Source organism: Tenrec ecaudatus, chromosome 10 (genome assembly GCF_050624435.1).
Source record: "Tenrec ecaudatus isolate mTenEca1 chromosome 10, mTenEca1.hap1, whole genome shotgun sequence".
Taxonomy (NCBI): Eukaryota; Metazoa; Chordata; class Mammalia; order Afrosoricida; family Tenrecidae; genus Tenrec; species Tenrec ecaudatus.
In genome coordinates, this window is record NC_134539.1 from 49,422,497 (window position 1) to 49,710,854 (window position 288,358).

The 288,358-nt window shown below is 45.2% G+C and overlaps 3 protein-coding genes, 1 non-coding gene and 3 pseudogenes across 13 annotated transcripts in view; 4 read left to right on the plus strand and 3 right to left on the minus strand.

The window, feature by feature from the left end:
* The first annotated feature begins 571 nt into the window (after positions 1-571).
* KIAA1958 (KIAA1958 ortholog) lies at positions 572-171,712 on the plus strand. 2 transcript variants are annotated; one of them, XM_075560328.1, is made up of 6 exons: positions 572-810; positions 50,865-51,011; positions 82,556-83,750; positions 116,467-116,550; positions 144,962-145,134; positions 169,635-171,712. In XM_075560328.1, exons 3-6 carry the CDS (start codon positions 82,580-82,582, stop codon positions 170,439-170,441), a joined length of 2,235 nt encoding a protein of 744 aa, XP_075416443.1. In that variant the 5' UTR covers positions 572-810; positions 50,865-51,011; positions 82,556-82,579; the 3' UTR covers positions 170,442-171,712. The 2 variants fall into 2 exon arrangements, with proteins under 2 accessions (XP_075416443.1, XP_075416442.1); XM_075560327.1 differs by lacking the exon at positions 116,467-116,550.
* On the minus strand, positions 135,766-136,288 carry LOC142460183 (large ribosomal subunit protein P1 pseudogene; annotated as a pseudogene).
* An 18,970-nt stretch (positions 171,713-190,682) lies between the features above and the next one.
* On the minus strand, positions 190,683-220,036 carry INIP (INTS3 and NABP interacting protein). 9 transcript variants are annotated; one of them, XM_075560331.1, is made up of 9 exons: positions 219,818-220,033; positions 219,409-219,546; positions 218,618-218,707; positions 217,897-217,975; positions 216,702-216,826; positions 212,289-212,368; positions 198,233-198,335; positions 196,419-196,509; positions 190,683-193,009 (listed from the first exon to the last, which is right to left on the minus strand). In XM_075560331.1, the coding sequence occupies exons 6-9, from the start codon at positions 212,332-212,334 to the stop codon at positions 192,914-192,916; spliced, it is 336 nt and encodes a 111-aa protein (XP_075416446.1). In that variant the 5' UTR covers positions 212,335-212,368; positions 216,702-216,826; positions 217,897-217,975; positions 218,618-218,707; positions 219,409-219,546; positions 219,818-220,033; the 3' UTR covers positions 190,683-192,913. The 9 variants fall into 9 exon arrangements, with proteins under 9 accessions (XP_075416446.1, XP_075416444.1, XP_075416448.1 ...); XM_075560329.1 differs by having other exon boundaries at positions 218,618-218,710; XM_075560333.1 differs by having other exon boundaries at positions 217,881-217,975; positions 218,618-218,710.
* Positions 206,786-206,917, plus strand: LOC142460652 (small Cajal body-specific RNA 20). Its single transcript, XR_012786820.1, has one exon.
* Positions 220,037-231,465: 11,429 nt separating the features above from the next.
* Positions 231,466-242,905, minus strand: LOC142459111 (immunoglobulin-binding protein 1 pseudogene; annotated as a pseudogene).
* Positions 242,906-243,012: 107 nt separating this feature from the next.
* Positions 243,013-288,358, plus strand: part of SNX30 (sorting nexin family member 30) — a 99,629-nt gene continuing 54,283 nt past the window's right edge. Inside the window, exon 1 of the mRNA XM_075560340.1 lies at positions 243,013-243,366. Within this exon, the coding sequence (XP_075416455.1) occupies positions 243,211-243,366 (156 nt within the window). The 5' untranslated portion in view covers positions 243,013-243,210. The remainder of the gene's footprint in view (positions 243,367-288,358) is intronic.
* LOC142457937 (vesicle-associated membrane protein 8 pseudogene) lies at positions 257,189-257,523 on the plus strand (annotated as a pseudogene).

Consider the following 288,358-nt stretch of genomic DNA (forward strand, 5'->3'; position numbering starts at 1 on the left):
TTGAGTGGGATGTTAGGAATCAGCCTGAGGTAGTGTGGACTAGGTGTTGTGCTTACATCCCTCACAGGTGCTCTTACTCAGCCCTGGCTGCAGGTGTGGCGTGTCTTCGAGCAGGTGCTGGGGAAAACCTCTGAAGGCATGAGGTTTTATGTGTTCCCAGTATCTCAGGAGGAGCTTTATAGGCCTCCGAGGGGCATGCAGTCCCCAGGTTGGAGGGGTTGCTGCAGCCCTTGGGAACGCAGCGGAGATCGCGGGGTGCGCAGGGTCCGGCGATCGATCGGGGACCGATGGGTGTAGACCTCCGTGGTGGGCGCGCAGGGCGCTGCGCCGGCGCGCGTGGGGGGCGCCCGGGCAGGCAGCGCTCACCTCCGGACAGCAGCGGCTAGGAGCTGGGCGCGCGTCGTAGGAGGTGTCCTTACACACTTCCTGTGGGTCTCGCCGACCACGGCGCGTTTCCGGTGGCGGCTGGAGCCGGGGGTCCGAGCCCCCGCCCCTCTCGCCGGCCCCGCCCCGCCCCGCCCCGCCCCCCGTCCGCCCGCCCGCCGCGCTCCGAGCCGGGCGCGTGGAGCCGGGGGCGCACGGAGCGGCGCGCGCCGGTCGGCCGAGCCAGGCTGGCGCCCCCGCCCGCGCCTCCGCCCGCCGCCCGCCGCCCGCCGGGCTCCGTCCGCGCTGCACTTGCCTGCGGCCCGCGCCCGCGGAGCCGCTCTGCCTCCGGCTCGCCTGTCCCGCCCCGTCCAGTCCGGGCGGCCCGGCTCCCGCAGGCCCCCCCGCCGCCCGCGTTCCTATGGACAGACGCACAGACACCTGCAGGTGGGTGAGAGCCGCGCGCCGGGCGGGCAGTGGCGCGCCGGGGCTGTGACCCGGGCCGGGGAGCCCCTTTGTGTGCGGGGCGGCCGCGCCGGGGTCTGCCCTGCCTGCCCCCGAGCGGCCGCGAAGTGACCCCGCGGAACCCCCCTTTTGTCTCCTCTGCGGGGCGGAGGTCGGCGGGGGCCGGCGGCCGGGCTCGGGGTGGACAGCCCGGGGCGGCGGGGCGAGCGGCGGCGGCCGCGGCCGCGGCTGTGGTCTCGGCGCGTCCCCAGCCGCCGCGCATCTCCTGCGGCAGCGGGTCCGGCGCGTCCGCTCCTGCTCGGGGGCTTGTTCGAGATGGGAAGGGAGCGGGAAGGAGGAAGCGAAGCTCTGCCCCCACTAGTTTCCAAGTCCTGCGATGGTACGGGGGGGGGCGGGGCGCGGGTGGAGGTGCTGCGGGGTTGTGCGGGTTCGGAGCCGCACGGAGGTGTGTTCGGGGCGGGTGTGCAGGAACGCGCATCGCTTCCGTCCCAGTTATTGTTTCGAACGGAGGAGGGCTGGCTCCCCCAGGCCCCCACCCCCCCCCCCGATCTGAGGCTGCGCACAGTGATTTTTATTTATCAAATATGTTAAGACATGCATCCCCCACCCCACCCCCCACCCCGGTAGAAAGAGAGTGGACTGATCAAATGGAGCTAAAAGATCGGAGACTTGTTCTTATTTTGGCTTTTTAACCACTTCACAAAATAAATAAAGGTTAGTTAGAGAGAGGGGAAAAAAAACCAACCAGGAACCAACCCAAATCAGAGACTAAACCTAAAACATGATGGTGATGTCTACAATATATTTTTGTTTCTTTAAAGTTTGGGGGTAAAGTTTCGCGATGTCCCAGAACTCTAGGATTAATGCGTCACAATCTTCGACTCATTAATGAAACAGGTAACAAGCCAGGCAGGTAGTGACAGCCTCCAGTGTGGCGTTTACACTGGAGACTGGAGTGTAGTCAACCGGATCTAGCTTACCTTTCCGGCTGTAACCTTTTTGCGGGGGGAGGGGGGAGCAGGGGACTGGGGGTGGGGGGGAAGCTAAGATGTAAGACATTTTACACATGTGGAAGGACATGAATGTTAAAACATCTGTGTGAGCACTCCCCTCCCCGCCCCCACGATAGTGCTTTCTCTGTAATGCGCATAGCTCTGTATTCTCTTGGAGTGCATATGTTGAATTTAGTGTTTTTAAAAGTAATGTCGAGTGCTAGTTCTGATTTATATTATTTAATTAGCTGGCTTTTAAAATGAATAGTTGCTATGTAGATTTTCAAATAAATAATGATGAAAGTTGAATACGCACCCTAAAAATTCACTTCAAGATTCAGACTTTGAATACATGTACAATCTTATATTTTGTATTCATCTCCGTCGGCTCACTTTAGGAAGCACACACACACCACTTGTATATGTCCCTAGTGTATATTAATGCATATTGACAATTGGTTACCAAGGAGATTTTTAAAAAACAATTTTGGGGGTTCCCAGACAATTTTATGCATGGGCACATTGTAGAAAATGGAGGCTTTCAAAAATAAAAGAAAAAGCATTGTCATATAAACTAGAATGAAAATCACTAAGGTGGCTATGCTGATTTGTTATGCAAATGTTCTTTAAATTCATCAAATATGAAGTAGAAACTCATTGGAAAACAAAATATTATCTAATGCATTTGTAATTAAGCAAACTAATTTTTGTCACTATAAAGATGAGACAATTTAGAATGCCTAAAAGGTGATCTTTTTCTAAGGAGGAAAAAAAAATGTATCCCGTTGCCCTCATTATATTAGCAGACTAGCATTATTTAATTGCATGACCAATGTTGTAAATGCCTGGAGTGTACGCTTAGGCACACTTTAAACCTAGAAGAGGTTTACGTAACTAGAGCATGCCATTCCCTTTGAGCAGATCAAACGTTAGTTCCTGCTTTGACTTCCGGCATAGATTAGAGACATGAGTTGAAACAGCATAAAGGGACAGAACTCAGGGGCGCTCTTGGCAGGCCTTTGACAAATGTCCCCCGATCTATTCCCATTAAGGATGATGGCCCAAAGAGATAGCTGTTGCAAAATGGCAGGCTTTATCATGAGTCTAGAATGGAATTCTGAACCATTCCTAGAGCTTGAACCCGTAGGTGCACCTACTGTTTCTCAGCTCTTTGATATATTGGGAAAGATAAGCTAAAAAAATGGAATTGTTTATTTATGTATTTACAAGGCTGTCAGTGTTAGCGATCAAGCTTAACCAAGAGTCAGGGTGCAAACCAAACATCACTAGCATGTGGCTGCTGTTGGGAATTCCTCTGGCAAAGCCCCAGTTGTCCCTAGCAGTTGTCTTAAATTGGCAGTGTGTGGTTTCTTTGTGTGGACTAGCTGAAGCATAACACTTAAAAAACTAAACAAAACAAAACAAACAAATCCTCTGCTGTACAGATATTCATTTTTTGTTTTTATACTTAACAGTAATCCTGTAGTATAAGCAGAAGCATGCCAGAGAACTTTCAATGTTTTCTTTTGAGTTCCGTCTGGGTCTATTGGCGTTTAGGTAGGATTATACATGATTTTACTTTTCATGGTTGAAATACTTGTACCCGTTGCGTGTTGTGTTATGAGACCCTTGCAGACACTCCCTGAAAGATGCTACTTTGAGAAATTTTGAATTTGTGTCAAATTGGAATCTTGACGACAGCTCAGCAATCCGAACCAACAGCAGTTGGTTTTTGTTGTTAAAATAACAGTCAGCTTGCTGTCTGCAGTGTTTTCCTCTCTGCTGCTGTCCGTGTGTTGTCACTAAAGGCAACTTAAAATGGCCACTTTACGTTAACCAGAACCCTCAGATGACTAGTAGCATAAATCATGGTACCTAAAAGCAAGTCGGGAAAGTGAGGACTTGATTCTTTATAATAGGCCGATGACTTTAAAGCCTATCCCGATCTTTCAGTGTTTAGTAGTCTGGGGGGGATGCCCGCTGGTCTGCTTCTAGGAGAGGTGGGCAGTGACCTCCCATCCAGACTCTATCCTCTGTTGCTGAAGAACAGGGGCAGCCCTGCTGATTGCTTACCATGCAGAATTCATTCTTGGATTACTATTCTGCTACCAGATGTAAGGGGCTGGCCCCGAGGAAGCTTTTTCTTTTAAATACTGTCAAAAATGGAGACGCTGAAGATTTGGAGAGGAGCCATTTATTTTCAACAGTTTATTTTCTGACAGTTTGTGTTTGTAAAGAAACCTGCTCCAAATATTTATTTAAAAGATCCACATACTTGGCCAAAGAAACACCACAGGTTTCTTTTTTGCCTTTAAAAAAAAAAGTTTCCATAGAGCTTAACTCTTACGTGTTACTTCTTGACCTTGCTTCTGATTAGTTGATTTATGGACTTTGTTTACCAGCGTGATTGGAGAATTCTTCTGCTAGACTGAAATTGCACTGTGCCTGCGCTCCGGGTCTGTTTCCTAGGTAACAAATGCACTGCACCGATTCCATAATGAGGACCGCGGTTGGCTAGTTACAGTGTAAATTCTGTTGTTTGGTAAAGCTTAGTCTCAAATTCAAATAAAGGTCAAGAAACCAAAAGTATTGAAAATGCAAATTTTTGAATTTTACTTTGGATCCAGTGCCAACAGAGTTTAATAGCATTTTCTGTGAACAGGCAGATTATGCCGCCGTCTTCACTTTTATTTTGCCAGTTCTTAAACAATCGGAGACCTATCCCCTCTTTTAACACTGGTAATGCCAGCGGGTCTAGTGACAAAGAGGATACATTTCTGAAACACTTCATCAAAATTTCAGAAGCAGGGGGCTTGCAATCCAGGAGAAGCATGTTTTGATTCAAAAGAAAAGTTCAAATTTTAAGAAGGCGTTAAAAGTTTTAAGAAACTTTTAGAAACATAAAAATGCTCATTATAAACCAGCAGATTTCCACTCTTTCTGTCCCCGATCTACTGACACCAGGAAGCATGCTTCTCGGTAACCACAAGCAGAGGCCCGGGCTCCTTCTACTTCACCATTCTCTTGAGATCTATACCCTTTATAGAGCTAGAGGCAGAGCAAAAAGTAATATTTGTAACATTCATCGTCATTCTTAACTTGTTTTGAAAAAGAAAGTTGCAAAGCACAGGAATTCCATTAAGATCTACTGCAACTATCTTTTCATGTAATTCCCGAAAATGTTTCTGTTTGCTAATCCCCAAGGATTTTGTTAGTTGAAATATTTTTAAAAATCACATTTTAATTCTGGAGAATGAGCTCAAGTTGCCTCTGTTGCTGTACGTGACTTGGCTGGCTGGGTTGTTGTTGGATTATTCACTTATTCTAATTTTTTTAGTTAATATTTACTTCAAGCATAAGATATATCTTGGCTGGATTTTCTTTTTTTTTCCTATCTTGGTTTCCGCCAAACTTGGCATTAGAACTTTAATATTTTCCTGAGGCCCCCTGGGGGCCTGGTGGGTTGTGGGTTCGGCTGCTAACTAGAGAGAAGCAGTTTGAAACCATTGCCAGGTCCTCCAGGAAGAGAGGACGCTTTCTACTCCTATAAAGCATGAGAGCCTCAGAAACCCGCATGGCCCGTTCTGTGCTGCCCTGTACGGCCATTGTGGAACCCCACTGACTCGGTGATAGGGAAAATAACATTTTCTATGCTTTTCTCACCACAAAATGGTTGTGTCCCGTTAGGGAAAGTCTGCTTTCCTTTGTAAACACGTTTTCCGTATTATCAATTTTACCTCTAAATTCTCTAAGGAGTAATCCCCACATTTTGGGTTCAGATGTTCTGTTAGGGACCAGCATGTTTTTTAGGACAGAGTTAATAATACCTTGAACTCTTCCCCAGCCAGGACTCGTTCATCCTCCAGTCTCCCTACCCTGATGGCCTTTTGTAGCCTATCCCACCCCAGGGCCTTTCATACTCAGACTTTTTCTCTGTGTGATATGTGTGCTTTTATAGAGTGGTCACATCATGTGTCTTAGTTTTCACTGTGTCACTCAGTACCAGGTCCAACACAGAGCATTCTGATCACACAGAGCATTCTGATCAACTATGTTAAAAATAGTCGAAGTGTCAGTGTGCGGCCGTTTCAGATATATGGTTTGGTTTCTCCGTAGCTAAGGTAGTGATGCATGAAGAAAATCGAAGATTCAAGGAAACAGTTTGTCCAGAGGACCGGGGAACCCCAGGGATCACATCCTGCCCTACTTGGAGACGGGAAGATCTAGGTGGTGCCCGAGTCCCACTGCAGACCACTGTGATTGGAACCACAGAAAGTCTTGCACAGAGCGGAGAAAAATGTAGAACAAAATTCAACATGATCACAAAGACTAGTCTCACTGCACTGATAAAGGCTGGTGTGGCCCTTAGACGCCTTTCAAAACTGGAATTTAACCCACCCCAGGAATCACCTTTCAGTCAGACAACAGACGGGTAAAGTGAACATTAAGTTTTGATGAACATACTCTAAAGAATCGTCAGAACAAAGCTGGGAAGGCAGGAAGGGGCAGGAGAGGGGGTGGACTGCATAGGGACATGGCTGGAGATGGGAAGAGTGCTGTTGCAATGAGAGGATTGCAACCAATGTTACAAAACAAAATGTGTATACACTGGTAAATGGAAAACTAATTTGCTCTGTAAAGCTTCCCCAAGACCACACACACACAAAGCTAACAGGGATCAAGGTTTCATTTTTATTTACTTTTTACATTCATTGTTTTTCAATGCTTTATTTTGAATGGTATAGTAATTGGTTTAAGAACACTAAAAACCAAAACAAACAAAACTCATGGACATCCAGTTGATTGTGATCATAGCCGCCTGGAAGGATAGAGTAGAACTGCCTCTGAATTTCCGAGACTGTAACTCTTTACAGGTGTAAAGCTACCTTGTAACTTTCCTACCCCACCGGGGCTCCTAATTAATGGAGAGGACTGGATACTATGCTGATGCTGGGAGGGTGGTGTGGTGTGTGTGTGTGTGTGTGTGTGTACTGAATACTGTGCTGATTCTGGGAGAGGTGTGTGTGTGTGTTTGTGTGTGTGTGTGTGTGTGTGTGTTTTCAGCTAGTGATTTTACTCCTCTTCCAGTCATTTCACCTGTTCCTTGTCTGATCACTCTGAAATCTTCTGTCGGCAGACCAGGGAGCTATATATTGTCCCTGGTTCCAGGCTGCCACAATCAAGCTAATAATCATGAAGTTTTTGCTTTCCCAGTACATATAAAAGCTATGCTTGCACTCTGCTGTAGTCTATTAAGTGTTCAACAGGACTAAGAAGTTTGAAATAGTATGCAGAGTACCAAAATGCGGCCCAGAGACGGAACGTGAGCACCTGCTCTTGACAGAGTGGAGCTTGAGGAAGGGTGGCCACAGCATACAAAGCAGCATCTGCAAAGTGCGCTGGAACCAAGTGTACCTGCATCAGCTCCTCGCTAGACCTAAGTCACCGGGCTGTTGCAGAGACCTTGCCCCCTCCATATGCCTTCAAACTTAGGTCTTCTCTTTCTTAAAAAAAAAAAATAATTTATTGGGGGTTCTTAACAGCTCTTTTAACATTCCATACATCAGTTATATCAAGCATATTTGTGCATATGTTGTCATCCTCGTTTTCTAAACATTTACTTTCATTTTGAGCCCTTGGTATCAGCTCCTCCTCCACACCCCCCTCGTGACCCCTTGATAAATTATAAAATATTATTGTTTTCACGTCTTACACTCACCGCTGTCTCCCTTCACCCACAGTTCTGTTGTTCATCCCATTTGGCGGGGGGTGGGTTGTACATGGATCATTGTGACCGGTTCCCCCTTCTTCCCCCTTCGCTCCCCCCCACACCCTAGCTCTTACATTTCTTAGTTCAGTGAATCTAATCACCTTCCACCCATTTCCCAGCCTAGAAACTCAGCACTTACTTGTGACTCCTTCCTGATTCTCCGCCTTGTATCCATACTTAATCAAGTCCCTGAATCTTTCAATTCCAATTCACTCCCTGAGGCTGGCCCCGTGATGGCACCAGTGGGCTCCAACAAAGGAACAGCAGTGAGGATGGCCCAGAAGCGGGTGTTTCGTTCTGTCGGACATAGGTTCGTACATCGAGTTGGAGCGGATTCAACGGAACCTAACAACAGCAGAAGATTGCACAATTCTATATGTTCGCCCATGTGAATCGCTTATTACTGCTACCCTTCCCCCATGGCGTAGTCTTACAGGTAGATAAATCCCGTGTTCAACACAAACCCTTAAGCGAAAGCTTCTGTAATTAGCCTTTAGTACTTTGAAAGCTCAACCAATCTCACTGCCTTTCAGTAGATTCTAACTCCTAGTGGCCCAGTACGGTACAGTACAACTGCTCCTGTGAGTGTCTGAGGCTTCAGTCTTCATGGGAGTAGAAAGCCTCATCTTTCTCCTAAGGAGCGGCTGGTGGTTTTGAACGGCTGACCTTGTGATTAGTGGCACAATATTTTATCCATCTCATAAATAAGTCATGTGAATAATACCCTCTACCTTGAGTGCTTAAATTGTTTATTTGTGATCTTGAAGATATACTTGCCTCATGTTTGTCTCTCAAGTCTTCGTATCCTACTACTGATATCTCATACTAATTAACATGTTACCCTGTGGTAGAGGTCAGCAGAGCTTCTCTGTGAAGGACCAGGTAGTAAACATTTTAGGACCTGAGGGTCAGGTGGTCTCTTCTACAACTGTTCATTCGTGCCATTGTATGGCAAAGGCAGTCAGAGAGAGTGCATGAATGAATGAGCATGGCAGGGTTCCAGTAAAACTTTATCAATCCAGGCAGTGGGCCAGATCAGACTCATTTATTTTCTTTTCATCTAGCTCTTTTAATGTACTTTCCACGGTATCTATATTTTATCCATACGTTCCTTCTAGTTTTGTCTTTTCTGAAATTTACCATTTGGTCTTAAGCGCTGTCAGTTTCTCTTTGTATATCCTTCTTATCTAGCCATTTTGGTTCTTTTTCCTCTTTCTGGTGCGTACTGCTCTTTCATAGCTTCAATCATTTACTTGATTTCTTCTAACACATTTTGAAATATTAGGTTTGTATTACAGCCTACATTCTGAGTACCTGGTTTGCAGGAGGCTATGGATGACAGCGAAAACCAGAATCCATTTGCAGAGTCCCCAGGTAGATTAAGCCTCCATTCCATTGAACTCGTTCTGGTCATTAACCAAGGATGTAGACCATCTTGCCCTCAAGCAGAGTGCATTGGAAAGTGGATTGCCTCCTCTGATCTCCAGCCAGCCCAGGAAGAGGTTTACCTGAGCGTGTCCTTAGATCTGGGTTCACCTAGTCAGAGCCGTGCCTGGCAGCCTTGCTGAGAAGTTCCTGGACCAATCTTGTAAGCTTTTCTCTCTAACAATGTACGTGTGTCAATCATGGCCCAGTTCTATAGTCCTACCTTTAATGATGATGTACTGATCTGCCACCAATCATGAATTTGTGTCAGTTTCCTTGGTTCTGTGCCTTATCTAACCAGCGTCCTGACTGAATCCGTGGCTGCCACTCTGACCCATTGCTAATGGCCTTCCTTATCCAGGTGATGTTTGTTTTTATCTTTGTCTCTTTTAAAACCTAGTAAATATTCTCTTAGAGGATATTTGTGATTGGGGTCTTTTGTACCCTAAATTTAGGTTATGGTTTTCATCTTCTGTACGGCCATATTTCTGTGCTGGGCCTTCTTTGGCTGTTGTTATATGATTTGGCTAATTTCCATCTTTTTCTCACTGTCTTTTTCATAGGGTTAGAGCACATTCTTTTTCTGTGGTTTCTGTTTAAATCAGAGAGGGTTTGCCTGTGCTTTAGGGGTTGTTCTCGTGGTAGGGTGGGAGTGGCCAAGGGAGTCATCCTGGCTTCATTGGAAGGTGTTCATCTTTATTATCTGTATGAAGAATTTTCAAATATGACCTTGTGGTTAAAACCAAAGTCATTTCCACCAGAATGACTAAATGGAAAATATGGAAAGTGCCAAATTTTGATGAAGATACAGAGTAACTGAGAATCTCAGACCCTGCTATTTGGAGTATAAATTGGTTTGGAAGGGTGAAATGGTACAAATAATTTGAAAAACTCTTCGGCAGTATCTAAAACTGGAATGATACCTATTCTGTGACTCAGTAATTTAACTCAAAGGCACAAACTCTACAACATAAGGCAGGCGGTCCTTAGGTCACTGACATCCGACATATGGACTACACCTAATGCTATGCACATGTGTCCTTACTTTGAAATGATAAACTCAGCCCCTACTAACAGCATTATGCTCAATGCAGGCACGTGATTTGCTGCATGCTCAGCCTTTAAATGAAAAGGCTTTGAATCTTGGGGAGCCCTAAAGTAAGGCTGAATAAAAACCGGGTGTCCTGTGGGTTTTTTTTTTAAATAAATCATTTTATTGAAGGCTCTTTCAGTTCTTATAACAATCCATACATTAGTTGTGTCAAGCTCATTTGTACAAATGTTGCCATCATCCTTTTCAAAACGTTTTGTTTCTACTTGAGCCCTTGGTCTCAGCTCCTTTTTCCCCTCCATTCCCACCTCCCGCCCTTGTGAGCCTTTGATAAATGATAAATTATTATTGTTTTCATATCTTACACTGTCTGTTGTCTCCCTTCACCCATGTTTCTGTTGTTCATCTCATCTTCTTCACCCCACCCCCCCACCACAGGGTGGTGGTGGTGGCAGCGGCGGTTGTACATTGATCCTTGGGATTGGTCCCCCCAAGTGCCCTGTTTTGACTCACCTACAATTTCCTTTTAAAATTAGGAATGATTCTGGTTCATAATCTGGTAACGACCTGTACTAGAATCTTCAGCGCACTCTGTAATGGTTTCAAAGTGAAACCTTCCATCAGTGTAATAAGTTACAGAGATGATGACTCTAGATTAACTACTTGTGGTTTGTGCTTTTTCCCCCTCACTGTGACAATGCCTTTGGCCTCGGGACTGCTGTGGTCAGTGGGATACTAGAGGTGCTGTAACAGAGGCTTGATGAGTGATCACACTTTGGGGGCGGACTGCCCTGAAACATCACATGAGGAAGTTCTGGAGCAGGAAAGGTTATGTGGGGGATAACCAGTGACCAACACTTTTACTATTAGACATGTGAATAAGGCCCTGTTAGACCGTTCAGCCCACCTAACTCTCCAGCTGCGGGGAGCTCTGGTAGCTTAGTGGGTTATTCATTGGACTGCCCACCCCAGAGTTGGGCGTTCAAACCCACTTGGGAGAAATACGAAGCGTTCTGCTCCTGTAAAGATGTGCAGCCTCGATATCCATACCCTGACCTCTAGCGTCTTTTGCGCCAGGATTGACCCAATGGCAGTGAGTTTTGAGTTTGATCTCCCAGGTGAAAGCCACAAGTAGGACAGACATGCGTAGACAACCCACAGGATGTCTATAAAGTACAAAACCCAGGCAGACTCCATCTGTTCTGGGAGGCTGGGAGAATGGCCGTTCTTGGGGACAGTGGCTGGAAAGCAGGAAGAGGGTGCGTCTCAGGAGCCAGTAACGTCCTGTTCCTTCATCTGGGTCTGATTGCCAGGTGTGCTCAGTTTGTTCCTCGTAGCCAGCTTGTCACGTGGGATCCTGTCCCTTTCTCTTTGCTGATTGTGGACAAACAGAAAGGGGACAAACAGGACCTTTTGAGGAGCCACCCCATGCGCCTCTCTGAGATCGGCTGCCTTTCACCCGCTCTGGTGTAGATTTTAGCCCCAGCCATTTTCTTTCTGAGGCCTCTAGCAGGTCAGGTCCCCGGCGGCGTCTGCATCTCTCCAGAAGCCCAAGGAACCTTTTTGGTTGCTCGCCTCCACGTGCTCCTCAAAGAAGGCTTCACTTTTTGGCAAGGAGTGTTGGTCGTTTCTTATTTCTCAGCTCTTAATCATCAGCAGAACCCTGCCACCCTGCCCGGTTGTCTGTCTGCTGGGGTCTTCTTTTTTTCCTTTTTATTAAAAGATCTTTTTATTGGGGGCTCTTACAGATCATGCAATCCGTACATCAGTTGCATCGGGCATATTTGTACATATGTGGCCATCATTCTTTTCTAGACATCTACTTTCTATTGAGCTCTTGGTATCAGCTCCTCTGTTTCCCTCCCCCCACCCCCTTTTCTCTTTTTGTGGCTCTTTTTTTCCTTCTTCCACTTATCTGGGCTTCATCAATCACCGACTCTAGTTAATATTGTATCTGTGGATTGTTCCTAGTTTCTTTCTTGAGATCATTGTAGATTCCCCAGAACCCAGCGGTTGTAAGAAATAATAGAGAGAGACTCTGCATGGTTTGCCCTGTTTCCCCCAGTGGTAACAATCAGGATATGGACATTGATAGAATCTGCCAGGCTTTCACAGGTTCATGATTTCCCCATTAAGAAAACTACCGTATATACTCGTGTATAAGCCGAGTTTTCCAGCACAAAAAAATGTGCTGAAACACTGAGGTTCAGCTTATACACGGGTCAGTGGTATCCCAGCAAGGTATAACATCTCACTGCCCCCCTCCAACCCCCAAGGTAACTGAACGAGCGCCCGTTATCTCGCGGGTGATTGCCATTTCTTCGCTGTTCATTCAAAGCCCCGCTGACACTGCAGGGCTTTGAATGTTTGTTTACTCACATCTAACCAATCAGAGTCGTCCTATGACGTGTATCTTTGAATAAGCCTTTTAAAGACCGTGTGCAAAGGATGTGGCATGAATGGATGTCATCTGGTCAACCCCGACTAACAAAAGGAGGAAGTCTCATGAAGCCTGACATAGAGTTAATAGCAAAGTGGGTTTGAGATGCATGGGAAGACATTCCAGAAGACATGGTGTGATGTGCCTTCCAGAAATGTAGTATTAGTAATGCTATGGATGGCAGTGAGACTGCGCTTTGTATGAAAATGACAGCAGTGATGGTGATGACAGCCATCTCAGTGAGGACAGCGTCTATGATGACCTCACACCAGCTGAAGCTCTGCATTGGGATACGGATGATGATGAGGAATCCAGTTTTGAAGGATTTTAACTCTTTACATTTTAGCTTGGTTGCTGATTGAGCTCAGGGAATAGTACTCTTAAAAAGGTATCATTGTTTATATCTTATTGTTTTTGTTGAACCTATTTTCCACTAACTGTGCTGGTTTGCTAATGTTAAATGACTTGTTCTCCTTTTATTTATGTTTTTTATTTAAAATAAATATTTAAATACATGACCCCACTGATGTCTCAATTTTTAGTAATTTTATTTTCACTTGTTTTGATGATTGAAACTCACCAATAGCTTCTGCATTTTCCACCCTTGGCTTATACTCGAGTCAATCAGTTTTTCTGGTTTCCCAGGTAATAATTACATAGTTCTATTTATTTATTAATGTTTTCATTTATGTGTGTGTATTAAGTTCAGTACAGTTTTATCACCTGTGTACGTTCTGTTTCTGCCCAACCCTTCTCCTTGGCTACTTCATCCCTAACCCGTGACAAATGTTAATTTGTTCTTCATTTATGAATATTGTTTCTTCAAAAATATTATAGAAATGGATTCCTGTAGTCTGTAACCATTTGAGAGCCTTTTTTTTCTTTTTTTAAACATTTTATTAGGGGCTCATACAACTCTTATCATAATCCATACATATACATACATCAATTGTATAAAGCACATCCTTACATTCTTTGCCCTAATCACTCTCAAAGCATTTGCTCTCCACTTAAGCCTTTTGTTTGTTTGTTTGTTTGTTTAGCATGATTCTCTGGAGAATCACCCAACTTGTTGTGTGCTTGGGTGTGTAATTTGCGGCATGGGACTGCACAGCCTTTGCCTGGAGCTCAGCCTTTGAAGCTCTCTGTGCAGTACCTGTGGGGAGGGAGAACCGCTCCTGACCCCCGACCCCTTTGCCCCTCGCAGGGGCTGTCCAGGTCCTCCTGGCTAGTGCGGAGGTGGAGAATTGCACACTAGGACAGGACTCAGTTGGAGGACAGGATGCAGGGGGGAAACGGGACATGCAGGGCCCAGAGGTGGTTGTGGAAACCAAGTGTGGAGGCTCATCTCTGAGTGGGGAGGGCTGGGGATGGGAGTGGAGCTGACTAGAGCTCAGTAGTCTGGGCATTTGGCAGCCGCTGGGGGTGAGGGGGGCAGCAGGATCCCACGACCAAGGCCCTCTGGGTACTGTTGCTGTAATCAATACATGTGTTGAGCTGGGGCTCTCCCTGGAGAGGTTATCAGAGTCGGCCAAAGCTACGCAGGAGGCATTTCCTGCATGGACAAAGATGTGTGCTACAGTAGGCAGGTGAATGGTTAGCTCTTCGGGGCCGACTGCCACAGATCAACAGAGGCACCAAGGTGTCCAAAGCTGAACTGCCTTCATTCGGGGGACCAGGTGTTCTGTAAGGGATAGTCTCCTGGGAAGAAAGGGGTAGCCCTGAGTTTATGCCATGGGTGAGGGGTGGGGTAACACTGTTAGTGTTTACATAGTATTCTACAGATGTCGCGCGCCAGGTCTCGCCAGCAAGAAAAGACGCGCCACAACAGGATTCTTCCACAGGTGTTTTATTTTTCATTATGCGGTAAAGACCTTGAAACCCCAGACTACTGCTCTATGGGGACGTGCTGTGCCTTGATTGGTGCATTTGCCAAAACCTCATGCATAGATTGGTGAGTTCGCCAGAACCTTCGTTTGCATACTCCAGGGTGGAGTTATGACTACGTCATCTCAGCATTGCGCATGCGCTAAGTGGTTTTTTTTACCACTTAGTAGGACCACCGCCTTGACCGCCTGGCGCCATCTAGTAATGGCAGCGAGAGTTGCGGCTACCCACATCACGAGAGCTGTGGCTTCCCACATCTCGCGAGAGCTACGGCTTCCCACATACAGAAGTCTGGTTTACCCTTCCCTATAAGTTCCTAAGAATTAATGCCACCATACTTAAAAAAAAAGTATTTTGTTACTTCTCATGGCTGAGTGGTTTTCTGTGGGTGTTCCACAGTTAGTTTAACCGTTCACCTCTTGGAGGGTCCTGGGCTGATTCTAGTTTGGGGAAATGATAAATAAGGCTGTTTTGAACATTTATATAAAGGCTTTGGACCAAACATAAGGGACTTTCTCTGGGATATATATATCATATATATATCATATAGATCATATATTAGATGAATGTTTACTGTTTATAAAATTAATTGTCAGGTCTTTCCAGAGTGGCTGAGTTGGAATCCACTTGATGACAGGTTATTTATTAATGTATATTTGTTAATCCAGTTCTGTTGTTGGGTGGTAGCACTCATTTTTGTCTTGATCATTGTGATGAGTATGCATTGCTATCCTACTGTGATTTAATTTGCATTTCCGGGGTGGTGTCGGAGGTTAGTTGATGGTCTACACCAGCTGCTCTGCAGGGAGCATGATGCGGCTTTCTACTCCATAAAGATTTACCGTCTTGGAATCTCAGAGGCAGTTCTGCTCGGTCCTATCAGGCCGCTACAAGTTGGAATTTGGAATTGACTCGATGTAGTGAGTTTTCAGAATGGCTAATGATGTGGAACGTCTTTTCATGTGCTCCTTTGCCACCTGTATATCCTCTTCAGTGAGGTCTCTAGCGGTTTTCTAATTGGATTATTTCAAATCTCTTGGGTGTGTGGGAGTTCTTCATATCTTCCCCATTCTAGCCCTTTGTCAGATACGTGGTTTGGGATGTTTTCTCCAAGTCTGTGGTTTGTCACTTTCACTTCTTCACGCGGGCTTTTAGAGAGCAAAGATGTTTCCTTTTCAGTGTTACGGGCTGTGCTTTTGGTGTCAACTATAAGAACTCTTCCCAGTTCCGGATCCCAAAGATTTTCTTCTGTGCTGTTTTCTAAGTGTCTTACAGTTTTACTTTGATAGATTTTATATTGATCCAAGCGTCTGACCCATGTTGTGTTGCTTTGTATGAAGTGTGAGCTGAGATCCGTGTTCCTCTTTCTGCCTGTAGATGCCCGGTTGCTCCAGCGTCATGTGTTAAAAGGGTTATTCTTCCTCCATTGAACTGCTTTTGTGAACCTTGGTCAGAATCAGTTGCACGTTTAGGGGTGGGGTATGTTTTTATGTATACGAAATCCAGGATAGGGCAATCTGTTAGGTTTCTAGAGTTGGTAATACCTCAGTTCTTGGCTTTGCGTGATGAAAGAATTCATGCCAAAGCTCGTGTTGTGATCCAAGTGGGTTTTTATGAAGGACAGGACTCGTTTCAGGTGTTACAGCCTCAAAGGGGTTGACAGCTGGCCTGAACAACCACGCGAAAGGGGGTGGCTTGGAGGCCTAGAGGCCTGGAGCGGGTGCATATGTGCCCGCAGGGGGACAGAGACCCTCCCCCTCTACTTGCCCCTGACCAGGAGCGGGGATAGAAGGCATGCCAGAGTGTGCTCTGCCTTTGTTCTAGCCCGCCCTCTGGCTAGGGGAAGGTGTGGTTGACGGTAGAGGTTGATTCCATTGGCTGAGGGAGGCCCACCTGGGTGATGTCGTGAGCCTGGGCCTAGTTTGGCCCACCTCCCACCTGACTCGGAGGATGCCTGATTTCTTTGCAACCCCCAATATAAGGGCCTTTGCAGGCATGGAAGGGACAATCCCCTGTCTCTCGATCTGGCTACCTAACAAGTCTATAGAGACAGTAACCAAATTAATGTTTTCTTGAGGATACGGCAGGGGAGGTTTTGGGGAGAGGGGGAGCTGATAACAATGAGTACAAGAAAGAAGAAAATGTTTTGAAATTGGTGGTGGTGGTAATTGTACAACTCTTAATATTATCGAACTACTGAATTGTATGCTTTGTGAATTACATGCCAATAAAACTTTTAAGAATGAGTTGCACATGCTTCTGTGGTCTATTTCTTGGTCTGCTCCACCTATTTATTTATTTATTTTTTTAAATTTTAACAATTTATTAGGGGCTCATACAATTCTTATCACAGTTCATACATATACATACATCAATTGTATAAAGCACATCTGTACAGTCTTTGCCCTAATCGTTTTTTTCTCTTTTCTTTTTTTACATTTTATTAGGGACTCATACAACTCTTGTCACCATCCATACATATACATACATCAATTGTATAAAGCACATCCATACTTTCCCTGCCCCAATCATTCTCAAGGCATTTGCTGTCCACTTTAGCCCCTTGCATCAGGTCCTCTTTTTTTCCCCCCTCCCTCCCCTTTCCCCCCTCCCTCATGTGCCCTTGGTAATTTATACCTCGTTATTTAGTCATATCTTGCCCTATCCGGAGTCTCCCTTCCTCCCTTCTCTGCTGTCCCTCTCCCAGGGAAGAGGTCACATGTGGATCCTTGTAATCAGCTCCCCCTTTCCAACCCACTCACCCTCCACTCTCCCAGCATCGTCCCTCACACCCTTGGTCCTGAAGGTATCATCCACCCTGGATTCCCTGTACCTCCAGCCCTCATATGTACCAGTGTACAGCCTCTGTCCTATCCAGGCCTGCAAGGTAGAATTCGGATCATGGTAGTTGGGGGGAGGAAGCATCCAGGATCTGGGGGAAAGCTGTGCTCTTCATCGGTACTACCTTGCACCCTAATTAACCCATCTCCTCTCCTAAACGCCTCTATGAGGGGATCTCCATTGGCCGACACTTGGGCCTTGGGTCTCCACTCTGCACTTCCCCCTTCATTTAATATGGTATATATATACATATACATACACACATATATACACATACATACACACACTTATATCGTTGTTGTTTTTTTTTTGCATGATGCATTATACCTGGTCCCTTGGCACCTCGTGATGCTCCATTTATTTTTATAAGTAGATTTGGGGAGGCAGAGTCCCAAACCACGCCTCTGCCCCCGTTCTGTTTACGTAAAGTTCTTGGTTCCTGCGTAAACCTTTTATTTGTTATTATCTTGAGCAATCTTTTTTTTTTTCCATCTGAGCAAGTGGGACAAATATATGAGTAGATATTGTAACTGGTAAGATGGCAAGCCTCTAATTATAAATAGCTTTTCTAGTTTTCTGCTTTCTAATATAGTGCTAAGATAAGCATTTATTAAAGGGACTTTAATTATTTTCTGAATTACTCAGGTTAATATTTCTGTCACTGTTTGGGTCAGTATTTTATTTTGTTTACCTAGCATGGTTAGAAAACAAGAGCTGACTGTTAGTGACTTTACCCCATAACTAAAGTTTGTCTGAAACAAAACTTAAATTTTTAATTACTTTTAATGAGAATGTTCCCCAAATGTAGTCTGCTTAATTTAAGTAAAGGTGGCAATTTGCTCTTGGAAATCTGCCAAAAGAATCTTTTCTTGGCATCAGGAAGAAGCCAGGCAGATAACGTGCAAGTAATTTCAAGATTTCTTTCTTCTTCCCGAGAAGGTTGTCCCAAGTTCTCTGGTCCTGAAGTTTTGTAACTTTAGGCCAGTGTCCCATAACCAGTGCAAGGAAGGTCCAGTCCATCCAACCGACACCCATCAAACAGATTCATTACAGATCATTTCACTAATCTTTGAATATTTATGCAGAATTTTAGCTGAAAATATTTCCATTGTACCTTTAGAAAAACATTTTAAGGAATATTCTTCTTTTGGAAGCTAAGGATTGGGAAGAAGGATCTACATATAACTTCCTCCCTGGGGGATGGACAACAGAAAAGTGGGTGAAGGGAGTGGGTAAAATATGACAAAATAATAATTTATAAATTATCAAGGGTTCATGAGGAAGAGGGAAGCGGGAGGGAGGGAAAAATGAGCTGATACCAAGGGCGCAAGCCGAAAGCAAATGTTTTGAGAATGATGATGGCAACAAATGTACAAATGTGCTTGACACAATGGATGTTTGTATGGATTGTGATAAGAATTGTATGAGCCCCAATAAAATGGTTAAACAAAACAAAAGCAAACAGTATTATGATTTGCATTTTTAAATAAAGAAGACATGGCATCAGAAAAAGAATGCTAAAGGTTATCGATGGTTTAGTAGTTATCTTTCATATATTAAAGAAGCGTTACATGGATGTGGCTGCATGCTTACTTTTGGCTCACGGACATGTTCTTGGTACGTGTATAGATACGTATATTCTTCTCAGATTGCTTAATCTTGGCCAACCGGCTGCCTGCTTCACGGCCAAGAAAAGTTTTACCACAAAGTAGAGTTCCTGATCCACTTTTAATTGATGAAATAATTGCCTCATAAATGTAGGGTTTTAAAATTTATTTGATGGAAAAATTTATCATATATACTTAGTACCTTTTTAGTTCATGCTTTCCAGTTCAGCTTCAAATCCATCTTATCTGCTTTTCTGAAAGCATTCATCTGACAAATAAGCACATCCATATACATTATGTAAAATAAATTACTTTTGTTAAAAAAGAATGTAATTTAATATAATTTTTTGGAGAGATACACTGTGAAACTGTCAGTGTTTGGCTATGTGAAAGCTTGTGACTTCTTTAATTAAAAAATGAAACAAAGTTTAAAAAGACAGCAACGGTCCATAGAAAATATTTGCAACCAGATGATAGATAAATAGCTGATGTTTTTCTGACATTTTAGTATGATTTTGTTTTGTTTTTATGAGTTATAAAGAATAATGAAGCTCCAATGAATAATAGATAAATTAAGAACCATTTATTAAAAAATGTGAAGGCCTACTAGTAATTAAACCCAAATTAACATGGCAGCGAGATATTTTTTAAAACCTCTCAAATTAGCAGAGATATAAAATGAGGGTAATGCTCGCTGCTGGTAAGGGGAAAGGAGAGAAGGTATTTTTCATAAGGTATTGCTGATGAGATAGCTGCTCTTTCGTCAAATATTATGTGTTTGAGATTCATTCTTATCATTGCATATTATTAAGGATTGCTTTCTTTTCACTATATATTATTTCCATTCCATTGTGACTGTACCTCAGTTACTCAGTCTACTGTTGATGGGCGTGATCTTCAGTCTTTTACAGTTATGAGTAGGTCTACACAGAGTAGGTCTGTGAGTAGCAGTCTGAAACCCATCTGTTGGTGCACACTGGGTGCAAGAGTAGGTCTGTGAGTAGCAGTCTGACACCCATCTGTTGGTGCGCACTGGGTGCATTTCTCTTGGGCCTCTTCCCGCAGAATTTCAGGGTATAGGAGGGTAATTGCTATGAAGTCATACCAATTTTACTAAACAAAAATATCTCAGTGTGGAGTTGTTTCTCGTCCCATCTTCCATCTAGGAGTATACGGAAGGTGAGGGAGCCCTGGTGGCAGAGGAGTCATGTCGGTGTTGGACTGCTAACCACAAGGTCAGCAGTTTGAAACCACCAACCAGCTCTGAGAGAACGGCTTTCTCCTGTAAAGAGTTACAGTCTTGGAAACTCAACAGGGCAGCTCAACCTTGCTCTGTAGGGTCGCTAAGAGTTGGCATCAACTCGATGAGTTTGGTGTGTTTCTCTGGATCCCGACTCTGAAGAATTCGACACTCTCCAGCTCATACCGCATTAATCGGCAGTTTGGGCAATCCCAGGGAGACTCAGCTCATGTTCCCCTTCGTATTCTTGGAGTTTTGAGAACAGAAAGAAATCTGAAGGGCCAAGATCAGGACTCTAGGATGGGTAGGGTGAGGTTACATAATGGAATTCTCACAGGGCGGACCTTGCTACCCTTGAAGATTGAGCACGTGCATTGCTGTCTTGGAAAAAATTCCTGGGGACAACTTTCCTGGCCTTATTCTCGCCACGTCATTTGTTTGGTTTTTACAGAGCTGCTTCCTCCTAAGCCCCTTTTATGGCCTGTGCCGTTCAAGAGATCTATCAAGCTTACCTCCTTGGCATCCAAAAACACTGTGCCATCATTTCCTGAGCTGACCTCTCTGCCTTGAATTGAACTGGCAGACTGCCGTGGGAGCCACGGTTTTGAATGGACCTTTTTTTAAAAGCACCCTACCATGACTGCATTGCTCAGAGACCTTGGCTGCAGCCATCCTCTGATCACAGAGACATAGCGAAAGACACTGTGTTTGGAATAAACCGGTGCATGTATCAACTGGAAGCTTACTAGCAGTACTTCTTTATTTGCTCTCACCTATGCCCAGATTTTAGTCAGTACTGCCAGTTTTCCAAAGTGTAATTTTTCCACCAAGAGCGTGTAAGTGTTCCCGTGTCCCACTTCTTCATGATTACCGTCTTGAAAAACAACTTGACAGAATGAAGCAAGGGCTGTAAATATATCCATGTCCATTTGTCTCATTGCAAATCTAAAAAACGTACACGCACCGACCGACATGTTCGTTGAAGCAGCGGTCTGGTACCCCAGGCTAATTCTAGTCTACCGTGGCCCAAATCCAGCCATAACCATTTATTGTGTCTGCTACTGCTATGACTCCACGATGGCAGAATTGCAACGTAGGGCTCGCAAACCAGAAACTGTTTACTATGTGGCCCTCTCTGGAAGGAAAAATGCTGAGCCCTCTGTTAGAGTATTATTTAGAACAGTAAAGATTGGCACTGACAGCAACCAGTATGTCCAACAACAGGGGATTTAGTAGATAAATCCTGATATAAACACTTGGTGGACTAATAGTTAGCTTTTGTATACTTTATTGTGGTAAAAAATATACATAAGGAACATTCACTGATTGAACACGTTTTGTATACACAACTCCGCGAGATTGATAGTGCTCATTATGTTATGTAGACATCACCACTGTTTCCGAACAACTCCATCAACATTCAGTACCCATGAAACAATGGCCCACCCCTTGGGAATCCCCCAAAATAGTTGCCTTAACCTGCTGAGCTGGCCTCTCATGGAAGAAAGTCCTCTAAAATGCTGGCTGTGTTGATATACTGGGATTATGAGTGGTATTTTTTCCCTTTTTACCACATTTCTTATAATTTGGCTATATTTCATAATACAAGGTATATTTTGAAAACATGAAAGATTTTGCATACTTATGGTTTTGAATGTCTTAAAAACTAGGTGTTTATGGTCCTCCCCCAATTGATTGCAATGTGACCTATGGCTGGTGGGCAGCAGTATCTTAAATTATTTAAGGCATGAAGGAGTTCTGGTGGGCTCGTGAGGGGAAAGATGGGGCTTTCTACTCCCATCAAGATTTGCAGTCTCAGAAACTCGCAGACGTAGTTCTGCTCGCTCTGCCCGTGATGTTCCTGTGCGTGTGGCTGTCAACTCGGCGGCAGTGAGTGTGGTGATTTTGGTTTGGTAGTGTTGGACAGTTTGGAAACTGCAGGCCCAGCAGTTCAAATCCACCAGCAGCCCCATGGAAGAACAAGGAGACTGTTATCTGCTCTTATAAAGATTTGCAGTCCTGGAAACCCTACGTAGGGTTGTAATGAGTTGGAATCTACTCAACAGCAGTGGGTTGGTTTGAGTTATTCTCAGCCTTCAAACTGCAGACGCTGTGGAGATTACCTTCTTTATCCTCCGTTTTTATGGGTCAGGAAATGAGCTGAAGAAGTGAAGGAACCTGGACTTACAGTTCTTTTTTAATGGGTGTTTTATCCAGCACTTTAGTGATTTTCTTTAAAAAAAATAATTTTAATGGGGGTTTGTACAACTCTCATAATCCATCCATCCATCCCATTGTGTCAAGAACATTTGTACATTGGTTGCCGTCGTCATTCTCAAAACATTTGCTTTCTACTCGAGCCTTTGGTATCAGCTCCTCATTTCCCCTCCCCTCATGAACACTTGATAATTTATAAATTATTATTATTTTGTCATGTCTTACACTGTCTGATGTCTCCCTTCACCCACTTTTCTGTTGTCCGTCCCCCAGGGAGGGGGTTATATGTAGATCCTTGTGATGGTTCCCTTTCTCCCCCACCTTTCCCTTACCCTCTTGGTATCACTACTCTCATTATTGGTCCTGAAGGGTTTATCTGTCATGGATTGCCTGTGTTTCCAGTTCCTATCTGTGCCAGTGTACATGCTCTGGTCTAGCCGCATTTGTAAGGTAGAATTGGGATCATGATTGTGGGGGAGGGGGGCATTAAATAGCTGGAGGAAAGATGTTTCATCAGTGCTGTACTGCACCCTGACTGGCTCTTCTCCTCCCTACGCCCCTTCTGTAAGGGGATGTCCAGTGGCCTGCAAATGGGCTTTGGGTCTCCACTCCGTACTCCCCCTCGTTCACAGTGATGATATTTTGTTCTTTCACTTTAATGATTTTCATGGTTAATCATTCACCTAATATTTAACTTAAAAAGAAAATCCTTGTAAGTAATGAAATCTACTTCTGTTTTATCAAAATCTTGTCAGGATCAAGAGCATTGTAGCAAATGTGGTGCCAACATTGAATTCTTTTGATGTGCCCTGGCTCAGAGCGTGAGTTATGGCCTTAGACTGCCTGGGTTAAATCTTGTGTCCGTCTCTTGTTAAATCTTGTGTGTGGCCTCTCTGTGCTCTCATTTCTGTATGTATGTGATGGGTCCAGTGCCGAGTATCAGCGAATGCGTGAGAGTACAGTCCCAATCACACTGGGTAAGCTCATCATGAGGCTACAGTAGCCTAGGTATAAGGGAAGGTACTAGAACACCATAGCTCAGAGACTCGAGTTCCACCGACTCTTGAAATCCTTCTGTCTCTGTAGTTGGATTTTCTAGGGAAATCCCTTGTGCTTTCTTTACTAAGAACACTGAAAACTAATCATCCCAATTAGCACAGTGATCCCTCACAGTTATGACCCAACCCTTCACAGACGGGTTTCAACTTTCGGAGAAAATACAGCTCCTTTATTTCAACCGAGGAAGTGCTGTGATATTAGGGACAGCCTGCTGAATGGTCATGTGATGGTGAATTGAGCACCAGTGCAGTGACCAGCCACGTCTGGGGAAAGGTTGCCTGTTTCCTGCCGTGTGCAGCAGCCTTGCTCTGTGAGGCTACACAGGCCAGAGCAGTCGAGAGCTGATGAAGTAGGGAGGAGATCAAGTAGGGAGAAGTGAGATTGTAACCCACTTCTTGGACATGGGCCATCTTCTGGAAGCGTTCCTTAGCCTTGAAGAGGTGCGAGACCACTGAACCCCCGATGGATATCATTGGGAACGAACAGCCATTTGTTTGGTTTTTATAAATCATTTTATTGGGGGCTCTTACAGCTTTATAGCAATCCATACATCAACCGTATCAGCCACATTTGTGCATGTGTTGCCATCATCGTTTCCAAAACATTTTCTACTTGAGCCCTTAGTTTCAGCTCCTCGTTTTCCCCTCCCTCCCGCCCTCGTGAACCCTTGATAAATTATAAAGTATTATTTTCATAGCTTACCCTATCCGCTTTCTCCCTTCACCCATGTTTCTGTTGTTCATCCCCTTGTGTGTGTTTGTGTGTATGTTGATCATTGTGATCTGTCATCCCTTTCTCCCCTGTCTCCTCCCCATCTTCCCCCTATCCTTATGGTATAGCAGCTTCTGAGGGGTCTATCTGTCCTGGGTTCCGTGTATCGAGAACTCTTTCCTGTAGCAGTGGACATGCTCTGGTTTAGCCAGATTTGTAAGGTAGAACTGGGGTCATGATGGAGGGTTGGGGGGAAGGAAGCCTTAAAGAACTAGAGGAATGGTGTGTGTTTGGTCGGTGCTGTGCTACATCCTGGCTGGCTCGTCCCTTCCCTGTGACCCTTCTGTGAGGAGATGTCCAATTGTCTGCAGAAGGGCTTTGGTTCTCCACTGCGACCCCCTTCATTCGCATCGATATGATTGTTTGGGTCTTTTGATGCCTCATACCCTATCCTGTCTACCTTGGTGATCACACAGGCTGGTATGCTTCTTTCATGTGAGCTTTGTTGCTTCCCTGCTGGGTGGCTGTGGTAGTTATATAATCGTTTGTCAATTTGAGAGGATTACGAGTGAAGGGGTGGAGTCTGGCCTGTCAATCAAGATATAAGCACTGAGTCCTCTGTGTGGGCATGGCCTTCTCCTGAGAATTCTGGGAAATCCTATATTCCTTCTTGGAGGTGGGAGACACACACACTCTCTCTCTGCTCACTCCCTGGGAGACATTGCAGCTGACAAGACACATGAAACTATGCTAGTGCCCTGAGCTGGAGGAGCCACATGGTCCTACCCTGATGCAACCAGACCTCTGAAGCCGGAGAAGCCACACAGAGACCCCTGCCAGCTCTGAGATGCTTACACTGCCACTGGATCCAAAGACTGTCTACCCACTGGCCTGTGATCGTCCTGCATTCAGCATCATTGCATGTGTTTCATGAGTCTGAAGAGGACTTTGTAAATTGGTATTGGACATAGTGGTTGGTTAATGTCAGACTTAAGGATTTGGACTGAACTGGGTTGAGATGCTTTTTTAATATACAATTACCCTGTCTATAAAACTCCCTCTTATACAATTGGAGTTTCTATGGATTTCTTTCTCTAGTCTGCCCAGACTAACACAATGGCCAATTGTTTAACTTCAAGCTTTTAAAACCCCCAAACACTATATCTTCTAATAGCCGGGCACCATCCGCTTTCTTCACCACATTTTCCAATAAAAATTTAAAAAATATATTTTTTTGACAATAAAAATTTTGAACTTAGGTGAAGCTCTTGGTAAAATTGGAGAGAAAGAAAAATGAAATTCAGCTTATAGAGTATCACAACAGCGTGTGGGCGTGTTAGATTATTATAGGGTATTTCATCAAGGATAGGTTTACATGTGCAGCATGTCCCCAATGCATTTTGTGACTAGTTAGGCATGGCAGTTAATTGTTTTTACCGAGGACAATTTGAAATCGTGTGGTAATGTTTCTTTTCCTCCCCTAATGTAATCAAGCCTTGAGACATGTTACTTGCTCCAGTTGTTGCCTTTTGCTTTGTGTCTTTAAGGTACCTGGGTATCTGCAGGTGTAGCCAGCAATGTCTGGGCCCCACCAGTTAGATAAGAAAGTCTTGCCTTCTCTGGGGGTGGGGTGTATTAGAGCTTAATTCTGAGCACTAAGTTTGCAGAAGGCCCAGGGTAACAGCGAAAGCACTAATCCATATGAGTCTCCCGGTGAATCTCGACGGCTGTTGAATCTTTTCCTGGTCATCAGGCAGAGTGTGCTTGAGCGTGGATTCCTGCCCTCCTCTCACCAGCCCGGGGAAGGGTGACATGGCTTTTAGGGACTCAGCTGCATGTGCATGGTTCTGAGTCATGTTTTGATTGCTTTGGTGGGAGGGCCCTGAACCAGTCTTGGAAGCTCTTTTGTGTGGCATAATGTACGCATCTCAATCCTGGCTCCTCTACTCCTTCTGTAGTCCTACTGGGAATTGTGATGTGTTGAGCATGCTTTTGTGACCTTTTTCTGTGCCCGCCCATGTCCTATTTAAGCCACTGCTGCCCTGTAAATTCCTGGATGTCTGTTGATAACCTCCCTCCTCTGGTTGGATGATGTGATGTGTCTTTGTCTTGTCTCTGTACTCTTTAAGACTTAATAAATGTTCTCCATCAATTATACTTGAGATTTGGGCTCTTTTTTGTCTCCTACAACAGGAGAGTCGATGGATTGGATTGTACGTCAATTTTGACTAGAACCTGGGCTTCACTAGAGATATGATTTTGGTAGTGAGATCTTAATAAGATTCAGATGCATACATATTTATTAGTATATTTTAAAGGTATTCAATTAAACCTGACAGTGATTTAGGATTTTCCTCAGAGGAAAGACTGCTAAGAAAGGTTTTGTTTGTTTGTTTTTAAATGGCGTTTTATTGGCACTCCATCCACTTTCCATACAATTCAGTAATTCAACCATATCAAGAGTTGTACAGTGTTTTCCACAATCCTTTTTAGAACATTTTCTTTTTCCTCGTATTCATTTTTATTCATGTATTTTTAGTTTTTCAATTTTGGCAAAAGGAAGCCATCCACTTAACGGAGGCCCTCATGAAGAATTAAATTGTCACACTGAATTAGCTTTTTTGCTGATACACAAGACTCTGGTCCAGTGAGTGTCACATGACTCAGATTTTCCTTGTAACCCCCTTGCCAGCTATTCCTTTGGGGGCTTAGCTAGCTGCACTGTGCTTTTATAGTTAGCCTTGAGTGCCCAGGAAGGATGAGTAGTATCTCTTTTGGGGTTTTGAGGGATGTCTCTGCTTGGATATTGTAGTTTGAGTCTCTGAATAGGGGTCTTTGTTCAATGTCATGCAGGCTTACCACCAAGGGAAGTGCAGGTCTGTTTGGACACGCTGGCATATCTGAAGTGTAGCGTGAGCACCACTTGAAGGGGCGCCATTGAATGTCACAGATACCATTGGCGGCTGTGGACATCACTTGGCATGGTGAAGGTAGAGTCTGTGATCTAGCTTTGCTGAAAAGAGAAAGAGAAGACATTGGGGGGCCCAGTTTTCACCCATGGACGTACGGAAGGTACAGGAATAATTTTCACAGCGCTCTAATGTGGTAAATAAAAGCGTAATGAGCCTGACCTACAATTTGGAGCTGATAAAGTAAAGCTGTCTACCCACCGGATACGCGATCTTTGAGCAGCAGTGCAATGTCATTGCTTGTCATAGATGCTGTTTTCTGTGGACACGCTTCTACTTGGGTCTCAGTCGTACCTGGAAGATCAAAGCATGATCTTGAGCTACATCTTTTGGGTTTCCCTGAAAATTCTTACTCTTTTTGTTGTTCTCTGACCCCTTAGAGGAGCAGATAAAAGCTTTTGACTCCCCTCTCAGAAAGTATGTATCTGCACATGCAGTGCACAATTGTGTCTAAAATGCGAGGGAACGCATGGACACCTGATGTTTGATGATGGTGACAATTGCACGTTTTAGCATATGGCTTTTGTATTTTGCTTTGAGATAAGGATTAGGTGAGTGAGCGTCTAGGTTTCTGGGGATAATCTGCTTTCTGAGGGAGGTTGGAATGATAGGATGTTTTTCCATAAGAAATACACTCAATTTATTGTTTCTGATCGTTGTACCAGTGTGTGCATCTGGTTAAGTCATTCTGCACGGGGGTTATGGGAAACTAGAGGTTCATTACTGGTGCATTCACAAAGGCAGTCTAGCAAGGAACAATTACAAAGCTGAAATTCCCCTTCTCATTTCTAAGGGAATAAAGAGGGAGACTTCATTACGTCAAGCATTACGAATAAGCACGTACTAAAACCGCTACATCTGATGATCGCATATTGTTGAAAGAACCCACGAAAGATAATTTGCATGAAAGATGATTGTTCAATAGGGCCTTAATTTACAAGAAACATTCCACCATTTAATTAGCCCTTTAACACACATTGCCTCAGCTTCAATAGATGGCATTGCTCCCTGCTTATGTACGGTGCCATACTGGTTAAAATCTGATTCTTGTGAGCTTAGAGGTGAGACAACAGCTGAAAGCCATACCATAAAAATATACATTACTAAACATCCGAGGATTGTCTTAAAAATCAGATTCCTGTTGGTTAGTTTGTACAAGCTGATCGCCTATTCCACCCCCCCCCCCAATAAGATTTTTAGATACGATTTTTGCCTTGCTGGCCACTCGTGAAACGGTAAGATGCAACTTTAAACTTCTTTAACCTTTAGAGGCTGTTAGCCTGTACTGGACTTTTGCAAAATGAGCAAACCACCTACACTTGGGGTCTTTACAGGACAATTTATTGGGTCACAAAGAAGACACGTTTCAACCAATGGCTGCAATTGTGATTAAAATGCCTACAGAGATGATAAGTATTACTTAAAAATAAGGTGGGAGAGGGAGTTTAATAATAGTTTTTTTTTTAATTTGGAAGCCCCCCCCCCAGGCACCCCCACCCCACCCCACCCCGGCAGGCTCTTTTCACAATAGTTTTTTAATAAAAATCTTATTCCTTTATCAGTGTCAGCTGAATAGTGTATTGATAAGCTGTATCATAGAGAATAGAGCTGAGTCTGAACTATTTGTAGATCTTCCTCCAATCTTGGAGGCATTTAAAATAAGCATGTTGTCAGGAAAAAACAAAAAACCAATAACCAGTCTCATCCTTAATGGGGAAACAATGGAGATGTGTCCAGAACAAGGGGAGTTCGTCTTCAGGTTCAGTCAGAAACAAGATAAGCTAGTCTCTGATCACCATTCTTTAGGAAGTTCTAGCTAGAGTAGGAAGGTACAGCAAGAAGTGGGAAAGAACTGTTGGAAAGAAATCCCTGTAATTATTGCCACTGAAAGTGGAGAGGAGGTTGAAACATTTAATTTAATTTATTTATTAAAAAATAATTTTATTGGAGGCTTGTACAACTCTTATAATCTGTGCATACATCCATTGTGTCAAGCACATTTGTACATATGTTGCCATCATAAGTCTCAAAACATTTTCTTTCTACTTAAACCCTTGGTATCAGTTCCTCATTTCTCCCCTCCCTCTCCGCCCCCACCCCACAAACCCTTGATAATTTAGAAATTATTATTTTTTCATGTCTTACACTGTCCGATGTCCCTCTTCACCCACTTTTCTGTTGTCCGCCCCCCAGGGAGGGGGTTATAGGTAGATCCTTGTGATTGGTTTCCTCTTTCTACCCCACCATCCCCTTAACCTCCTGGTATCGCCACTCTCATTGGTCCTGAGGGGTGTTTCCAGTTCCTATCTGTACCAGTGTACATTCTCTGGTCTAGCCTGATTTGTAAGGTGGAATTGGGATCATGATAGTAGGGGGGAGGAAGCATTAAAGAACTAGAGGAAAGTTGTATGTTTCATCGTTGCTATGCTGCACCCTGACTGGCTCGTCTCCTCCCCTCGACCCTTCTGTAAGGGGATGTCCAGTTTCCTACAGGTGGGCTTTGGGTCTTCACTCCACACACCCCCTCATTCACAATGATATGGTTTTTTTTGTTTTCTGATGCCTGATACCTGATCTCATCGACACCCTGTGATCACACAAGCTGGTGTGCTTCTTCCATGTGGCCTTGTTGTTTCTTATCTAGATGGCCACTTGTTTAGTTTCAAACTTTTAAGACCCCAGATGCTGTATATTTTCATAGCAGGACACCATTAGCTTTCTTCATAATATTTGCTTATGCACCCGCTTTGTCTTCAGCGATCATGCAGGAAGGTGAGCATTATGGAATGCCAAGTTAATAGAACAAAGTGTTCTTGCATTGAGGGAGGACTTGAGTAGAGGCCCAATGTACATTTGTTACTAAACCTATAAATATATGTACATAGATCAATTTCCCCATCAACCTATATAAATATATTTAAATATGTGCATGCTCGTATTTAGGCTTCTATAAATGCCCTTTGCTTCCTAGTTCTTTCCTCTATTTACTTTTACTTTCCTTTTGTCCCACTATCATGCTCAGCCTTCATTCCGGTTTCGGTAATTCCTCTCAGTTACATTGTCCTTGATCAAACCCTACCAGGCCTCCTATACCCTCCTGTCCACGATTTTGGGATTTTGGCTCACTTGTTGTTCCCTTGTCCCTGAGGTTGTTAAACCCACTTCCTTTCCTCAGCCTCCACAGCTCCCGTGTTCCTCAGAACCATCAGTCCATTGTTCTCTCCTCCATTGTTTATCCCCGCCTATCTTATCTAGACAGACCTGCAGGGATAATAACATGCACAAAAAACAAGACAGAGCAAAACAAAGCAACAATAAAACAATGAACAAAAGAAAAAAGAAATGCCTGTAACTAGTTCAAGGTCTGTTTGTTGACTTCAGGAGTGTTTTCTGGCCAAATCTGATGGGGTGCCACACCCTGGTTCTAAAGTCTATTTTTGGCACTCCCTCAGGACTTCCTTGCTCGGCTCCCCTTGCTGTTCTGTTGCACGCCCTTAGTGTTTTGCCTCGGTGTGGTGGGGGAAACACCTCGGGGATGGTGGGGTCCTTCGTATATTTGGTGAATGAGGTCCTCAGCAGTAAGTGCAGGGCACTATGGGTGGCATCGGGCAATGAAGAATATTACGGATTTGGGGTGTGAAGAAAGACTAATTTTGAGCTCTCTCAGAACTCAAATGAGAGTGAACTTGTTTGAAGACATGGTGTAGTCAGCCCAACTCAGGGCTGGTCTTTGTGAGTCAGACAGTTCCACCGTCTCGGAATTGAAGCCATTGATGAGCTGTGTGGACCTCTTATTAACCCCCGGACGAGGCAAAGAAGTGACTCAGCTCCATGTGTAGAATTTGTTCTTAAGATCTTACCATAGTGAATGAAGGGGGAAGTGCAGAGTGGAGACCCAAAGCCCATTTGTTGGCCACAGAGATCCCCTTGCAGAGGGGTCTAGAGGAGATGAGTCAGTCAGGTTGCGATGTAGCACTGTTGAAGAATACAGCTTTCCTCCAGTTCCTAAATGCTTCCTCCCCACCCACCCACCCCGCCACTACCATGATCCGAATTCTACCTTGCTAGTTTGGATAGAGCAGAGGTTGTACACTGGTGCATATAGGAGCTGGAAGCACAGGGAATCCAGGGTGGATGATCCCTTCAGGACCAGCGGTGTGAGGGGCGATGCTGGGAGAGTAGAGGGTGAGTGGGTTGGAAAGGGGGAACCAATTACAAGGATCTACATGTGACCTCCTCTCTGGGGGACAGACAACAGAAAAGGGGGTGAAGGGAGATGCCGAATAGGGCAAGATATGACAAAATAATAATCTATAAATTATCAAGGGCTCATTAGGGAAGGGGGAGCCGGGAGGGAGGGGAACAAAGAGGACCTGATGCAAAGGGCTTAAGTGGAGAGCAAATGCTTCGAAAATGATTAGGGCAGAGAATGTACAGATGTGCTTTATACAATTGATGTATGTATATGTATGGATTGTGATAAGAGTTGTATGAGCCCCTAATGTTAAAAAAAAAAAAAAAAGAAAAAAAGATGCAGTTTTTGACCGTGGGGTCCTGAAGGCCGGGGACACTGTAGGAAGGACACAGCTGTTTGGGAGAAGCTTGCGTAACGTATTTGTAGTTGGCAGGCGTGTCAGCAGGATGCTTCTGTCCTCTGGAGTATTCTCAAGCTCATGGGGACCTTTAGGACAGGGCAGAACGACCCCGTGAGTCTCACAGACTGTACCTGTTCATGGAGTGGAGAGCCTGGTCGTTCTCCCAAGAGCAGCTTTTTGCTTCAGACTTCTAACCTTGCAGTTCCCAGATGAACTCTGACTCCGGAAGGTTACTGGTAACAGTGAAAGCCCAACTCTATTTGCATAAATTAATCCTCCATGAGTCCCTGCTGACAATTAACCAGGACTGTGACTCGTGGTGCCCTCCGGCGGAGTGCATTAGAAAGTGGAGTTCTGCCTCGCCCCTGGCCGGCCAGCCCGTGGCCGTGTCCGAATGTGCCCTTGATAGACGTGGGGCACTAGGGTGTCAGTGGTCATGAGTCAGGCCTTACTGCCCGGGTCAAAAAGCCCTCACCAGTCTCGTACACGCCTTTGTGGAGCATTATGTGTGTGTCCCATTGGTGGTCCCGTTACCATTCTGTCATCCTGCTGTGGCAGTGAGGGTTTGGCTTGCTGTAACGGTCTCTTCTGCCCTCCCCGTCCTGTGTAAGCCTCGGATTCTTTGCGTAAACCCTCGGACCCCGCGATGGTCTCCCTCACCAGCATGATCCGTCCTTCCTCGCTGTCGCCTTGGTCTCGTTGGAGACGGAGTAAGTGTTCTCCTTCAATGACACTGGAGATGTAGGGTCTCCTTTGTACCTGGAAACAGTAGAAAAAGGCCTAGAGGACAATTGCCACTTCCCACAGTGGTAGGAGCCCTGGCAGAGTAGTGGATTATCCATTGGGCAGCTAACTTCAAGGTCAGTTCTTTGAACCCACTGGCTGCTCCAAAAGAGAAAGGTGAAGTGTTCGGTTCCCGTAACGGCTTGTGGCTGCGGAGCTTCAGAGGCAGTGCCATGCTGCCTGAGAGGGGTGCTGTGAGTCGGAGCTGACATGGTGGCTGTGAGTTTGGCTTGGCTTTGAGAGTCGGTAGAAGGAATTCCTGGATGGCACATGGCGTTTAGACCAGCGGTTCTCAGCCTTCCTCAGGCCGTGACCCTTTCATATAGTTGCTCGTGTGGTGCTGACCCCCCAGCCATAAAGTTATTTCCATTGCTACTTCATAACTATCATTTTGCAACTGTTATGAATTGGGCGACCCCTGTGAAAGGGTCGTTCAGGCCCCCAAAGGGGTCGCAACCCACAGGTTGATAACCACTGGCTTCAACAGTGCTATTAAACTAACGGTTGGTAGTTCAAATCCCATCTGAAGAGCTGAAGAGTTGCCCTAATGATCGGCTGCCGAAAGGTCGCAGCCGTGGGCACCTGTGGAGTGTGGCACTCCGCCCACATGAAGGCTTGTGAATTCGAACTGGCAACTCGCTTTTTAAGGGGTTTGGTGGGATTGACTAAATTCAATGTGGCGACAGTGGACAGCTTCTCCCAGGGCTCCGTATATGCTCCTAGTAGACGGCCCCTTTAAGCAGAAGGGGAGAACACCCTGTGCTCGACCCTGTCTGTTCCTTTCAGCTCTTTCAGCACTGTTGTTCCCACAGCCGCTCAACGTTCTCTTTGCACAGGGCATCCTGCCCTGTGCGCCGTCAGCCTCCCCTGGCAGCTGAGCCATGCTCTGCTTGAGCCTGCTGCCTCGCCATCCTACTACTTTCTTTCACAGCCAGATCTTGGAGATAAATTGATTACCCGTGCGGTCTGGGCTCCCATGCTAACGCTCTTTAATCCCAGAGAATCCGGCTCTCTGCCTTCTTTCTGCTCAGTCTCCTGTGGCTGAACGTAGATGATCAGTACACAACTAAATACTAACTATGAAAACCACGTGCTGCGGAGAAAAACAATTCAGGGCAGAGGGGTAGGCATGTAAGGGAAGATTTCCTAGTTCCTATAGGACTGCCTCTAAGATCTCACAAGCAGATCTCCAAGGGAGAAAGAGCAAATCATAAAAATAGCCGGGGGTGGGAGTGGAGGGAGCTAAGCATCCATCCCTGCAGTGGGGCAGTGTTGGTGTGTTTGAAGAAGAACAAGGAGGGTGTCACAGAAGGCCGGAATGGCCAAGTAGAGGATCAGACCAGACAGGTAGTAAATGTGGCATTCAGAGCTCGTAGACATGAACTTCTGATTGCTTTAATTTCCCAAGAAGAAGGAAGGGGTAGCGACGGTGCGGGAGATTAAGAGGTGCTCATCAGTGAGTGGAGAGAACGCGTGTGGGCCGTGGTTTTCAAAGTGTGACCCCAGGATCCGCAGCAGCAGTGTCTCTTGGGAAGGCACTCAAAACGCAGATTCCTGGGCTCCGTCTCAGACTTACTTAGAAATTCTTCTGGGCTACTCCCTGCAGTGCGCACTGCCTGAGAACCGTTGGACTCAGGAGAGCAGCACTGAGGACCCACTTGAGTCTAGAGGGCTCAGATTTAAGCTGACAGCCGTCGTTAGATTGGTTTCTCTCCAGCCACGTTCACAAGTAGGCACAGCACAGCATCAGCAGATTGGGTTTTAGTAAGACATTGGGTTTGGCCAAATGACTTTGTTGAAGCACGAAAGGATGAGGGAATTGAATGTGTACAAGGCCGTGTTTGAAATGATGGGCAGTGTAAGGACATACGGGGGATATGAGACAGGGAAACGGTTGTAACATCAGTCGACTTACCTGCCCTCTGGGCCCAAGAATTGCCAATGAGAGCGGTTCTGAGACAGAACTGACGGATTCCAAAGCACGGCACTTTTGCTTCAGTTAAGTAACTGCAAGTCCTGGCGCTTCCTGATGTTAGAATTGTATACCATGGCATGGCGATTTGAGTTCAAGCCCTCCCCAAGTGCTCTTCCTCACCTAACCTGAGCCAGTTTCAGTGCAGTGAACTTACAGCCCCAACAGTCCAGCCCCACAGTTGCGCAGACATGCAGTGTGAGGTACATGCAGGAAAATACGTTATCGATGATGGAGTCCCAGCCCCTGGTCTGCAGTTCCTTCCTCTCCTCTTGACCTGTATTTTGTTCATGTAGCCAAGAGCCTGGTCTCATGGCAGTGACAGAAGTATGCACCTTGTGGAAGAGTCGGGAAAATGGATTCAACGCTGCTGTTATAATTACTTGCTGTGTAGTAAAATACCGTGTTAAACATAGTACCGTAGACTTCTGCTTTTAGCCAAGATGGAGTAGCAGGCACCAGATGAACCACCCTTCTTGAAACCATTTAAAACCAGAGAAGTCATATGCTAAGTAGTGGTCTGCAAGACACTGAACATCAAGCAGTGGAGAAGACTGATCTGTGAGATTTAGAAACAGTTGTGTGAACGGTTTGATTGATCCATTTTACTCCCTGCAGAGGATTGCCAGGCTGTGGTGCTCATACAAACTCACTACCATTGAGTCAGTTCTGACTCATAGTGACCCAATAGGATGGGGTGGAACTGACCATGTGAGTTTCCAAAACTGTAACTTAAAAAAAAAATTGTTTTCATCAGTTAAAACATTTTAATTATTAATTGGGCATTAATACATATATTGTTCCATAGTTCAACCACATCCAGCAGAATTGTACATTTGCTACCACCATCCGTTTCTAAACATTCCTTTTCTACAGGGACTCCTTGATGTCATCTCCCCTTCCCCTCGCCACCACCATGGTACCCCCTTCCCCCCAAAAGCCTGATTCGACTTGCTGTCTCTGTAGGTTCATCGATCCTGGGAGCTCTTTATAGGAGTAGAAAGCCTCGTCTTTCACTCGAAGCCCTTGGTAATTTCAGATTGCTACCTAGAGGCGAACAGCCCAGTGCATAACCCACTACACCCCCACAACTCCTAGGCTTTGGTACAGGGAGGGGAAGGTCAAGTGGGGCCTGGTAGCCTCCTTGAGTTGAGTAGTTGGTGCTGAGAGTCTCTAGACTTGGGTGAGTTCCTGACAGCGTCGAGGTGGAGAGGCCGTACACACAGAGAATTCTGGAGCTCTGTAGCTTCACGCGGGTAGCTCAGCACTGAGCTGCAGATGGGCATGAGAAAGCTGTCTGAGGATGGGGAGAGACTCACCGGCGCAGGCTACTCACTGATAGGAACACTTAACCGGGTCAAGCACTGCCCTGCTGGTTCCAATGGTGTCCCCGTAACTCAGCTACTGCTGGCGAATGTCTGTTGTATGCTACTGAGTTGATTTTGACTCCTAACCCCACAAAGGGGACTTCCCAAAGTTCTTGGAGAAACCTCATTATATTTTTAGTCTTTTCTTCCTTGGAGCCCCTTCATGTGACAGATGAAACTACACCAAAGAGATTTCTAAACTTTGTTTTTTATAAAATCATTTTATTGGGGACTCGTACAACCCATCGCAATCCATACATTCATCCATTGTGTCAAGCACATTTGTACATGTGTTGCCGTCATCATTCTCAAAACATTTTCTTTCTATTTGAGCCCTTGGTATCAGCTCCTCATTTCCCCTCTCAGCCCCACTCGAACCCTTGATAATTTATAAATTATTATTATTTTGTCATGTCTTACGCTGACCGATGTCACCCTTCACTCACTTTTCTATTTTTTTTAAACACTTTAATTAGGGGCTCATACAACTCTTATCACAATCCATACATATACATACATCAATTGTTTAAAGCACATCTGTACATTCTTTGCCCTAATCATTTTTTTTCTCTCCTCTTTTCTTTTTTTACATTTTATTAGGGACTCATACAACTCTTATCACAATCCATACATATACATACATCAATTGTATAAAGCACATCCATACATTCCCTGCCCCATCATTCTCAAAGCATTTGCTCTCCACTGAAGCCCTTTGCATCAGGTCACCCACTTTTCTATTGTTCATCCCCCAGGGTGGGGGTTATATGTAGATAATTGTGAATGGTTTCCCTTTTCTCCCCCCACCTTCCCCTTACCCTCCTGGTATCGCTGCTCTCATTATTGATCCTGAGGGGTTTATATGTCCTGGGTTCCCTGTGTTTCCAGCTCTTATCTGTATTGGTCTAGCCAGATTTATAAGGTCGAATTGGGATCTTGATAGTGGGGTGGGGATGGGGGGTTAGCATTAAAGAACTAGAGAAAAGTTGTATGTTTTATTGGTACTACACTGCACCCTGACTGGCTCATCTCCTCCCAGAGACCCTTCTGTAAGGGGAGGTCCAGTTGCCTAGAGGGCATGGCACCTCATCAGACTCGACCGGAAATCACTCCTCAGGGTCAACCAGCAGACCTTGAATTATTTACAGGCTTTTCTTTTTGGCATTGGTTTTTGTTGTTTTGTTTTTTGTGCATATTAATTTCTCTGCTGGTCTATCTAGATGAGATAGGCGGGACAAACAATCTGGAGGAGAAAACAAAGGGAACAGCAGTTGGGGGGTGGCGTGGTAGAGGGGAAGGCCGGGGAGAGAGGGTGGCGGGGGAAAGGAAGTAGGTGTTAACAACCCCAGGGACAAGGGAACAACAAGCGATCCAAAATTGATGGCAAGAAGGGTGTAGGTAGGAGGCCTGGTAGGGCTTAATCAAGGGCAATGTAACTGAGAGGAATTACTTAAACCCAAATGAAGGCTGGACATGATAGTGGTATAAGAGGAAAGTAAAAGGAAACAGAGGAAAGAACTAGGAGGCAAAGGACATTTATAGAGGTCTAAATACAGGCATGTACATATATATGAATATATTTATATATGACTATGGGGAAATAGATCTATGTACATATATTTATAGGTTTAGTATTAAGGTAATAGATGGACATTGGGCCTCTACTCAAGTACTCCCTCAATGTAAGAACACTTTGTTCTATTAAACTGGCATTCCATGATGCTCACCTTCCTAACACAATCACTGAAGACAAAGTGGGTGCATAAGCAAATGTGAAGAAAGCTGATGGTGCCTGGCTATCAAAAGATATAGCATCTGGGATCTTAAAGGCTTGAAGATAAATAAGCGGCCATCTAGCTGAGAAACAACAAAGCAACATGAAAGAAGCACACCAGCCCGTGTAATCACGAAGTGTAGACAGGATCAGTTATCAGGCATCAAAGAACAAAAAAAAAAATCTTATCATTGTGAATGAGAGGGAGTATGGAGTGGAGACCAAAAACCCACCTGTAGGCAACTAAACTTTAGTTTTTTACGGGTGCAGGTTGCCATACCATTTCTCCCACAGAGCTGCTAATGGGTTCAAGCTGCCTTCCTTTCAGGCTTTTACCCTTCAGCTGGCAGGGCTCCTTAGGAAGCATGTCCCTCAAACCCACTGCCATGGAGACGATCCCACCCAAGGTGGTCCTATGAAAGGTTTCTCAGACTAAATCTTTGCAGGAGCGTGGCTAGTCTTTCTCCCATGGACTGGCTTGTGGTTAGGTAGGGTTTCTGAGCCTGTCACTCTTTCTGGAGAAGAGAGCTCGTTTTTTCTACTACGAAGCAACTGGTGGGCTTGAACTGCTGGCCCTGTGAGTAGCAGCCCAACATATAATCATCTGGGGCTCCTATTAAGCTTTTGTTGTAGTTTGGTGCCGTCACGTCGGTTCTGACTCATTATCCATCCATTGTACCACAGAATGGAACACCATGGTAGGACCTAAATAAATATTTTGTGAACTGGGAATGGGGTCTTCGATTAGTTCTGATTGATTCTTTGAACACACTTTCTTGTTTGTTGTTATTCATGATTTCTCTGTTGATTGCTTTGTGAATCATCGCCTAGTTTTAGAAATCACAGTTTTCATTAGTTTTATTAATCTGTACTATTGGTTTTATTAATTTCTGTGATTGTTATGAGAAGCAAGAATGGTGAGACTTTGTCTCACTACTTCGGTCATGTTAGCAGGGGAGACCAGTCCCTGGAGAAGGGCATCATGCTTTGATGAAGCAGCCGGGCGGTGAAAGAGAGAACGGCCCTTGAGGGGATGGTTTGACCCAGTGGCTGCAACAGTGAGCTCAGACATAGGAGCAATTGTGAGGATGGCCCAAAGCTGGGCAGTGTTTGGTTCTGTAGAACATAGGGTCACTATGAGTTGGAACTGAATCAATGGCTCCTAACAATAGCAGCTATTATTACACTGATGTGAGATTAAAAACAAATATATTTTTGTTGGCAGTATAATTCACATCACACAGTCATAATTGTGCAGTCATCGTAGCAATTGATTTTAGAACATTCTGTCTGGTACTCATTGTTAGTCCCCCACTTCCCCCAACCTCTACTCCCAGTTCCCTAGGTTATTATTAATCCAGTTGCTGACTCCATAGGGTTTACCTGTCCTGGGTTTCACAAACAGAAAACCAGACAAAACAAAATCAAGAAACAGACAAACAACCCCAACAACAATGATAAAATAAAACAGAAAAACATCATTTGAAGAGGGAGCATAAGATATTAAAAACTGGAACAAATTTAAAATGGATTGACAAGATCAAGCGATACGGTTTCACATCTGAACCTAACCGCGTTTCGACTGCCATCCCCGACTTCACAGTCCTCCCTGTGGAAGAGCAGGGCTATTTGTGTCTCTGGACTGTGGTCAGAGGCTCAGTCCTTGTGGGGATCCTGCAAATGTTTGGGCCTCCACTGTTTTCCATAGCCTTCTGCAAATGGAGATGTCAGATTTTAAGCTCTCATACCGGATTCCTCTTCCAGATTTGGATTTTAGGATTTATAATCCTTGGCTCACACAGGCTGGTGTGCTTCTTCCATGTAGACCTAGTTGATGCCCTGCTTGTTTTGAGACAAGCTTTAGAGACCCTAGGCACTGTTCTTTCTGATAGTTGGGTACAATCTGATTTCTTTCCCATACTCTGCTCTAGCACCACATCTTCAGTGATCTCTCCATGAGGCCCAGTATAGAGTAGGACTATGTCGGAGTACTAATTGTACTTAGAGTAGGGCTAGGATGAAGTGTGAAGCCAAAGTCCATTCATTCATCTGGTTTATGTAGATATGCCCTGATTCATTTTGTAGACTGCATTATGTACACACTTAAGGATGTAGATGCTTAGTACTTGTTGGGTAAGTGCTGTATAAAGGAGTAAGAGTGATTGTGAAGATAAATCTAAATACCTCAGCTCTTTGGATTAATTCCAGCAGATGCATATCATTGCCCTAAGTCATCACAGTGGGAAATGCTGGTGTTGCTTTTGGAGTTCAGCGGCATGTTTGGCTTCCTCCCTTCTAATAAAACAAACAGCCACGTGGGAATCATTTGACCCCACTGTGCTGTGCTCCATCCATGTGATTGCTGGACCGCTCTAGCACGTAGCTCGCATTTCAGGAAATGCAGGTACAAAGATATCACCTTGTTTCTTGTCCCCGCTTATAGACTGTTTCAGGAAGTGAGCCAGTTTAATAGAAGAAATGTGCTTTATTCCCCTTGGTGGTATGCCATCTTAGTTATGATCAAGAGATTTTAAAGTTCTCTGTGTTTGGGACTATGGCAAAATGAGTATAGCTCCTTTATACACTCAGATTGATTGATTAGCGTCGTTAGTAGAAAGCAAATTAAACTGTGTTTACATGGGAAATAAGACCACTGAGGTCAATAAAGATGTTATGTGCATATCATTACCAAGGAAACTTAATTTGGTGTTTTAGCAATACTTTGAGCAGAAATATTATACTACCTTCAGCTGGCGATAAGAGAAGGCATTTGGTATGATTTCATATAACTAGAGACAGAAGGAAATGGATATTTTTGCAGTTGTACATCATTTATCATGTCTGATAAAGCAATAGCCTGCTACTTTTGCTACTATCTCTATGACACTTTGTACTCCACATCTGGGCTAACCTTACCCAGTAAAAGTTGTGGGCATCCTTAGTGAACTAGCGCCCATAGAGTTAGGCTGTTGCTAGGAGAATGCCAGAGAGCATGGCGGCACTGATGAGAAGGGCAAATGAAGGAAGAGGATGTTGAGACTTGGATTGATGAGCCTGTAGAAAAGCAAGGAATCTTCCTTCATATAGCATAGAACCGTGCTACCCAGCGGAGTGGGAGAGTGATGAGGCTGTGTACGCATAAGGGACACAGCCTGGGAACCTCACAGGAGGGTTGCCATGTGTCCTCATCGACTCCACGGCAGGGAGTTAGGGTCTTTTGAGGGAGGGTGTTATCCAATAGAGCATTCAGCACTGATGGAAATGTTCTCTTTCCACACTGTCCAACATGACCGCCGCGAGCCAGTGTGGCTATTGAACGTTTGGAATGTGTCTCATAGGGAATTGCATTTTTAATCCTATTTAATTGGAATGATTTTGCACGTAAACGTTTACAGTCACCCTGGCTAGCGAGCTCGGTAGCTTGGAAGAAGATTCGCAGGCCTGTAACAGCCCTGGCGGTGCCCAGGGACGATTACGTTCAATTAGCATTGGGTTAAATATGTTTTTTATGGGTGGCCTGAGGGTTTCACCAGTCTGTGTATAATGTGATAAACCTTCCTTGGGATAAACCTTCCTTGGCTTTGTAAAGCAATCTTTGACCTCAGTCTCTTTGAGGGCGATTGCCCTGTGTTTTGTCTCCCTGGAATTCCCTCCACGGGGGATTACAGCATACTGTATATACAGCAAACTGTTATAAAGTCTCATAAACCCTGCGGGGCAGTTCTACTCCCTGCCCTATAGGGTGGCAGCTAGGCGGCCCTGACTGGCTGGCAGCGAGGGAGTTAAGTATGTGAGGCTCAGGAGAGGTGACTCTCTGAACAAGTGTGTCTGTGCAGCTGCCCCCCTCCCTCCCCCTGCCTTCCTGCAGAGTCTGAGAAGGCCTGGGCCTTGCTGGCTGTGAGTGGACATTGGAGGCACTGGCTCCTTTGCTTTGCTTTCGTCTCTCATCAGTTACCCATTCTCTCAAGATCCACAAATCACCGAAATAACAATCATCTCCTGGAGTCCACAGCAGTTGACCTCCCCATAAACATACAAATCTGGAGAAAACGAGCATTTCCTGTGGTTTTCATTTATTCATAATGGGGCCCTCCCAGTCATGGTAAAGTAGACGGATTCTGGGGACCCTTGGTGGTCTGCTCATTGCCTGAGTTACTCTGCTGTTCCTAATGACACCATTACTCCTGCTTTATCGGTGTTTATTACTGCAATTATTCATATGTAAAAGTAATTTTGCCGAGTACCTATTTTATGAAGTAGAATTTATTACATATTTCTTTTTTAATGTAATTTTGTAATCCTCTAAGGATTCCACAATTTTATTTCCTGTGAATGAGGGAAGCCACATCACGCCCTTAATTATTATGGCCATTTTGCAAACATGTTACATTATACAACCAAAATACAAACAGCAGACCCTCAGCTTAACTGGAGGTGGGTAAACACAGATGAGAAAGCGTAGCACAGGGTTGTCCAGGGACTGTTATGGTCATTGGAGGTGGGAGAGTTGGAAGGCCCCTTTTGTGTTTTTCTTTTTTTTAAAATCATTTTATTAGGGGCTCTTACAACTCTTATCACAATCCACACATACATCCATTGTATCAAGCACATTTGTACATTCATTGCCCTCATCATTCTTAAAACATTTGCTCTCCACTTAAGCCCCTGGCATCAGCTCTTCATTTTTCCCCTCCCTCTCCGCTCCCCCTCCCTCATGAGCCCTTGATAATTTATAATTTATCATCTTGTCATATCTTTCACTGTCCAACGACTCCCTTCACCCACTTTTCTGTTGTCCATCCCCCAGGGAGGAGGTTATACGTAGATCCTTGTAATCGGTTCCCCTTTCCACCCCACCCTCCCTCTAGCCTCCCAGTATTGCCACTCTCACCACTGGTCCTGAAGGGATAATCCACCCTGGATTCTCTGTGTTTCCAATTCCTATCTGTACCAGTGTACATCCTCTGGTCTAGCCAGATTTGTAAAGTAGAATTGAGATCATGATAGTGGTGGTGGTGGGGGGAGCGAGCATTTAGAAACTAAAGGAAAATTGTATGTTTCATCGTTGCTACACTGCACCAGGACTGGCTTGTCTCCTCCCTGCGACTCTTCCATAAGGGGATGTCCAATTGCCTACAGATGGGCTTTGGGTCCCCACTCTGCACTCCCCGTCATTCACAATGATATGTTTTTTTATTCTGATGCCTGATCCCTTGACACCTTATGATCGCACAGGCTGGTGTGCTTCTACCATGTGGGCTTTGTTGCTTCTGCGCTAGATGGCCGCTTGTTTACCATCAAGCCTTTAAGACCCCAGATGCTGTATCTTTTGATAGCCGGGCACCATCAGCTTTCTTCACTACATTTGCTTATGCACCCACTTTGTCTCCAGTGATTGTGTCAGGAAGGTGAGCATCATGGTATGCCAGTTTAATAGAACAAAGTATTCTTGCATTGAGGGAGTACTTGAGTGGAGGCCTAATGTCCATCTGTTACCTTAATACTAATCTATGCACATAGATCTATTTCCCTATTCTCATATAAATATATTTACATATGTACATGCCTTTATATAGACATCTATAAATGTCCTTTACCTCCTAGCTCTTTCCTCTATTTCCTTTTCCCTTTGTGTTTTTTCATTCTGAGGGAAAAGGGACCTGGTGGTAAAGTGTGTTAAACACTGGGCTACTGACTGAAAAGGTTGGCAGTTCAAACCGATCAGCTACTCTAGGGGAGAAAGAGGAGCTTGCCTGTTTCCATAAAGACTTACAGCACCAGAAACCATGCAGAGCAGTTCTCTGTGCTCCAGGGTCCTCGTGAGTTGGAATCCACTCAATTGTGTTGGTTTGCTTTGGGGTTACTCTGCTGTCTCCCTGTCCAGGAACTCTCCAGTGCTGTCGTCATCTCTGACGGCCAGCTGTCCACATTTCTCCACTTGTTTCACAGGGTTGTAAGAAGGGAGTGCAGTCCCTCTGTACATCTCTGGGAAGTACTAAACAAGTGGGAGCTGTTCCTTCTACAAATAAATCTGGGACTTGGACAGTGAACTCATTGAGGCAGGACCACCTTTAAACCTTCTCCTCTCAAGTCTCAACTAGACAGTACTGTCCAGGCTGTAAGACACATTCTCACCTCTGAACCTTAACATTCTCTTTACCTGGAAGAGTCTCCTCACATGACCGTCCTTTGCATTTCTCTGTTCTCAGCACAAGAATCAGGTGTTTGTTTGTTTTTTTCTTCAGAAAGGCCTTACCTGCCTGTCTACATCGTTGTCAGATGTGGGTTGATTCTGATTCACGACGTACAGAGTAAAATGGCCCCAGAGAGTTTTCCGGACAGTATGCTTTGGAAGCAGCTTGATCGCCGAGTTTGACTTTGGAGCTGGCTCCGGGTGGGTTTGAACAGGCAGCCTTCGGTGAGAGTAGCATGGAACCCTTTGCGCCACCGTTAGGCTCCGGGCCACCCTAATTAAGTCTCCCCTGTAATTTTCTTTTGTAGCAAGGCTTTGGAGTTGGGTTCTAACAGTTACCACGTATGTGATCTGTTTTCTTTTTTTCTCTTTAGGATGTCTTGACTATATAGTAGTTCTCCCCAATGACTCTTCAGGCTTTTGCATATCTACCTCCTGTGGGATATTTGTTGGCCTCTTTATTTTTTTGAATGCCTACTCTGCAGGGTGGTAAGAAGACAAGCCTGAACCTTGACCTTGTGAACATACAGATGATAGCGCAAACTTTGATCATCAGAGACTTACAAATGACACTGAAGCGCAAGCAAACGCACTGCGGGTCAGGGCGGGGAGCACGGGGTGGTCGGAGAGAGCGCACCTTTTGTCTGAGGAGGAGATGTTTACATTCAGATCCATGTGACAAAGAGGGTGTTGGGGACATTCAGACATAAAGAGATGGCCCCTAAAATAGGAAGGAGCTTGGCATGTTTACACCATTTAAAGAAAAGCCAGGGGACTGGCAGAGAGCAACACAGCATGAAGTGGTAGACAAGAACTCTATTACCGTATATACTCGAGGATAAGCCGGCCCAAATATCAGCCGAGGCTCCTAATTTTACCACAAAAACTACATGGAAAATGTGCTGGAAAAACTTGGCTCATACACGAGTATCTACGGTACGTTTGCCTTTTTTTAAAGACCCCAGTAAGGAGTTTGGTTTTGGAATGTGCAGTGGAAAGATTTTAAACTGGGAGTTGAGCAACCTGTTTTATATTTTACAAAGATAATTCTGTCTCCTGATGGCTTGATGAGGGCAAGGTGTGCAATAGAAAAACGAGTGTAAACGGCGTGGCCATCCACATGCAGTGATTTCTAAATCTGCCCCTGCTGTGGCTGGGTGCCGCCAAGTGGGCTGCACCCCACGGGAACCCTGTGGGTAGCAGGACAGAATGCTACCTGCTCTCGCGCCAGCCATTGCTGTAGCCCCTGTGTCCGTCCATGTCCGTGAGCCTCGTTCTCTGTTTTTTGCTGACACCCTCTCCTTTACCAAGCATGGCGTCATGTCCCAGGGACTGATCTCTCCTGGTAACATGTCCGATGCGTGTGGGATGATCTCGGTCTCACCAGCCTCCTCATTCTGAGGCGCCTCTGGCTGGACTTCTTCCAATACAGATCTGTTTGTTCTCCTAGCGGTTCGTGGCACCTTCTCCACTGTTCTCAGCTGAATCCACCCCTCACTGTTCATTGTCTCCGTCCGAGCTGCCGCCACAGTTCTTACTGATCACTGTTCGTAAGCCCGGCCCTACTGTGCCTGCAGAGATACGTCATGGATGAAAACACCCGTTGTACCAGGATGCTCCAGATAACTGAACTGGTGTGGGGGGGACGGGAGAGGAGGTAGGGGGAGCAGTGCATGTAAGGAGAAAAAACATCCAGGCTGATTGACTTTAACAAACCGACTCACGTGATTGCGTGGGCTGGCACATCATACCCGTAGGGTGGGCCGCAGACTGAGCGCTCAGAAAGCACTTGGTGTGGGCAGAATTCTGGCTTGTCCAAGAACCTTTAGTTTTGGCTCTTAAAGACTTGCCCTAATTTGTGTCCACATGATGAAGGGCACTCTCCTTTACCTAAAGTCAGCACATCTACACAATACCTTCCTGGCAACATCTGGACTAATGTTTGAGCAAACAACTGGACACCGAAGGCTGGCCAAGCTGACACCTGATTGTCCTGTCCATCTCGCCCACCACTGCCCTCCTTAAAGCATTCCGTGACGCCCCAGACCTCAGCGTGGTCTGGCCCCTTCCTGTCTTTGAGGAGCCCATTGATCACTATGGGCTGTCTGGCTCTTAGTGCAGACAAGACAGGGTATTGTGTAGCTTTCACACATTGGCTGTTTGAGCCCTGATGGTCTGCCTCCATGTAAATAGTTAGTTTCCATGTATTTGTTGAAAAAAGGTATTTGCATGGGAGAGGGGGAGGCAGGGGAAAGGAAGTGGTGTTAACAAATCCAGGGAAAAGTGACCAACAAGTGATCCAAAATCAGTAGCAAGGAGGGTGTAGGAGGCCTGGTAGGTCTGGATCAAGGACAGTGTAACCGAGAGGAATTTCTGAAACCCAAATGAAGGCTGAACACGATAATGGGACAAGAGGAAAGTGCAAAGAAATAGAGGAAAGAACTAGGAGGCAAAGGGCATTTATAGAGATCTAAATACAAGCATACACAGATGTTAATATATTTATATTTGACAAGGGAGAAATTTATCTCTATTTATAGATGGACAGTGGGCCCCTACTCAAGTACTCCCTCAACACGGAACACTTTTTTCTAACAATTTGGCAGTCTGAGACGCTCACCTTCCTGGCACAATCACTGAAGACAACGAGTGCACAAGCAAATGTGAAGAAAGCTGATGGTGCCCGGCTATCAAAAGATAGAGTCAGGGGTCCTATAGGCTTGAAGGTAAACAAGTGGCCATCTAACTCAGAAACAACAAAGCCCACATGGAAGAAGCACACCAGCCTGTGTGATCATGAGGCATCAAAGGGAGCATGTATCAGACATTAAAGACCAAAAAACTCATAACATTGGGAATGAAGGAGTGCGGAGTGGGGACCCAGGGCCCATCTGTGGGCAATTGGACATCCCCTTACAGAAGGGTCACGAGGAGGAGACAAGCCAGCCAGGGTGCAGTGTAGCAATGATGAAACATAATTTTCCTCTAGTTCTTGAATGCTTCCTCCCACCCACTATCATCCCAATTCTGCCTTACAAATTCGGCTGGACTGGAGGATGTACTCTGGTACAGATAGGAACTGGAAACACAGGGAATCCAAGACAGATGATCCCTTCAGGACCAGTGGTGTGAGTGGCAATACCGGGAGGCTGGAGGGAAGGTGAGGGAGAAAGGGGAACTGATTTTAAGGATCTACATATAACCTCCTCCCTAGAGGACAGACAGTGGAGAAGTGGGTGAAGGGAGATGTTGGATGGTGTAAGATATGACAAAAATAATAATTTATAAATTATCAAGGGTTCATGGGGAAGGGGGGAGCGGGGAGTAGAAAAATGAGAAGCTGATACCAAGAGTTCAAGGACAAAGCAAATGTTTTGAGAATGATGAGGGAAACAAATGTACAAAAGTGTTTGACACAATGGATGTATGTGTGGATTGTGATAAGAGTTGTACAAGCCCCCAATAAAATGATTTAATTATTTTTTAAAAAGGGTATTTGCATTGGTTTCTTTTGTAAACACTTCGTTTCTTTCTTGGGGAGACAAGATGTCCAAAGTATGTTTTTGAAAATTTAAATTTTTACCCCCAATGATTTAATATAGAATGTGTAAGTAATTTGATGTGTTTACATGATTTGAAAATTTAAGTAGATGAAAAAATTTAATATTGGAGCAGTTTTATTTTTGTTGTATTTTTTGTAGATGAAAATGTAGATTATGAATTTTTGTAAAATATCATATTTATGATCACAGTCTTACACTTTCAGTTGTTCAGCTGGAACTGTCCCTTTGCCATTCATATGAAGAACATTTTTAGATGTCTCTGGTTTTTTATGGTTTCCAGTAGCTGAACAGATTTCATTATGCTAAAAATGTTTCAACAGTTTTATATGCTGAGTGGTAAGATTGCTTAATCTAAAAAAAGGATTCCACAATATTTGGCTTTTGGTTGTAATTACCAGCCTCGCTTGCCAGAAATTAAGTTTAGTTTTTAGAAGCCTGGAATTCTTAATGTGTTTATCTCTAACTAAATATTTTAGAGACTGTTGTGAAACTGACAGTAATTCCATTAAATATTATAAGTTCAGTTTAGTCTGAGTTATAGCTAATAAGTTACCATATAGCAAGTGATTATGCAACTGCATGACTAAGATAATAGGATGTAAGAAGTAATATTTAGTTGGGTTACAACTTTGTTTAACAGAAAATTAACTGACGCCTAAATTCAAATAAAAAACTAGAACAAAAATGTTAACAGTGTACCTCTCTTAGGTAGCATGAAACTCTTTTTTGTTATTTTAAAATAAAAACCATTGTTAAATGAAAAAGGGAGCACATGGGTTTAGAGGAAAGAGCATTAAGAGAATAATTCTATTTGGTGCCGACTTAGTACGTTGTAGAAATGGGCTCTTCAAGGACCTCTGCAAACAATTTCATCGTTGGGATTGGTTTTCTCTACACTGGGAACCCGAGTTCTTGGCTTTGCCACTGTTTTCACTGTGCGTCCAAAGAGTCAGTGCCGGCTCACAGGACAGGTGGCACTGCCCGGTCCCCCGGGCTTTCTAGGCTGTGGTCATCTTAAGGAGCAGACTGTAGGCCTCTTTTCCCCACAGAGCCGTAAAATGACAACCCTTTAAAGCTTAAAACTCAATAAAGATCATCAATGTCAGATAGATTTTACTCCGGTTATACAGGTGAAGAAGTCAGGGTATTGAAGAGTAGCCCTTTGGGTTGATGTTACAGCCATGGCTGCATGAATGTCCGCTCAGTGTGGCTCTCGTGAGCTCCCAGGTGGTAACGGCAGTGTGCCCAGGCTCGAGGGACTGCTGCCCTCAGGCTCTCCCCTCTGCAGTGTTGCAGGGGGTCGGCTTTGGGCACAGTTTGAGCCTGAGACCCTGATGCCTGTGGACCAGAGCTAGCTGCTGCTGCTGTGGCTGTGACCTTGCAGAGTGAATGGACCACATTTTGAGAGACAGCCTCACGTTCCTCTCACAAGAGGCTGATGGCCTCAATTGATACCTTAGGGAACTGGTTTGGATTAAAAATACCTTGCATTACCTAGTAGCTTCTATTTTTTTTTGCTTCTGATGATATGAATTGAGTCCATGACTCCAGTTGGGGAGTTACAGAGGAGCTAGCTGTCAGAGGGCTGTGTCTGGATGTGCTCAGGAAGGGTCATAGGCAGAAGAAGATTATTGTTTTAAAAAGTATAATCAGTCAAAAATTTGCAAGGTACCACAATTAAAGGAAGGTATAGCACAAATCTTACTTTGTTTTGGTAAAATCCATTGTTTGTTTTAATAAACGATGCTTTTAACTTTTGGATATGCATTCATAGGGACTATATTTCCACCCTAAGAAAAAGAAAAATTGCTTTTTTCTAATATAGCCGTTGTTCCTAATGACCAATGCAGTAACACAAAGGATAACTGGGAAATGAATGCGGAAGAGAGTAGGAACTAGAGTGGCTATTTTCCTAAATCCCTCCTGGGGGCGCTGTTTTAATACAGTACTCTGCTCAAACAGTGGCGGGATTTACCAAGGCATTTGGTAGCCCAGCTCTGGGACTACATCGTCACAACAAAAACTGGGGTGATTTTCCCGCAGTATGGGAGCCTGAAGAGGCCTGCTGGGAACAGAACTTCTAAATGGCCAATATGTCTGGAAGACTATGGTCCAAGGCCATTTTTGCTGGCTGTAAAAGGGGTCTCCAGAAGCAGAGGGAGCACACAGCTCTTCCTAAAATTGAAGGTGTTTATGCCTGAGATGAAACGGAGTTTTATTTATGCAAGAGATGAGCTTATGTGTACAAAGCAAAGAACAGGACAGTGACCGCTGGCGGCAAACCTATAAACCCAAAGTCGTGGGGAATGGACCTGGTGCCCAGGGAAACAGTAATGTGGTTTGGGCCAAATTCTGGAATTGGACACAGCATTCGTGGGTTCCTGTACCCGTCAAGGATTTAGATTTATTGAAAAGTAAATAAATAAAATTATGCATTTGTTACTTTCTTTTGTATTTTTATTTAATTATTAAATTGTTATATGCTTCACATAGAAAACAAAATACAACAAAAACCAAGGCGGTATTGAAATAGCCTCATCTAGAGACATGAGTTGGATTAGTTCCTGGAGTTGGGTGATGTGCACCCACGTGGGATGTAAGCTTGCTTGTGCCGTGATGAGCTAGTGTACCTTGCAGTTAAGAGCCTGCGAATTCGTCATGTGTTAGTGAGAATCTACAGACGGGTGCATGATCTAACACTAAGGAATGAAACCCCAAACCCTTTTACTGCTTGATGGGCAGATACTTCAGACCTTCAAAGTAGTCCTTAAAAACCACTCAGATAAAACTTGCTTATCTTTTCATGAAAAAAATTTTTTGGAAAAATTTTTAAAATTGAAAACTGTATGTCACCCAATCGGACACTCTTCTTTAACTTTTAAAAAGATTTCCCCAACACCTAATTTTTCTAAAACATTCAGGTAACACAGGAAAACTCAAAACTCTCTAATCATCTCCCCCTCCTCTTCCCCCAAATGAAGTATACCGTTCCAGACTTAGTGTAGTGTAACATACATTTTTCACCAAAGAATATGTTGGGCTTCTGCTTTGATGGCATAAATATATGTATTAGTTTCTAGCCTCTGTCATTTTACGCAATGTGTCAGTGAACATCCTTAAGTAAAGTTCTTTTTTGTTTGCTTCGTCATTTTATGGAAAAGTATGAGATGTACAAAAATGATTCTCTGCTTATTCTAACACTTGAAAATATTTTAAAGGAATAAAAACCTATAAGGGCCTCTTTAAAAACCAGGACAGAAAGATAACGGAATACACCCCCCAAGAGTTTTGTTGCTAAAGTGCCCGCGCTCACTGTGTGGTACCACACATTGCTGCTGGGAAAGGAAGATGGCCAGCACCCAAAGAAACTCCCTGGGGGGAAACCTTAAATCAGGGACAACTCCCCTTTTGACCTAAAGAAGACGAGAACCGTAGGACAGGATGTAGAGCAGTGGTTGGCTCTCAACCTCCCTCAGGCCGCGGCCCTTTCATACAGTTCCTCATGTTGTGGCGACCCACCAACCACAAAATTATTTTCGTTGCTACTTCATAATTAAGTAGAGTTCTTGGTGTTTCCTAGGATGACTTTCTGAAAGAAGAGCTGCTGGATCAGTGAGTTGAAAATACGGAAAAATGCGTCCAGGAGGGATGGAACACAGAGGCTGAGTGCAGGAGCGCTGGAGCCATTTGCCTGGTTTGAGTCATGACTTTACCACGGACTGCCTCTGTAAGTGTGAGCAAGTTACTTCTCGGTGCCTCTGTTGTCCCACCTGTAATTTCGAGATTATAATAGCACCTGTAACATGGAGTCCCTGGGTATGCGCAGCTACTGATGGAAAGGTTGGGGGTTTGAATCGAGAGGCAGCTGAGCAGAAAGGCCTGTGTGATCTACAATAGGCCACAGTCTTGAAAGCCACCCTGTGGGGTCAGTTCTGTTCTGTGGCACGTGGGCTGAAATTGACTTGATGGCAACTGGTTGTTTGGTTTTTCTATCAGAGCTTAGACTAGTGTCTGCTTGACAGGAACATATGCTGGTCAGTATCTCAAGATTTGTCCTCACAGCCGCATGCCCATGGGCCGATCTTCTCGCCACGGTCTCTAGTGAGATGCATGACCGACAGACAGAGGGACGCAGTTAGTGCACTCCTCAAGGTCGTCTTTGTTGTTTGGCGCCATCCAGTTCGTTCCAGCTCCTAGCATCCCCTTGTCCGGCAGAATGAAATGCTGCTCGAGGCTGGGCCATCCCCCCGGATTTTCTTCTGTTTGAGCCTGTCCAAGCAGCGGCTCTGCCAGCCCATCTTGTGGACGGCTGTCCTCCTTTTCGCTGCGCCACACTTTACATGATGTCCTTCTCCAGGGATTGGTCTCGCCTGCCAACTTGTCCAAAGCACGTGAGGCGACGTCTTGCCGCCCTTCCCTCTAAGGCGCATGGTGGCTGGACTGCTTCCCGGCAGATTTACTTGCTCTTTTGGCAGCCCATGGCACTTTCGGTGTTCTTCACCGGCACCATCCTTCAAAGTCGTCAGTCTGCAGTCCTCCTCATACCTAGGGGCCAGCTTTCCCGTGGACATTAGCAGCCCCGAAAGAACCTTGTACCATGTCCTGATGAGCAACTGTGGGGCTACGGGGCCCCAACAGCCGAACGGGTCCTCGGGAGCAACGGTGATTATGGAAAATAGTAAAGACAGACAGATCAACAGTGAGGCACAGGGCTTCCTTGTCTCTCTCAGGACCAAAAGAGTGCACGTGTTTTCCACGGGCATCTCTAATGGGGCTTACAGGCCTTTCAAAAGGCATCGACGTCATACAGTGAGCATATTACGTAGTCGATTGGTACTCTCATAAGCGGGTAACAATAAGCAGGCAATGAAGGGAATTGTCATCTTGACCTACTGTTAGTTGACCTCAAATGCCCCTGTGGGCCGCCGCCCCCCCACCCCCAACCCGGGAACAATCTGTGCTCCATATCTGCAAGAGCCCTCAGGAGAGTGTGCTACATTTTTAAAAAAAACATGTTATTAGGCGCTCATACAACTCTTATCACAATCCACACATACATCAATTGTGTAAAGCACATCTGTACATTCATTGTCCTCACCATTTTCAAAGCATTTGCTCTCCACTTAAGCCCTTGGCATCAGGTCCTCTTTTTTTTTCCCCTCCCTCCCTGCTCCCCCCTCTCTCATGAGTCCTTGATAATTTATAAATTATTATTTTGTCATATCTTGTCCTGTCCACCGTCTCCCTTCACCCCCTTTTCTGTTGTCCATCCCCCAGGGAGGAGGTCACATGTAGATCCTTGTAATCGGTTCCCTCTTTCCAACCCACTCTCCCTCTAACCTCCCAGTATCACCACTCACACCCCTGGTCCTGAAGGGATCATCTGCCCTGGATTCCTTGTGTTTCCAGTTCCTATCTGTACCAGTGTACAGCCAGACTTGCAAGGTAGAATTCGGATCATGCTAGTGGGGGAGGTGGGGGGGGGAAGAAGCATTTAGGAACTAGAGGAAAGTTGTATTTTTCATTGGTGCTATATCGCACCTTGACTGACTCATCTCCTCCCCTAGACCCCTCTACAAGGGGATCTCGAGTGGCCGACAAATGGGCTTGGAGTCTCCACTCTGCCCTTCCCCCTTCATTCACAATGGTAAGATTTTTTTGTTCTGATGTTGCCTTATACCTGATCCCTTCGACACCTCATGATCGCACAGGCTGGTGTGCTTCTTCCATGTGGACTTTGTTGCTTCTGAGCTAGATGGCTGCTTGTTTACCTTCAAGCCTTTAAGACCCCAGATGCTATACCTTTCATCAGCTTCCTTTGCTTATGCACCTGTTTGTCCTCAGCGATCGTATCACGGAGGTGTGCACCCAACGATATGATTTTTTGTTCTTTGATGCCTGATAACTGATCCCTTCGAAACCTTGTGATCACACCGGCTGGTGTGTTCTTCCATGTGGGCTTTGTTGCTTCTGAGCTAGATGGCCACTTGTTTATCTTCAAGCCTTTAAGACCCCAGAAGCTATATCTTTTGATAGCAGGCACCATGAGCTTTTTTCACCACATTTGCTTATTCACCCGCTTTGTCTTCAACGGTTGTGTCGGGAGGGTGAGCATCATAGAATACCAATTTAATAGAAGAAAGTATTCTTGCATTGAGGGAGTAGGTGAGAGGAAGCCAAATGTCCTTCTGCTACCTTAATACTAAAATTATAAATATAGGCACATAGATCTATTTCCCCATCCTCATATATAAATGTATTTGCATATATATATGTTTTTATCTAGACCTCTATAAATGCCCTTTGCCTCCCAGCTCTTTCCTCTATTTCCCTTGACTCTCCTCCTTTCCCACGATCATGTTCCGTCCCCACCTGGGTTTCAGCAATACCCTTTCATTACATTACCCTTGATCATTCCCTACCAGGCCTCCCACACCCACCTCACCACCAATTTGGATCACTTGTTGTTCCCTTGTCCCTGGGTTTGTTAACACCACTTCCTTTCCCACCACCTCCTCCAATCCCATTTCCCTCCGGAACTCTTGGTCCCGTTGTTTTCCCTCCAGATTGTCCTTCCAGCCTATCTTATTTAGACAGACCTGCGGAGATAATAACATGCACAAAAACAAGACAGAGCAAAACCAAGCAACAATATACAATAAAAAAACAACAACAAACCACTGACAACAAAACAAACACAATAAGAAAGAAAAGCTTGTAGTTAGTTCAAGGATCGTTCATTGGCCCTTAGGAGTGTTTTCCAGTCCAGTCTGTTGGGGCACCACGCCCTGGCCCCAAAGTCTACCTTCAGCATTCCCTGGGGACCTTGCCGCTCCATTCCCTTGCTATTCCGCTGCACTCCCCCAATGCTTTGCCTCTGTGTGGTGGGATCAGGTCAGGTTCAATTCCCATACTGTGTCTCTGGTGCTATCCCCTGCAGGGCCATGGGTCAGTGAGGGATGTCATGTCTCATAGTGGGGCTGGCCATGTTGTCTTCTCTGTGGACTGGCTGCTCTAATTGGGGCATCGTCTTCAGGGCATTGTGGGCCAGGATGTGCTTCACTCTCTCCTCCTCCCCGTTCATCTGCTTCAGTGTGCTCCGATCAGATATGTCCCTCTCCCAGAGCTGCAAATTCAGTGCCGTCTTTTGAATTAAATTCTTCTGGGGGGAGGGGCAGGCGTCTACTTAATATTTGGTACTGGGGCCATCCCCCCAGAGTTTGCTACATTTTACGGAGGGCTATAGAGCCTGATGGCTCCTAGCTACAGACAACCTTCAGGCATAGTAAATCATGTTTTATGGTAGCTCCTTTCCGACTGCTCCTTCATGGAAGGCTATTGAGGGTGGGTGGGTGTGGGTATCTTCAGCCTGGAGAATGTGTGTTTGAGGGCATTTCTATCTCAGAACAATGGAGATGTTCCTTCAAATAGAGCCAATTTTCCAGACCCGTGGTGGTTGTGGGTGTAAGACTAAGGCCAGATGCACTTTACCACAACTACGTCTGATCCTTCTCAGTTGCATGACATCCTGTTAGCTTCCTAACATGCCCTGATCATAAATATTGCCTGTGATTTCTGTGTAGCCATTGCAGTGGATATTAGAACCTAGTTATAAAGGTAGAGAATACTGGTTAAGACAGCACATGAGTGCCGTGGAATGGTTAGGATATCTTTTCTTCCTTTTTCCTGACCCTCTATGTTTCCACATCTCTGTTCCAACTGAGTTGCTTTCCTGATGGAGTCCAAAGGAAGTGAGCCGAAGCCTTGCCAGCCTTGCTTCTAAGAGCCTTCTGGTTGTATTTCATCGCAGAATAATTTGTTCATTTTTTGGGGGGGGTGCTGAATTAGGTGTGTTTTATGGTATGTGAGGTGTTTCAATAAATTTATTAAAAACAAATGTTTGAGTAAGGAAATGAATATACAGAAAAATGCACACAGTTGTGTTTTTTCAAACTACCACAAAATGCATATATGTGTGTGCATGTGATATAATTATCTGAGCACAGATAAGTATGGAAGGACACATTCCAGTTTGCCAGTATAGAACCCCTAGACAGGAGTGCTCAGGTAGTGAGAGGGGTAATGAGGGGCAGAGAAAGCATCAGTGTAGTATAGGAAAAAGAAGACAGATTGAAAAGAACTCATCATGTGTCATCATGTAAATAGTTCAGCAAGTCCATGTGTATTTGTGCACATATGTAATTCCACTACACAGATACATGTATAACACTGCTCTGGGCTATGTCAAGATTACCACTTAAAAACGAACAAAAAACTCTTGACACCTTTGCCTGGTTGTGACAATTTCCAACAGTTCCATTAGAAAGGCTGGGAGAGGAGAGTGTCCTTTGGACCTGGAGCCCCTGCGCTGAGCTCCTTCTAGACCTAGGGAGACACTAACGGCTGCCCACATAGAGATTGCCCAGGGATGGCGAGCTTACTCATGTCGGGAAGAAACAAGGCCCTCCCCCAGTGCCCACAGAAGGGAGGGCGTGCTTCTGTCCTGGAGTTGGCACCGGAATTGGGACTTCTAAGCTCCTACACCGTCGGATGATACCTCTGTCTTTAAAGCTGTCCACTGTGGTATTGCTAAGGGTTCTGAAAGCCCTGTCGGACAGACTGCCTTGTTCACCATCACGGTGCCCACGTAGCATCTCCTTGGATACAAGGACTCACCTCTGAGCCAATGAAATGTGGTAGTGAGCCCATGCTCATGAAATTCGCTGGACCTACCATGCTCTCCGTCATCCTGAAGGACCTGGCTTGTTACAACGAAGAAATGACCTTGCAAAGACACCATTATGCCACCAGGTGGTAATACCTTGCAGGAAACCATGCGCCCTAAACTAGCACCCACTATACGGTGCTGTTTCTCCCATAGCCAGGACTCGTGGATCAAGAATCAAGAGTCGGAAATAAGAGTGCTTAGTAGGTGCGTGCAAACCATGTGTGCATCCCAGCTGCATGATTTAGACTAGCCAAATGCATGAAAAGTAGTTCAGAAGCTCCCCCAAGGACTTGGAACCTGGTGGAGAGAATGGGGTTTTCATAAAAGTTCAATAAAGTTATGAATTCCCAGAAAATGAAAAAGGCTAGAATATTGGACCTTCAGATATTTCTCCCATTTTCAGGGTTTTTAACTGCATATCATGGAGTCTCTGATATTCAGTAATATATGAACAAAGCCTAACAATCTTAGGTTCCTTACATTCATTGTTTCCCCTTAATGTATATTCATTGATGTTGATTCATTGATTAAACACCTTCCATCATAATTTCTTATTTATTCATTTCTTATATTCATAAGATTATCTTTATATTAATATGAGTTCTTGATGACTTGAATGAGTTCAAAGATCTCTTCATATTTTTTAAACTCAGTTTCTCCTTAGCCTGATTTTTATTTTTTATCTTTGGCAACTGTCAGCTAAGCATTGGACTCTGTCTAAGGCCTTTTCACATAACCGTAAATTCATAGGGGTTTCCTTAATGGTCATTCTCTGATATTGGTTATGTTGAATTTTGTATAAAGTTCTTCCCATTTCCTACTTGAATGATATTTTTGGAAAGATTTTCTTTTTTTTTTTTTTTAAGATTTTCATATTCTTTATATTCATAAGGTTTTTGTCAAAATGAAAACCTTTCCAAATTTTCCCACATTCCTTACATTTAAAAAGTTTTATGTTACTATGAATTAAAAAATTCGTCATGGCCTATCCCCATTCCCTACATTTATAGGTTTATTTTTCATAAGTCTGAATTTCCTGTGTCTGCTTATCTATCTGCCCCATATTTCTTAACATTCACTGGAATGATCTCTAGTGTGACCATTTCTGTGTATTTGTAAAGTCTCTGCCAAAACTAAACCCCGTTGCACATCGCAGGTACTGGTTTTATTCCCTTGTACATTTTCAGATACAGAACAGGTTCATGAGTTTCAAACACTTTCCGCATTCTTTACGCACGTGCATGAAGTTTCCCACTAGTATGACTTTTCTCGTGTTTGATCAGATCTGGGCCATCATTAATTCCTCACATCTGTAAATACTTTCTCTATTAGGAATTCTGCCACATGGGGTGCTCGAATGACCCAGGGGGGGCTGCATAAGCAGATGGCTCCACTTTATCCTGGATATGGGCTGGAGTACAATTTTTAATTGACAATGGGGTTCTGATTAATTTTTCCCCTAAAATGGGGGCTGAGGCCAAATAAGTTTGGGAAACTCTGGTCTAAAACATTTTTTTTTTCCTTGAGATAATGTTTTTGTGTCATGCGTGTCCTCCAAGCATTATAACCATCCAGGGCTCCTCCTCTTGCTCAAACGCAGGCTGAAAACTGGAGTGTCCATGCTTCTCCACCACCACAGCCTTGTGTGAGTCCTTCTGAACGGGCCACAGAGAAAAGGCTTCAGCCACATTGATGAATGTAACCAATTTATGAGCCACTGTGGTTTTAGAAAAACAAAAAGTGGGCAGTGTTCCTTGAGTCTTCCTCTCCTGGAGAAGCACCGAGGCAGAGACCCAAACAGCTGGACAAGCAAAGCCCACAAGGGCAAAGGAAGAGGAACCAGGGAAACTAGTTAATTCAACAGAGTTAAATTAAAGCAACATATTCCAAGGCCACCCAAGCCTGAATGTCTAGACACCGGCCAGAATATATTCTTAATAAATTGATATTCATTAAATTTTAAATTGAGTTAAAATTTTCCCTATATGGTCAAGAGTGCAATTCATGAATATGAGTATACATTGATAAAAATATGAATACATTCTTTTTAAGGAATACATTGATATTCATTAAATTTTAAACTAGGTTCTAAAATGTCCTAATATGGTCAAGAACATAGCTCATGAATATGAATATAAACTTTAAAAATTGTTCATGAATATATTCATACTCATTAATTTTTAAATTGTGTTAAAAAGTTTTCCCAATAGGGGAAAGAAAAATATATTCATGAATATATTCATAAGGAGAATATATTCATGAATATAATCATTATAAGAATATGTTTATATTCATTGAATATATTCAAGAGGGATATATTCATAACCTATTCTACAAATCCTTGCTTTTCACCAAACCGTTCTTAAAGTTATGTGATGAAGCAAAGTGATAAAAATTTTTATACTAGAATTTCATTAAAACTTACAAAAAGTGAAATTTGGGGGGATAAAATAGTAAATTTGGTATATTTATTTAATTAATCCATTGACTAATTGGCTCCCAGTGAATAGTTTTTGAATAATTGATTTAGAGACCATTCTCAGCATGAGATGAACCATTATTTTTAATTTTTACGCTGTCCGTTGCCTTGCTTCACCCATCATTGTTTATTATAGCATTTACCCTGGAAGAACCAATACAGGAAAGGCAGCATTAAAACAGGTAGGCTCCTTGAGCGCTTGATAAAGGTGGGTTCACAACACCAGGTAGTTACAGCACCCAGTTGAAGGGGGTGTGCCAGGCCTTGCGTGACAGACAGCAAGGAACAAAGTAGGCAGAGTAGTGACGACCGTTTTCATCACTCTTCAATTTTCTTAGGTTCCTTTCTAGTTGTTACACACCGTCTAGAGCAATGGTTCTCAACCTGTGCGTCACGACCCCTTTGGGAGTCGAACGACCCTTTCACAGGGGTTGCCCGATTCATCGCAGTAGCTAGTTGACGGTCATGAAGTAGCAACAAGAGGAACTGTGTTCCAGGGTGGCGGCCTGAGGAAGGTTGAGAACCACTGCCCTAGAGGCAGCCACTCTTAAAATTGCTATACTATTGTTTTGTTTGTTCTTGAGATTAATGTACATCAGGTACAAAATGTGTACTCTGCTCGGCTTCTTTCACTCAACATAAACTATTTCTGAAGTTTGTCATAGTTATGTATGTCAGTAGTATATTCTGTTTCTTGAAATTGTTGTCCATGTATGAACACACAAGTAAGTTTTAATCCAGTCTTCTGATTTGGGGTTGTTTCTAGCTTTTGGTGACAGTAAAGTTTTCGTGTGCTAGGACACAGTATGAAAGGGGGAAAGGATGTCATTCATGCTGGTGGAGGCTGAGCAACAACATGAGGGAGCCTCTCCAGGAGAAGGGTGGACACAGTAGCTGCAACGGGCTCAGACATCTCCGCCTAGACACGGCGCAGGGCCAGGCTGTGTTTCCTTCTGGTGTGTGTAGGATTGCCGAGTCAGAATCAACTCAGTGACGCCTAACACAGCAGAGCTACTCACGGTCTCACGCATTTTTGTGGACATATATATGCTTATGTATCAGGGGCTCGTTTTTTGATGAAAGGATGATCAATTATTGTGTAGTAAGTGCCTACTAGTTACTTAATAGCACACCTGTGCTTTTAGACAAATATGCTGGTAAAAAGTTTAGTGACAAAATAGAGACCAATTAAATAGGAATATAACTTTAAAAGCTATCTGCTATTTATGAATAAATTAAGATATGGAATAAAGCAATTCAAATAGAGTCAGCTCAGAATGAGTCTTGTAAACCTCTTAGGGACCTGGACCTTATCTTCTGAGTCAAGATACTGTATTATCTACTATCATGCTTTCTGTAAAACTGGTGTGGAGATGGTTGTTAGAGTATGCATGGGCAGTAACGACCTCCCTCTGCTTCACAGTGGGGAAGGAGAGGGGCTTCAGCACCACATTAGCCCCTGGCTGATACTTTGAGGCAGCTAGGCCTCCACGCCCTAACCTTCTATACCAATTCTCACACCAACCGTCCATTCCTGTATCACCCTCTCCACTCAGCTGGATTTACCAATTCATTGCGAAAGCCACACAGACTGACTCACTTGGTACCCAGCAGAATGGCAAATTGACCAATCCCACATTAGACTTCTAAGATTTTACAATTACAATTAGGCCTCTTAACAATAACTCCTATCTGAGGCCTGTCAGCAGCATCTTCCCCTAGCTTCGGACCCATCAGGGAAAAGTCATTGTGTGGGACTTAACAAAACCCATGGCTAGAAGAGAGGCACATGAAATCGGTCTCTGGACCAAACCTTCTCCTCGAACATTCTCAGCACCATCAGGAGGGACGATGCCACTTACATCGGATTGCCAACACTCAGAGGGGTTGCCCATAAGGCACATGGTTTACTTTTGCCCTCTGATAGTGTTTCCATATCTGGCGCTGATTATATGCTGATTAAAGAAGTTGATCATTTTCTTTTTTTAAGTTTATCGTTTTCTTTTGTTGCTTTGTTCCGCGCTTGGAGCTGAGTTTCATCTACGTACCATTTGCAAATGATGGAAATGTCAACCTGGAGGAAGCGGGGTTCCCATGTGAGTTCTCACTGCATCTTGGTATTTCTTTGCAAAGAAACTGATGCTTCAGACCATTTGCTACTTGAGACTTCGCACCTCAGGCGTTTTCACAGCCTCATTCCACCCTGAGCAGATTGAAGCTCTCAGTAGCTTGAATGTCACCCGCCCAGAGGCATCTTCCCAAATACAACCCAGACCTCCCAATCCTTTTATGAAAAAGAAACCAGGGACACATCTTAGAGGCATGAAAATAGATCCAAATAAATTGTTCTATCGTTCTGATGTTTGTAAGAAAAATGCTGTTGAATGCTTAAGTCCTTCCTTAACTTTCCCACTTGAGGTAGTTAGTTTATTGTGTCATCCTGGCCAATAAACACATGTGGGGTTAATTGAACGTGGGGTTAATTGAACGGTGGAGAGATAAATGGCTCTGTGAGTCTCACCTTTCTAGTTTTCTGGTCTCTTGCTTTCTGTTGGTTGGACCAGGGAGCAGCTGCCTTAGCCAGTTCCCTGCTTCAGCTGACAAGGCTCACTTCCTGCAAGACATTCCTGAGAAGAAGCCACATGGACGTACCCTGATGCAGCCCTGGGTGCTGGAGCAGTCGTGTGGAGACCCCTGTCAGTGCTGAGATGCTTACACATTCATTGACTCGACTTTGCTCCTGCAGTCGGCATCATAGTGTCTGTTTTGTGAGATGGAGGAGGACTTTGTGGATTGGTGTCTGACATATGGGTTAATGTTGGACTTGTGGGTTGGGCAGCACTGGGTTGTGATGTTTTCTTGATGTGCACTTGCCCTTTATATAAAACTCTCTCTTGTACATAAGAGTTTCTATGGATTTGTTTCTCTAAAGTACCCAGACTAACACACCACTAAACCGAGTACTTTCTATGGTCAGTACTTATGTCTGATTTTTATTTGCTATGCTGTACTGTCTGGTACAAATTTGTTACTATGCATGCCTCATGTACATTTAATGAATATTGAAATACATGTATTCGAAATGCTTCATTATGAATTGGTGTCATAATTAAGAGACTGATGGAAATGCAAAGTCATTGGAGAATAGGGATTTTTACAATGTTTACATTTCCTACGATAGTTCTGTTGTTTGTCAACTAACTAGTTAAAGCACGTGGTTGTTGTTCGTGTCTTCATTGCCTTAATGAAGTTGTCTTCTTTTTCTTTGTGTTCTTTCTCTGTGAGCACTGACAGCCTCCCCCCACTTATACAGTAGAGTTGATTCATTCCTTTGCCGCCCCTGCTCAGGAGCTTCCTTTTACTGTAAAACAGGGGAAATGTTCAGTGGCTTGAAAAGCTTTCAGATTTTTTTACTGCTGCCTGTGAAGCCATTGTCAGACCCCAGTTGGCCCTCAGAGACCGCAGGTCACCCTTTCCATTTCACTGGCGAGGAGCCTGGAGTCCTCGCCATAGCCCTTGTTTGTTTTATACTGTAGGCGTGCCTCGCTCGACTCAAAACCCAGCGGGAATAGATCTATGCAGTGCGATCAGGGGGACTAAACATAGTGCTTAGACATCATATGTGTCAAAACATTCATGTTGAATCAATATATGAATTAATATTTGTGAAGAGACAGGCTCAAAGTCATGTGATAATTTATTTGATGGACAGCCCACAGCTACTAAAGGTTTGCCATCTATTCCACCAGCCTGAGAGTGCCACCAAAATACCAACCTCAGTGCCATCGAGTCGATACCAACTCAGAGCTACTGTGAGAAGGATTTCGTTTCCCAAGCCCATGTCACGTTCTGCGCCTTACGCATTTCTGTGTTGGGCTTTCCACCCAAAGAGGCTTTCCGTGCAGCCAAGCAGCCGACCAAGGAAACAGCAGAAGACGCGTTGCCCTCATTTTTGCCAGGAAATTTTCTTAAAAGACACCTTTCCACTTTCAAAAGCAAGGTAACCTCGAGTCTTTGGAAAGAAAATGATTTTCCCTAACTGCAGTCTTAATTTTAATTACTTCACTTAAATATATGCATCTGGGTATTTGCTGTGAAATCGGAATTCACACGACAACAGGGAATGGGGAAATGTATGAAAAGACCAGAACAAGGCGAATTGCTGTCACCGCAGGCATGGATTTGCTTGCTCTATAGGCTGTTTAATAAAATGTGTGTTTTTTGCGTATTGCCATTTCCAAAACTTGACGTGTAGGGAGCAGAAAATGCAAGTACACAGAAGTGCGTCCATTCCCTTGAAACCGGGCACTTTAGCGACTGGGATCTACAGGCTGTCAAGTCTGTAGATGCAGACCGCCCCAACTTTCCCCCACACAGTGCCTGGTGCCCGCAGACCTTTGGCTTAGCAGCGAGCGCCCCACCACTGCACCACCAGGCAAAGCGTCATTGGTGCCAGTTCTTTGGAACTTCATGTTGTTTGATTGCATGTTGTTGATGTAGCGCTTTATTACATTTTTCCTCCTCTTAAAGGATAGCTCTTACAATACCAAATAAGAAGAGTATTCTTGAGTTAGTAATCAAAATTATTCCGAGGCCAGTCAATTTATACAATATTGATGATCTGGAAGAGAGTGCAATTTGTGGAGCAAACATTGTGATTGTTGGATAGTGTATGTTTCTGCGATACTGAATTAAAAATTTCCAGAGTTATATACCCTTTCTTGTCTGAACACTCTTCTGCCTGTTACCCTCGCCTGGTTCATCATTACCATTCTTTTCGTATCGACTCAGTTGGCCGCCTTCTAGGGAGCGTTCCTTGACTTCAGGCAGCCTAGGTTTGCGCCCGTTTTCTGTGTAGCTTATCGCTCGCTCCCCAGCATGCTCCTGGTCTGGTTCTCTGCTGTCATTTTGGGGGAGCGGTGCTCTGCCACACTGTGCGCGCCGTGAGGACAAGCGGTGAATCGCTTTGTGTAGTACTGAGCATTCGGTGCTTTCGCGTAGTGATTGTGACCCAGTCATCTGTGATAGGTGTTTTTGGAATGAATTGATGATTTCTGCATCTTTAAAAAGTGTTTTCAGTGAATGCACAAATGCGCTTGACACAATTGATGTATGTGTGGTTGTGATAAGAGTTGTATGAGCCCCTAATAAAATGATTAAAAATAAAATAAATGTTTTATAAACCAGACAACAAGTTGGCTTCGCTGGTGAAGAATGTCTACTTTGAACATAGTGCCTTCTTAAGATCTGCCTATCTTGAGGGAGCTCCAAAAATTTCATGGCAAAATTCCATTATCTTTTAATTCCATTTTTCCTTGAACTTTTTGAATCTCCCTTTTATTTTATATGGGACCCATTTGACAACAGGGATACAAAAGATTATCTAGAAAGCCTAGGGTGGTGGGGGCTTGATTTTTTGTTAGTGAGGGAGGAAGACTTCAGAAAAAGGGTGAGAACGGCCACGTGAACTTGAGGAGCGAGCGCATCACTATTGTCACGGAATTATACGCATGCTTATTACTGAATTGGCGAGTGTTCTGTGTATATTCTCAATAACAGCAAAAATAAGAAAAACGACTAAAAATGTTTCATAACATAATACGAACCATCTGTGTAACGGGATTTGTAATAGAGTTTTAGTTTTCTGGCGTTTTAAGGCAAAAATTCAAGATGGCAATGAAAGTAACTTAGTTATATTACTTGATAAATATGTATAGTCATGAATTAAGTTTGTGGGGTGCAGAGAGAGTTAATTCATTATCTTTAAAAAGTATCCATCGTGTCAGCCTTGAGAACTCTCCACAGTTGTTACCTACCTGGGCTGACTGCCAGATGTTTATTTGTTAAGAATACTGCACATGATTTAGACAGTGGCCGGTCAGATCCCGAGTCTTTGGCCAAGGTGAGCCTTTCACTGTCCTCACAGCCTGCTTTTCTGTGCTCCGACATTTGCAGCGGGAACAGTGAGGGAGAGAACTGCTTAACGGGGTTTCAGAAGTAGACCCTATTGTTTTTGTGGGCAAGTTTTGAGTGGGGATCGGTAAATTTGTTGGTATTTTGTGTTTCATGCAGCTTTTGCTTCTTCACACAATTTCGTGATTATAAAGGTTGTTACCAGGCATCTTGATAAGAAGGAGCCCGTACTGTGGTTGTCAGAGTCGTGAGTCTTTGCATAATAATTTGTTGAGAGTCAAGTGAACTCACTTCTTCAGGGCTGTAAGGTGTTAATGATCCCAGAAATCCATGGAACTTGTTTCTTTATGTTGTCATGTGTCAGGGTATGGGGGGTCCCCAACACTCCAGCAGGTCCTCAGGGAGGACTTTGATTGTGGAACATGATGAAGACAACAGGGCACAGGGCCCCTTGTCCCGTGTCAGGATCAAGAGAGTGCAAGTACTTTCCGATGGGTGTATGTACTGGGGCTTACAGGTCTCTCAAAAGACACGTGTCATACAACAAACACATTACATAGTCAATAGGTAATACCATAAGCGGGTAATATAAACAGACAATGAAATGACTCAGAATCTTGACCTAGTGCTCGTTGTGTAAGTTGAACCAGTTGAGATGCGGTGGTGTTGGCTAGTGTTTCTGCTTCACCACCACTTCTCTTCAATCAGGGCACAAACAAAACCAACTTGTTGTTGGCAGACTGACCTGGATGGTTTGCCATTGTGGCCTTCATCTTTTACCATCTCCCTAAAAAGAGTTAGCCAGGTGTAAACTGTTGCTTTCGTTGGGGGCATTGTTTCTGTGAACTTCTGTAAAGTAGCCATGATTTTACCATTTTCTCCGTTCATCCGGCACCATAAGTTTGGCGTTGGCTCTTGTTTCAAGTTTAGGAGAATCCACGTTGCTCTGGCAGGAGCTCTTTTCAAATTGGTCTTACCCTACTGACTGTCTCAAACGAGGTCCTGTTCAGATGTGTTACAATAGCTTAGTATGAGTTTATTTTGGTGCAAGAAAATGAAATCCGTGCATAGTGTTCCCCCTCCTCGTTGGCATTTTCTAGGGGCTTTGTGAGCACTCCCTGTGCACAGGCCCTTGCACTTTTGTTTGTTAGTGGTGTGGAGTTGTAATTGTGAATGGAACCTATACTTGTAAGAATTTTTATCTCATGAATATTCTGCTTGGATTGTTGACCACTCCTGTTCTCTGAGCCACTGTTAATGTTTTACGAAGCCCTACATATGAATGGGCAGAAGTGCTATCTCTTATTGTCAGTTTGATCAGGACACTGGGGTGGGAGAGGGGAACACACAAGTCTTATGTACAAAGTTGAATTGACATAAGCAGGTGGGTAGGTGGAAGAAATGCAGCAAGTCATGAGAACTGTAATGTTGTATGTGTACATTCAGCATTTAATCATTTGATATTTATCCCATTTTAATTGAATGCTTTCAGTGACGCAGGCTTGGTTAAAGGTGATAAGGACACAACTCTGGGCACAGCTGGTCTGCATTCAGTGCTTAGGTAAGGACCACAGCTGGAAGGTGCTCCGACTGGTGCACGGTGGTTCAGCCCCAAGGACAGGGTGTGCTGATGCCAAGGTCCTCTGACCCTAACCCTATGATGCCGAGCGTGACATTTTTGTAACATTTAATTTAAATGCATATATTAATATGTATATTAATAACCATGAAAGTAAGGAATAAAAACAAAAATTGTTTTTCATGAAATTAAGATTTCAGGCATTATAGGGCTACATAAAACTTGTAGAAATCTAAGTCTGGGATTCAGGAGCTGGGAAGATGAGGATATCATTTATTGGCATTAAGGTGTGCATATCTGCTAATCCAGTTCATAAGGGTAGATGAAACTATTTTTGAGGGAGACACATGAGAACAGAAGAATGCTAGGGCCACCGATGAGCTCTCTTTTTAAGGGTGGAAAAGAGGGTGCTGAGTCAGTGAAGGGCATTGAAAAGTAGCAGAAGAATGTAAAGTAGGTCAACACTTAGAAATCGGCAAAAGTAATGTGTGACAGATAAAAGAAAAAAGATCATATTTATAGTTGATGCAATGTTTGAATGTTTTTAAATTAAGAAACATAGAAAACGTTTTTTAACATAGCTAAGAAAATGTATTTGGCCCAAGTATCTAATGCACTTCTTAGTTTAAACACTGAAGGCTTTGCCAAAGTGTGGATATAGAAAACCACTTTGAAAAATAAGGGTAATTAGGAGGAACTTGCCTTGCTGACTATAAAGCATTCAGCTACAGGGATTTCATATGTGCGTGTAAGTGTAAAGTAGATGAATCTGAGAATAAAGTGTAGAAATCCATGGGAGAGAAAGGACTGGTTTGCAAAGGGACTTTAACATTCACCCAAGACAGTATCAATTTTTAAATTCCTTTCCACGTCTCAGGGAAGTTATCTTTTTTGGAATATTTTTTGCAATGAATGCTGTGACCTCACACTGGAGGGTTTATTCCTGTTACTGGTGAAATCTAAGTTTTCTTAATGACAATGAGGCCTTTTACAGAGTTTCAAAAATATTTCATTTCATGGATAAAAATAGGTTGTCCAGACTCCCAACACTGCCGCTGACTCAGCCATCTTTTCTGGGACACCTGTACCCCGTTGGTAAACATCTCCATTGCTGAAAATGAGAGCCAGGATGGAGGGGCTATTAAAATGATAGATAACCCATCAGAAGCAGGACCAGGAGTAATGGGTCCCTGAAGGTATGGGAAGAGGAGGGTGGGGCAAGGGGGCCTGGGGAGCTGAGAGTACTGATGACAGGATAACCACTCTTCATGGGAACAGCACAATTGTATGTGAATGGATATATTGGATTGTGTAAGATGTGGCCAAAAAAAAAGAAAACGGAATAATTTTCGGGGTTATGATGGGGGAGGGAGGGGTTAGAGAGATGCAGATAGCAAGGAGTTCAAGAAGAAAGAAAATGTTTTAAAACGGATTGTGGTAGCAATAGTACACCATGGAATGTTACATCTGTAAAAGCTCCCAATAAAATGATGTAAAAATTAATTAATTAGTTAAAATTATATACACAATAGCTTCAAAATCTCCATCCCAGGAGCACATTTCATAGGAACAAGACCCGTCCCTCCTTTTCTAAGAGCCAATGAAGACATAGGAGTTAACTTATATATTACATAATATTTTATATCCATATTTGTTAACATCACCGTGTCTAAAATGTTAATTTAAGGTTCATCCAGCCATATATAAAAAAATACATCTGTGTCTGAATGCTTCATGTTTTTTTATAAGCTTTGGAAATGAAACCATGGATTCACCCGTAGCTCTGGAACACACAATCATCTTTGAAACCTGGCTGGGCCGAGTTCTTGGAAGTCAAGCAGCCCGCAGCTTGTGCACACAGCCAGAGGGCAGGATGGAGTCCAGGGTGATGGCTGCCATTGGGCTCAAACAGCTGGAGAGGCGTTGATGCCACCATTGAGATTTAGCGTGCATCGTAAGTGCCAAGAGTATACATCGGAGAGAGAGCCCGGTTCACAGGGTGGATGACAGCCTCATCTGATGAGATGAGAAGACTGTCCAGGAGCACCGATCAGCTCTGCTTTTAAGAGATTGATGAGCCAGCAAAGGAAACGATAGCAGCCAGAAAAGCAGATGGCAGGATGAATGGAGCCAGGGAAGGAGAGAAGTTTGAACGCTGCCAGAAAGTCAGAAGAACCACAAAACCAAACTGACCGCGGTTCCCACTCACAGTGACTCAGTAAGACAGGGTAGAACTGTCCCTGTGGGTTTCTCAGACTGTAACTCTTTATGGGAGCAGAAGCTTTATCTATAGCACTCTGGGTGGCTGATGGTTTCAAACTGGTGACCTTGCAGTTAGCAGCCCTACCCATAACCACTACATCTCCAGAGCCATCTGATACTGAGGTGTAGTTATTACCTAGGGCGGTTTCAGTGGAGTGTGCAGTAGCATGTGTATTGTCTGCATATGGAACAGATTCTTAGTTATAAAATATTGCTGATGTGTTAGTCTTAGGCAATTTAAGGGGAGCTAACAATGTTCATATCACTCGCTTTGAGACAGGATTTTCAGTTTTCTGTAGATGAGAATTCTTTGGGCTGTGAAGCATGAATCGCCATGTCAAATCATGTCCAATGAAAGGAAACTGCTCTGAAGTGGGATAGACTAATATTGTGAGCCAACTGTGGTATAATTTGAACAAATGTAGTGTCATTACATTGTTTTTAAACCTTTGGCAAAATATAATGAAAACTCGTGCCTAATGTAAGCTTTAGGAGTTAAAACATGCATTCTAAATAATAAGGATGAAGACTGTTGAGGTTTTTATGAGTAACCATTTTAAATGCATTCATATTTTGCAAGCACTTTTGATGTGATGCCTATGTCAAATGGTTGGCTAAGGTAAGAGGCTTGGTTTTCATGACAGTAGACGCTTTAGAAGGAGCACTGTGGGCGCAGCGGTTAAGCTAACGGAGAGGTGGACTCACCAGTCGTTCCACAGGAGAAAAGAGCTGGCAATCTGCTTCTCTCAAGAGGGCAGCCTCAGCCCCCAGGGCACAGGTTCACGTGTGCTGTAGGGTTACGCACTGGGCTGCGATCTGTGTGGTGGGCAGTTCAGAACCACGCGCAGCTCCGTAGGAGAAAGACTAGGCTTTCTACTCCCATAAGCACTCACAGTCTTGGAACCCATGGGTCACCATGAGTCAGCACTGACCCGAGAGCGGCAAGGAAGGGTTACTATACTTCAGTCAATTTGATAGCAACAGCAGGCATTTTTGAAAAATCACTTAAAACATAAATTTGCGTTTGGTAAAGGCAAAACTATCTTGTGTGGCATAAATTTACATTTGAAGTTAGGATTTGAACTGGACTGTGACATTTGTTGAGAACGGTAAGGTTAAGTGTGATGGAATGAGCAGGGCAAGAACTACTTCAAATCTTTTCATCTCTTACCCGGACCCTCTGTTTTGGGGTGTTAGAATGTTGGGGGGTAAGGGTGGGCGCCTGCTGGCAGCATCCTGGAGAAGTCCAAACACCTTCCTAAGGCTCTGTACTTGCGCTCTTCCTCTGGCTAACGCCTGTCTCTGTCACCTGTGAATCCCTACCAATTCTTCCATTTTTACTGCTTGCACCAGTCTCTGCCCAGTCTTACCTGCATTTATTTATTTTTGTTTTGAACTTTGCTGTTAAATGCTGGGGTGAGGTGATAACTCATTGTTCTTTTGACTTGAACCTCTGAGTGTGTGCATTTCTTCATAGGGGCCATCCGAATGGCATCTTTGGTGTCTTCAATTCATTTTTAAATGGAATTTTTCTTGGTTAAGATGTTGGTATTTTTTGGGTAAATTTCAGAGATTCATTCTTGTTCGGTCTGAGGGTTCTCTCTGTACTCATTTGGTGAACTCTTTGGGTGCACCTCTCTCAAACTCACTGCCCTGGAGTCAGTGCGGACGCATCGTGACCCCTGTGGGTTCTGAGACGGTGGCTGTTTGCCGGAGCAGAAAGCCCAGTCTTTCTCCTGTGGAGCTGCCGGGGGTTTCCAATCTGCAGTCATGAGGATCGCAGCCTCGCGCTGAACCACTGCCCACCACCAGGGCCCCTCTTTGGTGCACACAAATGCCAATCTTAGGAAGTCTGAGTGAAGTTTGTCTTCGGTTGTGTCTTTTCCATTATGTTTGGTAATGTACTTATACCATGAATGAAGAAGGTCTCTGATATTGTCCCTACTTTTTCTTTGATGATCGCTATAGTTTTAGGTTGTACATTTAGGTCTTTGATCCATCTTGAGTTTGTTGTTTGTATATGGTTTGAGATGCGTTCTGTTTCACTTTGCGAATGGATATTCCGTTTCTGCAAGCACCAACGCTTCCACATTTAATGAGTTTCAGCCCCTTGTGAAAGATAAGCTGTCACTGGGTGAATGGATTTACCCTAGAGTCTCTAGAGTCTGTTCCTGTGGTGTATGTATAGATAGTACCAGGCTGTGTTGAGTGCCGTGGCTGCGTAGTGGTTTTGAGGTTGGAGATTGAGAGGCTCTTTACTTTGTTCTTCTTTAGTAGTGCTTTGACTATCTTGAGTCTTTACCCTTTTCAGATAAAATTGGTAATTAATTTTTTCAGCTCTTTAAAGACTGTTGCTGGACTCTGGGATTGCATTCTATCCATAGATTGCTTTGGGTAGTGTGTTAGTGTGGGTTGACTAGAGAAACACATTCAGAGACACACTAATGTGTAGATACAAGAGCTTTATATACAAGAGCAATTGAATATTGAGAAAACATTCCAGTCCATTAGTCCGATATTAGCCTATGTGTCCAATACCAATATGTAAATTCTTCTTTAGACTCACGAAACACATGCAATGATGCAGAATGCAGGAAGATCACCGGCCAGTGGTTGGAAGGTCTTGTGGATCCAGTGGCCGTATAAGCATCTCAGAGCTGGTGTGGGTCTCCACATGGCTCCTCCAGCTCCAGGGATCTGGCTCCATCAGCATAGCTCCATGTGGCTTGTCAACAGGAATGTCTTGCAGGGAATGAGTTTCCTGCCTCCAGCAAGCTATTTATCCCCTTAGCGCCTCCAGATGAGCTCATCAAGTTGCCACTCGATTGACAGGCTAAACTCCACCCCCTCAACCGTAAAAGCCTCAAGTTGGCACCACATTAAGTAACTGCTACAGATAGTATTGATATTTTCACAGTGTGGTATTTCTTCCATTTGTGTTGTCATTTTAGTTTTTTTCCTCCTTAGTTTCTTTTAGTAGTGGTTTGACATTTTCTTTATACGTTCTCTGTTTCCCAGGTTAGATTTATTCCTAAGTAGTTGGGTATCTTTTGTGTGGTTATTTTATTTTTATTTATTTATTTTTTAATCATTTTATTGGGACTCATATAACTCTTATCACAATCCATCCATCCATTGTGTCAAGCACTTTTGTACCTTTGTTTCACTCATCATTCTCAAAACATTTGTTTTCTACTTGAGTCCTTGGTATCAGCTCCTCACTTTTTCCCCTTCCTCCTCGCTACCTCCTCTACAAACCCTTGATAATTTATAAATTATTGTTATTTTGTCATATTGTACACTGTCCGATGTCTGCTTTCACCCACTTCTCCACTGTCCATCCCCCAGGGAGGAGGTTATATGTAGATCCTTGTAATCTGTTCCCCCTTTCTCCCTCACCTTCCATCCACCCTCCCATTATGTGGTTATTTTAAATGGTATTTTTGTCTTGGGTTTTTTCTTTCCAGAGTTTTCTTTTTTAGTGGAAAGCAGTGTTTTCTAAAGTGGGTGATACAGCCTCCTGGTAGCACTGGAACCACCCTTGAAGGCTGTAAAAGCAGATAGCTACCCTTTATCCTGTATTGTGGGTGAGACAGTTAAGGTTTATTGTGCCAGCCTGCCCGATAAACACATGTGGGGTTAATTGAAGGGCGTAGAGAGCCTCTCCTTTCTAGCTCTCGGGTCTCTTGCTTTCTGATGGTCGGACCAGCGTGCAGCTGCCTTAGCCAGTTCCCTGCTTCAGCTGGCAAGGCTCACTTCTTGCAGGACATCCTTGAGGAGAAGCCACATAGACCTACCCTGATGCAGCCCTGGGTGCTGGAGCACCCGTGTGGAGACCCCTGCCAGCACTTAGGTGCTTACATATTCACTGACTTGGCTTTCCTCCTGCAGTTGGCATCATTGCATGTGTTTTGTGAGATTGAGGAGAACTCTGTAGATCGATGTAGGACATATGGGCTAATGTTGGACTTACGGGCTTGAGCAGCACTGGGTTGGGATGCTTTCTGAATGTACACTTAGCCTTTATATAAAACTCTGTTTCATACATACAGGTTTCTGCGGATTTGTTTTCCTAGTTTACCCAGACTAACACAATGGGCTATAGTATAACTGTGCCAGGGGTAGGCACTGAAATTATTTTTGGTGGGAGGGGGGAAGGGGATGGTAGTACAAATTAGCTTGGGAACTTGTGTGTAAAGGCATCCAACTAATTTTTAGTGTTCAACACGTACATGACCACTTTGCTGGCTATTTCCGTTGGTGCGTTTCTTCCCGGGTCTGGGTTTTCTGTGTGTGGAATCATGTCATCTGTACGCAGAGAGGACTTCACTCCTCCTTTACCCATTCGGATGCCTAAAGTTTCCCTTTCCTGCGGTTTTTCTCTTGCTAAGACTTCCACCATGATATTGTCTAATTCTTGGTCAGGATACTCTAAGTTTCTCTGTTGTGACTAATACTGACTGTTGACTTTGTGTGTACATCCTTTACCATGTTAAGGAATTTCTCTTGTACTGTATATCAGTTTTGTTGAATGTGGGTTTTTTTTTTAATCAGGAATAGCTATTGGATTTTGGCAAATATCTTTTCTGCATCTATTGGTATGATTATGTGTTTTCCCTCCTCTGTGTCAGGGATTATGTTGGTTGTTTTCTGATGTTGAACCCTCTTTGCATACCTGGTATGATTCCCATTTAGTCATGATGCCTTGGTTGACTCTTCCCAAGGATTTTGTTTCACAGGTTTTCCATGTGTGTTCATGAGGGATATCAATCTAACATTTTCTTTTTCAGGTATGGCTTGGCTGGGTTTGAGTATTAGCTTGTTTCCTAAGCCAAATTTGGGAGGATTCTATGCTTTGGACTCAAATACTTTGAGAAGAATTTGCATCGGCTCTTCTCTGAATGTTTGGTAGCATTCACCAGTGAACCTATTTGGGGCCATACTGGCTTTGTCTTTTATTAATGACCTGACCACTTCTTCTTTTGTTATGCATGGGGAGGGTAGGTAGAGTGCTTCCAGAATTCTGTTCATTTCTCCCATGTTCGCCATAGTATTCTGTTAACCTTTTCATTCTCATTGTGTTGTGGTGTAAACCATTCTTATTCATGTTAATGTGTTATTTGCATTTTTTGCTTTTCCTTTATTAGATTTGCCACTGGCTTATCAATTTTATTAATCTCTTCAAAGAACTAATTTCTACTCCTTTTAAATCTTTCTATTTTTCTGATCTTCATGTATTGCAGTTCTAGTCTTTATTATGTTTTCTGACTGTTGACGTGTATGCTGTTTTTTCTGTTCCATATAATTTTCCATATTGAGTTCTGTTTGTAGTTTTTTTTCCCTATGGTGCTATACTTACTAAATCATTAAGATTTTCCTACTTTTTTCTGGGAAAAACTATTTATTTTTTGAGGTTGCCTTGTAATTTGTTAATTTCTTAACAACTTTTAAAAGTCTGGTTTGTCTTGTAATTGGCTTGACTTCCTCTCCATTTGAAAATTCTGTACACGATTCCCTCTTTTTTCTTTGTAATTGTCTTCCTTTATAAATGGATACTGAGGGTTCCCCTTGCCATTGTTGTTGGTTTGTTTTGCCTTAGGCACCTCAGTGGTTGACTTCTGGGTGGGGTGTGTGTGCCACGGAAGTTAATCTCAGGTTGCTGGCGGACATGGCTGGTTCTCTGAGACATGGTGGTGATTGTATGTTGGGCTATCATTATTGCCTTAGCACCTTGGTTGAAAATCAGTGAACCATTCATCAGGGACCCACTGAGGACTCCAAAGTTGAGCATACGCCGACATCAGGGAGAAGTTCAGAGTGCTCAAGTTTATTACTAAGAGGAAATGGGAAAGGGTGACCTAACTCCTCAGGGCCAAAGGGCTGTCAGCGTAAAGTTTTTAAGGTCACTTTCTTCTCTAAGCGAGTGTCTCAGTAACACCTTGTCCAGAGTAACAGACCACACCGTGTTATATGTGTATTGTTTGCTTTAGAATAAATTCATGATTGAGGCACCAGCTCTCCATTTTCAGAGGTCAAAATGCATCTGTGGGAATTTCAGTTCCTGTTAAGATTATCCGGCAGCCCCTTGTATACTCTTTCCCCAAGATCCCACCAGACTGGCCCATGCAAGGGCATTTAGACAGTAGCAGACCAGGCTGTCTTCCAGAGGACGCACCTAGCGGAAGGCCTCCCGGGCTGCCCTATCGGAGGAGTTCTTAGCAGGCCGCCTGCTGCGCCTCTGCCTCTACTTTGCCTCTACGTAGTGCTCCCTCTCTTGAAATTACTGCATGAATTTTCTCCTTTAAACTGTTCATATGTTCCCATCAAGTTTGTATGCTTGGGATAAATCTGGGTCATGGTGTATTGTTCATTTTATATATTTTGGATTGAGCTAGCCAATATTTTGTAAGATATTTTTTCATTCATATTCCTGAGGATAATTGTACATCCAAAACCTAACTTCATTATAGTGTCTTTGTCACGTTTTTGCTTTTGGGCCAAACTGGCTTCTTCAATAATTGAGGCAATGAGCTCATCTTTTAAAAAAATTTTTTTACATAATAATGACATCATGTTTGAGTGCTAGAAAGAACTTAGCAGTGATTTCTTTTGGGGAAATTTTGTTGTTTGTCTTTTGCAGTTGTATGACTGACTGACTACTCAGATTTTCTCTTCTTGTGGCAATTCTGATAAACTGTCTTTTTTTTTTTCTTCAAGAAACAGGTGGGTGTATTTTGCCATCAGCAGTTGGTAACTAGGGACCTAAATGAGGACCACTCTGGGGAGTCTAGAGTTTCATAGAGAGGCAGTCTACAAATACCTTTGGCTGATAGCTGGAGCTAAAGTCAGGAGGAAGCCAGCTATACATTTGACTTGCCTTTGCCTGCTTGGTCACTGTTAGACAAGTGATAGAATGCTTCCACACCGATACTTTCTCCCATGAAAGGTTTTCCTCTCAAATTTGGAAGGAAAACTATTTTCACGAACCTACCTTATACTCAGTGAAGACTTAAAAATAATTTTATCAGAATATGTGTGTGTGTGTGTGTGTGTGTGTGTATATATATATATGCCACATTGAATGAAGGGGGGAGTGCAGAGTGGAGACCCAGGGCCCAAGTGTCGGCCACTGGAGATCCCCTCATAGAGGGGTTTAGGAGAGGAGATGGGTCAGTCAGGGTGCAAGGTAGTACAGACGAAGAGCACAGCTTTCCCCCAGATCCTGGATGCTTCCTCCCCCCAACTACCATGATCCGAATTCTACCTTGCAGGGCTGGATAGGGCAGAGGTTGTACACTGGTACATATGAGGGCTGGAGGCACAGGGAATCCAGGGTAGATGATACCTTCAGGACCAAGGGTGTAAGGGGCGATGCTGGGAGAGTGTAGGGTGAGTGGGTTGGAAAGGGGGAACTGATTACAGGGATCCACATGAGACCTCCTCCCTGGGAGAGGGACGGCAGAGAAGGTGGGGAAGGGAAACTCCGGATAGAGCAAGATATGACAAAATAACGATGTATAAATTACAAAGGGCACATGAGGGAGGGGGGAGCGGGGAGGGAGGGAAAAAAAAAAGAGGACCTGATGCAAAGGGCTTAAGTGGAGAGCAAATGCTTTGAGAATGATTGGGGCAGGGAATGTATAGATGTGCTTTATACAATTGATGTATGTATATGTATGGATTGTGATAAGAGTTGTATGAGTCCCTAATAAAATGTAAAAAAAAGAAAAGGGAAAAAAAAGAAAGAAAGAAAAGAAAATGATTAGGGCAAAGAATATACAGATGTGCTTTATACAATTGATGTATGTATATGTATGGACTGTGATAAGAGTTGTATGAGCCCCTAATAAAACGTTTAAAACAAAAAAAATAAAATAAAGTATACCAGATTTTCACCATTAAAAATAAATAAAATAAAAATAATTTTATCATGTTATTTAAATATATATAAACAATGTGTGTTCACAGCCCTAATGTTGTCAGCAAACCAAAACAGACTTCAGAAGTAAACAGACGTATAAAGACTGGAAGTATAAAGACTTCCAGAACTAAACAGAAGTATAAAGCCCAAGAACCCAGTCATCTCTGCTTTTATGTCAAAGGCAGTGTTGTGTGATTCTGAATGTAGTCTTGGAGCCGTGGTTGCCCCCTTCCTCATGCGGCGACCCTTTCATGCAGTTCCTCATGTGGTGACCCCCTAGCCACACAGTTACTTTCGTTGCTACTTCTTCACTGTCATTTTGCTACTGTTATGAATCAGGCTACCCCTGTGAAAGGGTTGTTTGACACCCAAAGGGGTCACGACCCACAGGTTGAGAACTACTGCTCTCGAGTAAGATAAAGTATCTTCTCGGCTTTGCCACTTGCTTTGTACAAGGGACCTGCTGCTGTGGGTGCCATGGAGCTAGTCCCACCCGGCAGAGTGGGACCGACTGCCCTCTGGGGTTTCCTAGGCTGTCGCCTGTGGAGCACATCGCCAGCACTTTTGCTCCATGGAGTTGCTGGTGGGTTTGAACCACCAACCTTTGGTTAGCCACTGAGCTCGCAACCATTGTGACTTCAGAGCACCTTGCAAGTGACCTCAACTACCTATTTGTAAAGAGAAAAATAATTTAATTAGAGTTATTGGAATGAGGGAATGTATATCAAGCCCTAAAATAGTACCTAGCAATTTTTTTAAAAAGTTCAATATACTTTATTAGTAACTTTACTAACCATTAATGTTACATTGTTATTCTGATATGTGGTCGGTATAGAGCTCTTGTGTGTCTCTTGGGTAAACATCAGACTGTTAGCTACAAGGTCAGAGTTCAGAACCCCCAGCTAGCGACTCCATGGGAGAAACAGACTCTGCTCTCATACAGTTCTAGCCAGGGTCCATACAGACTCTGCTCTCATACAGAGTTCTAGCCAGGGTCCATACGAGACTGGTTCGATGGCAGATGGTGACAGTAGCTTGATGACAATGAGAATGGTTCTGATTGACAGTGATGGAGTTAATGGTAGAAAGTCTGGTTCTATATGTCTTTTTAAATTTTGATTTCAATATAAATATTAATGCATAGACTCTGAAACTTATTCTTGACCACAAAATTGTTAGAGCAAATGGACGAAATAATGAAGTGCAAAAGCTGAACAGAAAATTTCAAAGGAAAGCTAGAGATAATGAAGAGTTATACTAAAGGTTGTAAATTGAGAATGATGGGGGTAACAAATGTACAAATGTGCTTTATGCAACTGATGTATGCATGGATTGTTATGAGAGTTGTATGAGCCCCAAATAAAATGGTTAAAAATAAATTATAATAAAGACTGTAAAAGCCCGGAGCTAGAAACCCTAAACGGAAGAACATGTTTGGCATTTAGGCTGAAAGAACCAAAGGGAAAATTCAAGCCTTGAGTTGCTGTGCTGAAGGACTCTGCAGGCGCAGTGTTGAAGGACACAGAAAGAAGGTGGAAGGAATACACAGTCACAGCAAAAAGGATCGCCCTGCTTTCACTCCTCTATTTAAAGAAGTACGTAGCTTATCAAGAACCAGAGAACGGAAGGAAGAAGTCTAAGCTGCAATGAAGGCAAAAAAACACTGCAATTGACAATGCCCATTGAGAAGTTTTGACAAATGGATGGATGCAAGCTGGGAAGCACTCACTAGTCTATGGCAAGAAGTTTGGAAGCCAGCTACCTGGCCGTATCCGTGCCCATTTCAAAGAAGGTGAACCAACAAGATTTGAAATTGCTTAGTAGCTTCTTCACACACGCATAGACACAACTGAAGATAATTCAAAAACCATTGCAGCAGTACAGTGACAGGTAATTGCCAGAAATTCAAGCCAGATTCAGATTGAACAATATCTTTGCTGATGACAGATGGCTCTTGACTGAGAGCTGAGAATACCTGACAGATGCTTGCCTGTGTTTTATTGATGACACAAAGACATTCAACCATACGGATCATAACAAATTATTTATAACGTGAAGAATGGAGTTCCAGAGCACTCCATTGTGTTTATTTAGAAACTCGACATGGACCAAGAGGCACTTGTTCAAACGGAACTAGGAAATACTGTCTGGTTTAAAATCAAGACAGGTGTGTGTCAGGGTTGTATCATTTCGATCTGTGTGCAAATAATCTGAGAAGCTCGAATATATGCAGAAGAACATACATCCAGATCTACAATTTGTGGTATGTTGGTGATGTAATCTTGCTTGCTGAAAGCAAGGAGGACTTAGCACTGATAAGATCAGTGACTACAGCCTTCTATATAGGTTACACTTCAGTATAAATAAGACAAATCCTCATAATGGCACCAACAGACAGCGACGCGATAAGTAGAAAATATGAACGTTTCCATGGAATTCATTCCACTTGGATCCACAGTCAGTGCCCACGGAAGCAGCAGTCAAGCGTTGCTATGAGTCACAATCTGTGATGGCAGTGAGTTTGTTTTATTCCATTGGGCAAATTTGCCAGATAACAGAGTGTTAAAGAGCAAAGATAACATTTTCAGGACTAAAGTGTTTCTGACGCAAGTGTTCATGTTAATTTTAATTGCTCCATATGCGTGTAAAATCTAGACAATGAAGGAAGGAAGACCAGAGCTGAATTGTGGTTTTGGCAAAGAATATTAAATAATACTGTCATCGCCTGCCAAAAGAATGAACAAATCATCCAGAATGCTCCTTCGAAGCAAGATGGTGAGACTTCAGCTCATGTACGTGAGCCATGTTATCAGGAGGCACGGCCCCTGAAGCGGAATCCCTTGTTTGGTGAAGTGAGAGGGGCAGCACCTCCGTGAGGTCGGTGGACAGTGGCTCGTCAACATGGACTCCAGTAGCTCAGTGGCTGTGAAGATGACACAGGCTGGGCTGTGGTTCATTCCGGGTCACCTGAGTTTGAACTGACTCAGTGCACAGCAATAACAACAGCAAACATGTAGTGTTTACCTGCCCAAGTTAACATTTCGTGTGGTTTTGATAACCTTATAGCTTTGTTTGCTCATCTAGAATAATCACATCTCACACTTCCCACCTAAACTCTGCCAACCAGTCCTCCTGGAATTTCAGCTTTTAATGCCTTGTCACTTGAGAACATAAAGGCGAGTGTCTAATCCAACTATTGCTCTAAGGAAATATAAATCTGATGGGTATTTTTCAAACCCTTGAGATGTAGTAAATGCATTATTGTTCACCATAGAGCTTATCCTCAGACAGCGGAAGACCCAGTAAACTCTAACTACTACTTTGCCTCAGCAGTTTGAACATACTTTCTTACTCATTTTTGTATTAAACTTGACATTTATTTCAGTATATAGCTAACCCATAGTTAGTCCTTGTTAGTGTGGAATCAATACATTAACCTTAAAATACCATTTAGCATTGGTGGTGTGGTTGGTATATATTAATACTAACACTGGAGAAATATTTTCATCTGATGGTACTCAAACAAAGTTTAAGAGTCTCTTCATAAGATTGCCAGTGAATTTCAGAATTATTAAGAAGCAATTTAATATTAGTACCTGTTGATTCTCAAGGTTGTTGTGTACTATGGAATTAAATGGATAGGCTTTATTAAAATTCATGATTTTATCTACTTTTAAAAAATCATTTTATTGGGGGCTCTTTTTTAAATCGTTTTATTAGGGGCTCATACAACTCTTATCACAATTCATACATACATTGATTGTGTAAAGCACATTTGAACATTCATTGCCCTCCTCATTCTCAAAACATTTGCTCTCCACTTAAGCCCCTAGCATCAGATCCTCATTTTTTCCCCTCCCTCCCCGCTTCCCCCTCCCTCAAGGACCCTTGATAATTTATAAATTATTATTGTATCATATCTTGCCCTGTCCGACATCTCCCTTCACTCACTTTCAGTTGTCCGTCCCCCAGGGAGGAGGTAACATGTAGATCCTTGTAATAGGTTCCCCCTTTCCAACCCACTCTCCCTCTACCCTCTTATTGGGGACTCTTATAACATTCCATGGATCAATTGTATCAAGCATATTTGTACATATGTTGCCATCATTTTCTAAACCTTTACTTTCTGTTTGAGCTGTTGGTATCAGCTTCTCTTTTTCCCCTCCCTGCTCCACTTTGGTTTTATTTCTCCTAATTTTTGTACTCTCCACACCCCATCCCTGACTGCAAGCCCGTTAGCAAAGGTCTCATTTTATTATGATGTAGTAACTTTATCTGCACACTGAGTTCTTTGGAATTCCACATGCTTAGGTGTTCTGATTAGGCCCGTTTTACAAAATATTTGAGCTGTTTTAGCACCTTCACCCAGGTATTGTCGTCGTCGTCGTCATCGTGATTTTAGGTGGTTCTGACTCATAGCAGCCGTGGGGACAGTGGCATAAACAGTGCTCGTTCCGGCACCGGCATCAGCACCATGTGTAAGTCCACTTTTGCAGCCACAGTGTTGGACCGTCTTGAGGGTGTTCTTTATTTGCACCAACCCTCTGCTTCTCCTTTTTTAACAGTTTATGACCATTTCGTCCACATGTCATACAAGTCAGTCACTCAGTCACATCGAGAAGAGTCGTACAGTCGTCACCATATTCAACTCGAGAACATTTTCTTCTCCCTTGTACTCACTGGTATTCATGTTATATATATTTTTCTGATTGTGGCAAAAATAGATACACCTTCTATGTGTCTAATTCAGTGCCATTGATTCTACTCTTCATGTTGTACAGCCGTTATCGATAGCCTTTGCCTAACTATCCTACCACCTATGACGTACACTCAGTGCAACTCTTCCGCCTTCACCCATGGTGACCACGGGCAACTTTGGTTTCCTCTTCGTTTATTTAATGTAGTGTTCACACGTTACACACTTCTATGGTTAAGTCGCTTTTAAAATGAGCTGTAAGCACATAATCACAATCAGTTCTCCAGCTCCCTCCCCCTCCCAGATTCATTGTTTGCTTCCCAGGTCTCCTCACCCTCCCTGTTGACCCTCTGCTTTCCAAGCATGATGCCCTTCTCCAGGAGCGGATAACGTGTTCAAAGGACAGGAGAGAAGGACTCCCCATTCTCCCTTCTAAGGAATGGCCAGGCTATACTTCTTCCAAGACAGATTCACTTGTTCTGGCAGTGCATAGCGTGTTCCGCATTTTTTGCCAATACTTGTAATGCATACGATTTTCCTTATGTGAACACATACAATTCCTTTTGATTCCTCTTCTGTCTTACACTAGTTCAAGACTTAGAGTGTACTACTCCACCGTCACACTATGCCGTTTTCATGATGCTAAGTTATAGTGTCTTTTTTTTTGGTTATAGTGCTTTTCATTTGAAAATTATCGGTTCAAAAAGGAAGTTTTATGTTTCTATCTGGTAAAAAGAATATGACATGAATAAAATGGTCATCAGGTTTCTTAAGAATTTGCAGGTTGAATCGCAAGTTACAAAAGCAAAGGAACACCGAAATCACAAGGCAGCGCTTGGATATGAAAGGATTATTCAAATGGTTCATAATATTCTTAGTGCATCAGAATGAAAACAGTTAAAGAATATTTTGACATGAAATTGTAGCTCTCCCAAGAATTTGTGTAATCCGATATGAGAGAAACATACTGTATGTTTTTGGTCTCCCCAAAATGTGCTTCTCTCTCTTAGGTGATCTTACACACTGTTAACTAGCAAGAGATGGAAGCCCGTGTCTACGTAGCCTAGGTACAAGAGCAGAGACACACTATAGTTTTGGGGTACCGGCATTGGAGAAAGGGGTTTTGGCAGTGTTTTATCATCCATCATACCTCATTTTCGATTGACTAAACATATGTGAGGTCACCAGTCCTCCGAAAAGAGCCCATGCCTCTGCTTCTGGTGATGAGAGTTCTGATGATGCAGGGCTAAGTTGAAAGTTCATGCTCTTGGTTAATGCAAGGAATACTGTGTGCGGTGCGTTGAGGCCGGCAGAACCTTTTCTTCGTGCCTTTGGAGTAGAGATGCACCACGCACAGGCTCCTCTCTTGTTTTCCTTGTAGTATAACTGCTTCTTTTTCGTTTCCTCCTTTTCTGTTTTTTTTTTTTCTTTTAGAGGGCAGGGCTAAGTCAGGAATTACCGTCACGATAAAGAGAAATAACAGATTTCCGCTGCCATCAGACAGGCGCTGTGTTTACTTTTTCCGAGGTTCCCCTACAGCCCGGGCCGCCCCGCGCAGGGGTGCTTACTGGACCCAGTTTGGAGATGCGTTTCCTCGCGACGCCAGGTGGTGGTCGCCGGAGGAAGTTGCCGTCCCGGCAGTGTGGGGCTGTCTCGGTGGTAATGGTCTCTTGCTCTGCTTCTTTCCCTCCAGGAGAGACGCTGCTGATCCTGGATCATGGAGGATTGCCTTCACACCTCCTCGGAGAATCTGTCCAAACTGGTCAGCTGGGCCCACAGCCACGGCACCATTTGCAGCCTCATTCCGAACCTGAAGCACCTGCTTTCTGAAGGTTCCCATGGGAACCTGACGGCGATGTGGGGCTGCAGTGCTGGCCATGCGTACCACTGGCCGCTGACGGCCACTTGCAGGGCGGGGTCCCAGGAGAGGGTCTGTTTCCCGGATAACCGCAGTTTTAACTCCGACAGCCCCAGTATAATTGGGGTGCCCTCGGAGACGCAGACCAGCCCCGTGGAAAGGTACCCGGGGAGACCCGGGAAAGCGAAGCTGGACTGCAACAGGACCAGGGACTCGTGCGACTTCTCCTACTGCAGCGAGCCCTCGGAACTGGACGAGGCCGTTGAGGAGTACGAAGATGAAGACACCCTGTTTGACATGGTGTGCGAGTCTTCCGTGACCGACGAAGACAGTGACTTTGAACCCCAGGCTCAGAGGCCCCCAAGCCTCGCTCGAAAAAGGCCTGGTACAGCCACGTCCTCTCTCCATCCCGGCTCTCAGGCGCAGACGCTCGAGGAGTACAGCAGTGACGTCGTCATCAAGAAAATCAAGCAGGAGATCCCCGAAGACTATTACATTGTGGCTAATGCAGAGCTGACCGGGGGGCTGGATGGGCCCACCCTCTCTCTCACCCAGATGGCCAAGCCCAAGACGCAGACTCACGCCGGCCCCTCCGGTGTAGGGCCTGCCAAGCCGACGCCCCACGGAACAGCAGCCATCAGCACCGAGGCGGACCCACACGCAGTGTCTGCGTCTCCCTCTGTCATCTCCAGACCAATGGCCCAGAAGATGGCCAGGGTGTCTCTGGCTTCTCCCAGCAGGGGACCCTCTGCTTCCCACGGCCCCAGCCAGCAGGTGGCAATGCAGATGCCTGTGAGCACATCCCACCCTAACAAACAGATCAGCATCCCCTTGTCTGCCCTGCAACTGCCTGGACAGGATGAGCAAGGTGCTTCCGAAGAGTTCCTGCCTCATCTGCCCAGCCAGGTTTCCTCCTGTGACGTCGACCTCTCTCCCTCCGTTAACACCGAGCCGGAAGTGAGCTCCAGCCAGCAGCAGCCCCCGGTCTCTGCGGCCGTCACTACCGAGGCCACAGCGCAGTGCATACCAGGTATGGCATGTGAGGTGACCATGCGTCCCTCATCCGCGTCCTCCCAGAGTTCTGCGCCGCCAGCCCTTCAGAAACCCTTGGCTCAGCTTGCTAGCGTGTAGGCTTTATCTTCAGAAAGAGATTGACGTGTCCTATTATATTCAAGTGAGACTATCGAAGCAGTTCACCTGAATTGAGACCAGCCGTTCAGTTGATGTCCTTGGTGCTGAGTGGACTGCTGTAGCAGGTGCCGCCCACTAGGTTTAGGGTTGAGACCGCACCTGAAGCTACATTTTCCTGTCATAAAGTTATTTTTGAATTTTTCTTTTTAATACTCCTCTGTCAGTAGCTTGCTTATTTTGGTTTCTGTTTAAACCCAAAATAACATTAGGTGAGGCATGTCATGACAGTAGGCATCACGTTCTCCCCCTTGTTTTAATTATTTATTTCGGCATCCGCTTGGCAGTTCTATTCACTTTAGTAGATGTAGCAGTTCAAAAAAAGAAACCAGGTTTTTTAAAAGCCACAGAAAATTCTAGAAGCAGTATTTTGTCTTATTCTCAGACTTTAGAAGAATCAGATGACTTTGTATTTCTGAGTGTGCGAGCCTAACCTGAATGGAGGAGAGAAGGGCACAGTTGTACGAGTGATGTCGGTCCATTCTCCTGTAGCCCCAGCACTGTATTTGTTTAATCTGGACATGGTTGCATCAAAGGGCCTGGGGGTGGAGGGGGGGATCTTAGGCCCCTGAGTCCAGGGTTCAGATCTAGTAGGTCCTAAGTGGAAGCCAAGCAGAGCCGCATAGACCTAGGGAGCACAGCGAAAGCAGGCCTCTTCCTTTCCTTTGGTCCCTCAGCGGGCAGTCAAGTATTTTGCGAAAAGCCTTCTAGAAGCCTCAGGCACGTGTGCCGTTATCCTTTTAACGTCCTCGAGGTTACTCTACAAATTTTCTTTCCCAGCTGTAGTGTCCCAAGTGTATGAGTCCCCTCCAAATTTCTTCCGTTTATGATTTTAAAAAACATAATCATGATTGCATTGATCAAGCATAAATGGAAATATTCATGTCCCTGTCCAGAATTGTACATTTCGGCATATTTATTTATTAATGGTGTCATTGAAGTATGTTTCATATATTTTAAGGTTCATTCTAATAAACGTGTTCGGTTCAGTTATTTTTGGTGTGTTCCGAGTTGTGGATCTTCCGCATGGTCTCTCTGAGCACATTGTCAAGTAGACTGTTTTGTGCCCACCGACAGCCCTGCGTGACTCTCCCGCCCCTCCATCCACTGGCAGCACTGTCGTGCGTGGCTTCCTCAGATTCTGCTGTCTGGCCCATTTTATATAAATAGGGCCAATCTGTGGCCTTTGTGACTGGTTTCTTGCATCTAGCATGTTTTCAAAGTGTATCAATGTGTTACAGTGGCATTGATGTCATTCCTAGCTATTGCCAGATTTATTTTTTTTGCATTGTGTGGCTGTGTGTTTGTCTCCATCTTTTGTTGCTCTTTCCATCAGTTGATGAATACTTAGATGGTTTCTTCTTGTTTCCTAGTTTCAGGAATGCTGCTCTGAACTTTCATGTACAAATTTGTGAGAGGACATACATTTTTATTTTGCTTGGAGAATGACCTAGAAGTACAATGGTTCGATCAAATGGTAACTCTGGAGTCCCCTTTCATAGGAACCAGTACATTGTTTGCCAAGGTAGCTGCGGGTTGCAAATTCTCCACGTGGCCCTGATCGTCCACATTGCGCCCTCTTGTCCTTCTCCTCCCCCTAAAATCCTCGCTACCTACGTGGGCGTGAAGGAGTAGTTCCTTATGGTCTGACTTGCGTGTCCCTGCTGAAGCTGATGTTGACAGTCTTTGCAAGTGCATGGGGGCCGTTTGTGCCCTTTCTTGTAAGACATTTTTTGCTATTCAGATTTTTTGCCCATTCTCAATGAGGTTGTTTATTGGTTCTCGGTACAAGTTCTTTCTGTATTCCAGATACAAGCCCCGTGTGTATGATCTGCAAATGCAGGCTCCCATTCCGTAGGTTGTCTGTTCATTTCTTCCCTCCCTCCTCCCCTCCCTTCCTTGGAGTTTGACCTTTGGCTAACTTTCTTTTCCTTTTATTAAGCTGTCTGTGACCGTCTTTGTGCTAGGAAATCTAACTCTAGGTGCAAGTAGAATATATAAGCATAACCTCTTTCATTTAAATATCTGTGAATCTGCTCTGTGTGTGTGTGTGTGTGTGTGTGTGTGTGTGTGTGTGTGTGGTCTTTTTCAGTGTAAAATAGTGAACTTATTCTGACAGGGTTTTCTCCATTCTCGTTTAATTTATATTGAAAGGCAGATTTCAGAAATCTTATTTTGGAACGTGACTCTGCACACCCAGGCAGCTTCGGAAGCCTGTTGTTTCTGTTGTGGCCATCTTCCACTCGCTCACCCCTGCTCCAGGCCTGCTTCGTGGACAGTAAATAAGACACGGAGCTTCTTCAGTAGATTGTATGTGAATATATTACTGTATAATTATTTGGGGAAAGAACTTTATTCTATTTGGAAATGAAACCAATTTAGCCTGTTTATTATGTGTAGATTATATTCTGCTGGGTATTTTTCTTGCATTGAAATTACATTTGTCATAATGGTTATAAAATGTAGGTCCAGCAAAACGGAGCGCATTCCATATACAATCATTAACTGTGATTTGACGTTACTCTCAAAAAAGGATTGTTTCGGTTTGGAGCTGACCTTTTAGAAAAACAAGAACTGGGGGTGGGAATGTCCTAGAATTTCCTAAGGAATGATCCTGGTGTTGTGATCTAGTTCTCTTTGGAAGGCTGTTCTATTGCTGAGATAGTGTTAGCTTTAACAAAGCACGGCTTGGGCTGGAGACCTTAATGGGGCAAGTCAAGATCTGGCTGCTGTTTTTCTTTTGTGAGTTGTATATAGAGTTAACTTAAAATTTACTTTGGTACATGAAGCCCAAGCTGAGTTCTGAGTGCTCAGGTTTTATTTGTGTTCACATGTTGGTTTATAGTAGATAATCTTCCATTCTAAAAGTAGATTTTAAAAGTTTAGAATCCAGCGTGCCCAAATGTACCTGAATGACTGCAGTGGACCTCATGTTGCTAATGTAACGCTCACTCAAGCCTAAGCCAAGAGGGAAGATTTTGGACAGGACGGGTGGAAGCTAACTCAGACGTTTTAGAAACGGATGCTGCATAAACTGGAGTCTCTACCAACTCATAATAGAAATACTGCATCTCTGATTAATATTTCTAAAATAAATAAGGTGACAAGTGACAATTGAGTAAGCCAGAAACAAAGAGAAGATGCTCCGTTTTTGTTGAGTTTTGCTGATGCCATTTAAATTCTGTTTCCCTAGTAAAAAATCATTTTTATTTCTATTCAGAACTAGCAGCCATAAAATGTTAATCAAGATGTGATAAAATCATTAATTTTCAAGTCGACCGCCATACTGCTCAATCTAAATCTTCGCAAACCATAATGAGAACAGAGAACATCTATTATTGGGGAAATTATTGACTATCTACCACTAGCTTGGATTCCATTAACTTTTGAGGTTTTACTGTAAATTTAGGCCATGTGTCATAGTAAAAATGAAATCATGAGTTATGGGTTTTTTTTAAAAAATGAATGTATGTGGATGTTTCTCGAAGGTATATATCTTCCTCTGCGGTTTTTGTGTGAAGACCTCTTAGTAATCTGCTCTTTTCCTAGAAGTTTTAAGAAGGCATTTTGGTGTCTGATTCTTTTTAAATATACAGAGCATGATACATGCTCGCTTGTAGTAGATAATCTACTTACATAAAAGTATGTAAATGTGAACGTGCACATATTTATCCTTCTCTGAGAGATTCAGGTGTTCTTTATAGATCAGAAATGATAATCTGCCATGCATATTGGAGATCTGTTTTCCCATTACTTTTTCATTTTAATGACTATTTTGATAGGCGGATTTTCTTTTTTTAGGAAACTTTCATTTACTTGAAGTGCGAGGGGGCCTTTACGGGGGCTTGGAAAAACGTATTTTTTCCTACAGATATTTTGAAGCTCCCTCATCCATGTTTTTCCCAGGATCCTTTTTGCCTTTGTTATTTTGCTAAGGAAGTCATTTCCCCACCTTGATATCAGGTAAACATTTACCTCTATCTTATTCTAGTTCTGTCCTTACTTCTCTCTATTCAGCTCTAGGAGTAGAATATATATTGGAGTGGGACCTCATTATTTTTCCAGGTCATCAACTGTTCCAACAAACTTGATGGAATAATTTCCATTTCCAAATTAATTGATACATACATCACATTTTTATTCATCTATGGGTCTGTTTCTAGATTTGTACTTCCTTATTAATCATTCCATTAAAAAAATTTTACTGTTTAATTTATAGAAAAGAAAACACGTCTAGACAGGCCTGGAAATAAACTCACCCCATGGCTCAGTTTTTGGCCTAACAATAGGCATGCATAGCGGAGAATAATAACAGAGGTAGGGACCCGTAGAACAGTCAGCCACTTGAGATCCAGGGACCCTGTTAGGAGGGCTCGGAAAGAAGCAGGAGTGGAAGCAGGAGGCACAGGGAGGAAGAAGGCTCAGTGCTGAGACATTGTAAGGATGTCGCAGACTGACGTGAAGCAAAATGGAAGTGAATTGTTGAATTGTAAACCTATTTGCTCTGTAAACCTTCACTCAATTCACAAAAAAATGTTGGAAAAAATGCTTTCAGAGAGAAAGAAGAGTATCGTGTAAAACATTTAATAGAATAATTTTTGGAAAAATATTGATACAAAATTGTGTTCAGGGAGTTTTCCAAATGGACTAAAATATTGATTACTTCCTGTTACTTGGTCTGTGGTGACACACGTAAACAATGGATTTCTTTGTCAGCACAAGAAACTTGACTGAATGGAGAGAATCACGGTTTCTGTGGTCTAAGGGCATTTTCAGACTAGCCTTCATCCCCGCTCAAATCAAGGCTGTTTCTCTCTCTCTCTCTCTCTCTCTCTCTCTCTCTCTCTCTCTCTCTCTCTCTCTCTCCCTCCCTCCCTCCCTCCCTCCTCATTTTTTCCATGGGCTCCCTTGTGTTAGCTCCTTCAGAAGGTGCGTGTCCCAAGATTGCAGGGGGTGGTGCTGTGCTTGCTGGCCAGCTCTTCAGGAGGTGTGTGTGAGTGCGTTCCTCACCACACCACAGCCTGGAGATTCTCTGAGCAGGCCTGCATAGCTACCCTGAACCAGCGGAGGGGCATCACGCCCCACCAGGGTATGGTGCCAGGACCCATCTGAGACACACTGCCTTGTAACGTCTGGTTGTGAGGGTATTCGTGGGGGCTGTCTGCCAAGGACATTCTGCATACTGTTCTTCAGAGGGAATGTAGGGTGGCAGAAAACAGACACCTACTGCTATTTATGTGGTTTTGCTCGTTATATTGAATGTTGTTTTATTTTATATTGAACAGGTAGAAATGGAAGTTATGTGTGCCGTCCAAAGACCAGGGTGTAAAAAAAGTAGTGTTCTAATATAAGGGGTATTTGATGGACAAATATATCCATGTTCTAGAGGCACAGATTAATGTTACCAGTTTGATATATTTCCTTGTTCCATAAGAAAGGCATGCCTCTTCTTATAAGGAGGAATGAAACAAAACTGTAGGAGGCTGGTCCAGGTGTTTCTTGGTGGGTGACCAATTAGTCCCCTGTGCCTCTTTGTCTTTGCAGACAAAAGCATTGCAAAATAACTCAGTTATTTATGACCTTGCAGCTAAAAACATTGCTGAGATAACTCAGTTATTTATGACCTCTTTAAGATTCTTTTGAACCCTGCATATCCTTGTGCTTATCTTAGAATATAGTGCTTTCATTATTCAAATGTTAAGGAAGTGTGACTATTTAAGTAACATTTGCATAGATAAGAGGTTAGGAATTTTTTTTTAAAAGCAAGTTCTTTGATGTTTGCTTTGTTACCATTCCCTTGTAAGAAGAGTATAAAAACCAAGCTTCCTGTATGCTGGGTGCTTCCGTCCATCAGACTGTTGTCCTCCCAATCCCATGCTTTGTACATGTCTCTTTTCCTTTCATCCACACGCCTCATTTCAGATGCAGCTTGATGCCGGATAGCTGGTCTAATCACCCGCACAAAACATTGATTTTTTTTTAAATTAAACCCTTTCCTGACCTTCATTAAAGGAAGACCTGAGATGTAAATTCTGAAAGATTCGCTAGTGAGGCCAAGTGAAAATTCTGAGGATTGTATAGCGGCTCTCACTGGACGATGAAGAGCGGAGCCTGGCCGCTGAGAGTTCAGGATCCGAGACGCTTGGGTCAATCCTCAGCCCTACTTCCTGTTGGTCCTGAGCTCTTGGCTCAATCATTTCACTTGTCTGCATTCCAGTCTCCTGATTTGTAAAATCAGGATAATGGTACCTGACTCCCAGGGTCAAAGTATGAAAATGCATGCAAAGCACTATCATTTGATTGTCATCGGTAAATTATAGTTTCCGCCATTATCACCATCATCAGTAGATTATGCTCCATACTTAAGCAGTGAAGTGGATTCTGATGTTACACGATGAAGCTCACTGCTACGGATCAGTTCCCATGCATAGTGACACACGGTTTCCGAGGCTGTGGCCCTGCTGAAGCAGGCTGTCTTTCTGTGCAGATCAGTAGTGTGCTCAAGCCACCGACCCACACGTGTTACCCACGGCCCCACCACGGCTCCTATTTCATACAGTAACGCCCGTTGGTGGACCAGCAGTATGGCCCATAGGCAGTATCGACAGCCTGGAAACACATTAGAAATACAGTCTCAGGCTCCACCCGAGCTGAACTTTACAAATGTGCTGCTTTAGGGAAAGTAGGGTCCACGTTGTTTGGGGGACAGTGTCATTCCATGTTGTCACCTGATTATTTTGAGCAGTTCCTCTTATGTATTTGCACTTCCCCACTGGAGAATCCAGAAACTTGCTTTCTGACTGTATATTTCAGTGAGGGCACCATCCAAGGACCCTTAGTCTTTTCAGCCAACTGTACCCACATCAGATGCACCTAGAACAGTGGTTCTCAACCTGAGAGTCGTGACTCCCTTGGGGTGTCAAATGACCCTCTCCCAGGGGTTGCCCAATTCATAACAGTAGCAAAATTACAGTTAGGAAGTAGCAACGAAAATGGGGGTCACCACATGAGATAGTTTATTGTGCCAGCCTGGCCAATAAACACAAGAAGTGGGATTAATTGAAGGGCGGAGAGATAAATGGCTCGTGAGCCTCGCCTTCTTGTCTCTTGCTCTTTGATCATCGGACCAGTGCGCGGCTGCCTTGCTTGTTCTGTGACTGAATTACAGGGTACTCTACCTGTGGGACGCCTAGCCTGTGGACTGTGTCACTAAATTGAGGTCCCTTTAAGCCCACACGATTGGCATTTACATCTCTGGAGCTGGGGACTGACTGTTGGTGACCTGGCTGACAGTTGGTGACCTGCCTTGCTGTTTGCTGCCTGTGCTGGGATAGCCTAGCTCTCTCTACAGAGGACTGACTTCCTGATGTCCCTCAAGACTTGAAGGACTGCCAGTGTCTCACAACTCTCTCGGGAGTGAGTCCCACTGAGTCATCTGTACTGCTCTATAATTTAACTGTTCATTTCTTGTATTATCTACCTATCTATCTGTATATAATTTAACAGTTCATTTCTTGTGTTATTTAATCTATCTTTATAAATATATATAATTATGAGCAATCTGGTTTTGTGTCTCTAGAGAACCCTGTCTAACACACCCCAGCATGAGGAACTGTCTTAAGGGTCGCGGCACTAGGAAAGTTGAGAACCACTGACCTAGCAGAATCCATTTTGGTAAATACAGTGAGATTCTAAAGACCCAGCAGCAGCAGTCAACCAGCAGTAGTTTAGCCAGAGGCCCAAGTTGGAGTGTCGGTGGCCAGGGCACCTCCATTGGAGAAAACGTGCGCTGCCGTCAGGGCTGCATGTGGCCGGGGTGCCTCAGGCCTTTCCTGTGCAGGAGCCCCCTTGCCTTGTGTGTGAGGGCAAGGAGAAATTTGGCGACTCCCCTAAGTGTCTACCAGTAGAGTGATAGTGACAAGAGATTCTAGAAATACTAGAAGTAGTCAAAGGGCAGTGGCTACACATGGACATTCCTGGGTTTTAGTGAGCTGAAGTAGACTGGCCGTGGCCGGTGTGAATCAGACAAACATGGTCTACGGTGCTGGTCGTGACAGATGGAAGAGGAGCAACTGTAGCGGCATCAGCAAAAGGAACTCTGCGAGGCCCCTCCTGAAGTACGACAGGTCAGTGATGGGCACCGTCCGTACGCCTGTAGAAAGGCCGGTGACCGTGACTTGTTTCGATGCCAAGAGGAAGGATGCGAAGGTGTTCACCAACCTCTCTTCCTCGTTTCTTCTGCAGGCCATGCCTAAAGTGTGCCTTAGAGGATGTTTTTCCTGAGAATAATTAAAAAAAACTTTTATTGGGGGCTCTTATGTCTCTTATCACAATCTATACATTCATCCAGTGTGTCAAGCACATTTGCACATATCGTTTTCTAAGCATTCTCTTACCACTGAGCCCCTGATATCAGCTCCTCACTTCTTCCCCCTCCGTCCCCCGCCCACTCTCCCTCACGAACCCTTGGTAAGCTATAAATTTTTTTTTCATATCTTACATTGTCCTCTGCCGCCCCTCACCCACTTTTCCATTGTTCGGCCCCTGGGAGGGGGTTATAGTTGATCTTTGTGATCGATTTCCTTTCTTCCCCAACCCCCCCCCCCACTCTGCTAATCCTCCTGGTATCTCTACTCTCCTTGTTGGCCCTGAGGGGTTTATCTATCCTGGATTCCCTGTGTTGCAAGCGTTTATCTGTAGCCGTGTGTGTGTGTGTGTGTGTGTGTGTGTGCGTGCGTGCGTGTGTGCGCTGGTCTAATCTGATTTGTAAGGTAGAATTGAGATCATGTTAGTGGAATGAAGGAAGCACCATAGAGCTAGAGGAAAGTTGTGTGTTTCGTCAGAGCTATACTGCACCCTGACTGGTTCATCTCTTCCCTGTGATGAGAATAATTTTTAAAAGAAGCCTTTGCTGTATCGGGAGCAGATAGATGTGTTTGTATAGGGGACAGTGCTCCCTGCTAACTCATCTTCCTGCTAGGCACAGTACATGCACCGGCAAGCATTTGACTAGGGTTAACCATATCGTAAGCACTGTGCTGGCTTGCCAAAAATGCAAAGATGAATGTCTAATTCCCTGCCCCCAGGATATTCTCCAGAGAGGGAGGCAGACAAACCTACAACTCTTTAAAACGTTGTAAGTGTTTAAAAACCCCAGCCCCCCTGCCATAGAGTTGATTCCTACTCTTGGTGACCCTGTATCGGTCCAGTGTCCTAGTGTCTGTTGTGTATCTTCATGGGAGAAGATAGAGCATTTTCCTCCCGCAGAGCAGCCGCTGAACCGGGTCTGCAGAACTGGACGTCAGCAGCCAAAAATTGCCAACAGGCCTGCTAAGTATCAAGGCAGAGGCATGGACGCTGCAAGGGCAATGCGAATGAAGAGCGTTTGACCCTTCATCGGGTACAAGAAGTGACAGGCGAGGGAAGAGTGTCTCGGGCAACGGGACTAGCAGGCAAAGTCCTCGGGACCTACAATGATGGCAAACATTTGGGGAAGCAAGGAGGTTGAGTGGCACTTGAGAGTGGATGTCAAGAGGTACAGAATTGTTGCCCAAAAAGTCATCTGGGACCTGCAGTGTCACAAGTGCCTATGTGGTGAGCAGAGGGACATAGCACATTACCTCAGACCGTGACACTGATAGCACGGAGGCAGGTGACCTGGAAGTAGAGGCTGGCACGCGAGAGTTGTTACGGAGAAAGCTGCAGTCAGCCTAGTGTGAGATGGCAGTACGTGCGTGAATGAGGCCACAACAGGGCATTGGATAGGACTAGGTAGGGGTAAATGTTTGACGAGTTATAAAAATACAGAACTTGATGGCTTTGGGACATTTGGCCTTTTGGCATCTCTGTTGCCACCCTGATTAAAAGCTTGACAGTGTTTTAGGTAACACCAAAAAGTCTGCAGGACACCCAGATCGACAGTGGAATCAATATCATAAGCTAAAGTGGCATTAGAATTCTATAGCATGCTGTAGCTGCTCATTCAGTCTGTGGTCATTGAACCAAGAGTTTACGCGGAAACTGCACAATGCAGAGTTCTTGGGTATTAGCAATAAATAAACAGCAGTAAAGACTGGGCCCCTGGGGTACAACGTCAATCAATATGGTTCCTGTTCTTGGGAGATCTAAGGCCAGTGGGAGAGAGAATCCTACCTCTTTCCCTCAGAATATTCTGAATTTCAAAACAAAATTGTTTAGAATATTTCCTAAGATGTCGTTAATCAAACTGTGATAACTTTGTAAGACTAAATTGGTTGCCTTTGGCTAACACATTTATTAAGATTGTTTTAGGATGATATATGGCTAAAGATTGTTAAGTGGAAAATGAAGTCACAATGATAAATTAAGGTGAGGCTTTCATAGGTGAAAAATAAGTGCAGAGACAATGGGCCACTGATTCAATATCATAATTTATTTCAAACGTCCTCTAGTCAGCTAAAAATAACCTGAGCATGTTTAAATAAAAACTGTCACAATATTGCTTGTTTTAGAGAGAACCAGGGGCTTATCTTTAAGAATTAAATATCCAACTGTATACTTGTTTTCTGAAAGGCGAAAGTAGTTAGTCACGCTGACTGTGGTCTGTTGTACAAATGGATCGTTGTCAGAGAAACGATTGGTCTGAACGGATTTCCCTGATGCCCAGCCCTTGTCCGTACACTTGCCTTGAAGACGGCTCACACAGCTCCCATCCCCATCCATCCCTCCATGGTGTCGAGCACAGTTGCACATAGGTCGCCATCCTCATTTTCAAAACATTTTCTTTCTGCTTGAGACCTTGCTATGAGCTCACTTTCCCTCTCCCCAGCCTTAAAATCTTCTAAAAGTGGGCTTTTAAGCATTTCTTTTTCTTTTTTTTTTAAAGCATTTCTTGAAACTAGCATCATCTGCACGCTGTACCAATGAAAGGAGGGCTCTGTGTGTCGGCCTTCACTTGGTGGCAGGGAGCTTGGCTGCGTGAGCGGAGTCCCGTGGCTCAGGGCATTGGTGTTCACTTCTTAAACAAACGACCCACAAGCTGCTCCATGGGAGCAAGATGTGACGGCTGCTTTCAGAAAGATGTACAGCTTGGAAGCCCTATAGGGCAGTTCTTCACTGTCTTGCAGGATCACGCTGTCAGAATATGCCCGACAGCAAAGGGGATTGATTTTATTAGTGATATTTTAGTTTTACCTTCTCGTGATTGAGAGATTTCCAGAGAATGCAGAATGTCCACAAATGCAGCAAACTAGCAAACCGCTAGGGAGCCCTGGTCTAGTGCTTAAGAGTTGGGCTGCGACTCACAAGATCTGCAGTTTGAAACCACCAAGCTACTCCTTGGGAGAAAAACCGGGTTTTCTACTCCCTAAACGGTTACGGTCTTAGAAACTCACGGGGGGCAGGTCAGCCCTGTTCTGTAGACTCGCTATGAGTCGGCATTAACTCAGTGGTGAAGTGATGGAACTGAGCAGATGACTGGAGCTCAGAGTCTAATTTTCCATTCCCTGGATTTGACGTGGCTTAGTCTTCTCCTGGAGCCTCGATGGCAAAGCGTGTCATGCATTTTGCTACGGGTTAGGCGGCCAACGGCAAGGTCAGCAGTTTGAGCCCACCAGCCACTCCGTGGGAGAAAGACGAGGCTTTCAGCTCCCTGAGAGATTTACAGCCTCAGAACCCCAGAGGGACAGTTCTACTCTGTCGTATAGGGTCACTGTGAGTTGGAATCGACTCAGCAGCGGAGCTTGCTGTTATTATGTCATCTCTTAGGAATACAGGATCGAAGGTACACACCTTGATTTTCCTGCCTTGGTCCGAGGAGGTGAATGAGACACAGGCCAGGGCAGATGGCCACTGTCAGGGCACCGGCGCTTTCCCCTCTGCTCCCAAGGTCATCAATGTGTTCTTTCTTTTCTGAGTTCATGGCTGAATCTGTTCTACGTTGTCCATAGGTTGGCTCCAACATTCAAAACCACAAATGCCATTAAACTGTCATTTTGAGCATATCAATATGGTTCATTGCTGTGGTGTGCTGCACGAACATTTCTTTCCATCCAGATGAGTTTTGCTACCTTTGGGGCATGAGGGAGACCGTTTCTAAGGCGTGTGTGAATGAATGACGTCTTCCGCGTAAAAGCCTTGAACAGTGGCATCTATGTCTCATTAGCATATCTCAGCGTTACTGCTACCATCTTGCTGTGCACCCAAGACAATTGTAAGGTGTGCCATTTCTTTCATGTTACACAAACAAAGGCATGAGCATTGGCGTTCTGCTTCTTGAGTATTAGGAATAATGTTTTTATGAAAGTCTGTGTACACAGTTTGTATAGACATACAGGTTCAATTCTTTGGCGTATAGGCAGTCCCCGGGCTGCACAAGTCTGAGTTACAGACAGCTCCTCCTGGACCTCCCCATGGAGTTTGTCACAGCACACAGTGAAGCCGGGCATCTGAACACGGCCCAGTACCGGAGACAGGAAACCGTACGGGTTGAAGCCCTGGAACAGGAGACTTGGGAGAGGCGTAGGGAACCCTATCAGGAGCCTGGAGATTGGATTACGGACAGGATGCTGTGAGTGAGCAACATATTCAAAGTGGCCTGGCACACTTCCATGTCTGAGCAGGGCCGTGCTATTTTGGAAATTTGGTTGCTTGCAATGTACAATTAATGCACTGCCCTGCTTTTCCAAAGGAATATTCCATTGGGAGCAAGGCTTTCATGATTTTTTCCTGTCCCAGCTATTGCTGGAACTTTTAAAATGGGTCAATTCTCAGCTATCGACAGAACCGGTTCAAAACCCTGGCCAATTCTTAGTGATAAGCCCATCGATACTCTGAGGACTGAGAGTACATATTCCTAGGAGGTAAATTGCTGGGTCCTATGGCATGTCTATGTTTAACTGTGGAGACACGTCCACAGCCACTGGACCGTGTAGCTTCCCATCTGCAATGTGTTATTGCCAAGTGTTGAGTCCATCATGGTTCAGCTACCCTACACGACAGAGCAGACCTGTCCAGTGGGCTTTCCTAGGCTGCAGTTTTCAGGGGAGCAGATTGCCACATCTTTCTCCCACAAAGCAGCTAGTGGATTTGAACTGCTGTCCTTTTGGTTTGCTGCCGTGCACTTAACTACTATGCCACCAGGGCACCTTGTACCGTGGATTAGGGTTCTAGTTTCCCAACATCCTTATCAACGCTTATTATCGTCTTACTTTTTTTGGTTTCAGCCAGCTTAGTATAAGGAGATGTTTCATTCTGGTTTTGATTTGCATTTCTCTAATGTCTTTATAGAGCCATGGTGACATAGTGGATTACTCATTGGGCTGCTAATCACAAGATCAGCAGTTCAAACACACCAGCTGTCCCAAGGGTGAAAGATGAGGCTGTCTGCGCCCATAAAGAGTTATAGTCTCAGAAACCATAGGTAGGGGTGCCATGAGCTGGAACTGACTCAATGGCAGTAGATGGGTTTAATATCTAGTAATATTGAACAGCTTTTCATGTTTCTGCCACATTTCAGGGAGTCTAAAAGCATTAGGGACGTGTTTTTCCTCACTTTAAACGATCCATTAATATTAATAATTTTGCTCTCATGCTACCTGTTATGCATAAGTCAACCTGTCAGTTGGCCTCTTTTCTTCATCTCTCAGGGTGATAGATAGAAGCAGAAGCTTACGAAATTCCCTGTGAACGTTCATATAAGAGAGAAGCAGTTAGAGATCTAAGAAGACAGTCCATAATGAAATGCCGAAGCTGTATCCCTAAGTGATGGCTCAGGACTTGCCAGTTGGTCACACAGCGGTCTGCGTGGTGTCAGATGAAAACATTACGAGAGTCTATTTTTGTATTTAAACAAAAAATAAATTGTTATTTACCTTTAATTAATGGACAGTAGAGTGTGTGTACATAGTTTGCAAGTGAACATAAATATTTTGGGAAGGCTGGCCAAACATATATATATTTAATGTTTAAAAACATGTTTAGAGACTAACCAAGACAGTAAGGGAGATGATTGGTTGTGGTTGAGAATTTTTATTTTAATGACTTACGGTAGTTTCTCTTAATTTTATTCAGAGTAGATAAACAATAGTAATCCTAGGATGTACTCCTTCTATTAATTTATTGTTAGTGTGTGGTTAACTGAATCAAATAGATCATTCTTAAAAATAATATCGCCCCCCCCCCAAACAAGTCCCAAACTTTATTTTACAGAACATTTTTATTCTCAGGAGTACATTCATATTAACTACTATTAGGTGATTCATATTAATGTTTCTATTACAGATGCAGTTTTTAAGCACTTTGTAACGTACCCCTGTAATTAGTGCTGCTGAGATACTGTTCTGTGCAGGACAAAGCTGCTAGCTCACTGTTAAGGGGAAAACTCTACTTTGCTGTTTTTGTCTGTGAATGATTAATAGAATAGAAAAAATACTTCAATTTTTATTTTATAATGAACTTTTAAAAAATGCATTTTGTTATTACCCAATGATCCTCTTAGAGAAATTAGTATCTTCCTATCCATTAGGTTCTTATTTCTTGGATGTAATCTAATGAATACTAATAGTCTAACTCAGAAGAGAAGGGAGTAATTTATTACCTTTTCATACATTTCCATTTTTATATCTTATCTGTGTTTCTTTTGTTTCAAGTTGATTAATAATTCATGTTTTTAACTTTAATATGCATTTCAAGTAGAAACTGCCATCATGTTTTGATGTGTGCTAATTAAGATATGTAACCATGTAAATTAATATAAATTGAACAGAAGAACCGGTTTTGATTAAAAGTTTGTAATAACTATTACTATTATTGTGTAGTATTTCATTAGATTTTTACCTGTGTGTTGTATGTGGGTATATTCTCAATCATTGAAGCCGTGGAGTTTCAGCATACTCATAGAATGCCCTTGTTTTAGTCTTGGTAGACTAGAGAAACAAATCCAGGGAAACTCACGTGTATAAGAAAGAGCTTTATATACAAGAGCAATTGAATATTGAGAAAACATCCCAGCCCAGATCAAGTCCATCAGTCCAATATTATCCTCTATGTCCGATACCAATCTATAAAGCCCTCTTCAGACTCATGCAACACTTGCAATGGCGCCCAATGCAGGAAGATCACAAGTCAGAGGGCGGATAGTCTTGTGGATCCAGTAGTGGTGGAAGCATCTCAGCACCGGCAGGGGTCTCCATGTGGCTCCTCCAGCTCAGGGCACTAGGGAGTTCCAGGTGTCTTGTCAGCTGCAATGTCTCCCAGGGAGTGAGCACAGAGAGAGAGTGTCTCCCTCCTCCAAGGAGGAATGCAGGAGTTCCCAGAGTCCTCAGGAGAAGGCCATGCCCACACAGAGGCCTCATTGGCTATGACCTGATTGACAGGCTAGACTCTACCACTTCACTGTTAATCCTCTCAAATTGACAAACAATTATATTACTACCACAGCAGCCTTCCTCTGGACTAGAAGGGCTGTTCTTGAACCTGGGTTATGAGTTTCTTTATTCCTCAAAAAATCCATTGCCAAACTTCGCCTACTTTTCCTCCTTTCTCTTCTTAATCTCTAGCTTGTTTATTGTCTACACAGGAGGGAATAAAATTCCAAGTGTTTTGAACAATTGACGAAGACACAGGAGGGCTGCAAAAAGTTCATTGAAAAGAAATCTGCTTTACCCTTTAACGCCAAGCGCGACGTTTTCGTAACAATTAAATGTATATGTGAATATATATTGATAACTATGAAAGTAAAGAATAAAAACAAAATTTTCCCCTGAAATTAAAAATTGAGGCGTTGTGGGGTTAAGTCCCATCTTCCATGAACTTTCTGAAGTCCTCACATATAGGTGCGTCGAAAACAGTGCTCACCACAACGAGGCATTCGTTATACTTTGTCCAATATTGAATATGCAACACTAGAACTTCTGAGAAGGAAAAAGATATCATTTTCATTTTTGCCATTTTCTTTGGGCTTTAAAGTTTTCATTTGTAGTTTTAGTGTATTTTTGCTTATAGTAAAAATTAAATTACTTACTTAACAATACTAATGCCTACCATTCATTCTTTCAACCATGGATGTACATTCTAGTGGAAAATAGACTTTAATCAATTAATGACAAAAGTAGTTGTGCTTTCTAGTTTAAAATGCTATGATAGGAAAGAAAAAGGAAGCTCATTGTTGGAAGGTCCCCGAGGACGTGACACTGACCCGGAAAGGGAAGCGAGGAGGGTGTTTCGGAGAGAGGAGCCAGCTTGTGCACACTCTACCAGAACTCGTGGGATGCGGGAGGAAGAACACATCGGAAACCTGGAGTGGAGGCCATCGAGGCTGGAGGGAAGGGGCCCAGGAAAGCACGGTTTCAGATGAGACAAATGAAGCTGACCCAAGACGTGTGCAGCGAAGTACGATTGGACCTGGGAGCCTTGGTGGCAAAGTGCCCTTTGCACTAAACGGTTAACCACAATGCCCTTCGCTTTATACACAGTTACCCACTAAAGATCAGCTGTTTAAATGTGATACTAGCAAATCAGGAAGTACTTGTGCAAAACAAATCCAGCATACGAGGGGGGCTCCCCCCCCCAATTTTTTTTTTTAAAGCAGCAACTGGAAAACTCCACTGGGTGGCACTTCCGTAGTACACATCCCACCCACCCACCCACCCACCCCCTGCAGTGCCAGTATCAAGCTCTGAGTGCGTGCACCCAGAGGCGTCGTCTAGGAAGGTTCTCTCTGGTCACAGTGAATTTTTTCACAAAAGCAGTTTTGCTCGAACCTTGGTTTTTGTTTGTGATGGCCGATTTAAAAGAACAGTTCGGCTGTGAAATTGTGTGTCCCGCTCAGGAAAAATGCCGCAGAAACTGTTGTGATGCTGAACACAGCTTACAAGGACTGCCGTATGGGACTCAAGCGTACCAGTGGCTTTCTCGTTTCAAAAAAGGTGAAATGTTGATTGATGACATACCTGGTTCGGGACTTCTATCAACTCAAACCGATGAAGATGTCAACTCGTAGTACATGTGGAGTTCATTCACCCAGGTCAGACTGCTAATCAAGCTTTCTGTTGAGAGACTAAAAAGGCCTGATTTGGCGCAGATGGGGACTGACTGGTTTTGTCACCACGACAATGCACCTGTTCACGCAGCCGTCTCAGGGTGCCAGTTTTGGGCCCAAACCAGCATGCCTCTCTTGTGCCGTGCACCTGACCTTGCCCTGTGCATCTTGTTTTTGTTTCCACAAATGCAGGGGGACACGAGAGGACAGTGATTTGACAACATAGAAGAGTTGAAGAAAAAAATGAGGGGGGTGCTGTCAGCTTTCAAAGCAAATGAGTTTGAAAAATGTTTCCAAGAATGGAATCCAAGATTTGACCAGTATGTTAAGTGTAATGGAGAGTGCTTTGAAAATGACAAGATTGTTTTGTAAAGTGATTTAAATACATAGTTTTGAAAAAATGCAGTTTTTTGGGGGGGCGGTTACTCCCTCATATGTCAACTAACTGAGGTGAAATGCAGTTGTGACTGACTTCTAATTTTTACATAGGAAAGTGATTTAATGTTCAATTAAATGTTTTCTTACGGGGCAGAGGCTGTGAAACCAAGAAACAACATGCACACGCTGCTGAAACAATACACTTGCTCAACAGTGCTCAGTGCTGTATGCGAATGTAATCCTGAAGGGTGAACTGAAAGGGAGAGCCACTTGTGTGAAGCTGTGGCTTCGTGGCCGAAACTGGAACATCTAAATGTCACCTGTGTCCATGTCTCTTCTACAACGACCTTACGTCCAGCAGAGTGAAAGCTCAAAAGAGATTTCTTTTTAAAAGTTGCAGATAAGGTTTTGTATCTCAATGGCTGATGTCAACAGCTCACTATGTATCCATTTGTATTACACCAGCCACAGCTATTTCAGACACATCAGGAGAGGCTACCCTTGATTCAGTGTCTTTGGCAGTATAATAAAAAAGCGGAGGAGAAATCTCTACGGTCTCTAATAAGCAGTATATCAGTGAGTACTGTCAGGTTTTATATAAAAGTCTGCAGCGTGATTTATTACATTAATTACAGTCGTGTGGGTTTCATGCTGCTAAACCTAAAAATGCAGCCATGCTTTAAAGTTGATTTAAGAATATATTTTGGCCAAGACAAAAATGCTGCTTATTGTGATTAATATAGTGCAATATTTATTTGCTTGTTCTCCTCTTTTTTCTCTGTTTCTCTGCTGCAGAATGCTTAATGTCTTTTCTGTGGCTTGAAATTAAGTTTGAGCTTTGAGGAGCTTCGTGTAGTTTCTTGTTCCTCCTCCATCTGGTCTCCATGTTGCCTTCTCATATCTTGTTGGGTTTCAGTGAGTGTTTCATCTCCTTTATATGTGAGCTCACTCCCTTCCGAATAAATGTGGCCAGCCCATGGCTGACTAGCACACCAGAACTGTCTGAAATAATGTTAGTTCAGACAAGGTGATCCATCTCTTTCTGAGGGGAAGAGGCAACAGATTCAATATAAAGAAGCTACATTTTTAGGAGAGAACTCCATGATTTTTTAAACATAGTTTTGTTGACACTTAATCCACATATCACAGAACTCAAATTTCAGTCAGATCAAGGAGAGTTGTACAGTTATCACCACAATTTTAGACTACAGCCCCACCCCCACGGTTAAAGCGCTTTTAAAATGAGTTTTGTAATCACTGTCAGTTCTAGGGGTCCCTCCCCACTCCCATGAGAATTCCATGATTTTTAAATTCTGTTAAATACTATACTGAATTCGTATAATGTCACATACTGTGTTTTGTATGACACACAATAAGCTTATCAAGAATCTAAGTGCCGTGGAAGGAAAGTTAATATAAATATGAACTCAGGTTCCCATATGTAAGTGGATGGGATATGGTCACTGAAGTACAGTTGCCTAACACCGGTGGCCTTTGTAGACTCCAGCTTGGCAGAATGAGCAAATATTTGCCACAGAGGCAAACATAAGAAGAGGAGGAACTCAGGAGAGTAGAAAAAGCCTTGACTGGATGAGTGATTGGAGACCAATTTCTAAGGAGTGGCAGGTTTCTCATTCTTTTTCCTGTGTTGTTGAGAGGTTGGAGGGAAAGGGTTGAACTAGATGACTGGCGTGCTCAGGAACCATGCTAAGTGGCTGACTTTCTTGTCTCCTTACGTTTTCATGCAGCTCTTAAAAGATAGCACAATTATTATGAAAAAACAGACTTAGGTTCAGGCTTGTTTAGATTCACATAACTAATGAAGCTCTGCTGGAACCTGAACCCAGGAAGTCAGTAGCTGGGTCGGAGCCAGTGAACATTTACTGCTTTCCTACACCTGTGTCACGTGCCCTGAAAGGGCTCGGGTAAGCTAAGACTTAAAAAGTGGTCCTTGGCAATTGCAAAAGAAGTGATGAACTTCGTAAGAATACTTTACGAGAACTTGGGTCAGGGGAGTCTGAATCTGGTGGATTTCAGAGGGAAATCATTCTTTAAATTCTTTTCATTTTGGGGGGGGGTCACTTATTTATCAAGCAAGGTATTGTGCATGGGGAAAAAAAAGCCATAACATCATTGTTCCCAACAGGGCGAGCTGTGCTGTCACCACGGTGGGCCACAGCAGTGGGAGACGGGCACTGGATGTGGGCTTCCAGCGGGGCTCCCTCGAGTTTGACAGAAGAGTCGGCTCCTAGCCACTCAGGGAAGGAAAAGGAGAGGTGCCGTTTTCAAAGTGAGCAAGGCTGGATCACACCTGAACGGTCTAAAGAGACTTGTTAAAACTTCAGATCCTTGGGGTCTTGCAGAAGGCGTCTTGGTAGTACAATAGATCAGGGTTGGCCTACACCAAAAGGTGGCGGTGGTTCAAACCCACCAACTACTAGAGAAAGATAGGCAGGCTGCCCCTTAAAGATTTATAGTCTTCGGAATCCTAGGGAGCAATTCTGCTCTGTCCTGCAGAGGTTCCATCAATTTAACAGCAAAGAGCTTTTTGGTTTGGACCCTATTACTTACACACACACACACACACACACACACACACACACACACACACACACGTCTACTGTCATCAAGTCCATTTAGACTCTTAGTGACTCTGTACAGGGTCTCTAAGGATGTAAATCTGAATGGGAGCAGATAAGCCTTATTCTTCTGCCAATCTTGTTATTAATACCCCAACGCGTAACCCACAGCCCCACCAAGACCCTATAAAAACCAAATTCAGTGCCATTTGAGTGAATTCTGATTCGTAGCAACCCGGTAGGACAGGGTAGACCTGCCCCTGTGGCTTTCTGAGACTGACTCTTTACGAGACCGAAAGGCTCATCTTTGTCCAGCAGAGCTGCTGGTTGGTCTGCACTGCGCTGTCGACCTGACCCTGTGGTTTCCAGCCCAGCGCTAACCCACCATGCCATCGGGGCACTCTTCCTTGTAGATCGTAGTAATTGTTTCTTGTGACGGAGGCTAGTGTCTGCCGTCCTTTCACGTGTATGGGTCACCCCAACATCTAGAGCGCTTCAGCCTGGTTTAATTAATGCACTGAGACAACAGTGATTATGGATGAGAAAGAGGAGGTAGCTTTTCATTTGTCTGTTTAATAAATACAGATATTTTTTGTACTCTTATTTCTGGTTGCTAAATTTTTATTAAGGAGAAAATTCTCCAGAGGCATTAAAGTCATATACAATAAGCAATTTCTGCTACACTGAAAAATACTATCAAAAAACCATACTGGATTAACTGCTATATTGTTCTACATTTTAATGCTTCCGAATACACAGGTAAGAAATGTGTTTTATGCCCACTATTGGAAAAGATCGGCCAAGCATAAACATAATTTGCTGGTCAGTTAGCTACAGTAGCATACAAATACAGCCTCAATTAGTGATGTTAACAATCCTAAATAAATTGCACTTTACATTTCTAGGAGAGGGCGTAAACTCTGCATGGAGTTGGACGTTCAAAAGAGGAAAAAGGGCACTGACTTGTTATGGTAGCTAAGCTTATCTCAGTTTGTTTTCCTTCCATCTTCCCCCTAACCCACCCCCAATATATCTTTATTTCTTCCCCTCATTAAATTGTAGAGGTCAGGGCCGGTTGCTGTTTTCAAAAGTGGAAGGTGAGCGCCGGCAAATGGAAATTGTGCAATGTCTGACAGACAGGATTAGAGCCGTCTTATTTTCTGCGGGGGCTGTAAGGCAGAATCCACTCTGGCAGTGGGTTTAGTATTTTCTAAGATTTTCAGCCAGTGAGTGTTTTTATTTATTTTTTACTAACACTAAGATTATTTTCCTAGAATCATAAGAAAACTTAATTTCTTTCAAATGTATATGTCCATGGAAAAAGTAAGTACCAAATAAACAATGTAATCCCACTGTAAACAGAAGTCGTGGGTTGGGGAAAGGGATTATCTCTGGATTTTTATTGTCATACTCTCATATAGGCTTTGGTTGAGTTATTGATTGCTCTTTCCATGTTCTGAAAATAAGTATTGGTATTGCTATCCACTAGCAATGGTGTAAAGGCTGATAGGTCCTTGTTTCAGTTTTTGGAAGGAGCCCTGGTGGTGTAGTGGTTTTGGGTCGAGCTGTGATCTGCAAGGGCCGCACTTCAAAACCACCCCTGCTGCTCCTTGGGAGAAGGACAGGGCTTTCTACTCCCATAAACATTTATAGTCTCGCAAACTCACAGGTCTGTTTTACAGGATTACTATGCGTAGGCATCTACTCCACGACAGTGAGTGGCTTTTTGTTTTGTATTTGTTGTTAGTTGTTGGGTGCTGTCAAGTTGATTCCAACTCAAATCGACCCTCTGTGACAGTAGAACTTCCTGTAGAGTTTGCAGGGATGCAATTTTAATAGAAGTACTAGGGAGTACCCCACCACACACACACACACACACACACACACAAATAAGGTGGAGAGAAGCTCCGCTGGGTGTAGCTTCCCTAGTACACGTTTTCCCCCACTAGGCGAGCATCACGGAACTTGTTCCCAGTTACTGCACCCAGGGGTGTCACCTGGGAAGGTGCTCTCTGGTCACTGACTTTTTTTTCTTTAAAGCAGTCTTGCTCAAACCATGTTTTGTTGTTGTTGTGTGTGTGTGTGCGTGTAATGGCCAACTTGAGAGCCGCTGTGCAGTTTCGTTTCCTGCTGAGACATTGCTGTCAGGCCACGCACGGCTTACGAGAGCAGCGCGAGAGGGAAACTCAAGTGTGGGAGTGGCTTTCTCGGCTCCCAAAAGGTGAAATGTCGATTGATGACAAACCTCATTCAGGACGTCAGTCACCTTCCAAAAGGACAAACATGTCCACAGAGTTCATGCACTGGTGCTCCAAGACTGACAAGGGGCCACTGAAGAGATGGGGAGTTACCTGGACTATATTGAAGCTCGGTTGGTGAATTTTAGCGGAATACATGGAAATGAGAAGGGTCACTGCGAACATGCTGTGCTTTGAAAGAACAGCTCCAAAGTGACCCTGACTTTTCCCCCAAGGTCATTACTGGTGACGAGACACGGTGCTATTCTTACAACCCTGAAGGCAAACATCAATCAAGCCAGTGGGAGACACATCATCACCTCACCCAAAAATGGTCATCAAGTGCAATCAAAGTTGAAGACGGTGCTCATTTGTTTTTGCACACCAGCTCTTTGCAAAAACAGCATGCCTCTCTTGCACCAGGCATGCACCTGACTCACCTGACCTCGCTCTGTGCAATTTCTTTTTGTTTCCATGGATGCAGAGGGACATGAAAGGCCAACAATTTGATGATGTAGAAGAGGTGAAGAAAAACGCGAGGGAGGTGCTGTCAGCACCAAACAGATAGGTTTGAAAAATGTCTCCAAGAATGGAAGCGCAGATTTGACCAATGTAGTAAGTGTAATGGAGACTCCTTTGAAGGTGGTAAGGTTGTTTTATAAAAAGACATAGCTTTGGGGAACAAAGGTTCCAGGTTTTTTTTGAGTACAGTACCCCTTCGTAGATGACCAAGCCTTCCTGCTGTGGAGTGACTGGGTGGCAGCCACGCTCTGAACTGTGATGCCACAGTCGTGAAGAAAGCTGCCGGTGGCCGCAGAATTCATTTCATACCTTTATTGCAGACCGCCACCTCACATGCCGTGCCCCCCGCTACCTCTGAAGAGCCATAACGCAGGCGAAACTACTGCCTACCACTGCCCCAAATCTGTCCCAATTCATAGCCACCCCGTAGCCCTGTAAGACCTGGTAGAATTGCCCTGGCGGGTTTCCAAGGCTATGGATCGAAACATGCTACCATATCTTTCTGTGCCAGGAAAACAGCTGCTGGGCTCAATCCACCGACCTTTCTACTGAGTGCTTTACCCATTGCACCACCAGGACTCCTTACACAGAGGAAGATGACTGGAATTCTGACCTTGAGGCCCCTAATTTAGCTTTATGCCTTGATTTTTAAATTTTTTTCCTTAAATGCTATCTGAAACTACCGCAGCAGGTGTGGTTCATCTGAAGTCCAGCTGAATCTGTCGAGTGCCGCTGCTTCTCGGGCGTCGTTCCCAACCCTGGGAACAGCCGTGGAACCCCACTCGGTGGCCCTCAGGGCCACTGCACAGAAAGCGCTGCTTGCCAACTAAGCGGCGCATATCCCATGGTGGTAGCTGGGACATGGGGCTCTAGTAACAGCCCCAAGGACTAATGAATGTCACAGGTGGAAGCCGGGTGTTTTGTTGTTTTTTCTTTTTAAAGGCAAGTTTCTCCAACTGTGGCATTTAGAGGTTGTTTCCACTTCGCATATTCAGTCTCTTCTTTTTTTATGGCTGCTTTCAGTTTCTAGCATGGAGGAGGGGCACTAGGTCCACGTTAAAACTGGACTCCAACGGTCACATCATACAAGCTGCGAGGTTTTACACCTGTGACGGGGGACCGAGGGAACTTTCTGCTCTTTGCAAGGAAATCCACACTTACGCTTCCGTGAGCTGCAAGCACTTAAACCCATGAACCTTCAGCTGGTCGCCCTTAGCCAGTCTCATCTTTACAAGGAACGGGCCTGTGTTCCTGCGCTGGTCACCCTGCAGCTGAACCACTGCTCCATAGTCTGGTTGCTCCATCACAGGCCGTTGCAGGCAGATTTCTTAAATGCCTTCCCCACTTTCTTTTTGTCGTAGTCGTCAGCAATCCCTGGGACAGTGGTACGGGTCTTTCTGCCGTTGTGCTATTGCGTTCTCATTTGCACATCATCCTCTGTCCCCGCGGGCAGCAGGGCCTCACCCTTACGTGCATCAGCAAAGGGGTGGAAAGAGTGGAGGTTCTGGAGGGCGGACACACGATACGATTCCTTCTCCGCGGTGGGGAAGGCGGGCAGCGGGGACGGAGCGTGGGGAAGTGAGTGGGCTTGAGGGGGAGGCTGCTGAGTCCTCGGTGGTGGCTCAGTGACTAGGGCCCAGTCTCTTCTTCTTGGTAGGTCTATTCATAATTACGATATAAGACCCTCCTTGTGGCCACCCCACTGACCTCACTTTAGTTTCTGCTTCAGTTCTTCCCCAAGCCCCAGACCAGGATGGGATTTATACTCTTCATGAGTACAAGCCAAACTCTTTCCCATCTGGATGTGTAATTCCTTCCCAGAACATTTGCCTTACCTTTCTGCCCTTCCTGACCACATGGCTCCTATGTTTTAAAACCTAACCAAATTCAAGTTCCTTCATGGAAAGGAGCTCCAGCTCCGCTCAGCTCTGCTGATGTTTCTCTTCTCCAATGCACCCCAGGGATTCCTATTGGACCTGGTGCCCGTGCCACGTAACTCAGTGCCCAATTGCGGGATCTTTCAAACTAGTGGTGTGTGTTCGTCATCTCTCTAGCCGTGATGTAGTCTTCACAACCGTTGTGGTCCTGGCTTTGACTGTATCCCACAGTGGCTCTTCTTGAAATGCTGGGGGCTCGGTGGCCACTCACAAATGCTGGTTGGAGAATATAAAGTGAAAATCTACTCACCAGATTTTTTCTTCTCTTTCTTTGTCTTTCTTCATCCTGTCAAGTGAAAAGCTAGAGGGAGAAAAACACTTTAAATGAAAATAATAAAGAAGTTAAACATCAGGAAATATGGGTTATTGCTTCAGATGTATTGCTTTAATAAAATCACCAAAGAGATGTGATCGCCAGGTTTGCTTTTTTAAGTGGGTGCTGCAGCAATGGAGCAAATGCATCTGAATTTAAATCTTAACATAAATCTCCTCAAATTAAATGAGGACATAAGACACTGCACTAATTATGTGGTTTTCCATACTGTCTGCTAACGAGGGAGGAAATAATTGACTTAACGGGGCATGGATGTTATGTAAATAAGTACAGAAAACTGTGTGCCTGAAAACTCGACACCGGCTGTGGGTAAACATTGCTGAGCCCCTGCTGGTGGGGCTCGTTCTCTAGGTCTCTGGTCTTTTGGAAAGCAGTAACCTAAAGCCTTGCCATCTGTTGGCTACAGTGGCTGAAGGCCCGTTTCACTCTCCTGGGTTTTAGGGGATGGCTTATTTTGTTTTGTTTTTTGAGGAGTCTAAACTTAAGTTTTAAGTGGAGTCTTGTACAAGCCATAAACAAGTTCCAGAGAACCAAGTCACATAAACCTTTCTACGTAGAAAATTGCTGTTCCTCCCTATTTATAATCAGGTCTGTAGTCATGACGCAATGGTAGCAAGTAGCAATGAGCAAGGTATGGCATACCGGCGGTTGTCGAGTGCTATCAAGTCACCCAGCTCAGAGTGACCCCATGTGTAAGAGGGAAAAATGCTCCACTGTGTATCTTCCCCATGATCGGTTGTGTGGATCGGACACGTGTGAAATCAGCTTTCATTGAGCGATGTTCAGATGTGTGTCTCCAGATGGCTCTTACAGCCTGGAAGTGCCACTGAAGCCTGTGTCGCATCACGGCAGACACATGAGGGAATACTCTACCCTCGAAACGCTGCTGCCTCAGTGTCCAGGCAGAAGTGAACTAACGTAAGTGAGACGTTCAGGAGGGAGACAGACATGTTTAAAAGCATTTTGAAAGCCACCCATGTCTAGAAGTCCTTCCTTTCCTGTTACGCTCAGATTGGGGCGTGGCTGCACACAGATTCTCAGCCTTACGATTCTTTGGGCAGTTCATGTATTGACTCAGTCCGTCTTCATGCATTTAGTGGGTAGCTGTGATGTGCCATGATGCTGCGCACTTGAGACTCGGATGAAAGATCCATGGGAAATAACTGAACTCCATGAAGACATGGAGACTGTGTAATTAAGTATAGACAAGCTGACTGCTTCAGAACTTTACTCAGCCTGTAGCTCAGTGTTTCTTTCTCCTCAGGGAGGTCACATCCCCAAAGCAATGTGTGAAATGTAATGAAATAAACATGGCAGTGAAACAGGAACCTTCTATCTCCATATTTCCAAGTTTGGGTGACTTTAAGGAATTTCCCCAGACCAACGCAGATGGACCATCCCACACCTGACCCAGTTAACGTTAAGCTGTGGCCTAGTACAGTAGCCTACATCATTTTTAGTTCCACTCTTTTGCCTGCAGCAGTCAGCATTTGGCCAGTTCTGATTGGATACAGGAGCAAGAGTGGACCAGAAACCTGTGACCTCAAGTTGAACCCAAGCGCAAAGAGCACCTGGGCAGAGGATAGAACCCGAGGTACCACCTGCCCAGCGCATGCACATCACCCCATAATAAGTGATGATACCCCACCCAGAAGCCTTTGCCACAATCCCCATCTTGAATACCTGTTATGTCCACGTCCAGTAACCATAACCCCACCCAAAACCCCACACTCACTACCATTGAGTGGATGCCAACTCAGAGCGACCCCATAGGACAGGTTAGACCTGCCCCTGTGAGTTTCTGAGACTAACTCTTGACAGGGGTAAATACCCCTCTCTTCCCCATCATCCTACTCACGAAATTCCTAGAATTCTCCATCTCTTTTCATGAATGAATATTCTTCCCACCTACAGTCCACTGAAAACCCTCCTTTTCCTCTGTCTGGAGACACAGTCTGTGTTGCCTTAGGCTCGTCCATGTCTTCCCTTGCAGGATGTTCTTCTATCCGATGAATGCTTTTCACGTCTTCCCTGAAGGGTACTGCTCTCTCTAATCCAGCGCTTCTCAACCTGTGGGTCTCAACCCCTTTGGGGGGTCAAACAACGCTTCCACAGGGGTCGCTTAACTATCATGAAACCACGTATTTCCGATGGTCTTAGGAACCCAGACACTGCTCCTCTCATGCGGGTCCGCCCACATGTAGACACGCCCCCCGACAAGTGCCCTGCGTGAAGACTGTTACCCAGGCTACCCTATGCTTCCAGACAAAACTTCATTTATTTGTCATTAGAAATAAACATTTCACAATATTTAATTGCATATTTTTATAATTAATCGCTATGCTTTAACTATATTCAGTTTGTAACAATGAAAATACATCCTGCATATCAGATATTTACTTGATGATTCATAACAGTAGCAAAATGACAGTTATAAAGTAGCAATGAAAATAATGTTGTGGTTGGGGGTCACCACAGCACGAGGAACTGTCTGAAAGGGTCCCGGCATGAGGTAGAAAGATGGAGAAACACTGCTCTAGTGGATTGTTTTGCTCGCGTGGCAAGCTTGTCACTGCTTTGTGTTGTTACTGAGCAGGGAAAGGACCTTGGATTGGAAGCTGGCTCCGGTAACAGCAGGACCATGTGAGCATAGTCCACGTATACACCAATGTCTCCTGGTTCTTAACATCCAGACGAGATTAGCTCAAAGTTCCATCATATACTCCGTCAGACTCTAGCATCTTTCCCCATATATCCCCCCGTTTTTTTTTAGGGTTGGGTTGTAGGGTATGGGACTGACTTTGTATATCCTCTTGTTCCCGCTGGTTCTGACCTAATGCCTTCGTCTCCTGCATCCAGTTCAGATGATGGGTCATTTCATTACCTGGGGTATTTGCACCAGGCCATCCAGACATGCACACAGCTCCTGCCCTTCATTTTTAGGAAAAGGAAAAAGGAGAGACTTGCTTACAGGAGGCAGAGCTTATAGAAAGTTGTCTTAGCATGGGAGTAGATTTATATCCTAAGAGAGCACATCTGACCGTGTAGCTTCAAGCTTGTTTTCTTAGGCTACAATAACATCGCTAGTAAGGCCCATGAGTCCTATTGTGAAGTGGCTCATAGGCCCCTTGTCATGTGGCCCCAACCCGCTCCCCCGTCTCCTCTGATCCCACTCTCCGTCCCGCTCACTCCCCTCCAGACGCATGCATCAGCCACCCCACTTTCCCCTGCAGTCATCTTTCGGGTACCAGGGGAAGGCCTTCCTGGGACGCTCCTCCTTAGGTGGGTGGTGGATCTTTTTTCATACTGTCCTGTCGCTTTTCTTCACAGCTGTCTGTCCTAGTGTGTCTATTAAGGATTACTACTCGTAGCTAGTACCTTCCACAAAAGCAAGACCCGTTTACATCATTCTCCTCTCTGGATAGTCAGTGTTCTTAAACGCTTCTCCACTTGAACTGGTCCCTGGGCAAGCGTGCTGAAAGCAGAACTTGATGATTGCTTAGATGAGGAAGAGAGGGAGAGCAAATGTCAAGGGCGGGGCTCAGGTTCCAGGCTTTGGCCAGTGGGTGGGTGGTGAAGGCACCGACGGGAGAAAGGGTAGATTTTACAGGGACGCATCCTACCTTGCATGCGTTGGGTGGTCAGGGCACACTCGTTGACTGGACTGTCAGTGTTTGCGCTCCGGGGAGGCACAGGAGATGCTATTCTGGTGCCTGCTCATTCTCCATCTGTAAAACTTCATTTTAATTGTTAAGCACTTGCTGTGCTTTAGGAAATCAATATGTACGGGTGTGTTTTTGACTGCCACTCCGTCTTCATTCAGCTTTCTAAGGCCTATGGGGTTTTACCCACGTTCTACTTGGAGACTTTGTTACTAAACACAACCTCCTTCTTAAGACCATTTTACCCATGTCAGTGCATGTCTTTCTTTCTGTTTTCTCCCATAAGTAACAGTGGCTCATTCAGTCTGTTTGCCTGTTTCACCACTTACCTGTTTCTCCTGAGAAAATTGAAAATTATTATTTGTGGGGAGGGGTGGTTGGGGAAAACTGCTTCTTGTCAGCCTTAGAGGAGCAACAGTGCTACAGAGAACACATGCTCTGCGTCTCACCACAGCTGTGTAAACAAGGTCCCTGGAAGCTGACCGCTGGTTTGTGGGTATGTGCCACAGTATCCAGGAATATACTCCTTCTTCGTACAGTAGGCTGCCGTGTGGTCGGAAAGCACCCAGGGAGCATTCGTAGAGTTCTTGCTTGGAGAGGACAGAACAGAGACGTCCCGATGCAGTCCCCAGCTGCTCACTGCACTGTGGCTGAAGCACACCAACAGAGGGGTCAAGCGGCAGCAGCCAGACCCAAACGTTCCCATCCTCTAAGAATCCAGTCGTGCACATCCAGATGAGCCTCTGCTGTCTAAAGTGGGGGTAGCAGACATTCTTGGTGGGACGTAGAGACTGGAAGGAGGGGCATGAGGAATGCTTCTGAGATACTGGTGATGATATTGTTCTTCATCACATGCTGCATACACAGGTCTCCAAACGTGAAAGTAAGTTCATTTCCTTACGACCAGTCTACTTTCTTGTATGCGTGTTATCCACAATAAAGAGTTTTTAAAAGAGAGCGATCAGAATGTTTTTTAAAACTAGAGAAAAAAGTGACACAATTGTAACAATGCTATGTTGTTTTGTTTTTTTTTAATGATCTCCTGGTCTTCCTTGTTCTATTAGCTGAGAAATGTCTTCTTCTCGGTTGATTTTAAAGCCATTTCCTCCCCCACGTTCAGCAAAACGAACAAGCTCCCTGGGCTGTTAGAAAGGACTATGATCGTGTGGCATTTGTTCCTTTAGCTTTATTTTTCCTAGAGGTGCAAATGGCTCTTCCTTGACTAAGCTTGTGGCCAAGTAGAGAAGAGGGAAAGGCTGGGAGACAAGGCCAAGCTGAGAGCTGAGGTGAAGAGATGCTGACGGTCAGTCAGCTGTGAGCTACAGACACGCTGCCTGGTCCAGGGAACCCCGGCAAGTGAAGGGTGCAGGCACTCTGCACTGAGCTGCTCCTTCAGCGGCTGCTCACATGACCCTCAGAAGGATGTGCAGGGTCGGAAGCAGGGGGGTAGGTAGTTGGGCTGTCCATACTCGCTACTCACTTAAAAACTGACATTCAGAGATTGTCACCTTTTTTTGTTTTCATCAAGAGGAGATTGAAAATACTGAATATCCTATAGTGCAGATGAGGAGAGTGGCTGTACTGGAATCAATACTGCGTGATGTGATTTGATACTACGTATTACATACCTTGTCAATAAAGCAATGCTGAGTAGGAAAGACAGGAGCGAAATTTAAGCCATAGATTTATGTGCTTGCTCTTGCACGTGTTGGTCGTCCTGCAAGGTCCGATTGTTCTCAGCCTCCCCTCTCCACACCAGCTGGCCAGAATACAGACCACTCCAACTCAGGGCTGAACAAACGGTTTCCAAGGGCACATTTCACTGACACGGAACGATGTGTAAGTTAGACACAGGAAGCTCCCTGGGTTCCTTTATTGATCTCTAAATTTTGTTTGCCTTTCTGAAGTCATGTACACCATTGAGCAGTGCTTCCCACAGTGGGCAGTGCCACCGCATGGGGGACCCTGGACCAATGGGGGGCTGCAGAAGCAGATGCCCACACTTTATCCTTGACTGTGGGCTCTCGTACAAACATTTTTAATCGCCAGGGGGACATAATTTTTTCTTTTTCTTTCCTGAGAAGGGGGCAGTAGGCCAAATAAGTTTGGGAACCTGCGCCCTCAAGGATGGACCGCAGGACATTTAGGGTTGTGGACACTGCAAACTCGGTCTTCATATGAGAAAAATAAGTTAGGAAAATGTTCGTCTGGAAGTTGAAAAACTAGAAAAATTTCCCCCCAAATTATCGATGGGTGTCTTATTTCTTGGGAATCTTTCATGGACCTCACTTTGACAACTGCAATGACAATAACTGACCAAGAAGCCAAAATACAGGTGCCAGCTCCTTTGATGTGACTTATAAACAGTTACGGAAGCCAGTGTGTGAAGTTAAATCCATCCCACGGCTTTCAGATTTCTGATGGAAAGATATACATGTGTTGTCAATAATATAAGCAATTTCAACTGGAAGAAAATAGTATACAAGAAAGTTCAGTTTGTGTATTTGAACTTTATAAAGGCAACTTCTCGAAAGTGTGACTATAAATTCATCTTGTTAGTGGATGTTCATTTCATTTTTAAAAATTATATGGGTTTTGGTAATTATGCCTTAGAATTGCTATTTTAAAACATTCATAAAGGTATGTAGTTATACAGAAAGCGGTGCACTTTTTGAGTGAAAATCCAGTTTATTAGACACTGTTTTAATTGTGATGTGTGGTAATTAGAAAGACTTGTGCTGTGCAAGTTAACGGAGTGAGCTAAAGGTTTCGATGACTGGGACAAGCAGAATGCTTGCTTAGGCTTTAGAGCTGGGGGTTTCATTTTTTATGGTATATTAAATTAACGTCTTACTCCCCCACCCCCACTAAACATTTTCCAGACAAAGAGCTTTTCAGGTCAAACATTGTTAATGGGAAGAGCTCAAATTTAAATGACATACTACTGAAGTGAAACCAGCTAAATTTAATTTAAACTCTCCGTAAGTTAATCATTATGAAAGAATGAGTCAAATGGAGTAGGGTTTCCTGCAGAGGATATATATAGATGCCAGTCAGAGTTGCTGGTTAAAATGCAGGTTCTTCGAACCTACACGTTGTCAGCCTGCAATCTGATCTTGGTCCTGAGTGATCCTCGCACAGTGAAGTGTCAGGATCACCACCATCAGCAGCAGTACCTCATGATGCGCTCTGCTTCATGAAAGGCCACACCGGAGAGTAGTGAGATGGGAAGAATGAATTTTAAAAGAGATTGTATTCCAGAGGCAGGCTGCACTTTCTCACATTTGAATATAATAACTGAATTCAAATTGTGTTGTTCTTTTAGCTCGAAAGCTTCATCTCCGTCGCCCTCTTGTATACGAAATAGTTTTGACACTCATTACCTCACACGGTTCTCTGCGATCACAGACAGGATATCTATAGACTGTGTTTACCTGAATTGCTGCAGAAGAGCGAGTGTTTATCGCGAATGATGTGTAATCATTTTTAAATATAGACGTCTGGTGATGCGTTAGAAAATCACAAGTAGGCATGGTTCTGTGGCGTTCAAGGAAACAGAACCAGTGCAGCCCCGGTCTCACAAATGAAGTGTCCGGGCCACCTTGGCCAGCCCCGCGGCCCTCCTCCCAGAGTGCAGTAGGCCAGCCTTCTCCTGGGCCGCGCCTTGCCCTCCAAGTGCAGGCTCTCTAACCACCCTGTCGCCCATTTGGATTGTGACGGGCCGCCCTGTGGAAACTGAAGGCGGCCGTTAGAAAGTGACAGGCGTGTAAAGACTGTTCACCGGCACTGCGGTCTCCGGGTCCTGTGAAAGGAAACTTGGTCTCGGAGTAGAAAGTGCGCTGTCTGAACTCATCACCGCCCTCTCTCTATCCCCCCCCCCAATTTGTTGCAGACCAGGATGAGCGCGCGGCCGAGCTCAGCAGGGAGCAGAACGAGAAAACCATCCGGAGCACGCAGACCGCGCTCCGCAATTTCCGCGAGTTCCTCATCTCCAAGTACCCCTCCGAGAGCCGAGAGATTTATGTCATCCCTTGCAAGGAGCTGGATGCTTACCTGGCCTCCTTCTTTGTTGATGCCAGGCAGAAGGATGGGTCTGAGTACGAACCCAACAGCCTGGCCAATTACCAGTGCGGCCTGGAGCGGTACCTGAAAGAGCACAGGTACGGCTACAGTATCACCCGAGATAAGGAGTTCAAGCGCTCCCAGGAGGCCCTGAAGCAGAAGCAGATCGAGCTCCGCTGCAAAGGCAAAGGCAACAAGCCGCACAAGTCCATGAAGCTCACCTTCGCCGACGAGCTCATCCTGAGGAAGAGGGGGCTGCTCAGCCGCTATAACCCCGAGGGCCTGCTCAACCTCGTCTGGCTCAACAACACGAAAGCGTTTGGGCACTGCACAGGTTTCCACGGGTCGACCCTGAAGTGGGGCGACATCCGCCTCCGTGTGACCGAAACCGGCCTGGAGTACCTGGAGTGGATGGGCCAGGACACCGGCGATCTGAATGCCAAGACCAAGAGGGGGGGCACAGACTCCCGCGTGTATGCCACCCAGCACGCCCCCCAGACCTGCCCCGTGCAGGACTATAAGGAGTATGCCCAGCGGCGGCCGCCGGCCATGCGCTACGAGGACGCCCCTTTCTACTTGTCCATCAAGCCCGTGGTGAACTTGGCGGCTCTGCATTGGTACAACTGCCAGGCCCTTGGCAAGAACAAGCTGGCCAAGATGGTGAAGACCATGTGCGAGAAGGGCAACATCCCCGGCAGGAAGACCAACTTCAGTGTGTATCAGAGCTGCAGCACCCTCTCCGAGGCCCAGAGCAACCAGCTGGTGCTTATCTGTAACAACCTGAGCCAGCAGGCCGCCCAGTCGGTGGCCGGCCACCCCAACAGCGGCAATTTCATTGTCTCCGCCTCCTATGACTCCTCCTCGGACACTGCTTGACCAGGGGCGGGAGCAAGACCCCGGCTGCTTACTGTGTCCAGAGAGACTGTGCTTTTACACTCTCATCCCTGTCCTCTGCCCTCAGTGTTCATTAACTTTATAAAAACATAAATATAGAATATATTTTTCTTTTTACAAACAAGCCAACGGAGATAGTTTAGTATCGCTGACACAGTATTTATAGGCTTAAAACAAACGTACTTGTGGGTGATGAGACGTAATTATTGGTACAGACTTTACAAAAACACAGTGGTTCTCAGGCAAGACAAAGTAGGGATGCGATTCCAGTTTTGTTTTGTTTCTTAGATGCTGTGTCCTCAACTCCTGCTCTTCCTTCCCACCCCATCTCTTAATTTTTTAGTCTACTTAATAAATGGCTTTATTTTTTTAATTTTAAAAATTCTCTTATCAACCATGAGGAAGCAACACTAACTTTACCTGCACAAAGCTTTACTTACACAAAATATATGTGGTCTGATCCAGAATATGAAGTGTTTATATAAGCTTGACATGAACTTATTTACACACTCTTTTTTTAAAACTTACTTAGCAGCTCCTGTGCCTCATTTTTTTTACAATGTGTGAAAATCCAGTATTTTTAGGTATATCTCTTTCTTGTGGTAAGGGGATCCAGGGAGGAGGAGGGATTAAAGGTGCCATTCATTTTAAAAGATACAGAATTTTTACATAATATGCAAAGTCTCATATTGTGGCAAAGAAAGACTGTTATGTTGTTGTTGTTTTACTTGGTGTTTGAACTTGGGTCATCAACGGAATTTCCTTTGCTCTCTTAGAAATCAGTGTCTGAAGTTTGATTAGTAGATTTGTTAGAAATTTGATCATTAAATTTATTAGAAAATGTTCCCAAGTTGTTGCTTGTACATCACAGCACAATGAGAAAGTAGAAGTGGAAACGTCTCACGGAAAATCTAGAAGTATTAATTGAGATAACAACCAAACACCTCATCCTCTTTAAAGTTCAGATCCCCTGAATTATTTATTTTGTAGGCATTTAACTTTGGTCTCCTCTCCCTAGGAAATTACTTGACTCTAGTTGAGGTCAAAGAGATATCGACACTCATTTTAGGCTACAGTATTTGTTACCAGATTTAGTTTAATTCAATGCATTCTTGAAAATGTGCAGTTTCTTGTACAGTAAACATAGATGCATTGACCTATAGTAGCTTGCAACTATACCGCTAATTATTTTGGTTAAACAATACGAGGAGGCTTCAGAAAGTTCATGGGAAAGTTGGCGTGATCACTTTATTCCATTTTTCCACAGGGTTTTTGAAGCCCTGTCTGTATTTGTGGTGACTGAAAGGTTTTTGTTTTCTAGTTTTGAAGCTTATAGTGAATTATTAGTTAAGGTTCTTAAAAAAATTTTGTTAGATAACCAAACCAAAATAATACTGAGTTTAGGTTCCTATCTTGTGTAACCATTGCTCCGCATAAACTCCAACTCATCACTGCTTTATTTCTGGGCATTCTCTTGGGAGGTGTCAGTTCTTCAAGGAGAACGCATAATTAATTCACAGTAACTAGGGAGGTAAGTGCTATTTACATATTCATTTGGTATGACCGGGCAAATTTCATTCTCATTTGCATGGCTGCATCACATTAGCTGAGCTGCCCCATGGCCTGGCCACTCTTTCTAACCGGAAACCTTAGGCACATGAAGACCCATTCCTGTAAGCGGTGCCCTTTCATTTGGCTTGGGCGGGGCGCCTCTGCGGTGGACATGGTGTGTGGAGTTAACTTCTATTTTTGTTGTTTGTTTGACTCTTCCCCAGAGAGCAGTGGCCATTTATGTAGACACAGTGAAAAAGGGCAGGCGCTCGCTGAGGGGTCTTAGCTTGCTTTGTGGTTTGTGTGAATAATGAGGACAGCTGTCATCTCTAGCCAATGTAGGTGTCAGGACTGTGCTGAGTGACTTACCTGTGTTAATTACAGAGGTAAAAGGGAGTTAGAAAATACACTAAAGCCCGAAGGGAAAAAGATTAAGTGTGTGTAAATCACCAGGCAAAGATGACCACTGTTAACACGGTGGTGTTTCTCCAGATGCACTTCGGTGCACATATTTATTTCTGTGTGTTATCTTCAATCAGTTCAGCACTTCTGAAAAGAGGCCCAGTCGCCTTCCCGTTAGAGTGAAATCAAGACAAGTACATTAGAACACAGCTAAGGAAATGGTGCTACCTGTCACCTGACCCCAGAGGTTTCACTACTGACCTCTCAGCACCAACTCCGGCTTCCGTTTCCCATGCTTTGAGCCAGAGATGGAGACTGGATCTCGCCCCAGCTCCCTAGGCTGCCCAAGGGATAAAAGGAATCCTGAGTGATCTTTCATGGCGACAAATTTGCCCTCGAATTTCTCCTCTTCCCTTCATTCTGAAACACCGGCTTCTCTCCCAGTTCTTATTTCATGGCCAGTTGGGAAATGCACAAGATGCCCTACTTAAAAAGAACTTGTCTTAAAAATCAGGTTATTTTTACATGGGATACCACTCATCTTAAAAAAAGTTTCTATGAAACACTTAAAATGTCCTTGTGTATTTTGGTTTTGCATTGACCTATTTTAGATCCTTGGTGCATGTTTTGACAGCAAAGTAAGTGCGTCAGAAGGAAGGAAGGAAGCAGAACTTGAAATACCGCCATCTATTGCGACCCTGGAAAGAAGTCCTCTTGCTCGTTTCATCTGTTCCAACTTCATTTAGATGGAACACAAGGAAATGGAGAGTTGTTCTTTTTTTTTTTTTTTTTGGCTGTGCTAACTCAAACCAAATAGAAACTTTGTCACATTTCATTCAGACACTGCTTGGTAGAAGAATGGTCGAATTACCGTCGCTCATAATTAAATTATGAAAATAATCTGCAGCTACCTCTAAATTTTGTATTCTATCGAAAATAGAGGACACTCCACTGCCAGATGCCATTTTTGTTACCTGTAATTCTAACCTTTTTAAAGACTTTTCAGACTGGGCAGAGGAACATGCCAACATCAAATGTGTTTTAGCAAAAGTCTAAGCAGTGCAGCAAGTGTTCACTACAGCTGCATAAACTGCCTTCCTAGGAAATGCTGTGCTTCATAGAAAACCAATAAAGCTTTATGTGCAAACTTGCACTTTGAGATCACTGTCCTCACATGACTCTGAAAGTTCTGCGGCGTTGACGAGTGAACCTATCTGTCCGCATCGGGATGACATAGCTACATGATGTAACCTTCCACGTTCCTGTAAGTCACTGATTATTGAAAACTTGAACACGGATGTTCGCAGTTTAGGCTTGCTCGTTTGTATGTTCAGAAAGTTAGATATAGTCAGACTCTTTACCCAGAGGAGCTTATACTTAAGATTCGGTTATCCTGGTTGATAGGGCTAGTTTGAGGATGATTCATAAATCCACACCAGCTATTTAAAGTACTGGCATTGTTAGGTTAAATCACTTCCTGATCTAATGGGCTCATCTGTCACTGCAGTTGTGAGACTGGCGTAGGACCAGGCACCGTTTCGTTCTGTTGTACTTCGGGTCGGCTCTGAGTCAGCACCCACACGATGTCACCTAACTGTTAACAACCACCTACTCTGGAGAAGTAGGAACGTTTTCTCCCATGGACCGGGCCTCTCTCTCTCTTTCCTTGGTGTTTTAGCTTCTCTTTAAGCGCCACATCAGACGGTGCCCATGTTGCCGATGCTTCCATAGGTGTCCGAGGGGAGCATGATTGAGTTGTGTGTTCACCAGGCAGAAACATGCTGCTGAGTCAGTGTTCTCCAAACCCTTTCATCGGTAGCAACAGTTCGCTCCCGAAACAGGCCTATTTCTTTCTGGCAAACTCCAGTGGTCCAGCTAATGGGCAGCCCTGGTCTTGCCCTGGTTCGGGAGCTTGTGGGTGTAGACAGTCGCCACTCCCCAATCAGCAAACATGTTGCCAAAATGGAAGCTCCAGGGAGGAGCTCCGACCACAGCTCAGCGGTGGGCTTCTCCCCCCCCCCCCCCCCCCCCGTAAAGCTCTTGAAGGGGACCCGCTGTGTTTCTTCTACATCATCGTTCGAGCTGTCTTAGCAACGACTTACCCACATCATACGACTTCATTTCCCACTGCTGTGAAATTAAATGCTCTTACTGAGAAGAAAAGTTACAGTCACATCAACAGTTATCTACTGAGCACCAGGATCTAGATGCTGGGAGAGGTGTAAAGATGTGTAAGACAGTTGTTGCTGTCGCAGAATTTATACACTTATAAAAGATACTGTAATAAAAGTATCATTTCACCAGCTCCAAGACACACACACACATACCTTCAGTTGATGCAATTTTCCAAATTGTTTGTACTCATTATTAGTCTGTTATTTATTTACTTTTAGTAGTTGTTTGTTTGCTTTTCTATAGAATGCATACTACTACTTTGAGAATTTTTTTTTTTTTGAGAATTGCCCATAGGGCCTGTTTTTGTTTTTAAGTTCATAAGGAGGGGTAAGAAATACATTAACTAGTATAAAATTGTATTATTTGGGAAAGGTAATTTTTTAAAAAAATAGTAAAATAGCAAACCAAACATTTGTATATGATCCATTGTGCTCACACAGGTACCCACATGCATGAAGATTTACATGTTTTCCGTCAATGATGATCACTTATTGAGTAGTCTAAGGATCCATTGTGCTACGTCTGTTTCTATAGTTTCACTTTATTTTAGCACTGGCCCTGGGAGGGGCCAGTATCTCACTTTTATACATGCGGAAGACCGAGAGGCAAATGGGTTGCCCATATCAGAGTTAATACCTAAGAACATAGGTTCTGGAACGGATCCCATGAAGCACCGTGCTTTTCTGCTGTAGCTGCTTGTTCTGGGCGACTCGCACACCTGAGCACCTTCTGGAATGATACCGTTGTAAATGAAGCCCCTCATGAATAAAGTTGTCACTAATCACTCAACCCCAAGTGGATTGAGATCTGTTATCCAGGCTCCCCTAGTGAGGTTTTGAGATGGGATCCAGGCAGTCACTGGCTTATGAACGAGTTCTCTGTCTACCGATGTTAGAGTTAGTAGGTAGGTTGACCCAGGTGCTTGCGGTGTGTTAGCCTTAGTGTAAGGCATGACTAGAGAGAGCTGCGTGTGCAGCAAGGGAAGGCGATTGTGGTAAAGAACTTGTGAGTAGCGGCAGGTTTAATTGCTTCCCCCCCCCAAGAAAAGACTCCCAAAACTCACTACCATCGAGTCAGTGAGTCTCATAGCAACCCTATAGGACAGGGTAGACTGCCCATGTGAGTTTCTGAGCCTGTTTACAGGTGGTTTCAAACAGCTGACCTTGAGATTCACTACACATACCACCAGTGCTCCAGTTGCTGCCAAGTGAGGGCAGATTTACATAGCACCTAGTGACAGATGAGAGGAAGACTGTCAAGGTGGATTGACACATCGTGCCTGCCTCAGTGGGCCCAACCACAGCAACTATGGTAAGGCTGCCCCAGGACCAGACAGTGCTCCCTGCTGTGACATACACAGGGAGGCTGGGAGTTGGCTCCAACTTGAGGGCACCTCCCGATCCAAGGGTAAAATAAGGATCCTTGCCAGTGCCGTGGGTCACATGTTGGGCTGCTGACAGAAAGCTCAGTGGTTGGAGCCACTGTGTGGAGAAAAATTAGACCATTTTTTTCCTATGAGGAACGAAGCCTTAGAAACCCTTCAGAGCAGTCCTACCCTGTCGTCTGCGTTCACTTTCAGTGAGAACGGACTCCATGGCAGTGGATCCGGCGGGCAAGTCCGAGTTGTCCCTAAGTTGCAAGTTCGAAACCCAGGGACTGCCTGTATTTTCAGTTAGCTTCCCCTGGCCATGACTAGAGAAAGCCAGAGAATTTATGTCACTTCTTACAGAATGATAGACTTTGTCAGAGAGGTGAACGTGCGTGCTCACAAGTAACTATGTATTTAAGTGGTTGTCATTTGTTTATACCCCAGTAGAGCCCAAACCTAATTTCCAGAGAATTCCTTGTAGTTCAGAGAGAGAGATGAGCCTAGGCACAGGGAAGACCAGACCCAGATAGGAACTTCCCCCAGGTCCTGAGCATTGGCTGCCATCTTACCCATGGGGGTTGACCTAGCCTCAGCGTAGGTGCTACTCCTTAATGAGTGTCTTATTGTTGCTATGAGAAAGCGAGGTTTTCTAGTCTGTGTACAGCTATAGTCTCGGACTCTCACAGCGGCAGTTCTACCCTGTCTTCTATGGTCATTATGAGCTGGCCACATCTTGGTGGCAGTAGGTTTGAGGCTGGCCGAGCCACTGTTTTCTGTTGCACCTGCTTCAGGTGTGCTAGAGTGGGAAATAAGATTGGACACATCTCCTTACAGAAGAGGGAAATGCGCCCCAGAAAGATTAAACGGGTGTCCGAGTGTATCCATGCACCTTATTAGGAGCAAGAGCAGAGACTGAGACCAGGCAGCCGACTTCCAATTCTTCCATGGAAAGGGGAGGAGCTGCACTGAGTTAGAAGGAGAATCTTGATCTCATTGTTTTCAAAATGGAACTTTCTTTTTTTGAAGCCCGCAGTCAATTTTCTAGTAGGAGTAGAGTCAAGCTAACGGTTTCCAAGTTGACGGTTTCTGTGTATGAATGTTCACGTTTCATTTTGTAGAGTTGTGCTTGGATTTTTTAGCAACTTAGGAAATTTGAACTTTTGAAATTTGATTGGACAATCTCTGAATATAATTGTTCTCCACTTTAGCATCGCGTAGCCTACCATATTTACATGTAGCTTTCAATTAGTGGAGAGGAAGCAGACTCATCTTAATGTGTATGAATTCCAGTTATAGATTAAGAACTAAAGAGTTTTTTTTTTTAATTTAGATATTGACTGGAGTAGCCAGCTGCATAGCGCTCGTATTGCTGGTTTCGAATGGAGCCTGCAATGCCCGGTTTTAGCCTATAGAAAATGTATGTATGTTTTTTAAAACCCTACTGAAAGATTTGGGACATATCCTCATGTTTTTTGTTTAATTTCCCCAACTTAATTAGAATGTTCAAAAATAACTATATTTGGAGATCCTAAATGTGAGGAAGGAAAATGTGAGGTAGCGAAAGAAGAAAGATAAAAGAATGCAAGACATTTATAAATTTTCTCTCCATGTGGCTTGCGTATTCTTCTGAAAGATAATTCAAGCATAAATACTTTTTAAATTCACAAATTTTTATCTTACAAATTATCAGATCATGGTTGATGAAGAAAAGCTCAAAATTGAAGATGCTTTAAAATGGTTTAATGGATCTTTTGTCTTTTTATAGAATGTTAGATTTGATTAGATTTCTTTTTTTATTATTCCACTGGAATTAGAGAGTATTTTCACCATGTTACTGTCATGTCAATAAGAGCTCTGAAAAATCTTTGTCCTTATTTATTTGTGGTAGCAGGATAAAGAAGACATCAGCAATATAAAATCCTAACTGTAATTGTGCATACTCAATTTTAGTGATTTTTATGCCTGTTTGCTTTCCCTTACATTTCATAAATTAAAGACTTTAGCGTAGTTTCACTAGAAATTAATTTCTAAGTGATAATTTGTACTGGGTGAAGTAGCAGGCCCATGTTTAGTATTGATCCACTCAGAACAACTTTATCTAACTGAACTTTTATAATGACAATTCATTTTATTATACCTTTTTAGATAGCATTTATAATGAAAGAATTTTTGTTTTATAGAACATTTGTTACAAAAAAAATCTTGCCAAAAACCATTACAATTTCTATGCATTGGGTAATATTCAGTGACGTCATTGTTGAGATTTTGCATGTTGTCGAAGGTGCTCTCGTGTGTGTTTGTGTGTGTGTGTGTGTGTGTGTGATGGTTATGTAGACGTGTCAGCCATTGTTGCTACCACTCACTGTGGTCAAGCTGAAAAGCCGTGCCATGAGGCGGTGCCACTCAGCACTCACTAGTGTGTGGTTTACAGAAGTATGTGCTTCATTGTCTAGTATTTTGGAGCCACCAGTTCGTGGCCTCTACAGAAGGAATTATTATTGTAGTTGTCAAGTGGTGCCAAACTTGAATGTCTTGTTTTGTCTGTATAATCAATTCTAGGCCAGGTCTGCTTTTCTGTCACACTTTCCCCCAACTCTTTGAAAGGAGAATGTTTACAAAAAGTGCAAACAAGTGCGGCACCCGATGCGAGTTTCCCTCTAGAATACAGACCCCTTTGTTTGCCCGCGGAGACTGGCCTAGAACAACCGTAACAGCAAACCTTCCCCGGTCGTTGTGAGAGCGGGCCGTGTGACACTAGAGAACTATCAGGTGCCTACGCTATTTTTGTCGGTGATCGTAGCTTATTTGAGTTACACTTAAAAATACTTCATAATTTTATTTATGAAGTATTTTTCATAATTTTATTTATGAAACATTTAAAGGATAGTTGGAATCTCCATTCTCAATGATCAACTTTTAGAGTTCATTGGTCTCAGAGAGACCTACTTATTGTGACTCAGTCGCTTTATGGTCGTCAGGATTTTGCCATGTCCGTCTGTCTTTAACTCTGGTTCCTGGCGTCTCCATCGTTCCTGTGCGACTCCCAACAAAGCCGGCAAGTGGAGAGAAAAGTTCTTCAGTGGATTAAGTTGCCTGCAGTTCGCTAGAGTGGAACTGGGAGGAAATTCCATTGTACTCTCGGTATACACACATACTTTTGGAATGGAAGGAAAAGTGTTAAAAATGTTGAGAAATGAAGGCTGCTTCCCAGAGAACCTTTTTACACCAACATGCCCAAACCCCTCACTTATCACTGCGTCTCTATTTTGTGTGCTGAATGGGTTTATAATGACAAGAGCCCTCTAATAAAGGGACAATCTCCTGAATTATCCAAAGGCTTTGTGTTTCTGTCAGATACATAGAGTCAGCCAATGCTGTATTTGGAGACATTGCCGCTGAAATTGCTGATTTAATTCCAAGAATATTAAAACTAATTCATCAAAGCCCCTGCCACTTTCTGCTCAAGAAAAAGGGAAGCGGCTTTTAACCAGCAGTCGCTTCTCCAGAGCACGCTTTTAGCACTTGCCCCCCGTGGGGTGATCAGCAATAAGGAATGACCATTTTGCATGTGTGCACTGACCTCCACAGTCAGAAGTCGCTTTCTTGTTTCTTGCACCGGGGGTGTTTTAGGCAAAGCTATTGAACCTAGAACCTTTGGGGGAACCAGCGAGTACACGGTGATGATTGCTTTCCATTCGACACCCTGCACTTGTTTATTTCAGTCTTGCCCTTGGATGTAATTTCCTCGTATGACCATCTGTACATGTCTGTCTTGAGGACATGATGCCCAGGGCGAGCCATTTTTAAGACAAATTCTACCCTGTTTCCCTGAAAGTAAGACATCCCCCCAAAATAAGACCTACTTACAGTTTTGCCTCTTGCTGAAATATACGGCATCCCCCTGAAAATAAGCCCCCCCCCCAAAGCTTCCGTGACTCTAGACTCTGGACCATGGTGGCGGGTACCGCCATGCAGCTCGCTGTTGGCCGCAGTGCAGCCGGAGCAGACAGGAAGTGTGGGGTCTCTTTTAATAAAACAATCAACAACAAATGTGTACCGTATTCTTCATGGAAAAATAAGATATTCCCCTGAAAATAAGACGTAGCGCATCTTTGGGAGCAAAATTAATATAAGACACTGTCTTACTGTCAGGGAAACGGTATACATATTAGGTATCTAGTTTATAAACTGCTAGTTTGTTCTCTTCTTACTGCTGAGCCTACCCTAAGAGTTGTCAGATGAAGCCCGTGGTGAGCAAGAGTTTCTCCCGTCTGCATTGTCATCTGAAATGTAACCAATGTCCCATGGGACTGAGACCCGATGAGAGAATGAGTGCAAGAACTTTTAGAATCAGCAGAATCCATGTGCACAATCATTTGTTTGTTAAAATGAAGATTTATGTATATGTGGTTTAACAGAAAGAAAGTTGTCCAGCTTAAAATAAACAAGTCTTTCTACTTTCTCATAATGAATACGAATGTTAATTGGGAATAAAAATAACAGATTTATATGTTTAGCCAATATAACTTAAAGCTTAGAAGCAGATTAGCAACAGTTACTACGTTGAAATAAATGAACAAATAATACAGCAGTATTCTGTGGGGATGCTCACCTGCCTTTTCACTGTTTGATAGACTGTCATGTTTTATTTTTTAAATTTTTTTGCCACTTGACTTTTAGCTGAGTTACATGAAAAAGCACACATGTGCCTGCTTCACGTTAACCACACTTTTAAACTTTTCTTTTAAGCTGCTACAATTAAGATTTGTGAAAGAGAGGAGAAAAGTGAGTGGAAACTGAGGGGAAATCATGTGAATATGTCAAGATGAATGACTATGATGCTCTTGGTTAATTAATCCTCTGCCAGTTAATGTGTATAATAATGTAGTAGAATGTTTCTGTGTTAATAAGAGTCTAATGTTGGCTTTGTTTTCTTTGGCTGCTCACTGACCTTTTACACTAAGATGTGTTTTCATCTATCAACTCACTGTTTTTGCTTCATATTTGAGTACTTGTGCTTTAATAAAAAAAATCTAGTTTTATGTCCCAATAGTTATTCCATTGTGTGTATAATGTTTGCCTCTTGTGTAGTGTAATTTTCCCTTGTTTTCAGTATGTGTGTTGGTACAGCCTAAAACGTATGGAAATACGGAAAACGGTCCAGTAAAATCAGCTCGGAGGCATCAGTGATGTCGCGATAATGAGAGCATGCTTTACACACAGTATTTTGTCTGTATTTGAGGATATGACCAGTCTTCATTAAATAAAACGTTTTCTACAAAACTGACTGATTTTGTAGTTGTAACAAGCAGTGGGTAACGTATACTCTGAATCAAATTCTGTGGTCCTGGGCCCAGTGTCTGGTCATGTGCGTTGTATTGTTCCGTAGAGATGTAAAGCTAGTGGCATGTGTAGATGAGGAGGTTTCAAAAAGTGATGGAAAATGAAATAGAAAGATAATGGAAATGTCCCATAAATTTTAGAAGCCTTTCAAATCCTCTCTCTCTCTCTCTCTCTTTCTCCATCTGTATAGAGACAGAGAGATTGATTGATTCCAAGCAAATGACCCATGGAATTGTAGATGCTGGGATCTTTCAAAATCCATGGTTCAGATGGCAGGCTGGAGCCTTCTCCTGACTCATGGCTGCAGATTCTGATGAATCCATAATTGCAGGTCAGATGACAGGCAGCTGGCTTACAGGGCTGTGGGAGCTGGCGAGTCCCCGAATCTGCAAGCCGTGCGGCAGACTGCTGGCTCGCGTCCCAAGAACTGGAAGTCGGTGAAAGGAGGATGAGTGAACGCAGGGTCGGGGGAAAAAGCTTTGCAGAACCCCCATATACACTGAATGCAACACTCAGGAAATTCCCCTTCGATCGCTTAATGAAGCTAATGCCGGACACTCAGCGTTAGTCAGCATGGAGTCCACGAGCGCCCCGTGTGTAGCATTATTTCCGACCGCTCAGGAGGGAGCCGTCCTGGAAGAGGGAGCCTTGCACCTCTTTCACAGGATACAAAAAGCTATTGGAAAGCACCTAAAGATGAAGTAGCCATTGCTTCTTGAACCGCCAGACCGACCGTTCTACTGATGCATCAAGAAGCCACACAGCACACTGTGACCTTGCCCTCGGCCTTGTCTGAAAGTTCAGTAGGCTACTTACTTCCAATAACTCCCTTGCCCGATGCTTTTAAGTAGGTGCCAACATCATAATCAAATAGACGTTGGCTTCTACATTTGTGGGAACATCTTTTTATTCGAATGTGATTCTCCCTGCACCGTTCAGTCCATTTAGTGCATTTGCCAGTGTTCTTTGAGCGGATAGGCTCAAATAAGTTGGTTAATTCCAGATAACTCTGTTGTAGCACTAATTTTTTTTAATTGGCCATTTGATTGGGGCTCTTAACAACAATCCATACATCAATTGTATCGTGCATATTTGTACATATGTTGCCATCATTTTTTTCTAGACAATTTACTTTCTATTGAGCCCTTGGTATCAGCCCCTCGTTTTTTCCTTCCCCACCATGACTCCTTGATAAATTATAAATTACTATTATTTTCTTCCTTTAGAAAATCATTTTATTAGGGGCTCATACAACTCTTATCACAATCCATACATACATCCATTGTGTTAAGCACGTTTGTACATTTGTTGCCCTCATCATTCTCAAAGCATTTGCTTTCAACTTGAGCCTCTGGTATCAGCTCCTCATTTTCCCCTCCCTCCCCAACCCCCTTCTCTCACGAACCCTTGATAATTTATAAATTATTGTCATATCTTACACATTTTCTGACATCTCCCTTCACCCACTTTTCTGTTGTCTGTCCTCCAGGGAGGAACTTATATGTAGATCCTTGTAATTGGTTCCTCCTTTCTACCCTACCTTCCCTCCATCCTCCTGGTATCACCACTCTCACTACTGGTCCTGAAGGGATCATCCGTCCTGGATTCCCTGTTTCCAGTTTCTATCTGTACCAGTGTACACCTTCTGGTCTAGCTGGATTTGTAAGGTAGAGTTGGGATCATGATAGTGGTGGGGAGGAAGCACTTAAGAACTAGAGGAGAGTTGTATGTTTCATCATTGGTACACTGTACCCTGGCTAGCTCGTCTCCTCCCTGTTACCTTTCCATAAGGAGATGTCCAGTTGCCTACAGATGGGCTTTGGGTCCCCAGTCTGCATTCCCCCCCCCTCATTCACAATGATATGATTTTTTGTTCTTTGATGCCCAATACCTCGTGATCACACAGGCTGGTGTGCTTCTTCCATGTGGGCTTTGTTGCTTCTGAGCTAGATGCCCGCTTGTTTACCTTCAAGCTTTTAAGACCCCAGATGCTGTATCTTTTGATAGCCGGGCACCATCAGCTTTCTTCACCACATTTGCTTATGCACCCGCTTTGTCTCCAGTGACTGTGTTGGGAAGGTGAGCATCATAGAATGTCAGTTTAAATTATTATTATTTTCATCTTATACCTACCATTGTCTCCCTTACCCCATGGTTTCTGATATTCATTCCCCTGGGTGGGGGCGGGGGGTTATGTGTCGATTATTGCAATTGATTCTCTCTTCCTCCCCACCTTCCCCCTACCCTCCTGGTATCGTTGCTTCCATTCCTATTCCTGGATTCCTGTGCACAAGCTCCGGTCTAACCCGCAATGAAAGGCAGTCCTGGGGTCGTGATAGTGGGGGTGAGGAAGTCTCAGGGAACCAGAGGACTATTGTGTGCTCCATCGATGCTTTCCTGCTCCTGGCTGACTCTTCCCTTCCCTGTGACCTTGCTGTGAGGGGATGTCCCATTGTTTATAGATGGGCTTTGGGTCTCTGTCTCCCCTCATTTTCAACAATATGGTTTTGTTTGTTTGTCATGGGTCTTCTGATGCCTGTTACCTGTCCCGACACCTCATGATCACACAGGCTGGTGTGCTTCTTCCATGTGGGCTGTAACACCAAAGTTATTTAAGGAAATGTGTTTTAGAATAAAATTTTCTCTCATAGCCGATTATTTTTCAGAAATGTATTTCTTTCACCTCTGAGTAGTCTACCAAAGTAGATTTTACCTACAGGAAGCAGAATATTCCAAATAGAAACAACTGTATTTTAATATAATGTATTTAGTTTGGCTAAACCTTTTTATAATTTCCTTGATGTTGTCATAGAAACAAAGAAGCTGCCTTTAAATATTAAATATAACAAGTTTTACTTCTCTGGTATTAGAATATTATAATTGAAGTTGAGTGATAAAAATTTAGTATTCACAAAATATTTTCTCTTGTTAAAAAATTTGTTTTTAAAATAAAAAAAGTTTGTTTTTAATTTATTTAGAATTACCTTTCCCCAGAATATTTCAAATGGCTAATATGTGTAAAATAATTAAGGTTGATGATATATTACCTCAAAAAATGATTTTTAAAATAAATACTGAATTTTGGGGCAAACATCATTAGGCTGAACTAAGCTATTATTTTTAAAAATAGACATGAGGCAAACATTTGCTTTATTAAAATGTATAATAATTTCTTACCATGAAGGCAGTAAATACTCATTGCAAATGTTAGTTCATTGGTAAACACTAATAAGATGGAGGATGGGAAATAAACACAGGAGTAGCACTAGCCATAGATAACTACTTAACACATTGGTGTTTCACTAGGGTGTTCATGATCTACCTATAGTTGCTGTTTTGTAGTTTTTTAAAAGATACCCAGAGCATTTGAAAGCAAGGCTGATGTGATGTATTGTTAACAAATGTTCATTGCATGGGTGCGCCAGGATCTATTTTGTAAATGCTGTTAGTAGTTACTCAGGTTGCTCCTAAGTTTTCAGGTACATAAATTTGCCTTAACGAACATCCTTGAGCATATATTTTTGTTCATGTTTTAATTAAATCCTTAGGCTAAGTTTCGGGGGGGGGGGGGAAATTCCTGGTTCAAATAAAAGGATGCTATTTTGTTTTGTTTCCTTATTTTCCTCTCACATATTCATTTTTCAGAGGTCTAGTGATTTTTATACCTTGCAAAAATGTATATTGTAAAATTGGAAGTAAACGTCCCACAGAGGTAATTATTAACCAAGGTGATATGTACCCTTTATGTACCCTTCCAATTTTTTCCATGCAATTATAAATAGTTCATTCTTTTATTTTTATTACAAAAATAATCATGCTATGCATAATTTCCTAAAGCAAGTGGATTTTTTTTTGCCCTAATCATTTTTTTTTCATTTTTTACATTTTATTAGGGGCTCATACAACTCTTATCACAATCCACACATACATTGTATAAAACTCATCCGAAAACTCCCTGCCCCAACCACTCTCAAAGCATCTGCTCTCCACCTAAGCCCTCTGCCTCAGGTCCTCTCTTCTTTTTTTTTTTCCCCCTCCCTCCCCGCTCCCTCATGAGCCCTTGATAATCCACAGATTGTTATTTTGTCATATCTTGCCCTATCCGGAGTCTCCCTATTTTTTTTCTTAATAATAGATTGTGGACCTATTTGCATGCTAGCATGTAGGAAAAGCTAGCCTAATTTTTAATGTCTGCATATAAATATATGTATAATTGTTTAGTCATTCCTCTGCTAATGGGTCTTTGGTAAACATCTTTGTCCATTTATCTTGATACACAGTGGGTTTCTGCATTTAGCTGGAAAGCAGATTATATCTACCTCCCCCCAATTTATACAGTATGGTCAGCGTTGAGATATGGACCTTTTTATATTTTGCCAATCTGATAGGTGAAATATATTTCGTTTTCATTATAATGCCTGATTAATATTAATGCGTTTTGTTATTTGTGTTTCTCCTGTGCTTAATACCCTGTCATTTCTTGGCCTATTTCCTACTGAGCTATCGTTTTCCAATTGATTTTTAGAGCTTTCTATATGTCTTTTGTTATTTTAAAATTTTGAAAGCATTTTCTTCTTTTTAAAAAAAATCATTTTATTAGGAGCTCGTACAACTCTTATCACAATCCATACATACATCGATGTGTCAAGCACATTTGTACGTTTGTTGCCCTCATCATTCTCAAAACATTTGCTTTCTATTTGAGCCCTTGGTATCAGCTCCTCATTTTTCCCCGCCCTCCTCATTCCCCCTCCCTCATGAACCCTTGATAATTTAAAAATTATTATTATATAAGCATTTTCTCCAGGTCTTTTTTATTCTTTATTCTATTTTACTTTTTGTCTCTTGTCTTTTTTAATTCATTTGATATAGAATTTAAGATTTGCAAAGTGTAAGCCAATCTCAATCTATTTTTATACCTTCTGAGTTTTATTTCCTCGCTTCCAAAATCATGAAAAACATTTCCTTTTCAGAGCAGCTTTTTAGAAAAGGAAACGTTTGAATGGAGCTGCAAATGTGTGTGTGTGTGAAAGGGGAGAGGCTCTGGATTGGCTTTTGTGCTTGTTTTCTAGCTAGATAACCACTTATTCACGGCGCTTGTTGAAGAGCCCGTCCTTTGGACACTGGGCACTACTGTACAGTCGATTTCACATTTACACGCGCATTCTCCGGACTTCCTTCTGTGGGATTGACTGCTGTCTGTTTCCTTGCCAATAACTTGAATAGTTTAAAGTCTATCCCAACTGAATTACGGTAGTATTATTGTACAGGTTTGTATCACTTAGGACCAAGCCTCCCAATTAGTTTCAAATTTCCCTACCTTGGGCATTTATTCTCTTATGTAATTAGAACCAACCCAACAAGTAGCCACAAAAGCCCCCCACCCCCCAAAACAACAACAACAACAAGGAACACCTTGCTGTCAAGTAGATTTCGGACTCACAGTCACCCCGCAGTTCAGAGAACTGCTCTGTGAGATTCCCACGGCTCTCTGTCATTAAGGATGCAGCATGCCTCGTCTCTCCCACAGAGCAGTTGGTGGATTCAAACTGCCAACCTTTTGATTAGCAGCCAAGTGCTTTACCCGATAGGCCACCAGGGATCCTTAATCGCAAAGGGGTTTTAATTAGAATTGTATTCAATTTAATTAGAATTGCATTGAAGATTACTCAAAGCGATTAAACATCGCTGTGAGCTTTCCAAGTACAGGGCATGCATGGTTCTTGGATTTCTGTTTGAAGTTTTAACTGTAAAGGTTTAATATTGAATTATGCAGACAAAGAATTAGCATGGAGCTTGATTAATTTTTGTAAAGCAGATATATTTCCGTAGCAGTATGCAGATGCAGTCAGGACATCAGGTGTGACAACTGTATTGGCCAGAGCCACCTGTGGTGGAATTCGATGGATGTCTTTCTCAGTACATGCATCTTGTAGCTGGCTTCTTCTGCTTGACATGTTTGTGGGGTACACCTATGATTTGGCAGGCAGTTGATTCTGGTAGTCCATTCCTTTCTGTTTCGGAGTATTACAAATATTTCATAATGTTAGATCCATCCTGTCGTCGAGTTTAGGGTTGCTCTCATGTTAGGCTGTTCAAACGGTGTGAGTGTCGTCATGCACACTGCCTTTTGGTGCACATGCATGCATGCCTCCATTCGCTCGTATCTCTAGTCCATGGTACAATTGCTGCTTCATGGAATAGGCCTATGCTTCGCTTTAGTTGTTGCTGTTGTCTTTGAAAGCTGACTCATGGAGACCTTGTCCTTGCAGGTAGCATTCCACTGGGTTTCCAAGACAGACTTTGGTGAAGCAGGTTGCTGGGCCGGTTGTCTGAGGCACCTTTGGGTGGGTTGGAACCACCTCCTTTCAGCAGGCAGGAGAGTGTGTAATATTTGTACCATGCATGGAGTTGGTCCACACAGCCAGTTCATTTCCAAAGGACTTGATACCCTCCCAAGCTGAGTACAGAGAGATCTGTGTTGTTCCATCTCCACACACACACTTGGTCTTTGTCGGTGTTACTTCTTAATTTTAGTCATTGGCTCGGTGTCATTGTGATTTGTATTTTTCTGGATGATTAATGATAAAGTATGATTTCAGTGCACTTTTTGGCCACATGTATTGCTTCTTTTATTCAGTGCTTCTCAAGTTTTATCTATTTCAAAATTAGATTATCTTTGAATTGATTCACCAGATAAAAGGACTGCATGTATCTTTGATATTTGCCTATGATGTAGCTTGCCTTTTCTCTTTCTTCCTAGATAACTGTTTTTGTTTTAATTATAATGAAATCCCATTAATCAGTCCCTTCCATGGGGCTTGTTGTTTGGTGCTGAGAAGATGGTTCTGTCTCAGAAAGACCCGTGGATAGCCGCGCGTACCACTCCCAGTCCGTGCCATGCTCACAACGCCCTTGAAAAATGTGGGCTACCTGCAGGTCATAAAGATGCTGTTTTCTTCTGGAAATTTTAGTTCCTTATTTTTCACATTTAGGTCTATCCTCCAACTGGCATTTTATGTGTGTAGTATGAACTAGGGGTTTAATTTGCTTACATTTTGTTTAGGTCTTTTGTATTTATGAGATGTGTTGGCCCATAATTTTCCTTTATAGTTCTTGTCATGTTTTTTTATACAAGAGTTATATTGTCCTAAAAGAGAAATTGGATAATATTTTCTCTTTTTCTATTTTCTAATAGAATTTTGTCTGCTTGGCCTGGTTTGTTCTCTAATGTTAGAAGATTTTGCCAGTGAAGAGCCATCTAAAACCTGAAGTTCATTATATGAAAAGATTCACAGTTATAGATCCAATTTCTTTAAGGGACTTGATACTATTTAGATTTCTTTTTTTTTTTAGAGTTCAGTTTGGTTTATTGAACATGTTACAAAAGAGGGTTTAGTCAACAAGACCAAAACCCATGTCATCATCAGATTCTTAAGACTCTTCTTTCTTGGCTTCCACTTTCTCCTCAGCTGGGGCAGCAGCGGTGGCAGGTGCAGGTCCTCCGGCGCCGGCAGCTGGGGCAGGGCCACCAGCCCCAACATTACAGAGGAGGCTCCCGATGTTGACGTTGGCCAGAGCCTTGGCGAACAGGCCGGGCCAGAAGGGCTCCACGTTGACGCCCGCGGCCTTAATGAGGGCGTTGATCTTGGCCTCCGTGACGGTCACCTCGTCGCCGTGCAGGATGAGGGCCCAGTAGATGCAGGCGAGCTCGGAGACGGAGGCCTGGTGCGGAGTCCTGGGCTGGCGGCTGCCGGGCGCGGTGCTAGTCGCCGGATGAAGTGAGGGCCTCACCCCAACGCGGCCTTAGCTTCCTCGGAAGGACCGAGCACCTTAACGGCAGCTGAGGAAAGAGCCTATTTAGATTTCTTATAGCTTGTTCTACTGCAGTAATTTTTTCCTAAATACTTGTCCTCATCTCTAAATTTTCAAGTGTATCGGCATACAACTTTCATAATCTGCTCATTTTAATATCTGTAGTGATCACCCCTTTTCAGTCCTGGTGCAGTAATTTGTGCTTACTCTTACTTTTTCTTACTGTAACAATTTTGACAGCATTTCAAATTTTGGGTTTTTTTTTTCCTTTTTTCTCTAAATTTCTTTCCTAGCTCATAGACTTCTACCTTCATTTATATTATATCCTTCTGCATAAAATATATATAAGTATAATTTCTTGGGATTATTAGTTTATAACCATAAACATTTATCATTCCTTTTGCTAGTAAACTGTAGGTGATTTGCTACACAGAAATGTATAGCCAGGAGCATCAAGCAGAGAATCAACCAGTACCATGGTTCAGTCGTGACCCACCCAGTGGTGGCCTCACATGCATCAGAGCAGAACTCTGCTATAGGATTTCCAGGAGCGGGTTTTGGGGAAATAGAGTGCCAGGTCTTTTTACCAGGACAGCACTGGATGAGCTCAAGTAGCTAAAGTTTCAGTTAGCAGCCACACGTTAGCCATTTGTGTCTTGTTCTTTATTAATGAATGCCATCTTATTTGTGGTATTTGTTGTTATTGAATGATAGCCACTGTGAATGAAAATTTGTTGAACACGTTATTTTCCTCTAGAAAATACTTACATTTCCTCTATCAAGTGAGTAAGCTAGGCAGGTGATCTTACGCTGGTTGAGACTGATCTGTTTCCAGTTGCCCCCACTCTTTGAGGTAAGCCCTTCTTGGTCTTGAATTCACAGTCCCTGAATTACAGAGATCACTCCAGAGGTACAGCCAGAGAACTCCTTTTCAGCAGTGTCTGCCTTCAGCGTGGTGTCTCTGCAGCTGGCCTGTGCATGTGGTTAGCAATTCCTGGAAAGGAAATTGTGTGCAGGATGTTGGCTCATTTCTCGAAGGTTTCCTTGCCTCGAGGATCTCGCTTCAAGTACTGGCTGCTTGGATCCTTGTAGATAATCCTTCTGGGACTTCTTGGCTGCTCCTTTCTGTTTGGGTTCTGGATCCTGAGCTCCAAGTCAACATGTGTTCTAAGAAGAAAACAGGGTGACCGTGGAGAATTTCCCTTCCTTCGGGATCTTTGCCTCCAAGTCGCAATAACTGGTTGTTCTGTCCATTTGGTCCAGCGTTGTTCTCAACAGGACAGTACGATACCAGCTAACCGCATCAGTCACTGAGTGGAAGCCCTTCTCCCATCATTTTAAGTTTCTCACACATCAGACTTGCTTCTTTAGCTTTAATTTTTTGGTTTGTGTGTTTGTTTATCTGCCCAGCATGTTGAGGGATAGATTATAGGTGTCATTTTTTTATATTACTTAATTCTTCTGTTGATATTCCTTTATTTGCCTTCTTGTTAGACAATTCTGTGTCTTCTTGTTAGACAATTCTGTGTAACAATTCTGTTACATTTTATTTTTACCAAGCAGATTTAAACATGTTTTTAATATTAAAAAATATCCATATCAGTAATCACTTCTCTAATTTTCCTTCTCTGTTCCCCACACTACTCAAACAGGGTAAATCAAAATAATATCTTTTACATCTCTCCTTCCATTCTCCAATATTTTATTGGCATCAAGAGAATTGTGATTCAAAATTTTATTTTTAAAATGCCTCTTATATCTTCACAGACATTTCTCAACAGTTATGTTAAGCTTTATTGCCACATTCCCATTTAGTATTTAAAAATAAAGTTTTTGAAATAATAGGGCCAGTTGATTTTCACCGAGAGATCCGTGTCCTTTCAGTGGGGACAAAGCCATTCAACAGATGGTGTGGGGCATCTGGATCTTCATATGCAGAAGAATGAAGTTGGATCCATACCTCATGCCATTTATGAAACCTAGCTCAAAATGGTCCAGTGACCTAATATATTTTTAAAATCATTTTATTGGGGGCTTGTACAATTCTTATCACATTCCATCCATCCATCCATTGTGTCAAGCACATTTGTATATGTATTGCCATAATCATTCTCCAAACATTTGCTTTGACCTAATATATTAACTAAAACCATAAAACTCTAAGGAACTCCAAGGCAAAGTTTTTGACTGTGGGTTGTTAGATATGATACCAGCAACAAAAGAAAAAAATAGAAACCTTAGACTTTATTAACTAAAAGATTGGGTACTTTTTCAAGAAAATGAAAGGAAAGCCTACAAAATGGGGCAGGATATTTAAGTATATATCGCTGAGTTAATATCTAGACTATGCAAGTATAAAGAACCTGTCCCGCTCAACAAGAACAAAAACCCAATTTAAAAATGGACAAAGACGTGAATAGACAATTCTTTAAAGAAAATATACAGATGGCCAACAAACACATGAAAATGCTCAGTCATTAGTCATCAAGGAAATAGAAACCCAATGAGAGACCAGTCCACCCTCACTAAATCCAAAACCAACCCTGGCAGTTACATCATCTCCTGTCACCTCGAGCGAGGTGGGGAGTCCAGCCTGTCAATCAGGTCATAGCCAATGAAGCCTTTGTGTGAACATGACCTTCTTCCAAGGATTCTGGGAACTTCTTTCTTCTTCCTTGGAGGTGGGACCCCCTTTCTTTCTGCTACACACTCCTGTTGACAAGCCACATGGAGCCACACTGATCCCAGCCAGAGCCCTGGAGATGCATCCACTGCCATTGGACCCACAGGACTTACCGTATACTGGCCTGTGATCTCCCTGCATTCAGCATGAAGAGGAATTAATGGGCTAGTATCAGACGTGTGGACTTGATCTGGACTGGGCTGGGGTGTTTTATTGATGCATAATTGCTTCTAGATTTAAAGTTCTCTCACATATGAATGTCAATGAATTGGTTTCTCTAGTCCAACCTGGACTAACACACAAACCCATGGTCATTAAGTCAGTTCAGACTCATAGAAACCCTAAAGAGAGTTTCTGAGGCTTTGTGAATCTTTATAGGCGAATATAGCCTCATCTTTCATCCAGTGAGCATCTGGTGAGTTTGAAAACCCAGCCTTGCCGTTAGCAGTCCAACACTTCACCTGCAGGGGGTGGCTGCTATGAAAGCAGACTGAAAATAAGGTGTTGGTGAGCATGTGGACAAACTGGACCGTTGTGCATTGTTGGTGGGGATGGAAAACACATTGACTTGCCCTGAAAAGTGGAATCTGGAAGTACTGTGACCCGGCACCTGAACGCAGTGATGAAGAGGTAGCAACAACCTACGTATCCAGCAACAGATGAGTGGATAAACAAATTCTGGTAGATTATATCTATTACAATGGACTCTTATTCCGCCATAAAAAGTAATGACGTTTTAGCCTTGATGAACCTTGAAAACACACTGAATGAAATACCAGACACAAAAGGATATATATCGTATGATCTCACTTATATAAATTAGCTAGAAGGCATATGAGAAGAACACATGTGTTTTAATGGTCACTAGAGCCTGAGAGAGTGGAGACTGAGAAGATCTTGCTGAAGAACTGCTGAGTCTGTTTGGGGTGATAGAAAACTCAGATGACGGTGCTGGTTGTTGAACCTGGTGAGTATAATTAGCATCACAAAATTGTACACTCAAAAGTGGCTAAAATGGAAAATGTTTTACCACAATAAAATTACTCCCCACCCCTGCTTTACCTTATACTATATCTTGTAATCTCTATCTTGCTCTGTCTTTAACTTATTTTTCTCATTTTGTTGGCAAATATCTGTGATTTTTTTTTCTTTCTTCTTTTTTTTAAGAATGGATGCCTGGCTGCCACTTCTCCCTAGGTGGACAGTGTCTGCTTTGTCTTAGGACTGGCACTGGGGACTCTTCCCAGGTCACAGAGCACCATGTTTGCTGTCCTCCCCCCCCGCCCCCCCGCACACTCGAGACCCAGTTGTCTTCTTCCCATATTGGGTTTTCCTCTTGTGAAGAAAAGTGTAGAATGTTCTTTGTTCTCGGACTCTAGAAATTCACCCAGGTATGTCTACTTGTGTGTCCTTTCAGGAGGTCTGTGACATCTATGAATCCTGACACTAAAGATTCAAATCTCTCAAAAGCTTTCTTATCCCCAACTCAATAATTATATTCTGTTCCTAGCAACCTGTGCACTTTTGGTCCTCCGTGCAGCTTAATTTCAGAGTTGTTTGTTCTTTTTTTTCCTGTCCTTTAGAGACAATTCCTTCAGATCACTCATCTGCCTCTAGCCGTGTTCATCCTGATAGTCGGTCCCGCAATGAGGTGTTGCTTTGTCTGTTTTGAGGTGTTTTATGAAGTGTTTTCTTTCCATCATTTCCAGTTTTCAGGACCTTTCTTGCTCTGTTTCTCTTTCCAAGGACGGCTGTTCTTGTTTTAAGGATCCAGTGCCCTCTCACATCTCTCTAGTGATGTGTTTCTGATACCGTCTTTGGTTTTCTCAACGAACTCCATTTTCCAGAGGTGTGGTTGGTGGGAAACAGGAGCGATTGTTCTGCTTGTGTTTCCAGGTAACTTTCATGCTGTTGCCTTTCCTGCGCTGCCGAGCGAGACTCTTCTCTGCTTCCATGTTAAGTGAAAGGCTGGTGGGTCAGCACTGATAGCAGAGAGAAGATTTTCATAGACATTGTAAAACTTTCCTGTTTGGTACACCCGGACAGAGCTCATTCCTGCAGGTTATAATGGTCATACTCCCAAAGTAGGCTTGCTTCAGAGTGTGTGTGGGGCATCAGGACGTTCTTGGAAAAATCCATTTCTCCAGCAATATGTGAAGCCCCCTCACATAAGCTAGAAACAGGCTGGGAAAGTGGAAAACAGGGGTTATGTATTTAATCAGTGGCGGTGGCGGTGTGTCACCTTGGAGATAGTGGACATGCAGGAATTTGCTTTGCTGTTGTTTGCTTCTCTTCTGGGCTCATAGGGCTTCCCCTGGGGCCAGGCCCCCTACTCTCTCTCGGATGCCAGGGTGGCTTTCCACCACAGGTTTTCCATACTGTACACAACTACGCTTGCTGACAGCTGTCGGGGAAGTACATAAATGGTACCACATCCAGAGAGCAGGTCCTCCTTGTTCAGATGTGGTCGCCCTTCCCTTACCTGCCACCACCTGAGAGCCAACCCCCTGCCTGGGCACACTAACATGGCGTCATTTCAGTGACTCGGAAATTTTGCCAAGAGATGCCTGATATGGGGGCGGGGTGTCTTCAAGCAGTTTGTGGAAAAGAAGAGTTGCCTTTCGTTCCGTTTCCCATTCCCTTTCTAAAGCGCCCTCAGTGCGTCTTCCTTCGGCATTCCCGGGGTGCCCTCTGTGAGCCCCAACCTCGTGATGGTCCAGAGCTGCGCTGTAACTTTTTTTTAATGTATGTTCTTATTCATTCTGTAGGCAGCAATATGAAAACAAATTATTAAGCATACTACAAGAATAAGAAGTAGCTTATTAAATGTCTTTTTTCCTTTTTATTATTAGGAGTTAGTACAGGGATCATCCCACAGTGCAGTCACCACAGGCAGCATTGTACGACGGCGCCCACACGCAGTTCCCAACACTCTTCCTGCCTGGGCTCCCTGATATCATTTCCCTTTCACCACCCCCCACCGCACTCCCACCCCACGGTACGCACACACACACACACCTGCCCCCAGAGACCCTTATTCTAGTTGCTGTCCCTGCAGCTTCAGCAACCCTGAGTTTCACAAGCTGGAAGACATATAACAAAAAGTCCAGGGGGTGACCCCAGTGACATAACACAGCTGAGAGAAACCCCAAGAGGAACAGAACAAAAAGTGCCGAAACTGTTGAAAGCCACATGAGTCACTTTTCTGGAAGAGCCGGCCAGGTGTTTCTCCCAGAGAGCCGCTGGGCAGGGGTGAACTGCTCCCTTCGGACTGGCAGGGGACACTGAGCCATCCCACCACCGGCAGTCCCTGACTCCTGCAGTCGCCCGCCCCGCCTGTGTCCATGTCGTCAGGCCAGCACAGACTCTTGGGGACCCTGTGCACAGGCTAGAGCACTGCCTAACCCCCGCCTCATCCTCTCTGTGAGCCTCCTAAAAAGTTCTTCTGCGGTCCCGTACCACGAACTTCCACCAAGACGCTCTTTAAGAGCACTTTCATAGCAAATACATGTAATCCTTGAATCCCGAAGGAACAGCGGTGCCTGGCATTCAGTCCTTTCCCTCCAGTTTCTCCCGGAGCGCACAAGCGTTCTCCACCCACCTGTAAGGATTTGGGCTTCTGTTCTCAAGCGCAGGCTCTGTTTCATGATTAAAATGAATTTTTAAAATGACATGCTTTAAAGTCATGGAATTGCTTACTGTAATAAACGGAGTCATCTAATGCGAACTCACTGCCCTACCGTCACTTCCTACTCATGGCGACCCCATAGGACAAAGTAGAACGGTCCCCATCGGGTTCTGAGGCTGAACCTCTTCCCGGGAGCAGAGAGCCTCCTCTTCCTCTCGCGGAGAGGCTGGTGAATTCGAACTGCTACCCCAGGGCTAGCCGCCGGCTAGTACTCTGCCCACCTGGGCTCCCTCGGAAACCCCAGAGGTGGTCTGAAAATAGCAGGTTTAGTCGGCCTCGCCGGATGCCAATCTGAGTGGATTTGCAGGGGCGGGAGAGAGCGGTATATTTTTCTTTTGTTTTTTTATTAGAAGTTCATTTTATTGGGGGCTCTTACAGCTCTTATAACAGTCCGTGTATCAGTTGTATCAAGCATATTTTTACCTATGTTGCCATCATTCTTTTCTAGACATTGACTTTCTATCGAGCCCTTGGTATCAGCTCTCCCCACCCCCAGTATATGTTTCCTAAGCACAGTGGGCTAATATCTAAATTGCATTCCTTATTTAAAATGTCATATCCTGTAATGCCTGATTCCTGTGCTTTGGTGGTGAGTGCAGGGAGCGGGAGAAACACGGGTTCAAACCCCGACATTGTACTGAGTAGCTCCCTGGCTTTAGGAAAGCCTTGGGCTCAGCTCCCAGAGGAATGCCTTGGAAAACACTGGACAAAGGAGGATTGCCACATACTTCAGTGTATGAACCTCAGCCTCCTTACCTATAAAATAGGTGTGCCAGTGGGGTTGTTTATAGATTACCAATAGTTTTTGTAGGATCTCTTTACCTATAATAGGCACTCAATTAGTGCTGGGCATCATAATGATAAATCTTGTACTAGAATTACATTTTATTCATATCAAGCCAGTCCTACAAATCAGACCAGTGACGTACGTTTATGGGGTACAGAGAGGGCCCGGTTGCTTCAGATGCTGTTTCCAGCAATGCGTCTTCCTCTCTTGCTGTCAGTATTTATTAAAGCAGATCGTGGGTCTGGAATTAGAGTTCCGATTGGCACGTGGACCTCAGGGCGAATCCTGCGGTTGTGATAGGTGAGTAAGCCGTGTGGTGTGTGTGTGTCCAGGTGCAGGCGATGCGAGGGCCCGTGACGTCCAGAGGCGCTCCTCAGTGGGAGAGGTCAAGGGGGAGGCGAAGCCAGTAAAGTGAAGCCAAGTTTCAGAATCACCTCGGTGATTGCATTGGCTTCCATCTTGCTTTTCCCGAGACCTGGCCAGCTGGTCCCTGTCTGAATGCAGAAACCTCCCAGAGAAGGCCAGCGGGCTTGAGTCCAGATTGGCAAGGGTTTTCCTGGAGTGGAACCCTGAAGTGGTCTACTTTACAATTTCTTTTCTGTCCAAAGACCACAAGTTCCATCTGACCCAGTTCACTCTAACTTCAGTGGGTCACAGACTGGAAGGCAAGGGCGGCTGACGGGTCGGCCTTGATTGTCTCCACAGCAAACCGCAACCGCGCGGGTCACGTTGAGGGAGACCAGTGTTCCATCTGAAGGAGGTGTCGCCGTGTGTAGCCGGGTTTCTCTCCCCTGAGAAGGCCTGCACACTTCTGGAGTCTCCCTTCCTCTTCTCCCTGTTTGTATTCTCACCCTTCCGTTTGGATGGATGCTAAGCCAGTGGATGGACTGGTTATGGAGTCAAGATTTAGTCTCTCTTTCTCCATGTGTGAGAAGCATGGTACCACCATGGACCATGCAGCCAGATGGCACGTATGAAAACTCCCCTGCCCAACCGTGTCTGCCTCCAAGAGCCTGCAACTTGGCAGAGCCGTGCCAGAGAGGTTCTGAGCCCACAATCTCTGTGAGCCGCAGCTGCCTCCTCTTTCTCTCATGGAGCTGCCACTGGGGTTGAACCACCAAGGTTTTGATTAGCAGCTTACTGCTCAACCCACTGTGCCACGAGAATTTCTTCCAACTGTATGTAGTATGACATGGTGCTGCTTCATGGGATAAGGGTCCAGAGAAGGGATGTAGAAATTTTTCCTCTAACTATTTTGTTCTTGTTGCTATTGATGAAAGTGCTATACATTTTTTCCTAGTGAAAAAGTGTAGGTAGAACATCCTTTGGGTGTTTTCCACATCCATTTTTCCACCCACAATTATTAGGATAGCTACATTACTCTGTCTGTTAGTACATATAGCAAAGTTGTTGGGATTAAATTCAGGATTACTGCATTGATTCCTCACTGGAAATATGGTTCCCTACTTTATGTATTCTTATATGTCGTTCGAATTTCATGTCCTTTTTTTAATAATCATATTTTAGGAGTTTTTAAAATTGATCCCAAGATGTAATTCTCTACCAAAAAAAGGGAATGGCAAGTTATTTTAATACCTTTTATTGTTTTTGTTTCTAGCTTATTCTACTAAGCTCAACAAATTTCCTGTATTTAATATTAATGATGACTTGAATGATCTGTGTACCAGTGCAGTGAGTCCAAATACTACCAAAGCCACGCGGTACGCCCTGAATGTGTGGCGTTATTGGTGCATGACCAACGGGCTCAAAGACCACATGGACATCACCAAGGTAAGGCGATCGCGAGTTCACTCCTTCTTTCGGCCAGCTTCCCCGAACGCCGTCTCAAATGCCAGGCACTGTGCGAAGTACGGCGGGAAACACAGAACAGCTACTTTCTCTGCCTGGAGAAACTTTGAGGAGACATACAACAGGAAGGGAAATCATCAGAGTAGAAGACAGAATTTAATCAATGTTCTATGAAGTTATAGATGAGAAATGTCTGAACGTTCTAGATGGATAAATTAATTTTAGCTTTGTGAGATTAGAGAGCTTTTAAACCGTGTTTTAAGGACAAGGTGGAATTGTAGATGGAGAGGACGGGCGTCTTCTTGCAAGGGTAAAATTTTGAGGCCATGGACTCAACTAGTTACAGCTGGGGCTTTATATATAGGTATAGTGGTCAGCCCTTAAGGGCTGAGCTAAAATCTTGTCATAATTGGGGAACCACTGACATTTTTTTAGCATTAAAGGAGATCATGCAAGTATATCAGGGAAATTAATCAGCAGTGAGTACTAAGCACTGGCGGTGTAGTGGCTAAGTGTTGGGCTGCAATACTAATGGTCAGCCATTTGAAACCACTGCCCCCCCTGAGAGAGAAAGATGAGGCTTCCTATTCCTGGAAACCCACCCGGGCCGTTCTACACTGTCCCACAGACTCGCTATGAGTCACCGTCCACTTGATAGGAGCAAGTTGAGTTGAGTTGACTGGGCATAAGGAGAGTCCTGGTGATACCATGGTGAAAGTGCTCCACTGTTAACTAAACAGCCAGGGATTTGAACTTAGCAGCTCCTCCATGGGGCCCCGAAAACGTAGTAATGTGCTTCCATAAAGATTCACCGTCTTAGAAACCCTATGAGGCAGTCCTGTTCTCGCCTGGAGAGTTGTGATGAGTCAGAGCGACTCGGTGGTGGTGGCGGTTTGGTTCTGATGCGGTTTCCGAGCAGAGTCGTGAGGCGCTCTGGTGGCAGGGGGGCGCCACATTGGACTGTTCACTGCAAGGTTAACAGTCTCGGAAACCCGTGGGGCAGTTCTACTTTGTCCTGTCGGGTTGCTATGAATCAGAATTGACTCAATGGCAGTAAGTTTGGGTTTTTGGTCCTCAATTTTTCTGTTTGTAAAATGAGCTCTTAAGATCACTTCAAAATAAAAAGACTCCTTCAAATTAAAAGCGTTTGAGGTTTGCAACTGGAAAAGTTTCTTTGATCTGTAGAGACAGAACAGAAAGATGTATTTAAATTTAGACAATCAGACAGATTGTTGTCCTAGTGGGCATGTCTAAGCATTTGGGAATGTGGGACTTACAACATGGAGAAAATGTTAAAGCTAGAGGTATATATTTAAAATTGTTATGAATAGAGGTTTCTAGGTGAATCCCTAAGGATGGGATTGCGGGTTGTGTGTTTAGGGGTTCAAGAAAAAATCAAGAAGGAAAGCCAAGTTGGGACAGTCAACATTGAGAGGAATATACTTGGAGGAAAAGTGGGAAACATCACAGGGCCCAAAAAAGTCATGTTGGAATGGGAGCTGCAAGAAGTAAGCAAACACGGAAAGCAGAGTTCTCCCTGTTGATACCGTAATGTAGGAAGGAGAGAGAGAAGCCAGGTTGATGGGATGAAGAAGCTCTGGTGAGGATGAGACTCAGAAAGGGGACTTCAGAAGTCTCAGGACAGTAGCATCTATTGGCTCCTGGAAGAATCCTGCTAATGAGTCCTAAAGGGAAACACCCGAATTTATTTGCTCGGGTTCTTTTTGCAGAGCAAAGTCAATTAGATAGGTATTCATTGGGGGGTGGGGGGGGTAAGTCATGTAAGGTAGTAACCACCATGAATAAGGGTGAGTAGAATGACAGAATTAAATGCCAAGGACTTCAGATGGCAGACCATAGACGGCCTATAAGAAATGTGGACAGGAAAAAATCATAAAAGTGAGTAATCAACAAAATGCTAATCAAAATGATCAAGCAGATCTGAAAATATGCTACTGATGGCCATAAAAGGGTCCAGAATCCCCCTACTTTAACAACTGAAAACCTAGACACAAAATATGCCATATGCCTTTCAAGCAGAACAGGCAACGCAGGTCTGTGATCCCTAAGAGAAGACAGATGAGGATACTGCCATCTTTCAGGCTTCCTGCCCGGAGACGATTTACAATCTCTGCGCAGTGTAAGAGAATCCCAGCAGCGCCCGACAGTCTCGCTGAGCTAAAGGGAGACAGAGCTCAGGCTTGTGAGATGCTGAGAAGGCTGGAGAGAAGGTCCCAAGCTCATTAAAGAAATAGGACAATATCTAGAATTCGGGGATGGAAAGCTTGCAGTTTCTAACCTCCACATATGACCAGACATCATGAAAACCAGAGACACGGCACCCATATCCCAGAGGAAAAGCCCTTTGCCGTTCACTTCATGCCAACCTAGAGGCCAGAGTTACCTTGCTGCCAGAGACAGTCAACGGGCAGATAGAGTAAACGATGACTCGCCAGGCAGTGGACGTCCGACAGAGGACATTGATCGCTGAGTGCCCCGGCCGACTGCCCTGAGAGGTTATAGACTGGTGTAGGCAGAAGGGACCCAAACAGAGCCCAGCAGGCTTGTGTAGTTGAGGCCACAGATCAGAGAGTCCAAAGACCAAAGTGGTTGGAATTTTCAACCACAGAGTACTTACAAGTATGGAGTGGAGAGAGTGAGAACACTGGATATCTGAAGATAATCCTTTTCAGATACTCCGCTGAGGACCGCGAGCTTGTACATATGATAAACTCACTCGAGACTAGGGCGCGAGCACATGAAATATGAGCAGTAGCACATACAGAGGCCTTGCCACAGTGCAGGGAACAATTAGCCCTGGACTGACCAACCGCTGTTGTGATTCTGCCCAACAAATCTTCAAAGCCAAACCCCAAATGAGCGAACTACTTGTTACCAAGTAACTTCACTGCATCCTAGGTCAAAGCTTAGGAATATTTGCCGAAATACCAAAATATCTAAAACCCAACAAATAAAATTCATAATGTCTGGCATCTAAACAAAAATTACCAGACATGCAAAGAAGTGGGTTATAAGTTATACCAGCCTCCAATAAAATAATTTTTAAAAAGAAGTGGGTTATATCTCTTAACTAATAAATCAATTATAGCCAACCTAGAATGCACACAGAATTCAAATGACCAGACAAGGACATTTTAAAACTTATTATAACTGCATTTAATACGTTTTAAAAGTTAAGTACAGGCATAGATACTAATAAAAAGAAAACCAAACATAACAACATCCACAAAGACCACCTAAAGAAATATAAAATGGTACAGCTGTCATGGAAAGTTGGGCCTTCCTCAGGAATTTAACCATAAAATCACCATCCGATGCAAAGTTCCCTTCCTGGGTGGACACTCAGAGGATTGTACATCAATGTTCATGGCAGCATTATTCACAATGGTTAAAGGGAGAGATAAAACCAGGTGACCATGGACAAAAAAGCAAAATTTATATCTATTCAATGGAATATTAATCATAAAAGGAGTGGAATTCTGATACATGCTTTAACATGGATGAACCTGGAAAGCATTAAAATGGCCCAAATTATGCTAAATCAGGCATACAAAAATTATATGTTTCCAGTTACATGAAATACCTAAAATAAATATAGAGAGGGGAGACAGGAAGGAGATTCGCGGTTACTGGGGGAATCACAAGAGCGGGAAATGGAAGATTATTCCTTAATGAGTACAGTCCCTATTTGGAATGACGGACACTTTTTATAAATAGGTAGTTATGGAAGTTGCACAATGTAATATAACATGCTCCTGAATTGTACACTCAAAAATTATTTAAGAATACCTATTTTTTATGTTATATGTGTTCTGCCACAGAAAAAATTAACCAAAAACAACAACAAAAGACTCACATTGAATTTCTGGAAATAGAACCATAATATATAAGATGAAAAATCCATTGGATAAGCACACTAGACGAGAAAACAAGAGGCATGAAGATATAACAGTAGTAACTATTTAAAGTGAAACATGGAAAGAAAATGACAATTAAAATATAATAATATCCAAGAGCTGTAGGATGCTTTTAATGTACATGTAATGGAAATCTCTGAAGAAGGAAAGAGACAGAGAGGGCATATAAAAATATTGGAAGTAGACTAGTCCAATTTTTACTAAAACCCATATAAAAATGAATAAATCTACACCAAGGCTCGTTGTAATGAAATTGCCCAAAATTGGAGATAAAGGGGAAATCTGAAAGCCATTGGGGTGGCGGTGAAGGGAAGATATTTCGTTAGCAAAAACTCCGTTGGAAGGTAGTACAACACATCTTTTAAGTACGGAAGCAAAAACAAAAAAAAGAAGCTGTCAACCAAAAAGTCCAGAGACAATATCCCTTGAAAATGAAGTAAGGTTTGTTCAGACGTTAAAAAGCGGAAGCATTCATCAGCAGCGTACGTGGAGCCTTCCACGCGGAGGGAAATGCCACCGCACGTAAGACCCACAGGTGTGAAGGCCCCGAGACGCGCTCGCTACGTGGGTAGGTGTTTTTGTTTTGTCTGTTTCTTTTCCCCCCATAAATCCTTTTAATGGGGTGTGTTTCTATAGGTGCGTGTGTTTAACTTTTTTATTGAGACCTGAGTGAAGGTTTACAGATCAGTTTTCCAACCAGTCACACACTATTTGTTTTAGGTCACTGATTGCAGTCCCCACACTGTACCCACACTTAGCCCAACCCTTGGGCTTTCTGTCTCCATTTCTCTTTCTTTCCTAACTCACTTCAACTTTGGCCTCGGGGAAATGCCGTTTTGGTCTCAAATATTTGATTAGTGTAAGGTGCGCGCTCCGAGGGCCATAGTCCCCCTGATGACTAGTCTGTGGTTGGGCTGAAAATTGAATCATGGGAGTGAGTTGATTTCTAGACATGAAGGGGTGACTAAGGGCCCAAGGCTGGGGGCTCCATCAGCCTCTCTGCTGAGTAAGCCTGGTCCTTTGTATGATTGTGAGTTTGTCCCATGTTCTTCTCCCACTCCCGGGTCCTCTAAGGCGGCCCCTTTCAAAGCAGTCTTCCTCAGTTTTCCTCAAGCTCGTGTCCCCTGGGCAGGAAGGGGCCCCGGGGCAGCCACGCACAAGCTGTTAAGGACCCAGGAGCTACCCGGCGCAGTAGGCTGTAGATCATTGTTGTGTGCCCCGCGGTGTCCCAGTTGACGTCGGTGTTCTGTGAGACACTGGTCTTGGGCCCCTGGCCCCGTGACACGTTTCCTAAAGGTGTTTGGTTATGTCTCCAAAGTTTTCATAACTTTGCCCCTGTCATGTCCTACCACATTCATGCATGTATTTGGAGCTAAAGTAAGCACAGATATCCTGTGCCCAACCTCTATGTATTTGTGGATCTGCTCCCTGCCCCTCCCACATGGTTCAGCCTGAGTGCCTGTGTGGTACCCACGTGGAGGCCGCTGGTGATGCAGGACTGAGTGGGTTGGCTCTTGCCGTCGCCGTCGCCGTCTCCGTCACCTCTGCTGGCCTTTTTGGCTAAACAGGAAGTGCTGTGATATCATTTGAAGGTTGATTGTGATCAGTTAAATATATAAACTATAAACTGTCAACAACCACCAAGAAAAACCAAAATCATTTAGCTAATTCACCAATAAAATGAACTTATACAAAGGATATGACTGATGCTGACAGGAAACCAGGATAAAGGGAATCAGACGTCTCACTATGAAATTGCATCAGGAAGCCAGAGACAACGAGGCAACCTTTTTAAAGAGCTGAAAGAGGGTAGGAACTGGTGGACTTGACAACCTAGAATTTTATGCTCAAATGAAATAAGAAAAAAAATCTTTTGTAGACAGAAATGAAGAGAATTGATTACCCGAAGAACTACACAACAATATAAGTCAAAGGATCCTCTTTAGGCAGAGGCAAAATAATACCAGACCAAAACGTGACTCTCACAAAAGGGATGAGAAATGGCAATTGTGTGCAAAAATATAAAATATTTCCCCTTATTTTTCATTTATTTTAAAGGTAACAAGTTACAGAACAATACCAATGTGTATTGGGTTCATAGTATCCATCAAGGAAAAATGTATGTCAACGGCAGCACAGGGAACAGGAGGAAGGATGAGAGATTCATTCGATTGTGTGAGAGTACAATATTTGATAGTGGATTGAAAAGGTAGAGATGTACATTGTACGCCTTAAAAGTCATTAAAAATACAAAACTGACAAATGAACCCTCTAGTGGCGGTAAATGAAATTGTAAATAATACTCAGGCCAAAAGAAGACAGGAAGAGAGAATGAGAAAAAGGGAACAAAGGGCCAAAGAGCAAGAGACAGCAAGATGGCAGAGCGAAATCCAGCCATCTTCATGATTCCATTAAGCGGGGCGGACGCAGCAGTCCAATGAGAGAGCTCGTCGGGCTGAACTCCAAGTTCTCCACAAGAATCTCATCTTGAAAATAAGACTCAGAGAGTTGAACGTTAGAGGATGAGACAAGAGGTGCACTCTACAAACATTGATCGTGAGCCTAGAGTGGCAATTAATAATAAGTGAAGCAAACGTATACGAAGGACTTGTACCAAGAACAGGAAGGACATTTTTGCAATCCAGCTATCACTCACAGCGACTCTGCAGCACAATGAAATACCGCCCTGGCCTCGCCGTACTCACATTTGTCATGTTGGAGCCCGGTGCTGCAGCCATGTGTCATGTGTCAGTCCATGTGTCATGTGTCAGCCCATCTCAGTGGAAGTCTTCCTTTGTGTCTCCCATTGGCCCACCCTTTACCAAGCACGATGTGCTTCTCCAAGGACTGGGCCCTCCTGCTGACATGGGAAGGTACGCAAGGCACACTCACACCATTGTGCTTCTAAGGAGTGTTCTGGCTGTACTCGATCCACGACGGTTTGTGCTTCCGGCATTCAGTCCATTGTGTATTTATTGTCTTACTAGTACCCTAGGAGCTCTGGTGGTGTAGGGGTTACACGTTGGGCTGCGTTCCCCACGGTCAGCACTCAGAAACCCCCAGCCGCTCCCCAGAGAAGGACTGAGCTTTCTACTCCCGTAGACAGTGACAGTCTCGGAAACCAGCAGGGGCTCACTACGGTCAGCCTTGACACAATGGCAGTGAGCGAGAGTGCCAATACCATAATTGAAGGGCATCGATTCTTCTATCGCCCTTACTCATTGTCTAGCTCTTACATGCATATGAGGCCATTGAAAATACCATGGCTCATTACAAAATTAAGCCTACCTCTCTAGGTCTACGGAGAGAAAAAAGGAAAAGAAAATCCCATGGCTTGGTTCAGGCACACCTTAGTCCTCCAAGTGACGTCTTTGCTTTTGAATACTTTACACTGGTCTTCTGCAGAGATTGTCCAGTGCAGTACAGTATTTGATCTCTCGACTGCAGTTTCCATGAGTGTTGATCATGGATTCATGTAAATGATCTACAACCCTTTACAATTCCAGTCCTTTTTCCATTTATCATTATATTGCTTATTGGTCCATTTATGAGGATATGGGATTATGGTTACATTGATTATTATAGTCTTTGATTTTCATCAATAACTACTTCAATTCCCCTTCATTTTCAGCCAGTAAGGTTGTGTCATTTTCTTATCACGAGTAATTACTAAGGCTTCCTTCAAGCCTGATGCCACGTTCTTCTTCATATGGTCCAGCTTCTCAGATTATTTGCTCAGCATACAGATTGAATACGAGTGGGTACCCGCCCCCCCAAAAAAAGAACCCCCTCTCCCCCAAGCTATTATTTACATTTTTGTTTTTTACCAAACAACCTTATTACCTTCAAAGTACTCTCCATTGCACTTAATGCATTTGTCAAATCTGAGATTCCATTCTTGGAAACATTTTTCAAACTCATCTGTGTGGATGGCTGACAGCACCTCCCCGGTTCTTTCCTACGCCTCTTCTGTGTCCTTTCATGTCCCTCTTTATTCGTGGAAACAAAAAGAAGTCCCACAGAGCAGAGTCAGTCAGGTGCGTGGGGCAAGAGAAGCATGCTGATTTTTGCCAAAGACTGGTGCACTGATAAGGCTGCGTGAGCAGGTGCATTGTCTTGGTGGCAGAACCAGTCTCCATGTGCCATAAATCAGGCCTTTTATGTCACACACTGTTATGCAATCTTTTCAGAAACTCTAACTAGAAAGCTTGGTTAACAGACTGACCTGGTGGAATGAACTCCAAATGCACCCGGAGTCAACATTTTCATCCATTCAGGAAGTTGACAGACGTCCAGAACAAGGTGGATCAATAACCAACATCTTACCCTCCCTTTTTGGGGGGGAATTAGTTTTGAGCTGTAATTAACACATTGTTAATAGTCCCATTATATGAAGAAGGGTTGTGCTGTCATCACCGCAGTCACGTGGGACACCTTTTCTTTCTTGTACCCATTGCTGTTGATTCCCATTCCCCTGGCCCTGCCCTTCGATGCCCTTCGCCTTCTTAGAAACAAGAAAACCACTCGTACACTTGAGTTTTTCCCAGAGCGCTGTCCTTGTAAGCTGTGCTCAAGATCACAACAGTTTCTGCAGCATTTTTCCCGATCAGGAAACAAAATTTCATAGCTTCACACTGTTTTCTTAATTCAGCCATAAAAAACCCCAATGTTTGAGCGAGACTGCTTTTACAAAAAATTTACTGTGACCAGAGAGAACCTTCCCAGGCAACACCACTGCGTGCACTGACTCAAAACAAGCTGTTTGATGCTCCCCTGGTGGGAAAAATTGCTTACTATGAAAGTTCCACTCAGAGGAGGATTTTTCCATTTGGGGTGGGGGTGTGCTCCTTGTAGTATGGTAAAAGACTCTGGTTTTAAACTAGGCACCATCCTATTTTTCTGTTCCAAAAATGGCCATTTGGTCTATGTACAGCTTCCATATAAACAAAATTATGTTCTTAAATTCCTTTTCTTTGCAATGTTATCCATAATGTGATACGAGTCACACAAACGTCTTTGCATAGTGAATAAAACACAGATCAACATCATATTGGTATTCTCTGCTTTCAACTGAGATCCATCTGGCAGCCCCATTTCAGGAGGCAGCATATGAACAAAAACTGCTGGTACTAAAAGAAGCAGTCCAAGCTCCACTGAAGGAATTGGCAAAAAACAAAAAATAGCCTCCAGGAATTGACAAGACTACCAACGGAGACATATGGATTCAGCAATGGCAGTACTTATCTATGCCAATCAATTTGGATGACAGCTACCTGGCCAACCAACTAGAAGAGACCCATATTTATACCCATTTCAAAGAAAGATGATCTAATAGAATATAAAAATTATCCATCATTGTCACTAGTATCACACACAAGTCACATTTGGTGAAAAAATAATTTAAAAACATTTGCAGTAGTCTGTTGACAGTGAGTCACCAGAATTTCCAGCCCACTTGGAAGAGGATGTGGAAGCAGATACAGCATTGATGTCAGGTGGTCCTCTATGCTAGGGAGCCCTAACATTTTTTGTCTCTTATCCAACTACTCTCTTGAAATGCAGGCTCCAAGTTCACAGCTGCTCCCTCTATTAGATAGTAGGTATTTCAAACTCCAACTGAACGGAACTTCTCATCTGTGCAGGCTTCTCTGCTTGGTGACCATTCCATGCTTTGAGTTGTTCATGAATAAAACTTGGGAGTTAGTCAAAAGAGAAGTGCAAAACGCAAGTCACAGTGATATATTGCTAGACACCCACTAGACTGACTGAACATTTAAAAACTGGCGATAGCAAATTTTGGTAAGGATATAACAGGTTTCTAAACTTACTTGCCTGTATGCCCCTTTTTAGAAAAAAAGGAAAAATTACTCGGTGTCCCTCTCCCCCAGCAATTAAAAATGTTTGTTTTATAGACTGCAATCCAGAATAAGGAGCCAGCGCCCCGCAGGGTAGCTAGCTGTATAAGCTACCACTTTGGGAAACACTAATCGAGAGCAAACAGGATGCTATGCCTTGCTAGTAAACATATCAGTGGCACAACCAAAGCTACTGAAATGTGAAAAGAAGCAATGCAAGACACGGACAAGAACTTAACAGGAAATCTGTGAAAAGTACACCTGAGGGGGTGGAAGCCCTAAAGCATTAGAAATCAGGAAACTGCAAATTAAAACTATAATGAGATAGTATGTAATATAAACTACCAGAAAATAAATATTATCAGATTTGGTGAGACGGTAGAGCAACAAGAATATTAGTCACTCCTGTTCAGACTCTGTTACTGCAACTCTTTGTAATACAATTGGTAACTGTCTTAAAAGTTGAACCTAAGCACACACAGGAACCAGCGATTCCACCTCTAGGAGTAAGCCCCAGAGGAAAATCTTTCCCATGCATACTAGAAGGTATGTAAAGAGCATTAGTCATAATAAATAACCAAAATCAAACTGGATATAAAAAAACTGGCTCTAATCCAAATGTCCATAATCAAGGGAAAAGGTAACAGCTATATTTGAACAGCGGAATATTATCCAACAGGGAAAATAAGTACGACAGACACTCTGAACCACAGGGTAAACTGCTGGTGAACCGTGGAGTTTACATCGGCACAGGAGATAAGGGTAAGTAAAAGGCTTTGCTGCTAGGGTTCCAGACACTGGCTTATCCCGCACACAACGTGTGAGCCTGTGTCTACGAGCAAGCCATGGCCCAGGGCCTCTCCTTCCGCAGGACACGGACCCCAGTCTCACCAGAGCGCCTTCAAAACAGCGTCCAGTCAAGACGTGGCCTCATCAGAAGACCCCGAACAAACAACCATTTTGATGCAAATGAGCAGAGTTGGAATGGAGACCCCAAGCCCATCTGTAGACAACTGGACATCCCCTCACTGAAGGGTCACAAGGAAGGGATGAGCCAGCCAGGGTGCAGTATAGCAACGATGAAACATACAACTTTCCTCTAGTTCTTTAATGCCTCCTCCCCATCCCCCCCACCCCATCATGACCCCAGTTCTCTCTTACAAATCTGGCTAGAACAGAGCATGTACACTGGTACAGACAGGAGTTGTCGACACACAGAATCCAGGACAGATAAGCGCCTCAGGAGCAGTAATGGGAGTAGAGATACCATGAGGGTAGGGGAAGGTGGGGAAGAAGGGGGAGAAAGAAGGAACCAATCGCAATGATCATCGTACACCACCACCACCCTCTGGGGGACAAACAGCAGAAATGTGGGTGAAGGGAGACAGCAAACAGTGTAAAATATGAAAATTAAAATAAGTTTTTAATTATCAAGGATTCACGAGGGTGGAGGGGGGGAGGGGAGGGAGGGGAAAACGAGCTGATACCAAGGGCTCAAGTAAAAAGAATATGTTTTGGAAATGATGATGGCAACGTATGTACAAATGTGCTTCTTACAGTGGATGTATGGATGGTGATCAGAGCTGTAAGAGCCCCCAATAAAATGATTTATTAAAACTTAAAAAATTAAAAGCCTCTCAGGTGATCTGCTGGGCACTTGAATTCAAAACAGAGAGGTCAGCTAGAAGACTGTCATGACTGGGTTTGGGGACTCCAAAGGGGTAATCTTGGTAGATTTTCTGGGAAGAGACAGGATGATTATGGAGGCTTATTAGGATAAAATTTTAAGAAAATGGAAAACTCCATTGGGGAGGAAAAGGCTAGGAGTGCAATGCTGTAGAATCTCTTCCTATCATTGCTATGCCCTTGTTGTCCTATGAGATTATTCTTAATCTTAATGTACCTCATCCATGCCTACAACCCTAATCTTACCCCTCAAACATCTTCCTGTTCCCCACACTCAGGGACGTTGAAAGAAATAGTGTGAGTCCTCCAGGAAGCCTTGTTTCGGTGTGGTGTAAATGAAAGGGCAGAGGAGGCTTTGGGGGAGGCTTAGCGGGACGGAAACCCCACCTCCAGGAGTGTGCAGACTGACACGGAGGCTGCTGCTTCATGTATTTTCACCTTTTGTTCAATAGAGGTGTCTGAGATCTTAGCGCAACGCTCTTACTTACCCTCACGTATGTTAGACTCCTGATGAAATCGGAACATGGACCATGGTTTAGATAATGGCATGGTGTGGGGGTGAAATGTGCTCATTCGTGTAACTCTGGTAGTTGTGTTAGCAGATGCTCTTTTTCAGAGGAAAGAGATGCTGAGATGTTTACAGGCGAAGGCATGTGTCAGCTTACTCTCAAAGTCAGGAAAACTGGAAACACAGGAGACAGAACAAGCACACAGGTGACAGAGGCCAAAGGAAACTTGGCAAATCTCAGCTAAGGATATACAAAGGCTCTTTACCGTATTGCACCTTCTCCTAAGTGTGAAATCGTCTCAGAGTAGAACATACAAAGAACACTCCTCGAGCTCTTCAGTGGCAAACGATCCCCGGCCAACTTTGCAGAACTCACAGGCAGGCAGGACGTGGCAGCGCATCATATTAGGCATACGTGCACATGTGATATAATTGTGGGGCAAGAAATTAATGAACGATAGCATTTAAGATCATTTCCTCAGTGAGCATTTGAGGGCATCACAGTGGAATGATGACAGACTTTATTAGTAGACAGTGGCTTCAAAAAATTTGTGGGAAAACGTAATAAAAAGATAATGGAACTTTTCCACAACCGTTGAGAAGCCCCCTCATACAGGAGACAATATTAATAATGGTCTAGTTCTTATGATAGATTCTAGATGTTGGTTTGCTTCCATAGTTCATAACATACCTAAGTTCCATTTATTTTAAATGTATAGCAACTAATGAATACAAAGTAAACGGTCATTTGAAAATCGGTTGTTTACTAACCCCGAGAGCCCAGTGGGTCGCCTGTGAGCAGGGCGCTCCTTTTTCTTTCCCTGCTTTGCTCCTCTCCCCGCTCTCTTCTCTCGTACGGCTGCAGGAAAGCCAACGACCCCTGGCTGTCCATTCAAAACCAAGGGCGTCCTCGCGCTCACGATTGTGGTCCAGGGACCAGGCTAAAGAATCATCACACGCAGTGGCAAATAGGATTTTCTCATTGTTGGGAGCTTTGAAGCCTGAACCTGCTCATAGCTCACTAGGAGCCCTTGAGTACGTATTACACATCAGTTTCATAGCAATAGCATTAAAAACAATCATGATGGAGGGGAGGCTCCACTGTGCTGTAGGCACTACGTGTGTTAGACACTGTTGATTCTTTCTCCCTTGATCCTCACAGAAATCCTGTTATGCAAAGCTCAAGCCAGTTCACCCTTCTTAGAACAAAGGGGAATTTCTATGGTTATGTGGCCGCAATCCGGAAAGTCTGCAGTTCAAAACTACCAAGGGACAGTCTTGGAAACTTGAAAGGGCCGCTCTGCCCTGTCCTACAGGGTTGTTATGAGTCAGCATGGACTCGATGGCAGTGGGTTAAGTTTGTTTATTTGTTTGTTTTGTTTTGCCTTTAATATTCCATACTCCTTGTGATTTCTCTAAAGCTTCCTGTTTCTCTGCCTTTTTTTTTTGCATAAGCTTGTCAAAACATCTACCTTTTCCGCTTTTCCGTCCACCCGTCACCATGATGCCACACCCACTCCAGGCCCGACCAGGCTGGGCCATCGTGAGAAGACAGTTGGCTATTGGGAACCTGCACGTTTCCATGCAGGAATCAGTCCCAGATGACGAACGTTGCTTAGCTGTCGTCCCTTGACATGCTCCCTACCCCCACGTTCAGTACTAGGATTTCCTTCATTAGCACTGGTGGCATCGAGAAGAACAGTGGCTAAGACTCAATCCAAACCCAAAGCACTGCCATCGAGTCTGTTCTAACCCACACTGACCCTGAGTAGGGCTTCCAAGACGGTAAATCTTTGCAGGCGCTTCCTCTCCCTCTTGCAGAAGCCTGGTGGGTTTGAACTGCCAGTGTGGTGAGCAGCCCGAGACCCAGGCACAGTGCCACCCTATGATTCCAGTCCTCCATAGCCAATCACACGGGGCTGCTGACGCTGAATCATTTTAATTAACTAGGCTATGAAAGAAGCTAACACTTCAGATAATTGGCCAATATTCAGAAGAAGGATTATAGTATAGTTCCTTTTTTTAATAGTGCTTTTTAAAAATATTTTGTTAGGGGCTCATACAACTCTTATCACAATCCATACATATACATGCATCAATTGTATAAAGCACATCCGCACATTCCCTGCCCCAATCATTCTCAAAGCATTTGCTCTCCACTTAAGCCCTTGGCATCAGGTCCTCTTTTTTTTCCCTCTTCCTCCCCGCTCCCCCCTCCCTCATGTGCCCTTGGTAATTTATGCATTGTTATTTTGTCATATCTTGCCCTATCCGGAGTCTCCCTTCCACTCCTTCTTTGCCGTCCATCTCCCAGGGAGGAGGTCACATGTGGATCCTTGTAATCGGTTCCCCCTTTCCAATCCACTCACCCTCCACTCTCCCAGCATCGCCCCTCACACCCTTGGTCCTGAAGGTATCATCCACCCTGGATTCCCTGTTTCTCCAGCCCTCATATGTACCAGTGTACAACCTCTGCCCTATCCAGCCCTGCAAGGTAGAATTCGGATCATGGTAGTTGTGGGAAGGAAGCATCCAGGATCTGGGGGAAAGCTGCGTTCTTCAGTGCTTTTTTTTTTTTTTTTTTTAAAAACAACACTTTATTAGGGGCTCATACAACTCTTATCACAACCCATACATATACATACATCAATTGTATAACGCACATCTGTACATTCTTTGCCCTAATCACTCAAAGCATTTGCCCTCCACCCAAGCCCTCTGCATCAGGTCCTCTTTTTTTCCCCCTCCCTCCCCGCTTCCCCCTCCCTCATGTGCCCTTGATAATTTATAGATTGTTATTTTGTCATATCTTGCCCTATCCGGAGTCTCCCTCCACCCCCTTCTCTGCTGTCCCTCTCCCAGGGAAGAGGTCACAGTGCTTATTTTTTTTATCGCACTCTCTGTGTCAATGCAAAATGTGTTCTGCGTAGGTGTGACTAAAGAAATAGTCATAGCTGGCGGACGAGGCAGTTTACAACCACTGACCCTAGTTTGGCTTCTGCTCTGCCTCAAACTAGGAGAACCTTAGTGAGATAATGGATTGCCCACCAGACTGCTCACCGCAAGGTCAGCAGTTCAAAACCACCAGCTGAGCCACGGGAGGCAGATGAGGTTTTCTTGCTTGTTTAAAGATTTACAGGCTTAAAAAACCAGGCTTGGCAGTTCCCCTCTGCGCCTTCGGGTTGCTATGAGTCGAAATCCACTCAATGCCAGCAATTTTGTTGCCTCAAGGTTCAAAGCAGATTTCAGATGTTGTCTGGGGAAGCAGAATGCACAGCACCTTTGTCGCTGTCTGCCCAGGAGGGTCCAAAGGCCCCCCCCAAATTACCGTCTGGAGCATGTCCTCCTCTGGCTGACTCCGTGGCTTACTCTGTAGGCTTATTCACTCCAAACCAGAGCATTTCCAAGTTCAATACAGCGCTTTCTCAGCAAAGTCAAACTTGTCAATGTAACAATGAAGTCATGTTTGTTACCACGGTGGCTAAAGACTCAGTTTATATGAAGTTCAGTGGCATTTTTTCTACTATTATCACCACTCCCCTTCCCCCTTCTCCACCCTTCATTCACACGTCTCTACACCCACCCACCCCCAACAAGATTATCACAAATAGTAGTTTAAGAACTTCCCCAAAAGGGGAACTTTTGGTTTTGTCTTACAACATTCTCTGTCAAGTGTCGGGATTACTATGTAGTTCTAAAAATATGAAGTTTGCCAAATGAGTCCATTTGTTCTTTTGTACCAAGTATCGTCTACCCAATAACCAAGCTTTGGTTATTTCTATATGAGGAGGCCAAGTCTGTAATACATGACTGATTGTGGATACTGCATCAATCCCAATTAATCAATGAAGGGGCCCAGAAACAAGTTCAAGAAGTTAGCCAAGGTGGCCAGACTAAACATGTCCTTCTAAGCAAACAATGTAAATGTTTGTAACCTGCTGTTTTCCCTTGGGTTGTTTTGATCTGATTTCACTTTGAACCTGGTGGTGGTGTGTGGTAACCGAGAGAAAGTATTTTGCAATGTTTGAGCCAACATGGCTCTCCCGACTTCACTGGTGCTCAGTTAATATAAGCCACACTCATCAGTTCACTTAATTTCAAGTGCCATATATTCTAGAGTATAAGCAACCCGAATATCAGCCGAGGCACCAAATTTTACCACAAAAACTGCAGTAAAAATATGCTGAACACTGCTATAGACAAGAACCCGCAACACAGGGAATCCAGGATGGATGACCCCCTCAGGGCCAACAATGAGAGTAGAGATTCCAGGAGGATTAGGCAAGGGGGATGTGTGTGGATCGGTCACAATGATTTACCTATGACCCCCCACTCAGGGACAAATAACGGAAAAGTGGGTGAGGGGCAACGGAGGATGATGTAAGATAAGAAAATAATAATCTATAACTTATCAAGGGTTCATGAGGGAGGTGGGGAAGGAAGGGGGACGAAATGGGGAGCAGATATCAGGGGCTCAAGTGGGAAGAGAATGCTTTGAAAATGATGATGGCGGCATATGTGCAAATGTGCTTGACACACTGGAGGAATGTATGGATTGTGATAAGGGATGTAAGAGCCTCTGATAAAAGTATTTTAAAAAATTTTTTAATGTGCTGAAGAACTCAGCTTAGACACGCGTCTATACGATATACTAACCCCACGCCTCCTAAGGGGCCTTGGGGGTGCAGTGGTTGGCGCCCCAAGAGAGCGAGGCGGCCTCTGCTTTCATGGGCATCACGGCGTTCACTCTGAGTCAGCCCCGAGGCCACAGCAGTGGGCTTGGCTCTTGGTTTTCCAGGCATGTGTACAGATAACGGCGCACCATTCTTACCTTCCGGGAGGTCTCAGTCCTCAGAGAGAAAGACTTGGGAGCAAAAACAAAACCACCTTGTGGCTTCTAGTGTAATGGCTGGAAAATACAGAGAGGCGAGCGACGCACCAGAGAGGGGTGGAGAAGTAGGTTTGCATTGGTTGCCTGCTGCTGCGTAGCAGACCCCGCCACATTCAGTGGCTTACGGCACCAGTCTTGTTAGTGGCTCATGCGGTGGTTGCTGAGAGAAATATGCAAAACAAAACATTTGCCCTGTCTTTTTCACATGTACAATTGAGTGACAGGTGCATTTCCAATGTTTGCCCTTCCGTAGAAACTCAGTCCCCATAAAGTCGGAGTGGGTGTGTGCCTTGAAGTGAACTGTTGGGTCGCTGGGCATCGAGTTTACCATGTTGAGGCACGTGAAGCTGCTTCCCGTCGTGGCCATGGCCTTCCTCAGTCCCGCCCGCAGGGGCCGAGGATTCCCGTTTCTCTACATCCTCGCCAAAGGTGGCGTTCTGATCAGTTACCCTAGTAAAGCGTTATCTTAGGGGATTTTGACTTGCGGTTCCCTAATGACAACAGGAGAGCCCTGGGGGGCGGGGCAGTGGTTGAATATCTGCTGCAGCCGACTGAGAGGCCGGCAGTTCAAACCGACCAGCCACTGTGCAGCAGAAAGACGTGGCAGCCTGTGAGCCCAATCAGTGACTGCAGTTTGGGAAACCTACCGTGCAGTCCTGCGCTGCTAGACAAGGGCACCCCGAGTTAGAGGACGTCCACCGGCAGGGACAGTGAACAGGGAAATCCTCATATTGGGGGCTCGTACAACTCATCACAATCCATCCGTCCATCCACTGTGTCAAGCACATTTGTGTATTGTTGCCATCCTCATTCTCAAAACAGTTGCTTTCTGCTTGAGCCCTTGATATCAGCTCCTCATTTTTAGTCCTCCTCCCTGTCTCATGAGCCCTTGATAATTTATAAATTCTTATTGTTTTTCCATGTCTTACACTGTCTGATGTCTCCCTTCACCCACTTCCCTGTTTTCAGTCCTCCAGGGAGGGGGTTATATGTAGATAGGCTCCCCCTTTCTCCCCCACCTTCCCCGTCCCCTCCTGGTATCTCTGCTCTCATTATTGGTCCTGAGGGGTTTATCTGTCCTGGATTCCTGTGTTTCCAGCTCTGATCTGTGTCAGTGTACATCCTCTGGTCTAGCTGGATTTGTAAGTTAGAATTGGGATCATGATAGTGGGGGGCGGGTAGGGGGGAAGCCATAAAGAACTGGAGGACAGTTGTGTTTCATTGGTGCTACACCGCACCCTGACTGGCTCCTGTGCTAGTTGGCTGTGGTAAGTCTTCGACAGATTTGTGTATTTGCAGATCTACCTTTCCATAGAGATGATTTCCTTTTCTTTCTCTTGTTCTTTTGAATAGGTCATCATTTTCAGTGTCCTTGTAGGCTTGGTGGGGTTGTGTGGGTGCCGGGACAATGTGGTTACTGTTAGTTGCCAGTAAGTTGATCCCAGCCTATGGTAACTTCCTGTGAGCAGACGAGAACTGCTCCGTTGGGTTTTAAAGGCTAGGACCTTTCAGAAACACGGTTGCTAGATTTGCCTTCAGAGACGCTTCTGGTGTACTGAGCCTCCCACCTTTGGTTGTTGGTTGCGTGCTCACCCATTTGTTCCCCCAGGGAGGGACTGCATTAGGGTAGCACAGTGTGTTACTTTTCCCAGTGCCCACGATACTTTCAAAACCACTGATTCAGGTAAGAAGTTCAGAGGCAGGTGTGGTCTCTAGACTTTGCTCATTACTCTATCCCCAGCCCTGTGAAATTTCAAAATAAGCTCAAACTCAGACTTTAACCTGTCAGTGGCTCCCAGACAACTCAGGACACACACTGCTCGTTAGGCCCCTCGGTGGGGACAGCCTGGAGTCTGCTCACTGTGCCCTGTCCAGCTCCAGTTCAGGCTAGCCCGAGGCCCCGTCTTTTAGGCGGTGGCCATACTTGTCAGGACATACACCCTGAGCTCACCCCACCGGAAATGCTGTTCTTTTTCGTCCTGGAGCGTCACGTGGCCGTGGCTGCAGCTCCGTGGCAGTGTCTGTCGGCTAGACGAGGAGAGGAAAGAGTACGAACAACAGCAGGTTTTCCTACCACTTGAAACGTGTCTCTCTCTCTCTCTCTCTCTCTCTCTCTCTCTCTGTTTTCCAGTTTGTGGCTTCTTCCTGTCCTAGTTCACCTAGTTGCTCAGGGGTTCTTCCTTGGTGTTCCCAGGGGGAAGGTTGGGACCCTAGACCTGTGCATGCCGCTGTCTCGGCAGCACCCAGTGGCCGATTTGTTAGCTGGTCCTTGGTGGTGCTGCCGTCTCTCCGATGGTACAGGAGAGAAAAGCCCTCTAAGGTGCACATGTTCCTGAAAGCGAACCTGGGGCTTCCTCACATGGCGATACCAGCTACGAAGAAGAGGAAACCAGAACTTGTGAAGCCTCTCAAGGGAATTCACATATTGTCATTGCTCCTGCACAACAGTGGTCAGAATAAGTCACGTGACACCCCCAGTGGGAAAATAGATTCTACCTTGCGGTAGGAGGCGGCTCAAAGTCACATTGCCAAGTGGTGTGGGGACCAGGACGGGAGGAGCTTGTGTGGCTCTCTGCAGTCTGCTGTACCGTGGAAGCCGATTGTGAACACTTACGTACAAAAGAAACACTGGGATTTATCTTAAGGGCAACAGAAGAGATAAGAGGTGGTTTAATTTTGAGTTTTTACTTGTTTATTTTTAAGGACTCAGGTGATAGAGTTTCTTCCCAGCATCTATGCACTTGGAACGGTTTCTCTCCTACAGTCTACATGGTGTTTCAGGCGATCATGTCCCCGCCTGGAGCAGCCCTGTGTACCTAGAACGTGGCACTCCCTGCTGCAACACCGCAGTAATCATTTCTTTCAGAATTAATACCAAACTAGTCTCAAGGAGATGGAGATTGAAAACATCCCTGGGTCTAACTCTTGCAAGATGCCAGTGTGTTCCCTCCACACAACCCCCCTCCCCAAACCTGGCCTTCCTCTCTTGAATATATTCCCTCATGGCTCTGGGTTCTTCAAATCACAGCAGTGTCCCGCAAAACTCACGAAAATTCGGGTAAATATCTCCAGTGGTGGTGGGTGCTGTTCCATCCAGAATGTGAAGGGCAGGCAGGGGTGGGCCAGAAGTGGGGGCCAGAGGCTGTGCTCCACTCCTGGCTCTCGCAGGTGACAGAACCACACCCCTGCTTCTCAGAGGGTTTATTTCATATGTGGCAGAATGGCATTGTTGGGAATCCTGCTCACCATTCCTATCAGTATCTTCCTCCACCTTCTTACCAGACCCATGCAGGGGAAGATCATTTGGTGGGAAATACATGATAAAATCAAATTTCACCCCAATACAATAATCTACTTTCCACCCCTGGAGACCGTACCTTACTTATGCGTAGATCACCTGGGGCCTCTGGAGAGATGTTTCCGGTAGGCACTGGCCCCTCCTACTAATCTCAGTCAGCCAGGCTTTTCCCAGGCCAGTTTAGAAACAGGTTTCTTTCCCCTCTCAGCTGTAGCATATAATCCTTATAACCACTATAAGGTACAGGAACCAAGATAACCATTAAACTGAAGTGTGGTGTGATTCACACTGTCTACTAAGGTCAGAATTTAAGCTCATTCTATTCCTATTTGTTAGCAGAGAATGCCTCCGAAATGGGACATAGCCACAGCCATCCAACATCCAGAATTATGATGCATCACATAAGGGACGTTTTGCTCACACGGCCCCCACCGTTATGTTGCCGCAACTCAGTGTCACAGCCACCATGTCAGCCCATCTCTTGAGGGCTCCCTCTTTCTCGCTGACCCTCCATGTTGCCACTTCTCAACGGCTAGTCCTTCTGGCTGACGTGTCCAAAGTATGTGAGACAAAGTTTTGCTGCCCTCTCTTCTAAGGAACATTCAGGCTGTACTTGTTTTAGACAGATTTTGTTCTCCCTGAGAATCCATGTTACATTCCGTACTCTTTACCATACCATAACCCAAATGCCTAATTCAAATCCACATCTTTGCAGCAAAAGCTTTAATGTCAGCATAAGAATCACGTTTTGGTTTGTTATTTGGATCAGGAGTGGACCAGCCAGAATCATCTCTTGAATATTGTTTCTACTGACAAGGAGAATTGGTCCCTGACAAATGCCTGCAGTATCCTGTGGTCTGTACAGAGAGGGGGGCTGAGAGCAGAGTATCCTGATGGCCTTGAACTCCTCGTTTTCTGGCGTTCCTATTTGCCTGGCCTGGCACAGATGAGACACAATTAATACAGAGAGGGGGAGACAGGAAGACTAACAGGAAGGTGGGCACCCAGCTTATTTGAGGCATCATCGCTGTTGAGACGTGACTTCACTGGCTTTTGCTGGTATTTAAGAAAACGTTTGCTCTTTATGTTTTGTGAAAAGTTGCCCTGCTCTCTCTGATAGCTTTTCAGCTGCGTCTCTTTGGATTTTCAACATCAATAATATTATTGTAATAAAATAACAGTTTGCCTCTTCTTTCTCCTATATGCGTATGAATAAATATATACATTTGATTAGCTGGAACTTTCAGAACCATGGAATTAAACTGTACAACAGCAATGATACTCAAAAGGTTATCTGTTCTTGATGTCACAAAAAGGTTTCTAATGTTTTCGTCTGGGGTATAATTTTATGGGTATTATCTATGAAATACTCATGTATAGTTAAGAGGGCCTTTTTAAAAGCTAACCAATCCACATTATAAATTGCTTTGAAGGGGAGATGAAACTTTTTCTTTTTTCTGTCATTTTATTGGGGTTTCTTACAACTCTTGTTACAAACCATACATCAGTTGTGTCCGACATATTCATACACATATTCCATCATTCTTTTCTAGAGAGACGAAACTTTTTCAAATGACTTTCCAGGATTTATCAAGATTCATATATGTTCCCTACTTTATAAATAAATCAATTCTATGAAAGTATTTTCCAATTGAGTTTATCCTTATAGTCTGTAAAAATCTGTCCTTGCATTGCTGGTGTAGTATTTTACCATAGTCCTGAGTTTGACTGTTTTACATGGTGTCATGTTAACTAAAACTAGTGCTTGGCAGGACGCCATTGCTCCATTCTGCTGCGCACGTGTTTCCGTTTACACGGCACCTAGTGAAAGAAATGAAGACTGCCGGTAGTTGACCTAGGGAAGTTGACATCTTCCTGTGCTTCGTTTTGGGGTACGTTGTTCCATTCCGGGGGATAAAGTAATGTCGTTTTCCTCTGCCCTGAAAGTGTTTAAAAGGAGCCCAGGTGGTGTAGGTGACCAAGTGCTCAGCTGCTAACCAAAAGGCTGATAGTTCAAACCCACCCAGCAGCACCGCAGAAGAAAGCTCTGGTGATGTGCTTCCATAAAGATGACAGCCAGCACCCCGCGGGGCAATTTCCCTCTGTGACATGGGCCCCGAGCAGTTGGAACCTACTAGACAGCCCCAGTGGTAACCGCAGAGGTACTTATGTGCAAAAGAAAGTTCACCGCCTGACATGTTTGTTAGAGAGCAGCCACACAGCTGTCTCCTTAGGAGAGTCGCCTCTGACCGCCAGCGCACGGGAACGCACTGCTCTTGTGCGGGGCCCTTTTGTTGAACTAACTGGGGTTATTTACATTTGCTTGACGACGGTTCAAACCATCTCGATTATTTTTTCAATCCACATGCATAAGATATGTTATCATTTTCAGATTCTCTGCTCTATTCCTGTCACCTTTCTTGTTCCCAATGTTTAAGGAGACCTTTCCTTTCCTCTTTCCCTTGCGCTCAGAGCTGTTAGAAGTTTGTGAACTTTGGGGTCTTACCAAATAGTACATATTTTAGTTTTCTCCCTCAAATTGTGCATTAACCTTATGTTTCTACATTTATTGACTTGTTTTAAAACTTGGTTTTACTTTGTCCAGCTTTTTCAGCCGAATTTTGCTTATTCTCAGTAGTATTCTGACGAAGCCATTCAAGACTAAGATGTTATGTGAGTGCTTTTAGCAATGTCTCATACCTTGCAGTATGCGTCATTTTCAGTTTGGCCTTTGTAACCATTCCTCAAAGTGCTTCATTCAGCGCTGTCAATTACAACCACCACGTTTGGCATCCACCATCACGATCCACTTTTGCACATTTTTAACACACGTTTGGGACATTTTTAACGTGTAATCTTTTTCTCACTTTATTTTTGACCCTAAAGCTATTAAAGCGTGGATATCACCGGTACAGTTCATAGCTGACCAGTGAATATCTTGAGACTTGATTTTGTCCTGGAACGTGTTTGCAGCCTCAGCAGACTATGCCCAGAGAAATTTGACTTTTCTCTCCGTACTTCCATCTTGCATGTAAAGCTTTCTTGCCAGCTACCTTTCCTTCTCCTCACCTGCCTGTTGTAATGCAGAGTTTTTGTGACTTGTGAACTAAATGGGAGGACCCCTGGCGGAGGTGTAGTGGACTCGAGAGCTCCGCAGCCCCTGCAGGCTGCTCACGCCCAGAGGGACGGCCCTCACGTCCACAGGGCGCCCCCCCCGCCCAGGGGACTTCTCTGGCTTGGAATCCACTCGCCGGCAGTGAGTTTGATTTTGGTCGGTCGCGCTAATATCGAGATCAAAACCTCCTAGAGCAGCAGTTCTCAACCTGTGGGTCGCGACCCCTTTGGGGGAGGGTGTCAAATGACCCTTCCACAGAGGTCGCCCAATTCATCACAGTAGTAAAATGACAGAGATGAAGTAGCAATGAAAATAACTTTATGGTTGGGGGGTCACCACAACATGAACTGTATGGAAGGGTCGCGGCATGAGGAAGGTTGAGAAGCCCTGTCCGAGATCATTAAGTGAGAGATGTTTCAGGTGCTTTTTGGACAAATGCAAATAAAGCATCAAGCAGCATTAACTTGCTTTGCACAATAGATGCCTCCGTCACCGCCCCTTACAGCGCCCTGTTTCCTGTCAGTACCCAGCGGTTTGTACAGATCTCAGAACAATCCATGTGAAAATGATTTCAATATTTAGAAGTTTAGTTCAGGAACTGTGCGGAGAAGGTGGTTGAGTTTGCTGAGGTGAAGGGAGAGAAGCGACTGGCTGACAAAGAGACTGTGGCCCTGCCAGAGAGGAATCGGATGCGTTACAAAGACCAGTGACCGTCGTAATTGATGTATCTCTGTATGTTTTCACCAGGAGCAGGAGGGGGGCTTCTCTCCCATCAAGAGGTACAGCCTCAGAACCCCCCAGGGCAGTTCTGCTCTGTCCTAGGGGGTTGCTGAGTCGGCATCCACTCACTGTCAATGAATTGGATTTGGGCTTGTATATTTTCCACATGCCTATATCTGGGTGTGCTCATTATTGTTTTTTAAGCCCTTTGACATCAAGCAACCCTTGGAGAGAGTAGTCACCCATTTTGTCCACTGAAACACTGAGGCTTAAAGAGCTCAGGTGAGCCGAGTGTGGAACTCAGAGCCCCCGCTGGCCCTGCCACTGTCGCTTTCTAAGGGGCCGACCTAGAGCGACTCCGCCCAAAAGGCCTCATCCGCAGGCGGCCCCTGGTGAGCTGGGGGAGAAGGAAGGAGGGTCTGGCAGGCTGCGTGTGCTCAGTGTGTAACCTCGGTGTCTGTCTCCTTTGAGATCCCCGCAGTGACGTTGAATGAGCTGCTGGGGAACTTTTACGTCACCGTGAAGAAAAGCGATGGCTCGGACTTCCTGGCCACCTCGCTCCACGCCATTCGCCGGGGCCTGGACCGCATCCTGAAGAACGCAGGCGTGGGCTTCTCCATCACCGGCAGCACCTTCACGTCTTCCACCAAGAAACTCAAGGAGAAGCTGTGGGTTCTGAGCAAGGCGGGGATGTCAGGGGCGCGGTCTCGCAACATCGTCTACTTCGCCCTTTCCGACGAGGAGGAGATGTGGCAGGCGGGCTGCCTGGGGGACGACAGCCCCATCACACTGCTGTCCACCGTGGTCAAGTACAACAGCCAGTACCTGAACATGCGGACGCTGCAGGAGCACGCAGACCTGATGTACGGTGACATCGAGCTGCTCAGAGACCCCCAAAACCAGCCCTACTTCGCGCGGACCGACAGCGTCAAGCGGGAGAGCCGGAGCGGCTCGGCGAGGGTGTGCCACGGGAAGATCTACCACGAGCACGCCCGGGGACACAAGCAGTGCCCTTACTGCCTCCTCTACAAGTACATGTACATCCACCGGCCGCCCACCCAGATGGACGCCAAGTCCCCCTTCTACCTGACGGCGCGCAAGGAGGCCGCCGACGTGGGCGGCGTGTGGTACGAGGAGCAGCGGATGGGCCTGCGCTCCCTGCGGGGGATTGTCCCCAACTTGGCCAAGAAGGTCAAGCTGGAAAACTGCGAGAACTTCACCTTTGTCTCGTTCACTCAGGTCTCCAGGAGGCTGGGCTCCCACAGCTGCTGCCAGTGAGCCCCCGCCCCGGGCCAGACCCCCGACAGGCGAGGCGGCCTTTGGCTCTGGGTGTCTTTTTAAGGGACAGTAAGTGGGTCTGAGTCACGAGCACGTCTTATCCCATCGTTGGGCACCGTTGTTCAGATGGAGAGTCCAACCGTGTACACAGCAGCGACGGACACCAGAGTGAGCAGATTCATTCTATCTAGTGCCTTTTTAGCACAAGTTTTCTTTAAAAAAAATAAGAAAGACAAATAGGTTGAGTAGTCATTAAAAACAAACATCCCAGTAGCCCAGCAGCTTTGTGTTGTGACAAACACACACGCTCTGTGACTTGCCCTCCGCGTGGCGAGCGGACCAGGGCAGAGACGGTGAGCAGCCACCTCCAGGGGACCTGCGCTGCACGGTCCACCCCAGGGAGTCGCCGAAGGCCACCTGGATTCTGCTGAGCGAGCGTGCAGCCTCTGGTGGAGGGAGCCCCGGGGACTCCATCAGGGCCGGCAGCCGAGACAGAAGAGTGACAGCGGGCAGGGCCGGTTCCCGGGGCCTCGGTGGCCCTGTGTGAGGGCATGTCGGGGCACGTCCAGCGGGGAGGGGCCTGGGAAAGTCGCTGTGATTCAAATGTGAAACCCTCCCGAAGCACAAGTGCCTACATTTCGTTTCTCAGCACCACGTGGAAGCCATTTTCATTTCACGGTTTGGTTTGGTTTTTGCAAAGTTTCAAGAACTGTCTGTGTGTCCAAGCAGCACACAGCACGGGGTCTGGAGGGCCACCCTGGGCAGCTTCAGGCGTAACCAGGACAGTCTGGCAAAGCCAGCTGCGAAGACAGCAACTCCCAGCGTGTGTTTATTAAAGAGCTTGACATATTTTTGTCAAAGTACGACTTTTCCTTTTTGGCTGTAGTAGTCGCCAGCGTTTAGGTGGGTACCTGTGACTGGGACACAGTGCCCACCAGGTAAGCCAACCTGGCGGAAGGAGGGGTATAAAAATCAGAACATGATGATTACTTTTTTTTTAATTTAATTTTTTAAAATTTCTTGATTACTTCTTAGTACAGTTTGAAACCATTTTACTCAGGTAATGTTCAGCCTGACCCCATGTTATTTACAGCCGCAGGATTGTGTAATTTTTATTGCTCCGAGACACGGGAAAAGGGAACTCACTGAGTGTGAATTAATAATGATGTGGAGGTATCTTTCATTTGTAATTGAGGGGAAACTGCTCTATCTTTATACCACTATGTTCCTATGTAATCTTTCTAATCCCAAATTAAAATTACAGTACCGAGTCATTTTTGCAGGAGTCCTAAAATCAATCCTACTTCTTTAAAGCATTATTAATAGTAGTATTTTAATTGTGTTTTTTTTTAATCATTTGCTGGTCACTGAAACTTTGCCAGAGAAGATACCGCCAAGGCTGCCTTATGGTGTGATGTCATGTCAGCGTCGTTTCTCTTCAGTCACTGTGCATTATAGCCTCGTCTACTAGGTGATTGTTCCTGAGTATGGAGTAATTTGGGTGTGCTTTCATCTCTGTAGTGTGACTTGATAGCACACAGGTGTGTGGTTTACCTTCGGCGATCTTTAGGGTTCTGATTACGGAGAGACAGACACTCATCATGAGGAACCGAAGGGATGGTTCGTTTAAGGAAAGCAGATGCCCCTTCTTGTCAGCTGTGCTGACCCAGAACCTCATGCGATTGGCCAGGTCTGCTGCCTAATCAAATAAAAACTCCCATTTATATTTCCAGTGGGTTCCTCAAGGAACATCTTCCAGAAGGAATTGCCATTTGGAGTTACTAGTATCGTTTCCAGATTGTAACATTTCCAGAAGTAGCAATAACTGATCCAGAGGCTGTAGTCTTTCTGTTGATTGTAGCATCTGATCAGCCGAATAACTGTCTCTGCCTCAAGTTCATTGTCTGCCATCTCTGGTGTCCTATAACCCCCAGAATCCTACAATGGATGGGTATGCGGAGGAAATACAAGGCGGGAGAGTGGGTCTTCGGTGGGAGCCGAAGCCTCGAGAGAATTGTAAATGCCATTCATGACAAGCCTCCTGAGGGCGCGGGTGTGAGGACGAAGACACATGGATCGAGTGTGATTCCTTGCTGTAAACTGCACCGTGTCTTCTTTTTCTCGTGTCCCTGGGTGTAAACGTGCGCGCGCACATATTCAATATGTGAGGTTACACTCGGTAAACCTGAATTGGCAAAGCATCGTTCCACATTCCTGGCCATGACGTTCCCAAAGAACCCTCAGAAGACCAGGGAGGGACCGAAGACTCACCAGGTGGAGTTCAGCGAAGGCAGCTGTTCTGTCTTTCGAGCCAGCGCTAAACCACATCAGAGCCTGATGGCTGTCTGATCTTGACCTCAACCCTGAGAAAGGACAATCACAGAAGAAGCGAGAAGGAGTGTTTCCCCCACTTAACCCTTGCCTTTCTGTGCTCAAAAGTGGGGATGAGTGGCAAGCATTTGCAAGGTGCCCTAAGCCCTGGTTGCTCTGCGCCCCGCAGCTGAGGGCTGTGGCTGTCAGGAGGGGCTGCGCAGCCCTGGGGAGCGCTGTCTGCACCTGCACTGCTCCTCTGTGAGCCCTGCCTCTGACCGCCCCCTCCAGAATGTAGCAGGAGTCCCATGGGAAGTTCATCGCACCGATAGGATAGCTACAATTTGATTAACTGTCGTTTGGATACATGGAAAGCACATACAAAAGGTTGGTTTATTTTGCTTGTAACTTGGTAATGTTGTTAATGCCTGTCACTCAACTAATGTACGTTGGACCACCTGTCCCCTCTCGCGGAACTGTAAAGCCCACAAACCCTACCTCGAGCACAACCGAGCCTGACACCTCAGATACAGCGAAGCGAAGGTGAGTGGAGGAACGGACAAGCCCTCCGCGGCCTGCTGGGGAGGCCTTTCCATTGCTCAGTGTCTTTACGGAGGAACAGTGGGGGGATCTTTAACCAAAGTGGTCAGAAATCGTCTGCCTGATCCTTTTCCGGCTTTCCTTTAGTTGTATGCTGTGAGCATCTGCCCTGACTGATAAATGGTATTTGCAGAAATGTGGATTTTGTTTCCCTTATTTTTATGTCAGTGGAACCTTATTGAACGAATTGAGCACGATTCCATTCTCTCAGCATGTTCATATACACGATCGTTAGCGAATCTGCACACGGTGGGCCCCTTGACGCCTCTCGTAGTGGGACAATGACGCGATTCCAGTGCCTTCCTGGTCCCTGGAGGCAGATTCTTCCCCACTCGCCTTCGCTGGACAGGGCAGTCGTTGGAACGGTGTCTCCAAAGTGCACAGTGGACAGCTTCTGCGAGACCTCAAGACCACCACGTTAGGGAAGTGGCAGTTAGAATTCAACGTTCCCAACTCCTGGTTTCGTACTTCTTATTCTACTGGGATTTCTCCTGTAGGAGTAAGATTTTTCATGGATATTCCGATTCCAGCTTCTGTGTTTTTCTTTCAACAAAATAAGATTATTTTTCTCAGTGTAGGCTAACACGGGCCACCTGTTGCGACTTAAGTTGTCCGGAACTTAATTTTCAGGACAGGTTTGCGATCTTTTCAGACATGCATCAATGGGTTCACTGTTGGAATGTGGATTGCTACAAAGTTTTGATCTCATAACCAGTGCCTTTAGGCATCAGTGGATTCAAAGAAGCATTGCCCGCGTTGGTCTAGGTGAGTTGCGATTTATACACTGGACGCACAAAAGCACACTGTGACCGGATCAGAATCAGTTAGTGACACTCAACCTGCTCTGTTCATCAGATGCAGCTTACTTGGGAGTTAATCATTCCAAGAAACATCGAAACCAAAACAATAAAAACACCCTGAACTATGAGCACATTGCTTCCATTTATACTGCTGACAACCGGGCAATGAGGACGGGCTCCTCAATATTGTCTAGTCGGTACCAGTGGGTTGATTGACTTGCTCTGGTAACCGTGGTTATTAAAGGCACAGTTACTGATTTTTATCCCCCAAATGGTCCTGGAAGGTTTCAGATTGTTAATTACACGAAGCACTTCCTCAAAGGGACTCAGCCCCACTTCAGCCTCGCCAGGGCTCTGCAAGCAGGTTTCATCCCGTGGCTCTGATGAGAAACCAAGGCCCAGAAGTGACAGAGCCTCCAGGAGTCTCACCCAGGTCACCGTTTGGAGAATTTCAATTTGAGCTCACGTCTTCGGGTTCCCAATCCAGTGCTGAGTCCACTGGACTGAACTGCTTCCCCTTCAGGCCCAAGGTGGCCAAATTGTTGCTGAAGCTTTATGAATTTAAAAATGCTTTCTATTTGGGAAGTTTTTCTATTGCTTGGGCCTTGTGGTATCACACCTATGTGGGCCCGCTGACTAATTGAGTGGTCACTTGGTATGACTGAATCGTTTCTAGGAAGCCCGATGGCTTTCTGTGAAAGAGTAGACCATTTTCTGCAGACTGAGACTGACCTGGCTTTATCCAATAAGTCATTCATTCGCATTGCCTCATAGTCACCTTGAAGAACAGACTCCTGCCCGTTCCAATAAAAGCCGATATGTTTGTAAACTACGCTTGCTTTGACACTGAAATCAATGATTAAAATGTAAAAGACATCCTAACCTATGTCAAAATTACATGCTTAGATTTTTATTTTTGCTTTTCCATTTCGGTGATGGGACTTTTAAATACTGTGATCTCCATGCTAATGCACTCTTGTAACAAATAACTCGTCTTTAGTCATGTGTTTTCCAAGTCGGGCTGTGATCTGCATGGTCGGCAGTTCAGAACCACCACCAGCAGTTCTGCAGGAAAAAGATTGGGCTCTCTACTCCCATGAATAGTTAGGTCCCAGCAACCCGGATGCAGTGAGTTTGGTGTGGGGGCTTATACAGGGGTTCTCAGCCTTCCGCATGCCGGGACCCTTTCCTACAGGGCCTCATGCGGTGACCCCCCAACCATAGAATTATTTTTGCTACTTCATCACTGTCATTTTGCTACTGCAATGAATTGGGCGACCCCTGTGACTGTGAAAGGGGTCCCAGCCCACAGGTTGAGAACTGCTGTTCTGGTAGGAAATGTTTGAGACTCACGTACAGCAATAGCTCTTTCACATCTTAGCTGCACCGTGGTGTGGGAAGGGCCTACGTCCCACCTTGCCACCTTCTCCCCACCCCTTTTTCTACATTTAGTCCCAAACTCCAGACTCTTGGACTAAAACGTGGACAGAAGGTAAAGAACTATTGGAGGAATCGTGTACTTTGAAAGGAAAAAAAAACACAAAACCACCCATTTAGGTGAAGGAAAGTAAGTAGCAGAGCATGAAACGTGTGAAATATGGTGCTAGTTCAGAGACCCAGAAAACCAGGCAGAAGAAGAAAGAAACCGGGTAAACTAGAGAGCGGGCGTGGAAATAGGCACATGACTGACTGTGTCACTTGTATGGATGGAGAGGGATTTGACAAACACGAAATGAACAGAGAACCAAGCACAGATACAGGCTCCGGGGAGAAGGTGACATTTATCGCTGACGGCAAAGCCCTGAGCCCTGGTGGCACTGTGGAACACGCACTGAGCTGCCAGTCTCCAGACCCACCAGTCCCTCCTGGGGGGGAGAACCAGGCTGTTGGCTCCGGTAAAGGTTTACTACGGACAGACCCTGTGTAAGGTCACGGCGAGAATGGACTCAATGGCCGTGGGGTTGGGCTGGCCGGCTTGTTTTTAGGTTAGGGGTTGACATCAGCTCATTAGCTGCATTCAAGGATCTGAGTGCTTTTAAGTAGATCAGGCCCAAAGCCTCCGATCTTAAAAACACCAAAGCCCTCTTGCGTGGGCCAAACTGGTAAGAGGATTGTGTTCCTAAAAGTAACTGCCACCCGGAAGTACCATGTTCCCATACTTTCCTGGACTAATTTGCAGTCACCATAGTATAAACAGCATGTGGACATGTCTTTTACAAATAAACTTTCCATTGCTCGCTGTTTTCCCCACCACTCTTTCAAATACTCTCTCCTAGACGAGGCCCCAGGGCCTGCCGGGGTGTGTGGGATCCTCTGCCCCCCACTCGGCAAACCCATCGCCCCGAGTCAGCTCGGATTCAGAGCAGGCACCGGTACAGAAGTACAGATGTGCAGTATGTAAGTCTGTGTTTGAAAAAGCATTGGAAAAAACCCTGTTTCGAGGTATAAATGCAAGACTGTTCATTTCAACAGCAGGCTGCAGGCCGCGAGTGAGGGGCTTGCCTCAGCTGCACTTGACCTTTCCTGAAATGATGCAGTGAAGCGTTGATCTTTGCCCAGGTTGTCTTGCCAACTGCAGCCCCGAATTAAATGTTGGGCGCCACCAGCCTGTGCCCCTTACATCCGGGAGAAAGTCACTCCTGGGTCCTTTGGCATTTGCTTGCTTGCTTCCTGCAGCACTCAGACCTCTCCAGGTGGGGGCAGCGTTCCAGCCTGGGGTGTGGGGGGGGTCGCGGTGGGGGGGTTGCTCAGCTGTGCGTCACAGCAGGGACACCAAACCAGCCCTCCCCGGGAGGTTCTGGCGCAGGGACCCCAGGGGCCGCGGGAGGAGCCCCCAGGGTTTCGGGCCGCACCCTGGCCTGGCAGTGAGCAGACAGGGTGCAGGCCCGCGGCCACCCACGGCCGTAAGGAGGCACCCTGCGTATCTGCCTGCTGCTCTCCAACGGCTCCCCTTTCGCTTTGCGCCCGCCGGTTCATTCCACCTACTGAGAAATCAAGTCATTTCTGTGTGGCTGTTTCCCAAACGATAGCAACTACATGGTGGCCTGGGATTCGCTGCTCCCGCTTGGCTGTGTGGAGGAGGCTACCTGTCCTTCATTGCCCAGCGCTGGGAACATCGTCCCGTGGGACGTGGGGACGCGGGTGACTGACTGCGCTGTCTCTGGGTCTCCGTTCTCCAGCGGCGAGGACCGTGTGCGCTGCCAGAGCCCGGAGGCCAGGTCTGCGAGGGTCTGTTAGCCTCCTGCACACTGTTCCCAAGTGCGGTGTGTCGCTTTTTAGTTCATTGTTAATGTTGTGTCCATGCGGCTTGACTGTTCAATCCAGATTTTTTAAAATAAAGAGAATTTAATGTACCATTTGTGTCTATTTATTAAAATAACAGAACACTACTACTAATTGTTTTTATAAAGGTATTTTCTGTCTCAGTGTCACCGTCCCAGAGTTAATGTTTTCCTGTGTATTTTGCACTGTTAGGGCGTTATGAGCAATCCACCCATATCCGGGGCTCCTAAGCTCGTGGTCTAGGTGAAGGAGGAGCGCCCACTAGCCCGCCCTCTGGCCCTCGGAATCAGACCGGTCCACTCCGCGGTGATGGTCCACTGACCACTGTGTATGTACCTTGAATTACCGTGGTGTTACTGTTATTCAAATTATTATTCAGAACTTTTGGAGAGTATATTTAATCCCCCAAACAGAAACAAAACTTCTAGAGTAGAAATACACTGTTTCACATACACAACAGCTAAAATCATAAGAAACAAGTTTTTCCTGGACAGTGATGGAGTAGCGAAACCATGAGGGTAGGGGAGAAATGGGGAACCGATCACAATGATCCACATATAATCCCCGCCCCCCCCCCACTGCCCAGGGAGATGAACAACAGAAACATGGGTGAAGGGAAACAGCAGACAGTGGAAAATATGAAAATAATAATAATAATTTATCATTTATTGAGGGTTCACAAGGGTGGAAGGGTGAGGGAGGGAGGGAAAAAAGGGGAGCTGATACCAAGGGCTCAAATATTAAAAGCTTGAAAAGGATGATGCCAACATATGTACAAATATGTTTGATACAATTGATGTATGGATTGTTTTAAAAGCTGCAAGAGCTCCCAATAAAATGATTTATCTTTTTAAGTTCATGTTATCAAGAAGATAGGAAATAATGAAGATTAGAGTAGAGATAAACAGTCAAACAATAGAAGAATCAACAAGATGAGTTATTGGAAAGGAATTAGTGAAAGTATCAAACGAATAGCCAAATTAACAGTGAGAAATGAGAGGAGAGATGCAAATAGCACAAATCAGAAATGGGTAACACCGCACCACAACCAACTGAAGTAATAAAAAGACTAAGAATACTCCACCCCCCCCCAGCTCCCAGGGTACCCCCAAGAGAATGCTATTAAGAAGTATATTCCTATGCCAATAAAACTGCTAATGGTAAAAGAATTTTTTTCTTTTAATAACAGATGTACAGATGTGCTTGACACAATGGATGGATGGATGGATTGTGATAAGCATTGTATGAGCCCCCCAGTAAAATGATATTTTAAATTTTTTTCAAAGATACAAACATTTAAAAAACAAGAAAAGAACTACTGCAACAAATTTGAAAATCAAGATATGGATAAATTTCTAGAAACCTACAAATACCGAAACAGACGGAGGTAGGCCATTTGAACAGGCCTGTAACCAAAGAGGAAATTGAAGAGGTCATTAGGAAACCTCTAATATGCTAAAAAAAAGAAAAAAGTGCTCTGACCCAGACAGTTTCACTGGGGAATTCTACCAAACCTTCAGAAAGAAAGCTGACACCAATTCTACTCAAACTGCTTCAGAACATAAAAAAGGATGGAAGACTCCCGAAGTCATTCTCTAAAGAAACTATAGCCCTGCTACCAAAGCCAAGCAAAGACTCCACTAAAAAAGACAATTATAGACCAACATCCCTCTTGAATAGAGATGCAAAGTTTCAAAATTCTAGCCAATAGAATCTAGCACTGTGTCAACATATCTATATATCTTTCTACATTGTATTTCACGACCAAGTGAGATTTATCCCAGATGCAAAGACAGTTCAAAACTAGAAATCCATCACATAAGTAAAACCACATGATCATATTTATCACAGAGAGAGCAGTTGATAAAATTCAATACCTTCTTGATTAAAAAAACTCTCAGCAAAATAGAGAAGAAATTCCTCAACAAAAACTAAGAACATACAAGAGGGGTTATCCCCCCAAAATGGAAATTTTTTTCAAAGCTATATAATTAATTTTTTTTACAAAACCACCTTATCACTTTCAAAGTACTCTCCATTACACTAATACATTGATAAAAAAAACGGAAAAAATACATTGGTCAAATCTGCGGTTCCTTTCTTGAAAACATTTTGCAAACTCATCTGTTTGCATGGCTGATAGCAACCCCCTCATTTTTTTTCTTCCCCTCTTCTAAGTCATCAAATCGCTGTCCTTTCATGTCCCTCTTCATTCGCAGAAACAAAAAGAAGTCGCACAGAGCGAAGTCACAGGTGAGTAAGGTGTGTGGGGCAAGAGAGGCATTCAATTTTATGCCCAAAACTGGCACACTGAGATGTCTGCATGAGCAGGTGCACTGTCAGGGTGGCAAAGCCCGTCCCCCGTCTGCCACAAACCAGGCCTTTTTTGTCACACACTGTTACGCAGTCTTTTCAGAACCTCTAGAGAGCTTGATTAACAACAGCCTTCCCTGGTGGAACAAACTCCAAATGCACTATCTCCCTCATATCACATCCATTTTGGGGGGGTACCCCCTCATACACAAAACCAAAAGCCAACCCTATTCTCAATGTAGACAGACTGACAGCATTTCTCTTGTGAACAAGGAACCAGACCAGGATGCCCTTTATCGCCACTTAATTCAGTGGTGTACTGGAAGCCCTCGCCAGAGCAAGAAGGCAAGCAGGGGAAATAAAGTCATCAAAATGGATAAGAAGTAAAAGTACCCCTCTGTACAGATGATCTGACCCTACATAGACTAGCTCAGAGATTCTACCAGAAAGCTACTAGAGCAAATAGATTCAGCAGAGTGGCATGGTACAAAGTCAAAATATGAAAAACAGCTGGATTTCTCTACACTGACAGATAATTCTGAAATGAGAATCAGGAAAAACAATACCATTTCCAATAGCCACCCAAAAGATGAATTATGTAGGAATAAGCCTCTAATCGGTTTTGTGTCATATGGCTAGAGTTCTCGGTCACTAGTCAGTTGGACCTCCGTGCTCTGATCTAACGTAAGAAACACCCCCACGATGGGATCTGCTGTAAGCCACAGAGCAGTGTAAGGAACTGAGGAGGAGGGCAGCCTCCTCTCAGAGCACCTTGCTGTGATCGAAAGGAAGTTTCCTTGGGCGTGTATTAGTTTGGGCAATTAGAGAAACAAATCCACAGAAACTCATGTGTAAGAGAGAGTTTTATATAAAGGTTAAGTGCGCATCAAGAAAACATCCCAACCCAGTGCTGCCCAAGCCCACAAGTCCAACATTAACCCATATGTCTGACACCAATCCACAAAGTCCTCCTACAGCTCACAAAACACACAATGATGCCGACTGCAGGAGGAAAGCCGAGTCAGTGAATGTGTAAACATCTCAGCACTGGCAGGGGTCTCCACACGTCTGCTCCAGTGCCCAGGCCTGCATCAGGGTAGGTCCATGTGGCTTCTCCTTGGGGATGTCTCACAGGAAGTGAGTCTTGCCAGCTGAAGCAGGGAACTGGCTAAGGCAGCTGCACCCTGGTCCGACCATCACAAAGCAAGAGACCCAAGAACTGAGCCATTTATCCCGCCGCCCTTCACTTACCCCCCACATGTATTTATCGCCCAGGTTGGCACAATAAACGAACAACCTCAACTTGTATTTAAGCAGACTCGGTGGGAAGACTTGCCTTTTTGCTGGTGTGGATCCTGCCTCTTTGCATTGATCTCTTTGTTTGGGCTTGAGCCAACCTTGGATTCATTTCACCACCATAGCCATGAACCTGACCTGCTGGTCTTGTATTTATCGGCCTCTGGCCCCACCAGCCTATGGTCTTCCTGCTTCCTGGCTCATCAGATATGTGCATAAGGAAAAGCCTTAAGCTTAACATCTAGCCTATGAACTTGCACCAGACTGAACTGCTTCTACAACTGTGAGCCGCTTTCTTTAGATACATGCGTACCATATATACTCGAGTACACGACCCAAATATCAGCTGAGGCACCTAATTTTACCATAAAAATGTGCTGAAAACCTCGGTTTATACACGAATATATACAGTCAACATCACTGGCTTTGCTTCTCTCCAGCCTAACACAAAACCGTTATAAGAGAAAACTGTAAAACACTATTGCAAGACTCCAAAAGAGAACTGCATAAGTGGAAGGACGTGCCATGTTCATGAATACGAGGACGTGCCATGTTCATGAAAATGTCAGTCCTACCTAAAGCAGTCCATAAACAGAATGCTATCCTAATCCAGATTCCATCAGCACTTCTTAAAGAGACAGAAAAGGCTAATCAACAACTTTATAGAGAGAGACCCTGAGTAAACAAATCATTTCTGGAGGGCAGCAGCCAATTCGGCCTCGTGTTTCCTAATCTCTATGGAACCCAGTGGCCCAGTGGTTACATGTTGGGCTGCTAACTGAAAAGTCAGCAGTTCGAAACCACCCGCCAGCTCCTCGAGAGAAAGGTGAGGCTTTCTACTGCACTGAAGAGTCAGCGTCTCAGAGAACACAGTCACAGCCGTGAAAAAGCCTGGGATTGGTACAGCAGACAGAGACCAGGGGGACAGAATTGAGACCCCAAAGGAAATCCACCCACCTGTGGACAGCTAAGAGAGAACACACTCCATTGAATGGGGAAGAGATAGATCTTTTAACAGATGGTGCCAGCATCCATTTGCAAAAAAAACAAATGGAAACAACCATACCTCGAAAATAGATCAAAATAGATCAAAGACCTACATGTACGTGGCAGGTAAAAAGTATTATTATTACGGTTCCAGTTGATAGGTGCGTGGGTTTCATCAGAACAAGCTGTGTTTGAATGTGTGCTTGCAATCGGGGTGGCTGCAGACAAGGTCTCAGTCGTCCACGTGTCTTCGCCTTATTAGCGCGCTTTCAGGGCGCAGGTCTAACCACTGACTTCCAAGAGGATCCGCTGGACCAGGTGGATTTAAAGCAGAGCGATCGGCTCGGAAGGTCATGGAGGCTGTTGGGGAGGATATCAAAGGAGTCTTGATAATTTTTTCAGAGGACACCGGATGGTAATTGGGGTTTATTACGAAGAAGTTCTTTAAGATCTGAAAACGGCACTGGTTGGGAAAAGGCCAGGAAGGTTGCGCTGTGGAGTTTGCTTCCCTCGGGACCTGGCGCCGCTCCCGTGTGGAGGGAGCGGGCGTTTCCTATGAGATGTTCCTGGGACCTTACTCCATCCAGCCACCTGCTTCCCCGATCTTGCCCTTCGGACGCGTTTCGTTCCTTCACTTAAAAACTGACAAAGGTAGTAATAGGCTAAAATGTAATACCATAAAAATAAAAAATTTAAAAATTGTAGTATCATTTGCTCACCCTTTTGACCTGTTTTAAAGTTGTTTCCGTTTTAAAAGAACAAGTGAAGGAAACCCACGTGGATTAAGCCTCTGGTGTGTCCTCCATCACCTGGACCTCTCACTCACTGCTGCCGTCGATGCCGACTCAGAGCGACCCCTAGGACAGGGCGTGACTCTCTCCGAGTGTCTCTTTACGGAGTAAGCCCTCAGTGAGTTTATGGATGGCAGGGGAGGTTGAGGGGGAGACGGGGAGCTACTATTGAGTAGGAGAATGAAAAAAAGTTCTAAAATTGGTTGTGGTGATGATTGTACAACTCTTTTTGATGTGATTGAACTATCGAATTGTATGTGAATTATATGCCGATAAACTGTTAAAATGTTTAATGAAAGCGACTAGCCATGTCCCAGGCGTGTGCACACATCCTTCAGGTCAGCTCGGCACTCTGCTCTACGTGGCTGTATTGTTGCAGACGCCCTGGTAGGCCAGTGCTTACGAGTGGGTTGCTAACTGCAAGGTCAGCCGCTCAGGACCGCCGGCTGTGCCGAAGGACAAAGATAAGCGTTTCTATTTTTTTTTTTTTTTAGAGAGAGAGAGAGAGAGAAAGTGAGAGTGTGAGAGTGTAAGAAAGTGAGTGAGAGTGAGTGAGAGTGAGAGAGAGAGAGAGAGCGAGAGAGCGATAAGCGTTTCTACTCCAGTACATGTGACAGTCTTGGAAACTGCGGGCACGTTCCACCCTGTCCTACGGTTGCTATGCATTGCCTCGGTCGCAGTGATGTACATGTGTATGATCTAGTTCCGTATTTTTAAGTTGTCCGAGATACTTTGTAAAATAGTTAAGGGTTTGCGTCAAGATAAAACAGACTAGATGGATGTTGACGAGTTACTGATTTTTAACACTTGGCATGGGGGCTCAGTATACTACTAATTTCCCACGAGGAAAAGTTAAAAGCAAACAAAACCTCAGTCCGACAGCTTCCACACCGTCCGCACCAATGTCCTAGACACTCAGACTCTCGAAGGAGCTGAGGTGAGAGGGACGTCATGCTGGCAGGCCCTCCAGTTAGTACACAGCTAGCTTTTCAGGCGGGAATGCCGGTGGTGGCGGTGGCAGCAGGAGCCAGTGAGATGTGAACGGTTATTGTTGGCATGGTGCCATTCACTCCAGCCGGATGGTAAAACCAGGGAGCCCTGCTCTCCTTGAAGCAGAAAGTCCATCTGTGGAAGATGTGGGGTAGATTCTAAGCAGTCATGAGAGGGCTTATAGTTAATGACACACAAGTTAAGATGTGCTCTGATCGTGCTAAAAGTACTATGAAGATGGAGAAACTGAACCAGGAGGTCAGAAGGCACAAGACCTTTTTTCCTAAGCCTAGAGCGCTAGTGTCGTTTACACATTGGATTGCTAACTGCAAGGTCAGCAGTTCAAAACCTCCAGCCCTTCCACAGGAGGAAGATGAGGTTTTCCACTCCCATAAGGATTGACAGAAGGGAGGGAGGAAAAAAAAGGAGCTGATATCAAAGGGCTCACGAAGAAAGATGTTTAGAAATTGTTGATGCCAACAATTGTGCATGCCCGCTTGATATAATGGATGTATGAACTGTTCCATGTAAGAGTCCCCAGTAAAATGATTTATGAAATTAAAAAAAAAAGATTGACAGGCGTAGAACCCCCAGGGACAGTTCTGCGCTGCCCATACAGTTGCTGAGTCAGAAATCGATGGCAGTACGTGACAAACACTCCTGAGGGAGTGGCTGCAGGAAACGTGTGCCCGCCCCCTGCAGGATGAGAACATGCAGATACATGCAGCACGGGGCCTGGGGTGTAGTCCCGAGCCTGGCAGCTGCCCACCTTCACTTTTACCAGTCCTTACAGCCCAGGGCCTCCGGCGGGGGTCGGGGAGGGGCAGTGTTCCTCATGGTCCATATGCTTTGGCTTTTTCCATCTCTTTTTCTTGTCTTCTCCCAGTGTGGGACCTAAAACCCAAGATGATATGCGTTCCATTTTTCTTCCTCCAAAACATTTCCATCCTTCCCATTTCCCTGTTTTATTCCTCTCTCTGCTTAGAAGCGGTTTCACCACCATTTTTACCGCGAAGACCCCAGGGACAGAGATGAAAGATATTAAACAAGATCTATTTCAGCAATAAACAAGATCCTTGTATTTCTCATGGGACCCCAAGGAAATAAGGATGAGAAATAAAGAGTCCTGCTGGAGTGTTTACTGTGCACTCAGCTGTTGAAATGTTCACGGTGCAATCAAGGAAGTAATTTAACACATTTCTAACACACTTAACTATGGTAATAATGTTTGGCCAAATTTAAAGAACCCAGGGTATCTTTTAGGACACGACTGAAGAACTGAAGTCCCGCAGCATCAAATGCATATTTGACAGCTAACAGTTAATCCCGAGCTCATGGTCGATTGTCTTCTGTCGCCAGGAGAATGGCCCAGAATTAGCGGATGCAATTCAACCTCCCCTTAGGCAGGAGCAGTCTCGGCCACATGCCACCTTGTCGTCTGCTCTCAGTACCTGTGCACATTACACATAGTCACCGTCCTGGATTTCATTTGCTGCCTCTCGTTCTCATGTTAACCACATAGGCAGGGCCAGTTCTCAGATGTCACTCACGGCCCTCTTCACAATTGTTGTCATCGCCGAAGCCAACTGTTCTTCACACTGTGTTTTTCACTTGAATTTATTTTAAAGCAAAATACAAAACACTGCTAGAGTCTAACCTCTTGGCTTCACATCCAGCCCTGCCTCTCACTAGTTTCATGAACTTGGGCCAATTATTTGACCATTCCGTTCTTCAATTTCTGCATCTTTAAAATGGGGATAACAGTAATAATTACTGTATAGAGTGGTGAGGATTAAATAAGAATAACGATGCGTGTAAAGCCCTCGGGACAAAGCCTGGTACACAGTCACTATCTTAAACAGGGGTCCTCAAACTACGGCCCGCGGACCACAGGTGGCCCTCTGAGGACATTTATCTGGCCCGCTGGGTGTTTTTGCCTTGTTTGTTTTTTTACTTCAAAATAATATATGTGCAGTGTGCATAGGAATTAGTTCATAGTTTTTTTTTTAAACTATACTCCAGCCCTCCAACGGTCTGAGGGACAGTGAACTGGCCCCATTTAAAAAGTTTGAGGACCCCTGATCTTAAAGCTAGGTACCGCTGTGGGGGAGTTAGTTGCCTGCAGTCAATCATGTGCGGACTGGGAGTGCTCTGGTGGGCTTTCAAGGCTGTGCCCTGTCGGAAGTGGGTCACCAGATCTGCCTTCCCAGGTGCCGGGGGTGGCTTCTGCCCACCCATCTCTGGCCAGTGCTACAGCATCTGACCTCTGTGCCACCAGTAACCGAGCTCGGGTCATGATGGTCCCACACACACTGTGCAACGTGAAATAAAGAGCTGCCAATGCGTAACTGCTCAACTTCAAATGCTTGGCCATGCGCGCACCAAGTGCCACGCCTTGCCCCACAGAAATGAGCCACACTTAGGGAGCCACACTTAGGGAACAGCTTGACCACATCCCCACCCCCAACTGACCGCTGAATCAATTCCGACTCATAGCGACTCTGTAGCACAGAGAAGGTTTGGGGTTTTTTGTTTGTTTGTTTGTTTTTGATATTGTAAATCTTTAAAGGAGTAGAAAGCCCATTTTTCTCCAGTGCAGAGGCTGGCGGATTCCATCTGCTGACCTTCAGGTTAGGAGCCCCACTCACAACTCACTAAGACACCGGGGCAAAGCAACACGTCACCCACCGAACCTGTCATTCCAACCTGCACTACCGAATTCTGCATCTGAGCTACAAAATGGAGAGACCGATTTGCATCCTCACTTCCCCTGAGGATGGTGCTATACAAGTACCATCCCAACGAGGAGGCAGGAATTCACTGCAGGCAGTAGGACGTTTAGGTTATTAGGGTTTCTCTCCAGTGGAGCCCCCAGCCGAGTAACTCCTCAACCCCATGCGCCGACTGTTCTTTACTTCCCAAGGAAACGACACTTCATCCAGCGTGTTGCCCGACCAGAAACCTAGGCGTGATCACACAGCCTCCCTCCCCCATTCCTTCCCCTCCGTCCTTCATAACCAGTGTCCATAGCGGATCAGTTGAGGACCTCTCCCTTTCCGCTCCTCCCCTCTGCCACGAACTTGGTCAGCTCATTCCTCTGTCATCGCACAAAGGCCACTTTGCGTGGTCTCCTTGCCTCTACCAGTAATCCCATCCCGCCACCCGACTGCCTCCCGGGAAACATCACATTCAGTATCTTTATTCAGTAATGTCCCTGTCACTGGCTCTCCAAAGCCTTTCTAATAAATACTCCGAATCCTTCACATGGATCCTGAGCTATTCATGATCCGGTTCCCACACCACCCGTTTCCTCGGCTGCCCTCGGGGCCTGCTCCGCTCCCTCTGCGCTCTGCCTAGAATGTCCTCACCATCCCACAGTCCCGTCTCTTGGCTAATTCTCCTTGGCATGCTCTACAATTGCTCCCAATAAGCCTCTTCTCTGGGAGAAAGGCCAGGCTCCTGGGGAGCGCCCTGTAGTCTACTTCCTCAGGGATAGCAGTCTTGGACAGAACTCACAAGTCCGTGACTGTCCCTCTGCACAGTAGCTCCACCAGCCACGGTTACCCAAAGGGAGCACGTGTGCATGTGGGCGCATCTGGTCCCCATGTGACTGAGCAGGGAGAACTCTATTCTCTTCCTTCCCGGGATGGAGGGCTGCACCTCCTCGCTGTTGGAGGAAATCGTGAATGCGCGGCTGGCACAGACTCTTCTTCACAGAACTAGAGCTGCCAGAGTCACTCGATTTCCTACAATAGGACAAGGCTCCGAATCCCCTGGGAGATTCCCAACAGTAAATAGCATCTGTGGTGTTGAGATTCCCAAAGGTCTGGATTAGAAACGCATCCCAAAAGCTAATGGCTAAATTCCTTCTAATTAAGGGTTTGTAACCTCACGTTCATTGCTGGGCTCCGACGCCAGGCGCCTCCTAAAATGACTGGCATCGTGCTTTGAGGCTACTTCTGTGGGAGAGTCCACTGTGAAGGACTGAGGTTTCAGAACAGACTTCGTTTGTTCCTTAAACCGTTGGAGCATTTGCTGAATGGTAGGCGCCGGGGAGATCTATCAGTGATAATACATTTGCCCTCGTGCCACTTACATTCTGGGGGCAGAAGGGAGACGATCAACAGGCAAAGTCTTATTACAACCTTAGAAGGAAGACTCATGCGAGGTTGTGTTGGGAAGCAGTGGGCTAAGAAGGCGTCATTGCAAACAGGACATCTAAGGGAACATTGAGGGGGGCATGCTACACACAAGGAAGACCAGCCACCCAGGCAGAGGGAGGAGCAAGTGCAAAGACCCCGGGCTCCCCAAAGAATCCAAGGGCTCTCTCTCCAAATGTTTCTGTCTGACATTAAAGCCCAGAGCAGGGGCTAGAAACACCACCAGTTTTTCTGGAAAAATGGAAGGGCCAAGAATCCAGATCAAGTCTTCTTCGGTTTGACGGAGCGGAGATTGGTTTGCTTGGTCAAAGCCACAGGATAAGGACATCTCTCTGGGCCAGGGACTAATAATCATCATTCACAACAGATATTTCTTTCTTGATGATCTTGTTTTATTTTTAGTTAAATACTTTTACTGGGGGCTCGTACATCTCTCATCACAATCCATACATTCCTCCAGTGTGTCAAGTACATTTGCACATATGCTGCCATCATCACTTTCAAAGCATTCTTTTCTCACTTGAGCCCGATATCAGCTCCCTATTTCTTCTTCCGCCCGCCCTCTTTCCCAAACCCTTGATAAGTTTATAGATTATTATTTTTCACATCTTACATTGTCCTCTCTCACCCCTCTCCCACTTTTCCGTTGTTCATCCCCCGGGGAGGGGGTTCTAGGTTGATCCTTGTGATCAATTTCCTCTTTCTCCACCCACTCTCCCCTAATCCTCCTGGTATCTCTACTCTCCTTGTTGGCCCGGAGGGGTTTGTCCATCCTGGATTCCCTGTTGCGGGCTCTTACCTCACATACATTCTTAGCCCAATTCCAATAGTCACTTTGTCATCGATTGTTTTTAATACATCAACAGCTCTCTACAGGAGAGCTAAGTAACTCTAAGCCAGAAAGACAATGGCCACATTGGGATTCTAGAGAAAGGTTGAGGGAGGCGTGGTAAAGATGGAAGAACGTGGGGAAGGGTCCAACGGATAAATGGACGTGAACAGAGGTCCATGGGGTTGAGTTGAGGGGCATCTGTAAACATCACACACCTGTCCCTGAACTCACAATGGAAATGAACGTTGTTCTGGCACCTCAACAGTGCCTTGCCCAAGTGCTTCGCCATGACACCTGCCTCTGCTTCAAGAGATCAATTGGTTCCCAGTGAATTCTAAGCCAATTACCTCTATAGCAGCGGCTCTCCACCTGTTGCGTGATTCCTAACAGCAGCAGAATGACAGTGATGAAGTAGCAACGAAAATAATTTTATGGTTGGGGGGGGGGGAGGTCACCACCACACGAGGAACTGTATGAAAGGGCCACGGCCTGAGGAAGGCTGGGAGCCACTAAGCTCACTTTTCACGATGCCCTTGTACAACTCCCTGATCCACCCACACAGGCCTTTCGATTGCTCACATTGACCCCAGATCCGATCTCTGGCTTGCCTCTGTGCAGACTTCCTTCCCCTTAACTTTGAACGCTGCTTTCCTATCTGGACTGGCTGAGATCTTCTCAATCTGAAACACAAGTTCAAACGCTTGTTCGCCGATTTGGCCTTCACGGTGCTTCCGCCAGATTCATGCATTCAGGTGGCTCCACATCAGGTTGCAGCAGTGTCACTGAGGAGTGGCTGATCTTGCTGCTCTAGATCACAGGTCTCACGGACAGACTGTTGCCATCCTCCCCTCACTGCTGTGTGACTGGTGGAGTTTCATGCTGCTGAATAGGCCCCGTGCTTTCGGATGGGGTTCTGGTAGCAGGAAGCGGTTCCATGAATGACTGAATGCTTTTGTGGATCGTCTGTGTTCACTGTGCCCCAGGAGGGGGCTTCAAAAAGGTTAAAGAAAAACTTTTAATACCATTTTCCCAAGAATTTCTTGAAACGCCATCCCTTAAATTTGCCAAATTCCTTGCCTCAACAAGCCTTAAAAGCTATATAAAAGCTGAGTTTCTGCTGCTACAGGGAACCAAAGAACTGAGACAACAGGTACAATGCACTTGGATTGTTCAGGGGAAAAAAGCAAAATTTGCCTCTGAAATTATTGGGTCATTTCACTTATTTCAAGGTCTCATATTTTACAAGGTACTTTTTTGCAAAGTACTGTCATCTACATTGTTTAGCAGTGACTTTCACACGTTTCTTGTTCACATCACTGTAAAAACAAGCAAAACAAATAATTTGATCACCACCGAGGCCAAATATTTATTGAACCACTACTACATGGCAAATCGTATTCTCCAACAGAACATCATAATGAAGAGTTAAAAAAATAACTAAAAAAAACAACACGTAGAAACAGAAGAATCGTGAAACGAAGCCACCTTACTGTAGTGTGTTCTGATGCTTTCTTCTATTTAAAAAATACTGGTTCCCCTCCTAAACAATTGACTTGGTTTCTCAACTCACTAATGGATTTACACCTACAATTTGCAAACTATTGATCTAGACAATTTGCTAAGTAAGTAGAGTTGCTCTTCCTAGGGTTTTTGTTTTTTTGTGTTTTGGGAAATAACAGTTTTATTGGTATTATTTACATTTTCAAAAGTTCTCATGTATCAAACACCATGATTTTTGTCTAGTTGGCCTTCCTCAGCGGGACGGGCTCGTCCTCCTCCAGAGAACAGCTGGTTCAGGATAAGTCACATAGCCAATGACGCTTGGATCAAAGCAAAGAATACTGCGAGTGAAGATGCCGATCAAGAAGCATTCTGGAAATCTCTTTTTTTTAAATCATTTTATTGGGAGCTCGTACAATTCATCACAATCCATACATACACCTGTGTCAAGCACATTTGTACATTTGTTGCCGTCGTCATTCTCAGAACAGCTGCTTTCCACTTGAGCCCTTGGTGTAATAGGCTCATTCTCCCCTCTCCTCCCCTCCCCGTTGTATAGAGTGAGCTGCAGAGAGGCGGAGTTCCTTACCTAACGTCACAATCGGAGGAAGCAATGGCTCCGTTTTTATCTCGGGGTCTTTGACTTAAGCCCATTGTCCTCGGTAGCCCTCACGCTTTAGTGCCCACTTCTCTGGTGAGGAGATCCTGAGCTGGCCTGGGGCAGCTCTTCCCGCCCGTGGGAGGGAAGTAAACTAGCACACTCAAGCCCATGGAGAAGTGCCCCAGGATGCCTCTCGGGTCATGTCCCAAGGAGCAGAGCTGCCTCAGACATTTTCTTGCCCCAGCCCGGTGTTCTACAGAGTAGGTTTTAATAACTACATATGGAATTGAACTGAATTTAAGTGACTGAAAGCATGTGGTGAAGGCTGTGTGTACTTTACTTTGGGGACAGAGCAGACTCGTCAGGATTGTAACCAGGATATAGACGGCATCTGTTGAAAGGCTAAGAGATTAGGAAAGATGCTATGGGGCGGGAGAAAAATCTTTACCTGGTTACAAAAGTTACATTTTCGGTAGAAGTTTCATAGTGTAAAAACAGAACAACGCAGGGAGTTTTCTCTGGCATCAGTAGGTGGCTTTAGCAGCAGGCCACGTGCCTGGACCACAGGTGACAGAAGCTCAGTACAATGAAGGAAGGGAGCGGAGAGCATGGTGAGGAGCCCGGATGGGGTCTGACCGGGCTTGAGGGAGGAGGGGCGCTGGGGGCACCGCGCCTAATGGGGAGCATTCCACTGAGGGCAGCTTCCAAATGTACAGAATCAGTGCACGTTCTCAAGGGAAAGAATCTAGGTGGATTTTTCATCCTTGCTTCAACTAGTTTGGGTCGAATGGGGCTGTGGTTTTGGCAAATATCTAGGGAAGGAGGGAGAGAAGAAACCGAAAAGAGAGGTGACCTTGGATGAACCGTTGACTAAAACAGGAAGTGTGATGTTTCAGTTTTGTCCTACCACCAGAAAGTGTGAGGACTAAGGGTAATGAGATCAGTTTTGAAAAATTATACAAAACTCTAATCTGGGATGAAATGTGAAACATAATTTCAATCCTAAAGGTTTTTTTTAATGCAGATTTTAAGCTAAGTGAGCTCTAAGTTTTAGTGTCTACTAAGACCTCGTTTTAAAAATGCATTATGAAAATCTTATGTGAGATACACTACCCAATTCTCTAACCCGTGGTTTTCAAACTTTATTTTAAATCAAAGATTCTAATTCTGTAGGACAAGAGTGCAGTCCAGGCTCTGTGTATTTAAATGAGCATCCCATCACATACTAGAGATAGTTTGTGTTAAGAAATTTGGTTAACATAAATCCTACTAACTTTGAGTAATTAAAAAGGGGTTCAAATTGCATAGTCAGTTTTTCATGAACTAAAATACGACGGTGCAGGTGCACCATTTAGTAGCAACACTCAAAAAAACATGTCAGATTTTATAGCCACCCACCTCTTACAATTGTTTTAAGAGCATTTAGTCATAGAGATAAGAGTGGCATATGGTTACAAAAGATGTCTAAAAGTGACTGGTGATTTAGTTTTCTCTTGAGTTTTCTTCTGAAATTGAGACTAGGGGAACCTCTTATGAGTAGGGGAACCTCTTATGAGTTTACAAAGAATATTTTGAGATGAAATGTTTGACTACGAATTCAATAGCTATACACATTCATCCATATTGTGGCTTACTTGCGTCTAGTGATTGAAAAGGTTTTTAAAAGCACCCTCATTCTTTAAAGTTAAGTACTGGATAGGGTTCTCGACAGTCTATTGTCCACACGAGGGGTAAGGGCGAGCTATGTGACTATTCGGTTCCCGGGCTGGTTGAAGGTTAAAAGCAAACTGCATTACCAAAGGGCGATCCAGTTCCAGGTGGCCCAGCCACCTCCTTAGAGGACACTGCTTCCGGTGCTCCAGCCTGAGGCGACCCTTCTTGGTGCTTTGCTCACCTGGACCTTTCTCTTAAAAAGGCAAAAAATATAAAAGTTCACCAGAATTCTCAAAGTCACAGCTTGGAAGCACTGGATGAGAGTAGCGTTGGCGTCTGAAACGACAAACGTTTCCTTCACTCTGGGTCAAGGCGAGGTAAGACCGGAAGAATAAGATTCCCAAACGCGGAGTCTTGAGTGATGAAGTACCCAGACGAATGTGCATGAGCGTGCTGCAGGGGGTTCCAAACAAAGAAGTGATTCAGCTAGTGAGAGTCACAGTTTTCCACTAAGCCATTCAAACTACTTACTCTATGTACTTGAAGCCCCAACACCAGTTCTTAGGCTTCTAATTTTATACAAACACCCAGGAGATGAACAGTAATAAAGAATTCATATGAACAAGGTGCTCGGGTCTCCTTTACCATCCCCGACACCTTCCCTGTGCTTCTCCTCAGTCGATACATGAGTCACACACAGACTCTTACAAAGCAGCGCCATGCTCCCAAGCAGTCCATCTTGACCAGCAAACGTTTCAGAAGGAGGGAGCCCTGGTGGTGCAGTGAAAGGTCAGCAGCGCGAACCCACTCGTGCTTGGAGGGAGGGGGCCAGGGCTTCCCACTCCAGTGCACTCGGACAGTCTCGGAGGCTCACAAGGCAGCTCTCCCTCTCCTATAGGGCACCAGGAGTCAGCATTGACGACAGGGCAATGAGTCAGGTTTCTGGTTTTTTAGTTGGGAAGGAAGGAGGCGAGAAGAGGCAGCTGATTACAAAAAAACCCTACCAAACAAAAAACGACTCACTCTTACTGAGTCAATCTTGGTTCACGGTGACCCTAAGAGGCAAGGCAGAGGTCGAGCTATTCTGGTGGGCTCCAGAGACTAACTGTTGATGGAAGTATTGAAAGCCTCAACTTTCTCCCAAGGAGTGGTTGGCGGTTTCAAACTGATGACCTTGCAGTTAGAAGCCTAACACATAACGACTATGCCACCCAGACGCTTTAGTTGATTACTTTTTCTGTAGCGAATGTTGGAATGTAATTAGTAGAAAACCCACTGGCTTCCCTCCATCCTCAGGACAGAAAAAAGGTCTTCAGTTGTCTGAAGGGAGATGACCCGCAAGGCTCCTCCCAAGTCTGAGATTCTGAGGTTTAGAAGCAAGGCCATACCCAAAATCAATATACTAAAATTCATACTATGAAAGATAATATATATTTTAACTGAAACATTAAAACCCTGTTCACATTAAAACCCTGTTCCTCTTTTAAGAATACGTCTTTCATTTCCTGCTGACCATTAAAAAGAAAAGGAAAGCAAACAATAGAACCAGTGAGACTGTCAATAGAACCAGTGAGACTGTCAATAGAACCAGTGAGACTGTCAATAGAACCAGTGAGGCTGTCAATAGAACCAGTGAAGCTGTCAATAGAACCAGTGAGGCTGTCAATAGAACCAGTGAGGCTGTCAATAGAACCAGTGAGGCTGTCAATAGAACCAGTGAGGCTGTCAATAGAACCAGTGAGGCTGTCAATAGAACCAGTGAGGCTGTCAATAGAACCAGTGAGGCTGTCAATAGAACCAGTGAGGCTGTCAATAGAACCAGTGAGGCTGTCAATAGAACCAGTGAGGCTGTCAATAGAACCAGTGAGGCTGTCAATAGAACCAGTGAGGCTGTCAATAGAACCAGTGAGGCTGTCAATAGAACCAGTGAGGCTGTCAATAGAACCAGTGAGGCTGTCAATAGAACCAGTGAGGCTGTCAATAGAACCAGTGAGGCTGTCAATAGAACCAGTGAGGCTGTCAATAGAACCAGTGAGGCTGTCAATAGAACCAGTGAGGCTGTCAATAGAACCAGTGAGGCTGTCAATAGAACCAGTGAGGCTGTCAATAGAACCAGTGAGGCTGTCAATAGAACCAGTGAGGCTGTCAATAGAACCAGTGAGGCTGTCAATAGAACCAGTGAGGCTGTCAATAGAACCAGTGAGGCTGTCAATAGAACCAGTGAGGCTGTCAATAGAACCAGTGAGGCTGTCAATAGAACCAGTGAGGCTGTCAATAGAACCAGTGAGGCTGTCAATAGAACCAGTGAGGCTGTCAATAGAACCAGTGAGGCTGTCAATAGAACCAGTGAGGCTGTCAATAGAACCAGTGAGGCTGTCAATAGAACCAGTGAGGCTGTCAATAGAACCAGTGAGGCTGTCAATAGAACCAGTGAGGCTGTCAATAGAACCAGTGAGGCTGTCAATAGAACCAGTGAGGCTGTCAATAGAACCAGTGAGGCTGTCAATAGAACCAGTGAGGCTGTCAATAGAACCAGTGAGACTGTCAATAGAACCAGTGAGGCTGTCAATAGAACCAGTGAGGCTGTCAATAGAACCAGTGAGGCTGTCAATAGAACCAGTGAGGCTGTCAATAGAACCAGTGAGGCTGTCAATAGAACCAGTGAGGCTGTCAATAGAACCAGTGAGACTGTCAATAGAACCAGTGAGGCTGTCAATAGAACCAGTGAGGCTGTCAATAGAACCAGTGAGACTGTCAATAGAACCAGTGAGACTGTCAATAGAACCAGTGAGGCTGTCAATAGAACCAGTGAGACTGTCAATAGAACCAGTGAGGCTGTCAATAGAACCAGTGAGGCTGTCAATAGAACCAGTGAGACTGTCAATAGAACCAGTGAGACTGTCAATAGAACCAGTGAGGCTGTCAATAGAACCAGTGAGACTGTCAATAGAACCAGTGAGGCTGTCAATAGAACCAGTGAGGCTGTCAATAGAACCAGTGAGGCTGTCAATAGAACCAGTGAGACTGTCAATAGAACCAGTGAGACTGTCAATAGAACCAGTGAGGCTGTCAATAGAACCAGTGAGACTGTCAATAGAACCAGTGAGGCTGTCAATAGAACCAGTGAGACTGTCAATAGAACCAGTGAGGCTGTCAATAGAACCAGTGAGGCTGTCAATAGAACCAGTGAGGCTGTCAATAGAACCAGTGAGACTGTCAATAGAACCAGTGAGACTGTCAATAGAACCAGTGAGACTGTCAATAGAACCAGTGAGGCTGTCAATAGAACCAGTGAGGCTGTCAATAGAACCAGTGAGACTGTCAATAGAACCAGTGAGGCTGTCAATAGAACCAGTGAGACTGTCAATAGAACCAGTGAGACTGTCAATAGAACCAGTGAGGCTGTCAATAGAACCAGTGAGGCTGTCAATAGAACCAGTGAGGCTGTCAATAGAACCAGTGAGACTGTCAATAGAACCAGTGAGGCTGTCAATAGAACCAGTGAGACTGTCAATAAAACCAGTGAGGCTGTCAATAAAACCAGTGACGCCATAAACAAATGTAAAGCTATACTAGTAAACGCGCCAGGTCTACTTTAAGATCCTCTGTCCACCGCATAACCTACACTCGTTTGTGTCCGAGCACTCCCTTGGCAGGTAAGCCACAGAACCCATCACCACCGTGTCAACACCGTGAAAGATGCTTTCACTGCTGCTGCCAGTCCTGCAAATCCTGTGAGCGTGATGGGGCGGCATTCGAGGGCTGTTTTCATTGATATCACTCCACTGAAAGACGAGAGAACTACGCTAGCTCCCTCCACCCTGGAGCCCTCCCAGGTGTCCAGAGTGGAAGGTGCACTGACCTGCAGAGCGGCCTTCTGCTGGGCTGCGATGTGCTGCTGCTCAGCATGGTCCCGGAAGTCCTTGTTCAGAGAGGGTCTCGAGAGCACGATGCTGAAACGGAAATCCAAGTGACTGGGCTGTTCAAGGCAGACTTCCTCGCCTCCCAACGTAAGGATGAAAACTGAACTCCCCCTTCATGTATGACACAATATGCATGGTGGAAGCCGATGCTATTTTCTGGGAGTTCAGTTATATTTTTATTTATCACTTATAATTCCTATATTTTCAAACAGATTTACAAAGCTAGAGCCTATAACAAACTATATTAATATTATTTTTAAAACCTGTACACCCAGACCATACATGACAGTCATCAACAGTGAAACTATACTTTGTTTTCCTACTGATTAAGTCATCATAGCATGTTTCACACAGGTGGAATCATTATGAATAAACAGCTAAACTTAGAGGCACTCACCTACCGGACTGTAGAGCGGCTACTATGTACGTAGCTCTGGGCTAAACCCGACCAACCAGTTTGCATGGAGCCGGTCCTGTGGGCTCAGCGGAGCTTTAGAAGCTGGGTCAGACTAGAACTGTGCTTTTCAAGGCTGTGACCTTTCACAGACAAATGGCCAGGACTTTCCTTTCAAGGCACCTCTGGGAGGGTCAAACCACCAACCTTCTGGTTAGTGCTCAAGAGCTTGTTGTCTGCATCATGCAGAGGCTGTGCTACTATGTTAGAGGTATAAGATCACGGAGGACAAAGCTCACAGACATGCAATTAGGATGAGATGTGAGGTATAATACAATAAGGGAATTCACAGGGATAATATGGGGCAAATGAGCGCGACACCTTTGAGAAAATAAGAGTTGACTAGGACTGGGCTAAATTCACTTCAAGTGCAGCCCCCCCGCCCCCCATATTCAACGCCAGAGGAGTGTGTGGTCTGGAACATGGAAGAGCGCCCTCCAGACCACAACCCAGGAGGAAGAAAGGCTTGACAAGGCATGTCCATGAGGCAGCCAATGAAATCACTGTGGATCTGAATAGTCTACAAGGACTCACACGTGTTGGCAGGAGCTGAGCCCAAGTAAGTGGGCTGGCAAGAGAAGGAGATGAGAGAGGGAGGCAGGGGTGATGTGAAGAGCTCGGGGAACTAAATTAACCAGTAGAGACACAACTTAGCAGTAATAGGTGCCCAAAGACTTTTAGGCAGCAGAGTGATGGGCTCACAAGTGCCACAGAGGGTCAGACAGACCAGTGGCTCAGGTAGGCAGGGCCCGTCACCTTCTCGACCACTGCCATTGCTAATAGAACCTAAACTCAGCCATCAGTCTGGCCAGGATCATTCCCGGCCCTTACCCCAAGGGTAAACTCTGATAGGAGACACAAATCCCCAGGCTAGTTTCTGCCTTGGCAAGAGAAAGCACCATTCTGAGCAAGGGGATTGGATGGGCAGTCTGCTGGAGTGCGAGGAGAGAGGGGAGAGTTAGGATGGTGGTAGAGCAGACGGTAGATCTGGAGGGAGAGAGCTAATTAAGGCAGGAATGACTGAAGACAATAAATACCTTTCTAAATTAAAAACAACCACCCAAACTCAGTGCCATCAGGACTGAGGCTCACTGTAAACCTGCAGGACAGGGTAGGGCTGCCCCAGGGGGTTCCGAGGCTCTAACTCTATGGGAGTAGAGAGTCTCTTCGTTCTTCCAGAGTGGCTGGTACTGCTTGAATGGCTGACTCTGCAGTTAGCAGCCCAGCGCACAGCCAGCACACCACCAGGGTTCCTGGTGTTTAATAACAGTACCCCTAAAATAGTCCATTAGTCAATACCTCGCTCCAGGATGATTTGTTGACGATTGGTTCTGCATGAGTAATTTTCTTTTCTCTTTGTCCAGTTCAGCTAAGATTGCAACTCTATTTTTATTTTGAAAACCTAAAAGAGAACAGAAAGATAAATGATAAACATTTTGGAGCTATTTTATAAACCTAAGCAATTTATAACCCAGAAAGCAACATTTTCATTTTCTAACATGATCCTGGGTGCCCTGGTAACACTCTGGGCTAGGGGTTTGACTGCTTGCTACCTGCAAGGTCTGTGGTTCAAACTCCTGAGTTGCTCCCTGGGAGTAATTTGGCACTCTGTTCCAATAAAAATGTGCCTTCTCAGAGCCCCTCCGAAGGTCCCTGTGCGCCAGAACACACTGGAGAGTGGCTCTGGGCTTTCACATGAAAACGAGCACACTCATAGGAAGCATCGTTTCCCGAGATGGTGGCTGTCCCTTATGGTGGGTTTCCTGGCAGCTTTAACAGCAGGGCAAAACATCGAGGGCTTGTAAGCTGAGTGCTAATGAATTTTAATCACCAAGATACAGGCTATAAAGCTTTTGTCTGTTTGTTTTTTCTTTAAAACAACAAAATCTCTGTGGCCCTAAATATTGAAGGGACCAATCTCTAGCCAGTCCTGGGGAGGGCGGATTTTCTTTTATCTCAATTTTAGGCCTCTTGGGAAATCTGCTTTCACAAGGGAAAAAGCATTAGATGTACTTTGATTAAAATGTATGTGTATGTTTCTTTTTGTCAACTGCTTTCATTCCAAAATTATAATCTTCCAAGGAACAGAGAATTGCAACGCTGAGGCGTTTTACAAAGCGCAAACCAGGCAGGGTACAAAGGATGGCCTTCATCACATGTTAATTTCTCAGCTTAATGATGACCTTCCTCTGGCCTACGATTTGGAGCAGACGTTGCCAAACCATAGGCTAGGAGTAGCATCCAGCTGTTTTAAAATCCTGAATACGATGCCAACATGTCAACATTGGGAGACTGCACACAAAATTCCCAGGTCTCTAGCTTACTTGAAACATCTCAAGATCTGGCAACAAGGGATCCAGCTACGTGCCCCAAGGCAACTCGGAGCTAGAGCTAGGCATGATCGTCTCAGCTTGAGTGGAGCACGCACCAGCTCCCAGACTCCTGTCATACACTGCACTTAGTTGTGTTACTTGTAGGCATGCGTTTCCGAGCCTAAGCTAAAGGAGGAGCCCTGGTGGCGTCACAGTGGTTAATTGTTCTGTGAGGAACCAACCAGACGCACCAGCCATTCCCTGAGAGAAGGAGGTGGTGCTCTGCTGCTAGATTACAGCCCTAGGAACCCCTGTGGGAGCAGTCTACTGTCACACAAGGGCATCAGGAGTCAGAATCTCCTGGATGACAATGGGGTTTGTTGCTCTAGAACAAAGCTTTCCAAACTTATTTAAACAGCCCCCTCCTCCAGCAATGAAACCCTTTTGTACTATAATCCAGGATCAAGTGTAGTTTGTGCTTTTGCAGGGCCCCACACTGAATCATTCCAGTGCCTCCCTGAGGGTGAGATTACCCACTTTGGTAAACAATTATTGGAAGGGGGGGGGGGGGCGAGTAAAGAGCTCGGGGAATTAGAATCACTGGGATCACTTACTGGGCTACAAGAGAGTGAAGAAAGGAGACAGCTTTCTACTAGCAAGGCCCATTCTCGCCATTAGGCTCCTGCATTAGCTGCATACATGCAAGCGTGCCCTCACGACGGAGTCTACCTTCACACTGATTATCAAGGGAGACGTGTGTGAGGATGCGCATGTCCTCTCCTGCTGGGGGAAGAGCATTCACTCACACTGAGATGGCTGTGGCACAGAATTCTAGAAACGTCTGAACTCGAAGGACTAGTCAATACTAGAGGACTCTCCGAGATGATGCTCCGCAAGACTTGAACCAAAACTACCTGGAGGCCACGTTTTCTCTAAATAACAGACTGGGTCAGAAAACAAGGACTATTACTAGCAAGTACTGCATACTTCTTCACATTGTCTACATTAGGTCAAATGATCCACAATTAATCTGAAGCAAAGACACAAGGGTAAACAGACAGGGAAAACAAATTACCGGAAGACATCAGATGGGAATTAATGAGAATGTTATGTCGTGAAAATTGTGACCATTGTCTCTGAACAATTTCTGTAGTAATTGTTAAAAGGAAACCTAAGTTGTGTAAACTTTCACCAGAAACACAATGAAATCTATTTTTAAAGTTTACTCAATCCTCTACTCTCATTTTCGTTGACAAAGTTGTCTCCGTGGTAGGGAGAGCAAGGTCATTCCTGGCAGAGGAATGTCACGGACACAAATGGCCAATGAAGAGAAAGGATGATACATAAAGACCCTCGGTGATTGTAACATTAAATTGGACCCCTGCTCGAGACTTCTATTCTCATTCTGCCGCTGCAATGGGTAAGGACAAGCAGTGCCGCCTGCTTGCTGAAGAAGAGTCTGGTCTCTCCACTACCAGGAACCAGAGTTCTGTGACAAGCACTAGTTGCCAGTCTTCAGTCAGGAAAGAAATCAAAATGGGGCTACATTATCTTGTTGTGAGCGAGAGAAGAGAGGTCGGGGTAGTGCTAAAAAGATGGAAGGAACCAGTTTGAACATAGCCAAGCATGACTGGAACACTTTTGGGAAAGTAGTAATTACTGCTAAATGGAAAAGATTGAGTCTGCGGAAAGCCATACATTCATAATGAGATACAATAGAGAGTTTTAAATACTTCTAAAAAGATAGTTTAAGGAGCTGATACTAAGGGCTCAAGTAGAACCCATCAACCAGAAGTCAAGGTTAATCTGAATTTTGTTTTATTTTGGTAGGGGTAAGATTAGCATAATCCTAGGAATGCATAGAAAACGGACCACCCGAGAGCGAGAATACGGAAACTCGCGTGGGCTGTCAGAAGAACACACACATCGGTCTTCTTGGGAGAAGCAAGGCCAGAAAGCGGAGCAGAGGACGGCGACAGGACGCCAGGGAAGACCAGCACCTGGAAGAGGGCGTCCTGCTGGGTGAAGAGGAAGGCCCTCACGGGTGGACTGATCCAGAGGCGACGGCAGTGGGCTCACACGGCACAAGCCAAGGGCGCAGGACTGCGCAGCACCGTCTGTGCACCGGGGCTGCCGTGAGTGCGAGCCGGCTCGATGACACCACACAACAGCGAGAGAACTGAAATAACACTTTAAAAATGCTTAATGTTGACAACATTTATTTTAGAACCTTACTTCATTAAATAGGTTTAATAGAGTATTAACTGAATTACAAGCAGTGATGAGTATTTCTCTCCATGCCGCAAATTCCTTTATGTATTAAAGAACAACAAAAAAAGCATGTAACAGAATGTGTGGGAATTGGCAAACACATCCACGTGGCTGCAGCACAAATTATGTGTGATCGAGTAATGAATGCCGGAACTCAGAAGGGGAGGCGGCGGCAGATAGTTAGAGCCTCGTACTACACACAACAACCTCCCTTTCTCACGTGGGCAATGAAGTGGACGATGACATGTGGAAAGGGACAGGGCACCGTCAATCTTACGCATCATTTAGAACATCTGCTACTACTAACTGGAGACGAGGTTCCAGGGTAGAAGAGAAATCAGTTAGCCAAGGATCGGAGATGGACAGTGGAACAGAAAAGAGATTAAGTCAAGACAGAATGGAAATTGAAAAAAAAAAACTGTCATGCTAGGACTGGATGACTTCAAGGTCCTGAGCTCTCAAGTTGGTTCCTACCCCCAAAGATTGCCATAGCTGGAAAGAGTGTCTGAACCACACGAGGTGTCGAACAAAGTGATTGAAGGTGGAGATTTTGAGTCACAGGTACCTCCAGAGAGGCTGAAAAGCAGTCAGAGAAACAGCCAGCCAGAGCTGTATGACTGAGCCTCAAGCAAGCTTTCCAAGTTGATAATGCCGGCCACACCTAGTTGCTAAGAAAGTTAGTACTGTCCAAGTCCCCGGGAGAGTGCAGCTAGCTCCCCAAGCGGAACTCCCCTGGGTCTGCTCCCTCCAGGCCCCTCTCCCGGTCCGAAACCATAGCCTTCCCTGCAGGAGTAAGTGTAGCAGCTCTCTGTGCGGGAGGCACACTGGTCTCAGCAACTCCTGAACTTACAACTGGTGTCATTAAAATGCAGGAGCTTCTAGTTCACCAAAAATGTTGCTTATTTTCTTCTTCTACAAACTCTGTGAAACACCTCATAGGTAACATTTAGCAATTGCTAATTTATATTCACCTACCTGAATGAAGCTCAACTATGTCGTTTCTTACCATAATGTAATGTGCCTTTGTTTTCAGAAGTGTGAGAGTCTTAGAGACGTGTCCTGTATCACCTCATGTACCACAGGGATCACTTGATACCCTTGTATCACCAGCCTTTTTCCTAATAAATCATCTGAGAAAAACAGCACGCTCTGAAAACATTTCCACTTAGAACTCTAGGCTTATCTCTATTCACAATCATGTACAGTCACACTCCAGCACTCCTACTCAGTCATACAAACAGTTAACTCCCACACAGTGCTCTGTCACTGAACGCACTTCCAAGGAACCAGCATTCTATCCAGTTGTATTCCAGCCTACGAGCTGAGGGGCACTTTGTGCAAACAGTTGTAGCACACCTAAAACAAAGACTAACAGGAATCCTTTTTATTGAAAAACAAAAACCTAAAACTAAAGAGTGATCATTATTATGTTTGAATAGTGTGATTATGAATGTGTTAGTCTGAGTACACTAAAGAAACAAATCCATGGACATACATGTGTATAATTAAGAGCTTTATATACAAAAGCCACCAAACATTGAGGAAACATCCCAGCCCCTAAATCCAATATTAGCCCATATGTCCGATACCAATCTATAAAGTCCTCTTCAGACTCACGAAACACATGCAATGACGCCGAATGTATATCATAAGCCATTGGGTAGAAAGTCCTTAGAATGAGTGTCATTGGAAACATCTCAGCGCTGGCAGGGGTCTCTACATCAGGGTGGGTCCACGTGTCTTGTCAGGTGTAAGCAGAGTCCCCCACCTCCAAGGAGGAAGACCCAGATTTCCCAGAATTGTCAGGCCATGCCCACACAGAGGCCTCATTGGCTATGACCTGATTGACAGACTAAATCCCACCCCTTCACTCGTAATCCTCTCAAATTGACAGTGACGTAACCACCATAAGGAATAAGCCAGTTGCTACATTGCTTTGATAACAGGCTTAAAACTTTTTTTTCTGATAACACTTTTTTTAAAAAAGGTATTAACATCTATGTGTATTGGAGAAAAGTTGCTATAGTACTATTAAGATGTTTTAGGCTATATAGTAAATCAACATATTTTGATTGTGTACCCTTTCCATAAATTAAATTAAGCTCAAGCTCTAATATGTCAATTCTTGACACGATGTTGAATCTCAAAAAGTCCAGAATCACAAATGAATGTCTAATTTGATGAATAATATGAAGATGGATAATATGAAAGAGAGACCATTCTATGAACAATTATATCTGTCACTATTATAGGACTATGGCATGAACGTAGCCTCGACTAGACAGTAGGAGCCCTGGTAAGATAGTGGTTACACATTGGGCTGCTAACTGCCTGGCAGCAGTTCAAAAACCACCAGCTGCTCAGAGGGAGAAATGCCTGGGGGCTTTCTACTCCAGTAACAAGTTACAGTTTAATAAATCCACTGAGGCAGATCTACCCTGTCCTACAGGATCACTACTAAGTTGGCATTGCCTCAGTGGCAGTTGAGTTTTGGATGTGGTTCATCTAGAAGTGATGTTTGAGTGGAAACCTAAAGGATAAATAACTTAATAAGGTTACTAAGGGTGGGGGGGGGGATAACAAAATGTCCCTTTCCCTTTACAAAGCACTCCCTCATGGGAGTACGCAGAAGACTGGTACTATGAAGTGGTATGGAGTCCATGCTGACTCCTGGCAACTTTCCAGGACAGAGTCAAATGGCTCCTTGGGATCTGAGGCTGAAGTTGCTATGGGAACAGATTGTTAGGCCTGTTCTCCCAGAGAAGCTGGTGCTTTAGAACCACTAAACTTTTGGTTAGCAATCGAGCTCTTATGCCATCAGGGTTCATTGAGAATAGACTGCAGCAACAAGAGAGTGCTACTGTAGTACAATCGACAAGAGGGACATTTCATGGTCAGATCCAAAGGCTGTCTAAGAAGTTCAACCAGCAGGATCAGATTCTGATGGCTGAAGGACGGGGAAGGACTCATGGGTGGCTCCTAGAGCACAGACTCACAGTTTAAGTGGTTTAACAAATGCTTTAAAAACAAAGCAAATGAATTCCCTGAAGGTGTGTGGGTTAGAAGTCTAACACAGGTCAGGATGGTGTTCTCAGGGCTGCTTTACTTTCTGCAGGCTGTAGGTCAGAGGCTGCCATTCTCCATCTTCAAAGCTAACAATGCTACATATTCTCAGCTTTGTTGCAGCACGCATCTCTCTGCTCACAGGCACTGCTACAGAATTTGTGCGGTCAGGCTTAACCCTCTGGGTTCTCCAGGATTGTCTTCTTTCAAGGTCCTTGTCTTTAAGACTGGGTTCTCTAAAGAACCAAAATCAGTGGTACACAGTGGGGCTTTAACATTTTTGAATGAAGAAAAACAGAATTAAAAGGTAGGGAATTTGTGTACCAGCTTTTTGAATCGTGTGTGTGGAGAGAGAGAAAGTGGTTTACCTTAAGTAAACAGTTCAATTGATCAAAGTTAGAAGCTAGCAAGTCACAAGTTGATCAAAGGGGACATCAAAGGGGAGGCTTTTCCTGCCTGGAGTTGCTGCTGGGCTACGGAACCAAAGATGGAAGCTGCTGGCCGCAGAGACGTCCCGATCAAACAGGCACGGACGAAAGGTAAACCGCTGGCTTGTAGGACTGATGACTGAGGAGTCCCAAGGTAAGTAGGCAAGATGACCGAAACTGGATGTAGCCCACACTCTGAGGAGATTCTCTTGATAGGCGATTGGCTGATCACATCAAGGGAGTGATAGCATCATTACATAATTGCCAGATTACATCATTACTTAACTGCCAAGCCGCTCTGGCCTAGCCAAAATGACACACACCTTAACCATCGCCGTCTTTAATCTGATCGCATGTGCCAAGTTCCTTCGGCCACGTGAGGTAGACAGATGTGAGGCATAGTCACAGATTCCAGGAATCAGGGCATGAAAATCTTTATGGGCCATCATTCTGCCTCTGCACTCTAACTATACATGAAACGGAGACTGAGACTGCCTACGGTCTAAATCCTAGCCAAAAAAATATTATAATAATAGTACATACACATATATAATCAACATTAAATTAATATCAATTAATTAGTCTTATAGGTATTTAATGACAAATACATCTGATATAAGATTAAAAGCAATTCAGCCCTTACTAACTTTTTGGAATTTATTGAAAATAATTACCAAAGGCTATGTATGCCCTGGTTTCTGTTCATTACATGAGCTGTGTTCTCTCACCCTTATAAGCTTATAAGCCCCTTATAAAATAAGCTATTGTCCTATCCACTGATGTTAAATGATAAAAAAAATTTTTGAATCATTTTATTGGGGACTCTGACAGCTCTTATCACAATCCATCGTGTCAAGCACACTTGTACATTTGTTGCCATCATAATATTCAAAACATTCTCTTTCTACTTTAGCCCTTCTTTTTTTTTCCTTTATTTTTTTTTAACAATTTATTGGGGCTCATACAATTCTTATCACAGTTCATACATATACATACATCAATTGTATAAAGCACATCTGTACAGTCTTTGCCCTAATCATTTTTTCTCCTCTTTTCTTTTTTTACATTTTATTAGGGACTCATACAACTCTTATCTCAATCCATACATATACATACATCAGTTGTATAAAGCACATCCATACATTCCCTGCCCCAATCATTCTCAAAGCATTTGCTCTCCAACTTTAGCCCTTATCAGCTCATTTTCCCGCGCTCTCCCCAACCTTCCCTCCCCTAAAGAACCCTTATAATAGTTTATAAATCATTATTTTTTCATGTCTTATACAGACCGCTGTCTCCCTTCACCCACTTTTCTGTTGTTCATTCCCCTAGGGGGCGGGGGGTTATATGTCAATCATTGTGATCAGTTTCCGTTTCTCCTCTCACCAATATTTTCTTCTTAAATAAACCTTTCCTCCTCATTGAGTTTTCTTTCTTCTTATAGATAAATTCATGTGTAGGTTTTCCACTTAACAGCAAATGTAGAAAAAGGCATGATGGCTAAGAACCCTTTATATGAAGCTCTCAATGGTTTTCTTAGATGACTTTCCCCTTAGGTTCTGGTCTTTCAATATGGTTGAGGAAGAATGCTTTCACTTTACAGCTGAAGGGCAGGGTGGGAAAACAAAGTGAACAAGGGACTTGACATGAACTCAGCCAAGGGGCTTCTGACATGAACTCAGCCAAGGGGCTTCTCGTTCCACTTACTATTTAATGCTGGGAAAGCATTCCATGCCTCCTGACCAATTAGCCACCTCAAAGAAATACAAAACATGCTCGGCCTCCCCTCCCTGAGGCTTTGGGGGTCTCTTTCTCCTTTGGCCTGAAGAGGCGGCCCAGATGAGCCTGGAGGGTCACCGTCCGGGCCGCACTGTGAGTGAGGCAGCTTCGTTTTCCTGCCTCAGACAGGCGTCATCAAGGAGCCTAGACATGCTCGGCACCTGGCAGGCAGCATGGCCCAAGCAGGCCAAGGCCCAGTGGCTTTCCTGGACCACTGACTTGCCCCGCTGGGGTGCAGGTGGTGCAGGCACACCCCGGGAGACACCTGCTGCCTATTGCTTTGGCTCCACCAGATATTACGGTGAAGGTGGGGTGACTGAAGAGAAGCAGTGGGGCGGAGGCCACCGAAGGAGTGCAGCCACTGCACCAGGTGTCTCCCACACAGGAAATAAATAAGACACGCAAGTAGCACGTGACAGGTGCTTATTAAATATATACTAAAAATTAAAAAAAATTAAAAAAATAAAAAAAAAATAAAAATATACTATTACTGTTACTACTGGACTGGAGACGTGAGTTCCATTCCTAGCCAGCACACCCAGGCAGGCGTCAGCTTCTGCAAAGGCTGACAGTCTTGGAAATCCCCAAGGGGCCGTGCTTGAGTGGGTTACACAATGGGCTGCTAACCACAAGGTCAGCAGTTCAAAACCATAAACTGATCTGAGGGAGAAAGATAAGATGTTGTGTTCCCATGAAGACTTGCAGTCTGTGAAACCCACAGGGGCAGTTCTACTCTGCCCTCCAGGCCCAGTATTGCATTGGAACCAACTCTAAGGCAATGAGTTTGAGTTTTGAGCCTTGAACTCCCCTTTTGCTATTGTAAATCTACCCTCTGCATCAGTGTTCTAATCCCAAATTGGAGGAAATTCTCTGTTATGCTAATGAATGGAGTTAAAGTGGGATATTTTTAAGTTCCCACTTTACTAGAAGGTGCGACACAAGTCACAAGATATCCCCAGATGACATTCCAAGCACTTCCTGCAGAGTACCCTGAAATCACAGCTAAGAGGCTCCAGATTGACCCCAATCAGTAGTTTCCTCAAATCAACAGTTTCACACCTTGATCCACAGCTCTTGGTACTAATGTAAACACTGAGAGAACAAAAAAGAACCCCGATATTTACCAAAAACGAAAGAGACTGCTACCTGATGCAACGTGGTCCTTCGGTCAAATTCCAGTTGGATAGTCTACTTCTACATATTAAAATTCTCAAAATGTTATTTCCTATCAATCCCAGTTACTCAGAACGTAAAAAATGCTCCATACTACATTGGATGCAGTAAAGACTATGAGACAGACTTCAGTATAAAAGACCACTAGATCTGAGAAAGGGCTTAGTTAACACAAATAATGGGATTGTTCCCCACGGCACAGAAAAGGACACATTTCTATACCCACTCTCACTTATGGACATGGTTAGTTTTCATAGAGTGAAACTGAAGGAAATCGGCATTATGCAAGAGTTTTAGAATGTGCTTGTGTGACTGGCCTCCCTCCCAACGACTGCAGATCCTGCAGAGATTGAAGGTAGTGGTGATCAGGTGTTGCCTGCTTATCTACCCTGGACAGGGACCTCCATGTTCATCCTTCATCCATCCTCACCTAATAACCCCCTTTCTTCTCTCTCTTTTTGCCTCCCCCAAGCAACCTCCCTTATACCCCTAGGTCCTTGCCTGACCTCCCCTCACAACCATAAACTCCCCACACTGTCCCACCACCACCCCATACCCTCCATGACCAGACTGAGATATCACGGACAAACAGAAGATGACCCACAACGGGTCTGACGCTATCCTTCACATGGCCTGGGCATCACTGGGACCTCAGATTATCATTCGGAGTAGCCAGGGGAGGGTGCCTCAGGTCAGATCTACAAGGTACCTGGTCATTGGTAACGTAGCCTGAGAATGTTTCCAGGTTGTAGTAAATGTGAAATGTCAGCTAATGGGATAGTTGATAGATGAGGAGTAGGTATATATATATATATATATATATATAATAATCAATATTCTTTTAAACTAATAGTTCTCCAGTAATTTTAATTATGGACCTTGGCATTTAATTTCCATATTAAATAGCTCAGTTGTGTACATAGAGCAAAAATAATTGCATGCATAAACAAATGTGGTGAAGAAAGTTGATGATGCCCAGCTATCAAAAGATACAGTGTCTGGGGTCTTAAAGGCTTGAAGGTGAACAAGCAGCCATCTAGCTGAGAAGCAACAAAGCCCACATGAAGAAACACACCAGCCTATGTGAGCATGAGGTGTTGATGGGATCAGGTATCAGGCATCAAAGAACAAAGAATCATATCACTGTGAACGAGGGGGAGTGCAGAGCAGGGACCCAAAGCCCATCTGTAGGCAACTGGACATCCCCTTTCAGAAGGGTCGCAGGGAGGAGACAAGCCAGTCAGTGTGCAATAGAGCACTGATGAAACATACAACTTCCCTCTAGGTATTAAATGCTCTCCCCCCCACACCACCACTATCATGATCTCAATCCTACCTTACAAATCCGGATAGACCAGAGGATGTACACTGGTACAGATAGGAACTGGAAACACAGGGATTCAGGATAGATAAACCCCTTCAGGGCCAGTGGTAAGAGTGGCGATACCAGGAGGGTAGAGGGAAGATGGGGTAGAACCAATTATAAGGATCTACATATAACCCCCTCCCTGGGGTACGGACAACAGAAAAGTGGGTGAAGGGAGATGTTGGACAGTGTAAGACATGACAAAATAATATTAATTTATAGATTATCAAGGGTTCGTGAGGGAGGGGAGCGGGGGCGGGGGAATGATGCCAAGGGCTTAAGCTGAAAGCAAATGTTTTGAGAATGATGATGGCAACAAATGTACAAATGTGCTTGACACAATGGATGTTTGCATTGTGATGAATTGTATGAGCTCCCCAATAAAATGATTTAAAATAATAATTTAGTATAGAATCAAGTACAACAGATTCAAATAAATTAAATCTAAATAAATTGAAAACTAAAAAGCATACGGACTTCCTGAGAGTTTATACAACATGATATGGACTCCCTCTGCTGGTTCATAATAGCCATATCTCCCCGATACCCACAAAACCATTGAGAAACAGCAACAAAAGCCAAAGGATTCATCTGAATTCACTTCTGTTCAGGGATGTTTCTCTGTGAATTTGTGCATCAAGCAAAGACAACACTAAAAGTGAATCCTTAAGTAACCAGCAAACTATACGTGTTAATTACTGCCACTACTACAACAGAGGGAGGGGTAATTTTAAATTTATGATTTACTTGTGTTATACAGAAAGATTTCTCCCAAATTGTCTCTCCCAAATATAGGCCAAACCCAAGACACTGCTTGCTACACATGGTAAATGACTGCAAACTAGGAGGGAGGTCAGCGAGTGTAGGTCGGAGGTTATTCTCCGTAAGGGAATCTAGAGCAACCCTAAGTAGGGCCCACTCCCTTCTGATATTGTTCCCTTGAAGGAGGGCCAAAGGCAAGCCGGGACCACTCAAGTGTGACTAAGGTTGGGCTGCTATATTGAATCTAGGGTCCAACCATCATGCTACACATGTACCCGTTCCCTCCCTTTACACCCCTAGGTCATCCCCCTCCTATTGCTTCTATTGCCTATGTTACAACTCCTTCCTATGACATACATTGTTATCGGTAATCAGAGGGCTTGCAGCCCCCAAAGATCTATAAGTTTGGATTAGAAATAAAACCTCCTGAGAGCTCTCTCCTGCCGCTCATCCCCCACCTCCGTGTGGACCATCAAGAGGAGCTGAGGTGAGCATGCTACCATGAAATGTGTCTGACTCCTTTATTTTACTCTCTCTCCCATCTCTCCATTTCTCTATGACTTTACTATAATCTTTAGGTATCTTAACCGTACCATTGCGCCTACCGAACCCGTGATAAATTTTGGGGGCTGGCTATCCCCCACCTTTATTTACACTGCACTGTATACTTTTAAGTAGCACGTTTTCTTTACAAGTCAGACTTTTCTTAAGTTTTAGAGGGTTGTGACCCAAGATGAGTCCAACAGCGCAAAATCACAGAAGGTCGAGTGAACTGAGGGCAATACTATTACTTGTTTAAAGGTACTAAAGATTTTTTAAATAATATTATGCAATAAAATTCATACAAACTTTTAATTAACTGTAAAGACGCCATGTGTACTCAAATCAGAATCAGTCTGCTTCTAGCTTCCAGAACTAGAGGAATAGCTTTTCTTAGACTAACCCTGATTCACAAATAATTATAAATGCTGTACAAAATATTTTTAAAATCACTATTTAAAGACAATGGAGAGTGACCAAAATCAAGCAGAAACTGTAACTGGTAAGATTTGAGGCCTTTGAATATCTTTATAACTTGAGAAGAGGTGCTCAGAGCATCCAGACAATTAGGGCAGAAACCCAAGAAAAAAAGATAGAAAAAGTAAAGTCTAAAGCTTGCATATATGAGGAAACTTCACAAGGTTCATGGAAAAATGATGTGGTAGCAACTGTACAATCCTGCTTGATGTGACTGAACTATGGGATGGTATGATATCTTTATTAGCTCCCAATAAAATAGTTTTGAAAAACAAAACATTCATGGAAAAACAGCAATGAAAAGATATGGACTTTCCTCACAAACTTCATAAAGTCCCCTTGTAAAATCCACCACGGTTTTACTCACTGCTGGACTACATGTACGGGGGGCGGCGGGGGAGCTCAGGAAAAAACAAACAAACAAGCCGCAGTTACGTGGTGAGAACTAAGCAGCGATTTCTGCAGCTGTCTGCTAGAGCAAAGACACATTTCAGAGAAATACAACGGAACCCAGTCTCTAAAATATGTATTATTCATTATGTTCTGTATATAATTTTTTAAATTACTAAGTATATTGAGAAAAAGCAAAATGTGAACCAAACTCAACAAAAAAGCAAAGAATAAAGAGAGGTCTGAAAATGGCCTGATGATGCAACTAGCTGACAAGGACCTAAATCAGCTCTTAGCAATATGGTCAAGGACGTAAGAAAAATAAACAGGTATAACAAATAAAGGGGGTATCTGAGAAGAAAAAAGAAGGAAGCTTGGGAAAGAATCCAATGGAAAGCCTCGAACTTTAAAAAAGCACAACAACAGAAATAAGACTATGTGCCTATATTTATAGGTTTAGTATTAAAGTGGCGGAAGGACCTTGGGCCTCTACTCAAGCACTCCCTCAATGCATGAATACTTTCTTTTATTAAATTGGCATTCTGTGATGCTCACCCTCCCGACACAACCGCTGAAGACAAAGCGGGTGAGTAAGCAAATGTGATGAAGAAAGATGATGGTGCCCGGCTATCAAAAGAGATAGTGTCTGGGGTCTTAAAGGCTTGAAGGTGAACAAGCGGCCATCTAGCTCAGAAGCAACAAAGCCCACATGGAGAAAGCACACCAGCCTGTGCGATCACGAGGTGTCGAAGGGATCAGGTATAAGGCATCATCAGAAAAAAATAAAATCTTACCATAGTGAATGAAGGGGGAAGTGCAGAATGGAGACCCAAAGCCCATTTGTCGGTCACTGGAGATCCCCTTGCAGAGGGGTCTAGGGGAGGAGATGAGTCAGTCAGGGTGCGATGCAGCACTGATGAAGAATACAGCTTTCCTCCAGTTCCTAAATGCTTCCTTCCACCCTCCTCCCACCCCCCACTACCATGATCTGAATTCTACCTTGCAAGTCTGGATAGAGCAGAGGCTGTACACTGGTGCAGATAAGGAGCTGGAGGCACAGGGAATTCAGGGTGGATGATACCTTCAGGACCAGGGGTGTGAGGGGCGATACTGGGAGGGTAGAGGGTGAGTGGGTTGGAAAGAGGGAACCGATTATAAGGATCTACATGTGACCTCCTCCCTGGGGGATGGACAACAGAAAAGGGGGTGAAGGGAGACGTGGGAGAGGGCAAGATATGACAAAATAATAATTTATAAATTATCAAGGGCTCATGAGGGAGGGGTGAGCAGGGAGGGAGGTGAAAAGAATGAGGACCTGATGCAAAGGGCTTTAAGTGGAGAGCAAATGCTTTGAAAATGATGAGGGCAAAGAATGTACAGATGTGCTTTACACAATTGATGTATGTATGGATTGTGATCAGTTGTATGAGTCCCTAATAAAATGTTTAAAAAAACAAACATTCACTGCATAGAACTGCGAGCATATTAGAAACTGCAGAACCCTTGTTAAACTTGAAGTTAGAAGAGGAAAAGCAGGGTCAACAATATAGTTTAATAATAACAGACAAAACTTTTCCAAATTTGGTGAAAGACATCCAATTACCATCCCAAAAGATCAACAAACCCAAGCAAAAAAAAACTACCCTACACATATCAAGTCTGTAATGTAAAAACCAAGAGGCAATTTTGAAAAGAACCAGAGAAAACTTACCTACTACATGCAGAATAGCAGCACCACAAAGGCAATGAGAGAAAATATTTGTACAACATTGAAGGGATGTTGCACAGTGGTGGCATAGTGGTTATGCACTGGACTGTCATCAGCACGGTTGGCATTTCTAAACCACCAGCAGCTCCACAGGAGTAAGACTGGGCTTTCCATTGCTACACAAGGTTGTAGCCTCAGAAACCCACAGGAGCTCACTACAAGTCAGCAACGACTCGATGGCAGCAAGCGTGGTTACCTGACACAGGACTTGTATCCAGATTCTTTTTAAGTCTCTCACAACTTAATATTAAAGATGACCCCAATTTCTAAAAATTCACCAAAGATTGGGACAAGTACTTCATAAAGAAAATTTACACTGACCACTTCATTACATTAAAAAAACAAACACCACATCATTAATCACAGAACCAAGTCAGTCCACACCAGAATGCAGTGTCACTGCACACCCACTAGAATGAGTGGAATGAAAAAGACAGACAATGCTGAATGCCGAGCAACCAGACTGTCACGTGTGGCTGGTGGGGATGGAAGAGAGTGTGGCAGTTTCCTTGTGAAGTTAACCATATTTTCAGGCACACCATTCCTACTATTTATCCAAGAAAAAAAATTTTAATATGCCTACAAAAAGACTTTAGAACAAATGGTCATGGCAGCTTTATTTGCAAAAACCAAAGGAGGCAATAATCTCGAAGTCCACAGCCAGGAGAATCAAGAAACAAACTGTGGTGTCATGAGATCATGGAATACTACTACACTGTAAAAAAGAATAAATTACTGACACATGCCCCAGCATGGTTGAAGAGTCGCAGGCATTGTAGTAGGTGAAAGAAGCTGAACACAAACAAGCAACACAATTAATGACCCCATTCATATAAGGTTCTAGAACAGATGAAACTAAGCTAAAAAACACACACACAGAACAATGGTGGGGTGGGGGGAGGCGCAGAAGACTGGGGAGAGACAAAGGCAGCCTTCAGTGAGATGGAAATGTTTGCTATCGTTTGTGAAAAATATACAGCAAAGATGTGTGCATTTTATATGATTGAGCTATTGAACTGCACATGTCTATGTGCCAATAAAACGGATTTAAAGAAAAAGATCCGTGCGTTTTAATATATGTAAATTTTATCTAAGCATGTTTTTAAAAGTCATCAAATGGAGAAGAATGGATGAAACAGGAATGGCAGAATGTGGCAGTGAAAGGTGAGCCCCAGTTGACTATGCTAATCTGCGTACTTTCATATTTTTGAAATTTTTCATAATGAAAGGTCAGGACAAATAAACAGAGTCGGCGGTGTTTTCCTGCAGCTGCACAGTCTAACGCCTCTTTTGAGCCTGCCTCCTCCTCCTCTGGTTGGCAATGAACATACACTGTTCATTTCCCAGACCACCAGTGCTCCCCAGCGCTTCACTATGATAGTCTTTTTTTATAAATGATAGTCTATGGTCAATAGCTACCACATCTATTCGAGAGCATAGTGCACCCATGTTCATTATATTGAGAGATTTTAAAACAAATTTTAATAGTTTATAAACAGCTGATTAAATTATGTCTATATACTTTCTTCTAACGTACACCTTCCTTTAAGATATATTATCTCTTATGCTGTTCATAGATAGAAGATGAAGATTGATATTGTATAAGAAGCCTAATGGATTTAACTATAATTGTCCCCTGCATTTTAATATTTTGAGTCACTGAATCAGAGAATCGAACACAGCAAGCTAGTGAGGAGTACAGAAATACAGCAAACACGTGCATGATGTCTACTCGCCCTCACCTTCTTCCTCTTGGCTCTAGATCAGCAGTTGGTTCTCAACCTGTGGGTCGAATGACCCTTTCACAGGGTCACCCAATTCATAACCATAGCTAAATGACAGTGATGAAGTAGCAACAAAAATGTTATGGTTGGGGGGGGGGGTCACCACGACATGAGGAACTAGAGGAGAGGGTGGCAGTGTGAGGGAGGTGGAGCACATACGGAGATTGTCCTCTCTCCATGTTCTTTGCCCCGTCTCTATACTCAGCATCCTTCCTTACACACCCTCATAAGAAGCTAGCTTCACTTAGATAACAAAACCCAGGAACACTCTCTATTGACTGGAGGGCTTAGGGTCTAACATTTAAGTGGATGAGAAGGGGCGGGCTCCACTAAGCTTTCCAGCTGCCCAAGCCTCCTCCACACAGTTCTGATCGTCCAGGAGCCACTTTTATATCAGACAATGCATCTTTTAAAAAAAAATAGAATGCGTCTTACAATCACCTGCCTCAATACACATCAAAGGCAGCACATCCAAGAGCAATCTGTTTGATTGCTAATCCACCCTTAACGTGGTAACTCTCTTATACACGAAAGAAAAGAAATTTCATCAGAGCCAAGAATGAATAATAAATGTGCGGATGGGTCAAATATACACAAGGTCAGCATGCAGTTCAAACTTGATATGGAAAGGAAACAGAGGTTTTCTTCAAGTCTTTACGCAGAAAATTAAATCCTAAGTGGGAGTTAGTATTTTTCAGAGATTAAACTTTTCCCCAAGAGTTCTAGTGACATGTAACTCACATACCATACAACAGTTCACTCACATCCGGAAGAGCTGTGTGACCATTACATCACCACAATCATTTTCTTCATCCTTTAGCCCCCGCCCTGTCCTCCAACCTCCCTGCCATGCCCCCGTGAACTGAAAGTTTTATAAAACATTTTCAGTAAGAACTCCCTGGCAGCAGACAATGCATCTAACTTGATATGCTTTAGAGAGCTCTACAACCGGGGAAATGTATGTACAAGTTTTGGATCAAATAAAAATGAAGCCATGATATTGCCTGATGACAATATTAACTTTCAAAAAATGGGTTTCTGATGTCCAGTATAAGAGTGAGAAAAGACAGGGGTCACAATGGAACCTAAGGTCTACAAAGTAAATCATCTGAGCACAGATTAAAACACAGGATTAAAAACCATTAAAGATGTTGTATAGCTAATATAACATACTGAATTAGATACTGTACATCTAATATAATACTGATACTGAATTATCAAGGATTTCACTTTACGTAAATCCAGAATCAAGACCCATGGAAGCAGCAGCCAAGAAATTAAATCATATAAAAAAAGAAATTAAGTGATATATTGTATTGGGCAAGTCTGCTGCAAAAGACTGACCTCCTTTTACGTGTTAAGGATGTCACTGTAAGGTCTAAGGTGTGCCTGACCCAAGTCTTGATGTTTTCAGTTGCCTTCTATGCATATGAGAGAAAGATGAGGCTTTCCCTTGCACAGTTTGTCTTGGAAACCCACAGGGGCAGTTCTACCCGGTTACCCTGTCCTCTAAGGTTGCTCTGGGTCAGAATTACCCTGATGGCAGTGAATTTGAATTTTTATACGCATTTGATAGCTGGACACTGAATAAGGCAGACCAAAGAAGAACTGCTGTCTTTGACTTATGGAATTGGATATTGAAAACATGAGCATACCTTAGACTGCCAGAGAAACGAACAAATCTGTTTTGGAAAACATACAGCCAGAATTCTCCTTAGAAGCGAGGATGGTGAGACTTCATCGCATGTACTTTGGATATGTAATCAGAAGGAACCAGTTCCTAGAGAAGGACATCATGCTTGGTAGAGGGTCAGCAAAACAGTGCAAGACTTTAAACAAGGTTGAATTAACAGAGTGGTTGCAACAATGGGCTCCAATACATAAAATTCTGAGCATGGCCCCAGACCACCAGGCAGTTTTTTCCTATTGCACATGAGGTCACTTGACCGGACGACATGTATCTGATTATGTCAGGGATGGAATTGTCTTCCCCCAAAAGAGAGGCCCTAAGCCCTATACATGTGAAAGTGACTTTGTTTGAAAACAATTTATTTCTGGTTATCAGAATGAACGAGATCATTCCTAAATAGGGTGGGAATTGATGCTAATCAAATCTGAGTAGTGGGTTACAAACGGGGAAAGCAGAGAGACAAAAATGGAGATAGAAGAGACTTTGTGAAGATACCACTAGAAGCAGCGAAAGAAGGCCAGATTGCCAGCAGCCACCACAACCCGGGCAAAAGACACGGATCAGGTCCTCTCTAGAGGCCCCTCCGAGAAGTGGGTGCATAGTGATCACAGCTGATACAGGGGATGCGGGGGGGGGGGGGAGGGTACTGGGAGTGGGTGACAGGGAGGGAAGGGGGATTTCAAGAGTGGGAAATAAAGACAGGAGGGGTTAGGGAGTACTAGAACTAACTGTGATTGCACAACTTATTTTAAAGGCAATTTAACCAATTGGGGGTGCTGTTCTAAAACTGATATGATCATGATTGTACAATTCTTGATATGATCGAATGATTGAACTATAGGAGTGTATGACTGAATAGCTACTGACATGTAAATTATGTGCCAATAAAACTTTTTTTTTAAATGCCCTCAGAAGGCATCGACACAGCCATTAACTTGATTTGAACTCTAGTCTCCAGGGCTGAGACCATCAGTTTCTGTTCTTTACAGCCACGCAGGTGCTACTTTGTTCAGGTGATGAGAAGTGACAGAGTGCTGCCTGTGACCCGAAGCAAAGCTTGACATGGTTAAACATCTTCACTGTGACTGCAGTAATTGCCCTGTGCTAAATCCTAGTCAAAGGGGTTTAACACGTGGAGTCTTACCCATGAGAGAAATTACCTTGTCCTGAAGCATTGGCTGCCATCTTATTTTCTTTTCAATTACCTTCGGTAGCAAGTGGTCAACACTGTAGAATTACCTGTAACAAGAGGTGTACACACGTATAAGATGCACCTTACTTTGATGGCAGGCAAGAAGTGGCCAAGAACAGCATGAAGAGTGTGCAGTTTTCTCTCTTCAGAAAGATGTACAGGAATGCCTCCAGGCTACTGCAAGTGCAGTGCCAGGCCACCACGACAGAAGTGATAACGTGACAAAGTGAGCCACATGACTTTTTGGTTTCCCATTGTTTCTGAAAGTATGTCTGCACTATGAGGAGTACAAGAGCATTAGGAACAAGTTTGGAATAATGTGACAATTACTAAAATGTCACACAGAGAAAAAATGCGAGCACATCCCATTTGGCACAGTACCTTGCTCCACACAGGTCTGCCACAGACCTTCAACAGGTAAAAAAAAACACAGCACCTGTGAAGCATGATAAAGCAAGGTCTGCCTGTGCGTTTCAAACGCACACAGACAAATAACAAATGTAAACTCGGACTAATTACAGACAGCATGAACTATTTCAGTAAACAGAGCATGTTTATTCTTATAGCTGTTGCTATCAACTATCAGCATTTGTCTTTAATATATACATTAAGCTATATTGACTAAGTACTAACAAATGTATCCACGACTCAGAGTGCGGGTCACAGTGCTGAAATGAAAAACCACCTACTGGCGGTGCTTCTTGGAGGAGCTCTGGAGGGTTAGCGGTCATGAGCGCGGCTGCACACTGCAGGTCAGCAGTTCCAGACCAGCAGCAGCTCTGCTGGAAGACAGACAGGGCTTTCACCTCCTTGGAGTTACAGTCTTGGAAACTCATGGGGGTAGATCTGCCTTGCCTGTGAGTTGGTGCTGAGTCAGCATCAACCCCAGGACAATGGGTTTAGTTTGGGGATAGTGCTTCTTTATGAAGGTCTCATGGTTAGAATTGGGCAGTTAATACAAGGTTAACAATTCAAACCCACTAGCTGCTCCAAGAGAAGGAAGATGAGTCTCCCTGCTGTGGAAAAGATGTACAGCTTTGGGAATCCATGGAGCATGTCTACTCTGCCCCACAGGGTAGCTCTGATTCAGAATTGACCTAAGGGAAGTTGGTTTGCTTTTGGCACGGTACCTCCTCATTCATTAAAAATAATAAACCATCTAGATGGGTGTAACTGTTTTTCCTGTGTGTGGTGTCGTTCTTTTCATGGAGGCCCCACTGGCGGGAGGGAAAGTGACCGAAGCAATCGACCTGACGTCTAGCGGCCAGCTCCCAAATGAAGGGCTTCACAGGGGTGAAGCGGGGTGGGGAAGCATCCTACTGACAGAGGGGTGGCAACAATCGGCTCAAACATCATGGTGAGGCAGGCGCTCGCCCTGGCAGTGTTTCCAGACTAGAGTCACCCTTAAGGAGGAAGCCCTCACAAGTACAGCACGGACCCATCGCGGGGCAGCCTGCCAGAACCGGGTTGTCTCACTTACAGATGGGGAACCGGGCCCAGGGCCAGGCTGGGACGCACACTTCGGCTGTCGCTTTCTCTTTTTAGGGCAAACACGATTCCAGCCATCAAAGAACACAGAATCCCGTGGGACAATAACAGTCTCGTTCCACCAATCCCACTGAAAACATAAGGGAACAAAAGCGCGCTTTTCAAAAGCCCGCACACACCACGGGCCGATTCGACTGGAGATGAGGGAGGTCCGGAGGGGCGCCCGGCAGGGCACGGGGCCCGGGAAGCCGGACGCTGCCTGGACTAACCGGACCAGCGGGGAGGCCGGGGCGGCGGCGCGGCGAGGAGCGTCTGGGGGCCAGGCCCCCGGGGAGACCCTGCCCCGCGAGGAGACCTGCGGCGGGCGGTCGGCAGGGCCCCGCCGCCCCGCCCCCACTTACCGGAGACCTGGGGCCGCCCGGCACAGCTGGGCCGCGGGATCGCGGCTTCCTCACACGCGCGACCACCCGGAGACCCGCAGGCCGGACGAGGGCCCGAGCGCCGCGCTACCCGCTTCTCGCCCTGGCCGCGCTTCCGCCTCCCGACCGACGTGCCCCGGCGGCGGAAGTCCCGCCTCGGACCGGCCCCCAGGGCTGCGGCCCGGGCAAATTCGTACGGTAACTGCCGCGTCGGCGCACTCACGGCACTTCCTTTCGGAGACGGGGAGGCGCAGAGGCTCACGGGAAATGCAGGCGGTGGGCGGGGCCGCTAGGGGCGGGGCCGAGGGCGGGGCGCGGCCACGGGACGTTCCGCCTCTACTACGGGGGCGGGGCGGAGAATTGTGTTAAAACACTCCCGAACCAAAACACCGCCCCGGAGCAAATTTTGCGTTCGCCTCCTTACGGTACTGAGTAGAATGGAAGCACCGTCTTCCGCGGAGCAGCCATAGGCCGGCGGTTAACCACTGTGGGCTCAGAGGAAGATGGGGCCCTGCCCAGCACCACACATTTTCTTTCATTAGAGCGCATGGCTGGGGAAAGCCAACCACGTGTCCCGTGTTCACACGGGGTGAGTTCTCCTGGACTTAGTTGCGCGTGTGTATACACACGCACACAGATACACATCCAAGAGAGTTTTCGTCTACGCTGCTGCTGCTACTGCTGGGTGCCAGCGAGTCCGTTGGAAGTCACAGCGACCCTGCAAGGCCAGGAGAATAAAGCGCCGCCCACTTCTGTGTCATCCCCACAATTGTTCCTCCGTCGATAGAGCCACTGTGCCAATCCATCGCGCCAAGTGTCTTCGTTTTCGCTGCTCCCCTACTTTACCAAACATGATGTCCTTCACCAGGGGCTGGTCTCACCATCTTTGCCTCTAAGGCGCATTCTGGCTACCAAGACATGTGTTGGGTTTTTTGTACTCTATGGTACTTTAAATATCCTTCGCCAGCACCACTATTCAAGTGCATCAATGTCCTTATTCAATGTCCTTATTCAATGTCCAACGTGAACACAGATATGAGGCTATTGAAAATGCCATGGCTTGAGACAGACACATCTGAGTCCTTAAAAGTAACCTCTTTAGACTCTAAAGAGGTCTTTAAAAAAACATTTTTAATAAATTATTTTATTGGGGGCTCTTACAACTCTTGCAACAGTCCACACATTAATTGTATCAAGCACATTTATACGTTGCCATCATCATTTTCAAAATATTTCTTTCTATTTGAGCCCTCGGGATCAACTCCTCCTTTTGTCCCCCCCCATCCTTATGAACGCTTGATAATTTATAAACCATTTTTATTTTCATATTTTACACTATCCACTCTTTCCCTTTATCCATGTATCTGTTGTTCATCCCCTTGCGGGGGGGTCGCTGTTGTACATCAATCATTAGGATCGGTTCCACCTCTCTCCCCCATTCTCCTTCCACCTTCCCCTACCCTCATAGTATCAATACTCTCATTCTTGGTCCTGAGGGGCTTATCTGTCCTGGATTGTGTGTGTCCAGAGCTCTTGTATCTGTACCAGTATACTTGCTCTGGTTTAGCAAGCTTTCTAAGGTAAAATTGGGGTAATCATAGTGGAGGGGGGAGCATTAAAGAACTAGAAGAATGTTGTTTCATTCATGCTTTACTGCACCACAGCTGGCTTGTCCCTTCCTTGTGGTCCTTCTGTGAAGGGATGTCCAATTGTAATGGGTCTCCATTCTGATCCCTCTCATTCGGATCAAAATGGTTGTTTTGAGTCTTCTGATGCCTGATACCTGATCCTGTCAACCCCTCATGATCACACAGGTTGGCGTGCTTCTTCCATGTGGGCTTTGTTGCTTCCCACCTAGATGGCCGCTTGTTTAACTTCAGGCCCCAGACTCTATATCTTGTAATCGTTGGGCGCCATCAGCTTTCTTCATCACTTCAGCTTACGCACCCATTTTGTTCTAAAGAGGTCTTGTGTAGCAGCTTCACCCAATGATTGATTTCTTGCCTGCTGCTTCCATGACCATGGGGATCCAAGAAAAACGAAATCCTTGCCAACTTCAATCTTTTTCATTTTACTATGATGTTACCTACTGGTCCATTTGTGAGGATTTTGGCTTTTACATTGAGTTGTAATCCAGACTGAAGGCTGCAATCCTTAATCTTCATCAGCAAGGACGTCAAGTCCTCACTATCAGTAAGTAAGGTTATCTGTATACCACAGGTTGTTAATAAACCTTCCTGCAATCCTGCTGCATTCTTCTTCATATAATCCAGCTTTCTCTGACTATTTGCTCAGCATACAGATTGAATAAGTATGGCAAACAGATGCAACTTTGACACACACTTTTCCTGATTTTAAAACATGTATGGTCTTATGCTGTTCGCACAACTGTCTCTTGACCAAAGTCCAGGTTCCACATGAGCACAATGTAGTAGGCTGGTATAACCTTTCTCAAAACTATCCACAGTGTGTTCTGGTCTCCCCAGTTGACTAACCTTAGTATAGTCAATAAAACACAAGTAAACTTTTGCGGCATTCTCTGCTTTCAGTCATGGGGTGGGGGCCGGGTGGGGGGTATCAGCTCCCACAATGGAATAGGTCCAGGGGCAATTGTGTAATTGAGGGGTAAAACTACAGAGACATCAGACAAGATAAAGCATGCAGGGCTCACCTTCGGGACTGTCATGACTTCAGGAGCCAGGTCTGTGCAGAGAGAATATATTTCCAATCGAGGCTTGTGTACCCTCTAGGGGCATGCAAGCACCCTAATTACAGGTAACCACATCATACGTAACAAAGTGGACTATACCCTAACCTTAAAGGTCCTTCAGATACATTGGAGGAGAAACCTAACACCAGTGCCAGGGACAGGTAAGGGGGAGTGGCTGTCTTCAGAGCTTGGAGAGCAATAGCACATGTCTGCTCCTATAGTTAAAGCTGCCAGCTAGATAACAATCAGCCATGTGCTTGTACGAGGTCACTTCAAAGAGCTATTATGGGAGGATACAGTGGGGAACAATATTCATTATGAGAATGTGATTGAAATTCATCTCCAACTCACAAGCATGAAGGCCTCCCTCTACCCCAGAAACCCAGCTGGCCAGGCTTCTTAATATATGAGAATAAAGGATTAATCTGTATACACTCTCTTCCTGTGCTCTGCTTCCCACAAGCCATGATCCATCTAAGATGATAATGATATCCCTTGCTCCAAGTCCTCTTCTGAATCTGCCTGAACCTCTGACAGCTCCCTGTCAATGTACTGCTCCAACCATTGTTGGATGATCCTCAGCACATTTTTACTTGCATGTGATACCAATGATATTGTTCTATAATTTTGAATGGGTACAAATATGTATATCTTCGTCAGTTAGTGAAGTAGCTCTCTTTCAAATTTCCTGGCACAGATGAGTAAGTGCTTCGCCAGCTTGTTGAAACTTTTCAGTCAGTATTCCATCAATTCCAGGAGCCTTGGTTTTAGCTAATGCTTTCAATACAGATTGAACATCTTCCTTCAGTACCATTGGTTCTTGCTCATATACTACCTCTTGAAGTAGTTGAATGTTGACTAGTTCTTTTGGGTTACAGTGACTCTGTGTAGTCTTTCCATCTTCTTTTGGTGCGTCCTGTATCATTCAATATTTTGCCCATAGAATCTTCCAATCTTCAAATATTTCTAGCACTCTATATTGTTGTGAAGTGCTAGTGAGTTGACTCAGACTCTTAGCAACATACCCAAGTCCTGTGTCATCTTCACCATCGTACCTCTGAGCCCACTGTTGCTGCTAGTGGGTCAATCCAATTCGTTGAGAGTATTCTTCATCTTGGTGACCCTACACTTTTCAATCACCTCATATGCATGTGGAAATTGGACACGGAATAAGGAAGACCAAAGAAGACTTGATGCATCTGAATTATGATACTAGCAAAAAATACTGAAAGTATCACAGACTGAACCAACACATCTGTCTTGGAAGAAGAACAGCCAGAATGCTCCATAGAAATAAGGATGGTAAAACTTGGTCTTCTGTACTTTGGATGTCCTGTCAGGAGACACTAGTCCCTGAGAAGGGCATCATACTTGACAGAGGGACAGCAAAATAGAGGAAGTCTTCAACAAGATGCCCTGGCCTAGTGGCTGCAAGAATGTGCTCAGACCTAAGAACAGCTGTGAGGATGGTGCAGACGCGGGCAGCGTTTCAGGCTGTGGCATATGTTGCAGATGAGGTAGCTGAGTTGGAACCTCATTGGCATCTAACAACAACATACTTTACTGAACACAATGTTCGAATTGACATATTAACATTAAAAGGAAAACTAACATGAGTGTAAGTCACCTATTTTGTGGTCTGTAACCTCCATTTTGCATCTTTTCTCGAATTTGATTGGATACGTTTTTAATAATCGATGTTTGCTCGATACTGTTTATGGTGCGTAATTTTGTCATGCATGGAGCCAAAACTGAAATAATGCCACGCACAAACACTTCTCAGTACCTGCTAGGTATTTCTTGGACATCAAGTCGGGTCCTGTCACCCCCTCTACGAAGCTCAGAAATGCAGTTACTGACTGCATCCAGTAGCAGCTAAGACTCAAAGGAAAAAGTCTGCCAGATGCTAATCCTCGATTCTTTAATCTCGCACATTGTCTCTGCTCTGGAGGAAGCAATTCCCCCAGGACCAGCTCTTGCTATTTTTTTAATCCAGATTTAAAGTGTCACAGATGAGTGTCTTGTCAATAGGCCAGAACCCTTTTTCAGTGAAGAGACCCGTTAGGGTCCTGCTGTGATTAAAATGATGACAGAGACGGAAAAGGCTGACAGAAGCTTAGGAGAATGTGAGGTTTTTTGTTGCCTGGCTCCACAATGCAGAAACCAGGGCACAGCGCACTCCAGGCTCAACCCTGATGGACATTTTAAACTAAGCTCATTTGAAGGGGGAGAAGGAGTTTTAATCCCACCACAACACTTTGTCATTTCCTGGCAAACCCAACCCCCAAGGCTGGGAGAACATTATCAAGAGAAAGATATCTTGTTTGTCACTGAGACTTTGACCCTTCACTTGGTGAATGCTCTTTCACCCTTGAGCTCTTTCTCCTTGAAAGTTGTTAGAACTTCTGCTCACAAGTATTTTGACAGTGGTTAAAAGTGGGACAGATCATCAGGTTCAAATCCTGGCTCTGACGCTTAATGCTGGTGGAACCGTGAGCAAATTGTTTTAACTTTTTGTGCAGCCATCTCAGGGCAACCCCACGTGACCGGGTAGAACGGCCTCGTGGAGCTCTCCTGGCCGTGATCTTATAGAAGCAACATCACCAGGTCCTCTCTCATGGAGCCCTGGATGGGTCTGAACCCCCACCCTTTGGGTTAGCAGCTACGTGCTCTAAGGAGCACATAGTAACCACTCAATCAATGTTGGCTATTATTAGCATTAGGAGCCCTGGTGACACGATCAGGGAAGTGTTGGACTAACAGCAAGGGTGGCAATCCCCAGCCCCTCAGTCAGTCCATGGAAAAAAGATGAGGGGACTTGGTCAGATAAAGCATTGATGGTATGTCAGTTCATTTTCCATCTCTCCGTTCTCTTTGACACATATGCTGAACAAACTGTTATCTCCTCACTACTGAGAAAGAAAGATGAGATTATCTACTCCCGTAAAGATTAACAACCTTGGAGAACCAATACAAGGTCACGATAAGTCAGAATTAACTTGATGGCAGAGGGCTTGGTTTGGGGGTTTATCATTAATATCTGACTCGTGGCAACTCCATGTGAGCGGAGGCTGTGACTTATAGAAGCAGATTACCAGGCCTGTCTTCTGAAGCATCACTGGGTGGGTTTGAACCCCGACCTTTTCAGCTAGTAATCAAGTACTTAAACAGTTGTGCCATCCAGGGGCCCTCCTATTATAGACCCACTGGCATCCAGTCAATTATAACTCATAACGACCTTAGAGGACAGAGCAGAATTGCTCCTCAGCACTTCTGAGACTGTAAGTCTTTATGGGATCAGACACTCTCATCTTTCCCCTGTGAAACCTCTTGTTGGTTTGAACTGCTGACCTTGCAGTTAGCAGCCAAACCCTTGACCCACTGCTCCTAGTATTGTAAGTAATGAAAAATCTGGTGTGTCACTAGACATCTTGGTACAGGGCACTAGATCAGCAGATAAATAGATAATCCTACCTACATGTCCATTAGGAGGCAATACAAGATGATGGGCATGCATGTGACAACCCTGTGATTCAGGTAACTAATAGGAAATGCAGGTTTCCACACTGCGAATTGCTTAATCCTGAAGTCATCATGATTCTGAACCTTCAGTACCAAAGCAGAGAACTGAGAATAATTCCAGAATTCCAAGAGAATCCAGTTTAAGCCCCTTTTGGTATCTGCAATGAAATATTAATGGAGAATATATTAGATTTGACAGCCCTTAAAATCAAGTGGGTGCTCAATAGAATACTATGCAACGCTAAGAATAGTGATGAATCTGGAAAGCACCTTACAGCAAAGACGAGCCTGGAGGATGTTACGCTGCATGAACTCAGTCAAACACAAAGGGCAAATGCTGCATGAGATCACCATTAGAAAAAGCCACCAAAAAGTCCTTACACTAACACTAACCCGCCAGGTGTTTTTGCCCCTTGTTTTTTTACTTCAAAATAAGATATGTGCATAGGAATTTGTTCATAGTTTTTTGTTTGTAAACTATAGCCCGGCCCTCCAACGGGTCTGAGGGACAGTGAACCGGCCCCGTTTAAAAAGTTTGAGGACCCCTGGGCTAGAGGGTAGACAGGGGTTAACTTGAGTGAAGGGCGAGGCAATATACAATGAGGAAGAGGTTGGTAAAGTATGATGGAGGCAGGGCAAGACATTGAAAGGTTTACAAGTATTAAAGGCAACAAAGGCAAATGCTTTCATATACCCAATCTTGCAATAGTGGGGTCCATGAGTAGATGCTTAAATAGACACAAGAGCTGAACAGATGTTTTTTATAATTGAATCTTGGAAAAGATTGCGTCAGGCTGGGCTGACTAGAGAAACAAATCCAGTGACATTCATATATGTGGAAGAAAGGGCTTTATATGAAGTAATTATATATGGAGAAAATAATCAAGTCCATAAGTCTGACACTAGTCCAAGAAGTCCCTCTTCAGACTCCCGCAGCCGCATGCAACGATGCAGAATGCAGGCAGATCACAGGCCGATGGGTGTGGGGACAAAGGCTTGTGGATCCAATGAGAGTGGGTGCATGTCCAGGGCTCTGGCCGCCCTCAGGGTCAGCCAGCAGGAAGGGGAAGGCAGAGTGAGAAGGGGGGGTTCCAAGGGCACTCCTATGAGAAGGCCACGCCCACAAGGAGTCACCGTCACTCTGACTTAATTAACAGGCTAAATTCCACCCCCACACTTTTATGCATCTTTAAATCGACATGAAATTATATAACTGCCACAGACCAAAGTATCAACTAGATACGTTTACATAACTCTTTAGCCATACATTATTATTTTTTAAACATTTTATTGGGGGTTCATACAACTCATCACAATCCATACATATACATACATCAATTGTATATAGCACATCTGTACATTCTTTGCCCTAATAATTTGCAAAGCATTTGCTCTCCACTTTGCATGAGGTCTTTTTTATTTCCCCCTCCCGCCCCGCTCCCCCCTCCCTCATGAGCCCTTGATAATTTATAGACTGTTATTTTGTCATATCTTGCCCTATCCGGAGTCTCCCTTCCCCCCTTCTCTGTTGTCCATCCCCCAGGGAGGAGGTCACATGTAGATCCTTGTAATCGTTTCCCCCTTTCCAACCCACCCTCTACTCTCCCAGTATCGCCCCTCACAGCCCTGGTCCTGAAGGTATCATCCACCGTGGATTCCCTGTGCCTCCAGCTCCTATCTGCACCAGTGTACATCCTCTGCTCTATCAAGTCTTCAAGGTAGAATTCGGATCATGGTAGTTGGGGGGAGGAAGCATCCAGGATCTGGGGGAAAGCTGTATTCTTCATCGGTACTACATCGCACCCTGACTGACTCCTCTCCTCCCCTAAGCCCCTCTATTGTCTTTGTTTTTAAAAAAATAATGTATGGCACAGAGCCATACATTATTTTTTTAAACAAAGACAATAGTAAAGTCATATTTGTATTTAACAGGATAAAACTAAAATGTATACAACTGAAAATGTGCTATTTTATTTAACCATAATATTCTATAAGTGAACAAAATAAAAATATTCTTTTTATGCCTAAAAATTTCAGTTTTGTGAACACCTGTGCCATAATCCTATCCAAAAACAACAAAATGGAACGAAGCTCTGCTGAGCAGAGCTTTCAGGGGATGCATGTCTCCCACTAGGCAAGCATGGAGCAACTCGCTCTGAGTTAGTGCACACATGGTGTCAACTGGTAAAATTCTCTCTGGTTCGGTGAATTTTTTCGTTATAGCAGTTTCGCTTGAACCTCGTTTTTTGTGATGGCTGATTTAAGAGAACAGCGTTCCGCTGTGAAATGTTTTCTGCTTGGGAAAAATGCGGCAGAAACTGTTGTGATGTTGAACACAGCTTACAAGGACAGCGCAATGGGAAAAATTCATGTACAAGTGGTTTTCTTATTTCAAAAAAGGTGAAATGTCGATTGATGACAAACCTCTTTCTGGATGTCCATCAACTTCCCGAACAGATAAAAATGTCAACTTATAGTTCCACCAGGTCAGACTGTTAATCAAGTTCTTTATGAGAGGTTCTGAAAAGATAGCGTAACAGTGTGCGACAAAAAAGGCCTGATTTGTGGCAGACGGGGGATTGGTTCTGCCATCACAACAATGCACCTGCTCACAGTCATCTCAGTGCACCATTTTTGTATGTGCAAAAAACAGCATGCCTCTCTTGTCCCATGTACCTTGCTCACCTGTAACCTTGCTCTGTGTGACTTTGTTTCCTCAAATGAAGAGGGACATGAAAGGACAGTGATTTGACAATATAGAAGTGAAGTAAAAAAAAACGAGGGAGGTGCTGTCAGCCATCAAACAGATGAGTTTGAAAAATATTTCCAAGAATGGAAGTACAGATTTGACCAATGTTATTAAGTGTAATGGAGAATACATTGAAGGTGATAAGGTTTTGTAAAAAACAAACAAAAACCCATAGCTTTGAAAAAAATATTTTTTTGAGGGGGGTAGTTGGGGTACCTCCTCATATTCCCAATAACACGACAGTTTGTAAGCCAGCCACTTCATGCCTTTAACTCCATTTTGGGACTCCAATTTCCATACTGCCCATTTCTATCAACCCAGTGCTCTGAAGAGATAAGCATGTCCTTTGATGTGAAGAATCTTCATTCCAGTTGGAACCTTGTGAGTCTGTATCAATAAGCAAAGTCAAATCATGTCGGGCCATCCATAAAGTCCGCAGCAATGTGCACCATTCACAAGCTCAAAAATCTTTTTTTTTTCTCTTTTCTTCTTTTACATTTTATTAGGGACTCAAACAACTCTTACCACAATCCATACATATACATACATCAATTGTATAAAGCACATCCATACATTCCCTGCCCCAATCATTCTCAAGGCATTTGCTCTCCAAGCTCAAAAATCTTAACTTCATCTGGTTTGGTTCTGATCAACTCAATGTGGGCTGCCTCAGTTAGACTCACTGGGGTGCCCACTCTGCCCACGCCTTTTGACCATGGGCCCCTTTACAAATTCTCAACAGCCCTAGCCCTATTGGGCTAGGTCATGCCATAGGATCCAGTTCTGCTCAACTCTTTAAACTTCAGACCAGTCAACCTGCTCTTATCTCTCCTCTAGTCCCTGTGAACCAGGTCCTTGGGTGTCAGTGGCCAGACTCAACTTGCCTCTCTATTGCTGTTTTTATCCCACTTCCACTCAACAAATGGATCCAGGTGGTCACCTAGCGAGCACTTCAGGCTGTCCACTGGCTCCCTTTAACGTTCAGTCCTACAGAGGAGAGTTCCCTCCTGGTTCCAAATGTTTCCAGCTTTAGGGACAAACCACTAGTTCAAAATTCAAGAAGCCAAATGGTTTTTTCCCCCCACTTCAGTCTGCCAACAGCTTTCTTGGCAAGTCTTTTCAAATGCAAATATCCTGACCACTCAAGGCACTGGGTAAGGCTTACCTTCTCAAAGCCTTCTCTGGAGGTATTTCATACTAACCCGTTTAACAGAACCAATTTAATGGCTGAAGGCAGTGGGCTTACAAACTCTATATTCATATTTCCCAATAATCATTTCTTTCACACAATTGGTAGAAGAAATTAGTATAAACCTAGTACAGCCAGATCCTAAATTCAATTCTTAAAAGTCTAATTCAATCCTTTCTTATCTAAATTACCCCCATTCACGTGCAATATGGCCTGACTCATTTTCACCCTTTCAGAGAGGAAGAACCAAAGACAACTTCTAGGAACCAAAACCTCCACTTCCCATGTCCTTTCCTAAAAACAATCAAGTAAACAGTGTGGCCCTGTCTGACCTCTGGCTAGCCAAAGGAGAAACACTACAAGACAGAGGTCAGACATGCATCCACTCTGCATCTTCAATTGTTTCTCTAAGTACAGCAGCTCCCCGCTGGGTTGACTAGAGAAACAAATCCAATGACACTCATCTATGTTTAAGAAAGAGCTTTATATCAAGAATTATATATTGAGAAAATAATCCCAGCCCAGTTCACCTCAAGTTCTATACTAGTCCTTAAGTTCCTCTTCAGATTCATGTAGCCATGTGCAACGATGCAGAATGCAGGAAGATCACAGGCCAGTGGGTGTGGGTGCAAAGTCTTGTGGATTCATTGGCAATGGATGCATCTCCAAGGCTCTGGCCATCGTCAGCCAGCAGGAAGGTGAAGGCAGAGAGAGGGGGTGGATGGGTAGGTGTTCCCAGGACCCTTATGAGAAGGCCAAACCCACAAGGAGTCACCATCAGCCTATGACCTAATTAACAAGCTAAACTCCACCCCTACACTTTTTAAAAATCATTTCATTGGGGGCTCGCACTCCTACACTTTTATAGATCTTCCAGTTGACATGAAATTATGTCACTACCACAATGATATACATTGCTTCTGCAATTTTCAGTTGGTCATACAGACCACCCCTGATACAATGTGAAAAAGTACTAAGTTGTTAATCCCAGAAGGTAGGATCACTGGGGGTCATCTTAAGAAGCTAGCTACTGCAAACACATTGCTCAACTGAATTAGATAGTACTACTTTAGAGACTACTGTAATAGAGAATGGTGGTTGATGGTAGTCACATGGTTGGACGTTCCCTTTCCCTACAGAAGGCCAATGACTCTCATGGGCAGCTACCACTTATCTATCTGTGGCGGTTTGCATGTTGCTAACACACTGACCAGGATTCAGCAGGGCTCCAGGCTAATATGAACTAGGAAGGCTGGTTCATCTGCTTTTTTTTTTTTTCCTATGAGTCATGCGATAGAAGGGTCTTTGTTTTTAAAAAAGAATTCATACAGCCATTGATTATACAGAACCACTTCTCAGTGCTTGTTTCTTTCCACTTGAGAAATCGTTAATATACCCTGATAAGGATGATACGGCTGAAACAAGATCATTAGCTTATCATGTAGGGTACACATACACACTTAATCATTTGACACTTTATTGAACACAATGCGAGACGGAATGTCTGTGCTTTTGTCGTCGACAGCTGAAGCAGGAGCCCAGGGAGGAGAAAACGGCACAGCTTTCCTTGGCGGGGAAGATGGGAGTTCTTCTGGTCCCATCCTGTCATGGGAAGATTAACCCATGTTCTGCCTGTTGCCAGAACCCCTAGGATGGGTGTCCTTCCAGTCATCCCAGCCCCGGGCTCGGTACACTGTTTTTTCATCATCCTCTTCCTCCTTTTGTTCCCGATCCTCTTGTTCTGATGCTGTCTTGGCAATTCCCTGATCTGGTAACACTCCATATTTCCGGTGCTGATCATACCAGTCATCCACTGTCACAGTGGCCAGGCTCGGATAACCAGCTCCAAACACCTTGGCTTGGGCCAAGTCCCGAGTGAGAATGAAGGGTTTCAGCGGCGGTCTGTCCTGCCGAGATGCGGGAGAAGGTGGTGTCTCTTTGGAGGAGTCTCTTTCTCTGAGGATCTTTATCTCTTGGTCAATGCTCTCAACCTCTTCCAAACTGATACTAATCCACCTCCGAAGCTGAAGGAGATAGTAGGCACGGACATGCTCATCATCTGCTTGACCACTTTCCACAGTCGACTTGAGTGCGGATAACCTGCGCTCCACCTCCTTCCTCTGCCTGTACTTCCCTATTTTAGTCTGTCTTTTAGACGTCCTAACAAAGAGGCTGGAGGCGGCCGTGGAGGAAGTAGCAGTGTTATGCTCAGCCGTGTTGCTCTTGGTTTGGGGCAGCTCAAACTCTGCAACCTGATAGTGAAGGCACTGGGCTAAGTAGTTTATGAAGTGTTCTCGGGCCCACTGCAGGTGATGGAGGCGCTTGCTGGGGTTGACTTGTTTCATGGCCAGGGCTCCTTGAAATGCTGGCACCAACAGGTACTTCAGGTCGGTGGAAGCGATCTCTTCTAAATCTTCATTTCGGCTGAACAAGTCGAGCTGCGATAGCATTTTGGCAGCCTTCTCAAGGAGGTCCAGTCCCTTAAAAACCTTATCCTGGACTACCCAGGAACCAGTAGGTTCCATCGCCACTTCCACTTCCTCCAGAAACTGCTCACTGGTTTGGAAGAGCTCAGGGAGCCGTGGCCACAGCAGTTCGTCTTCGGCAGCTGCCATCTTGTGGGAGCTATTCATGTACTTCTCAAAGTCAAGTCAGTGAAAGCCTTGTAGATGACAATGGTCCAGTCTTGGGGACGGTGCTTGACTGGGCAGCGTTTAGTTCCACCGTGCATGGGGCCAAGGCAACATCAGCTAGCAAGAACAGAAAATGAGGTGAACTCAGTCTTGGACATTTTTAGCTACAAGAAAGGGCACAAGTGATTAAGAACCAACCTCTAAGAACTGACGATCTAAGTTCAAATTCTGGGGTGAATCGCTACACAGCTCTAGTAACTAATGCAATAGGGCGATGACAGCTTCATCTCATAATGCTGTGCTCAGGATTAAATCACATAAAATCAGATGCCCGCTACAAATTTACTCTAGTTTTCAATTAAACAGACTCTCCCTCAGCAGTTTGAAAACTACTGGTCATCCACGAAGATGGTGACATTTCAATGGGCACCCTCAAGATAGCAATCCTGCCAGGTGGCAATCCTGCCTCCCCACCCTGGTTGAATACAGCTGACCTGTGTGATCAGTGAGCTATCGTGGAAACCTCTGGGTGTGTCACTGCATTTCCACCTTGCCCTCTCTTAGGTCACTTGCTCTAGGAAGCTGGTCACCATGTCATGAGGTTACTAAAGCATCCTACGGAGAGGAACTGAGGCTTTCCATCAATAACCAGCTTTCCATCAAGAAAGTTATGGTGAGGAAACAGAGCTTTCCATCATAACCAGCACCACGTCGCTAGCTCACTTCAGGAATCAAGTAATGTACTGAAAGTGCCACCATATTGGTCCACAACACCGAATGAAGCTCCTTGTGCTTGCAACTGTGGGCAAGGGTGTGAGGCACGGACACTACCCGTGAGGCCGAGGTTCTGTGTGGAGTCCCAATCTGGTTCAGTTTGCCAGGCAGACCTGGTGGCACAGACCCCAAGATACTAGGTCACCTTATCTCTTAGGGGAAGGCAAGGTCAGGGAAAGAGGGGTCACTAATGAGATGGAAGCTTAGTGCTCTAAGTGGACTGTGGAGGGCGGCAGCAGGAGTGCAGTGCAAAGCCTTACGTCCTCTGCCTCTGAGAGACCAGGTGTTCAGTACGGTTGAGAATCCTCAAAGTGCCCAGAAGGGTGTGAATTGGGCTGCTCATTTGTTGACTCAATCAAATGGGAAATGTGCTCTTCTACTCATTAATTCAACAGACGTTTAGTACACCATATGATGCGTAAGGCGCTGGAAATACAGAGAATGGCCTCATCCTTGCGATGAGCAAGATGATTTACAGTGTGTAGGACAGAATCCCACTTGTGCTTTTAAGGCTGATCTAGCCCTAACCAAATAATACTTGGGTGCTCCCACTGTGTACAGTTAATATGCTCTTCAATATCTAGATCTGTTGAAGTTCAAAGTGTTTGCTGTTTATCAATCCAATGATTATTCTGAAGGGCTCTTAATTTTAAATCACTAAAGACAAAATACTAGCTGTATGCTGCTTGCCAAATTCACCAACATTCTTAAAGTTCCTACTTAACGGACACTTTTTACTTAATCCCCCTTGAATCGGTTTTACTCAACCCCAACCTTAAGACAAGGTTTAGTGGTTCTGTTTTGGGCTGCGCCAGGTCTTCAGTTGGAAACCACCAGCAGCACTGAGGAAGAAAGAGTGGGTTTTCTACTCCCCTCTACAGCTTTAATCTCGGAAACCCACAAGTGTCACTATGAGTCAGCATTGACTCGATGGCAGCAAGAATTCATTGTTGTTTTTTTAACCTTAGGAAAGAGCTGTACATAAATGTGTTTGAAATGAAAGGAAAAATGCCCACCCAGAGACAGCAGCTCCTTAGCATGGAAGCTACAAAGATGACCTTCTTTAGGAAGGTCTTTACACACATAGTTGAGTCCTGATGGTGGCACATGTTGGGTTGCCAATGGCAAGTCAGCGGTTTGAAACCATGAGCCACTCTGCAGGAGAAAGATGAGGGTTTCTATTCCCATAGTTACAGCCTTGGAAACTCACAGGGGACAAGTCTAGTCTGTCTTACAGGATCACTGTGAGTTGGAATTAACTTAATAGCAGGTTGATTTTGGTTTGGTGATCCAATTGTAGGAGATATATAAGGCTGTCTGCTTTCTTAAAGATTAAAAATTTTTTTACTCTATGTGAAAAACAAACAAAAAGCAACCCTATATGAATTAGAATCAATTTGATGGCAGTGAGTGGTGGTGGTGGTTCAGTTATTAAGTGTTAGGCTGCTGACTGCAGGGTTAGTGGTTTGAATCCAACAGTGTCTCTGTCCAAAAGACCTGTTGTTCTGCTTCTGTAAAGATCACAGCCCAGGAAATCCTATTTGGCAGTTCTACTTAGTCACCTGGCATTGCTATGCATCAGTGCACAGCAGCAGATGTAATTAATTATCTTAAGATGGGGACATTAGCCTGGCTTATCCAGGTGAGCCTGAAAGGTACTTACACATATCGTTATGAGACGGGGAGGGAGATTTGCCACAAAGAGGAGAAGGCACTGTGACCACGCAGGCAGAGATTGAAGTGATGCAGCCATAAAGCCATAAGCCAAGGAATGCTGGCAGGCACAAGAAGACGACTTGGGGACAGATTCCTCTCAGGAGCTTCCAGTAGACGTGAGGTCAGCCTTCACTGGATTTTCCCCTGATCACACTAAGGGCAGAATTCTGGCCTCCAAAACTGGTGAGAGACCAAATCTGTTGTCTAATGACAGCAAGCTGTGCTCCCTGGGGCAGCACACCTAGCGAAGGTGCCAAGTCTGTGGGAAGCTGTTACAGTTACCATCGCGAATGCAAACCGGCACGCCTTCTTTTAGTGTGCTTTGCTTTATGGCCCTTTACAGATAACGAGCTTTTAATAAAAATCGAAGGTCTGCGGCAACCCTGTGTTGAACATGGATATTGGCGCCATTTTCCAGCAGCATGTGCTCATGTCATGTCTCTGTGTCACATTTTGGCAAGTCTCCCAATGTTTCACACTTTCCCACCATACTACTGCAAACTCAATGGACTACAGAGTAGCTTAAACCTAACTCTTAGAAGCGCAGGAAAGCTGAAAACTTCACGTGACTTTCTTGTGATACATGCTGTACTGTGGTTGTTTGAACCTGTATAGTATTTCTGAGCTATGTCCCTACAGCATTCTTCACAGCTGAGAACAGATGTGAGAGCATTTGAGAAATAAATGCTGGAAGGGGGTGGTGGTGTGTGTATGTGTGTGTGTGTATTTTCACGGGTAGGAATTGCATTTATTGAAATATTTCAAATAAAAAGTAATAGTACAGGCACTCTTGGGCATACCACTCACAAACAAACAAAACACATTTCATTAGAATGCTTTATCCCTGTTGACCCGATAGCCCTAACCTTGCCTCTTCAGACAAGTGTTGATTCCCCATTCTCAAAGAACATGAAAAAGGAGCATAACTTGAGCCCCTTGAGGATGCCAAAGTGCCAGGGTGTCGAGCTTTTCCTTGAAGAGTGCAGAATTCTCCAGGGAAGGGTCGAAAAGAGGGAAACACCAGCTGTAGAAATGTACAGAGCTCGAGGGAGGACATGTCAAGATACAACAGCTTTACATTTTGAGATTGCTTAATAAAGATGTCTATGCTTTGATAGAAATGCTTTAAAATTAACTTTATGGATATAATGAACACAACCTATAATTCAATAGTTCCATCCTATAAAGAAGGCTGTGCTGCCGCGTCAAAGGTAGAAAGGGCATTTAATTCATCACCACAATCAACTTTGAAACACGCTCCTCCTCGTGTTCACTGCTGTCTACAGCAGTACTTTTTGACTTATTCTCATGTAACAAGTAGTGAGATGCCATCAATGGCAGTTGCTTTCCCCTCAATTTACTCTGTTATCCTCAGGGTCTTGGGAATAGCTCCTTACGTGGTGGCCACAAGACGGCTGTACTGGCTCCAGGCATTACACCATCATGAATTGAATTGTGTTCCCCACCAAATGTAGACTGAAGCGCTGGCCCTTGTCTGATCCTGTATAGCAGTAGCGTTATTTTAACTAGGTCACACCAGGGTAGGTTGGGTCCTAAACTCTATCACCTATGAATGATAGATGAGACCCACGATTGCCAAAAAACACCAAGGATTCCAGGGGCTATAAAGAAGGGCTCCCTCCTACCTACCTATACCCATTCCCTGCATTCAAACTTCTAGCTTAAGTTCTGAGCACCCAGTTTGCAGAAGGTTATGGATGACAGTGACCAAAATCTATTTACAGAGCACCCCCAGAAAGCCTTCATTGAATTCCTCTATCCATTGACCAAGGATGTTACTAGTTTGGTCCCCAAACAGAATGCAATGTAAAGGGAACTACTACAGATATAACTCCCTGCCATCAAGTCAATTCTAACTCATTGTGACCTTGTATGACAGGGTAGAACTGCACTTGGCGGTGTCTGAAATGGTAACTTAAAAAAAAATTTTTATCGGGGGCTCTTACAGATATTATAACAATCCATAAAACAATTATATCATGCTAACTTGTACAGATGTTGCCATCGTTTTCAAAACATTTCTTTCTACTTAGACTGTAACTCTTTACTGGAGTAGAAAACCACCTTTCTCTCCCGTGGGAGCTGCTGGTGGTTTCAAACAGCTAACCTTGCAGTTAGCAGCCCAACATGTATAGCTAGGGGAAATTTAACAGCTTACTATTTGTTTTCCCTTTTGACCCATTTGTAACTTGTTTCAGTTCTTATTACTTTCTGATATCTTTTGGATTGAGGGTTTTTGGTTTTGTTATTAGGGTTTTCCTTTATTCTCCTTTTAATGATTTTCTTTATATGAAATGCAGAATAAGTAAATCTATAAAGACATCAAATAAAATAGGGTTATAACTATTAGGGTTATGATGAGGGGGGTTGGGAGGAAATGGGAAGAAGATAATGGATACAAAAGAAAATGTTCTAAAGTTGATTACGGTGATGAGTGCACAGCTTTCTTTAAACTATATAATTGTATGATACATGAATCATGTCAATAAAACTTTAAAAATAAGTAAAAAACAAAATTCAAACCTATTGCACTGCTATTGGGTCATTTCTGATTCACGGCAACTTTACAGTACAGAGTAGAACTGTCCCACAGGATTTCCAAGACTGAATATCTTTCAAGAAGCAAATTGTCACTTCTTTCAACCCTGGATTGACTGGTGGTTTAGAACTCCCAACCTTTTGGTTAGCAGTCAAGTGCCACCTGGAATTCCTAAATGGAGAGATCAAAGGATCCAATCATGTGCCTATAAGCCTCTCGCTGTTTCTGTGCTGTTTCCATGTTAATTTGCAAAGATTTTCAGATTCTGTCCTCAAGTGGATCTACTGGTTTGAGCTTCTTTACTGGGACCTGGCTGACCAGATTAAACTGCCAGTACAATTTTGTCTCTGCTGGAACTGCACCCTTTCAGGTGGCCCCTGGTTTTGAGCCAGCCCTTTGTGGCTTTCGACACGTCACCCTGAATGCTCACTGTTGTCCTCACCCGCAGTCCACTGCAGAAGTAGTGGTGCTATTTTGAGGCAGGGTTTGGGATGCCATATAGACTAAAGCCATGATTGTATTAAGAACCAGAAAAGGATGAGCAGCTAACACAAACACAACCAAGGCCCAGTACATCCTGTACCAGGGGAAAGAGAGAGCGCTTCGCAGTGACGCTGCTTTGTCTCAGAGCACTTAGGTACAGTCCCGACAGGCTTGTTAATGGGGCTTACACTCTCTAGTTATCAACTTGACCAGATTCGGAGGCCCAGGGATAATGTCTCCCTGAAAGGGATCTGCTCAAAGGCCCAAGATTCCTAGCAGATGGGAAGACAGTAATGCTGTGTTCTTGGGTTCTTGTGGGATTGGGATCTCCTCCCCATCCCCAAGTACAAACTCACACACTTGGTAGGTTGTTCCTTACAGCTCAGACTTGGGATTCTAAACTTCCCTTCATACATTTCAAACAAATGCCACCTTTTGCTTCAGTACAGAAACTTCATGCTTCCTCCTTACTGCCATGCTGCTTTAAAGATGGTTAAGGATAGTCACAAACCCTGGGACAATTGTCATTTCAGTGACAATTAGCCACCACAAGGAACACCAAAATACAACAGGAAATGGCTGTAGGAGCAGGAAGTCCTGAGCTAAAGATGGATGAATGGAGGAAACATCACACCACAATGTTTTCCAGACATTCTTTTTTTTTTCTTCCCTTTTCACTTTTAGTTCTGATGACTAAGCCACTGGCTGTGGCCAAATGCCATTGACCAACCAGGAAATTGGAAAAGAAACTGTTTTCTGTGGCTGTTTCAGAATCCTGGTTCCTTGTCTGTGTGCATATGCACAGCAAAGTGGTACTCTGACCCAAACCAAGCAAGTGGAGGGGGTTGAAGGGCATTAGATTTAATTATGAAAACTCCATGGTGATAATTTCATTAAATGGCAAAGAAAACCTGTCCAAACAGGGAAAGAAAGGAGATTACCCCCGTGGTGGGATTTGGTCTGATTGTTTCAGATCAGCAGAACCAATACCTAATTTTTTGTTGAGCGTGCCAACTGGTTGTTCAGTTGGCACTTGTTACCAGGGTTCTCTCTAAGGTGGGTGCTGGCCCAATGTGGAAATCATGAATTTACATGCTGTCCTCTTTGTTTAACATTCATCTGCTGCAGCGTACTCTTCAGCGCCCGTAATGTTCATTCTGCCCATAGGTAGAAAAAATTAGGCGAAACAATACTTGTAATAATTATTAACTTATTTCAAAAGACTCGTTATATTTGATTAAATACTATGCTTTTACCCTTTCGTGGTTGTTACTTCAGTAAACATAGAATGTGGAGAGAAAAACTGCCGAACAACCAGAAGGCGACACGCTGTCCTTCCTTTCATTCACCCAAATTCCCAGGAGATGGGATGGATGAGTGAATCATGCAATTCCTGAACATCTTCAAGAGCTACAAATGTCAGAACAATTGCTGTAAGCTCAGCAGAAGCAGAAAGGGGTATTTCAAAGATGCTATGTTCAGAGAAAAGCCACCGCCTGCTTCTAGTATGTCAAACACATGACTTGTCTAATTGGCCCGCCTCTCTAAAGGAATGGGGTCCTACTCCCAGTGAAAGGATGGTCAAGGATAAATCACACAGCCAATGATGCTCGGATATTGCAAGTGAGGATGCCAACCAAGAAGTAATATGGAAATATCTTAAATAACAGTTTTTTTGGTCAGGTATCATTTAGTATTTTTCATTAATATTTAAACACTCATATAATCTAGTTTTGTGTATCTCTTATTTTTCTTATTTAAGTATTAAATTATTAAGTATGAAACAATAAACCACCTTTTGGTGTATAAATATATATTACTTAAAAACAGTCAGTAGGGCAGTGAACAAGTTGTTAAATTATTTGAATCCCATCACAGGATTAACCCTTCAGGAACCCCTATTCTGTGCCAAGATTCCCCTAAGAACATTATAGAGAGAATGCTATTTAATTCTAAGTCATCTCGGACCCCTCCCTCTCCCTTGTTAGGAAGAAACCAGGTTTATGAAGGCCAAATCACTCGATCATCACCACTGTGTAATGACTATGTAGGAATCCAAACAGGGGTCGCTTTTGTGTCTTCAGGGTATGTGGAGGTACCCAAGGTGGTCTTCTTGCTAAAATAAGTATAGTGAATAAGAAATGTCTACATTATAAACTATCGGCTATTTCTGGTTATATGCCTGTTATTTGAATGCTGAGAACAAAAAACAGGCTCCACAGTATTTGCAAGCAGTCTTTGAATGTAACAGAATGAGCAGCTTTACCCAACTCCATGAAAACCAGAAGACTGAAAGTCTCACGAGGGAGTTGAACCTTTGAGAAGTATCTCCAACCAAGGCAGAACCACGTAGAGGCATGGAGAAAGAGATGATAGTTCGAGACCTAAGGACTTTACTCTATTAATGATACCAAAGGATGTAACAGTAAGTATGTCTGCCTCAGGAGTCCTGGTGGCCCTGTGGTGAAGCACCAGTTGATAACAATAGGTTGGTGGTTTGAAGCCACTAGCCACATTGCTCCGTAAAGGCCTACAGGAACATTACGGTGCAGTTCCACTGTGTCATACAGGGTTGCCGTGCCTCTGAGTTGACTAGATAGCGATGGGCTTGGTTTGGTTACGGTATGTCTGACCATCTACTTCTAATCAGTCTGTGCACCTTACAGAGCACAGTTCTACTCTGACACACTGGGGCAGATGAATCAGTAAGCACAGTACCCACCAAGGCACACACAGGCTAACTGATTCCCTACTCACCTGCAGTGAATGGGGTGGAACCTGGTGGGCTGAGGCTGACATTCTTCACTGCAGATTGGTACATAATCCTGTGTACCTTGAACGGGCAACTGCGCTTATGACCTCTTGCTGGTGGAGCCATCAGGTCAGTTCTGACTCATAGCGACCAGATGGGCCACAGACCGACACACTGCCGGCTGGGTCGTGTGTCATCCTCGTCCTCACGATTACTACGTTTGAGCCCATTGTTGCAGCATCCGTAATAAACAATTTCATGCTTTCACCTCAGATTGGTAAGTAAACACAAGTAAACCCTTATTTACTGGGTACTCTGATCTTGTCCAGAACCAAAAGGCCAAGGCAATGCCACCCAGTTGATTCCAACTCAAGGCAACCATCAGGGATGGCTCGGGGACTGTAAATCCCCAAAGAGCAGGCAGCCTCATCTTTCTCCAGCTGAGCCTGTCATGCCTGCACCCTTGTGGTTAGTCTCACTCCGCTCACTGCAGTCCGTCAGTCCTGACTCATATCACCCCACAGGGCCTGCAGGGGAGAACTGCCCTTGTGGATTTCCAAGACTGAAATCTTTACTGGGAGTAGAAAGCCTAACTCACAGCGCCAGGTTAGGGATTACACATTTGAAAAGGGGTCTTGTTTCTGTGAGGAAGGTGCTGTGGGACTGACAAATGCCAGCCCTACTTGGATGCAGAATCTGATATGGTGGGGAAAAATGTGAAACTGTTCATCACAGATAAGCCCAATTAAGCTCGACTTTACCTTGCTTATTGGACAATCTATCCCTGGAGTTACCTTACCTATTACTTTGCTAGTATCACCTGTTCTTGCTAGGGCTGATGATCTTGCCCTAGAAATGGATGCAGTCAGGTAAGGTGGGAAACAAGATGAACTTAACCCCCGCCAAGGTTTGGAGTGAAAAATGAGCTGCCTCTTCTGTAAGCAAATACAACTGAGGATCTAATTGTGTCAAAAGGACCAAAACCCACTGACATCGAGTCAATTCAGACTCCTCTTCCCGTCTCACTGCCATTGAGTCAATATCGACTCCTAGCGACTCTATATAACATTTTGAGTCTGCAAATCTTTACCGCAGAGACAGCCTCCTCCATCTCCTGGGTTTGAACCCTTAAGGTTAGCTGCCCAAAGTCACAGCCACCAGGGCCCAAAGGAAGGCCACTGCCACGGCGTCAATACTGAATTATAGTTACCCTACAGGACAGGGTAGAACTGCCCCTGTGGTGTTTTCAAGACTAACTCTTTATGGGAGTAAAAAGCCCCGTCTTTCTCCCAGGAGCTGCTGGTGGTTTCGAACTACCGATCTTGGGGATCGCAGCACAACGCATAACCACTACGCCACTAGAGCTCCTGAAAGGAAGCACAGATGCACAAAATAACATGAACCTGACGCATCGAAACAACAATAACCTGAACCTGATGGTTCTCTCGAAAGGCTGCTTCCTCCCGGTGCAAATCATTGGCGGCATTCCCTGCGGCCGCCTTCATTTACCGACGCTCGTCTGGGGCCCAACCGCACAAACCCCGGCTCAGCTGTGGGAGCAAGATGGCAGCGGGCTATCAGCGTGGGATTCGAGGAGACCCCGCACCGCCGCCTCGAATTTCTTCCCGCCGTCGCCATCCAATGCTGGGTCTCCTCTGAGTCCCCGAGCCCCTCAGGTCCTGCTCATCTGCGCCCCAGTGCCCTCTCCGGGCTGGTTCCTACGCGAAGCTCGCGGCCCAGAGGACCTGGGCTCGTGAGGGCGACCCACAGCCCCCGGCGCGGCAGCTCGCGAGCGCCCCAGTCGCCGCGGGGACGGCACGGGCGGGCCCAACGTCTTTCCCCACCTCAGGTTTCCGTTAAACATTAACGCCGGGGCGGCGCGCGGCCCCTCAAGGGCCGTTGGACGCTCGGAGCACGGCGGCCGCGGGCTCGGGGCGCACTTCCTGCCGCGCGGGGGCGGAGCCGTCCGCCCCTCCCCCTCGTTGGCTCCACCCCTCCCGGCGGGCCGGGCGCCTCGGAGGCGGGGCCGCGAGCGGGGTGGGCGGGGTAGCGGTGCGGGCGGACCGCGGCGGGCTCGGGCTCGGGCGCGGAGCGGAGCGGCGGCGCGCGGCCAGGAGCGGCTCAGCCCACCCAGCCCTGCGCGGCGGCGAGCAGGCGGCTCGGCTCGGGCAAGTGCAGGGCCTCCGAGCTCGCCGCGGCCCAGGGGGGCCTCGGCCGGGGCGCTGGGCGCCCGCCGCGGCAGGCAGCAGGAAGGAGCGGCGGCGGCGCGTCCCGAGCAGTGCGCGCCATGTCGGGCGGGCCCCCCAAGGCCCTGCAGTCCACGGGGCCCCACTCGCTGCGCGACATGCCGCACCCGCTGGCCGGCTCCAGCAGCGAAGAGGCCGTGGGTGGCGACAGCACGCCCAGCCCGGACCTGCTGATGGCCCGCAGCTTCGGCGACAAGGTGGGGCGCGCGGGGCTGCGGACCTGGAGGCTCATTCCATTCCCGGGAGGAGGGAGCGGTGGCGGATCCCAAGCCACGCGGCTAGGCTCGGGGCCGCGCCCATCCTGGCGCCCCTTCCCGAGGGGAGGGCGTGCCCTCGCCCCCGGAGCCTTCGGCAAAATGACACCCGGCCGGGTCGCAGCTGCGAGGGAGCGACCGGAGGGGACGGGCTTCCCTGGCGGTGCCTGGCCGCGAGCGCCGGTGACAGCTGGTGGGGAGGGGTCCCGCCGGTGCGAGTGGCGCGCTGGGCGTCTGGGTCCTGGGTCCTGGGATAGGGTCCCCAGTGCATCCCTCGGGGCTGAGCTGCCGGATACTTTGTTGCCTCCAGTTTCCTGGGACTACACCGCAGCAAGAGTTAATGGTTAGGGGTGGTAGATTAGGACAGCCCCGATCTAAAGCGAGAGAAGGTCTGTGTCCCCCACGCACCCCACCCCCGCCCCGACGGTCATGTGGCGAGTGATCTTTGTTTAGATTTGCTGTGTGCCGGGAGGAGTCACCTGACTTAGACCCCAGCCGGCGGCGCGCAGAGAGAGTGGTTGCGGTTTTCTGTCTAGGGCTCCACTCACCTCCGACGGCCTCCCACGCTGTTACGGTTTTGGCAGAAACTGGTTTTGTGGTCGACGAGGGGAAAAAAAACCAAAAACCCCAAACCCTCGCCCTTTGCCCTTCTTTGTGCGTTAGGAGGCGCCGGCTTTTCTGAGATCAGCAGCCCTCCTGAGGCCCAGAGGAGAAAGGGGCGGCTTTCCATTCTCCCCCGGGCTTGCGACTGGAGCTCTGCGGTGACCGGGACTTGAGCAGTGATTGAACCAGCAACGCGCTTCACTTAGTCGCTAATTGCTGGAATTAGCATGCTCAGCACTGGTGACTTTCTGCTCCTGGCGAAAGAAATACTCAATGGAGGCTTCCTTGTCCCAGTACCAAATCGACCCTTTCTTCCCTCCCTCCCTCTCCACTCCCACCCATGCAAGAGCACGGAGCAGTACAATGAGCATGGGAGGATATGACTTGCCGGCCTTGCCTTGAGCACTCCAAATAGCTAGGGGACTCGATGTACCTCCGTAGAGGTTGTGCAGGTGAAGAGTGGGAGTAAGCCAGTGGGAGCAAGAAACCGTCCAAAGCTAAAGAAGCCAAAGGCCTGAGTAGCCCCAGGTGTAAGCTGCGATTCTCTCTCCTAGATTAGCAACAGTGAGGTTATGTCGCTTAGAAATTGGTCCTAAATGAATGTGGAATAGGAACTCAGGTTAACTCTTCCTGGTCCTTGCTTCTGGGGAGGAAAGTGAATGATGGCTTGATGTGTAACAAATGGCATTCTCCCCCCCCCCTTGCCCCCATCCGAGTTGGCACCTGACGGGCATTTCTGTGGGTCAAGATTCTGGAAGTTCAGACTTACAGGTCGCTCACAAAGTTGCAGCCAGGCCTGTAGTTGCTGTCCAGTCAGGATCCCACTTACTTGGCCGTGTGTGCCAGCGTAGAACTGTGCTGCGTAGGCCTCTCCCTGGGTGGGTTTTCAGGTGTGACTCCCCAGGCCTTTCTTCACAATGCCTCTGGGTGGACTCAAGCCTCAGTGCTGTGGTTAGAGACTCAGCGGTTGGCTGGGCCTGCAGTTTTCTGGAGAGGCTGGATTGGGGAAAGATCCCCTTGAAGGCTGCTTGCTGGCAGGCCTTGGATCCTTGCCGACATGGCAGCTGGTTCCCCCAGAGCAGGTGATCCAAGAGAGAGAGTGTGTCTGGACACTGCCCATAGCCTTGTAGGAAGGAGTACAATCTCATCGTGGGAGTGATATCTCGGCCGTCTTCTACTGCTCTCAGACCAACTCGGGTACAATGTGGGGAAAGGGTGTGACCACCAGGAGGCGGAGATTGTTGGTGCCACCTTGGAGGCTGGCCACCAACGATTGCTATGTTAAATATTTGCTTAAGGTCTCAGCTCTTGGAGAACACTCGGGGAAAGGGGAAGAAGTAGGAGCATTTTACTCACACATACTAGGAAGACGCATGCCCTCTTCCACCAACATATGGCTGGTGTGCAGGAAGCCAGACCCAAACCTGACGACTCCTGGCTTCCTCTACAGGGCCAGCTCTGAGAGAGAGAGAATGGTGGAGACATTCTTATTAATTATTGACTATTTAATAAGTCTCCTAACAGCTTTGGAGAGAATCTAAATGACACCGTTCCCAAGGGTCTCATTCCTAGTAAGCCACTTTTCCTTAGAGGCTATCCAGTGCAATTTCTTTCTCCCAATTGAGAGAAACATTCTCCTTGACGCTTCTTGCCTTACATGCAAGTTCTCATTAGAGTGATTTCTGTCAAAGAAGCGCATCAGGAGCGAGCTAGGAATGGAGGTGGGAAGGAATTGGAATCCTGCACTTTGCCCTGGTTCTTTTGTTCAGCCTGCAGGGCTCCCTGTAGAGGGCAGTGCAAGAAGTTGGGTGCTGCTGCAGACCATCTTTACTTCTTTTTGGAAATTGGAGTTGTTCTGCAGAAGTGACTATCTTTCTTTGGGCCCAGGTGGTGCCATGAACAGGTGGGAGAGAAAAGTGAATGTGTGAGACTCACCACTTGAACATTTCTGATGGGAGGAATCTAGTTTACCTACCAGGGGCTTGCTACGATTAATTCTTTTCAATCCATCAGGACTCATAGTTTTTGTCTCCATCTAAAATTGTACGTAAATCACTTCTCTCTTTTGCTTTCATGTGTAAATGGCTCTGGGCTGCTGCTTCACTGACTCAGGCTCTGGCTTCTGTGGACCTCCCAAAACCTCACATGAAATTCTCACCAGCCTCCTTTTGTGGTTAACACACCTGCCCACATCCTCCACCTCGTCACCAAACCTCTTCACCTCCACTTCCTGCCCCATAGGACCCTGCTTCCCCTGAAGTTTTCTCAATGGTGGTGCCTTTTCCTCCTCTCCACTATTTGTTTCAGGGACAGGAGATAGGCGGCTACTTTTATTCTCTACCATGTCTCTGTAAGCCCACCTCTGCTCTCTGGAGACTCATGCCATTTTCTTCATTCAGCAGATAGTGAGTGCCTACTCTGGCCCAGGCATAGTTCGAGGACCTTGAGATAAATCAAGTGAATAAACTGGTCAAACACTGGCTTTTCACGAGTATCTTCTCTTGAGGCCCAGTGGTGTGTCCTTCTCTTGTACATAGGGTTGCTATCAGTGGGAACCGACAACGGTACCCCTAACCACCCCCACATACTGTGCTGGGCAACAAATGCTGTGGGAAAAAGAAAAAGTAGAGCAGGGGAAGGGGGCCCAGGAGCACTGGCCAGGGGAGTGTGTCTAGGCCTCATTGAGAAGTTGACATTTGAGCAGACTTTAAGGAGGCTGGGGAGATGGCAGACAGATAGCTGAAGAAAAGTTTCTGCCAAAGCAGAGCCTGGGTGTCAGCAAACAGCCCAGAGGCCAGTATGGCTGGACAGGGCCGAGTTACGGGGCAGGGGGAGGTGGGGTATTCTGGGGCTGACCGCAGAGAGGAGGTGAGCAGATCTTGCAGGGTCTGGCAGGCCAGCCTGAGGATTTTGGTCATTGTGGGGTCTTGAGGCTGTAATTTAACTTATGTGTTGAAGAGACAGAACTGAGAATCCCTTTGATCAGTCCACTGAATTAGTCAGAATTTAGCCACAAGCCTTTTTCTGTTCAGAGGAAAAGCACCGAGCTCATGTTATAAAGGCCTAGGTATTTTGGCTTTAAGAATGGCTGGAATCAAAATGATGTTGAGATGTGTCCTTTCCATCTCTGGGCTCTGCTGCCCTCTTGTTGACTTTATTCTAAAGCCCAGGAAGGGACAGCTCTGCAAACAAGCTTCGCAGCGCCAGCAGAAAGAGAGCACTTCTTTCTGGAGAGTGCCGGCAATAGCCCTGGGGTGGTGGTGTCTCATTGGCCTAAACTGGGTCAGGCTCTTGGTGACTGCTTTCAGGTAGCAACCGATTGCCCACACCTGGATCAGGTGCTCGCCTTTGAGCCAGGAGACCCCACCACCACCCACTGCCCTGGGCTGGTTCCCAGTCAGCAACTCTCTAAGACAGACTAGAAGGGCCCCGTCTGGTGGATTCCAGTTTTCAATATGTACAGAAACAGACGTGCCCCGTCTTTCTCCTGACAAGCCTGTGGCAGCAGCAGGGCGCGTAATCAATGCACCCCTTAAGAAAGGTTTTTATTTGCTTTCATTGTGAAACATGCAAAATGCACGAAATGCTTCTGTAGAGCTTAAAGAAGAAAAGATATGTACACACTTTAATAAGCAACACTGTACAGTGAACACTGATGTGTCCACCCCACCCCCAACTCCAGATTAAGACCTCGAATATTATTAGTGTTTGGGGGAACCCTGGAGCGAAGAGGGAAGCAATTTCTAAGCACAACCAGGATATTGCTCCCAGGATGAGGAATGGGTGTCAGCAGGCAAAAAAACGACATTCACTACAGACCTTGTACTCCCCTGCCATTCCTACCTCCCCTGATTTTCACATTTGTTTGTTAAAACCTTTAGACCCCCAGTTTACTGTCTTCTCAAAGCATGCCCTCTTCTGCAGTGGGGGGGGTGGCTGAAAAGGGTAGCTTTACCATACACATGTCTGATCTGTTCAAAACCAAACCAAGCAAAACCAAATTCACCGCCATCGAGTCGATGCTGAGACATAGCGACCCCTGTGGATCTCCAAGACCCTAGCTGTGTTTACGGGAGTAGAAAGCCCGGCCTTTCTGCCAAGATGCTTGGTGGTTTCAGATGGCTGACCATGCAGAGCTCGGCCCAACGCATAACTACTGTCCCACCAGGGCCCCGTGTGCCCTCCGGAAGCACTCTGTTGTTCCATCTCTGCAGTCACTCTCACTGTTTCTCTCAAACAATTCAGCAGGGGGCAGGGGGAACAGAACAGAAACATGCATGAAGGGAGACAGCAGACGGTTTTAAGATAAGAAAATAATAATTTAATGTATCAAGGGTGCAGAGCGTGGGAGGGTGGAGGAGGGAGGGGAAAAAAGAGGAGCCGATACCAAGGGTTCAAGTAGAAAGAAAATGTTTTGAAAATGATGAAAGCAACATACATGTAAGTTGATGCAATTGATGTATGGCTTATTAAAAGAGCGATAAGAACCCCCAGTAAAAGGATTTATTAAACAAACAAACAAACAAAACACCAGTTCAGCCACACTTGCAGGGCCACACCCTCCCATTATGAGTAGGTGGCAGGATGTCGCCGCCCATCAGATAGCATGGCCTTACTCTTCTGTCTGTCCAGGTCCCTGAATAAAATATTCCTACTGTACCCCTTCTCTGACCTTTGCCCTATGCAGGAGGGCTGTGAGCAGAGTCATTCGGCCAACTGCCTGCTAAGAATTTGCTCTCACTCCCCAGATACACTGAATCAGAACCTCCATTTTCATGGGTCCCGGGCCTTGTCGGCGGTTTTAGTAGTGCTCAATGAGATCCCGAGAATCTCATGGAAGTAAAGGCTCGGATTCCGAATAGCTGGGGTGGACATAGGCAGCCTGGTGGCACAGTGGGTTAAGCTACCGACAGAACCTACCAGCTGCTCTGTGGGCGGGAAATGGGGCAGTGTGTGCATCCATAAAGACTCACAGCCGTGGAGACCCGATGGAGCAGTTCCATTCTGTACTGTAGGGTTGCTAGGAGATGGAGGGGCTTGATGGCGGTGGGTCTGGGGTGGAAATGCACCTTTACAGCAGTAAGGTGGCCGCCTGAACTGACTTGAGGTCCCGCTCATAACCCTCTCCTGTGTTCACCTCCCTGACCCAGTTCAGAGCCCATGGCCCCTAGGTCTGTAGTCCTGGCTGTCAGTTTTTCTTTGGTGCCCTTTCTCCTTTACACCCAGTCACTTCATGTGTTCCTGTCTTTTACCTGTAGTTGCAATGTAGAGGCCCTGGAAGGAATGCCCCCTATCTGAATTCCTGGTGGGGGCAGGAAAGAAAGAGGAGGCTTTCTACTCCCAGAAACAGTTAGCTTCTCAGAAAGTCACAGGAGCAGTAGTTCCACCCTCTCCCACAGGGTTGCCGTGAGTCGGCTTCCACTGACGGCAGGGGTGGTTTGGTTTATTCCTGGGCTACAGCACAACCGAGTTCTCAGTGGTGCAGGGACCTCTTCTCTGCCCTGTCCAAACCCGGGGAGTCAATTCTGACTCAGGGCGACCTGAGTGGGTTCAAACTGCTGACCTTTCAGTCAGCAGCCAAGCCTTTCACCCACGCTCCTTTTCCATTCCCTGTCGGCCCCTAATTTGCACACTGGCTGATTTCAGGCTCTTGCCATTCTGCCCCTCCACTCCACGCTACCTTAGAGGAATGGGGCCCACCAGGAATGCGCTCCTTTAGCTTTCTTTCTCGAAACTGCTGATTGATCCGAATCCTCAGCCACCCCTACTCTCCATCCCCGCCCCACAGCTTGCTTCTGTCCTCCCAGCCTCTCAGAGAGAGGCCTATTTGCCATCCAGCCTTCACACCTGATCCTTCAGCCTCTCCCTCTCAGCTGGTTCTACCCCCGCCAGTATGCCGACCTGCTCAAGTTCTCTGTCTTTAAAACAAAGCTGAGCGTGAAGAAAACTCCTGATACTTCTTTCTCCCCACCCCAAGCGCTGTTTCTCTTCACTGCCAAACTATTTTTTTTTTGCAGGGGGGGGGGGAAATGTATTGTTGTCTATACATCCTAACTTCTGGGCTGTCCCTCCAGCCTGCTGCCCTGTTTTGTGACTTTGCTGTTCTCAGTCCCAGTGACCCCTCACTGCTAAATCCAGGAGCTGGCCTAAGGGTAGGCAGTACTCCATCCCGCTGAGCACTCACTCCCCAGCTCGAAACACCCTGCCCTCCCGTTCTAGTGTTAGAGTTCTGGGACCCGATTATCTGCCCTTGGATTTCAGCCCTGCCACTTGGCCATCTTGGTAGCTGGGAATTATTTAACCTCTCCGTACCTCGGTTTCCTCAAACGTGAAAAGGCATCACCCACAGATGGGCTGGCTAAGAAGATGCAGTGAGGTCACACAGTGGTGCTTGGTACATGGGAGCCTTGGAGGGAAGTGAGGCTCTTGTGCTCGCTTACTTCTTGATGGCCTGCCTACTCCTCACATCGTCTGTATTTTGTCCTGTTTATCAGTTGTCATTATCGGTTAGAGTCCAATTCAAATAAAAAACACACGAGGTATGGCAAACGGAGAGACTGTCGTATAGAGACTTATTTCATGGCTGATGGGAAACTCAAAGGCCAGCAGACAGTAAGGCGACCGCATGGCGTCTAGAATTAGAGGAAGCGCTTTTGTCTTCGACAGGGAGGCTCAATGAGAGGAGGTGATGTTGGCAGAAGTCGGGCGATTCTGTCCAAATACACAGAGGGAGGGGGCTCGGGAGAGACAGTTGCTCTTGCTAAGGACACTGTCTGAGCGAGAGGAAAGGGTGAGGTAGCCTGGCTTCTCTCCTGGTCCTGTGTCAGTGTCTTCCTTTGGTTAGTTGCACCCGGCCGGGAGGCCGCGGAGCCTGGGAAATGTAGTTCCCTGTGGTATGAGCTCTGAAATGGCCAGCATGACTTTCTTTCTCCCTGACCTTACATGCTGCTGTCTCAGGCCTCTGCCGCAGCCCTCTGTGTAGCTGTTTCCTCTGGGTCATTTTAGCCTGTGGCTTCAAAGGCAATTTGCATATTGCTATTTCCTGAATCTTTTTAAAGTATCACTTTCTTTAGAACTGTATATTTAATTACCTCCTGTACATTTTAATTTTGTCACATAGAAACCTCAAATTCAACATGTCCCAAGCTGAACTCAAGTCTGCCAGTGCTTCCCCTGCCCTCCCCAGCCAGCCCTGCTTCTCCTTGGCTCTCTGTCCTGGTGAAGAATACAACCCTCCATTGCTTTGCTCGGGTGGGAAATCAAGTCATTGTCTTCGCCGCTTTACTCTCTCTCATCACGTGGATCCAACAGACCTTATTCTGTGCCTCCTCCCTCCTCAGCATCTCCAGCGTCTGTCTCCCTCTCTCCAGCCCTGTATAAGGACTCTGGTTCAGGCCTTCAGCATGCTGTGCTCACCATTGCCTTCTCACCAGACCTCTGCCCATGGGAATGCTTCCTCTTATCCGTTGTTCACGTTGCAGCCAGAACCATTCTTCTAAAAGTCACAAAGGATGATGATGTCACTCTCGTGCTTAAAACCTCTCCCTGCTTTCCTGTTAGTCTTGACTGTGCCCAAGGCATCGTCTCTGGGCTTTTGTGTGCTGTTCTTTCCACCAAGGCGTCCTGGTGGCCTGCTGTGAGATAAGTATTGGGTTGCTAATCACAAGATCTATAGCTCAAACCCACCAGCTGCACCTTGGGAGAAAGATGAGGCTGTTGCTCTCATGTAAAGATTTACTGTCTTGGAAACTCCATCTAGGACCACTCTGAGTTAGCACCAACTTAATAGCAGAGGTTTGGGTTTGGCTCCTGGCACTGGGGTACTGTAAGAAAGAAAGCCCCCCACCCACCCCCACCCACCCCCCTGGAAGTCAGGTAGTCCTCTAGAAGCAGCACATTCCAGTTGAGTCTGTGGGTCTCATTCTCTCAGGGTTACTGCCACGATAGAGTAATGATAGAATTCAGATTCTAGACCCCCAACTGTAAGTGGCATTTCTGTCAGGGACAAAGCACTGTGGGATACAAAAGTAGATGAGATTGGAGGTTTACCAGACCCAGGAGCTTCCTGATTCGTTGGGGGGAGAGGCCCACGTCATGAATCTTATACAATATGGGGCATGCGTGGCTGTCTCTACTGGAGGGCTCCTGTTTGCCCAGCATATGTGGTTCCCTTGGGGAAACTTCCAAGACTAGTCCTGTGACTCTGGTGAGCCTGCCCATCATTGTGGAGCAGCTCCCTGCCCTCCCTAAGCGAGAGGAAGATGGAATGGGGCGCAGCATCACGGCTGAGGAAAGAGACTGAACACAGGTTCTGAAGTGGAGAAGACTTGTGGCCGTTGGAGGATTGAGTGGGGTCATGGTTGTCAGGAGTGGGTCCTGGGAGCCCAGAGGTGGAGATTAGTGGGAGAGGAGGTGGGAGGACAGGTCAGGAAGAGCCTGGAAGGCTGCTGTTGATTGCTGTGCTGTGGAAGTTCGCTTTTCTTCTCTGGACACTGGAAGGGAGAGGCTTTGTATGGTTGAGGACTGAGATGGAAAGACTGGTAGTAGAAAGGAAGGTGTTGGGATAGCGTGGCTTCAGTTAGATCTAGCGTGCTGAGATAGCGTGGGGTTTGGTTGGCGCTGTTGGCTGGGAGAAGAAAGGTTAGAAACTTGTAGGATGACCCGTTTAGGAATCTGTGTGGCTGCCCGGTTGCCTACTCTCGGAGGCTGGTTCCTTCATGAGCGAAGGACCAGAGATTGGGGAACAAGTACGAGGGAGATGTCTTGGGTATAGTTTAAAGTCAGGGCTTCTGGGCAAGGGTAAATATATGAATTCCTCTGTCGAAAGCCTACTCAAATCTTACTACTTAACACAAATGCTGCCTCTGAAATGTTCTTCTCTACATAGAGATGCGTAACCCAGTAGATCAACTCGGAAACAGGAGCGGAAGATGGAGACCGTGAGGCCAGGATTCAGACCCAGTGGGCACAGGAATGGAACGGAGGGCAGGAGGCTGTAGCAGTTTGCTAGCAAGAAGGGTTACAGCTTGGGGGAAAAACCAGATTGAGGGAAGGCATTTAGGGTGGGGGAGAATTGAGCATCCGGGAGGTTACTGAGGAGAAGCCAGATGGTTCATGACAAATGTGAGCCTTTCAAAGTACAATAAGTACACAGCAGCAGGTTCACAAGGGTACGCTAATTCGTGTACCAATGTGTACCAGTAATTGGGTCATGATTAGATATTGGACGAGTCATGTGCTGTCTCACACCTGCGTTACCTCAACATAGTTCCTTGTCTTCTCTGCCTGGATGGGATTGTGGAATCACTGCTATTTCCGTGAGCCTCCTGGAGAGGGAGGGGCGGGTCTGGAGAGGGGAGGGGCGGGGAGTGTGTAGGTCCGTAGTCGCAGAAAAAAACATCTTAGCACGCCTGTTTGCGTAAATCTACACAAGCAGGAAAAGCGTGGCACATTTAGATAGAGCACAGACACTTTTCAAAGCCCCTATCCATTTAGCAAATGCTCTGTGCCGGGCTCTGCTAGGTGGTGGGACACCGAGGAAGATTTTCAAAAGGTCTCACCCTTGAGAGTTTTCACGGTCCAGTGAAGAAGGGGAACATGCAAACAGATGCTTGGGATAGAATGTGAAAAATGCTAAACGGACCACTAGCTCTGTAGCCTTGGGCAGGTTTGTTTGTTTGTTTGTTTTTTAACCCTGTAATACCTCCTTTTCCTGACAACTAAACTTTGGCTCTTTTCTGCGGGGTGTGCTGCAGATTGAATCAGTGTTTGAGTAGTATCTGGGACAGATTTAAGAGCAAGTTGTGTAGTTGAGGGGTGAAGAAGGCAGCCTTAGAGGCAAATGGAAGTGAGACAAGGTACAGAAAGCAACTAGCAGGCATGTGTTGTTGGCTGCGGTTGAGTTCGCCTGGCCCAGCTCATGGCAACCCTGCACGGCCCAACTCTGTGCTGTCCCCCTATCATGGGTGTGTGGACGGGACCATTGTGCTCTACAGGGCTTTCGTGAGCTCAATGAAGGATGTAGATGTCCAGGCCTTTCTTCCTAGTCTGTCTCAGCTCGGAAGTTCTGCTGACCCCGTTCATCACCATCACAGCACACAAGCCCCCAAAGGCAGGCAGAGAGGGGCTGTGCACGGGGTCTGTTGGCTGCGAATTGAACCTGAGTCTCCTGCCTAGAAAGCAAGAATTGTGCCACTGGAGTGTGGCTGTGCTGGGGATGGCTGGAGCTGAGTCCTACCCAGGAAACTGGGCGTACCGGTAAAGAACATGATATGGGCATCCCCACCCTAGGGTCTTCAAACAGCAATTCTCTTAGGTCAGGGCATGAATTCCCAGGCATTTCCAGCTTGCCTCATGGTTGGCCCAAGCAGGTTCAAAGTCAGGGAAAGCAGTCAGGCAGAGAAACAGAGGTGCTGGCAGCCGGGAGTCAGGCCGTTGTGCCCTGAAGGGATCAGAGCCAGGGTCGAGATGAGTGAGGCACCGGTAGCTTCTGCTACAGTTACTATGACAATGAAGTAAGGAGTGATCGTATTAGGAGAATGGTGGCTTTTTCTGGAGGAGATGAAGCTGGAGGGTGAAGGAGGAAATGGACAGAGGAAGGAAGAACACCTGGGCAGAGCAGCCAGCGAGTGCCAGAGTGGAGAAGTGTTGGGCGATGTACAGACTGTGTGCAAGGGCTGGGGAGGCCCTCGGTGGGCCGAGCTCATGGTAAGGGCTTGTTCTTTGCCAATCAAGGGTTTCAATGGGAGGGTCAGGACCCTATCTATGGTTAGAGACTCAGGCCACTGGGACTGAGTCCTTAGCAAGGGTCAGATGGGTAGAGAATGGGCATGAGGTAGTTTCATAGGACTTTTTGACTCAGTGGATTCTGGAGTTTTGTTTGCAAATCATGGATAAGTTAACAACAACAACAACAACAACAGAATTTTCATAGTTCTGCCTCTGGTGGGGAGGTAAATCTCTCTTCCCCATGGGAAAATCTCAAGGAGATCTGGCTTGGGTCACATTTCCATCCTTAGACCACGAGCAGGGTTTTAGAAACGAGGCCTTGTGATTCGTCCGCAGGAGCTCCTGGACCAACTAGGGCCAAAGCTGGATGAGGGACCTGAGGGAGTGGGCAGCCCCCATTCCAGCTGTAGGTCCAGAGAAGCATGAGGACTGAGGGAAACAGGATAAGGGAGAAATTCTGGAACCATTAGCTTTACAGACTGGCAGGATGATGGATCTAACCGCATGAAAAACCTTGACAGATCCTCGTGAGACACAGGAACTGGGGGAATTTGGGGAGAAGCATATGGTGCCATAAGTATACAATTAAAGGATTTAAAAAATATACACTCAGATATGACAAAATAACAATGTATAAATTACCAAGGGCACATGAGGGAGGGGGGAGCGGGGAGGGAGGGGAGAAAAAAAAAGAGGACCTGATGCAAAGGGCTTAAGTGGAGAGCAAATGCTTTGAGAATGATTGGGGCAGGGAATGTGCGGATGTGCTTTATGCAATTGATGTATGTATATTTATGGACTGTGATAAGAGTTGTATGAGCCCCTAATAAAATGTTTAAAAATATATATACACTCAAGATGTGCCACCATTTCCACTGTCTTCAGAGCATTGTCATCACCACGCATGAGAGCCTGTGCCCCTTTAGCCAGTGCCCCTCTACTGTCCCCCAGGCACCAGGGATTTACTATCTGCCTCTCTGGATGCGGCGGGACATTTCCTATCAACCCATCAGACAGTACTCAGACTGTGTGTCCGGCTTCTTTCTCTAAGCACAGTGCTTCCAAGACTCATTCATGTGGTAGCATGCATCAGCACTTCATTCCGTTTCATGGCTGAATAATAGTCCGTGTTACAAATGTATCATATTGTGTTTGTCTATCTATTGGTGGACATTTTGGATCGTTTTCACTAATCTTATAGGAGAGGTTTCAAACAGTGTCTGGAAAATTCCACTCTTTCAATGGTTAACTCCACCTCCTTTTTTTTTTAAAGTCCTTTTATTTGAGGCTCTTACAGCTCTTAGAACAATCCATCCATCCATTGTATCAAGCACATCTGTACATATGTTGCCATCCTCCTTTTCAAAACATTTTCTTTCTACTTGAGCTCTTGGTATCAGCTCCTCTTCCTCCCCCCCTTCCCCCTACCCTCCAACCCTGATGACCCCTTGATAAATGATAAATTATTATTATTTTCATATATTACACTATCTGCTGTTTCCCTTCATTCATGTTTCTGTTGTTCCTCTCCCTGGGGTGGGGGGTGGGGCGGTTATATGTCGATCATTGTAAGTGGTTCCCCTTTTCTCCCCCACCTTCCGCCTACCCTGATGGTATCGCTACTCCCATTACTGTTCATGAGTGGTTTATCTGTCCTGGATTCCGTGTGTTGAGAGCTCTTATCTGTACCAGTGTCCATGCTCTGGTCTAGCCGGATTTGTAAGGTAGAACTGACATCATGATAGTGGTGGGGGTGGGGGGGTTAGGAGGCATTAAAGAACTACAGGGATGTTGTATGTGGAACATGCATTTTGAAAGTATGGTGAACCAGAAAGATCAACAGAATGGAGAAAATGACCAACCAAAGCCCCCCTAGAAGCATGTTCTTCCTCGTACAGCAGAGCAGCCTCTGCATTGCCAGACAACCAAATCTCCTGCCCTGGGTGTTTGAGCCCGTTTGTACCGCACTGCCCTGCTCAAAGATGGCTAAGCAGCTTCGGAGGGGTATTGCTCTCCTACCAGTAACAGGGCTAGTCTCATCATGCACCAGGCTCCTGAACGGGCTTACCATGCCTCTTTTAAATCTCCTATGCCAGGAACCCCAGGCTACATCAACCAACTTATAATAAGATAAGAAGTTAGGGCTGTTCCCATTTTGCTTCTTTGGTCATGACACACTGCACCCCTCCCCACCCCCCAACTGAACACAGACCCACCGCCATTGAGTCGAATCTAAATCATTGGGTTTCCAAGGCTGTACATTTTTATGGGAGCAGATCGCTTCCTCTCTGTCCCGGGGATGGCTGGTGTGTGGGATCTGCCGATGTTAGTTAGCAGTCCAGTGCTTACCTGAGAAGTTGGCCACCACCGAAGCTGTTTACAGGCAAGTAGGCACCGGAGCTGTCCCCGGAGGAAACGCACGAGATGAGCTCGCCTGCCGACGGGCCCTGGCCACTCGGAGAAATGGAGGGGAGCAGCGGAGGCGAGGGAAATGACCAGGTGCGGAACCTGCAGAGCGAGGTGGAGGGCGTCAAGAACATTATGACCCAGAATGTGGGGCGGATCCTGGCCTGAGGAGAAAACTCGGACCATCTTGGCAACAAGACAGAGGACCTGGGAGGCACATGCGAGCGCTTCAAGACGACATCGCAGAAAGTGGCTCGCAAGTTCTGGTGGAAGAACGGGAAGCTGATTGTCATCATCCGCGAGGTCGTCTTCATCCTGGTCCTCTTCATCGTGCTCTGTGCCACGGGTGCCATCCCTACTTAGGGGGCCCTGTCCCCTCCCATCTCAACCATGCCAGCCCTTCCCACCTCCCACCCTCCTCCACTCGGGATGCTGCTTGGTCCTGTCCTCTGACTCCTCCCCTGAGGACCGTCTGCACACTGCCGGCCCCAGGGAGCATCTTGGTCCCCCCAGACGAGAGAGAGCTGGACAAAGGTCGCGTCTCATGGGTGCTCAGCGTGGGTTGGAGAGACACAGAGGGCTCAGTTTACAGCTGGGAAACTGGTGGCAGTAAACTGCGGTTAATAAAGACCTTTCAATTCCAAAAAAATAAAGGCAAGTCGGCGTTGTCTCTAAGTCAGATGTTCATAAATTGCCCGACCTGTGTGTGCTCCTTGGAACGTTATGGGATCCACCTTCTGGAAGTGACCTTAGCTTGGCCAGGTCTCAGACGCTACAGGTAAATGATAACTTACTGAAACTAGAGTTTCAAAATGATTATATGAAGTAGAGGTTTTATCACAAAAGTGGCAGTGTGCACCCCTTAGGGCTATTTAACTAGGGAGGAGGTACACCCCGAGGAACTGCGCCTGGTCGCCCTGCTAGCGTCAGCATCTACAGTGTGAAAAATGCAAGCTCGCAGCCTTTCCCTGCGCCGGTAAGCAAATCTCGATATTTCACAACTTGCCTCAGCAATTATGAAGGACACTCGGACCTTTTTGTTGATTCCTCAAAGATTTATATGGGCCTGTCATGTGCCAGGCATGGGGGTGGGGGGGGGTCATAGGTGAACTTTGACCTCTGTCCATTCAAAGACCAGGAAGGGGGGACAAAGGAAGTCCAAGTGAAAAGTGGCAGCTTAGCCCGATGGTAGGGGCGCATGCACAGAATGTCATAAGCGGGTAGCAGTGATTTCTGCTGGGGAGTTCTATTGGCGTGCCATTCACGTGTGCACTGTGATCATTCGTGCATGTTAAGAAGAGTCGTGCAACCACCACATCAGTTTCGGGACATTTTCTTCCTTTTCAGACTTGTTAACTCCCCACTTCCCCCTAACTTCCCCTGCCAACAGTTACTTACTTATTTTGAGTTAAAGAAATTCTAGAGTGAAGCAAATGTTTGGGGGAGGCCTCGGGTTACCAATTATAGATAACAGCTACATTTTGTCTCTTAATTTACTGCCCCATGGTGATAAATGGGCCTTTTCAATAAGAATTTGAATAATTGTTTCCTTTTGATAACAGGGAATTTTATCATTTTTTTTCTTCTCCTCAACCTTTAATATATATTAAAGTAATGGCTGCTCTTTGCTAGCGCACATCGCACTCACTGCATAGTTTGTGGTGTCCAGTGCCAAATGAAAATGCTGTCCCTTTGTTAAAAATGACTGCAGGTTTCATGATGGCAACACGGAGTGTCACAGGTGCAGGGTCCGTTTGCGTGTGGGCCCCGTGTGACTGCTCAGCTCGTGGGCCCTCCGCAGTTGGAGACAACAGTTTTCCAAATCCCTCATCCACCCTGGTGTTCGAGTTCAGGCCTGATCCCAGTCTGGGGGTGTGACTGCACATGAGCTGGGGGTCCCTGTGCGTGCTTCTCCAGTCTGAGTTGACCCAGGAGCTGGCCAGGTCTGCTCCATTCCCTGCCAGCAACTCCTTGTCTGGCGTTCCTTGTTTTTAGGGCGGGGTGTGGGGCGGGAGGGGGTGGGGTAGTGTGGTCTCCTCTTTGCTCAGCCTTTCATCTCTAATAAGAGTTGAGACTGCTTTTAATGTCCCCTGAGCCTTGCTCCCACCCTCTTTTCTGGTCTTTCCTGCATCAAGGACTGCCAGCATGTCTCAGTTATTCCCCTGTCCGTCACCCAGAGATGCTGAGTATTTGTAGTAACGGTTCACGTGGAGGGAACTGACTTTGGTTGGGAGTGCTACTGTGTTGCCTCAGTGTACTACCCTATGAGAGGAGCCGTGTGGTGCAATGGTTAAGCACTCGGCTGCAAACCAAAAGGTCAGTGGGTCAAACCCACCCGTGGCTCCTTAGGAGGCGAGACTTGACAATAGACTCCTGTCAAAGATGACAGCCTAGAAATCCCTCTGGGGCAGTTCAGTTCATCTTTGTCTGAAAGAGATCACTAGGACTAAGAATTGATCCGTTGGCCCACTCCCCACCCCCTATGGAGTAGTTCTGGTCCAATCCCCCTTGCTTACAGGTGGATAAAGGATTAGAGAGGTGAGGTAGTATGCTCAAGGTCACAGCTAGTAGACAGACTGGGATTTGAATATGGTTCTGGCTGACTTTAGAGCTCTCTCTCTCTCAATCATTTTATTGGGGGCTCGTACAATTCTCATCACAATCCATACTTCCATCCATTGTGTCAAGCACATTTGTATATTTGTTGCCATCAGCATTCTCAAAACATTTGCTTTCCATTTGAGCCCTTGGTATCAGGTCATTTTTTTCCCTCCCTCCCCATTCCTCTCTCCCTCATGAACCCTTGATAATTTATAAATTGTTATTATTTTGTCATATCTTACACTGCCCAATGTCTCCCTTCACCCACTTTTCTGCTGCCTGTCCCTCAGGGAGGAGGATATATATATCCTTGTAATCGGTTCCCTCTTTCCACCCCACCCTCCGGGTATCGTCACTCTCACCACTAGTCCTGAAGGGATCATCTGTCCTGGATTCCCTGTGTTTCCAGTTCCTATCTGTACCAATGTATATCCTCTGGTCTAGCCAGACTTGCAAGGTAGGATTTGGATCATGATAGTGGGCGGGGAGAAGGGGGGAGGAAGCATTTAGGAACTAGAGGAAAGTTGTATGTTTCATCATTGCTACCCTGCACCTTGACTGGTTCGCCGCCTCCTCCCCGCCACCCTTCTGAAAGCGGATGTTCAGTTGCCTACAGATGGGTCTTGGTTCCTCAATCTGTATTCCCCCTCATTCACAATGATTTGATGTTTTGTTCTGATGATGCCTGATACCTGATCCCTTATCCCTTCGACACCTCGTGATCACACAAGCTGGTGTGCTTTTGGGCTTTGTGCTTCTGAGAACCCATTCTCTAACTACGAACACTATTGGCATCCTGTCTCAAACCATTTTTGTTGTCGAATATTGATATGTATTAGGCACAGTGCAGAGCAGATAGCGTTTCTCATACAAAGTACAGTCTCCAGGCTAAGTCGGGTGCGGGTGCGGGTGCGGGTGCGGGTGGGGGTGGGCGTGGGGAAGGACGCCTACATCTGTTGTTGGTCAGCCTTATTTCTGCCTCATCTTTCCTCTCGGAAACTTTCTAGCTTTTTTTGCCTCATCTCCGCACCATTACCAGCCTCCCTTGTTAGGCGATGCTTCCGCAGGCCCATGCCCCACTTCGGCCGACTCCCCAGTCACCAGCAGGTCCACGGCTGAGTGGTCTTTGTGCACTGCTTCTACCTGCTCCCCACCTGCCACCCCTTCACTCAGCATCACGCTTCCGTGGCCTGGGTCTGGCCCCTACCACGTACTGGAGACTGATCAAGGACTGTCTGTGACTCTCTGGTGTGGGGTGGCAGGGGCCTTGAAGGCCATGCAGTCCAGTGAGACGTGATCTGTCAGATCAGGGTCACCCAGCCACTTTGTGGCAGAGCTGGAGTTCAAACCCAGTTTCTAGACTCAGTTCCTTGTTCACTGACATCATTCACCTCCACATCATCAAACAGACACCCCGGATCACTCTTTTCCTTTAGAGAGTGTTCTCGTCACCGCTGGGCCCCCCAGTCCTGTGCCTGCCACACCCAGGTGCTGAATGTACTGGTTCTTTGCTCTCTGCGTCCACCCCTGGTCTGGCCCTCCTCCGGCCTCGGTTTCCCCCTGTGTGCTCTGTGGGCCCTCCCAGCCACGGCTCCTGCCCTCTGCTGGTTTTCTGTGTCCCTCTCCCGATGGCCTTCACTACCGCAGCAGGGACTGATCCCCAAGCTCTCCAACTCATCTCTCCAGGTGCTTCTAGAGCTCATGCATTTAGTACTTCCGGCAGGGACCACCCTAAACGAAATCCGCTGGTGCTGAATTGATGTCAGTTCAGAGAGACCCTGCAGGACAGAGTAGACCTGCCCCATGGGGGTTGAAGGCTGTCAGTCGAACGCAAGCACACTGTGGTCAGCAGGCCCACACTCGCCCAGCCACCTCTCCCACTGAAACCCCAAACCAGCAGTCTCATCTTTCTCTGGTGGAGCAGCTGGTGGTTTTGAACTGCTGACCTTGCAGTTAGCAGTCTACCGCCAAAAAATTCCAGACTCTGCCATTAGGTCGATTCCAACTCATAGCGATCCTCTAGGACAGAACACAATTGTGTCTTTGAGTCCCCAAGGCTCTTTTTAAACAAAAACAAACCAGTTTTTCAGGGGAATGTGGGGTAAGAAGGGGGAAACTGATCACAAGGATCTACATATAACCCCCTCCCTGGGGGACAGACAATAGAAAATGGGTGAAGGGAGATGTAGGACTGTGTAAGACATGACAAAATAATGATTTATAAATGATCAAGGGTTCATGAAGGAGGGGGCGGGGAGGGAGGGGAAAATGAGGAGCTGATACCAAGGGCTCAAGTGGAAAGGAAATGTTTTGAGAATGATGGCAACAAATGTGCTTGACAAATGGATGGATGGATGAATTGTGATAATCGTTGTATGCGCCCCCAATAAAAAGAAAAACCCAAAACCAGTTTTATTAGCACTTTATCCACATCCTTTACAACTCAATACGACAGCGCTTGTTCATTTCCTTGATTCAGGCGTTTCAATATCAGCACGCCAGGCGAGCCTCCTCAACCCCTATAGGAACGAGTGGTGCCCCCCCCAGCCATGCCCCATCCCTTCCCCCTGGCTCTGTACTCCTTCTGAGCACTTGATCACCTCCAAACCCGTTAATGCACTGCCTGTCTCCTACCCAGCACTGTACATCCCCCAGGGCCAGGGCTTGCTCTCCGCCGTAATTTTCAATGCACGAACAAAGCCTGGAATGAGGTACAGCGCAAATATTCGAGCAAGGGATATGGGTTGCAGGGTACGGCACAGCCTGAATCTCCACAGGGAGCTAGTTAGTAAACAGTTTAAAACACAGCACTGAAAAAACAAGGCCGCGCTGGGTGTAGTAATTCGAAACGATGGCACGATGCAGAAAAGAGTAAATCGTGTGTCACCGGCTTCCATGTGTGGGGAGTAAGAGTGCCCCGTACGTGTGTCCACTAGCCTGGGAAGAAAAGAAGTTTTCTGAGTTACCTAGAAAGTATCTTGTAGTATTGAAGGGTAAACAGTTGTGTGGACTTGTGATTTAGTGATATTCGCCCATGGGGCTGTGCCACTACCATCTGTGGCTGCAGGTCTAGTGCCCTGCTTTCAGCCTGATGGTCATATCTCCACTGTCAGCCTGCATCTGAAGAACAAGGTAGCTGGCCACTGATCTTTGTCCAGTACTGTGTGAATGGAATGGTGACTTACATTATTCACTGCCATCAAGTTATTCTGGTTCATCGTGACCCTACAGGACAGGGCAGAACTACTCTTGTGGGTTTCTAAGACTACTTGCTCATTACTGGAGTCGAAAGCCTCACCTTGCTCTTGAACTGCTGGCCTTGCAGTTAATAGCCCAACGCATAATCACTAGACCACCAGGGCTCCTGAGATTATACATAGTGGGGCCCAAAAGCTATTCTCCTAAATGATATGAACAGCCTGTTTTTGATGGGCATTGATAGAAGGAATATATGTACTTTGGGGTGAGTGGGATACTTTTAACATCCAGAAAGGGAGAGATGGACAGAAAGAAAGTGTATGGCTGGATTAATGCCAGACCGGCTTCTAATAGCAAGTGACCTTGAATCTCCCCCACCTGTGCAGAGCTGACCGACACGACACAACTAGCAGCAAGTGACCTTGGATCTCCCACACACACCTGCGGAGCTGACCAGAGCTGGCTATGTAACCTGTCAGCAGCTTTGCAAGGTTTTTCCTTTCTTTTACTCACGGCCCGTTTTGCTCAGTGCCCACTTTGTTCTCGGCCCATCGCTCTGCACCCGGCAGGAATACACCCAGAACCAGGAAGACAGACACCTTACATTTCAGAAACCCGGACATACCTATATCTCCCAATCTCTGACTACTTTACCTTATATGGACTCAAAACAGCCCAGTCACATGTTCTCTGGCCATATAAGCACCCCTGTAGCCTGGGGTGCGACTCCCCCGACCCAGACACTATGGACCGTTTTTCTCCCCAATAAAGCCTGTTTGCTCTCATTCGACTGATTTGGTCTCTGGTGCCTCTCGACTACCTTACAGAAAGGAAACTGCAACACGGTTGTATAGTGAAGGAGTTTCAGAACACTGCACACGTACAGGGAGGAAGTAACAGACAGTTGTACCCAAGAGTACATCTGTGAGAAAGAAAACTGTGATACGGTTCTAGGGCTCCTTTACCCCAAAGAGTGACTGTCAGAGGCCAACCTGTAGCTCCTCTAACAAGTAAGCCGTTCGAGTAACTATTAATAATTAGGTTACATTACCATTGAGCTAACGATGACCACAATCTGATTATGGCCTCATTTTCATTATCCTCTCCTGTATTTAATTTTCATCTTGTTTGACGAACAGTGAATTGCCCCTGACTCATTCAACACGATGCTGCTAAGCACAGGAGACAGACGTCTTTCAGAGATGTGAGCTAGATGGCTTACATGAGAGACTTCAACTGGCAAGAAACAGAATTCCCTCTCAAGGGAAATAGATGAAGGGAAACAGACTTAATCAGGAAGTTTATATTCCCTTTATTTATTCATCAAGTATTTATTAAGTGCCCAGCGCTGGGGTAAGTGCTTCTAGCTAGGCCCCTTTGGCCACATCATTGCAGTGCAGAGCCTTTCAGGTTCCGATTTCTCTTTCCCTCTCTTGGAATTAGAAGATAAAGATCTAAAATAAAATCAGAACCATTATCCTTTGCTCTAGCACAGTGGTTCTCAACCTGTGGGTCACGACTCCTTTGGGGGTCCAATGACCCTCTCACCAGGGTCGCCCAATTCATTACAGTAGCAAAATGACAGTTATGAGGTAGCAATGAACATAATTTTATAGTTGGGTCACTGCAACAGAAGGAAATGTATTAAAGGGTTGCGGCTTGAGGAAGGTTGAGAACCACTGCTCTGGGGGGTTTCTGATTGCTTATTGCCAGTATGTAGGAAAGCTAGTGATCTTTTTAGTGATTTTGTTTTACATCTAGCTACCTTACTGAATTCTTAACATTTTTAAAATCAGTTTTTCAGCACATTATTGGCTTAGAAAATATAAAGGAAATCACTTTTTTTGTTGTTGCAAGTCTCAAAGCATTCTTTCAAAACTAATTTTTCCATTTTATTGTAGGACCTATGGAAATTCTTCCTAAAATAAAATTCTTAATAAAATGGGGCATTCTTACCTGCTTCTTTACTAAAGGGACTAGATCTAATATTTTCTCACTAAATGTACTTGCTGCTGGTTTCTTGAGTTAGTTTTTTTCTATTCATTGCATAGTCATGTGATTCCTACGTGTGTGTGTGTGTGTGTGTGTGTGTGTGTGTGTGTAATGCACGTCAGTGGCAGGAACTCAGGTGGCATAGTGCACTATGCATTGGGCTGCACACCACCTGCTGGTCTGCGGGGGAAGGATGGGATTTGGATGTAAAATAAGGAACAGCACTTGGGGCTCTTAAAATATCTGATGACATCTATTGAAATGATCCTTTGACTTCTGCATTATCTTTTGAGATAATCCATCGTTTTATTCATGTACTATTGACCAATACTTACTTGTCTATGTAGGATAAACCCTGGGTGGTTGTCGGTTCATTTTGCTAAGGTTCTATATGGAATTTTGGGTTCATTATTTTCCTTTTATTTCATTTTTTCCATTTTATTGGCACTTAATTCACAAACCATACAATTCAATATTTCAGTCCCTATCAAGAAGAGCTAGACAAAAAAGGTTGTACAATCACTACCACAATCAATTTTTACTCTCTATTTCTTGACTTCAGTTGTAATGGTTTAGGTTTCTTTTGTTCAATTTCATTTTCATTCAAGTTTTAATTCCTGTTTCTAATTGATTGTTTATAATTATATTTTCTGTGATAAGATTTAATTAGTGTCTGTTATTTTCATCTGAACAAGGAGAGGCACTTAGGCTTACTTTTACTTCCCAGTTTAGATTTTATTAAATCATCTTGTATGTGATTTTCCGACTCTGGTTAATCATTTCATTGTGGTTTTTGATACCCCTTTCATCTTAGGAATCCTTTCTTAATGTGTCAGTCCGGGTAGACTGGAGAAACAAATTCATGGGCACTCGTGTGTACAGGAAAGAGCTTCATATATCAGAGCAATTGAATATTGAGAAAACACCCCAGCCCAGTCCAGATCACGTCCATAAGTCCAGTATTAGCCCACCTGTCCGATAGCAACCTATAAAACTCTCTTCAGACTCACAAAACACATGCAATGACACCAAATGCAGGACAATGACAGGCCAGTGGGTGGGAAGTCTTGTGGCTCCCATGGCAGGAGAAGTAGCAGCGCTGGCAGCGGTTTCCATGTGGCTCCTCCAGTTCCCAAGGTGCAGGGCCTATCAGCATAGCGCCATGTGTCGTCAGTAGAGCGTCTCTCTCAGGGAGTGAGCAGAGAGTGTGTCTCCTGCCTCCAAGGAGGAAATACAGGCGTTCCCAGAATCCTCAGGGGGAGGCCAGGCCCACACAGATGCCTCATTGGCTATAACCCGATTGACGGACTAGACTCCACCCCTTCTCTCCCAATTCTCAAGTCCCAAATTGATGCCAGGTTATGTAACTACCACACTTAACTGCTTCAAACATCGTAGTAGCGCCCCTCCATCATTAAAAACATTTTTTAAAGCATTATTGCTATTTGTATTTTCAGTTTGCTGCATTATTTCTTTAAAGGGGTGAGGGAGAAAAGGCTGAATGGTCTGCATTACTCCCTTCTCATCTAAACAGTCCTCTGGCTGAGTTTCACCCGTAAGACAAGTTTCTAGAGATTGCTGTAGCACCCCTCCCACCTCCCAGGTGTGGAAGCTTAATTTGTAATGCCTCAAAACTGGAAACAACACATTTAAAAGATTGACGATGGTCAAAGTGGGATTGAGAATCATCTTTTCGAGATAAAACTTCTCTAAATAAATAAAATAACCATCCATTGAAGTGTGTGATTCGGTAAGGTTTGGCAGCTGTATGTAGAGATTTTTTGCTTCTCATTTCAGCTTTAATGACTTCTCATTTTCCTATCACACCTCCCATAACCTGATTATTAACAGATGCTTACAGCTGTTTCTTCGTTCATCAGCACACGAAGGTTCCAAAAGCGCTGTTCCATCTTAATTGTGAAGGTCGACTCATCTTTGAGAAGGAGAAGCTTCCTGAGTCGTAGTTTGCCCTCCATCAGACAGTGCTCTGCTGCTACCTGTAAAGTTGTCAGTGGCTGTGTTTTTCAGAAAGGGACCACCACTTTCTTTCCCTAGTCTGGCTTAGTCTGGAAGCTTGTAGAAACCTTTCCACCGTGGGTATTTGGAATGCTCCACCTGCTGGTATTTGAAATACTGGTGATATTGCAGCATGCAAGCCACTACAGTTAAAATAGAAACGTGGTATTATGTCTCCTGGTTCTGTGTGCTGTCGTCCTTCACGTATGTGGTTCTTCCCGGCTGTCTGTCCTAAAGTTGGAAGCAGCCTTTGTTCAAAGCTGCAGTCATGGGAAGGCTCAGCTGGGCTAGATGCTCACTTGTGGCTGGCAGTTGACTGGTGATTGGAGTCATTGCTCAGGGCGTCTCTGTGTGTGGTTTGGGGAAGGGACCCGGAGGGGGTGTCCCTACAAAGACTTCCCCGAGAGGAAATCCAGGGGTAGGGCACATGCAGGGCTGTGCCCAGAGTTGGCACAGTGTCACCTTTGCTGCATTCTATTCATCCACGAAGTCACAGAACCCATCCAGATTCAACAGGGTGAGTGGGTAGCCTCTTGGTGGGGAAGAAGCTAGGGTACATTGCAGAGCAGTAGGTGGAATGGGAGATTTATGACCTATTTTGGAAACCAAACCTGCACATACTATGCTGGCCTCTGATATAAAGGCAATAACTAACAGGTTCATGGCTTCCTCAGTAGCAGAATCAGGTAGCTAAATAGGCAATGGCAGTGCAGATGATGTGTTAATTCTGAAAGGGCTAGGCACAGACTCAATTGGGTGCAGATTGCTGATGCTGGGGGGTGGACGTAGAGGACAGTTGAAAAAGGATGCACCCTGATCCTGGAGGGTGTAACCCTGGAGCCGAGTCTTGAAGAGCAAATGGGCATTTGCTCGATAAAGGAGGAAGACGACACGGAGGGAAAGGGAGTATTCCATGTCGCGACGTGGTGGCTGTACAAGAGCTCATGGCACTTTGGGAGAGATGCTGGGAGACCAAGGATTGGCACACATGTACCACTTTCAGATCTGTGACTCCTTGGTCTTGCCTGGCTGGCGGGCCTGAAGCCAGTTCTATTCAAGAGTGAATTGGTGGTTGACTTAGATGCCCCTGAGGGGTGGCATCCAAGATGGATGGGGCAAAGGGGGGTTATGGAAAGAGCTCACAAACCCCACTTTAGGATCCTGTCTTAAATAGTCTTCACTCCTTATCATGCATTGCCCCTTCTGTCCCTCTCAGTCTGCAGCTTCAGTGAGCACACAGAAAAGACTAGACCCCGGCTGGGAAATGAGAACTCAAGTAGGAGTCCTGCTCTGTGTGAGGCAGTCGGCTGAGCATTTTCACACTTTTTATTTTTCTCATTCGATATTCTTCAAGGCATGCAGAAGGATCTCTTTGGCTGTGACTGATTAAACTATCTTAAAATCCCAGAAAACCACACTCACTGCTGTTGAGTCAGTGCTGACTCATTGACTCCCCCGGCCACCTGTGGGTTTCTGAGACTAATTGTTTTCGGGAGTAGGACGCCCAGTCTTTTTCCCCCAAGAAGCTGCTGGTGATTTGGGAAGAAAGGCAAGAAGCCTGGGATCTCTAGCTAGTGAGGAGTGGGTTGTAAGCAATTAATATGGCCCTTCCAGCCATACTCCCTTCGGTGATACAAGTCTGGATTCCATTCGCCTGCAGCTGACAAACAGGATGAGGATGAGTTCTGGCCTTTGTCGAGGATGTGACCGCATTCTTTGTGTGATGTTTATGCTGGTCGCTGGTACTGCGCTCTGGTGGTATAGTAGTTACAACGTGAGGCCTGCTAACTGCAAGGTCAGCAGTTCCAAACCACCAGCCACTCCATGGGAGGAAGGTGGGCCTTTCCACTCCTGTGAAGAGATACAGTCTTGGAAACTCACAAGGGCAATTCTACCCTGCCCTATAGGGTTGCTATGAGTTGGCATCAATATGATGGCAGTGAATTTTGTTTAGCTACTTATAGTGGTTATAAGGATTATATGCTACAGCTGAGAGGGCAAAGAAACCTGTTTCTAAAGTAGCCCGGGAAAAAGCCTGGCTGACAGATTACTAGGAGGGGCCAATGCCTACCGGAAACATCGTGCCAGAGGCCCCAGGTGATTTATGCATAAATAAGATACAGTCCAGGGGTGGAGAGTAGATTGTATTGGGGTCAAATTGGTACCATGTATTTCCCACCAAACGACCTTCCCCTGCCTGGGTCTGATAAGAAGGTGGGGAAGATACTGATGGGATTCGCCTGTGAGGAATGGTGAGCAGGACTCCCTGCAACATCGCACTGCCACGTCTAAAATGAGCCCTCTGAGAAGCCAGGGGTGTGATTTCATCACCTGCAAGAGCCAGATGTCCAGGGACTCCTCTGGCCCGGCTCCGGCTTACCCCTGCCTGACCTTCAGGTGCTGCACTGAATAGCCCCCACCATTGCATGAGACGTTTCCTCAAATATTTGTGACCTCTGTGGGATACTGCAGGGATGCACAGGGCCCAGACACTAGGGACTATACTGCTCAAAGGAGGGGGGGGGAGAGGCTTTTCCAATATTCAACTCCTTGGGACTAATTTGGTGTTAATCTTACAAAAGAAATTGTTAACATTGTCCTCCATGTTTTCAAACCCGTGCTTCAGGATATATGGCCAAGATGGTGGCTTGGTGTGGGTTGGGAGCTGACCCCTTCTCAGACTAGTGAGCGCTGAGTTTCTAGTTTATAGATGTGGGGCTTTGCCGGCCTACCTTCTTGAGACAGACACATACTATTCCTCCAAGTACTGAGACTGGCTCTGTGTGTGTGTATATGCTTTTGCATCTAATGGTTTAATTGACATATAATTAATTCATGTGCCATACGATGCAGTGGTTTGACTATTAAGAGAGTCATGCCATCATGACTGCAATCAAGTTGAGAATATTCACTTTTGCATTTGCAGGGTACATGTCTGTGGCTGTGTATGCCTGTCTCTGTACAAACATGGATAGGTGTGTGGCCAAGCACAGTGAGGGTGGGGGCAAGCCCCATCAGAGCCTCAAGCTCCTTTGGTTACAGAGAAACCGGAACCCTGCTTGTCCAGGCCTAAGGGCAGGTCCAGGCATTCCAGTGTCCTGAACAACACCTTGATCTGTGGGTTTACTGATGGGAGCCGGAAAGGGGACCCTCGAGACTGCTTGCACTGAGTGAAGCCGATACATTTACATCTGAACCCAGAAAGAATGAGTTTCCCCGCCTCCTCTCTGTGGGCCCGCTCTCTTGGTGTAGTATCGCCATTGTGCCCAGAAGTAAACATGTTCCTCATGTCTGGCTTTGGCTCAGCATTTTGCTGACTTCCTGTGTGTCCTCTGCTTCCGTGGGTGATTTTGAGGATGAGCTGCTTTCCTGAATCTTGGGGTTTCATAGTGAGATGAAGTCCATGGTGTATAACTATCACCACCTGTTGTTAGTCACAGGTGACGGAGGAGAAACCCTGGGTCACTGATCACAAACGCACGTGGCCAATGTACTCTGCGTGTCTGTCCTCAGCCTAGACACCGGTGACTCCAGGGGAGGCCATCCAGGCTGAAGGTGACATGTAACTCACATTATTGTTATTACCAGCACAGCTAAGCTAGTTCAGCCGTCACAGGGCCCTTCTGGGCATAACGTAGTCAGTCGCCTCCCCGCCCAGGTGCTCCCTCCTTGTTCACAAATCCTTTAAGCTTTGTAAGCTGTGAAGAAGTCATTTCCTTTTGTTGTTGTTTCTGTGTGTGTGTGTGTGTGTGTGTGTGAGAGAGAGAGAGAGAGAGAGAGAGAGAGAGAGAGAGAGACAGACAGACAGACAGACAGACAGACAGACACAGACAGACACAGACAGAGACAGGAGCCTAAGGTGATCCTCTTAACCGATGCTGCTGTGATGGGAGAAATGGGCCCTCGCGCTCGTTTCGTTGGTGGCTGTTGCTGTTGAACGGGTCACTGCTGCTTGCTCATCGTGGTTACATCATGAGTTCAGTTTTGTATTGGGCTTTGTCTTTCTTTTCCCCCCTGCTTTTTTACACTTGATCTTAGCCCAAAGGCCAAGAAGTGCTTTTTTTGCTGCGTTTTTTCAATCTTGACTTTTAAGACTCGTGTTGACACGAACAACCCATGGTCACGTGTGACCAAGTTCTCCCCAGTTTGTAGTTCGCCTTTCAGTTGTTTCTCGACGGAGGGAGGAGGGAAAAGTTAAATTTTCAGTCCTTACAGAGTCAGTTTGGGGTTTTGAGTTTGGGGGAGCCTTTCTCAACCACGAGATCGTATGTGCCGACCATCTCACTCGGGCACAAGCCCAGTAGGACCCCTAGGCCGAATCTGGGGCTCCCCTGTCTTCCTCCAGCTCAGGAGCTAGGAATGCTTTGCTTTACTTTTAGCTTGACATAAAGACAGCTCACCAGAAGTTGTGAAAATTGACTACTAGGGGGGTGGGCACCCTTCCCAATTCTCCACAGTATTAATATCTTGTATAACTAGAGTGCAATGTCAAACCAGATCATTGCCACCGATACAATGCACAGAGCGTATGTGGATTAAGCCACTTCTACACGCATGTGTGTGCTTATTTACATCTATGGAGATTTATGACGTGGATTTCTGTAGCCATCACTACCGTAATCCAGATCGATAGAGAGCTGTTTGTCAGCACAGGCCCCCTTCATGTTACCCTTTATAGCTGTATACTCCTCCTTTCCACCTCCATCTGTAGTCCCTAGCAACTATTCTTCTTAGGAAAGTTTTAAAATGCTTAAATGACTGAACACAACTCTTACATGGATAATTAATGTGAAATTCACATCTCTGTGTTTATGGAAACACAGACACATTCACTCGTCTATGGCTGTGTTGAATTGAATCGTTACAGCAAACATTGGGTGAGCCACAGAGCCTTAAATACTTACTTAGCTGGTATAGAAAAGATTTGCTGAATGACTCATAAGATTAATCCTCATCATATATGTATCAGTTATCTACAGACATAAGAAAAATAAAACAAGACCATATGTATAAAACCTCATGTTTCTTTCATTTCTGCACTGGACACCCGAAAAGGTTCTAAAAGTTTCCTATCTTAGTTATTCGTGTTGCCCTGAAAGTAGTGGCACAGATGAGTGACTTTAAAGAACAGAGGAAATGGATTTTCTCACTGTGCCCGAGGCTGAGTCAGGACTCAGGACCTGAGATCTTCGCTTTGCTCTTTCTGCTTCCAGTGGCCCATCAGCAGTCCTTGGGGTTCCTGAGTTTGTAGCTGCATCTGTCTCCACCCATCTTCCTCTTCCCTGTCCTAACCACACTTGTCATAACTTACAAGTGATTAGATTTAGAATCTACCCTATTCTGGTATGACCTTATTAACACAACGAAAACCTTATTTCTAAATAGAGCAATATTTTATACAGATAGGGATTAAGATTTCAGCCCCAATTTTGGAAGACAGTGTAGTTCAGAGCATCAGCATTTGTGGACTAATCTATCCTTTCCTCACTATTTGGAGTTTCATAGTGAAGCCCTAGCTGTTTGATCATTGTGTGACAGAATGAGTCACCAAGCTGTATGATCAGGAGATGGATTTACCAAAGGTTTCTGGAGCTGAGGGCCCCTGACCCTCGGCCCCCCACATTCACGCTGAATAAGAGAGCTGCTGTCAGATTGACTCCTAAGGGCAGATACTATGGGGCCGTCATGTTTTATTTTTCTTGAGCCTATGGATTACTGATGGCCAAATGGACCGCTCATGGTGTCTGCTACTTTCGGGTAGCCTTTCTTTGGAGCTGGCTGATTGTGAAAATCCCTTGATAGAAGTGACCAACTTAATTTCCCTGACATTAGTAAGCCAGCCATCTCAATGTTTTAAGACACGTTTATGAATGACCAGACAGGGTGGTGGTGGTGGTGATGGTGGTGGTGATGGTGGGGGTGGCGGTTGTAGGGCTCGGTGGGGCTCTCTGGAGTGCATGTTTAGTGAGGTCTCCTGTGTTCAGGGAGGTAAGTGGGAGATGGCTCCTCGTCTCTGCTCTAGAATCTTGGGTCTGGACTCCAGGCTTGCCTCTGTGTGTCATTCCTCACTGTCACGTTGGACCCTTCAGCTGATCTCCCCACAGACTTGTTTTGGGGTTAAATGATGCAGCCTGTCAACTGACTTGCACAGAAATTATGAACAGAAACGTAATTAATCGTTCCTTGATTTACAGATGTGTGTGTATAGACTGCTATGAAACGGGTAGGTTTGTCTTCAATTCTTGTAATGTTTCTTAGTGGGGTTTGCTTTGGTGTCTGTGATGGTAGTGGTAGAGTGTGTGTGTGTGTGTACACATATGTACATGCATGTACTTGAGTCAGCACACCCAGTACAAAGAAGCTGGCTACCCTTCCCCTTTTGCTCTCTGCTGAGGCTGGACTTGGGTGGCGCCCGGCAAGCCCTCTGACTAGGTGTTGGGCTGGGCAGTGACGGCGGCTGTGAGCTGTTAGGCATCTGGGTTCCTTAAATGAACTACGGTGCAGTATTGTCCGTGCGAGTTCCCGTTTCTAACTCAACAGTGGAAAAAGGCTGGCGTCAGCTACCACTGAAGCAGACGACTCAAGGGGAGTGGCTTATGGGAGGCAGCTCTTTGGAGGGTAAGAGGATGTCAAGCACCCAGTGCCCTTGGCAGGACGTGCCCTCTTGTGCTGTGGATGGGCTCTATGGAATTAAAGACAGTGCACGGGGCTACCTAAAACTGGTAAGCACTCTACTGGCCAGAAGAAGGGCAGTTCAGATCTACCCAGAGAGACCTTCTGGAGCAGCGCTTCTCCACCTTCCTCATGCTGCGACCCTTTCACACAGCTCCTCATGTGGTGGTGACCCCCAACATTATTTCCATTGCTACTTCATCACTGTCATTTTGCTACTGTTATGAATCGGGCCACCCTGTGAAAGGGTCGTTCGACCCCCAGGTTGAGACCCACTGCTCTGGGAGACAAGCCTGTCATAATTGGCATTGGAAGGTTTCAGCCTTCACAACCCTTCGAAGCAGTTCTTCGGCGAACAACACACGGGGTCATGATGAGGGGAATCCACTTGAAGGCAATTAACACACCACAGCACTTTCTCATCCTTCGTAATTTGTGTTTGCAACGTGGTGTCCCCCCATGAAGTCAGAGTCTCTTGGTTTCTGTTCCACCCAGGAAGCATTCATCAGCGTTGCTGCCCAACCACAGCGGTGACATCAGTGCCAGTCCACATCCGTGCCCGCCTCACTGTGGTGTCGCGCTCAGGCCCCACTCGGGGGAGGGCTCCCGAGCAAGTACAGTTGCTCCTTATCTGAGCCTCACTTTCTGGCTCAGGCCTTCCCCTCGCTTACTTGTAAACCTTTGTCTGAATCTGCCTGTAGTTCTCCGTGGTTTACAGAGGGTGTTCTCGGACATTCTCTTCTCCCTACAGCCTAGCCACCTGGACAGGGCCACTCGCCACCTTCCAGATGGAGGGTGGTGGGCTGAAGAGGTTTTCTTTATGGTCTCAGAGCTGCTAGGAGAGCTGGAATTTAAACCCAGGCCTTCGCCCTCCGACAAAAGCCAGATCAGAGTGCTTTTCCTGAAGCTGTCCTCAGAGAGGCATTGTTCTGGGTTCCTTCTGGGCTCTAGTGTAGCAGGTTTCCTTTCATGTATGTACTTCTCACGTTACATCACATTGCTGCCGGTCCAGGGTGCTCCCCCAGCCCAGTACTAGATTCCTCATGTAAATCCCTTACCAGTTTTCTTTCTCCAGCATCCAGCATAGTAGGCGATACTTGATGTGAACTCACCAGTAAAGGCCGGCTGGAATTAAAACACAAATGAGCACATCTTTTTTTCAATACTCCCTACTTTGTGGTTTAGGCTAGTAAGGCACTCTGACAATTAGGCTATTTAAAACTCATTATGTGTTGGAAAACACCTATATTTTGATCTGTAGACTAAATAAGGGGGGATAATTATTTTGTATTACTCTATTACTCATATGACTTCAATTTTGGGGGATTTTTTTTATTACCTGAAGAAAGATGCTTAAACATGTTGCATGTACTCATGGAAACATGATTACTATATTTCCTTGAACGACCAGCAATACTTAGAAGTGTTTTTTTTATTAACAGTTTTATTGGTGTTTGATTCACATAACCTACAATTCAACAGTTCAGTCATGTTTAAAAAGTTGTACAATCATCACTACAATATTGGAATCTTTTTTCTCTCTTTTAATCACTGTTATCAGCTCTCCTCATAACCCACCCCCCCAACCTAGATTTCATGTTCAGAAAAGCATTCAAAAGACAAGAGAAAGAAAAATAAATCCAACAATAATAACAGTAAAATAGAAAAATCTCAATGGAAAAGAAATCAGAAAATAATGAAATCTAGAAGAAGGGCCTTTGAGGAAAGCTCCGTCTTAATCTACCAGCACCTCCCTCCCCAGCATTCTTAGCTGACAAACAAGTCTTGAACCTGGACAGTTGGACCTTCTCCTCTGTCATTTGTGGAGTGTAGAGAACTTAACGTTGGATGTTCGCTTGCCTGTTGGCTTCGAGGCAGGATACCTTGGAGCCATTGCTGAAATGACCTTTGGAAGGTGCTTGGTTTTAGATACTGCTTCAGATACTTGTTTCTGATACTGCCTCTAAAACTTAATTCAGTTACAGCCTCAAATACTGCTTCACAGTGCATAGGCAGGAGGCATCATTGATTGGATTGTGTGTGTGTCCCCACCCCAAATATATCTTAGAATCCTAATCCTTATACCTGTGCCTCTAATGTAAGTGCCCTGGCTGGAATGTAATCTCTTTCCACAATCCAGTCTAATTTGAAAGGATCCCTCCATCAGGCGCGGCCATACTTCAGACACACATGCGCGCACAGAGGGGGACAGAAACCATTATAAGGATTGTCTGTAAACTAAGTGAGGCTTGCCTGTAAGCCAGGGAACTTGGGGAATGCTCAGTGTAGCAAAGCGGAAGAGATAGTTACAGCTTAGACTCTGATTTCGACGGCAGCCTCTGGAATGGCGAGGACAGCCCTGTCAGGTCTTTGAAGCCGCCATTGTGGTACGTATGCAACAGCAGCACTAGGAAACTAAGACACGGGGTTATTAGAATTGTTTTGTGTCCTCCGCTCCTTGAAGCACCTTTCTTTGCCTGTTTCTGCCACTCTGCCTTGATGCAAGATCTGAAACCTCTCCACTTGCCCTTATTCCCAGAGTGCATTTCTGCCTGGGAACTCAGAATATCCAAGAGCAAGACCGTGGTCACTTTGAGTGAAGGCTCTTTCTGGCCTGCCTTCTTTTTAATTGTATGTTTTTAATCTGCCCTTGTTTGTCACTCAGTTGTGAAACTCCTTTGAGTGAGTTAATTTTAGAATGCTTTTGCGTTTTCTCTTATTCATTAATGTTTTTTATTATGATCGGCTTCTAGTTGAGAGGACTTCTCTCTAATGAATTAGGTGGCAGGAAATCAAAGCAACCACCCACCTGCAGTCTCAGTCGTGGCAATAGGAACATGGGAGTTAGACCTGTGGCCTGGAATCCCTTTTTGCTTTTGGGTAGGGAGACAGGCACACGTTTCTGAAAAGGATGGTGTGGGCACAACACTGTCTGGAGGATTTTCACAAGGATGCATCTTCTCATTACTTTGTGCGAAGATGCAGATTCCTGAGTAAACACAACATTGCTTCATGTCACAAATCTAGTACTGAACAAGTCCTGTCCATTCTGTAAAGTGGGTGAGAGAGGAAGTAAAAACTTTTTTGAGAAATGCAACCCATTTGAAACTAGCACACATCAACTTCTAATGTAGCAGATTCTCAGCTCATGGTAGCTTTTAGTTGACAATGAAGATGTAAGATATCTGTGTGCCCCTTCTGCCCCACTCCCAATGAGGTAAGGTTGTGTGTGTATGTGTGTGTGTGTGTGAGAGAGAGAGAGAGAGAGACCGTTGCATGTGAAAGTGCTGCAGCACTTGAAATGGATTTCTGCTTCTCCTCTTTTGCCTGCAGCCCTAGTTTTTCCTCTCATAAGTATGTTTGAGGCTTTCAAATTATAGGCCCTCTGCCAAGCATGTGTATGAATAATATTTTACACTTGAGTGGTAGCCCTACCGTGCCTATAGATTCCAGCAGGAGAAGCTATGTTGTGGACAAATGGTGAGCTTCAGGTAGTTTCGAGTCAAGGGCACCTGCCTCCCTCAAACAACTAAGCTTTGAATACACACCTGGAAAGCGTAGGCGGTAAGAGTGTACTGACAGTGACCGCTTGGCGCTTGCTAGTGATAGCTGCTGCTGCCAGGCCTGTTCTGTTCCTCCCTTGAGTGGTTTTTGCCCTTGAGAAGGTGAGGTGGTGTGATGATTAATCAGGTGTTTGATCTCCTAGTGCATTATTAACTCTATATTGTTTCTTCTAGGTCCTTGTGCCCCAAACCTGAAATGTCCTTTCCTTAGACCAGCAGTTCTCAACCTTCCTCAGGCCGTGACCCTTTCATACACTTCCTCATGTGCTGGTGGACCCCCAACCATACAATTATTTTCGTTGCTACTTCTTAACTGTCATTTTGCTACTGTGATGAATTGGGTGACCCCTGTGAAAGGGTCAGTCGACCTCCAGGTTGAGAACCGCTGCCGTAGACCATCTGGCTTGTTTCATCAAACATTGACTTTGAGAATGTGTGTGTGTGTGTGTGTGTGTGTGTGTGTAGTCTATACATGTTCCACTGTGTCGGGGAGTACCATAAAAGTATACATTAGGACTAGGCTTTGGAAGACGAACAAGTCATACAAATAAGTATGGGCAAAGGGTGGGAAAGAACTAACATTTATGAAAGCGTTATCTTAGACACATTATGTGTTATCTTTAACCCTCCACCCTCGCTTCCTGGCTGGGGAAACCGAGGCTCAGAGAGACTGAGTAGCATTCCCTCGGTCACACAGTTGGGACGAGGAAAAGCTAAGTTTCAAGCCCAGTCCCTTGGCCTCCACGCCCACATCGTCATTCCTTGACTGCCATTAAAATTAGAGCTGCCCATGGGGATGTGCAAGGCTGGCTTCTTGGAAGAGGTAGTGTTTAGTTAGGCTGAAGAAGAGGGAGATTGCTTGAGGCTGAGAACGAGAGGGAAGAAGCATTTGAATAGGGTTATTGCAAAAAGAATGAGTGGACTAGTTGGGTCGGGAGAGAAGGCTCGTGTAACAGCATGCGAAGGTAAGGTTGCAGTGCAATTGAACAGGAGTTTGATAACCTAAGACATTCTGACTTGGCTACTCGATGTTGTGAAATGGTGATGAAAAGGATACAATGCAAATGTAACAGAAGAGTGGGGATAACGAACAAGCTAAACTGAGGCACGTGGATGACTGTGGAGGAAGTGGTTGCTCTAGGCAGGCTCTCTCATTTGGTGTCCCACACGACGCAGCAGATCCTGGGAAGAGAGTTGTCAAGCCTTGATCTGCGTACATAAATCAGGTCATATTTGAGTTTAACCAAATAGGCGATACATGCAGTGATACCTAGGAGAGAAAAGAAACCAAGGAGCTCTGGTGGCATGGTTATGTTGGGCTGTTAGCAGCAGGGTCAACAGTTTGACACCACCAGCCACCCTGTGGGACTGGCAGTCTCAGAAACTCACTTGTTCTACAGGGCCGCTGTGAGGGGGCATCCACTTGATGGCTCCGAGCTTGTTTGTTTGTTGGAAGAAACGCAGGTGCTGTTTAACCTTGTTGAGCCCATGGTAAGAAGCTATTGGAATGCGCCGCAGTCAGAAAAGGCCCCTATGATGTGGGGAGTAGAGGTTGGAGTTGACGATGCTATTTGACCAGCCTTTGTTGGAAAGGGCGTAGTTGACCTTTTGAGAAGCCGGGTTGTGGGGGTTGGGGAGGCTTTTCAAAGAGAAAATGCATGCGGATGGAAGCGCATCAGAATGAGAAGCCCCTTGAATGAATGTCTACAGTAGGTTGACTTGAGGTTTTATGAAATTTCCTCCTGTGTATTTTTTTTCCTGTTAATATTTTTTCTCCTTTTCTTTTTATTTTTTAAATCATTTTATTGGGGACTATTACAGCTCTCATAACATTCCATACATCAATTATATTAAGCATATTTGTACACATGTTGCCATCATCATTTTCTAAACATTTACATTCTATTTGAGCCCTTGGGACCTTGTGTAATTTTTTAAAATAAATGTTTCAAATCGTTTTATTGTGTAAGTACCTATATACTCGGGTATAAGTGGACCCGGAATTTTCAAACTAAAAGTTCATGTCTGCGTATACTCGAGTGTATACATACGGTATATAAATATAGCTAGAAAGCCATTTGCCATTTCAGCAATCTCACATGTACTATTACATTTCTAATTCAACTGATGATATTCATCATCTTGGGAAGTGTTACTTGTGTAATTTTTGACCAAGCATTTTCACTTTGAAAAATACACGAAGCTACCAAAGGCAGAGCTTTGTTCTCTTAGGTCAGTTGTAACATTGGGAGCAACCCTGTGAATTTCGCCCAGAATTTTCTGACCTCTGGACCTGGTAACTGTAGATGGGTGACAAGACCTCCCCGTGATGACTCCTTTAGACCGCTGTTTCTTAGCTTTAGCACTGTTGACACATGGGACCAAGAGTCTTAATAGGGGAAGGGGAAGACGTTCTGTGCATTATGGGTTCAGCAGAATCATTGCCTCTTATCCCCCAAATAACAGTAGAAACTTGAAACTCCCCACTCGAAGCTTTATCCTTGGTCAATACCACCTTATAGTATAATTTGGTGCAGTTTCCAGGAGCCCTTGATCTGCTTGTTCCCAGCACCCCCTTTTCCTCTCTAAGAAGCAAAGAGGCGTGTCTGGGTTGTAGCACAAGGAAGCCCAGGGTGAGAAACCAGAGACCTACGCTTTCCACACACCAGCACGTGATCTCAAGTTGCTTCCGAGCCTTTTCCTTCCACGAGGAGGCTCCACACTGTTCCTGGGAAAACCCCATTCTCTTAGAATCTGGTTTTTCCACAAACGTTTTGAAGCCGCCTCGTACTTGACGGGCATGAGAAACACACTATTTGGGTTGCGGGTCTCAAGGACAAGCATTTGGAGACACCTGTGCTCCTCCCGTGGCAGCGATGTCTCAGCCTGGTTTTTCCATTTGGTGGATTCTAACTCCTCCTCCAGTTGCCCAGCCTCCTCTGCGCTCCTGCATGTTGCATGGAGCTCTGTGACAGCCCTGTTGCATCATCACTGCAGATTTTCATGTTCATATCTCCAGTTAGACTGGGTCCCTCAAACACACGCACCGCATTCTACTTTGTTCAATAACGGAAATAGACCCTGAACACTGTGGCTGACATCCGCTTGATGTTCACTGTGCCCTTGAAATGATGGGTCATCCTTGGAAGGCAGGGGAAGGGGTTGTGTCTACATGCAGCTGAGAAGAAACCCTGCTCCCAAGTATCATAAGGACGGCTGGAGAAGTGATTGCTAGGCTGTAACTTCTTCGAAAAGGCCAGTAATAGATATCGGCAACTGCCAAAGAATGTGAACCCAGGCTTTCTTACTTCGACTCCATTTGCAGTCTTGCATTCTTTTGCATCAGGCAAAATGGGTGGCTTTTGATTGTAAAGGCAAACTCTTTATTAGAAAAGGTGGGGGAACGTTTTCAGTTTCCAGACAATTTCATTTAAAAAAAAGTGGAAACAGATGGTTTTTAATCTATGTTTTGAGAAGAGCTTTTACTCCCTAAGAAATGAGTGAAAATCCAAAGCAGTGAAATGTGAAACGGGCCAGAAAAGATAAGAACCTGAACCCAGCGAGTGGCGAGCCTCGGAGGATTGTGTGACTAGAGAAACCTTGGGGGGGTTGGGGGAGGATTTCAGAGAGACAGTGTGGAATGGAGGGAGCAGGAGGAGGCTGAAATTCCTACTAATAAGCAAATATGGTCTCAGAACTTGAGATATGCTAGATACATTTTAATAATTCCACAGTGCAGGGGCAGGTGGAGTTAAATCCCTATATTTAAGGACTCTATACTGTGCATATCCCTATTTTGCTATTTGCATTTTCACGCTCTCCCCTTAAAAAAAGTAAAAATAAAAATTTATATTTTGATCATGTCATGTACTAGTCCTCTCTGGGTATTAATAACTTCCAAAATGAAAAGCTTTACAAAATATATTAATTTCTAGATCCCATTTTGTGTCCGTCAGTGACTTTGAGTCAGAATTTCGAGGCAGAGGGAGAAGGGAACAAGAGAAACATGGAAAGGATTGTAAAGCTTTTGCCCTGATCTGATGCATGTTGAGTTCACTTACATGACATTGGCGAGAACAACTTGCATGGCCAAGCCTGAAGTGCAGAGCGTGGCGTGGGAGGCCGGATTGCCCGTCTGTGAGAGTTCTGCTGGCCATGAGGTCAATAGTACAAACTTACTAGTAGGCACTTCAAAAAGTTTGTGGAAAAATACTATTATCTTTTTAACTGCAATAATGACTGTATCAAAATGAAGATGTCAAGAGAAACAAAGTGTGCAAAGGGTGAGGTTTGGGAGCATGTAGCGTCAAAGTCTAAGAAAGTACCCAGCATGCTCTTCTCAGAACCAGTATTAATGCTCATCCGTTAGTAAACTTCGGAACAGGAAGCTCGGTGACATCACTGGGTAGGCTTGGCTCTTGGTTGTTTTGCTCAATTCACCATCTGTGCAAGACACAGTGACTGTCGGGGGATACCATTGCCTTTTAATTCCACTTATCCACAAGACCTTTAGAACCCCCCTTGGATAATCCTCCTGATGATGTTGGCTTTATGGATTGAATGGTGTCACGGACCTCCCCTCGCAAATTATTGTATTCTAAATCCTGTTGTGCATGTGGTTCTAATCCCATTAGGGAACTGGGTTTTCTTTACTGCGTTATTGAAGCAGTATTAGTGTACAGTGCGTTTAATCCATTGCTTCTGAGATCTACAGGAGCAGGATAAGCAAATAGAAACCTGGGAAAGGTCAATGCCAGACCACATGAAGATCACCAGACAGTCTAGGTCCAGTCAGCGCCCTGGGTTTGGACTCGTAGCCTCCTTAGCTATGAACAAATAGCTTTCTGTTCATCAAAGCCACCCACCTGCGGGGTCCATGATAGCAGCACTAGGTACACAGAGGAGCTCCCGACACAGAATCCAGGACAGATAACCCCTCAGGAACAGTGATGGGAGTGGTGATACCATGAGGGTGGGGAGAAGGAGGAGGAACTGGGGAACCGTGTACAACGATCAGTGTATAACCCACCCCCCTGGGGGACAAACAACAGAAACATGGGCGAAGGGAGACAGTGCACGGTGTGAGATAGGAAGATAATAACAATTCATAATTTATCAGGGATCCATGAGGGTGAGAGGGTAGGGCAGGGAGGGAAAAAAGAGGAGCTAATACCAAGGGCTCAAGCAGAAAGAAGATGTTTTGAAAATGATGATGGCACCCTGTACAAATTAGTTTAATATAATCGGTGTATGGATTGTTAAAAGAGCTGTAGAGCCCCCAGTAAAATGAGTAAACCAACAGAAAAAAGAGTTGGGGTTGATTGTTGTAAATAATAATCACACCCAACAAGTAATTTTTCCATTGAATGTTATCAGTGAACGACTTGGTCAGGTCTGATTTGTCTTGTAGAATAACTTGCTAATGTTTCTGGCATCTGAATAGTGAGTGACCACATGATAGATGGGTTCTCCAGTGGTCTTGCATCCGTATGGTGAAATAATACGGGCACGTTGCTTGTCAAGTTTGGTTTAGACTCCCAGCAACCCTGCCGGATGGGTTATGGAAGCAGAGTGCCCTGCCTTTTTCCTGGAGCGACTGGGCTCACACTGCCACCCTCCGGGTATCAGCCAAGCACCTGACTGCGGGGCCACAGGGCTTCTACACGCTGGGGATGAGTTTTTGCTTCCGCGCGTCCAGGTAATGAAGGCCTGTTCTGTTTGCTTTGCATCAGAACAAGTCACCCTTTCATCTTCTACTTGATGTTGTCAGAATTGTCTCCCCGGTCTCGGTTTCGGGTTGTTACTCGCTGGGTCATCTCTGGGTGAGGGGGGTGGGGTAGCAAGGAGGAAGCCGGGGCCCTGGACAGCCCTGGTAGAGATGCTTGACCTGGCTCCTCTCTGCTTGGGCGCAGTGCCCTTTGGCTTCTTATTTTAGCTGTTCTCGTGTCTGGGTCATGCCTGCTCCTTAAGCACTGGTTGCCCCTGCTTTGTATTTGGCAGAACCCCAGGGGCCTTCCTGTTCTTCTGAACTTTTCCCAGAATTCCTCTCCCCCTGGAAGAGAAAAGGCATGTAGTTCAAGGTGACCTGCTGCTTTTCGTTCTGCTCAGTTCATCAGCCTGTGCTCTTGTGCTCAGCAGCAAGAGATGGTCCTTGTTGGCTCCAAGGTTGGTTCTTACCCAGCCCTCCCTGCCTGTCGCGTACTCAGATCAGAGTGTATGTGGGGGTGGAGGGTAGGGAGGAGGGTTTGGCACATTTTCTACTTCTGAAGTCACCCTAGCATCTTAACGTGGTAACAAGCGCAGGGACCCTCAGGCACATGGGTCGATGATGCTTCACGATTTTTTTCCCAGTTGTGCCTCATTTGTATCCAGTAGAAACCCTGACACATTTAGCATCTGGATGGCACTATTTCCTAATTTCCAATATGGACTTACAACTCCAGTCACTATTTCCACACTATGCCCTCCTCTTATTTTGTTCACTTTTTTCCTCTCTTCCCATTCTCTAGGTTGTTTTGAATTAATATCTGCGGCAGGAGTGGGGGTTGGGGTATCTGGGAAGAGGGAGGAAACAAAAGCTTATGGTTAATTCACAGAGGTTATTTAGAAGTGTATGTTTTTGGTTTTTCAATTGACTGTCTTATTAATGTAAACATCATTTCCTGCTTATTGAGCCTTGGAGATTTTTCCAGATTTTCATCTTCTTTGTGGTCATGAACATCTTTGAAGCAGATTTTTAAAAATTCCCATTTGAATTTATTCTTTGAGAATTTATTCAGTGTAGCTTGTGTAGGACATGCACACTCACTAAGCATCTTCTGTGTGCCTAGAACCAAGGAGGTAAATTAAGGGTAGCCAGGCATCTATAGTACCCTTCTTCACCTCTGTAGAGGAGCCCTAGTGGCTTAGTGGGTTATGTGTTGGGCTGCTAACCACAAGGTCAGCAGTTCAAAACCACTAGCAGGGCCTTGGGAGAAAGAATAGGCTTTCTACTCCTATAAAGAGTTCCAGCCATACAATTGATGTATGTATATGTATGGATGGTGATAAGAGTTGTATGAGTCCCTAATAAAATGTAAAAAAAGAAAAGAGGAGAAAAAAATGATTAGGGCAAAGACCGTACAGATGTGCTTTATACAATTGATGTATGTATATGTATGAACTGTGATAAGAATTGTATGAGCCCCTAATAAATTGTTAAAATTAAAAAAAAAAAAAAAGAGTTCCAGCCTTGGAAACTTGGGGGCAGCTCCCTGTTGCCCTACAGGGTCGCTGTGAGTCAGAAGAGACTTGATGGCAGTGAGTGAGTTTTTGGTTTTCTTCACCCCCATAACTGCTGGCTCTCAGGCTTTGACATGCTCGTCTGAAACTAGAGACTCAGGTCTACTTGCCCATAATAGCATTACAAAAGAAAGAAAGAAATTAGATTATTTTAATACGGCTTATTTTTTTCCCTGAAGTCCCCATTGGTTTCTTTTCATAAAGCATATGTTTAATCTAATATAAAATTTTGCTGGCGGTTTGTTAATTTAATAACTATTTTGTGGCTGGTTGGCCTTTGAACCAGAGGAGTTTCCTGAAACAGTCTAGCTTTGTATCTCTTTGTATAATTAGGTTAAAAAAGTGGGGAGGGGGTGAAATGCTCTCATAACTAAAAATCGAAATGGCAAAAATTGGTACTTGGGGCAGTGTAGTGCTGTCATCTGTCAACTGTATAATTTTTAACTCGTTCAAAGACTGCTGCACTGGCCTCATTAAGGGCCAGAGCCTGCGGTTTTTGTCTGCAGAGCATTTGTGTGCACCGTCGTCTGTAAGATGGAAACGGGAACCACATAGTCAAGTCAGCTTCACTTCTCATGTCTGAGTGTGTGTGCACCATGATTTCATCTGCCATGTCCCACGTACCGTCTCAAGTGGTCCCGCATGTTCACCAATTTGATCCCATTACACCCATTTTCTACTTGGGAGAACTAGGGCAGAGAGGCAAGGAAACACGCTCAAGTAGGCCTGCAAGCGAGCCGTTCAGAGCGGAGCGGTCTGGCTCCGTGTCTTTGTTTTCCAGGGCTGCTATGGCAGGAGTGCCCCAAGTGGGCGGCATGACTTCTCCCTCGGTTTGAGTGGCTACAAGGCTGTGTTCGGATGCCCCTTCTAAGGGAAGGCTTTCTCTAGAGGCTTGGGTGGGGGCCGGGGGGGGCTGGTCTTCTTTTAGCATCCTTGGGCCCAGCAGTCTTTGGATGTCTTCCTGTGTCTCAGCATCAACGTCCCCTGGACCTAGGGGTTCCCAGTGTGGGCACCGTGAGTCCACACAATGCGTTCCACTCCCGGCTCTTTTTTTCATGGCACTAGGTCCCCTTCTCTGCTGCTTCTCTATTCTTGTATCTCGTGTAAGATAGAAGGTGGTGCAGGTCGGGCCCCAGAGAAACTCCCTTTACATCAGCGGTTCTCAACCTGTGGATCGCGACCCTTTGGCGGTCAAATAACCCTTTCTCAGGGGTCGCCCGATTCATAACAGTAGCAAAATGACAGTGATGAAGTAGCAACGGAAATAGTGTTATGGGTGCGGGGGGGGGGGTCACCACCACATGAGCAACCGTATGAAAGGGTCCCGGCATGAGGAAGGCTGCAAGCCCCTGCCTCACGTGGATCAGGGCTGTGGTCCGGTTTATGAGAGTTGCATCTTGTCCTAAACCCCTGATCACGGTGAAGCTGGCCCCAGCTTGCGTGATGGATGAGTCCACCGATACATAACTTCCAGCCAGAATCATGGCCCAGCAAGTGGACACATATGTCAGGGCTAAGGGCAATTTACTCAGTACCCCTCGGTCAGCCTCCAGCGGATACAGCGGTGGACGAGACAAGGTCACCTCCACTTGTATGGAATTTCTAGTCTAGTGGGGAGTCAGAAAGCAGCCAGCTCCTTGGTACAGGTGAATGTTCAGGCAGTAGTAATGCCGAGTGGAAGGAAAAGCCAGGGTAGAGATGAGAGCATGGTGGGGGGGCATGGATATTTTCAGATTTTTGTGGGCTGAGAAGACCTCTCTGAGCGGGTATCATGTGAGCAGAAACCTATTTGAAGAGCGATTCCAGCCACATAGGAATCCGGGAGGAGACGCATTCCAGGTGGAGGGAGTACATCCAAGCACGTTGAGGCTAAGATGAGTCAGGCCAGTTCGGGGCCAAAGGAAGCGCAGTGTAGGCGGAGTGTGATCGACAGTGGAGCTGTGCCAGCAGTGAGGGCCAACTGTGCCGGGCCGTGCAGGTGACGGGATGACAGGGACAGGTGTGGTGTGGACTACCGGGAAGCCCGGATGAAGCAGGGGCTTTTGTGCCAAGACAAGGAATGCCTCGGCTTCCAGCATCCGTGCTCAGGAAAGTGCTGCTTCCACCTAATTTCTGCTCTGCAACTCGGAGCTCTGGCCTAGCACGCCCTGCTGCTGGTGCACTGTAGTGGGCAGAGGAGCCGGCCCACTCCCCTAAGGTCCACGGGGAACATACGTGGAGGGGAATCATTGCAGGAATAGCTTGTAAGACCATAGTGGGGAAGGTGAGCTCACTCTGACTGGTCATGAAAGCAGAATTTTTGTGTTTGCCCCAAAGGATTTATTTCTGGAGAATTGAGATGGGGTTTGGAGGGGGGGGGGATGAGTGTTCGCTCGTGCGCTCTTTCTCTCTCTCTCTCTCTCTCTCTCTCTCTCACACACACACACACCACATCATAACCCCACCCCGGATTAGGAACCAGAAACCCTCCGCACCAGCTGGGACGTGTTGAGCAGAGATTGCATTTGGTCCCCTCTCCTCACAAGGTCGTCGTGAGGTGCAGTCGAGTAAGAATGAGGAAATCTTGTGCACAGACATTTCGAAGGGAATCTGAAGTGCTAGCGTTACTGCTTGCGAACATGACAGGCATTTGTAGCTGTGGGGTGAATCCCACGCTCAGTACTGTTCCACCATACGCCCTAGAATCAGGCGAGGTTGATTCCCCTCGCTGTGCAGTCCTACAAGGAAAGACTTTGGACTGTGTCACCAGACTCTTCCCCCCTTTGAGCCCCCGGAGCTGATTGGAGGAGGGTGCAGCTTCACACTGGGTGGCCGAGGCGTGTCAAAGCCGCTCCTTCCTGGAAGGCTGTTGGCCGAGGCCCCCAGAGCAGAGGCTGGAAGAGTTGGCTTGGAGTCATTCCTAGAACTGGGGACGGATGGGCAGATAATGACACACTCACAGCACACGTGTGCACAAAGATAAATCAGACCCAGCCTAGTCGCGGGGGCTCTCCAGGCTCACGGGTAAGTGATACACATACGCAATGGTTAACGCGGTGGTCATTGCAGCGCCTGTTCCCAGGGCAGAGAAAGGAGGGAGTAATTTTGTCAGGTGATGGTTCGAGGAAGACTTTGGGGGAGGATGGAGCTCTGAGCAGGATCCTTTAAGTTGTTTTGAGACCTCTATATGGAAAAGGAGAGGGAAGAACTTTTTTTTAAATCATTTTATCCATCCATTGTTTCAAGCACATTTGTACATTTGTTGCCATCATCATTTTCAAAACATTTTCTTTCTACTTGAGCCCTTGGTATCAGCTCATCGCCCCCTTCAAGAACCCTTAATAATTTAAAAATTATTATTATTTTGTCATGACTTACACTGACCAATGTCTCCCTTCACCCACTTTTCTGTTCTGTCCCCCAGGGAGGGGGGTTATATGTAGATCATTATGATCAGTTTAACTTTTCTCCCCCTACCTTATCCTTACCCTCCTGGTATTGCTACTCTCAATATTGGTCCTGAGGGGTTTATCTGTGCTGGATTCCCTGTGTTTCCAGCTCTGATCTGTACCTGTGTACCTCTGGTCTAGCCGGATTTGTAAGGTAGAATTGGGATCATGATAGTGGGGAGGAGGAAGAACTAGAGGAAAGTTGTGTGTTTCATAGGTGCTACACTTCTCCCTGACTGGCTCGTCTCTTCTTTGTGACCTGTAAGGGGATGTCCAATTGTCTACAGATGAGTTTTGAGTCTCTACCCTGCACTCCCCTCATTCACATTGATAATTTTTTCCCCTGTGTCTTCGATGCCTGATCCCTGATCCCATTGACACCTCATGATCACACAGGCTGGTATGCTTCTTCCATGTGGACTTTCTTGTTTCTCATTTAGATGGCTG

Coding starts and splice junctions, on each gene's coding strand:
- KIAA1958 (XM_075560328.1), top strand. CDS start 82,580: ATGGAGGATTGCCTTCACACCTCCTCGGAGAATCTGTCCAAACTGGTC. Junction 83,751..116,466: donor CACAGCGCAGTGCATACCAG/GTATGGCATGTG, acceptor AATTTGTTGCAG/ACCAGGATGAGCGCGCGGCC. Junction 116,551..144,961: donor GACCGCGCTCCGCAATTTCC/GCGAGTTCCTCA, acceptor TTTTGTTTCTAG/CTTATTCTACTAAGCTCAAC.
- INIP (XM_075560330.1), bottom strand. CDS start 212,334: ATGGGCTTTGGGTCTCCATTCTGCACTTCCCCCTTCATTCACTATG. Junction 196,510..198,232: donor ACAAATCATCCTGGAGCGAG/GTATTGACTAAT, acceptor TTTCCGTTTCAG/CATCGTGCTCTCGAGACCCT. Junction 193,010..196,418: donor AGCAGAAGGCCGCTCTGCAG/GTCAGTGCACCT, acceptor AACCCCCTGCAG/CACGCTCATGCACATTCGTC.